Source organism: Panthera pardus, unplaced genomic scaffold, assembly GCF_024362965.1.
Source record: "Panthera pardus isolate Hobbes unplaced genomic scaffold, ASM2436296v1 HiC_scaffold_17, whole genome shotgun sequence".
Taxonomy (NCBI): domain Eukaryota; kingdom Metazoa; phylum Chordata; class Mammalia; order Carnivora; family Felidae; genus Panthera; species Panthera pardus.
Window position 1 is genome coordinate 47,106,018 of NW_026526732.1, and position 288,358 is coordinate 47,394,375.

The 288,358-nt window shown below is 38.6% G+C and overlaps 1 protein-coding gene across 1 annotated transcript; it reads left to right on the top strand.

Moving 5' to 3' along the window:
* The first annotated feature begins 12,072 nt into the window (after window positions 1-12,072).
* On the top strand, window positions 12,073-119,846 carry FRK (fyn related Src family tyrosine kinase). The gene is made up of 8 exons (XM_053904552.1): window positions 12,073-13,014; window positions 62,269-62,390; window positions 98,333-98,496; window positions 100,169-100,337; window positions 104,873-105,031; window positions 114,740-114,921; window positions 116,024-116,189; window positions 116,578-119,846. The coding sequence occupies exons 1-8, from the start codon at window positions 12,644-12,646 to the stop codon at window positions 116,787-116,789; spliced, it is 1,545 nt and encodes a 514-aa protein (XP_053760527.1). The 5' UTR covers window positions 12,073-12,643; the 3' UTR covers window positions 116,790-119,846.
* Window positions 119,847-288,358: the final 168,512 nt, after the last annotated feature.

Sequence of the window (288,358 nt, forward strand, 5' to 3'; positions counted from 1 at the left end):
ATATAAATGATTTAATGGGGGATTTTCAATATAAACATTGCTAAAACATAATTATTATGAACTTAGTTGTTAAAATGCCAAGTATTTGGAAAAAAATAACTAACTTTCCTAAAGTGTCTTTCATTATTTTTGAAAATTTGTTGGAGGGTTTTGTTTGAAGTTAACCAAAATATTTCTTTAACCTTGACTTTAAACAGTAGGAATTTATGGGGATAGTAGATTTTTTTAAATTAAGAAACAAGTGAAAAGAAATGCTTAAAAACATGAGGACAATTAAACAATAACCATTAATGTGAATAGTAGAAACCTGATTGTGGTTATTTAGGGATAGTCCCATATATATATATATATATATATATATATATATATATATACAAAAAAAGCAAAGTACACCACTTATTTATCAAGAGACAAAAAAAAAAAAAAAAGAAAGAAAAGAAAAAAAGAAAAAAAAAAGCCCAGATGAACAGGAAATTCTTGAAGTTCTGCCCAATTACTTGGCATGAACATTGGAAAATTCTAAATCTGGGAAGTTTATTATAAGAATCTTTTTGTTTCTATATAAAATCATGTACATATAAGTCAGAAGTCAGAGCCAGTACATTTGTTGTTTTTGGTAATGATTAAAATTTTTACAGCCTTGGGGGCGCCTGGGTGGCTCTCAGTTGAGCGTCCAACTTTTGATTTCAGCTCAAGTCATGATCCTAGGGTCGTGGGATCAAGCCCTATGTCGGGCTTTGTGCTGAGCATGAAGCCTGCTTAGGATTCTCAGATTCTCTCTCTTTCTCTTTCTCTCTCTCTCTCTCTCTCTCTCTCTCTCTCTCTCTCTCTCTCCCCGCCCCTCCCCCGCCGCTGTTCCTCTACCCTGCTCAAGCTGTCTCTCTCTCTAAAATAAAATTTAAAAAAAAATTACAACCTTGAGTAACAGAAATAAACCTCTTGCATATCTTTTTTATTTGGAAAATGCTGATTGGACATATGACAATATTCTCCCCCCCCCCACCCCGGGTTAGGATTTTATTAATGCTATTGGAATTTTGCAGATACAGGCATTTTATTATGCTTCGCTTTATTGTGCTTTGCAGATATAGCGCCTTTTTTAAAAATTGAAGGTCTGTGACACCTTTGCATGAACCAAGTCTATCGGCACCATTTTTCTAACAGCATTTGCTCATTTTGTGTCTCTGTATCACATCTTGGTAACTCTCACACTATTTCAAACTTTTCATTATTATTATATTTGTTATGGTGATCTGTGATCAGTGATCATGATTTGCTGAAAGCTCAGATAATGGTTAGCATTTTTTAGCAATAAAGTTTTCAAATTAAGTTTTTTGTTTTAGAGATAATGTTCTTGCACACTTAACAGAGTTCAGTATAGTGTAAATGCAACTTTTATATACATTGAGAAATCAAAAAAAATAATTTGACTTGCTTTATTGTAATATTTATTTATTGCGGTGCAGTATCTTGAAGCTGTGCCTGTGCTACAATAATTTTGCTGCTGGATAGATGAGAACTTTGATTAATGAAGTATCAGGCAAGGACAAACCACCTGGGTGAACCATGGATACCTATCTCCATTTTAGAAAAGGCTTATCAGCTGTTCCTAGGAGATTGTGTATATAAGAATATTCAGTTCTTTTGGAAAGCAAGTTCTTTATCTAATCCCCTTTGCAGATCTCTTTAGAATATTTTTTCCATATCTTATGAAATCTAGATGTACTATGCCCATTTCATGTCTTTTATAGTGCCAAAGAATGAAACAAAGAGCTTTAAAGAATTTTTTTTTCTTTTCCAAAGCTGAGTTAATTTTCTTGCAAGCAAGGGAACTCATATCAGTAAAGAAATTCACCCGAGTATTTCACTGAAGGAAAAAGGCATGGTTTCTGAACTGTGAGAAATAGCGTTTCCTGGTTATGCTCTTTAAAATTGAAAACACACTTTCTAGAAAGAACAGAATGAGTCCAGTGTTCAGTGCTGGCTGATGCCTAAAGTAGTCCATTGTCGTTGGTCAGGAAAGATGCTTCAGTTATGGCATGCTGGGCTGCTCACAGTTCATGTCCTTCAATAGTTTTAGCGGGTTACCACCACTTGCAATAAAATAAGATACAGAGTTTGCTTTGATATCTCCTAAATGCTGCTGCACGTGAAAGATTTTCCCTTATAATAGCAGTTCTATATGAAGAAAGAAATTGAAGTTTTGGCACCCATTCTTTTTTTTTTTTTTTTTTTGAGTCCATTTTGGCTTCTAATGATAATCATAGCTTTCTCTTAGATTTCAAGGCAAATATGTCTGATCCTCTTTCTCTAATCTGAACATTTCTACTCTTTGGCTGAGAAAACTGGGATAAATTTACAATTAAGTTGTCACCATGTGCTTCAAATATTAATGTTGTCTCTTCTCCTCCTCATCATTTTCTTCATATATAGACTGAGCTCTCCATAATCTATTTCATATTCTTTAGTTCATTCTAACAGATTCTTGTTGTTTTGCCCTGTGTCGGGCCAGTGTCTGGTCCCACTGAAGATAACTAAATGAGAGACTGATGGAGACTAAGATCAAACATATCAAAGATCCCAGGGCACCAGGCTATATTTGAGCCAAAGGAAGAACCTGAGTTTTGCCAAGAAGATCCTATTTCCAAATGAGGTCATACTCTGACATATTGGGAGGTAGGACTTCAATATACCTCTTTGGAGAGACACAATTCAACCAATAGCACACTCAAAAAGAGAAGCTGGGTTCAGTCGTTAGGGGTACCTAAGAGGGGTACCTAAGAGGGTAAGAGGGGTTACCCTTCTTTGAGGCTGTATTATCTAGGCTAAGAACTAAAAGGTAGATTTGCATGAAGGGTCTGAACAAGAGTGTTCTTGGCTGGGAGAATGGCACGTAAAAAAGGTCACTGGTCAGAAAAAGGCCTTGGCTGTTTCCTCAGAGAACAAAAATATGGCCACTGTGGATGGACCACAAAGAGCCAAGGAAGGAGAAAGGGGAGATGACATTGGAAGGTATAGGCAGGAGATAGGCCGGCAGGGCATTTTCCTAAAGTTATGGAGTTTAGAATTTATTTCCAGTGAATAGGAAGCTATTGAAAAACACAGATCTGACATATATATTTAAGTTTATTTATTTATGTAAGTAATCTCTACACCCAACATGGGGCTCAAACTCACAATCCTGAGATCAAGGGTTGCATGCTCTTCTGGCTGAACTAGCCAGGCACCCTTGAGTTATACTTTAAAGATTATTTTGGCTGCCATTTGGAGAGTAGATTGTGGCAGAGCAAGAGTGGAAGTCGGGAGGTCCTCTGTATAGCATGGCTTTCTAGATTGAGATGCAAAGAAATGCGAGACACACACTTATCTTCAAGGTCAGAGCAATGTGCTTGGGGGAAACAACACAATTACACATAAACAGATATTAAATGACTTAAGATATTATAGTCTGTGTTTTAGATGAATGATGTTCACTCTCAGCATGCGTTATTGAGTACCTATTAGATGTTAGGCACTGTGTTGGTTATTGGGAACTAATGAAGGCTACAATAAGTGTGTTAGAATCTATTGGGTGAGACAAGTATGAGCTGAAGGTAGAAATGGTTATCGCATCTGGTGGGGAACATGAACGAGGAAGTGGTCAATTCTGTTTAATAAACAGGTCAGAAAAGAATGAAGGAGGGAGACACTTTCTTTGACTCTTATACAAGTACCTATATTTATCTGGCCAATAAGTTGGAAGACACTAGGGTACAAAAAGGGAGAGGAATGGGGGGAAGCCATACCAGGCAAAAAGGGAGGATTGGACAAAGGTAAATGTGTGATGAAGCGAGGCACATTTGGAGACTTTAAGACTTATATGAGCCCACAGCAAGAGTTTGGAAGAAAACTATATGGGGTGAAGATTTTAATTTTAATTTTGTATGGCTTTCTAGGATGTCTCTTTTCTATGTGTGGAGAATCTTCCACTGTATGAGTTGAGAAGGTAAAGTCCTGTCTTCCATTTTGAAAGGTCTCTCTGAACCCTAACAATTGGAGCTGGGGTGAGATGCTTTGGAGGGGACAGTGCCATCTAATATCCAGTGGTAGTGGAGCTGACAGTGTGGAGCCAGTGGCAGTGCCCAGTATCCTTAATGGCAGTAGTCCCTCACTGACCTGATATCCTTGTAGCCAGAGTCTGGGCATGGCCACACAGCTTTATTTCTGCTGGCTTCCACAAGCCTTGTCCTTCAAATTTACTGTTGACTCAGAACCACTTGAATTATTTCAGTAGGTTCTTTTTCAGCAAAACTTAGCTAGAGTTGGTTTGCTAAGAACTCTGAGTGATATAGAGTGGAATAGAATGAGTTGGGCAGGAGTGAGGTGATGTTGGGCCTTGCATGCCTTGTAAAATATAGCCTTTATCCTCAAGGTAATGAGAGGCCTTTTTAAAAATTAAGTACTTTTTTAATTAAGCTTTTATTTATTTTTATTTTTTTAAGTTTATTTATTTATTTTGAGAGGGACAGAAACAGCATGAATGGGGGAGGGACAGAGAGAGAGGATGAGAGAGAGAATCCCAAGCAGGCTCCACACAGAGCCTGATGCAGGGCTGGAACCCATGAAACCATGAGATCATGACCTGAGCCGAAACCAAGAGTTGGATATTTAACAGAGACCAACCCACCCAGGTGCCCCTAAATTAAGCTTTTAATTTTGACATAATTGTGGATTTGTATTTGATAGAAATAATAGAGATCTTGTGGATCCTTTGCCTTGCTTCCCTCAGTAATGATATCTTACAAAATCACAGTACTGTATCTCAACTCTGATATTGCATAGATACTACCAAGACACAGACTATTTCCATCATCATGAAAATCCTCCTGTTGTCCTTTTATAGTCCTATCCACTCCCTTCTCACCTCCACCTGCTCCTTCACCCCTGGCAACTACTAATGGAATCTCCATTTTTATAATTTTGCCATTTCAAGATGTCTTATGTTGTTACATAAATGGAATCATACAATAAGTAACCTTTTGAGATCAGCTTTTTTTCACTTAACATAATTTCCTGCAGATGATCCAGGTTGCTGTGTATATCAGTAGTTGGCCCATTTAATTGTTGTACAGTATTCCACAGTATGTACATAGCCCTGTTTGTTTAACCTTTCACCCACTGAAGGACGGTTGGGTTGTTTTCAGTTTGGAGCTGTTATGAATAAAGCTGCTAGAAACATTTGTGTACAAGTTTTTGTATGAACATGAATTTTCATTTCTCAGGGATAAATGTCTAATTGTATAACAGCTATTTCATACAGTGGTTACATGTTTAGTTTTCTAAGAAACTGACAAACTGTTATCCAGAGTGACTGTACCGTTTTACATTTCCACCAGCAGTATGTGAGTGATCTAGTTTCTCCATATCCTTATCATCCTCATTTGGTTGTCTTATTTTTTATTTTAGCCATTCTGATAGGTGTGTAGTGATAATCTCATCGTGGTTTTAATTTGCCTTTCCTGAGGGCTGATGATGCTGAACATCTTTTTATATGCTTATTTTCCATCTGTATATTTTCTTTGGTTAAATGTCTGTTCATATCTTGTACCCATTTTCAAATTGGAGTGTTTGTTTTATTACTGTTGAATTTGAGGAGCTCTTTGTAGACTAGATATTAGTCTTCTGTCAGATACATGATTTGCAAATATTTTATATACCTTCTCTCAGTCTGTAGCTTATATTTTCCTCCCCTTAACAGGGTCCTTTGAGAACAAAAATTTTACTTTTGGTAAATACAATTTATGAATTTTCCTTTTATGGATAGTACTTCAGGTGTTAAGTCTAAGAACGTTTTGTGTAACCCTAGATCCTGAAGATTTTCTTTTAAATGTTTTTTCTAAAAGTTTTATCGTTGTACAATTTATATATTCAAGTTCATTATATAGTTTGAGTTAATTTTTATGTAAGATATAAGACTTAGGTTGAAGTTCATTTGTTTTTGTCTATGCATGTCCAATTGGTCAAGCGCCATCTTGAAAAAATTACCTTTTCTCAATTGAATTACTTTTCCACCTTGGTCCAAAATCAGTTGGTCATATTTGTGTGGGTCTCTTTCTGGGTTCTCTATTCTATTTCACTGGTCTATTTGTCTGTTCTTCTGACGATTCTGATTGCCATCCTGATTGCCGTAGCTATGTAATATCTTGGATACCAGGAAGACTGATTACTCCTACTTTATTCTTCTCTTCATCATAGCATTTTTAAAAGGGTGCAACACTCTACCTACAGAGTGAAGGATGGTTGGAGAAGCACAGGATTGGAAAGAGGAAGATTATTAGAGAGTCAGAAAGAACCAAACATGTGTTAAGTTTAGGTAGTATCAGCAGGGGAGAGAGGAAGTAGATAATGAGAGCAGATGCTAAACACTTTTAATTCTTAGGATTTGTTCATTGATCAGCTAAGGGGGTAAGGAAAAAAGAGGAGTTTAGGGTGCTTCTTAAGATTCTAATTTGAGATGATTTTGACTGAGGCAGAGAAAATATAAAAATGGAAGATTTTGAGAGAATCATAATGAATGTTATTTTGGATCTGTTTAATTTGGAATCGAAATGCCTTTGCACTCTGTATCGACCATAATTATACTGTTTAGTATCTCAACAGATCAAATTGGGATGGAGGTGGAGGTTTGAGAGTTATCAGCAATTAGAGCCATAAATGCAGAGGGCAAGGCCACACAGTGGTATGTATACCCAGTGAAGGTTTCTAGCCAAGGCTCCCAGTTAACGTTCATTCTGAGGGATAGGTGGAGGAAGACCAACCAGCAAGGTACTGAAAAGAATTGTCAAATAAAGGAGAAAATCAAGAAAACAGTGTTGTAAGAGGCTTAAAACAACAATCTTTGTCATTGAAGAGTGGTCAAATGGAATGAGGATGGAAAAGGAGTGATTTGATTTGGCAAACGCAAGGTGTTGGTGACATCAAGTGGACCAAGTTCATTGATGTGGTGTGAGGTGAAGCCAGATTGCAGTCCAAGGGGGAAAGGAAGAGAAAAATGGGAAAGAGGGAACATTCACTATTCTCTGAGAAATGTGGCTGAAGAAAGGAGAGAGGCAGGGTGGAACCTACAGTGGGAGAAAGGATTTAACAATTGTTTTCTTTTTTCTCCTTCCCCCCCCCTTTCTTTTGTTTTCTTTTTCTTTTATTCTTTTCTTTTTAATGCTTGAGAGGCTTAAGCTTGATTATAGGCTTTGAGGAAGGCACCAACTAAGAAAGGCAAGAAGAGAGCTAATTGGTGGATCAGATACTACAAAGAAATAATACCAAGAGCACAGGACAGGAGATTTAACCATCTTTTCTGTCACTGAAAGCATATTGATTGGAATCAGTCTTAGGTACATATAATAAAGAGTCAAAAGAATGATCTCCTACATAGATAATAGATAATTTGTCTCCCATATTGCAAACAAGTCTGAAGGTAGGTACTCCTAAGATACAACTTTTTTTTATCTTTTTGCTCTTTACATTTTTAAGGTCACCTTATGGTCCAAGATGTCTGCTGGAGGCCCAGCCATCTCATCTGAGTTCCAGGCAAGCAGAAAGAGAAAAGAGGAAAGGGGAAAAGAATTGACCTCCCAGCTAAGTCCAGCTCCTTTAAGGCACTTTCCTGAAACCCCACTTGAGGACTTCTGCTTACTTTTTACTGGCCACTCCTAGCTGTGAGGAGGGCTGAGAAATGTAGTCTCTAGCTTTTGCTTCTGTAAAAGTAAGGTTCTATTAGTAAGGAAAAATAAACTGGAAATTGGGTAGGGCAGTAGAAGCTTTTGTCTGAGGAGGAAAGAAAGTGCAAGGATTTACAGATGTAGATACATTTTTTTTGATGCAAGAAAAGGAAATTGAATTGGTTAATGCTGAATATATTGGGGATTTCTGTGAATGTCTGCAGCAAGGTCATCATCAGAGAAAGAGGGTATCCACAGAGACTCTGAGAAGAATGGTGGACAATTTACAGTAGTTTTAGAAGAAAATGAAGGGAACAGCAGCTGACCAGACTAGCATTAAAAGAATGTTGAGCAGCGTTAAGGGCTTAGCAGGAGTTGGAGATCATTAATTTCTCCTGGCACAAAATTGAATAGCTGTGGGATTTTCTGTTGCAGTGTTCAGCAAATAGGATACAGGAGCATGGTGAAATTCATTTCATGTTGTATGGGTGCTGGGTATGGGGGTTGCATAAGCTAGAAAAACTTGAGGGAAGGGAAAATTATGTTGGCAGAAATGGACACAGAAGGGCTAGAGGAGGTGTGGGACTTTTATTAAGATCTCAAAATGCAGGCAGGAGTCTATTGGGAGGGAAAGGAATATTAAGCAGAAGAATGACACAGGAGGTAGGAAGAGGTGGGAATGGACAAGACATGTTAGGAGACACAGTAAAGCAATGTGGTTGAGTGGGAGGGCTACAGGAAGGCTGTCATGGAAGGAGGGTATGGAAAGGGCACATCTGATAAAAATCAGGTAAAATACAAATTCTTTAGCCTCAAATTCCAAGTCGTATCCTCCAGGCAGTGGAGATCTGATGAAGGTTATTGTGCAGGAGAGTAATTTAAGAAGATAATCATGGCAGCGGTTTGTTCCAAGGATGGGAGGGAGATTGGCTGAAGGAAAGAAAACTGGTGTAGGAGGCTAGCAAAGGAATCTGGCATTCAGGAAACTATAAGAGAGGAAAGAGGGATAGAGTCAAAGGACAGAAAGTCACACTCTCCTCTGGGCTCCCAGCCCTTCTCACACTAAGGAATTTTTGCTCTCAGTTGTGAATACTTGCACAATGTTGCTCTCACCCCAGTGGGACTCCAATGGGGTGTCTCTTTTTTCTTTTCTTTCTTTCTCTGTCTTCTTTCCTCCCACCCTCCCTTCTTTTCTTCCTTCCTTTTGTTTTCTTCTTTCTTTCCCTCCCTTCTTCCTTCCCTTTCTCCCTTCTGTGTTCCTTTGTCCTTCCTCTCTCTTCTTTCTTTCTTTCTTTCTTTCTTTCTTTCTTTCTTTCTTTCTTTCTTTCTTTCTTTCTTTCTCAAATACTTTCATAGTATTTACTGCTTACATACTGGATGCTGTACAAGGCACTGAAGATTCAGAGAAGGAAACATGATTCTCATGGGGAAAAGCACACAAGTAAGAGAACCAAGTGGAATTCAACAGTTCAACCAAGTAGAAGTGTGTGTCAGGTTTTGGGGGTACACAGAGTAGGAGACTCTATTCTATTGTGGGAGAGAGGTATCAATGGAATCCAGCCTGGGAAAATCACAAGGAAATCATGGTAGGGGAGGGAGTAGGGAAAGGGGGAAATAAAAGTGCAGGAAAGAGGGCTTCAGGAGCTAGCTGCTTGGGGAACCTGCATCACAGGGTTTGAGTGCAACAGTGAAGGGCCATGAAATTGGAGAAGTAAACAAGAATTGTCCCGTTTGTGTGTGTCCTGCTAAAGAATTTAGGCTTTATTCCAAACACATTGGAGGGTCCAGAAGGATTTTACACAGAAGAATGACATTAGCTTCTTTTTGGAGTCATCAAAAGTGAGAAGTTACAATCTCAGGGTTTGGAAACAGATGGAGACCAGGATGTTATTAATGGTGCAGTCGCTTGGTGGCTATGTGAGCTTGGGAAAGTTACCTAATCTCCCTAAGCCTCAGTTTCTTCTTTGAAATTGAAAAACAACCATCACCACTACCACAGCAACAACAAAACTACCTTTCTTATAGGTATTATTGTTTTATTTTCTGAGAATTAAATGAATACCATTTGTCACATTCTTAGCACAGTGCCTGGTACATAGAAAGCCCTCTAAACCTGATAGCTGCTTTTTACTAGCACACATATCACCTCCAGCATTATTACTGTTGTAAAAATTGCTCTGGGAGTTGTATACAAGGTGAGTCAGAGGTAGGGGACAAGCTGGAGTAAGGGACACTGCTTAGGATACCTTTGGAATAATCTAAGGAAGAATATTCTATTTTTATTATTTGTTTTTGGTCCAGTACCCAGCTGTCATTCAAAAGGAATAAAAAAAACATTTATGGAATAAATGAAAAGGAAGACTGAGCAGAATTTAGTGATTGATTAGCTTAGGGAAACCAGGGGGACAGTAAAAGATGACTTTAAGGCTTCATGCTTGGGGGGCTGCAGAGTTCTGGTTCTGTTGACACAAGGAAACCACCCCTGGCTCTGCTTTCTCAGACCATTGCTCACCTGACATCTTTGGATGGTCAGCCGCTCTTCCAATTTCATTCATTAGCTCAGTGACTGTGTGTGCACATCTGCCACTTTGACTTTTTCCAGAATGCCTTGTCATAACCATAATGGAGGCATATTCAAATTTAAAAACTTCAAATTTTTGAAGTCTCAAATGCCACTTACAAATTGGTTCTAAATACCTCTCTCTGGTTGTTTCCAAATCTCATTTTATTTGTGGGTCATGTAGATGTCTCTGGAAAGACTGTAGCATCCTATGCCTCTGTTTAGGGGCATTGATAGAATCCTTCACTTTTACGATTAATGTTGTGTTTGAAACCAAACATTCTTATGGCTTCTCAATATTATGTAATTGCCACTTTCTCTTCTTTTTATATACAGAATAATATTTTGGGTCTCATATCACAAACAGACAACCAAAACTGGCTCAGCTTTTGGCTCTTCTTTTCCTGCTAAAATGGTACTTCTACTTTAACTCTGAAGACAGAGAAACCTGGGAATGTGACCTGAGATCTTGTTCTTAACCAAGTGATCTGTCCACCATGAATGCCTGATTTTAGTACAAGCCTAGAGCAGATGAAGCTGAAACCATGGTTCCCTGTTGTTGTTTTCCTTTTTTCTTGAGTTTGATTATTCTGATTACTAAAAATGCCTTGCTGTTTGACAAAGAACAGGAATTTTGAGATTGCTCTGGGGCTAGGTTAGCCAGGTTCAAGGCTCTGCCAACATTTAGAGAGATTGTTTTTTAGAATGGAACTTTTTAAAAAATGTTTATTTATTTATTTTTGAGAGAGAGAGAGAGAGAGAGAGAACAAGCAGAGGAGGGGCAGAGAGAGAGAGGGAGACACAGAATCTGAAGCAGACTCCAGGCTCTGAGCTGTCAGCTCAGAGCCTGATGCAGAACTCAAACCCACAAATTGTGAGATCATGACCTGAGCCCAAGTCAGACGCTTATCCCACTGAGCCACCCAGGCACCCCTAGAGTGTACCTTTTTAATAAGTGCCTTATATGAAAACAAGTGACACATCATAAATGAGTTGAGAGTGCTCTCTACTAGTGAAAATGGCGGAGGGTTGATCCATGCAAACTCTTTGCCCAGTTGTACTTGGGATCCAGGACACACATCTGTGAGACGGCTCTCCCAGATAAGGGGAAGTAGAGCAAACCCCACTGCCTGTCAGGATGGCTGTCCTGATCTCAGCTTCACTAGCTCCTGAGGTCCTGCCAAAGAAGTTAGTAAGAACTCATGTAGACCTGGAGGCCACAGTTGAGCAGAAAGAGCCCCTGCAGTAGCACACATGTGGCCCTTCTTCTCCTTCTTTCTCCTTGTCCCCTAGTCTGTGTGTGTGTGTGTGTGTGTGTGTGTGTGTGTTTCAGAAATAGTACATAAGAGATGGGAAATTAAATGTCTCTGTGGGAAAAAGCAGTGTTTCAGGTTCTCAGCATTTTAGTCAGCTGCTGTCATATTTTTCCAGACTGTAAATGTATTTTGAAGCTATTAAAATCTATTCATAGTGATGAAAAAAGGTAGGAACTCAATGGTTCTTTCCCAATTGCTATTTGTCCAATAACAAATACCTAAACACTTTAATTAGCCTTTTTATTTCCCCTATGGCGGCAAAATAATCCTCCTCATCTATGTGGGGGAAACAAATCTGTGCTGGGAACATAGCAAGACAAAAACCTCCCTGGGCTAGTCTGTTTGTCCAAGAGTATGGATTTTGGCAGCTGCTTTAAGAGTTGGGCTCCCTGATGAGGGCGCTGGTCTCTTTTGGGTGTGGGAAAGGAGAGGTAGAGAGGCCGGGAATCTCTTTTAAATCACAGACGAAAGGAAACCAGGAAGTAAGGAGGAATTATTTCAGTCTGCTCATAGCTCAGGATGTTAAAGGCAGTAACCTCAGCTGGTTGGTTAATCATTAGCAAAAAGGAAAGAGCAGCGGAGGTCAGGACTGGCCAAACCACAGAGACGGACTTGAAGCAGGGAGAGAGCTCCTGGAAGAGGCAAGATGTGATCTTACCTGGTGTTAACCTCTTTCTTGTATTAACTTTTCCTTGGGACGTAAAGCAAGATGACTCTTTTCTGTTCCCAGACATTTGTCTAAATAAAGCCCTCTTAATTTTGTTTTTGCTGTGGGATTCCTAAGCAGACCAGAAGAAAAGGCATCTTCCCTGAGCGGCTGCCCAGCTCCTGCTCAGTTTTGCTCTAGGGCAGCCGCTCTGGCCACAAAAAGCAAGCAGGTGAGTGTCCCCAAGCGGGGCTCGCCGCAGGCAGATCTGCCCCATTGTTGTGAAACAGGGCTTTGCACGCTCTCCGCAGCCAGGGGAATTGGTGCTGACTTCCAAGTTGCCCCGTGGAAGAAGAGAAAGTGGATCTGCAGAGACTGAAAGGAGAGGGAGAAGCCCCTCTCCTCTCCTCCCTCCCAGGGCACCATGGGCAACATTTGTGTGAGGTTCTTGACGTACTTGAAGCCCTGTCTCCCATGCCTGTTCCAGGAGGCCGACAAGCCGGTGGTGATTGAGAACCCAGTGGCCCGCTGCTCCCCTGATGCTTGCAGGTCACAGAGTCAGGAGCTCAGGAGAAGCGGTGGTCACTACTTTGTGGCTCTGTTTGATTACCAGGCTCGGACTGCAGAGGACCTGAGCTTCCGCGCGGGCGACAAGCTCCAAGTCCTGGACACTTCCCAGGAGGGCTGGTGGTTCGCCAGGCACTTGGAGAAAAGGGTAGATAGCTCTGGCCAGCTGCTGCAGGGCTATATTCCTTCTAACTATGTGGCTGAGGACAGGAGCCTGCAGGCAGAGCCGTGAGTAGTACAAACCCATACTTTATTTCTCAACTCTCTGAGGGTGGGTAATGAGTTTTCCTTCTTATCTGCAACCCCCTAATTTCCAAAGAGCTACCCAGAAAGTATGAGGAAGTACTGGCAAGAACCTTTTAATTGAAACACACCTCTACTGTTAAGAGTGAAACTGGCAGGTAATTGTTGTTGAAATGACTTCTATTACCATATGTATACCCGTGGGCCCTGGGTGTTCATCAACATTAACAAACGGTGCATCTAATACTCTACCTTTTCTTTGGCTGTAAAATATGTCTGACTTTAAAAAGAGAACTGCATTTCATTTGTAGGTATATCATATATATAAATCACACCTTCAAATCTAAAGTTCAGCTCTCTCTCTTTTAAAACTTTTGAAGCATCAACGCCCAACTCTAACTCTAATTTTAATCCCTTTTCATTCTGTTAGACACACAGAGAGCCAATTAACATCAGGGTAGCATTTAGAAGATGGTAATTTTTCACTGCATTTTCCCAGTGAAATAATGACTAGACGTTTTTCTTTGAGTTCCAGATATGGACTTAGGCTACCCAAATTGTGATAATTTGGGGTTTTATTATGATTAGAAACTGACCAGCTATAGATATTTAGTAAGTTTTAACAACAACAAAAAAAATATAATGGCTGTATTTCCCCAGAGGAGGAGATAATGACTAATCTGATATTTGGAAAAAAAATTCTATGATTATGGTGGACCCACAGAGGAAAATTTTATATACACCCATCCATCCATCCATGCAAGTGCCAGGCACAGCAGAGGCATGGTAAGTGGAGGAGGGGTAGGTTATGCTAGTGGTGGTTGAACATAAAGTAGATAAAGCACAGTCTTGACAATGGATACTTGAGGTTTGGTGGGTTGAGAAGCAATTGGGGACTATTACTGGCCCTAACTTTGTTACTGCCTGGTTCCAGTGAAACCCAAGACTGGGAATGTCTCCCAGGACTTATTTTATGGAATGTATCTTGGTAGAGGAACCACTGAGGATGCACTTATTTTCTCATATGTTTCTCTTTTTTATGAGAATTGCAGCATCCTTTACTGACCTAAGGAATAAAATGGCAAGGAAGTGCCAATCAGGCAGTATTGCTGCATTCCAAACTCAAATACAAATACAAAAGGAAGGTTGGTAATTTTTGAGATTCTTTCCAACACTAGGAACCTATATGTGTTAAAAAAAAAAAGGGGGGTCTTATTTTATGCCTAAATAGAAATGAATTGAAATCTAGACTTTTGATGAATGGAATTGATCAATTCTCAAATGAGAAAATCATCTGTTTGAACATGTATTTTCTGTGATAATCTATAGGAAATATCTTTATTTATTCACCAAATGCTTGCTTATGTGCATTTATGTTTTCACTACTATATGATTTATGGATATGGTATGATAATGTATGGTATTATGTATGTTTTAAATTCAGCAAAACATATGCATACTAGACAAATAAATACTAGAATATTAATACTAGAGCCTTGAATTCATAATCTAATATTTTTATCATTCTATTTGTTTATTTTTTTCATCATGATAAGTGGACTCTTTAATTCCCATCTCCTATTTCCCCCATCTCCCCATCCACCTCCCCTCTGGTAACAACCAGTTTGTTCTCTATAGTTAAGAGTCTGTTTCTTGGTTTGTCTTTCTCTTTTTTTCTTTGCTTTTCTCTTCTGTTTCATAAATTTCATATGAATGAGATCATATGGTACCTGTCTTCCTCTGACTGATTGCACTTACATTATACTCTCTAGCTCTATCCATGTTGCAAATGGCAAGATTTCATTCTTTTCATGGGTGAATAATATGCCATTATATAAATGTATGAGATATATGTATATATACATATGTACATGTACATATGTATATATATGCATATACATGTATATGTATATATATGTATATATATACATATATCTCAGATACATATATCATATCTTTATCCATTCATTTATTGATGGATACTTGGGCTGCTTCCATAGTTTGGCTATTATAAATAATGCTGCAATAAATAAAGGAGTGCATGTATCCCTTTGAATTAGTGTTTTTGTATTTTTTGGGTAAGTACACAGTAGTATGATTACTACATTGTAGGATAGTTTTATTTTTAGTTATTTGAGGAAGCTCCATACTGTTTTCCACAGTGGCTTCACCAGTTTGCATTCCCACCAGCTCTGCAAAAGAGTTCCTTTTTCTCTACAACTAGGCCAACATTTGTTGTTTCTTGAGTTTTTGGTTTTATCCATTCTGACAGGTATGAGGTAATATCTCATTGTAGTTTTGATTTGCATTTTCCTGATGATGAGTGATGTTGAGCATCTTTTCATGTGTCTGTGGGCCATCTGTGTGTCTTTTTTGGAGAAATGTCTGTTCATGTTTTCTACCCATTTTTAATTGAATGATTTTTTGGGGGGGTACTGAGTTGTATCAATTCTTTGTATATTTTGGATACTAACCTTTTATCAGATATGTCATTTGCAAATATCTTCTCCCATTCACTAAGTTGCCTTTTAGTTTTGTTGATTTTTTCCTTTGCTGTGCAGAAACTTTTTATTTGATGTAGTCCTAATAGGTTATTTTTGCTTTTATTTCCCTTGCTTCAGGACACATATCTAGAAAAATGTTGCTAGGGCCAGTGTCAGAGAGATAACTACCTGTGGTCTTTTCTAGGATTTTTATGGTTTCAGGTCTCACATTTTGGTCTTTAATCCATTTTGAATTTATTTTTGTGTATGGTGAAAGAAAGTGGTCCAGTTTCATTCTTTTGCATGTGGCTGTCTAGTTTTTCCAACAATATTTGTTGAAGAGACTGTCTTTTTCCCATTGTATCTTCATTTCTCCTTTGTCAAAGGTTAATTGACCACATAAATGTGGGTTTATTTTTGGGTTTTCTATTTGATTCCAATGATTTATGTATCTGCTTTTTGCCAGTACCATATTATTTTAATTTTTGTTTTTCTTTTTCAAGACTTCTTTGGCTATTCGAGGTCTTTTTTGGTTCCATACAAATTTTAGAGTTGCTTGTTCTAGTTCTGTGAAAAATGCTGTTGGTATTTTGATAGGGGTTGCATTGTATGTGTAGACTGCTTTGGGTAGTAGAGATATTTTAACAACATTTGTTCTTCCAACCCATGAGCGTGGAATGCCTTTTCATTTCTACATGTCATCTTGGATTTCTTTTCTCAGTGTTTTATTGTTTTATATTTGCAAATGACATGATACTATATATAGAAAGCTCTAAAGACTCCACCAAAAAAACCCCACTAGAACTGATAAATGAATTCAGTAAGGTCGCAGGATACAAAATCAATGCATAGAAATCTGTTGCATTCCTATACACTAATAATGAAGCAGCAGAAGGTGAAATTAAGAAGACAATCCCATTTACAATTGCACCAAAAACAATAATATATCTAGAAATAAACTTAACCAAAGAGGTGAGAGACCCGTTCTCTGAAAACCATAATGTACTAATTTTACATACATTCAATTCATATTAATGCTTAGGTTCTCTGTTTGCTCATCTGTAAGGTCCCTGATTTCACACAGATCTCTGGATTCTCTGATTGTCTGGAAACATGAGGTTTTTTTTTTTGTTTTTTTTTTTTGTGGAACATGAGCTCTTAATGTTTCATATGTAGTGGTTTAGCTACATACTTGACAGACAATGCTGAGGAAAGCAAGTAAACTGAAATAAAATAAGCAATTCAAAAGTGATAACTTTCTGGGTAACAGGCTCAAACACAGTGTCCTTGCTTATTTGGATTCTATTTGCCTAACAAACACAAAATAAGACAACTAAAATATTGTGACTATTTTTTATTCTTATGGGCTATCTGTAACCAAGAATACTTTTCTTTGATGCACATAATTCCTGACCTCATTCCTCTTGGAATTTGTTCTCAGCAGTGTTCCAATGTGTCACTACCAACCTATATCTTGGGATCTTCATCCACTGGAATAAAAACTTGTTGCCCAGATGTTGCCACTGGGCCTCCTGCTTAGTTCAGGCCATTTCTTTTCTTTCAAGTGTACACCATGGCCTTCATCTATGATCCTAGGTTGTTAATGAGGGTGCTTGCCACCAAAAGGCTAAATTCCTTCAATACTTTTAGTGCAGGGAGCTGTCACCTCTAGAATTCTAGTCCATTTCAGGTAGTGGTGATTTTAACTTAACAATTAAGCAGTTAACAGTCTTATGAGTGAAAGTGTCCGAGTGGCCCACACAGTGCCTTAATACTTGGGGAGTTGCACAAAGATGTCTTTTAATGTCTTTTTTCATTGAGATTTTCAAAGTTATACTTCATTTTTTACTTTCAAATACTGTGGAAGTTAATGTAGGTTTTTTTGTTTTTTGTTTTTTTTTACGATGAGCTCAGAATATAGTATTAACATTATTATTTACATTTACATATGTGAGATTAGAGGCAATGGGAAACCAGTGAGAATTAAGTCATCTAATTTCTAATTAGATTAGTTAAACGCAATGCCTATTAGTATTCATTTGTTTGTGTCTTTATTCTTGAGTTGTCATAATAAGAAAACAATGCAAATACTTTTGGAGTTATTAGTGTCAGGGCAAACCAGTTGAAAGTTTTAGCATTTGGCTTTTTTTTTTTTTTTTTAATACTAAGAAGTAGAGATGTTAAAAAAAGAACTATAGTATTGTTAAAAGATAAACCAATTTAATACTTGGTTGTTATTCAACTTAGAAGTGCTTTACCTTTTCTGAATATCTTACGTTAAGTGATATAATAAACCCGTTCTTAATGACTTATTTTGTCTCTAGGAAGAATCATTGTATTTACCTCATCTTCAGTTTGAATTCCTATATTCTTTCATAGATGAGTGTTTTTGTTCAACATTTCAACATGGAATTTCTCAAAACCCTTACTCTTAGTGTCTGATTACTCAGAACTCCCTTTATATTTTTTATTCGCAGTGTTTTTAGAGATATAAAGTTCATCCAGAAAATAATGGTATGGAAATTACACATAAATCTTCAAGCCAAGAACAATGGCTTTAAGTTCTATGACTTTATTGTAAAAAAGTTTAATGCAATATAGTGATGAAAAGCAAAATAATCAGCAATTGTGTAATTTACACGTAGCATCATTTATCTACAGGGGGTTTAAAAAGTTGTTTGCCTGATTGTTAAGCGTATATAAAAGTGTGGGAAAGCATTTAGTGAAAAGTTTCTTCTCCTTCTATTATTGCCATGTAAAGGCAGATTATTTCCAGTTCCTCTCCTATTCATCATGCTATGAACTGCTTTGAAAAAAAATATTTGTAATTTATAATTTTGTTGGTAGTTTATGCTATGAAATAAAAGTGTTAGAATTTTATGAAGTATAAAGGTAAGAGAACTTCTTTCTATCCATTTAGGACATATTTTCCTAATTGTGCTCCTTTTTAATGTGTCAACTAGAGTTATGTCAAAATTTCATCTAACTTATGGTCATTGCCATTGTTTGGCTTGAAGAAAATACTAAGAAATAAAATGGTATGTTCTTAGGAAGAGAATTCTTTTACCCCACCATTTAAAAATAGAATTGGAGCCTCATTATTTGGTTATTTGAATACTGCTAAATTTAATAACTATCCAATACAAGTTGTACATAGTGTTCCTAGTTATTTTCAAACTAGGTATCCGTAGACTTCTTTCTCAGCTGAGAAATGAAGCCACCTTTTGATCTTGTTAGTTAAAGGTAGAGTAACAATGTGGTTTAAAAATTAAAATTATTATAAATAAATACATACATACATACATACATATATACATACATACATACATACATAAAGGCATCAGAATATATAGATTTTGAGTATAATTTGGCATACAATGTAACATTAGTTGCAGGTGTACAAGATAGTGATTGGACAAGTTTATATATTATGTTCTGTTGACCACAAGTGTAGCTACCATCTGTCCCCATATGTCCCCATTTTAATACCATTTACTATATTTTTATGCTGTGTCTTTTATCCCCGTTATTTATTCATTTCATCACCGGAAACCTGTATCTCCCACTCCCCTGCACCCATTTTGCCCAACCCCTATCTTCCTCCCCTCTGGCAGCCATCAGTGTGTTTTCTGTACTTATAGGTCTGATTCTGTTTTTTTATTTTTTCATTTGTTTTTCATTTTGTTTTGTTTAGATTTCACTTATGAGTGAAATCATGTGGTATTTGTCTGCTTAGTCTGACTTATTTCACTTAGCATAATACCTTCTAGGTCCATCCATGTTGTCTCAGATGGCAGGATCTCATCTTTTTATGACTGCATAATATTTCATTATATATACACACACACACACACACACACACACACACACACACCCCATAATTCTTCTCTGTTCATCTATTGATGGACACTTAGATTGCTTCCATATCTTGGTTATTATAAATAATACTGCAATAAACATAGGGGTGCATATCTTTTCAAATTAGTGTTTTCATTTTCTTTGGGTAAATACCCATTAGTGGAATTTTTTGATAATACAATATTTATATTTTAATTTTTTGAGGAACTTCCATACTATTTTCCACAGTGGCTATACCAAAGGCATCGTAATATTCACAAACCAATCTGACATATCTACTTTGAGTAGTTTAAATCACTAGAAAATCACCGACAGGCAATTCATCCTATAATTGTTCTTTTTTCCAGATCATTTATTTCTTTCCCTTTGTGATAGTTTTCAGGGAAGACTAAATGGATATATGTGGAAAATGAAAATTATTCATTTTCAGTTTCTCCCCAATAAGACAAAATATATTTAAATACCATCCTTTTAGAAGCTAAGTGAAAAAGAGGTTTCCATATAAAAGTAAAATGCATTATAAGAATACATATAGCTGTTTATCAAAGTAAATGTTTCAGATAAATCCAAAATAAGAATTTTAGGACAAATAATTTAAGTTAATTAGAAAAATGTATTACTAAGTGACTGTATTACCAATAGAATTATGATGTTTTCTCTCCTAATCCTTTATTGTGAAATAAAAATATGGTGCCAAAATAATTAATTTATAAAACATTACATCTCAGATATAATATGGTTTTTCATGTTAGTATAACTATTATGTTTATGTTAACATAACTGTGTTTCTCATAATTTGTTATGTAACAAATTTTTATGTACATTGTCACCATTTCGGGGACGAATGATAGGTAACTGCTAAATTAAAATAAATTTTATAAGAATAATGGCAAAGTTATAGAAGTGAGGAAAAGAGGATCCAACTAAACTGCATTAAAATCACAAAATTTAAGTGTAATTAATAGTTTAAAGTAATTGATAGTAATATTTGATTACAGTATTTCAAGTTATCTTTGAGAAGTAATCAAGTGACATGATATGGAATCATTAAAGTTAATAGGAATAATTCTTAATCTTTTAGTTTCTTTTAATTTATTTTATTTATTATTATTTTTTTTTTTTTTCAAGTAAGCTTTTTGCCCAGCCTGGAGCCCAGTGTGGGGCTTAGACTCATGACCCTGAGATCAAGACCTGAACTAAGATTGAGTTGGAGGCTTAACTAACTGAGCCACCTAGGCACCCAATTCTTAATCTTTTCTTTTATATAATATATATATTAAAAATTTTTTTAATGTTTATTCATTTTTGAGAGACAGAGAGACAGAGTGCAAGCGGGGGAGGGGCAGAGAGAGAGGGAGACACAGAGTCCAAAGCAGGCTCCAGGCTCTGAGCTGTTAGCACAGAGCCCCATGTGAGGCTTGAACCCACGAACCATGAGATCTTTACCAGAACTGAAGTCGGACCCTTAACCTACTGAGCCACCCAGGCGCTCCTTAATCCTTTCTAAGAAAATTGATAATACTTTGAAAGTTTCAATTGCAATATGCCATTCAAACTCTTTTCTAGTAACAGTATTGATTTTTCTTTTCAGGTTTTCAACAAGTTAATAATGATGGAAAAAATTTTATGTGAGTGAAATAACGCATAAGCTGCTATGCTTCAATCCTAAAGATTAGAACCTAGATTTCAACTTAATCAAATTCATTTTTTGAAAGAAAAATATTCTATTGGTTTTTCAAATTGGTTTTTGTTCAAGAGAATTTCTTCAAATGTTTAGTTTGTCTCTGTAGATACATCCTGATGTTGTTTTTATTTTATTTTATTTTTAATGTTTATTTACTTTTGAGAGAGGGAGAGAGAGAGAGAGAGAGAGAGAGAGAGAGAGAGAGAGTGGGGGAGGGGCAGAGAGAGAAGGAGACACAGAATCCAAAGCAGGCTCTGAGCTGTCATCACAGAGCCTGATGTGGGGCTCAAACCCACGAACCATGAGATCATGACCTGAGCTGAAGTAGGGTGTTTAACCAACTGAGCCACTTAGGTGCCCTTCCTGGTATTATTTTTTTGATAAATGAAGGTCAAGCTTCTCACCAAATTGACATTGTCAAGGTAGATACAAACTTCTATATAGTAAAGTAGGGCTAACTTTTGTTAAGCTGCTATTATGTCTTGTCCCCTAGGTCTTGAGGCTCCCAAGAGAAAACAAACAAACAAACAAACAAACAAACAAACAAACAAGGTTTTACTTCAACTAACTCTGCCTGATTATCAGCTCAGAAAATTCCCTTTGGGTTTTCCAACTCTCAGTACCACAATGAGATACCACTATGTCACAAATAAAAATCAGAGCAATCTTTGGACTTTTCTGCTGGATATTTTAACTAGGTCCAAATGTTAGTGGCACAGAGTTTCAACTGAAATATAATGTTAATTGCCCTTTTTATGTGCTTAAGAACACAGGCTGTGCAACCAGTTGATCTAGATTGGAGTTTGGCTCTGTCATGACTTGAGCAAATTATTTGACCCCTCTGCCTCAGATTTGTAAAATAGGAATGAAAATGACATCTATCTTGTAAGGTCATTATGTAACATAAATGAGATTATTTGTGCAAAAAGCATACACCACAGAGAACCTGACATATAATAAGGGCTTCATAAATGTTACCTATTATCGAATTGCATGGCTCCCCATTTACTTCTGTCTAAATAGATCATACTTTGTGCATCTCCACTCTAGCCTCAGGTCACAATATTCTTTCCCTAGAACAGGTTTCATATGCTGAACATCTTTTAGTCTTTTTTCCATACTTTCTATCACCTGCAATCTTGGGCTTCATCCACATGGTCAGACTTGTCCTGCCTGCAAACCTCTCCCTCCTCTTGTCCTGAGCAACTTTCACTCATCCTCAGTCTCACTCTGTTTGTCCTTCTCTCCCTGAAGCCTTTCTTGACGTGTTGAACTAGGTTTGGTGTTCCTGCTTAGAGCCTTTAACATTTATCATCATTGCTTATCCATTTTCTGCGAGACTATGCACTTTGGGTGTGGGAGGTGGAGAAAGGAGCCATTGCTCTGGGTCCCAGAGCTTAGTGTGGTACCTGTGCACAATAAGCACTCATGAACATTGGCTGGGTAAATGAATAATTAAATGAATGTTTGCTTATCTATAAATCTCAGATCTTTTAAAGAGCAGCTGACAAAGCCAACTTTTTTTCTTAACAGTTGCTCTCTGAGTTGTTTTTTTACCTACCAGAAATATCTAATGAGTTTCCTCACTCATGCATTGGGCATTTTGCTTTCTTTTCTCAATGAATTTTTCATGTCTCAATTTTTGGTTAGACTCATAGTCATAAGAGTATAATTTCCAGGTCCCAGAAATTAATGACTCTAATCTACTTCTGGGGGAAAAATACTTAGGGGTCACAAATTGATTTGAATATTGTCCATAGTGTAGAATGACTATCAAACCAGAAACAGATTATGAATCTCATTGAAATGGTATTCTAAAATCACAGACATGCATATTAAACTATACTGTGGTTATATTTAGAGTAAAGGAATTATTGGCCTGAGCTCTTAAATGGATAGAAAACCAAAACCCAATTTACAAAATTAATGTTGTAGGGCCAGACTTATAATTTCAGTTTTTATGCTTAACATACATAATTTCAAATTATTATGTATATGAAATATTTTTCAGTTTGTGCATGCTGAAAGTTTGATGCTTTTACTGAATATTAATAGATTTTCTCTGTCACATTCTAAAACATTATCAAACGCAATAATTATATGTTCTTTTTACTGGTTTTCTTACTGATTAACTGCTGATTTCTCTGCAGCATTTTCTGATTCCCGTTTTTAATGGGAGTTCTTAACACTTGTTAGTACTGGAAAGATTGGACCAATTTTTCTGGGGGAAGATAGTTATGCAGATTGATAGTAGCTTGAATGCTATTTTAGACCTCCTTATGGAGCTATTTTCCTGAAGCCCATAACTTTAGTATTAGTTTATGTGGATTTTTTTTTGAAGATCAACCTAACAAGAATTTTGCTAAACTTATAGATATAAATGTAGATCATGTGATCTGTATTATACCCCTTCTTGCTTTTTTGACTAATTTCAGATTCCATATGGACTGTCTCTTGTGTGTGATCTTGTCATGATTTCATTTTATTCTCCAAAGGTTCTCAATTAGATTTATTTGCTATTTAAAAATTGAATTAATTTTAGTGTTAGATTATTTAGTGTTTTTAAAAAATATTTATTTATTTTAAGACACAGAGAGAGTCAAGCGAGGGAGGGGCAGAGAGAAAGGGGGAGAGAAAATCCCAAGCAGGCTCCATGTTGTCAGCACAGAGCCCCTTGTGGGGCTTGATCTCACAAACCGTGAGATTATGACCTGAGCGGAAATCAAGAGTTTGGCACTTAACTGACTGAGCCACCCAGATGCCCCAAATTCTTTAATGTTTTTACTTATGTCTCCTTTTTTATTTATACGGAATATTTTGTAGTACCTTTAAATTCAAACTAAATTTCTCAGTTGGAGATTTTTTTATGAATTATTTGCTTTTTGAAGGGTAAAATGAGAATGCAATTCAAGAAGTGCTGTAACTAAAAACTTTTGTAATTCAAGAAATGCTAATACTAAGAGCTTTTAAACTTTATATTAGGTATCTATTTTGAAAGGTATTTAAAATCTTATATCAAAATAAGTATTTCCATTAACACAAATGTTGCATACCACATTGGCAGCATGATTTGGGCGATTCGGAAGAATCCCATATGGTTCCTATGGAAAGCCAGTATTGTTGGTAGATTTAAAGTCACTTTAATGCTCTTCCAATCTCACATATATCTTTTTTCTATTTATGAATATTAATCAATTACAACATACCAAGATTCTCATTGCAAGAGGGACATCATCCTGCAAGCTCCAGAATTGTCCTGCTTGCAAAGTCGCTTCCAGGAAGTCATCTCTGGGGGATGCCTGTGTCATTTCTGTGAAGTAGGACTCAGAACATTTTCTCCAAAATCTTCTCAGCATTTCTAGTGATTGAGAAAGATGGAGTCTATGGGATTCATGTATCCATTCACAAAATATAAACATTTTGTGTATGTTTATTTTATTAAAGGCATTCTTTTTATACAGTGGGAGATACCAAAATGGATAAGACAGTGCTCATTCTCCACAGAATTTTAACAGTCTCTGGAGGTAAGACAAATAAATCAAGAATGTATAGTGCCCGTCTGCCAAAGACCACCAGGAATACACCTGTACTGGTTTATTACTCATTGCAGGGAAGGAGAACACAGCATGGACACCAGTGGAGCATCTCAGTAAGAGCATGTTAGGAAGGATACATTATAGAGTCTGGGGTGTAATTTTGGAGAGAATTTAAAGAAGCAGGGCTTTGCTCTGGATTGACTGCTGTCAGGAGGTAAGGATAACTATATGACTGGGTATTTTAAAAAATTTTGTTGAGAAGGAGGGAGACTAGTTCAACATTAAGGCTACAATTGGTAAAGAAACAATAGTCATTTGTATTAGCCAAGATAGGTAGATATTTGGTCATTTTTGTGGTTGGACAATGTCCATGCTTTTGTGGGTATTCAGATGTGATTAAGAGTGATCTGATCTTGTTTTTGACTTGATCCATCATGGTTACAGGGTGGCCTCGTCTGATGTTGATGTTCTGTGAGACTGTTTATGTTCAACAGAAGAACACCAAGGCCTAGTTATAAGTGCCAGGCCGGCTCTTGGATGTCAGGGGGCTTTTATTTCTCTTTCTCAGCTAGTATAAGACAGATGCTGATACATGCCATAAGGGCAGCACAGACTGTCATGTAGCTTGCACTTCAAAAAATAATTATTTAATGGAATGAAGAAGCAAATACGTGGATCAGTACTGCTTTGGGAAAAAAAATCACACCATTCTTTTAGGGTTTAGCTGATAAGACCCTTTCCTAATTTTTCCTACCTTCATAGGAAGAATTCATAATTTGTTCTTCCTATAATTTTGTATTTCTTGTTAGTAGAATAATGGATGTAAAGATGGAATTTTGCAGGCGTTATAAGAGGTGTTATAGATGTGACAGGAATAAGAATCGCAGAGTATTATAGACTTCACAAGGGTTATAAGAACCAGACAGTGAGAATCTAACTAACAGGAGAATGGGCTGAAGATCAATTCTTTAGAAATGCTCATGGTTTTGGTTAAGTGCGGTGAGTGTATAGATTACAGTAATGGTTCCATTCGTTCACACCCTCTTGCATCCACATTCTTGGGAAGTCTCCTCCCACACAAGCTCTCAATTTGGCCAATTAACTTCTTTTGGTCAATAGAACAATAGGAAATGTGACAAATACAGAGACTGAAAAGTGCTTGCTTGTTGGGACTTGCTTTCTTATTGCCCTTGGAGTTCTGCGGCTACCTTGAGAAAATCCCAGGCAAAAACCCTGGAGGGTGAGAGACCAGGTGAAGAGAGGCCTTATTTGTCCCACCTGACTTTCTAGCTGACTGGAGACTCATGGTCAAGCCTAGCTAAGATCAGCCGAGCCTGTTCCAAATCACTCCCAAATTAGATTTGTGAGTTAACTATATAGTTGTTTTGAAGCAAAACCTAACTAATCCAAGGAAGAAGAGCCCCTGAAAGAAGCAGTCAAGAATTCATGAAAGTAGAAAAAAAAACAAAGGGCATATTTTTCAAAACAGGGAGATAGAATGTCAAGAAAGAGATTTGCGGCCAAATGCTAAAGAAAGATCAGAGTAACAAGAAAGGGGTAAAAACTATTAGAATTGCTTGGAGATTACTGATAACACTAACACGAAGTTTTATAAAGTAATCATGGATGATGTCATGAGATAAAGAGAGTTTAATGAGGAACTTCATGTTCTGTCTAGGACTCTGCTCTGGGAGGGTTAGGCTGGGCTGAGCCATAGGAAAGAGTATTATATTATATGGCTCTACACACGTGACTTGGGTACATCCTGAAATTCAGCGAAGGGAAAGCAAAATCAAAAGAGGCAGTGGAACCCAGCTGCCTACATCTCTGAACAGAGCATGTATGGTCCTAAGGACTGTGTCTGATTGGCTGGGACTTACCGAAGGTTTCACCCTCCATAGGGCATCAAAGTTAGTGGTAGCTTTTCAACATCCTCTGGTGGGTTTGGATATTTGGCATTTGGAGGGTAGGGTAGAGTGGGCATAGGCTGAGGGTTCATCTTTAGTGTGGTTGGTTTGGCCTTCTCAAAATTGTTGGAAAAATTAATGAGTTTTTCTCTTTGGTGCCACACACCTAAAGTTTTTGGGTCATGTGGGAAGATTGAACTAATTCTAGGTCTTAAAGTAGAGGCAGCAAATATATGTAACTTTTAAAGAAGTTTGTGAAGGAAAGGAGAGATACAGAATAGTGTGTTAAGGAGGCCTAATGAGAAGAACCTACTTGGAAATACTGAGTCAATTTAACAGCTCCTTAAAAATGCTTCAATACTTAATTATATACCTTACATCTACATTTTTATTTTATTTTTGCATCTACATTTTTAATACTCACTTTCTATGGCATAGTAGTAGTACTATTTTACAAAATAAAAAGAATGACTCAGATCCATTTATTCCAGTAATGTTTTATATATAAAAAGCAATACGTGGTCCTCTTTGCATTTTTCTAGAAGACAGATGGGGATTGTGTTAGGTAAGCCCTGACTGTCTTCTATTGTATATTACAGTTGTAGGATAGTCCTCTGTTTAGCTTCAGGCTATTATAGTACAGTGAATACAGTGATGTTTCAGATAAAAGCAATACAAAAGTGACTCAATGTCTTTTATCTGTATTATGCAATAGTTTATAGGAAAACAGGTAGATACTGGGTTTGCTCCTGAATCACTTTGAACTCTGTGCTCTCTCTCATTACAATCCTAACTTAAGGGGTGCCTGGGTGGTCAGTTGGTTGAGCGGCCGACTTGGGCTCAGGTCATGATCTCATAGTCCGTGAGTTTGAGCCCCGCGTTGGGTTCTGTGCTGGCAGCTCAGAGCCTGGAGGCTGCTTTGGATTCTGTGTCTTCTTCTCTCTCTGACCCTCCCCCGTTTGCGCTCTGTCTCTATTTTGAGAGAGACAGAGAGACAGAGCACAACTAGAGGGGCAAATAGAGAAGGAAACACAGAATCCAAAGCAGGTTCCAGGCTCTGAGCTGTCAGCACAGAGCCTGATGCAGGGCTTGAACCCACCAACCTTGAGGTCATGACCTGAGCTGAAGTTGGACGTTTTACCTACTGACTGAGCCACCAATGTGCCCCCAAATGCCTATTAATAAGAGGGGATAATTTGTGGTTTATTTATTCAGTAGAGTATTAGACAATAGTGAAAATAATGAATTAAGTGGCATGTAACAGCATGGATGAATTTTGGAAGCATAATGTTGAGTGAAAAGAAAATTTCAAGAGATTGCATATAATAAGATTCTATTTTATAAAGTCTACAAATAAGGAAAAACAAATAATATATTGTTTGGGTAGGCATGCAGGTTAGTAAAGTATAAAATAAAGTAAGGGAATGATAAACAGTAGCTATTGTATTTTCTCATCTGAGTATTATAAATTCCATACTTCTGCAAAACACTTAAATGCTTAGAAGTCACTTAGGTCATGAGACATAAAGGGTAGCAAATATGCTGGCCAAAAGGCCACATACAAATATTGTGATTGAACATATATAGTTCATGATTTACCTTCCTCATAAAACTACTTTCACTGAATTATCCTTTAATATTACCCCCCTAACATAAATAAGAAAGATATAAAAACATATAGCTTTTGCAATTTCTGTTGTCATTATACACTATGATTTTGAAGATACTCTTCCCTCAAATTTCAATGACAAGAATCCTTAACTTGTAGACTATAGACTCTTAGAGATAGGCTTAAGACAATCATGAATCCTCTGAAACGCTGTGTAATATTTGTGTGATGTAGGGGCACCTGGATGGCTCAGTTGGTTAAGCATCCAACTCTTGATTTCGGCTTAGGTCATGATCTCAGTGTCATGAGATCAATCCTTCATTGGGCTCCACATTGGGCATGGAGACTCCTTAAGATTCTTTCTCTCCCTCTCCCTTTGGCCCTCCCCCTGTTCATGATCTCTCTCTGTCTTAAAAAGAAAAGAAATTTATGTGATGTATATTTGTACATTTTCTAGGATAAGGGGTTATAGGTTTTATAATGTTCTAAAAGGAACCATGTTAAAAAAGCATACAAATCTGTATTATAAAGTTAGCAAAGGCACAGTTTGTTTGTTCCTCTTGAAAAATTGATTTACTTCCTTATAGCAGATAAGAATTTTATTACATATCACATTTTTTTTTAATTAAGTACCATGAAGCTCAGAGTCCAGTTAAATGCTTGTTCACAATAACCATATTTGACCTTAAGTCTGGCTTATTTTCTTCCTTCTTTTTCTCTCTCTCCTTTTTTTTAGAATCCTTTGGTTCTTATACTATAGAACAAGTACTGAGTTTTGTAGGGGTCTGTTATTATAACCTACTTTATTACATAAATAATAATTATCATTCTAGACATGTTTTATATTTTAAAACCTTAACTTATAAAGAAAAAGTAATTTTGTATCTTTATATACTAATTAAGAATACATTTTTAAATGGTCTTTCTGAGTTTAGTTGAGAGACTAATTCTAAGGCAACATGACAGGTTATTGGGTAGATTACAATGAACAACTATTGGCCGAAACTCTACCTAGCCACTCCTTTATCTTGCTCCCAATTTTTCCCCCCTCATTCTAACACTAGTTGGTGGTGTCTCTCCTGCCTCTTACCTTGTTTGTTTCCTTCTCTGTTTCAACCAGGCATACATCTTTGTTTGCTGGAGAATTTCACACAATTTCCCCGCCCTTTCTACTTGTTTCCAGAATTGTAGTCAGTGTGTGTTTGTGCACATGTAATTCAATCTGGTTATCTCTTGATCTGCAGAGTGAGGCAGGAAAGTGCCCTCAATAGGGGCTTCAAACCTGTGTGAGACCCACATGCATTTGAGGAGAAACACACAAGGAACAAAGAGAAGAATTGAAACAAAGGGAAGGAGGGGACTCAGTGGTTTAAAATGTGGGTAAAAAGAGCAGATGAATTTTTAATAAACATCGCAAAAGAAGATGTAAGGAACAAACAGAAGATCCCATGAGCAAAAATGAGCAAAGATAAACACCAGTATAAAGCTGGTGTTTAAGGAAATTAAATGAAGTGAGACTGTGAGAAAGTAGGAGAAAGGAAATTGGTGAGCAGGTCGATAATAGCATGGCCTGGTTTGTAGTTGAGGGAAGACTAGATACAGATACCTTGCTGAGAATGGAAATAAGTTGGACAAATGTGGGCACGTAGGAAAGTTCATGATTCTAGGCTTATGTTATTTTAACTGTGTTTAAAAAATTATCCCTGTGCTTTTACATTTGTGTTACATAAACATTTATACTGAGGAGACTATATAATAAGATGAGGTTTTTCAACTCAGGCTTTACTTTTGGGTCCACAGTGAGAAAAATAAAATGCCAATTACTGTCAACCAAAGTGACTTAAACCCTTTTCTTCATTCTACCCTCTTTTTGCCATCCAGTGATATAGTACACTTCAGTGTTGATTATCTTTCACAAGGCAAAAAGAAAACAACTGACAAAAATACATACATTTATTGTACAAAAAATAAAACCAAGTACACGACTTCTGGGACCTAAAAATGAATTGACCTCCTGTACTGTGGACAAATTGGGTTAAAGCAACTTCACAGTGATATAAGAAGGCTTTAACATTCAGTAATGGAAAATTAACTGTATAGGCAAGGTGGTAAAACAAGGCTTTTGTAGGGAATTAAAAGAAGTTAGTAGCCTTCCTTGGCCCCCAGTGATTTAGAAAGTCTCACAAAGAAAAGTACTGACACATTTGGGTGTGTCTGACATCCCCCCTTAGGGAAACCTGAAGGCTTGCTTTGTTATTTGCTGATTTAATAGTTTTTAAAAAATGCTGTGTTCATAATAATAAAAACAACTTTTTTTTTTCTGATGACGTGTTCACAGGCAGAATATGAAATCGCTTTTGAGGAGCTAAAAAAAATAAATAGGTGAACACATACTGAGAAGGCTTACATAAACTCCTGCAGAGTTCCTGTGATGACTTTTCCTAGGACAAAGCTCACTTTATTTTGTTCACCTTATCTATACATTTACATTTACAGTTAAGTAGACTGGTATTTATCTAGTGAAAACTATTTCATTTATTTAATGGACAAAGTACCGTTTAAAAAAATCTTTTTCAAAGGAATATTTTCAGTTTATTTGATTTTTGAAAGTAATTTGACAAAAATTAATCTTCAAATGCAAAGAAGGAGTATCTCCCAGGAATCTTTGCTCAATGGTTCTGGGAATATAAAATATGTCAATAAGCATTTTGGTTTAACATTTTAAACACATTGTCATACCTGACAGAGATCAGTCAGCACACTTCATGATTCAGTTTAGTGCAGTGGGTATTATGAGAAAAATGATCTCAACCTGTTTTTGAAACCTATGTTTTTATCCATTTGACATTAATTTTAGCAACTTTTGGTTGCTATAATTTTGTGCCATTGTAGAGAAGTACGAGTATAAGTAATGAATGGTTTAGTTTGATCCAGCAGAAAGTAAGTATATTTGCAGAGGGCAACCCAAGTAATTGGCAAGGTTCACTGCATTCCTGGAGCTTACCTTATCTAATGGGATCTCAGCCACTGCTGAAAGAGGGAAGAAAACTATCCCTGTTCCTCGAGGATTTGTCATGGAAAGAGGCTTTGTCCCAGCAAAAAAGGAAACTTTGTTATTTCTTCTTAAATTGCTGATCTATTTCCAGAAACTCAGTATTTGTTCAGACAAACTTATTAAAAAAGAGCAGATAGATCTCCTGCATGTTCCTTTTCTATCCAGACACTTCCTAGAATGGAAAACTGAAATGGAATCATGTGTGATGAAACTTAGAGGTAACGATCCTTGAGAAAGAGAGCCAGAAAAAAGGAAAGAATAGTTCAATTGAGGACAAGATGGAGAAAACTAAGGATATGAATAAGGGAGGAGAAGACAATATTTAAATTTCTATTACAAAGCAAAGTAACAAGTGTCAAAGATCAATGTGAATGTTCTCTACTGTAAACAGAAACCATAGAAACAGATATTCACCTGCTCACTATTTATTCACTAGTTGTTGCAACACAAAAACTCAGTACCTGTTAGCTTAACCACCAATATTGGAAAAAAATAATCAGTAGAGTGGAAAATTAAGGAAGACATTTAACAATAATTCTATTTAAAGGTCGGTGAGTCAGAAAATTTGATTTTAAGGAGTAGCTACATGAATTATATGACAGTTTTCCTTGTTTCTTCCTTTTTTTGATTTAGACATTTGTTACATTTAATTCAAGTTTATTAACTATTACGCACAATAGTTTGCTAATAAAATGCTATCAGATTATAACTTTGAAGCAGAATTTTCAATCAATATTATTAGGTAGAAGTTTTTTGTAAGTTCTTTTGATGGGTGTGTAGGACTGAGTAATGACTGTGGTCATATTAGAAAAGAATGAAAACATTAGCAAGTGTAGAACATGCCTGATTCTTCTTTTTTGTTTTGTTTTTGTTTTTTATTTTTATTTACTTTTATTTCAAAAGACTCATTTTTTTTAAAGTTTTAACTTTTTTTTGTTAATTTAATTTTTTAAAATTTACATCTAAATTAGCATATAATGCAACAATGATTTCAGGAGTAGATTCCTTAATGCCCCTTACCCATTTAGCCCATCCCCCCTCCCACACTCCCTCCAGTAGCCCTCTGTTTGTTTTCCATATTTATGAGTCTCTTATGCTTTGTCCCCCTCCCCCTTTTTATATTATTATTGTTTCCCTTCCCTTATGTTCATCTGTTTTGTCTCTTAAAGTCCTCATATGAGTGAAGTCATATGATTTTTGTCTTTCTCTGACTAATTTCACTTAACAGAATACCCTCCAGTTCCATCCACATAGTTGCAAATGGCAAGATTTCATTCCTTTTGATTGGCGAGGAATACCCCATTGTATATATATATATATACCACATCTTCTTTATCCATTCATCCATCGATGGACATTTGGGCTCTTTCCATACTTTGGCTATTGTCGATAGTGTTGCTATAAACGTGGGGGTGCATGTGTCCCTTCGAAACAGCACACCTGTATCCCTTGGATAAATACCTAGTAGTGCAATTGCTGGGTCATAGGGTAGTTCTATTTTTATTTTTTTGAGGACCCTCCATACTGTTTTCCAGAGTGGCTGCACCAGCTTGCATTCCCAAGAACGTGCCTGATTCTTTTTTTTTTCCTAGGTTTTTAAAATTTTTTTATTTTTATTTTTTTTAATATATGAAATTTATTGTCAAATTGGTTTCCATACAACACCCAGTGCTCATCCCAAAAGGTGCCCTCCTCAATACCCATCATCCACCCTCCCCTCCCTCCCACCCCCCATAAACCCTCAGTTAGTTCTCAGTTTTAAGAGTCTCTTATGCTTTGGCTCTCTCCCACCCTAACCTCTTTTCTTTTTTTCCTTCCCCTCCCCCATGGGTTTCTGTTAAGTTTCTCAGGATCCACATAAGAGTGAAAACATGGTATCTGTCTTTCTCTGTATGGCTTATTTCACTTAGCATTACACTGTCCAGTTCTATCCACGTTGCTACAAAGGGCCATATTTCATTCTTTCTCATTGCCACGTAGTACTCCATTGTGTATATAAACCACAATTTCTTTATCCATTCATCAGTTGGTGGACATTTAGGCTCTTTCCATAATTTGGCTATTGTTGAGAGTGCTGCTATAAACATTGGGTACAAGTGCCTCTGTGCATCAGTACTCCTGTATCCCTTGGGTAAATTCCTAGCAGTGCTACTGCTGGGTCATAGGGTAGGTCTATTTTTAATTTTTTGAGGAACCTCCACACTGTTTCCAGAGTGGCTGCACCAGTTTGCATTCCCACCAACAGTGCAAGAGGGTTCCTGTTTCTCCACATCCTCTCCAGCATCTATAGTCTCCTGATTTGTTCATTTTGGCCACTCTTACTGGCGTGAGGTCATATCTGAGTGTGGTTTTGATTTGTATTTCCCTGATGAGGAGCGACGTTGAGCATCTTTTCATGTGCCTGTTGGCCATCCGGATGTCTTCTTTAGAGAAGTGTCTATTCATGTTTTCTGCCCATTTCTTCACTGGGTTATTTGTTTTTCGGGTGTGGAGTTTGGTGAGCTCTTTATAGATTTTGGATACTAGCCCTTTGTCCAATATGTCATTTGCAAATATCTTTTCCCATTCCGTTGGTTGCCTTTTAGTTTTGTTGGTTGTTTCCTTTGCTGTGCAGAAGCTTTTTATCTTCATAAGGTCCCAGTAAGAACGTGCCTGATTCTTAAGCATGCTGTGGGTTCAACTGAAATTGAATAATGGGTATTGATTTCTTATAAAAATTATTGACCTCTCTTAAATTCACCAATATAATTTAAATTCTAGTTAGTAAAGAATTAAATGATTTCTTCTTGGAAAGCTATGTAGCAGCAAACAAAATTAACATTCTTAACTCCTGAAAACAACTTAAAAAATTTTTTTTAACTTTTTAAAAACTTTTTAATGTTATTTTTGAGAGAGAGAGAGAGAGAGGCAGAGAGAGAGGGAGACACAGAATCCAAAGCAGGCTCCAGGCTCTGAGCCATTAGCACAGAGGCCTACGCAGGGCTTGAACCCACAAATTGCGAGATCATGACCTGAGCCAAAGTCAGACGCTTAACTGACTGAGCCATCCAGGTGCCCCAAAACAATGCTTAACTCCTCTTCCACTCTGGCTGTTGTACTTTAATCTCTTCTGTACAGCCGACCTTTGAAAAAGTTGCCTGTACTTAGGTCTCTTTTTTTCTTTTCTCTATCTCCCATTTTTAATTTTTTTTAAATTAAAAAAAAATTTTAATGTTTATTCATTTTTGAGAGATAGAGAGAGACAGAGTGGTGGAGGGGCAGAGAGAGAGGGAGACACAGAATCAGAAGCAGGCTCCAGGCTCTGAGCTATCAACACAGAGCCCAAATCGGGGCTGGAAGTCATGAACCATGAGATCATGACCTGAGCCGAAGTTGGACACCTAAGCAACTGAACCACCCAGGTGCCCCTTTAATGTTTTTACTATGAAAATTTTCAAACATTTACAGAAGTATAAAAAAACAGTATCCCCTTCCCCTCTTCCCACCCATGTCTCATCACTCAGCTTCAGCAATTACCAACACATGGCAGTTTTATCTCATCCTTATATTCCTTTTTCCTACCCCTACTCCCACCCCACCACTGGGTCGTTTTGAAGCAAGTCCTAAACGTCATATAGTTATTTCTATACATTCTTCTTGTAGATACCTGTAAATGACATGAAAAACTCTTAACAAATGAACTTAATTACAATATAATGATCACTCCTAAAAAAAAATCCTAATATCATCAAATATTCAGTCACTGTGAAATTTCCCTTACTCTTATAAACCTTTTTTGATCCTTTGTTTGAATCTAAATTTTTGTGGATTTATTTTATGGTTTGTTTATGAATCCAAACACCATCCATCCATTATAGTTGGTTAATTTGTCTTACTTAATCTCTTTTAACATGGATCCCTCCTCTGTGTTTATTTCCTTGAAATTTATTTCCTTTGCCTGTAGAGTTCCCCACAATCTGAATTTTGCTGACCATCTCTTGAACTGACTGCAATTAGACTTTTACTCTTTCCACTCTGGGACGCTGCTCTTATCAAAGAGCTCAACTGAAACATTTCTGCTGGTTCCTTCTCTTCTCCCTGAACACTAAGAATGCCAAGTCCTCTAACCTTTACTCCTCTTCCCTGTCTGTCCTGACTTTCTTAGTCATCTCATTCAATTTGAGAGACATGCATTCAATGGTCTAGTTGATATCACTGTATCTAAATGTGACTCTCCAAATTCTAGCCATTTCTAACACCTCCAAGACTGAGCTCCTGCATTCCATTGATGAACCTGCCCCATAAAGCCTTCCCCTGCTCTGTCAATTGCCTCCATTTGCTCAGGCCAAATATCTTGGATTTACCCTGACTCCCATTTTCCCTTCATACTTCACTTCTAGTCAATCAGCACATCATTTTGTCTCTACTTTTAATATATATCCATGAGTCAACCATCACTCACCAACTCTTGCCACCACCTAGTCCAACCCACCTTAATCTTTCAATCTGGGTTAGTGTGAGAGTCTTCTAACTGGCCTTTCTGATTTGACTATTGCTCTAAATATAGTCTGTGCTCAACCCAGCAGGCAAATGCTGCATTTTGTTTAAATGCCAAAATATTAAAATTACTTCTCTGCTCAAAATTCTCCAACAGCTTCCTATCTCATTGAGAAGGATCCCCTATTTCCATTATTACTTTAATGACCTCATTCCTCAATTGTCTCTCCTTGGCTTCTACTTCTGCCACAGAACTTTTTAAAAATATTTTCACTTAGACTTTGGAATTGAAAAGTAGCCTTTTAATTAGCTTGTGTTGATGTTTCATCTGTGTCTGGCATTTCAAACGCATTGTCATTAGTAAGTGGTAGCCTGGGTTCCATTGCATGGTCTTGAGAACATAGTCTTTCTTGCTCAAGGATGTTGAGTGCAAGAAGGGAAAATCTGGGAGTTGAACAAAATAGCCTCTGGTACTTCTAATAACATCAACAAAAGTCTGTATTATTAATAGACAGGTATCTAGATTTCAGTTCTAGACATTTCAAAATCCTTGACATTGCATTTATGTTTCTTTTATTTATATTTTTAAAGAATATTTTTCTTAATGAATTCAATGAAGTATATGCACATCTAAAAATAGCTCTAAACACACACACACGCACAAATGAGTTAACTCTGTATTGTCATCATGTAAAATTACCGTCTGCACCTCAAATGTTTCCCCCTCCCCTAAGAAATTAAACACAGGCGTGAAATATAAATGAATATGTGTTTGCTGTAATGCTACTTGACATTTTAGTTGTAATTAACAGGATTTCTAATATTAACCAACATTAATTAACAATGTAAAGTGCTTAAACATGGGATGTAATAACAATGCTGAGTAGGTTCGGCATATTCATCAATACACCTCATGCCTATTAAAGATTTCTTTTTGAATGCTGCATCATTAAACAAGTTTATTATGCCTACTGCCATGAATTTCGAGTTTTCTGCTGTACTTGTTCTGTAGATACTAGTTCTTCCTTAAAATATGGTGGTATTGAGAATTGGCTCCATGGTCTGAGTCAGCAGGATTGAGTCAGTACCACCCCAGGGAGAGAGGTTGATTGGAGATGTGGTTCTGGGAGAAGCAAAACTGCCTTCTGGTTTTTGGGATTTTGTTTTGTTTTGTTTTTGTTTGTTTTGTTTTTTTGCCTTCTGGTTTTTGTTTGGTTATGTTAGTATTGTTTTTTTTTTTCAAAATGGACATAGGTTTACTTTTTTTCTGATTGTGGGATTTTTTTTTTCTCCTATGGGAACTAATAAATGCTCACTGCAAAATATTTCAGACAATAATGAAAAATGTGAAGAAAAATTTCCTCTCATCTAAACATCCAGAGATAGTAACTCTCCACATTTTTGATGTGGATCTTCTTTTAGAAATTTTTCCTTTGTTCCATATCAGTCTTTTAGGAATTCTCTCTCTTCTTTCTCTCTCTCTCTAGCTATATTCTATGTCTGTATATATCTATACAAATCCACTTGCTATATTACATCTCCTCTTAACCAGTACAGCTAGATGTGATTTTTCTCTTCTTGGAAATTCTCCTAAGGATTTTTGGCACTTAATCATGTTTTGTCTTATGCTGGTAATCTTGAATATTATTAAAAACATTTGCCAAGTGATATACATATATAACAAATATCAAAATATCTTTTAAGTTTTCATATGCACAGGTCTTTTGTTTTTAAAAGTAATAGTGTATATATTCTGCTTTTTTAGTACTATGCATTTTAAGGTACTATTTAGTCTTTAGATTAATTTTTCAAATTTCTGTAATATTCTTGTCAATGAATGTACCATAATTTATTTAACTCTTCTCTTTTTAAAAAGATTTTTTTAATGTTTATTTATTTTTTTAGAGAGAGGCAGAGTATGAAGCGGGGGAGGGGCAGAGAGAGAGGGAGACACAGAATCTGAAGCAGGCTCTGAGCTCTGAGCTGTCAGCAGGGAGCCTGATGCAGGGCTCAAACTCACAAAACATGGGATCATGACCTGAGCCAAAGTCAGATGCCCAACTGACTGAGCCACCCAGGCATCCCAATTTAACTCTTCTCTTAATAGCACTTAGGTTTTGTTCCATTTTAAATTTTTATAGTGTTTTGAATAGCATAGCAATAAGTATTTTTCTATATAAAGGTTTTTCCAGATTTTGTGTCATTTCTTTTGGATAGATTCCCAGAATCAAATCATGGAGCCAAAGGTAATGAACAGTTTTAAGACTGTTCGTGTTTACTACCAAATTTCTTTCAAAAGGATTCAAAGGATTCCACTGACACAACACAGAGTGCTTATACTCTCTTAAAACCATAGTCACTACTTAGTATCATCTTTTCTAGTAACCAGAAATCACAATTAAAAAAAACTTTTTTCTACAGTAAGAAATTTTTATTTTATTTTTATGAATGATATTTTCCTCATGAATTTTCAGTCCTTTGACCATTTAAAAATTGGATCTCTTTTGTTTTCCTTGACATAGTGTACGGGCTCTGTCAGAAAAAAACGTGTTAATTCAGTGTATTCGCTTGCTGGGGCTGCTGTGACCAAGTACCTCCAAGTGATTGGTTTAACCAGCAGAAATGTAGTATTGTCTCACAGTTCTCAAGACTGCGATGGATATCTTGGCAGGTTGGTTCCTTCTGACAGTTATCAGGGAGAGTATGTTTTATGCCCCTCTCCTAGCTTTTGGGGGCTTGCTGGCGATCTTTGGTTTGACTTGTAGAATCATCACCCCCATCTCTATCTTCATATTCAGATGGTATTCTCCCTGTGTGTGTGTCTGAGTCTCCACATTTTCATTTTTTATAAAAACAATAGTCTTATCAGATTGGGGTTAACAGGATTTCTAATATTAACCAACATTATCCTGCTCCATATGACATTTTAATTATATCAGAAATGACCCTGTTTGCAAATAAAGTCACATTCTGAGGTACAGGCAATTAGGACTTCAACATATGAAAGTTAGGGGGATAGAATTCAACTCATAACGTTCAGTAATTCACTTATCAATATATTTATTGATAGTATTTATTGATAATTTAGGCAAGTGCGTTTATGTAGTGATTCCTGCTATGTTAAGCCTTAGGCTAATCATTGCAAGTAGAGATGAAAGATATAGTTCCTGCCCTCATGGAGCTGAAAGTTTAGATGTGGACCCTACTACTCTCTGTTTCACCGACTTTGCAATGGTCTCCTGCATGTTTTGGGGCACATTGGGCATGTTCCTTCCTTAGGGACTTTGCATTTTCTTTTTCCTGTGCCTGGAATATTCTTTGACTGGATGTCTGTTGAGCTTGCTCCTTCCCTTCCTTCAATTCTCTGCTCAAATGTCACCAGCTCTGTGGGGTCTTCTCTGACTATCCTATTTAAAGTGGTGACACCATGCATTTCACATGACTTATTGTCATGAGACTTATTTCCTCTCATCTTCTCTTTCTTTTTTTACTTTGCTAATATATGTTATTTTTGCTTGCTATTCAGGTTATGTTCCTTGAGATTAGGAGGAGCTCAGTTACAACTAATAATTTGATTACTTTTAATTTCTTGTTTTTAAATGTTTATTTATTTATTAAAAAAATTTTTTTTAATGTTTATTTTTTTTTTTTATTTTTTTTTATTTAAAAAAAATTTTTTTTTTCAATGATTTTTTATTTATTTTTGGGACAGAGAGAGACAGAGCATGAACGGGGGAGGGGCAGAGAGAGAGGGAGACACAGAATCGGAAACAGGCTCCAGGCTCCGAGCCATCAGCCCAGAGCCTGACGCGGGGCTCGAACTCACGGACCGCGAGATCGTGACCTGGCTGAAGTCGGACGCTTAACCGACTGCGCCACCCAGGCTTTAATGTTTATTTTTGAGAGAGAGAGAGGCAGAATGTGAGCAGGGGAGGGGCAGAGAGAGGGGGAGGGAGACACAGAATCCAAGGCAGCCTCCAGGCTCTGAGCTGTCAGCACAGAGCCTGACACAGGTCTCAAACTCATGGACGGTGAGATCATGACCTGAGCTGAAGTCAGCAGCTCAACCGACTGAGCCACACAGGTGTCCCTGATTACTTTTAAATAAGCCACAGTTGACATTTTGGCATCTGGTGCCATACTAATTTGTAATCGCTACAACCATTAATGCTTGTAGCATAGATAAAATAAACCTAATTTCTTCTTTCTTCCTCTTTTATTTCTCAAACAAAAAAGCACATTGAAATATAATCAAGTGGGATAACTGATTCCACTCTGAGTTTTAAGAGAGTGAGCAATTTGTAGACATTAGTGCCTTTTTTAAAATTAAACTTTTAATTATGAGATAATGGTAGATTCACATGCAGTTGATAGAAATAATACAGAAAGTTTTGGTATACCCTTTACCCTTTTGCCTTATGATAACATCTTTTAAAACTATCCTGCAATATCAGAACCAGTATGTTGTTCTTAATAGTAAAGATACTGTAGGCAGTCTATTACCACAAGGATCTCTCTTTTTACTTTTTTTCCCTTTTACTCTTTTATAGTTAACCACCACCCTGCTTCTCACCACCCCGTTACCCCAACCCCTCCAGTCCTGGCCCTGACCCCTGACAATTACTAATTGCTACTTTAATTTTTTTTTTTTTTTACAAGAACCTTATATAGAACATTCTATACAGAAACGTTCTAAATAGAATCAGACATTTTGGGATTGTTTTTTTCCCCCCCACTCAGTATAATTAATTTCCTGGCAATTCATTAAAATTGTGCATGTATCAATATGTTCCTTTTTATTGTTATTGCTGTTTATTTATTGCATGGAGTAGTATTCCATGATATGGATTACACAATTTTTTGACCATTTTCCCCTTGAAGAGCCTCTGAGTCATTTCCGTATTTTTGGCTATTACAAATAAAGCTTCTGTGAACATTCTTATACAGGTTTTTGTGTCAATCTAAGTTTTCATTTCTCTGAGATGAATGCCCAAGAGTGCAACTGCTGAGCATATGGTGGCTGCACGTTTAGTTTTATAAATCTGCCAAACTGTTCTCCAGAGTGGCTACACCATTTTATATTCCTACCAGCAATGTATGAACAATCCAGCTTCTCTGCATCCTCACCAACATTTGGTTTTGACCTTCTTTTTTATTTTAGCCATTCTGATAAGTGGTAATAATATCTCATGATTTTCATTTGCATTTCCCTAAATGGCTCATGATGTTGAACATCTTTTCATGTGTTTCTTTATCCTTTGCATATCCTCTGCCCTGAAATTTCTTTATGTATTTTGCCCATTTTATTTCTTTTTTAAGTTGATTTATTTTGAGAGAGAGCATGAGCAGGAGAAGGGCTGAGAGAGAGGGAGAGAGAGAATCTCACGCAGTTTCCATGCTGTCAGCACAGAGCCCAATGCAGGGCTCGATCTCACGATTCATGAGATCATGACCTGAGCAGAAATCAAGAATCAAAAGCGTAATCGGGTTCTTTGCTGCTAGCCTGGAGCCTGCTTTAGATTTTGTTTCTCCCTCTCTCTCTACCCCTCCCCCACTCACACTTTGTCTCTCTCAAAAATAATTAAAAACATTAAAATAAAATAAAAAAAAGAGAATCAGATGCTTAACCAACTGAGCCACCCAGGCACCCTTGCCCATTTTCTTAATGGATTTGTTTTTCTACTGTTGACTTTTGAAAATTCTTTATTTATTTAGACAACAGCCCTACATATGTGGTTTCCAGATACTTGACGTATTTTTCTCTGTCTATAGATTGCTTGTGTGTCCTCTTGTGTCCTCTTAATAGGATTTTTCACAGAGCACAAGTTTTGAATTTTGCTGATGTTCAGTTTAACATGTTTTCCTATTATGAATCATACTTTTGGTAAAAAGTTTAGATTTCTTTGCCTAGCTCTAGATCCTGAAGATTTTCTCCTTGTTTTTTTTTACAATAGTGCATTTTACTTAGGAATTGCTTGCTGCACACTTCTCAACTGAAATCAGTTGTCTTCATTTCAATGTTAAAAACTATGTAAATAAATACATGGATGAATTAGCCATAGTCTCAATAGCTGGGATCTTTAAAAAGTATTTTTTGATGGCTCTAGCATTATAGAAAAGCACAAAGTGCCTCTTCTGTAGGTACTTTCACGAAGGAAGGCAGAGCATGGAAAGATAGGACTCCTGTTCTCCATGCCTTGGAGCGTTATTGGTAGATTACTAGAATGAGGGGCATCCAACAGAAATGTCAAGGAGGAAATGGAGGCCAGAGGTCTTGTGACATGTGAAACATACTCATGTACAGTGAATAATTGGCATACTTTGGAGTCAAGTATAAACAGAACTGTAGCTTATTCTCATAAGAGTGTTTACCATCCTGGATGGAACCAATGGTAGATGACTCATATTAACAAAGGATTATAACACATGAAAGGTTAGTAATAGGTGAGGACACTTTTGAGAAATAGACAATAATAAGGAAAGATGTAACCACATACCTTGGGTATTGGGGTCTTCTAATGAGTCTGGTCTTTTTAAAGGTCAAACTTATAAGTTAACTATAAGTTAAATTTACGTAATGTATTGCAGATTAGATATTTACATTCTCTACTCCAGGCTTTGAGCTTTAGCTAGTCATCTGAAAATTATGTCAGTCTATATCTTTTTAAAAAAATGAAGCAGTGGCAGTCTGTGTGGTATCATTTGACAGATGTTCCGGGGCCTCACTAACTTCAATTTCTCCTGTAAAATTTTTGCTGTCCTTCGAGTGAAAGTCTTCTCTTCAGAAGATCTTTCTAAAGAGGTAAATATCTTACTGGGAAGCAAATATTCATATCCTCAGGTGACTCACATTTCCACACCCACTCCTTAAGTGAGAATAGGACCTAAAGGAAGCAGTTATATTCAAATGCAGCAGTCTAATAACGGGGGAAAGGATTGGAGGACATTTTCAGGTGCCCCCTGACAGCACAGACACAAACTTTATGAAAGGAAGATTTCTGAGGTTAGATCTTCCAATTGAATGTTTTTTGCAAATGCCAATCTAGTTATTTTCAAGTCTAACTAAGGAGATAGTGGGGCTATAAAAGCCACATAGTATAGTTTTTTAAAAATTAATTTTATGAAGTACAGTTTACATACTGTAAAATATGCAGATCTTAAGCTTACATTTTGATGAAATTTGGGAATATGGGATAAATATTTATGCCCATATATTGAACACAGCAATTAAGATGTAGAACGTTCCATCACCTCAGAAAGTTCCCTCATAGTCCCTTTCCAGACACTCCCCCTTTTCCTGCCCCTGGACTGTAGCTTTGCCTATCCTGACACTTAATATAAATGCAGTCTTACAACATTTACTTTTCTGTCTTGCTGCTTTTGCTCAATGTAATGGTTTTGAGATTTAGCTTTGTTGTCGAGTCTTATCATTAGTTTGCCCTTTAGCGCTGAGTACTAGTTTATTTTATGACCATATCAAAATTTGTTTTTGCATCTTCTTGATAGGCATTTGGGCTGTTTGATGTTTTTGCCCATTATGAGTAAAGCTGCTATCAACATTTTTGTGCGAGTCTATTTGTGGACATATGTTTTCATTTTTCTTAAGTAAATACCCGAGTGGAATTGTTTTGTCATAGGGTTAATGTGTGTTTAACTGTGTAAAATATTGCCACATAGTTCTCCAAAGGGTTTGTACTATCTTGCACTCTTACAATAACATACGAGAGAAGCTTTACAACTTGTCAATGCTTAATGTTCTCAGTCTTTTATTTTAGTTATTCTCTTAGGAATGATATATCTCACTGTAATTTTAATCTGCACTTCCTTAATGACTGATGATGTTCAGCCCCTTTTCCTGTGCATATTGGCCAATCCTAGGTCTCTTTTTGTGAAGTGTTTGCTCAAGTCTTCTGCCCATTTTAAAAATCCAACATCTGGGCCTATTTGGAGTTATTTTCTATTGACTGTATTTTTTCTTGGGTTTGGGTCATACCTCCCTGTTTCTTTGCAATACTGCTAATTTTTGGTTGTGTGCAGGGCATTGTTGTAGCTATCCTCAATTCTATTACATTCTTCTGAGAATTACTGGCTTTCTGTTTTTGTAGATAGTTTAGTAGATAGTAGCCTGGAGTCTAAAAGCAAACTTTGTCTCCTTTAGGATATATAACTGCTAGTTATCTTTGTTCTATTTTTATTTTGCCTCTGAGTGTGACTTTAGGTGAAGGTTTTTCATTGTTGCACTTTTTCAGATTGAGGAAGTTTTTCTTCTACTGCAAATTTGCTAAGTGTTTTTGTTTTTAATAGCAAATAGATGTTGAATTTTTCAAGAGCATTTTTTGCATCTATTGATTTGATTATGTAGTTTTTATTTTTGATCTATTAACATGGTTAATTACATTCATTTTAAAATATAAATCAACTTTCTTCCTAGGATAAACATCATTTGGTTAGGATATATTTTTATTTTATGGATCCTTAGATTTGATTTACAATACATTTTAAGGATGTTTATATCAGTGTTCATGAGAGATATTCATCTGTAGTTTTCTTGAAATGTCTTTGCTTTTGATACCAGAGTAACTCTGGCATAATATAAATTAGAACATATTCTTTTTCTTGAATTTTCTGGGAAAGCTTGGGTATAAGATTGATTTTTTTTTTTTCCTTAAAAGTTGGTAGAATTCATCGATGAAGCACAGAGATGTGAAGTTTTCTTTCTGGGAAGGTTTTAAATAGTGGATACAATTTCTTCAACAACCTTCTTTAAGGTTATTAAGATTTTCTATTTCTCCTTGTGTTAGTTTGTGTAAGACGTATTTATCAAGGGACATGTCTATTTCATCCAAGTTGTCAAAATTATTGGCATATAGTTTTTAACAACATTCCTTTATTGTTACTTTAATGTCTATGAGAATCTGTGATGGTCCCCTCTTTAATTGAAGATATTGATCACTTTTTTTTTTTTCCTTAAATAATGTTGCTAGAGGCTTATACCTCTTATTAATCTTTTCAAAAAATCAATTTTTTGTCCTTGTGGAATTTTTCTATTTTTTGTTTTTTATTTGAGCGATTTCCACTGTTGTTTTTATTGTTTGTTTTCTCCATGTCTTTTAGGTTTAATTTGTTCTTTTTTTTTTTCTATCCTCTTAGAGGGAATTGCTTTGGAAAGCAATAGGAAGATTTGCATTATTGTATACAGATTCTGCAATCTTAGTTTTATTATGAAGGGAGTTTTTTAAAAAAAGTTAAAGGACAATTGTTGTAAATTTAATCTCAATTAATTACATATAAGGGGCATGAAGATTGAGTCAGCGTAGAGAAATCATGAGGCAGAAAATCCTTTAGCACTTTAATGTGGAGCATAGTTAAATATTTCAGGTAATTACACTGCATAGGCCTTTTTTTTTGATAGTTTCTGCCTTATCAGACATTATATGTGAAAGTTTGCACCATTGACATATTGATCGTAATGTCAATTATAAAACATTTCCTCACATTTCTTTTAAAATATGTTTCTTCAGGTGTCTGACATCAAAATGATGTATGGTAGGGATAGGTAGCTTATATTTTTTGACTTTTGGCTTTTTTTCTTTTTATATTAGCCTATATGTGTGTTTTTCCAATTTTAATATAAACTTTAATCTAATAGTCTTTTTTTATTATTATTCCTATAGCTTATTGTAGACTTCAGTAAATGTTTATTTTAGTGTTTTCCCTTTTAGGTGTGATGTTTCTCAACATTTGAAACATTTTAAAATCCATCCTTTTAATTTCTAAAAAATTTTTTTTAACGTTTATTTATTTTTGAGACAGAGAGAGATAGAGCATGAATGGGGGAGGGGCAAAGAGAGAGGGAGACACAGAATCAGAGCAGGCTCCAGGCTCTGAGCCATCAGCCCAGAGTCCCACACGGGGCTCGAACTCACGGACCATGAGATCGTGACCTGAGCTGAAGTCGGACGCTTAACCGACTGAGCCACCCAGGCGCCCCCATCCTTTTAATTTCTAAAGAATGAGGATCTGAGGTTAAAAATTAATTGAACAAAAAAACTGAGCATAAAGTATTTTAAAAAACGAACATGAAACTATTTAGTCGTTATTTTTTTTTTTTCACTCCACCTTTCCAACTAAATTTTGGAAATCATTTGAATTCTGACCAGTTAAATATATACTAAGAAATAAGATCAGAAAAATGTGGATAATTACTGAAGTTGAGTGTGTGTTGCACAAAAGTTGGTCATTATGCTATTCTCTCCACTTTGGAATATGAATGGAAAGTTTCAACATGTCTATTGCCAAGTGCACATATTGAAACTCAAGCAGATGGAAAAATTCTGTCTTACTGAGATTTTCTAAGAAAATATTTCGAAACATGGATGGATCTAGGTTTCATGAGTCTACAGCTAATATGGTTTGGAGGAGAAGGTTCTCTTTAAGAAAATAAGTACAAAACTATATGGACAGAATTTGGTAAGAAAGGGAATACTTAGAACAGAAGAAGAAATCATTAACAATTATTTAAAGAAGGTGACAAAAAATAAACACAATTGTGAAATATTGAAGAACTACCTTTTATAATTTGTCCTCTATATTTCTGACTCATTTTCTTTGATTGGCTCCCCATGTGACACTGATTTAGTAACACCATTTTCTGTAGAAAGAATAAATGATAATTTGATCTACTTTTGAAATGTCTGATCACATTTTTTTGTTGCAGTTTAGAAAAACTACTTTAAGCTTCATAATTCATTATTTGTAATATCATCTACAACTCTAGGATTGTTTTACTTATTTAAATATTTATTTGAATCTTATTTTGCTTTTAATTTTCAAATTTTGATCCTTATGCAACTAAGCCTATATCTAAATAACAAACAGTAACTAGTGTTTAACTTCATAAAAGTATATTTTGTTTTTCTATGGGAACAGTTTTAGAAACAAATTAGGCTCTTACTATGTATTGAAAGCGATCCATCCTTTGTGTTTTACATAAAATCTTTTCAGACAAAATGCTAAAAAGAATAAAGGCAAATCTTCTGTGTGATTTTCTTTTTTTTTTCATGAAAATCAATGAAGTTGAAGAGAAATTTAAAAATGAGAAATGAAAATATATGACTTGTTACGCTAGTGCAAACCAATGGTTTGCTCTGTTTAGCATTCTCTCTGAGAGATATTATAAAAGAGAGTTTATCTACTCACAGTGAAAGGGGTATGCCCCCCAAATCCTATTTTTTTCTTATGGTCACATTGTGGGGTGGTTTCTATGAAGTTAGGTGAAACTATTTTTGATACCTGTTTATAATGTTTTCACCCTGGTGTTCCTTTTTCTGCAATGGTTTCTTTATATTTCTGACCCGCTCTGTGGAGTGGAATTACAATGTGAGGACAAGTCCATATTTCCCACTGCATATTCTGCACAATTTTGGAGAGGTCACACGTAACTGCTTTGCACATTTGCGCACTGGCACTGCTTGTTCTGTTCTCTCGGCTCTAGTTTCTAACTCCGGAGATGGAGATATTGAAGCACCTGCTCTGATTGCCTTAAGATTTGCCGTGAGAATGAGTGCCGTAATGTAGATGATGACCCTGTGAATTATAAAGTGGAATCCAAATGTTATTCTCACTGTGATTGTTATTGTCACTTTCCTTATAGGACTGTGATCGTTTGATTGGCTATGAGGATATTCATGACTGATAAAATCTTACTTATTCTTTTGCTCTGTTTCAAACCTTCAGATGATTCGCTTTACAATCTTGTCCTATTTTTTGAAGTTATTTGGTCAGCCTTAATGTTTAAGACTCACATCCCCAAGCAATCATTTGTTCATTTGTTCATGCATTCATTCAAGGGTATTTGTTGAGAGCATATTAATACCAGGTACCACACTAGACTCTGAGAATTACGGTGATGAGCAAAAAGATAGGGTTTTGCTCTCTTGGAGCTTGCAAGTATAGTGGGAAAGTAGGAATTAATCAAATAACGCCAAAAATAGGAAACCAAGGAAAGAGATGTGAAGGAAAGGAATGGGGTGTTCATCTCACCTGTTATGCAGACCAGGATTTCCTGGCACAAGACTTTTTGTTTAATGTTTATTTTTATTTTTGAGAGAAAGAGAGAGAGAGAGAGACAGACAGAACTCTAGTGGGGGAGGGGCCGAGAGAGGGAGACACAGAATTGGAAGCAGGCTCCAGGCTCTGCGCTGACAGCACAGAACCCAACGATGGGCTCGAACCCACAAACCGTGAGATCATGATCTGAGCTGAAGTCGGACACTCAAAAGACTGAGCCACCCAGGTGCCACTAAGGGAAGGGAAGCTCTGTTATGTAATGAATCTATCATTACTCATCTTAGGAAAACCTGCTTCTCAGGCCTGCTTGGGGGTCCCAATTCCAAGGCTCTAGGGTGTTCCTGTCCTGGGCTCTCATTCCAAAAGCAGTCTTTTCAAATCTATAAGATTTAAAAAAATCTCTGAGTCACAACTTGACAAGTCAGAATTTACTATACTCTATGTATTTCATTGAGTTCTTTCTTCCATTAATCCCAGGCAAAGAAATTAGCATGATGCTTTTGTGCTTTCCTAACTGGATAATTTTTTGTATCACCAAAATTATGGAACAAAACCTTACTTAATTGCAATTTGCTAATTAGTAAGGTGGCCATCTGGGCAGGACTTACTTCAGTTTCTTTGAACACAAATTTGCATACAAATAGTTTATGTGCTATTTACAAATGATATTTACCTTGTATATCATTAGAGTTTATCCTCTTATGAAGACACTTTGAGAGAGCAAATATTTCAACCTAGTTCAAGAAATTCATAATTTTAATAAAACTGCATTCTTTTTTAAAAAAATTTTTAATGTTTTTTATTTATTTTTGAGAGAGAGAGAGAGAGAGAGAGAGAGACAGAGCATGAGCAGGGGAGGGGCAGAGAGAGAGGGGGACACAGAATCCGAAGCAGGCTCCAGGCTCTGAGCTGTCAGCACATAGCCCGATGCGGGGCTCGAACTCACAGACCGTGAGATCATGACCTGAGCCGAAGTCGGACGCTTAACTGACTGAGCCACCCAGGTGCCCCAAAACTGCATTCTTTAAAACATAAATATAACTGAAAAAAAAAGAAAAAAACTCTGCCCCTTCACCCTTATCCTCAGATGTGTACTTGTTCTTGACAGCAAGAATATGCGTAATTTCTTTTGCTACCCTCTGCTGTGGGGAGTGGTTTGAGAGGTGCTCTGCCTAAGGATTTAATTTGCTAGAGAAAATTTTATTTTCAAAGCTCTGGTTGTTTGTGCTGTTGAGAATCAGGACTTGGAGTGGATGGGCCTTTATGGAGCAGAACAATTTAATGTCTGTTAGAGTATACACACAGAAGGATGCTGAGAATGCTAGTTTGGAGTCTGAGTGGGATAAGGAACTCAATTGCTTTGCATATAAAACCAGGGATGTTTTGTTGTAAAAGCCTGGTCCAGAGGAGAGAGGAAGGGAAAGTAGACTTGGCAACAACACAGGGAGCTCTGGACCTGAGGGAAAAGAAGATTTGGGGAAATTCCCTCTTCAGGGTAAGTGATACTAAATTTCTAGGAAGAGAGATTTTTGATGTTTTTGAACTTGTTTTCCACTCTAAACTGTACTGAAAGCTTTACACTTCACAAATTTTACACAAAGTTTGGACTGAATTTATAATATTTTGGTCAGGTTGAAAATAAGAGAGTGGGGTCCAGTGTGGGGCAGAAGGGACCAGAGAGAACAAAGGTTTTGGGTGGGAGACATGGCAGTCATGAGAGAATGTCTTTCCTTTCAAAGAAGAGCTGTGCTTTTCAAACGCAGTACCAGGTTCCCAGAGAATTGTGAGGCACTTGAAAAGCTACAGCACCCAGAGCTCCACCTCAGACCTGAGAGCATTGCCTTGTATGCACTCTTCCTGTGCTTTCTTAACAAAGTTTGAGAAACAGGCCCCAGAGGAGGTTGAGAAGTGATGGGATGTGTGTGGCAGGGTGGGTGGGGAGGGACTGTTTCCTTTCTCTTGGGCAGCCTTTCCCCGTGTACTTCTGAGGAGTGGGGGATGTACTTGGGCAATTGCTCTTTCCTCTAATTTTAAGTAAAAACAAGTCGGAAACTAATTTTTAGGTTTCAGAAAAATCCACCAGTACTGGCAGAGTCTTCCGTTTGTTTCCTGACAAATAGCTTGTTGACACTGAAAACAAAAGGTGTATTTTTCTGGCACCATTTCTGGCTCTCCTTTTGTTAAGAACAAGCCGCTTTGTGGATATGTTCAGCTTCTACCATTTCTAAGTCCACTGGGTGGCATTTATGTGGCTTATAAACAACCTTCAGTTATTAATACTAGGGTTATTATTGGTAATTATTAATTATAGCAATGTTTAGTTGGTAGCTGGGTGCCCAGGAGTAAATTATTAAAAAGAAAAGGAAAGAAAAAGAAAATGTGTGTGCCCATTCTGATCTTTGTGGACCCTGTCCCACCTCTTGTCTGTCTTGGGGCACCTGCTTCATTTAAACCCCTAAAAAGTCAGTGGGACTAGTGCACATCTGTGATGGTAACTGTGGACACACACACACACACACACACACACACACACACACACACACACACCCATACATCCTCATCCACATATATGTGTATGTCTCTGTGCCATGTATGAGTTAAGACAATAGAGATTTTTTCATTGTACGTTTGCCAAACGTGGAAGACAATTTCATTTAAGCATTTTGATTTTTGTATGGACTTAAGAGATATCTATAAAGAAATCCTACCTCAACTATTCCTTTATAATCAGAAATACTATTTCTATTCTATGTATAGTTATTTTTAAGAAAAGAATGCTCTTCCCGTTAAACAGATTGCTCACTTTTCTTTGGCTAAAGAGCCATCACGCCCAAGGAGAGCCTTGGAGGATACTTGTAGCTTCTGGTGTTTTGCATTTCCATGAACATCAGAGATAATCAGTGAAATTGATGGATATTGTTTATTTCTTAACTAGAAAAAAATGCTAATAGATATTGGCCAAGCTGCAGTTGGGAAATCTGAATATTGTCTCAATCCTAGAGTGGATTACTATCCTCACTTGTCTACTCCTTTCAAAGATTCTATCCAATTTTTCTCCACAGCTGAATCTATCCTGATTACTTTGACTTTAGGAACACACAGAAAAACCCTCTGGAATTCCCCCTGCCACATATTGCTGCTGACTAAGAGTGAGCTTTAAAATATAGTCTCTTTTCTTCTTACTTTGCTTCATTGTTTTTCTCTTTTGCACTTATCACCTTCAAACACACTGTATAATTATGCATGTTTTTAATTCATTGTCTATGTTTCCCCATTAGTATCTGAGCTCCATAAAAACAGGACTTTTTGTTTGTTCCATTCACTGCTATATTTCTACTAACTGGAACCATGCCTGGCACATAGTAAGTGTTCAATAAATAATTGTTGAATGAAAAATGAATGAGTGGAGGGATTTTACGGTGGTAGGCTGTGGTTATAGCTTTGTTACCAGCTCTTTCGTGAACCAGCAAAAAAACCACTTAGCCTTATTGAAGGAGATGGGTAGTTTCTGTCACAGGCGTCACTGAGAATTTAATGAAACACGACTCTTCCCAGAGAATGCACATGCTCAGTAAAACACATTTACAATAAGTTTCAGAGGCTTACCCAGGGACCCTCATAAAAATTTATTTCTAGCTCTAAAATTCTGATCACCTCTCTTGTGTTCCTTCCATAGAATAATTCTTTCTTGCTCTCCCTTCCTCACCTTCCACATTTTCACCTCTTAAATTTGTTCACTAAACAATTTTTTAAAGAAGAGGTCAGATTTTCCTGTCATTTTTGCAGGTGTGCCCAGAACTCAAAATTCTTTACTGTTAAATCTTCGATGGACTATCTTATCTTGCTGAAGATCTAATTCCCACATAGAGTTGGTTGTTTCTACATGGAATTGCCTATAAACATTAAAGAACTGGTTTTGTTTCTTCTTCATTTAATTGACCCTCCTCACCCTCATTGCCCTTCAAGCCAATCTACTCGCGAACATGTTGCTGGTTCTTCACCTGTGACATACCCTTGCCCTTCATTTCTTTGGATTTCTCATCTTTTCTGAATCCTTATTTTCTTTAAGATGTCTTCCATTATTGACACACTGTTGGTTGTTTATTTCTTGGATTGTAGTTCCCTTAGCACTTAAATGCTTTTGTTTCTGTCACTTTCTTTTTTATTTATTACTTAGTTGAAATGATCTTTTATCCCTCCCTTGATACTCTAAAATTTTCAAAGGAAAAGAAATATACCCTTCTTTTGTTTTTATGATTCTTCATCTGTTCTCCATACAGTTAGTATGAAATGAATGTTAATGACATATTTTAGCATATGAAGCATTTCGAAAACTATATTAATATCACTTTGTAGGGTAATAAGAAGGTTAAGATACCTTCAAGATGTTTACTATCTTATTTGGAGTAAAGGATTTAATGGAAGTACATGATGATATAGAGTATATAATTTTTTTTAATTTTAATTTTATTTTTTTAATTTACATCCAAATTAGTTACCATATAGTGCAAAAATGATTTCAGGATCATTTATTCCTGAATGCCCCTTAATGTCCCTTACCCATTTAGCCTATCCCCCCTCCCACAACCCCTCCAGTAACCCTCTGTTCTCCATATTTAAGAGTCTCTTATGTTTTGTCCCCATCCATGTTTTTATATTATTTTTGCTTCTCTTCCCTTGTGTTCATCTGTTCTGTGTCTTAAAGTCTTATGAGTGAAGTCATAAGATATTTGTCTTTCTCTGACTAATTTCACTTAGCATAATACCCTCTAGTTCCTAGAGTATATCATTATTAACCAATCATGAACAAGGTAGGCACATGAACTATTGGCTTACTAGACTCAACATTTGATCTTGTTTATTCTATGAAAAATCCCAAAGAGCAAGTTATTTTATAGATCTTTATTTTTTATTTTTTAAAATAAGCGCTATGCCCAACGTGGGCTCGAAAACACTACCCCGAGATCAATAGTCACATACGGTATTGGCATGTGAACCAGCCAGGTGCCCCATATTTTGTAGATCTGTCAAGAATACTCAGTGGTTTAAATGAAGTGGGATGAGAGAATATCATTCATGACACTGGGAAATAAATTCTTTAAAATTAAGTGAATTAAAAAGTTCCTTTCATTTTTTTTTATCTTGGAAGTGAGAAAGGAAGTGTTTCATGAGAGGAGATAACTAGTGGGGTTTTTTTGGTAGGAAACTAAGTGGAGCAGTCACCGCTGAAATCAGTCCTCCCTGTAACTATTCAAAAGTCATACTCCTACCCAAAAGCTTATTCAAATAAAGAATTGCAGTGAACATTTGTGGTGTTTTGTGAAGTAAGGCATTTTCCTAAGCATTATAAAATCAATTGCATTTACTTTCTTTGGATGTGACAAAGATGGAAACTTCTTAATGATTAATGCTTTTTTGTTTGAAGTTTATTTATTTATTTTGAGAGAGACAGAGAAAGAGAGACAGAGAGAAAAAAGAGAAAAAATCCCAAGCAGGCTCTGTGCTGTCAGCACGGAGCCTGACACGGGGCTTGAACTCACCAACCAGGAGATCATGACCTGAACTGAATTCAGGAGTCAGACACTTAACCAAGTGAGCCACCCAGGCGCCCCATGACTAATGTTTTTTTTGACTCTAATCCATATTTCTCTAGTTTCTAGGACAAACTATCACAAATGTTGTACAAAAACAAAGCTGACGGGTTAAAATTTACACTTACCTTTCAGGCTTGATGATTGGAAATATCATTATATATGCCCACACTTTATTTTTTATTTTAAAAGAGAAATCAATGTCAGCTTCCATTTCCTTTCACACAAATAGAAGACGGTTGTGAAACCAAAGCAGTACCTTGAGATTGACTCCCTATTTGAACTTTTGTTATGTTCTTTATAAAAATTCAAGTGAGTCATTAAAAGTTTTTGATTACTAGTACTAGGAAGTGGGTTCAGGTTATAATCATATCCTTACAAACACATAGCACTACACTTTCCCCACTGGTGAAAGTACCAATTAGTCCATCTTACTTCCTCTCTAAAGAGTTCCTTCAAAATTCCCCTTTTATGATGACTACACAGGTGAACAATAGCAACAACAACAACAACAAAGCTTTCTCATATGATCCACGCAAGGAGCTTCCTGGTTTCCATGTGACCGCAAGTCCTACCTCAGATATTGGAGGCGGCATTATCACTTTGTCACGCATTCTTTACACGTGTGCAGCCCTGATAGGCTTGTGTTCCGGAGGACAGAAAAATAAGCTTCATTTTCGATCTTTAGTTTCATAGGCAAATGTTTTCTTTTGGAGAAGACTGTGATCAGATTGGAATTTGTGGTGTGTGGCCAATTAACATTCGAATCTGGCCCAGAGCAGATAAGGCTTCTCCCCTAAGCACTTAACACTCCAGAACTATGTGGCAAGCACAAATAAAAGATTACATGAACACACAGGCTTTATCTAGTTCAACATTCAGTATAAACCGAAAGACATATAAAATCCCCACATCGAGGTACAATGTATTAATTGTTTCATCAACAGGCATTTATTTAACTATTCTAAAAGGCGTATGTGATGTTCTCAGTTAGGCTTTGTGCCCAGGAGGTCGTCAGCCTCAAGTGAACACAGAATAATCTTTAAAAAAAAAAAGGAGCTATAGCTTTTGTATGCTACATGCAAAACCACCAGAAGGGTAGTCAGTGAATACTGTGGGGATTCTGGGCAGGCAAATTTAAGTGATGCCAGTACAAATAACCGTAAGAGTAGAAGTTTAGCTAGATCTAAAGAATTGATGGTGGGGAAGATACTGTGCAGGAAATGGCTGGTGTCCTGATGACAGACTGAAATTCCAAATCAGTAAGGATTTTATTCCAGAAGCAAAGGGAACCCTTAAAACTTATTATTTTTTTTTTAATTTTTAAAATTTATTTATTCTGAGAGAAAGAGAGAGAGAGCACACCTGCATGTGCAAGTTGGGGAGGGACAGAGAGAGAAGAGGGAGAGGGAATCCCAAGCAGGCTCTGCGCCGTGAGTGTGGAGCCCAATACAGGGCTCGAACCCACAAACCATTAGATCATGACCTGAGCCAAAGTCAGACACTCAACCAACTGAGCCACCCAGGCACCCCCCCGCCCCAACAACTTATTAATGTGTATGCATTGGTGAAATGTACCAGGTCATATTATCAAATGATTAATCTAGTGGTGGGGGCGTGAGCAAGGGGGAAGAGTCTGAGATAATGCATGCAACACTGTAGCAGCAGTTCCTGGCTCCCTGTACTTGATCAATAAGCAAAAGCTGTTAATATTAAAGAGAACAAATACTAAAATATTGCCGTAATCTAAGTGGTGATGACAAATTGGACAAAGGTTGTGATGAGGGAAATGAAAAGGAAGGAATGAATAACAAAATACATATGAGCATTATTTATGTTTTTCTTTGCCCTTCTCATGCTTGTGAGTGGGAAGAGAGTGTCAGGGCTCACTTGCTGTGAGCCAAGCGGGATGCTGAGCCTAAGGAAGGGGAGGGATGTGACTACCTGGAGAGGAAGGAACCGCACAGAGGCTTTCCTGGCAGTGTTGCTGAAACCCAGATAGATGCAGGTGAGTCCTATGGAACTGCCATAACTCAAGGGACCATGGATCCAAGCCTTACGTTTAGACACAATAAATGAATAAATGTGATTATGATTATACCCTGCAAACTGTAGGTGTTTTGCAAAAATGTCAGTGTCACTGATGTCCCCCAAGCCACACTGGTGAAGATGATTGCTGGTTTTCTCCATTGTCACATGTGTAACTGTGAGGACAACAAAAAGACAGACCTAACCACGAGTTCCCACCTGGGCAGTCCTTCCAGGTGACTCTCCTCATGGGTGGATAGGCCAAGCTGATCTACCCATTTCCTTTTCTGCAGTTTCTGGGAGGACACCAGTAGTAGTCTGGGGCTGGTTTTACAAACTTGTTTTTTTCAGGGTCTGTTTACTGTGGTGTAAGGCCAGCTGTCTTGGCTGTAAGGGAGGCATTGGGAAAAGAAATTATATGTTAAATTTTGTAAATGTTAGCCAGCAGTTATTGGGAATAGGTTTTCTCTTTTTCCAAATATAGGAAGAGTGGTGCCTGACTGGCTGAGTCTGTAGAGCATGTGACTGTGGATCTTGGGGTCATGATTTCAAGCCCCACACTGGGCATAGAGCTTACTTAAAAAATGTAGGAGGAAACTATCACCATTTGATTGGAATTATGAGCGTGCTAGATACCTACGTTGTGCTAGTCACTAAAGCAGCAGAGTGAACAGAATAAGACTATTAGAGGAAATGAAGAAATATTGACAGAGGCACCACATCTGTTTACATGTTGATTTTCTTAAATTTTGATTGACATCTACATTATCTAATATGTTGATATTAAGTAACAATGCATAAATTCTGTTTTTTTAAGCCTAATTTTGTCTCTTTTTTTTGTAAAATAAAGAACCTCCAGTTATCACACTATAGCTGTAGCCTTTTTGACTTAGTAAAATGGCCTACTGCCACCTGGTGGCAGCGTGTCCTAGTCCAGAGAGGACAAGCAGGACAGAAAAATCACTTGGGAGGAAACTTCCGATACAAACACATCTAGAGAAGTGAGATCACGTTCCCATATTTACTCATGTTTCATCATGACCTCAAACCTAACATGTCTAAAGCCAAATAAATAATTTCTCCCTTAAATTAGTTTTCTTAAAATGGGTGCTGTTTATCAAGCAAGAATGCGTCCAGGCATCAAACACTCTACATACATTGTTTTTCTTACTTTCAAAACAAACCTACAGGGCAGTTACTATTATTCTCACTAACAAATGAAGAAATCCAGGCATAGGGAAGTTAACGTTCCCAGTGAGATGCTGTAGCTCTTAATCATTATCGTCTTGTGCCTTTAATGTGTTGCTGGGCGCATTGTTCTTCAGCCATCCATATTTGGAACCCTGGGGTCATGTTTGCTCCTCCGTTGGTCTCACTGTTCATCCGTAAGCACTTGTCTCATACCGATTTGAGATTTTTCTGCTATCAGTTCTAACTGCCAAAGTTTCTGCTTCAGATCTTTTATAGTATGTAGTTTTTATAGCATGTTCCTGAATGACTTTCTTAAATTTTTAAAGTGAATTACAAAATAATATAAAACAATATATTATTGCAAATATCCAAATTATGGAGAAGAATGAAGAGTAAAAAGTGAAAGTTTTTTTCTTTTTTTTTGCCATCACTTTTGTTATTGTTCACTCATCTCCAGAGCAGTAAGCACATGTAATTTTTGTTTTTGTTTTTTAATTTTTTTTTTTTAACGTTTATTTATTTTTGAGACAGAGAGAGACAGAGCATGAACGGGGGAGGGGCAGAGAGAGAGGGAGACACAGAATCTGAAACAGGCTCCAGGCTCTGGGCGGTCAGCACATAGCCCGACGCGGGGCTCGAACTCGCATACCGCGAGATCGTGACCTGAGCCGAAGTCGGACGCTTAACCGACTGAGCCACCCAGGCGCCCCTGGTTTTTAAGATATAAATAAAACTAATATTTTGATTACTCTGCAGTTTACCCTTTTTCACCCAGTAGTATGCCTTGCAGATCTTTCTGTGTCTGTGCTACAGAATTTACACACCATAGACACTGGATAAATGTTTACAAAATAAACCTTAGACTTCAATCACATACTCCTTTCATCCAAAATAGACATCATGCTTTTCGCTCCATTTTCGTCTCGTTGAAGCATTTCCTTCCCCTTTTTGGTTATTCTTAATCAAGGTCTCTTTCATGGCAAGTATGGCATAGCAATACACGTTAGTTGCATTAAAGATCAATGAAATGTGTGTGCCTGACTGTGTGTAGTGTCATTTTATTGGGTAATTTTCCCCATGTAAACCAAACTCTAACTTATTATTTTCAGCTGTCTCATATAAATTTTTAATTTTTTTTACTATTCCTATAACTCAGTAGTTCTCAAATTTTACTGTGCATCAGCTGCACCTGGGGATCTATTAAAACCCAGATTGCTGGGCAACATCCCACAGTCTCTGAATCAGTAGATACGGGACGTGCTTGCAAATTTCCTTTTCTAACAAGTTTGCATGCTGATGCTCCCGATCCAGGGACCACACTTGGAGGATTGCTGATTTGTAAGACTCTCCCTGATCCGTCCTAGGGTATCCTGATCCCTTCTCTGCACTCACTGTTTACTGCACACAAGAACTACAGCTGAAAGCGCTGAAAGTGGCTGTGGCGGACACGCAGGGCTGGGGTGTGCGTGACCTTCCAGGATGGGGCCAACAGGGACTCTAATGTGCAGAACGGAGAATGACAGTTCTGCCATGGGCTCAAACCACAAATTAAGGAACAATTCTCCCATGTGCAGATGGTGGAAAGAACTATCGTTTTCCCATTAGTCTGTGCTGCAGCACATGCTCTTATGATTCAGTTTATAGTGGTTGCGTCACCACTGAGTATGAAAGGTGGCATTGTAATGCAACTACATGCAGAAAACAATTGTTTTATTTATATTCACTTCCTGATGGTAGCCGGCCAAGTAAAATTCCAGGTATTAACTGAGTTGATGCATTCAATCAAATATTTACATGCATTTCATTGTTACTGTGGATTCAGTGCTTGTGTGATTTGCCTTGTAAAATGAGTGTACCGAACTATTATTCAAGAATCTAAAATTGGTGACATATAAAAGGATTTTTCAAAAAAAATTACTGCAGAGTTCCTTTCTATAAATGGTGTAAAATTACTATATCTTTAACCATTTGATTTACAAAAACTGCTTATTTGTACATATATTTTTTATTTTTATTTTTTATTTTTAAAAATTTACATCCAAATTAGTTAGCATATAGTGAAACAATGGTTTCAGGAGTAGATTCCTTATGTTTATACATATATTGGGCAGAGAAAATACATCATTTACAGAATTAATTATCCAAAATACAAATGTAATGTATGTATCTAAAATGTATAATGGAATATTTATTCTTGAAAATAATGAGATATATGAGACATAATCATACTTCTAAGAATTTAATCTGCTAGATAAATTATAATTCTTGTAAAGGTTTAAATATTTACATTTAGAGCAAACATTTTAATGTTGACGCCATAATTAATGCACTCAGAATCAGGAAAATGCATTGGGGTTGATCAGTATATTTGACCTATGTTGCTAATGTGCTTAAGATATTTGTGCGAAGAAACATCGCCATTTCTGGAAATGGACTAAAAAAATACTATTACTTATTAACTATTAGCTTTCATTAAGCATTCAACTGTCCATAAAAATATGTAGTGTTTTTTATGTGTTGACTTAAACTTTATGTAAATGGCATTGTAAGAGTATGTATCATTCTTCAACTCCCTTTTGTCCCTGAACAATTTACTTGTTTTAATTACTGTGTGGTATTCTGTCTTATATCTATAACCAAGTTTGTTTTTCTATTCCCTTACAGTGGACATTTAGATTGTTTCCAATTTTTCAATGCTAGAATTCTTCAGTGAATGCTGTCACGATTTATTTCCTTGAGCACATATGGTGTGTAATCTAGAAGTGAAATTGAATAGTATATGAATATGTAGCCTTATTAGATATTGTCAAATTGCTCTCTGGAGTAGTTGTACCAGATGATATTGCGTCTAGTACTGTATGAAGGTTCTTGCTTCACATTTTTTCCAATACCTGAATGTAAAAGTTTTAAATTTTGTCCAGCTCGAAGTGTGACATTTCATTGTTTTAATATTTAATATTCCTAATATTCCTAATTATTGGCACCGATAGAGACTGTGCTTCTTTTCTTATTTTTATTAGTAATTGGGTTTTCCTTTTCTGTGAACTGTACAATTATGCTATGCCAATTTTTCTACTGTTTTGTCTCTTTTTTTAAAAATACTGATTATAAGTCTCTATGTAATCTGACCACTATCCCTGTTCTTGGTTATATACTTTGCAAATATTTTCTCCAGGTCTGTGGCTTGTATTGTAATTTTGTTTCACGGTAATCTTTCAGTTGTTGAAGTTTTTGTAGTGTAAGAAATATTATCAATCTTTTCCCTTAAGGTTTTTATGTCTTTTTCTTTTTCTCTTATCTAAGAAAACTTCCTTAGTCTGGTGTCCTCAGAGAGTTTTAAAGATTGCTTTTTACACTAGGTCTTTATGTAGGACTATGTTGTATGTTGTAGGTAGCATCAATTAATTTTTTCCATATGGATTATTTGTGGCACTGGCATTTGTTATTGAATAATCCATTCTTAAAAAAATTTTTTTTAATGTTTATTTTAATTTTTGAGAGAGAGACACTGCGAGCCAGGAAGGGTCAGAGAGAGAGGGAGACACAGAATCCAAAACAGGCTCCAGGCTCTGAGCTGTCAGCACACAGCTCGATGTGGGGCTTGAACTCATGAGTGGTGAGATCATGACCTGAGCCGAAGTCGGACGCTTAGCCGACTGAGCCACCCAGGTGCCCCTGAATTATCCATTCTTTTACCTCTAATTTGTGTGTTTGGGTCTGTTCAAATTTTTTTAAATTAATTAATTAATTAATTTTGTTGTTGTTCCATTATTCTATTGACTTATTTCTGCAGTTGTAGAAAAGCGTGCATTTTTTAATTTTTCTATGAATTCATTACATAGCCCCTTGGAATGTTTCCATGCCTTCTATAATTTCAGTCAGGTAAACAATAGTCTGTGGACATCAATTTGGTCCTTGCTGTTGAATCAGTGTGGCAGTCATTAGTGTAGTCTACCAAATGATTCCAGCTCTCTTGCCTTCTGGGAAACAGTGGGATTGCATTTCCTACTCTCTTTGCATTTGGGCACAAACATATGACTTGTTTGCAATGGCTTCATTCTTACGTAGAAGCTTTAAATAGAAGCTCCAGGAACCAGCCTGTGATTTGCCACATGTTTTATCTCCTGCCTCAGCAATCGTGGAAGCATGGAGATGGAAATGCCCTGGTAGACATAGAGATAGACACAGAGTAGAGCCCCAAGTGACCTTTGGTAGACATGCAGCTGAATGAAAAACAGATCTTTGTCATCTTAAGCCATGGAGATGTTTTGGCATTGTTCATTACTCCTATGAAACCCGGTATATCCTGACTGATATAATTAATACTGTGTAATTAGAAACTTGATTGGCAAAATGGTAAACAAATACCTTGGCTTTGTCAGGTAATGATTATAGTTTAAGGTCTCTCTTTTCACTTCCTTTCCCCTCTTCCTTCCAATTGTATCACCCTCAGTGCACTCATACTCCCCAATATCCATGACATGTCAAACCAATTGGAGCCAATTTCTGATGGCCTGTATATCCTCTAACAGCTTACAATTCCTCACACAGCCTGTATTTCTTCCTTCAAGCCTATATTTTCTCTCTTTGAGTGTCTACATTTTAGAAGATGGTACCTGAAGGGGTGCCCGGGTGGCTTAGTCGGTTGGGTGTCCGGTTCTGGCTCAGGTCATGATCTCACAGTTTGTGGGTTTGAGCCCTGCCTCGGGGTCTGTGCTGACAGCTCAGAGCCTGGAGCCTGCTTCGGATTCTGTGTCTCTCTTTCTGCTCCTCCCCCATTTGCACTCTGTCTCTCTCTCTCTCAAAAATAAACATTAACAAAAATAAGAAGATGATACCTGAACAGATAAATGTTTTATCTAAAATCTGAGATGATGAAGTTCAACTTTTTGACCCTAGAGTGGGAGGTCATTAGTGAAAAGCATATTTTCTCAGCTTCCTCTTAGTATCACCTTGGTGTCTACTGACTTGATATACATCTTAGACTGGCTCTCATGTTAAAATCCATAATTCTTTGCCAGGGTTGCTCACATTCACACATTTGTGTGTTCAGTATCGGACTCATATTTCTGGAATGTTCAGGATAGGAGGGTAAAGATAAGAAGTGGGGGTGGCACTAAGAAGACACTTCCCAGATGGAAGTATCTTTTTCACATAATCTCTCCACCAATGAAAATTTCCTTTATATTTGGTAAATTCCTCCTAAACATGCAAAATCATTGCATCTTATGGTAGGTTTAGGTAGTAATGGATGAGGGGAGGGAATTAATGTCCAGAAAACTACATTTTTAATTGTCTACACTTTAATATGAAGTGTATGAATCCTTTGATTGGAATGTTTGCCTCCTAACACCTAGGAAGTGTTGGGTGAGGCAGCGAAAAGTTTGATGGTGATGATGAGTAATTGTAGAGCATGGAACCCAGCGGGCTCAGATGGCAGGCCCACCCTGGAGGCTTTGGATTTGACAGAAGGAGGACACATGACCTCTCAGACAGAATGCAGATGTGAGTAGGGACGTGGTAGCAGGCATCAGCCAAATTCCTAGTTTATAATTTTTAAAAGAGTCCTGGTGAGGGTTACAGACATCCAGAAAAATCATCTCAAGTATCAAAAGCTACCATTTATACCTGTGATAGTTTCACTAAAGAATAGTAAACATTTCTGATGTTAGAATACTTCTTGCCAAACTTCCTGTTCTTTAAAAAATAATGATTGACTGGTTAACTAAAGTTTCCATCTGTTTCTTTTTAGGTGGTTCTTTGGAGCAATCAAGAGAACAGATGCAGAAAAACAACTATTATATTCAGAAAACCAGACTGGTGCCTTTCTAATCAGAGAGAGTGAAAGCCAGAAAGGAGATTTCGCCCTTTCAGGTATGGGCATTGTTTGTGTGATCTAAATATGGGTTTGAGAGTCTGTAGTCATGAACCTGCTGTGTGAACATGGACAGGTTAATTTGAAATTTGCCTTATTTCTTATTTTCATAGTAAGTACCAAAATTAAATCTGAACTACCCAAGAGTAATATAGAAATTAACAAACAGTTTCTAACTATGGATAGAAGTTTCCATATGAAATGAAGATTAAATAAGTCTGGCTGCATTTTCTCACTTCTGTATTATCTAGGGGTTTCTCCTTCTAGGGAAATGATAAGCAAAAAGTAGAAACTACATTGTTGTCAAATTTGATCTTTCCACAATACAGTTTCAATTTTTGTATTTCATTTGCCTTTGCCTGGTCGATAGAAAATGAATTGAAATGTTGGATACAAATGCATTTGGTTAATCCCTTGACTTGTAAAATTTGGTCAAATGTAGTTTTTCAGCTAAAGAGTCAAATACATGTTGACTTTACATTGTCTTAGGAAGGAGGAAAGGCCTGAGAATTATCTTTAATAGTTACAGGTGCTAATATGCATGTTTCTGCTTTCATGAATCTGTCTCTCAGTGTAGGTTGCAAAGCTATTGAATGTCCTTTCTTAAAGACCATTTAGACTCATCTGTCACATGAGACTTTTTCTCTCCTTGCTGTGCTCTGACCTCTGTATTGTCTGGGCCCATTGTATGTTATTATCCCCTTTAAAATGTGTACTCTGTTTCTCCAACTAGACATAAGCCTTTTGGGGGAAGAGATTTTGCCTTCCTTTATCCCTGTTGGCCTTTGGTAAATGTTTATCGTATCTTATTGTGTCTGCCTGGCTCACTGAGCTGGAAGTCAGCATGGCCTTCGTGGTGCAGTAGTGAAGCAGGCCCTGAGCCCACGTGTCCTGGGAACTTTGATTGGACCTGAACTCAGGCCAGACTATATGTGTTTGGTCCCCAGTTTTCTTCCTCACACCAGGAAGTCCCAAATATTAGGACAGATGGATTGGAGCTGGAAAGGATTAAGGACAGTGGTGTTGAGGCAGTTTTTTTTTTCAGAGGCTCCATCCTTCAGCCCCTGCCTATACCAGGATCAAGTTAATATGGTGTTCTCAAATCGTTTGGTTCCAGCTCCACCCCTACTTAGTTAGAGGATGCTCTTCTGGTTACTATTTTTGAAATGTACCCAAGTAGGATGAGCCTCTGACCTTTCCAATCTTGCTTATATCTAAGGTAATAATCAAAGAATTTAATGACTGATATAGGTTGGGCATTAGCCACTCAGAATTGATGCCCTATCAGCCTGTGACTTCTTACCAGTGCACACCTATATATACCCAGGTGACATAAGTGAATATTTTATTAGGTATAATAACTTTTTTCTTTTTCTTTTTTTTTTTTTGTAATGTTTATTTATTTTTGAGACAGAGAGAGACAGAGCGTGAACAGGGGAGGGGCAGAGAGAGAGGGAGACACAGAATCTGAAACAGGCTCCAGGCTCTGAGCTGTCAGCACAGAGCCTGACGCGGGGCTCGAACTCACAGACCGTGAGATCATGACCTGAGCCGAAGTGGGCCGCTTAACTGACTGAGCCACCCAGGCGCCCCTAGGTATAATAACTTTTTTCTGATCATGAAAGCAGTATAAACACTTTTATATGAACTATCTAAAATAATCTAAGGTATCATAATCTAAAATATCACCTTCTGAAGATATATTTTTAATATTTGAATAGCTTTTCTGGCAAGCTTTTTTCTGTGCTTAACCTTTAAACATATTTATTTAAACAAACACACACACTCATATTCAGAAAATAAATTGAGATCATCTTGTACAGAAAAATATGTATAAATATAAATATGTGTGTGTATATACACACCTATTTGTATGTGTACGAACACACACAATGGTTCTAGGCTCCATTTTTCTTATTCTTTCAGTATCCTTGAATATTTTTTGCATGTCCTTTAATATTTGTCTATATCATTATTTTTAGAAACCCTGCAATCTTCCATCGAATGGGTATCTATTGAATGGGTATTAATCTATTTCATATTTTGTATATTTTCATTATTTTTAGTTATTTTGCTGTTATGAAATACGATATAGTGGACATCCTTATAGATAAATATTTGAAAATTTCCATGAGAATATTTACTCAGAGGAAGAAAAACATGTCTTTTGGAAATCTCTGTGCTTAATGATAAGAAGAGATATAAGAGGATTTCTCATTTAAATGTATCCATGTTTGTTTATTTGGCTTTCCCAATACTTATATGTAAAATTAGGTAATCATTATTTGGCTAAAAGCGAGATTAAATGTTTTAGATTAGCATTAAACACAGAGAAGAAGAATATTTCTATGAGGAAAACAAACTAAAAGTAGAATTGCCTGAGTCATATCTTTGAATAATGCCCAGACTACAGTGACTATTCTGAACACTTTCTAAGTAGAATATTATGGAACAAAACAGCTTTACGGGCTTAGAACAAAATTACAAGGATATTGGCTGTTATGTGCTGAGAATACTCTAGCGCTTGCTTATGGATTTAGGAAGCTTTGTAGGCCTTGCTCGGAAACCAGCATATCATTATGGATTCTTTTTGAATGAAGTCAAACAATTTAGAGTCTTTCAAATGAATTATCTGATTGCTGTGTATTCACTGGGGGACAAAGTAAATGCAGGCCATTATATTCTACTGAAAGGAAAATTTTCTTATTAGCCAGAAGGAGGGCTATCCAAGAGAAAAATGGAAAGAAAAGGTCTTCAATATGTCTACATTAAAACAAACAAACAAACAAACAACCCAACTACTGACTGTTGATTACCACTAAGGACCTTCAGATATACCCGTCATAGATTTATTTTCTAGTGCAGTTGTCCCCTTAATCAGCCTGAATTGATGGTCTTCAATTTTGCTGACTGCTATGCTGCCAAAGGAGGGCCAATAATACCCCTTTTCTATCTCTGTCTTTCCTATGTGAGTTTTCCTTAGAAGTATTGTCTTTATTCCTTGGGCGGCAATGGCTTGCAGCTGTCAGAGAAGAGCTTCATGAAGAAGCATGATTTATTGATGCTGGGGCGGGCTTGAAGCAGCGGCCCAAGGTTGGGGTGGGTGCTAATTGGTTTGTTGTGATCCTTGCATGGCTGTCGGCTCTGATGAGGTCTGAGTAGATCTGGAAAGAGAGTTAGGGCCATGACACTTCTCCTAACAGCAAGGCACTAATTAGCTGTGAATTACAGCTGCACTTTTGGATATTACATATTATATGTGGTAGCCAGAGAATCTGTCTTCATTAGATGCATGACAGGTAGTTTTAGTAGCCCTACTGTTATTTGTCATTGGTAGCGAATTGTTTTTCTGATGAAAAATATAAATTTTCGATTGCATGTCAACTTGTTGGGCTATCTTTTGACTTCAATCAAGTACTTCAGAGGAATTATTATTGTTATTACCATTAATATTAATTTGCTGTTTGGAGTTCTGTAAGCATTTATATTACTGTTTAAAGTACACTTTAAGGAAAATACACTTTGAAGGCTAAAATTGAGCTGCAGGTGGGTTTTTCAGAAGAGATTCTGCATTGCACATTGTAATTTTACCTTAGGCAACTCTGCATATAAAAACCTCTAAAGTTGTAGAGAGAATTCCAGATTCACTGTCAATGAAACCCTTTTAAGAACAAACAATAACAGATTGGAGATAGTTGAAAAATGACTACATTGAGGACACGAGGCAAAAAAAGCTCATCAGCAATATTCAGGGAGATGCATTTAGAAGTTGATATCATTTATTTATACATTTGCTTATTTCTTCAACAACATTCGAGTGCCTACCATGTGCCAGGCCTCTGCTAGGTGAAGGCAGCAAAGGCAGCAAGGCACAGTCCCTAGACCCAGTCTTCAGGAAGGTACAGCTGTCTAGTGAGAGGAGTGGAGACAGGGGCCCAGTCTCCGAGGGGGAGCAAGAAGGTTTCACAGAGGAGGAAGCATGTGTGTTCTGGACCAATGATTGTTACCAGGTAGCAGTGTGGGAATGATTATTCCTGGCAAGGCAAGTGAATGGAGTTGTATGTCTGGTGTGTGTGTGTGTGTGTGTGTGTGTGTGTGTGTGTGTGTGTGTAGCAGGGATGGAGAAGAGGAGAGAAGGAATGGCAGAAAATGAACCTGGAAAGGAAGGTTGGAGCTAGACTGTTCAGGGCCTTGTAGACCACGTGAAGAATTTGGATCTTATTCTACAGAGGGAAATTTTAGACAGAACGTGACCTGGTCTGACCTTTCTGACCAGGGATGAGGTTTGCAGGTGATAGTCTGAGGAGTGTAAGGGCAAATACGGTGGCATCCCTTGCAGCTGTTTGCAATCACAGGTGCAAGGCAGCAGAGTTCATCAGCATTCGACACAGAGGACCGATGGAACCCAAGCTCAGCTGGTCACACCAAGGTTCTGCCCTGGCACAGGGTATCCCCAGAAACCACAGGGCCCCTCTGTTGCTCTCCTTTTCTTATGAGGCAAGTGTGGGAATCACTGAGGACTCACAACAGCAGTCTTTGCTTTGGTGCTAAGCAATCTGAGTGTGGGTATCAAATACTTGCAGGGCTATTTGGAAATCCCAGCACGTATGGGCTTTGGGCACTGTGGGAAACTGCAGCTCATTTTTTGTCTGAGGAAACCATGGGGCCTGTTGCAAGTTGTGGTCGGGTGCAGTCCCTCCTGCTGGCCATAGGGGGTGATAGTGAAACCGACTCATTGGGCCCTCACCACACAATCAAGAAACAGCTCCTAGGGTTCTTTACTAGAGAGTCCTGCTTATCTCCAATGATGACAGCCTGAAGCGGGGCAGAGGTATGGCGAATGGAGAGTAGGAAACGGAAATGAGAAATATTTAGAAGATGGAACGGACGGGAGTTGGTAGTTGATCAGAAGTAGGGTACAATCAGGATGCAGAAAATTAGGATGACTCTTGTACCTCTGACTTGAGTAATGGGGGAACAATGTGACTTTAGTCAAAATGAGGTATATAGGAGGAGATGGCTTACAGGGAGAGAGGGGAGAAGACCAAGGGAAGAAAGCTTAGAGATGTTTGAAGCAATGGACATATGGTGGACATACAAGTAGCCACTATCTCTTTTTTGACTTGTTTTTGAATTTGAGCAGAGTGCTTCTAGGATAAATTTCCATTACAGTGAACATGTAAGTCCCATGGAATATGCATGACTTTTATGATACTTTGTGATTACTATGAAGTCCCTTCTTCAGAATATAAAATAGGCCTCTGTAGGGACATATTTTTAATTTTATTTATTTATTTAAAGTTTTATTTATTTGTTTTGAGAAAGAGAGAGAGAAAATATCCCAAGCAGGCTCTGCACTGTCAGTGTGGAGCCCGACGCAGGGTTCAAACTCACGAACTGGGAGATCGTGACCTGAGCTGAAATCAAGAGTCTGACTCTCAACTGACTGAGTCACCCAGGCACCCTGGGATATATTTTAATTTTAAAGTAAATATACTGAAATACTTAGACCAAATACATGTTTTGCCTTTCAAAGTAATACATTTTTTAGAATTTATTTATTTATTTTGAGAGAGAGAGAAAGAGAGAGAGAGAGAGAGAGAGAGAGCAAGATGGGGCAGAGAGAGAAAGAATGTTCAGCAGGCTCTGCATTGTCAGTGCAGAGCCCGATGGGAGTCTTGAACTCATGAACGGTCAGATTCTGACCTGAGTGGAGATCAACAGTCAGAGGCTTAACCAGCTAAGCCACCCAGGTGCCCCACTCTTCAAAGTAATAGAATGCCATTGCTTAAAGTATTGCACAGATGGTAAAAGTGTCTTACAGAAAGGGTATCACTTTTGTTAAAGGCCCTTAGCTGGGGCAACTCTGTGTTCATTCACTGAGGGCAACTTTGATACTTGAAAGTGGCCAGAATTATCTCAAGCAACTTTCTGAATAATATGGATGAGTAACCTGAGTGATACCATGGATACAAAGTGCTGTAACTTTTTCAATATTTCTGCATGTCTTATAAATTAATTCTGATGGTAATTCAAAAGGTAATGAGAACAACAGTGGCATCATTAGGGAAGATGCGTACCCTTTCATGTTGACCTTGCGTGTATCCTTCACATTGAACTTACGTATTCAAAGATTCATCTATATTTATGAGTAACTCTTACACTGTAGGTAAATATGTGCTTCTCACACTAGATTATAAACTCGTTGGGCAGAAGACAGACACTTTTTTTTTGCTTTTGGTACATTCTTCTCCTCTATCTCCATAGTTGCCACATACTTTGTAAAGCCAGTAGAGGCTCAAATACTTACCTCTTTACGCTGTAGTCTACCAGGAACAAAGACAAGCAAGACCATTGTCACTTTCTTAAACTTCTAAAATCTGGACCACGCAAGATCACAAATAATCCTCTTATTTGCTGTGCTTCAGGCTTATTTTAGACAGACTATTTCTAACCTTGACAGGTTAGTTGTTTCCAGGTAATAAGACTTTTGTAGAGCAGACAAAATTGGAAAAGGACATCACTTCTATTGTGGCCTCTGTCTCTCTGCTGGCATAGGGGTCAGACCCAAACTCACTTCCATTGACCACTGAGATGCCATTATTGCACCCAAACTTTTTGAGATCTGCTGACTCGTTCTAATGTGTTGCTGGCCCAATGGCAAAAGGCTGTGTGTTTTGTTACCAGTCCCCTGAGCTATCCATACATTCTTCATTTAAAATTAATGTGGACATAGTGGCCACAAGAGTGTGTCAACAGTTCTATTACTATTAACCATGAATGTAAATACAATTGTATCTCCCAAGTAGGAGCCCATATTAAATGGTTAGAAAAGATTGCTCCTTGAATTTATTATGCAATGAAACTTCTATGGATTCTGGGAGCATTTTGATATTGGTTAAAGATGTTTTGCTTTTTAAAAAGTGCACATGCTGCAGAAAGAAATTTTTATGTTAATAACTCCAGTATCTCATATAAAATATATTAAATTTTAAACATGTTGGTGCCATCTTGGAAAATGCCTTTTAATTAAAGTCATAATTTAGTTGTATCCAGCTTAATTGCAAATATCATTGCCTGTAGTAGCAAGTGGCTTTTTTTGTGAGTTATGATATTTCTTAACATTTCCTTTTCTTAACACTACTACTGATAAATTATATTTCAAATGTTTTAAATACTCTATAAAGTTAAATTAACATTTTATTATCTAGTGCATATATCTGTGTTTATGTCTGTACATATACAGACACAAAGAGATGCATAGACAAAGAATCTTTTCTCTAGAGCACTGGCTCATGGAAAAATCTTGTCTATTGAAAATCTATGACTAACATTTCTAGAAGTCACAGTTCTTTAGCATTCTTCTTTCACTTGTCTGTGAATACTACATACTAACTTATCTACATTTTCTTTTCTGGTTTTACTTACCTTGTTTTATTTATTTAAAAAAACCCTCTCTGTATGAATATTTTGAGCTATTTGGAGGAAAACACAATAAAAGAAATGATGCATATTATTGCTTTTTGAATGTAACCTTATAATAATACATTTCAGATATTAAATAAATAAGTAGGAAGTTGATAAGTCATGTGGAGGTCGGTGAAATTGTTTCCTTTTTGTAATTCATGAAGTCTTCCATTCCGTTATTTTTTTTTTCATTTTATTAGTTGCCACATTAAGTGTATTCTTATTTATATTTTGTCCCATTTTTATACTTCTAGATGGAGGTAGTGGCTAGGTAAGAATTATTTGAGTTAGCATCCTCCTGTTTTCTATTGAAGAACATACATAAGCCAGAATCAGAGCGGCTCTGGAAACTGAGTCTATCAATCGATAATTTGTCAGACTCTGGGTAGATATTCTCCCGACTTCAGTGTGACTGTAGATGATCTGACATAAGTGGCAGGAGCAGATTTTGACTTTCACATCAGATCAGGGCTAGCGACGAAGGAGGAGGGGGGATGATTTGACCTGTGCTCAGTGTGTGTTTCTGTCTTAGAGAGCCAGGACATGCAGCTACCAGGAAACCAGGCAGCCATTGCCCTCCTGAGTAGAATGACAGGGGATTCGGGCTGTCCCTTGGCAACCATGTGTAGTCCCCTCCTTTTCTGCATCCAAATGGGACAGCTGCTTGCAGCACAGCAAATGTTGTACAGATGGAAGATGACAATGATAGCGTGTTGCAAACTGAGTGAATTTAACCTCATAGAAAGAAAGAAACGAGAACTTTGCTCTCTCGTGATTGTGTTTTTCACGCATTCTTCTGGTTAAACAAACAACTCAGCATTACTGTCTTAGTCGGTTTTGTGTGCTATCACAAATTACCATAGACTGGGTGGTTTAAAACAGCAAGCATTGATTTCTCACAGTTGTGGAGGCTGGACGTCCGAGATCAGGCTGCCAGCAGATTCGATGTCTGATGAGTGTTCCTGGTTTGTAGCCGGCTGCTTTCTTGCTATGTTCTCACATGGTGGGGAGAGAGAAAGGGAGAGAGGCTTTGCATGTGAGCTCTCGTCTCTTCCTCTCCTTTATAAGGGCGCTATCCCTTCATGAGGATTCTACCTTCATGGCCTCACCTATACCTAATCACCTCTCAAAGGCCCATTTCCTAACACCACCACAATTGGGGATTAGGGCTCCAATGTACGAATTTGAAGAGGAGACAAGCATCAGTCCGTAATGATCACAAAGGACTGAATTCTGTTCTTTGTCAGCAGGAATGGCAAGGGGGCAAGAGGAGATCCACCTTTCTTCCAGCAAAGCCACGAGGACTGAACAATTGATAAACACTGGCAATATGTTCACAGGCTTGGTGCTTTAGCAGCCTTCCTGTGTGTGCTCTAAGAGAAAGAAATGTACACTCATTGAATTGGATGGAGAGGAAGACCAGTGCATATGTTTTCTGCTGAAATGCCAAGCTTTTTTTTCTTTCAACGATGAGTATAATGGGAAAAATAAATAGAAGTAATGAGATTCTGTATATGCAATAACAACCTTTCCCAACTTATGTTCCAGAATGTGAGGTCTTTGATAGGCCAGAAGTGGTCCATAGAACAGAAGATTTAGGAGTTAAATGCATTTGAAAAACATTCCCTCAGCCCTGACTCGACAAAGCACGTAAAAGTCTTAGAAGCTCTACAGCAAAGAAATTTAACTTTTCAACCCAGAGTTTCCAAAAATCACTTGATTAGAGAACCATTTCTTTTTCTATAAAACATGGTTTAGGAAAAAATGATAGTATAAGAGATGATAAACAATAATCAGAAGATGTAGAGAAAACTCATACTCATGAGATATTCACTAAAAGGAACAGAAAAATTTTTTGAAAGCATTTGATTTGCAGTTATAAAATTCAAGCAAATAAAAATTCCATGAAATTAGCCATAAAAAGCAGCATGAAAAGGTAATAGATCGGAGATAGCAAACAACAAAATTGCCACTTTAGGAATGTAAGGAGAAAGTTGAGGTGCTCTTGGACAGAGAAGAAAAACAGATGAAAATTTGTGAGGGACGATAATGCACAAACTGGAGACATTACTTGAAATTTATAAGGATAATGAAATGCAAGCAACAGTTAAATATGTGGTAGAAGAAAATTTTCCTGAGGTGAAGAAAAAAAAATCTGTGCTTGTAAATTAAGAGGACTCACATTGTTGCCGCAAAAAGATCCCTACCTAGTGTATCTTTTCAAAATAATTTAGTATCAGAGATAAACAAAGAATTCTGCCAGCATCCAGGAAAAAAATAATTTCAAAAGAATGAAAATTGAGTTAAGAATTCTTTCTCTGCACTAAAAATCAACATAAAAATTAAAAAGAAAAAAAGAAACAAAATTTAACCACTGATAAAAGACCAAAAAAAAAAAAAAAAGAAAGAAAGACAGAAAGAAAAAGAAAACCTCCACCATATAAAGTATTCCTTCTTTCCCCCACCAACTTTACCAATAAAGTTGAAAAGATAACTGTGTACATTTACCTAAATTCACCAGTTTTAATATTTTGTGACATTTATTTTCTCTCCCATCACTCATATCCCTCTTTTTCTTTTTAAATGTTTATTTATTTTTGAGAGAGAAAAGGGAGAGAGAGAGAGAGAGGATCTAAAGCGGGTTTTGCATGGATAGCAGAGAGCCCAATGTGGGGCTCGAACTCATGAACCATGAGATCATGACCTGAGCTGAAGTTGGACACTTAACCAACTGAGCCACCCAGGCGCCCATTCATATGTCTCTTTATATAGACATATATATAGAAATTACAGAGATCATATCCCTTCCCTTTAAAAACTTTAGTATCAATATGTATGTCTTAGGAATAAGGACACTCTTTTACATTACTATAATACCATTAAACTTGAGAAATTTCACAGTGATAGAACAATATCATCTATTATAGTGTATATACTCAAATCTCTCCAAATGTCCTTGCTACGTCTTTATTTATTTGCGTTTTGATGCAATAAAGGATTATGCATTGCATTTGGTTATTGTATCTCATTAGTTTCTTTTATCTAGCAGAGTCAAAGCCTTTGATAACTCTCCTTTGCATAGCCCATAAATTCTTATCTACCTTGACATTTCAGCCCTTCATAGTACTGCTCAAGGCTGTCTCCCAGCCTAATCTTTCATACTCTTTTTAGTCAAACTGTGCTTCCTGCAAGATGAACACCAGCTATTACATGACCATGCCTTGCACTTCCTCTCTTCCTAACCCTTTTTTTTTTTTTTTAACTTTCTGTAAGCAAGGTACTCGGACTTAGCATAGTGTCTTGCATGTAGAAAATTTTTTTTGATAAATGTTTACTAAAGGTTGAATTGTTTTAATAGTTTGCTACAAATTTTTTTCTCACCTCACCTTTTCTTTATGTAGAAAAGCAAATTTAAAAAATATTGGGAGGAATATTTTGAATTTTAAAAAATCATTTATTCATTGATTCATTCACCATAAAACTTTAATTTGTGTATGCTATGTGGCATAATTGTACAGACAGCTAGCTCACACTATCACAAGCATTTGATTATTATGCATAGAAAGCGGTTATATGCAAAATACTTTTAGAACCAAGAGAAGAGAACAGTTATTTCCTGGATTAATAAAGGAGGGCAGGGACGCTTGGGTGGCTCAGTTGGTTGAGTGTCCAACTCTTGATTTTGGCTCAGGTCATGATCCTGTGGTTGAGGGATCAAACCCTGAGTCAAGGCTCCATGCAGAATGTGGAGACTGCTTGAGATTCTCTCCCTCTCTCTCTCCCCCACTCCTGCTTGTACATGCACGCGTGCTCTCTCTCTCTCATAAGTAAGTAAGTAAGTAAATAAAAAATAAATAAATAAATAAGGGAGGGCATTACAGGGAAATGAGACAACAGTCAACACTACCCAATAGTGAGTAGAAGTAAATGGAAAATACTATGCACAAAATTATTTTTTTTGTTCAGATAATGCGCATTGTTAAGAACCTTCCTACTCTGAAAAAAATCAGATTATGCTCATTAGATTGAGATAGGAATTATTTGAACCCTTTGACAAAAAAGGTAGAGATCTGTAAATTATTCATCCATTACTACCCATATGCTTGAATAACTATCAAGGTAGTAGACTGTATATATTATAAATTTGATCATGATAAATTCAATATGAGTTTTATTTTTGAATAGCATGATAGTGCCAGAACTGAGATTTAAACCTAGGTCTCTCTGGATCTTGGGCCCAGATAACATATAAACTTAATGATCTCAAAGTGGGAAAAAGAGGAAAGATTAAAAGAAAAGTCGAGCAGTGGAAGACAGCAGGAAGGAAAGAGAAGAACATTTGAGAAGAGATGGTGTTGAGTTCTGGATTGAATAGGGAATGAATCTTGGCTTCGGAAATGAGTCTGTGACCCACAGGCCTTCTAATTCTTTCTCTTTTCCACTTGTCTTGAGCATTCGCTTCCAGTTTATACTTCAGGGAAATAATAACTAAATAAATGCTTGCATCTCAAGGCTGCCTGATTCTTAAATCAAATTAAGCATGTAATCAATTTCTTCTAGTTACTCTTAAGTGACAAAAAAGTATTTGAAAAAATCCTGTAGAATTAAGCCCAACCAATGTATTTCATATGGTGTTTATACAAACAAAGACTTCTGTCTACAGTGCTGAAGGCTATACCTCTGCCTTTATTTTAAAACCAAAACACGATGCCAGCTTCTATTGTCTGCTTATACTCTTTACAACATTGGGTCATTGGAGGGCTTTCAGTCAAAGCCCCTTGCTTTGGGGCTTTGCTCCCTCTTGTGGCACATCAGGAAATAACATGTCATTATGGAAACAATACAAGAGATTTTTGTTTTGTTTTGTTTTTAGTTTTCAAGACTCATTAATTTATAGGGTGGGAAAGAATACCTGATTTTAGTTGAAAACAAGTTTACAATTTTAAAATATCTTTAGCAATCTATGCTATAAATGAAAACACCCCCGACTGGCAATAATTTTACTTTATTAATTTCAAAAAATTGACCAAGGTTTAAATTTTCTTAATGATTCAGGTATCTAGTTACTATGTGGTGATAGTTACACAAAATGTGTTCATGATGTAATAAGTGAATGAAATAAATACAATCCAATTTAATAAGTTAGTAGCTTTAATTTTAAACTACATATTTAAAATGATATATGTATTTTAGCTACTTTATAACTATTTATCAGCATCACATCAATCATGAAGTCATTTCTAATGCATTTGAGAAACGTGCTTTGCATTAAGTTGTTAGAAATTTTGGCACAGGAGCTACAATCTGAGAAAGTATTCTGTTGTCTTAAAAGCCTATGCATGGCAGGTACTAAATTTATTTTCCTATTTGTGTTAGTGGGGCAGAGACTTTCTTAAATCCCTTCTCTCTGCAGAGTTAGCTCCTTATCACCTGCAGATGCTGTTAAAAATATTTTTCTGGAAGTTAAATATGGAAGAGGCAAAAATGTAAAGGGAGAAAAACAAAAATTATATTCCTATTATTATATAATTTTAGTAAGCATCATTTTCTGTATATCTCTTCTGTGTATAATCCTGAACAAAATGATGACCCAGGCCTTCAGGAACTTTTCATTCATTCATTCATTCATTCATTCAATACTTACTTAATGCCCACTGTGTGCATTTAGTATTCAGAAGGCTGAGCTACAAGGCAAACAAGATTGTCTCTGCCCTCATGAAGCATACATTCTAGTTGGCAGTGGAAGGGAGATGCGGAAAGATATCTATATATTTGTTGTGTTACTCTGGTTTCTATAAGAGGAAGCAAACAGTTGAAATCAAGGAAAACACTTTGTTTTCCTATACAGAATAATGATGGATTGGAGTAGAAATGAAAATTGCCTTCTAACACTGACAATTTGAAAGAAATATGGAAGCATAATTTTACACTAAGAATATCTAGGCTGGGAAGATGAGGTCATCAGAGCTTCAGTTGGATTCTCCCATTAAAGGTATTACGGTTTATGATTATGAGCTCTCTAGCCTGGTTGTTTGGTTTGGGTTCTTCCTCTTATACCGGGTGGCTTTTGGCAAATCACTCAGCCTCTCTGTGCCTCTGTTCCTTGTTCAGCAAAACGGAAATTAAAAATAGCATCTACCTCTTGGTGGTGTCCTTTGGATTAGATGAGTTACTACAATACATGTAAGGTACTTAAGACACTGCCTGGTACCAGGCAAGCAATATATATATCTGCCATTGTCGTTAGCATTCAAACCTAAGCAATAATGAGCCTTCAGACTATTTAGCATGTTGTGATATAACAACAGGACCATGAAAGTATGCTAATTGCTAGGTGGGATGGACCTAAGAAGACACTAGTTTTGCTCTCATCTCTTTGAAATTTGCAGTGTAGTTTCAGCATTTTGTTTTGTTAGCTTTGGTAATTTAGGTTGTAAAAAGCAAGGATTAGGTGTGATAATGGAGCTGCTATCAGGGTGGGAGGGATGCCCAGTGAACAGGGCAGAGCCTCAAAAGTCAAGCACATTTATCATCACATATGACCACGTATAACCCACCATGTTGCCCTGAATGGGCCTTTGTCACAATGATCAACCTCCAGAATTCTTAGGTTCCATCTGTTTAAATTTGGGTTTTAGTTTTTCTCTTTCAGAAGGTAGAAATCATCATTTTTCTCCACCACATTCCAATGTTGTGATGACTATATGTATTTCTGTAAAGTCCCTTGCTAGAATAGTAGAGTTAGAATTCGGACAGGAAAGGATTTTCAGATCATCCAGTCAAAATACGCATTGTACAATTGAAGGGATTAGACGACAGATAGGGTAAGTTACTTGTCCAAGGCAACACAAGTTGGTGTGAGGGTGGCTAGCTACAAAATTGGATCTTTTGACATATTTTAAATATTGTTCAGAAATCATGCTGCTTTCTTTAAAATGTCTTCTGTTAGTCAGTTTTTGTCCCTAAACTCAGTGGTTTACTCATTTGCGAGAGGCTTGTTGGTGGGTGAGGCTCTGTCCGAGGTACCAGACCTGGGTTCAACTCCATGTATCTTTCATTCTGGGACTCAGGCCGAGGGAGCAGTGGCAGTCTGGGTATGACACTCTCAGGGTGGAGAGCAGAAAATGGGGTGGAGCAAAGAAGAGGAGGGCAAACTATTCAGACTGTTTAAAGCTTCTGCTAGGAAGTGCCATACGTTGTGTTTGCCCCCACTCCAAAGGAATCACATAGCTGCATCCTAAGCCAGTGTGATGGGGAAGTATGTTGCACTTATTGGAAGCCACTGCAAGGGCCAAGAGAGAATGATTCATTGACATGCCTTGTATCAATAAATGCAGCCTAAAGGCTCGAGATCCAGTAGAAGAGGTACAGTGTAAATATTGAAGGCATTCAGGACAGCTTCCCTCCCCCTCACTGAGTGTGCCACTTTGGCATACGGATTATTTGAGCTGAAGGCACTTTAGACCCTGTGGGCTCAAGAGAAACTTTTGTCCCTCCTTTAAGCATACAGAAGAATCTAAATTAGGGCCTTTCCAGAATAAGGGTTATTAACAAAGACACATTTTATCTGAGTGACCCATCTGTATGGCAGGGCAAACATCTAATTACCAAACATCTGCTCTTCTTATCACCCTGTCAAATGCATTTCTTTCCTCTGCAATCCCAGACCCCAATCCCCTTTTCTTCAGTTCAGAATGACGTATGTACTTGATTTCGCTTGACTGTCTTTGGAATTTCCCTGTCTGTGTGGATTCCCCTCCCCATATGCACGCTTATTTTAAATTTGATTTTCTCCTGTTAATCTGTCTCATATCAACTTGATTCTTAGTCCAGCTAGAAGGACATTTGAGGGGACAGGAATTCTTGCTCCCCAACAATATATAGGAACAATAGTGTGGAATGAATTCAATAACAGAAGTGAGATACAAAGGACCAAGGGAGCTGCTCTGCTTGCTTAGGCCAGAGGCTTAACGGAGTAGGAGATGCCTGGGCAGGGCCTTGAAACATGAATTTAGGTCTAATATATAAATAGAATAGCATTCTAGTTGGAGTTAACAGTTTGTGCAAATGCACAGACAGGAGCCAACATGGTTGGAGGGGGGCAGGGAGGAAAAAACAAACAAACAAAGGAACCAGCATGGTTGGGGAGGGTGGGGAGGAAAAAAAAGGAAACAGTATGGTGCATTCAGGAAACTATAGATACGTATTTAAACCTTGAAGATAGAGTGCAGCAGAAAGCTCTCCTGAGGCATTTGAACTTAGCAATAGGAAACACTTGAAGAGCTTTAAAAAGGAGAATGGCAAGTTCAGATTCAGGTTTTAGAAGGCTACTCGGGTGACTGTGGCAGATGGACAGTGAGGCTGGAGACAGGGAGGGCAGTGTTGGAGCTTGCTCCAATAGTCCAGGAGAGAGAAATCGAGGGGCAGTCCACGAGGTGGTGGTGGTGGGTGCAATGCTCAGTCAGAGATGAGAAGTCAGGAAGAGAGGGGGTACAAGGGTAACCCCCACATCTCTAGTTTAACCATCTGGGTTTCAGGATGGCAGTACCATTCACTGAGACAGAGTATTCAAGCTGGGGTGGAAACTTGGGAAGCAAGATAATGGGAGTTAAAATTTTGACTTGGTACATTTGAGGTGCCTGAGGGATCTAGAAGGCAAGAGTGAAGGCAGCATTGCAGAGAGAGACTGGGAGTCACTGCATATTCATTATAGTCATTGGAAGCTGAATGTCTGCAGTAACATCAAGAACAAGTTGTGACAGGGGCGCCTGGGTGGCTCAGTCGGTTAAGCGGCCGACTTCGGCTCAGGTCATGATCTCGCGGTCCGTGAATTCGAGCCCCACGTCGGGCTCTGTGCTGACAGCTCAGAGCCTGGAGCCTGTTTCAGATTCTGTGTCTCCCTCTCTCTGACCTTCCTCCGTTCATGCTCTGTCTCTCTCTGTCTCAAAAATAAATAAACGTTAAAAAAAAAATTAAAAGAACAAGTTGTGACAGATTATGCGATGTCCTGGGTCAGAGCAATGCCGAAGGAGCAGATGGAGGCTCAGAAGCCTGAGAAGCAGTAAAAATGAGAAATAATCATGGTATTAGATGGAGTGCAATGTTTCAAGGAGGGAATGTTCAAGCTATGTTTCCCTTTAAAAGATGTCAATTGGAGAAATAGGCCTTATCTGCAGCATTATCATCATCTCATGATTAAGAAGTAGCAACAAATTCACTTGCTTCCAGAGCAAGTAAAGTGAGCGTTGCCTTTCGAGAGCTGGCTGGCCATCAAGGGAGACAGTTGGTGTAAGGATCAGTTGGTGTAAGAGTGTGGCGTTCAGGGTTTTATCACCTGCTTCTGAATCATGGCACTAATATTTACCTGCTTTGTATCCAGGGGCAAATTACTTAATCTCTTCGTACACTTTAGTTTCTCCTCAGTAATGTGATGAAAATAATATCCATATCCCACAGGGTTGTTAGGAGGATTAAATAAAATATTACATAAAAAAAGCACTGAGCACACTGCTTGCTTAAGGCAGATGCTCAATAAAAATCCAATTGCTCTTTTTATTATGCACAAAAAGCGCTGCCTTTTGCACGGAAAGATAGAGGCGTTGGCGCACCTGGCCCGGATCATGCGCTTTGAACTTTTTCTGGGAGTAGCGATGGATCATGCTGAGTGTTCACAGTTGTTCACCTGCTTCACCCCTGAGCTTGTGAGTCATTAGGAAGATGACTGACCAGCCTTCCAAGTGCAGCCTGTGACTAGGGGATGGTGTGTCTGTATTGTGGAGTTTTTACCTGAACGTGACCTGAAGTATGTATGCACCGAAGGATGACAAGCGCAATGTAACCAGACAGATCCTTGTGTAACTATCATCAAATACTTATCTGAAGTGCACAGCAGGCACATATCCTATATCCTGGGTCCTCATTCAATATGAAGAAATTTCCAAGAATGAGAGCTATTGTCTCTTGGAAATGTGAAGGAATAATGAGCAAATTACCAGTAGTTGTCATGCATATGTAAGCACCGTGAAAAAAGTGGAAGGAGATCATATTCTGCTATGAGAATAAATAAATCAGCTAATACACAAGAAGTCCTTCCCATTTTCACAAGAAGATACAAATTGATTTCAGGGTATTTTAATTATCATTCGCTACATTCCACAGTGACTTAGATGTTCACTCAGATTAATACGACTGCTACTTACTGAAAGCAGGGAGAAGAGGAGTTCTCCAGCATGGGGAAAGCTTCCTGAGGGTTTTGAGAGAATTTTTACAAGGAAGGGAAGGAAAGATACCATTCAGAAACCTTTGAGATCTAAAACATTCTCCTGAGAAATTAGTAAATTACTACTCTGTTAAACAAACAAGCCAGGAAACAGGAAATAAGTGGTTGAAAGCTTTGCTGTTCTACTGTCATTTGCCGACACCCCAGATGACTAGACTTGGCTTCCAGCCCTGCAAACAAGTAGCGATTTTATTTTGGAAGCTTGGACTTTGCCCAATCAGTACAAGAGGGATTTAGACTAAATCAATTTTAAAATGTCTTGTCTTTCCCATATCACATTCTCTTTTTGTTGACAGACTAGTAGAATTTGCAAAGACTAGTCTAATATTGTTCTTTCTGAGGAGTCTTTTATTATTTATTTATTTAAATTTAGTCCTGAGAGAGAGAGAAAGAGACAGAGTGCGTGTGGGGGAGGGGCAGAGAGAGGGGGAGAGGCAGAATCCAAAGCAGGCTCCAGGCTCCGAGCTGTCAGCGCAGAGCCCCACGTGGGGCTTGAACCCATGAGCTGTGAGATCATGACCTGAGCTGAAGTCGGATGCTTAACCACTTAACCGACTGAGGTGCCCCTGAGGAGTTTTTTATAATTTGTAAAGGAGCTTCCAACTTCCCGTGATCAGAAAGCTAGAGAATTAGCCTATTCCATTGTTGGACAGTTTTTTTCCATTAGAAGTTCCTTCTTATGTTTAGTAGATGCACCATTTCATTTGATTATCATTTCATTTGTGCATGTTTGCTTCCTTCTACAAAAGGTTTTAAGTTGGCTTACACTACCAAAACACAGTGTCAAACACAGCAAAACATAAAAAAGACAAAACCAATGAAAAAGAACAGAGAAATAGAATTTGCTGAGCCTCTAATGGGAGATAATTATCACAGTTTAGAAGTCAGTTTAGCCACGGGTTTTCTGGCAGATAAGGCAAAAAGGGGAACACATTGTGTTTCTCACTGGCTTAATGTAGGAAGAGATGCATTATGATTTTAAGCATTAAGTTCAAAGAGAAATGAATTCACGGGGGTCTTTATATAAAGACTATCAAGTATCAGAATAGACAGTCTTGAGCTAAGTCTTGACTTACAGGGTTAATTCTTATATTGCCTCTCTAAAAAAGCTGGAAACATTATGTATGCATTTTTATTTTAAAGTCACTGTACCTTAATTTCCGTTGGTTTGGAAAACAGAGGGTGTAAAATACTCACAAATCTGGCAATCTTTTCATGTTGGCAAATTTAATCATCTTTTCCCATATGCAATTATGGTTTTCACAGGGACCTCAGTAGGGTTCCTTTAGCGCTAAAGGCCCCAGGATATGTAAGCTGCCAGATGTATCCTCCTGTTTGCAATTGTACTATTCTCTTAATTTTGTACCCCGTTTATTTCCTTCGCACATTATGTTTCTTCTTGTTCCTTCATAATTTTTGTGATTATATTTTTAACTCTCAATTTTCAGAGCTATTACAATTTAGTAGTCATTTAGTGCTATAAACATGCTGCAGTGAGCATCCTTATACATATAGCTTTTCCTATTTTGGATGATTAACTGCATTTGGTTTCCCATATAAATGCTTTCGTTGAATTTCAGGTTGAAAATGGACCCCCATTAACGGACACTGTCAGAGCCACCCCTTTGCAATGTGTTGGTGTATTTATATTAAGAATGCTGCTGCTGTTGTTACTCATGACAGTTTCTGTGTTTTGTTTGTTTATTTGTTTCTCTTGTTTTGTTTTGTTTGTTTGTTTTTTTCATCTTCTGTGTTTTCTTTGTGAGGACCAAATGAGAAATTTCTCATTTCGATTCCAGGAATGGTTGTGGTTTTTTTGGCTTTGTTTTTCTGTTTTTGTTTTTGAGTAACAGTTACTATTTTCTTCAGGGAATCAGGTAACTGAATTGTTTCCCTCATGGCTGTGAGCTGCCAGAAATGCAGAGTTGAATCTTTGGTGTGTATCTAGCAAACATGGATTGGAATGTAAAAAGCACCTCTTACATAAAGCATACCAACCTTGTTCCTAGAGTATCGTCCTTTCCTTCACCTTTTGTCCTATTTCCTTCATCCACTTATTCTAAATTTATTTTATTTTGATAATTTATGCAAACCTTTGAGTCTTTCTGGAACAAAGCAGGGATACAGTTAAATACATGCATGTCAATATTTGGATTATTTCCTTAGGGTAAGTTTTGAAAAGTGGAAGCACTGGCTCACATGTCATATTAAATCTTACCCAGTGAAAGATTTTCTGTAGGAAACTGAGATAATATAATCCGAGCATGTAAATTCCTGGTGATTTATTGCAGATATAATATTGAGTGAGACATTAGAGTCCCGAGAGGAATAAAGAGTCGTTTCCTGGAGACTTTCTCTGCAATATCAGATGCTGCAAAAAGCCATTTTCACGTGAAACTGTGGGAGATACTTCCCAGTCATCTGGCAACATATTCAATGTTACAATTATGTACTACTAATTTAAAGAGATACTCATCTTTTTTAAATTTTTATTTTAGTTAGTTAGTTAGTTAGGTTTTTCAAGTAGGCTCCACGCGCAATGTGGGGCTTGAACACACAACCCTGAGCTCAAGAGCCATATGCTCTACCAACTGAGCCAGCCAGGCGCCCCCAGATATTCATCTTCTTAAGATGTGTAAACAATAAAATTAGTGTTCTGTTCTGAAAATTTAAGAGCCAGCTTTGAAAGGGAGTTTGGCTTACTTTTAGAAGGATCATAAGGGTCTTGTGGATAAGACCAACATTTTCCTCAAAAATGTCATAAGTATTTGGACAGACATACGGTTTAGGGTAACGGATTATATCGTCTTTGACTTACAAAGGTACCTAGTATTGGGGTGTATCTTCAAATAGCACTTGTAGTAAATTTTTCTGAGTCGGCTAATGAAGACATTTTCTTCATGGGTCTTCACTTAGCTCAACCTACCAGTTTAATAGACTTACTGACCAATGTCCACAGCACTCTGAAATATGCCTGGCTGGAAGGCAAAAGTCCTTGGGGACGCACTAGTTGAGTCATATGCGTAAAAAGTAGTTCCATTTATTCCCTTTGGTTGTATTGTGTGTGTTTTATTTTCCGAGAAAAGAAGATAACAACTCTTCTGCATGATACTTTTTAAAATCTTTTAAGATAGATGTACTTTCTCCTTTCAAAACTGTTCATACTGGGATCCTACTGTATCTGCTGTAGAACAAAATAGAGTGCACAATGAGTGTGTGTCTTGAATTCTGTTTTAATAGGGATACGATATAATAAGTCAATTGAATGTTATTTACTTATTGGTGTGGACCAATGTCAGCATGATTTCTGAGGCAATGGTATAGGAGGAGTTATTGTGATTATCTTCATAATAGTTTTGAAAAGTCCTAATAAGCAGGAGTTTGCAAGTACGGGAGCTCTCTCACACAGATTTAATAACAATTTCTTCACTTAATATGTTTGGTGGTCACTGTGTAACATAATCATTATTGTGCAAGGAGTGGAAAATTTTACTTTCTAAGTGGCTCTCTTTTGTTGACAAAGCTATTTGATAGTACTGATATTCTAATATAGTACTCACACATTGCACATTTAGATATATCTATCATCCCTTGTGAATAATGACACTCAAACGGTCCCTGTGGGGGTCTATAGATAAGATCATTATTCTCATTTTCTAGATAAGGAAACTGAAATGAAATTCCTTGCCTAAGGTCAAAGAACAAATCACTGGTGGAATAAGATTAGGGCAGTGAGTTCTTGATTTTCAATCCTTTGTTCAATCAACTAAGTCATATTGTTTTACTCAGTATGGGAACAGATTATTATCAGTCAAGAGGAATAAGGCTGTGCCCAGATGATGCCAGAAGATCAGCTGAAAAATGAAAATCTGCTCAATCAACCATTTGTTTGCCTGTTAAGATGCCAAACTACTCATTTTACTGGTATTTTTCACTGGGCTTCTAGGTTGTCTTCGTGTGTTGCAGACAGTCTCTAACTTCACGTTCATACTGCATTCTGAAGCTCATTTCTGGAGGTTGTGTCTTTTAAAAAACCTAATTTTGGAATATCTTGGATTTCATAATGATGTAATATGTACTGAATCATGTGTTAGTGGTGTGGTAGAACGGGGACAGAACTCCTTGAAAGTGCTTTTAGATGAAAGCTTGCAGCACTGCTTTGTGTAGCAGCAAACACTTTTCTACCATCAGAGGCCCTATCAACTAGGATCTCGCCATTAGGAGAAAGCTGGACTTCTGTATCTGCCATCCACCACTTAGAAAAGCATTTTAGGGCGCTTGGGTGACTCAGCTGGTTAAGCATCGCTCTTGATTTCAGCTCAGGCCATGATCTCACGGTTTGTTAGTTCGAGCCCCACATCCAGCTCTGCACTGACAGCACAGAACCTGCTTGCGATTCTTTCTCCTCTCTCTCTGCCCCTCCCCTGCTGGTTCTCTCTCTCTCTCTCTCTCTCTCTCTCTCTCTCTCTCTCCTTCTCTCTCTCTCTCTCTCAAAGTAAATAATCTTAAAAAAAAAAAAAAAGAAAAGCATTTGAGTCTGGCAAATAGGACTGAAATCATAAGATTCCATCTATATCACACATATTCCCCCACAATTAGTTACTCTGGATGTGAAGGTGGCCAAATAATCATGTGACCTATGCCACAGTCCTTACAGAAGTTAGTGGGAAGAAAGAGTTGAATTCTTTCAACATTCAACAATCCTTTAGTCTGCTCCTCCTACATGCTTACCTACATCTCTGCAATATATCCTAATTCTTGGACATGTTCTGGTAGATTAATCTGTTGACAGGTGAAACATTTTCCCCTAGGTCAAACAGCGTACATGAGAGTCAAGATGTAAACTCAGGATGCCTGGCCTTTTAGCTAAATTCATTCAGTCATGATGCTCCTGAGTTTGTTGATTGATGGCTTCATTATATTTTATAGTTAGCCTTATGGTTTTTGCAGATGAACTACTTAGAATGCTTAACTAGTCTGAACTCCGTCATTCACAGTAGAATGGCACAAACATTATCATTCACTTATAGTCTCTGGAATTTGAAATAGGTTTGGCTCAATAATAAAGATCACAGCAAACCAGAAAAAGAATAGAAAATTCATTTCTCCCTAGTTCTGAGACCCTGTGAATTCAATCTTTATTGGAAATGATGACTTGGGGCTCACCTAACACATTAAAACCACTTTTAAAAAACAATCATATATTTTGGATTTGATTACTCAAAAATACAATATGATATATATATATATACATATATATATATACACACATATATATACATATATATATATACATATATATATATGTATATATATATATATGGTCTCTTAGTCTTATTTAGGTTGAAAACTTGAATGAACCTTATATAAATATCCATTCTGGATATGGGGGATGGAACAGTTATTTCTGTGTTATGTACAAAAAAAATGGATATAAATATGAATGTCTGTCCTCTAACAGTATGTATATTCTGGGGCCAAGTGTGTTTTCCTCCCTTTAAAAAGAAAATTCCAGGGAAGTCTTATCTTGAAATATTTGTATAATTACCTATTTAATTTTGCAGCAGACATTTCAGAAGCTTATATTTCACTTCAAATTCAAGAGTTAGTGAATCATTTTTCGTTCATTTAGCAGATGTTTATGTTAGTTGTTCCTCTGTGCCAAGCTCTGGTTAGGTTTTGGATCAAAACGGCAGAGTCCCTGCCATCATGGATCTATTCTAAATAAATACTATCACGATTAAACAAGGTGATTAGAGGGATCTGGGAGAGGTACATTCAATAGGGTCGGGGGACAAAGGTGGTTCTGAGGATTTAAACTGAGATCTGAAGGAAGAGGTGGGCTACAAGAAGATTAGTAGGAAAAGCATCCAAGGTGGTGTTAAGGGCTCTGATGTGAGAATTACTTGTTTTATCAAAGGGCTACAAAAAGTAATGGGAATTCAAGGAGAGAAATCAAGGAGAATGGGAATTCAAGGAGAGAAATCAACAGTCAGATATGTTTGATCACTAAGGTGGAAACAATTGGAAATTTGGAGATTTCTTAAAGCCAGCTTTTTTATTTTAATGATGGAAAAACCGAGGCCAGGTAAGATTGAGGTGTTTTTGGTCATTTTCAAGTTCAATTGTGACCTGGGTCTCCCATCTCCCAATTTATTGCTTTTTCTTTTTTCTTTTTTAAAATATTTTTATTTTATTATTTTTAAAATTTATTTATTTTTTTACATTTATTTATTTTTGAGAAACAGAATGAGACAAAGCGTGAACAGGAGAGGGGCAGAGAGAGAAGGAGACACAGAACCAGAAGCAGCCTCCAGGCTCTGAGCAAGCGGTCAGCACAGAGCCTGACGCAGGGCTCAAACCCACAGACTGTGAGATCATGACCTGAGCCGAAGTCGGACGCTCAACCGACTGAGTCACCCAGGTGCCCCAAAATATTTTTTAAAGTTTATTTATTTTTGAGAGAGAGAGAGAGAGAGAGAAAATAGGGGAAGGGCAGAGAGAGAGGGAGACAGAGGATCTGAAGCAGGCTCTGTGCTGATAGCAGAGAGCCCGACATGGTTCTCGAACTCCTGAACCATGAGATCATGACCTGAGTTGAAGTCGGATGCTTAACTAACTAAGCCACCCAGGCGCCCCTCTATTGCTTTTTCTATTAAACAAAATTACTTTTGTTGTGTTGGATCTCTCAAGTATTGGCTTTTACAGCTTCGAGTTGAAACCTTTACAGAGTTGGCAAACATTTATTTAGGCTTTCTTTATAATCAATAACAATTGCCAAACACATAGCAATCGTTGTGATTTGCATCCTTATTAAGAAAATCACAAGGAGTACTTTAACTCTTCAGTCATTTATTGACTTTAGCCTCTAGCTTGGAGATCTTTTAGATTTTTTGTTGTGCATTAAGAAGAAATTCCTGTTTACGTTTAATTTCCACATAGTCCACTTCAGTTTGAAACTAGATATTGTCTGTCTTGTTCAGAAGAGGGGAATTTTTTTATTGCTTCCAATCATTTCCCGTTATAGACCTATTGGCTTGCTAGAGGTCTCAGCTATAATTTCTGTACTTTTCTTTTTGATAAATGGCAAAGCTTGAATTTTTGAGGCCAATCATTTATATAAATTTCAGGTATGCTTTATATTTAGCTACCCTTCTACTTCTAATATTTTTATTACTTTGTGGAGAAATGAATTGGACAAATATTGTTGACAGCTCTCTTTGAGTTTTTTTGTTAACCTTTTAATCCATTAATAAGAATTGTTATGAGCCTTGCTCTATATCCTAATAAAACCCTTCTACTTGGTGATGATTATACAGGGTAACTAACATTGTCCCAAGAGTCATGTTCAGTGGGAATGGTAACTTGACAGAGCAGAGGGTACAAGAATGTGTCGCAGAAACTTCAAAAATTGAAATGGAAGAAAACTTACGTGGCTTTGGGAGGACCTAAATGTACTCTGTATTACAAAAAAAAAAAAACTAAAACTACAAGATTTTTGTATATGCAGATGACAGGATTCTTTTTCAGTTTTATTGAAGAAAAATTGACAAAACTGTAAGATATTTATTAAAGTGAACAATATGATGATTTGATATACATATACTTTGTGAAAGGATTACTCCCACTGAGTTAATTAATACATCCATCACCTCACATATTTACCTTTTCTGGTTTTGCAAGAGAACGTTGAAGTTCTACTGTCCCAGCAAATTTCAATTACACAATGCAGTGTTATCAATTATATTGACCACGTTATACTTTGGATCCTCACACTTTATTTATCTTATAACTAAAAGTCTGTACCCTTTACCAACCTCTTCCCTATTTCTCCCTATCCCCCAGTTCCTGGCAACCATTTTTCTCCTCTTTGTTTCTATGAGTTCAACTTTAAAAAAAAATTTCCACATGTTGAGTGTGACCATTCAGTATTTGTCTTTCTCTGTTTGGCTTATTTCACTTAGCACATGCCCTCCAGGTTCATCCATGTTGTTGCAAATGACAGGATTTCCTTGTTTTTTAATGCTGTATACATTTTCTTTATCCATTCATTTGTCAATGCATTTAGGTTGTTTCCATACCTTGTCTATTGTGAATAATGCTGCAGTGAACATTGAGATAATGATTGTGTTTCTTCTGGATATATACCCAGAAGTGGGATTGATGGATCATAGGGTAGTTCTATTTTTAATTTCTTGAGGACACTCCATAGTGGCTGCACCATTTAACATTCCCACCAACAGTGCACAACACAAGAGTTCTCTTTCTCCACACCCCCCAGTGTTTATTATCTCTTATCTTTTGGATAGTAGCATTCTAACAGGTGAGAGGTGATGTCTCATTGTCATTTTGATCTGTATTTTCCTGATGATTCATGATGCTGAACACCTTTTCTGGTACCTGTTAGCCATTTTTTTTTAAATAGTTTTTTTTTTTTTAAATGTTTGTTTATTTTTGAGAGAGACAGAGAGACAGAATGCAAGCAATGGAGGTGCAGAGAGAGAGGGAGACACAGAATCTGAAGCAGGCTCCATGCTCTGAGCTGCCAGCGCAGAGCCTGATGCAGGGCTTGAACTCATGGACCACGAGATCATGACCTGAGCTGAAGTCAGAGGCTTAACCAACTGAGCCACCCAGGGACCCCTGTTTGTCTTTTTTTTTTTTTTTTTTTTTTTTGGATAAATGTCTGTGCAGGTCCTTTGCCCATTTTTAAACTGGCTTTGTTTTGTTGTGATGTGGCTTTGTAAGAATTCATTATGCATTCTGAATATGTAGTTTGCAAATATTTTTCCTGTTTTATAGGCTACCTTTTAATTTTGTTATTAATTTCCTTTTCTCTACAGCTTTTTAGTTTGATATAGTCCCACTTGTTTATTTATGCTTTTGTTGCCTTGCTTTTGGTGACAAATCCAAAAAATCATCACCAAGACTGATGCCAACAAGGCTACCCTGTATGTTTTCTTCTAGTTTTATGGTGTCTGGTCTTACATTCAAGTCTTTCAGCCATTTTTGAATTAATTTTTGCTATGGTGTAAGGTAGGGGTCCAGTTTCATTCTTTGCATGTGCCTGTTCATTTTCCTAGCATCATTTATTAAAGAGAACTTTCCTCATTGTATATTTTTGGCTTCTTTGTCTGTCATAAGCTAGTTGACCATTTCTGCATGGGTTTACTTCTGGGCTCTCTTTTCTGTTTCATGGATCCTTGTGTCTATTTTTATGCAAATGCCATACTGTTTTGATTGCCATAGCCTTGTAGTATAGTTAGAAATCAGGAATTGTGCTCCAGTGCACATGGAATGTTCTCCAGAATAGACCATATACTGGGACACAAATCAGCCCTAAGTAAGTACAAAAAGACTGAGATCCTACCGTGCATATTTTCAGACCACAATGCTATGAAACTCAAAATCAGCCACAAGAAAAAATTTGGAAAGGTAACAAATACTTGGAGACTGAAGAACATCCTACTAAAGGATGAATGGGCTAACCAAGCAGTTAAAGAGGAAATTAAAAAGTATATGGAAGTCAATGAAAATGGTAACATCACAACCCAAAACCTCTCGGATACAGCAAAGGTGGTCATAAGAGGAAAGTATATAGCAATCCAGGCCTTCCTAAAGAAGGAAGAAAGATCTCAGATACACAACCTAACCTTACGCCTTAAGGAGCTGGAAAAAGAACAGCAAATAAAATCCAAAACCAGCAGAAGACAGGAAATAATAAAGATTAGAGCAGAAATTAATGCTATTGAAACCAAAAACAAAACAAAACAAAACAAAAAAACAATAGAACAGATCAATGAAACCAGAAGCTGGTTCTTTGAAAGAATTAACAAAATTGATAAACCCGTAGTCCGTTTGATCAAAAAGAAAAAGTTAAGGACCCAAATAAATAAAATCAAGAATGAAAGAGGAGAGATCACAACCAACACAGCAGAAATACAAACAATAATAAGAGAATATTATGAGCAATTATATGCCCATAAAATGGGCAATCTGGAAGAAATGGACAAATTCCTAGAAACATATACACTACCAAAACTGAAACAGGAAGAAATAGAAAATTTGAACAGACCCATAACCAGTAAGGAAATCAAATTAGTAATCAACAATCTGCCAAAAAACAAGAGTCCAGGGCCAGATGGCTTTCCAGGGGAATTCTACCAAACATTTAAGGAAACGTTCACACCTATTCTCTCGAAGGTGTTCCAAAAAACAGAAATGGAAGGAAAACTTCCAAACTCTTTCTATGAAGCCAGCATTACCTTGATTCCAAAACCAGACAGAGACCCCACTAAAAAGGAGAACTATAGGGGCCTGGGTGGCTCAGTCAGTTAAGCGTCTGACTTCGGCTCAGGTCATGATCTCATGGTTTGTGAGTTCGAGCCCCGCGTCGGGCTCTGTGCTGACAGCTCAGAGCCTGGAGCCTGCTTCGGATTCTGTATCTCCCTCTCTCTCTGCTCCTCCCTTGTTCATGCTCTGGCTCCCTCTCTCTCAAAAACAAATAAACATTAAAAAAAAAAAAAAAGGAAAACTATAGACCAATTTCCCTGATGAGCATGGATGCAAAAATCCTCAACAAGATATTAGCCAACCAGCTCCAACAATACATTAAAAAAATTATTCACCATGACCAAGTGGGATTTATACCTGGGATGCAGGGCTGGTTCAATATCCGCAAAACAATTAACGTGATTCATCACATCAATAAAAGAAAGGACAAGAACCAAATGATCCTCTCAATAGATGCAGAGAAAGCATTTGACAAAATACAGCATCCTTTCTTGATAAAAACCCTCAAGAAAGTAGGGATAGAAGGATCATACCTCGAGATCATAAAAGCCATATATGAACGACCCAATGCTAATATCATCCTCAATGGGGAAAAACTGAGAGCTTTCCCCCTAAGGTCAGGAAGAAGACAGGGATGTCCACTCTTGCCACTGTTATTCAACAGAGTATTGGAAGTCTTAGCCTCTGCAATCAGACAACACAAAGAAATAAAAGGCATCCAAATCGGCCAGGATGAGGTCAAACTTTCACTCTTCAAAGATGACATGATACTCTATATGGAAAACCCAAAAGATTCCACCAAAAAACTGCTAGAATTGATTCATGAATTCAGCAAAGTTGCAGGATATAAAATCAATGCACAGAAATCGGTTGCATTCCTATACACCAACAATGAAGCGACAGAAAGAGAAATCAAGGAATCGATCCCATTTACAGTTGCACCAAAACCCATCAAATACCTAGGAATAAATCTAACCAAAGAGGTGAAAAATCTATATGCTGAAAACTATAGAAAGCTTATGAAAGAAATTGAAGAAGACACACAAAAAAATGGAAAAAGGTTCCATGCTCCTGGATAGGAAGAACAAATATTGTTAAAATGTCGATACTACCCAGGGCGCCTGGGTGGCTCACTCAGTTGGTTGGGTGTCCAGCTTTGGCTCAGGTCATGATCTTGCGGTTCGTGGGTTCCAGCCCCATATAGGGCTCAGTGCTGGCAGCTCAGAGCCTGGAGCCTGCTTCAGATTCTGTGTCTCCCTCTCTCTCTGTCCCTCCCCTGCTCATGCTCTGTCTCTCTCTGTCTCAAAAATAAATAAAAGATTTAAAAAAAAATGTCAATACTACCCAAAGCAATCTACATATATTCAATGCAATCCCTATCAAAATAACACCAGCATTCTTCACAGAGCTAGAACAAATAATCCTAAAATTTGTATGGAAACAGAAAAGACCCTGAAAAGCCAAAGCAATCTTGAAAAAGAAAACCAAAGCAGGAAGCATCATAATCCCAGACTTCAAGCTATACTACAAAGCTGTAATCATTAGGACAGTATGGTGCTGGCACAAGAACAGACACTCAGATCAATGGAACAGAATAGAGAACCCAGAAGTGGACCCACAAATGTATGGGCAACTAATCTTTGACAAAGCAGCAAAGAATATCCAATCGAATAAAGACAGTCTCTTCAGCAAGTGGTGCTGGCAAAATTGGACAGTGACATGCAGAAGAATGAACCTGGACCACTTTCTTACACCAGACACAAAAATAAACTCAAAATGGATGAAAGAAGCCATCGAAATCCTCGAGGAGAAAGCAGGCAAAAACCTCTTTGATCTTAGCCACAGCAAGTTCTTACTCAACACGTCTCCGAAGGCAAGGGAAACAAAAGCAAAAATGAACTACTATTTTACTCATCAAAATAAAAAGCTTCTGCACAGCGAGGGAAACAATCAGCAAAACTGAAAGGCAACCGACAGAATGGGAGAAGATATTTGCAAATGACATATGAGATAAAGGGTTAGTATCCAAAATCTATAAAGAATTTATCAAACTCAACACCCGAAAAACAAATAATCCAGTGAAGAAATAGGCAAAAGACACGAATAGACACTTCTCCAAAGAAGACATCCAGGTGGCCAACTGACACATGAAAAAATGCTTAACTTCACTCATCATCAGGGAAATACAAATCAAAACCATAATGAGATACCACCTTACACCTGTCAGAATGGCTAACATTAACAACTCAGGCAACAACAGATGTTGGCGAGGATGCGGAGAAAGAGGGTCTCTTTTGCATTGTTGGTGGGAATGCAAACTGGTGCAGCCACTCTGGAAAACAGTATGGAGGTTCTTCAAAAAATTAGAAATAGAACTACCCTACGACCCAGCAATTGTACTACTAGGCATTTATCCAAGGGATACAGGTGTGCTGTTTCGAAGGGACACATGCACCCCCATGTTTATAGCAGCACTATCAACAAAAGCCAAAGTATGCAAAGAGCCCAAATGTCCATCGATAGATGAATGGATAAAGAAGTGGTATATATATACAATGGAGTATTAGTCGGCAATCAAAAAGAATGAAATCTTGCCATTTGCAACTATGTGGATGGAACTGGAAGGTATTATGCTAAGTGAAATTAGTCAGTCAGACAAAGACAAAAATCATTTGACTTCACTCATATAAGGACTTTAAGAGACAAAACAGATTAACATAAGGGAAGGGAAACAAAAATAATATAAAAACAGGGAGGGGAACAAAACTGAAGAGACTCATAAATATGGAGAACAAACTGAGGGTTACTGGAGGGGTCGTGGGAGGGCTAAATGGGCTAAATGTGTAAGGGGCACTAAGGAATCTACTCCTGAAGTCATTGTTGCACTATATGCTAACTAACTTGGATGTAAATTTTAAAAAATAAAAAATAAAATAAAATAGAAAAGAATGTTATATTAAAAAAAAAAGAAATCAGGAAGTGTGATGAGTCCAGCTTTGTTCTTTCTCAATTGCTTCGGCTATTCAGGGTTTTTTATGGTTCCCTACAAATTTTAGGATTGTGTGTTCTATTTCTGAAAAATGCAGCTGGAATTTTGATAGGGATTGCATTGAATCTGTGGAAGACTTTGGGTAGTATGGACATTTTAATAGTATTAATTCTTCCAATCCATGAGCATGAAATATCCTTCCACTTATGTGTATGTTCAAATTTCGTCATCAATATTTTACAGTTTTTGGAGTACAGATCTTTCACCTTCTTGGTTAAATTTATTTCTAAGTAGTTTATTCTTGCTGATGCCATTGTAAACGGGATTTTTATTTTATGTTATTTATTTATTTATTAACATTTATTTATTGTTGAGAGACAGAGAGAGACAGAGTGCAAGCGGGGAAGGGGCAGAGAAAGAGGGACACAGAATCCAAAGCAGGCTCCAGGCTCTGAGCTGTCAGCACAGAGTCCGAAGCGGGGCTCGAACCCATGAACTGTGAGATCATGGACCTGAGCTGAAGTTGGACACTTAACCAAGTGAACTACCGAGGTGCCCCAGGGGATTTTTATTTTAATTTCTCTTTTTGATAGTTTATTATCAGTGTATAGAAAAACAACAGGTTTTTTTTTTTTTTATATTGACTTGTATCTTGCATCTGTACTATAGTTGTTCATTAGTTCTAACAATTTTTTGGTGGAGTCTTTAGATTTGTTATATGTAATACTAACATAACAGATGACATGATTTTACGGTCATGAACTGGATGTGTCTTATTTGACAACTAGATCTATTATCTGAAACTCTCCAGTTATAAGGAATCTTAGAATCACAAGTCCCCATGTTTGAATCCTGGCAATATCACTACTTGCTTTTACGAGTTACAAAACAGGCCTATTAATGTCTACCTTGTATGGCTATTATGAGGATAAAAAGAGATAATGTACTATAGTGCTTAGCATAGCATTTGGTTCAATGAATGTGAGTATTACAGAATGCTAGATGGAATTTTTGACTATAGCTGTGAAGATACAATGGAAGTAAAATCCAATGCCAAATCACTGTACCCAGAGTTTACCAAGAAGTTGGTCAAAGACAGGTATTGCAGCTATTGGATCCTTCAGCTTGTTAGTGATCTTAAAAGGGTGCTAATAGTAAGAGGGAGGAATGCTTTGATCAAGGCATTTTGCTTTTGGAAAAAGCTATGAGTCCCTCTGATCTTCCCAGGGAGATGAGTGGAACCCCAAACCTAGCGAGAAGTCCACTGTGAGAGTTTATTCTCTGCTCTCTCCAGTTGGTCAGATACAACACTCGAGCCTGACTCCAATGGCTGACTAGGCTAAAGCAGCCTGTAGTAGTAGGATGGAGGTGCCACATGGCATCAGTCAGTCCCCAGCAACTGTCGGGGTAAAGGATGTGTGAGTGTTATCTTAGACCATAAGCGGACCTTGTACATGAGCAAAAGTGCCAGGGAGCTGTAGATAAATGGTCTGGAGGAGTTTTGGGTTCTGCTCAAGAGGACTTCTGCCAGAAAATGAGGGGGGACCTGTAAGCGTTGGAGTGGAGGGTAAACTGCTAAAGAAGCAGAAGCTGAAAAGCAATTAGGGCAGAGGTGGCTTAGCAGACACCTGCATCTTAGGAGGGAGGGGGCTACATAAGTGTTCTTGACAGAAGAATCAGCTTGAACGTCTGCCAGGCTGAGAGTTGAAGCTGATTTAGACTCTGCCAGTCCAATAAGAACTTCCTCATTCTTTATCTCCTCCTCTCTATGCTCTTACCCTAGATACTCAAATCCTGGCTGGCAAGGCCATGAGGAAAGAACACCTGTAGGCAGAGAAAGAAAGACAGCCACCCACACCTACCTTTCCCACTGCTGCCTTTCAGCCTGATGTACACCTGAACAGACAGATTAGCTATTAAACTGAATAGCAGAGTGTTTTGATTAATATCTTGGACTGGGCAATCTAAGCTTGAGTTGAGACTACATTTGTGATTTTAAGTGAAAGCTGAACCTATAATTAAGTGTGATCAGAAAAGCTCTGTTGGAGCTTTCATCTAGGTGCAGGGAACTGTCTTTCTTATTCAATATTATTCAAAAAGCATTGAACAAAAGATATTATTACATTATTAGTTGTGCTTGTGTGGTGTGTTGGTTACATTATTAGTATTGTTGATGTAATAGAAAGGCTACCTTCAAATTCAGCATCACACACTCAAAAAAATTTTCATTTATGTTTGATATTCCTCTGTATCTTTCTGGCTTATAACCTATATTCTTATATCAAAAATTAACTCAGTTATTTAGGAGGACATTTTGTAACCAGGTTTTTCACAATGCTTATCAGAAAGTTATTTTGCTTAAAATTAGTGTTCTTTGAATACTTTACTGAGAAAATTTGATATCCAAAATGAGAATTAGGTAGCATTTACCTTAAAAACTTTCTAGACTGAAATAATTCAGCAGGTGCCATGAAGTAGCACTTTGGGGACTTGATGTTCTATTTGTCCATGAACTAGAGCAAATAACCATTAAAAAATTCTTTAAAAATTTTTTTGTGTGTTTATTCATTTTTGAGAGAGAGAGAGAGAGCGAGAGCAAGAGAGAGCATGAGTAGGGGAGGAGCAGAAAGAGAGGGAGACAATCTGAAGCAAGCTCCAGGCTCTGGGCTGTCAGCACAGAGCCCGATGTGGGGCTTGAACTCACGAACTGTGAGATCATGACCTGAGCTGAAGTCAGACACTTAACCGACTGAGCCACCCAGGTGCCCCTAAAATTATTTTAAATTGATGTATGACATGTGTAATAAAAATACACAATTTATAAAAGTTTGGTTTGATGAGCATTTATGAGGTGAACACATGCATGTAAACCAGCATCCAGTCAAGAAAGAGAACTTACCAACATTCCAGTCTGACTCCTAATATCAATAGTTTTGCTAGTTTTTAAATAAGGGAACTATATTTTTGTGTTTGTGAGATTCATTCATGTAGATGCGTGTATTTATGGTTTGTTTATTTACAAATCTGCATAGGATTCCCTAGACAAACATAAAATAATTTATTAGTCTATTCTATGGTTGATGGACATTTGGATTGTTTCCAGGTTTAGACTCTTAGAAATAATACTGCTAAAAGCATTCTTATACATGTGTTTTGGTATATGTATTGTACATTTTGTTGGTTATATGTTGGAGTGGAATTACTAAACTATAGGTATGACTGTGTTCAGTTTTAGTAGAGCATGACGGTTTTCTAAAGTGATTGTAAAAATTACACTTCTATCATGTGTGTGTGAGAGTTCCATTTACTCGACTTCCTTGGCAACATGTGATATATTGTCTGTTTTTTATTTGAGCTATTGTGCGCCAATTCTCTTGTGAGAAAAACTTTGCCCTAGTCATTGGCATGCCCTCAGTAAACTTCCAAACTAGGATTGAGCTGTTTTCTTAGTCTTCTTTTCTTTCAAGAGAGCATTGCTCTAGCATGATCCATTATTAAAGTATAATTTTTATATTTAGCAAGGAATTAAGAATATCTGTATCCTGGTAAATGCTGCTCAATACTTACCAATAACTTGGCTAAGTGAAAGAATAGCTTATGAAATGTATTAGTCAATATTTTTGAATGCAAGTGCAAAAACTAGTTTAAGTAAAAAAAGTTTTAAGTAAAGTTTAAGTAAAAAAATTACTAGTTTAAGTAAAAAAGGTGACTGAGTCTTCAAGCTGAAAAGCCAGTGTAATTGGCTCCAGGGTCTAAGCTTCACTTTCCATATCAGGGAAAGAACTTCCCAGGCAAAGCTTTCTCCCTGCCTGGGGCAAGATTTTACCTGTAGGTCCAATCTCCTAGCAGTTAAACAGAAACAAAACCAAAACAACAATCATAACAACTTCTTCCTGTTTTCCTGCAGCTCTGTAGCACAAGTCCTGGAATTGAGTCTTCTTGGCTCTGATTGTACATTCCTTGGCTCAAGGTTGGCAATGATAATCTCTGGACCACATGCTCTCAGAGGAGCAACGATTCTCTGAAAAAAATTGGGGTGCTATTACAAGAAGAAGGGAGAATTGTTAGTGGCAGGCAAAAGCAAGAAATCTGCTATAGTCAGATGATTTGAAAAAGGGTATGCAATCCGTTCATTCCACTGGCTGTTACGAGACTTGCCCTTGGATCAAGCAATAGTGCTGGGATGTTGTATACATGGATTGCATTATTTTGGGCCCTGTAGAATAGCTTTTATTGAACTGTGCTTGGACATTCTGTTATCACCCTGCATTAAGAGACAGAATAATAAGCGACCCTGCAGAATTCCTGATGCTATTGTCGGATAGTCCTGAGGACACCGTTTTATTCTATTTCAGTGTCCCCTTCATAGGATCTCATGGGACAAAATTCTCCCTGGTCTCTGTGCCAGGAAGAGTTGAACTATTTTTAAACAACTTTTGTGATTTTATCTTATGAATGCTGTGATTTCTGAAACTGACAATATTTCCCTCTTTGCATTGCCAGAATGATAGAGTCAAATTTTTTTTTATAAGTGGGACTTGAACTCACGACCCCAAGATCAGGAAACACATACTCTACTGACCGAGTCAGGCAGGAACCCTTAGAATGATAAAGTCAATTTTATGGCTTGTTTTAATCAAGTTCAATAGGCCTCAAAGCCTAGATTTTTAGTGGTGACCTCACTCCGTTATTTTTATCTTCTATTTCCTTTAATGTGGTTTCCCATTTCTTTTCCCTTTTTATTTTGCTATATATCCTTTATAAACTTTCTGAAGTCTTTTCTGAAACAAAGTTGAGAAATGAACAGAATTTATGAAAATTTTATTCCATGCATTGAAACTATCACCACAAAGTAAGTAGATTTGCTTGGTTTTGGCAAGAAGTATATTAATAGGACTTATTTTGGGTTCCAGTTTTAGATGAAGGGATTGTGAAACACTACAGGATCAGAAGACTGGATGAAGGGGGGTTTTTCCTTACCCAGAGAAGAATCTTTTCAACACTGAATGAATTTGTGAGCCATTACACCAAGACAAGGGATGGCCTGTGTGTCCAGCTGGGAAAACCATGCTTAAAGGTAAAATGCTTTCAAGCTGTGTTGATTTTGAGGTTAACTCTTTCCCTTCAGATACTGGAGTATTAGTCATGTGATATGTCCGTTCAGGAAAAAAAAGTCATTTGATTACCTATGGCATGGATAGAGAAACCATGGCCTATGAGCCAATACTGTCCCACACTTACATTTTAAATATTAAGTTTTATTGGAGCATAAGCATGCTTATTTATTTAAAAATTGCCTTTGATTTTTCTCTGTATGAACAGCACTTAATAGTTGCAACAGAAACCTTATGGCCCACAAAGACCTAAATATTTACTATCTCATTCTTTTCAGAAAGTTTGCCAACTCCTGACCTTAGGCACTCATTGAAGCCAGAAAATATTCATCCTTTGCTCCAAGAAATTAATCTGGTATCTTGACACTGGAGCACTTACTCATATGGCTGGAGGGAAAAAAAGTGCTGGAATGTAATTCTTATTTAGCTCTGTCTTCAAGGATATCAATATGAAATTGCTAGGCTCATTATCTGGCTGAAATATCTATATAGAAATATCATTTAAGTAACTGTTATAATAGTTTGGCCAGGCCGAACAACATTTATAGAGTTTATTAAATCTATCAGTATTCAATTATTGCATGTTTTACCTAAGTTGATTTAAAGTTATGTAGTGGACTTACATGGTAGGGGGGCAAAACCTCAGCTCCTCGTCTGAGTTCAGGTCTCATGTACTGTCCATGGGACAGCCAGCCCTATGGTTTATGCCTGGATGTCCACTGAAAGCTTCCTGGTGATGCCTGACCAAAATATTATGGACAATTAGAAGCTGAAGACTTTTGTCCAGTATGTAGGGAATTCATTGACTTAAATCCTGCCCAGTGAACATGCAACTTTGGTGTAAGTATTACATGTTGGATGGAATAGGTATGAATGACCCCACAAGAATGGTTAAGCTCATGCTAAGAATAGCTTACCTGATACAAAAGTATGGCTTAGAAAATACTCTGTTTAACCAGTATTGTTGAAAAGTGTTCACAAAGAAGCATAAATGACCTTCTGTGTACTCAAAATGCTAATGACTTGGCGGAGGGGCTAAGAATTTCCTCTGGTAGATAGTAGATTATGAACTCTCGGAGGGCAGGGGTCTTGCCTACTTTGTTTACAGAATGGCACTTTGTTGGTGCTTGAAAAATTATTATTTATTAAATGAACAAGTACATGAATGAATGAACAAATAAATAAATGAATTCAAAATAAGATGAAAAATTTAATTATGCAAAAGTATATGATACATATGGTAAACGCTATAGGCCAAAGAATTTGGGAAGTAATTGTGGATGAAGTGGAACTTCAAATGGGTCTTAACATTGAGAGGATTTAGCTTGGCAGAGGAAGGCAAAGAGGCAGAGGAAGACCATGCCAGACTCAGGCAGGCATGGCATTGGGTGTGGGGTGGGGCAGATGGACAGCAAGGTGCCTCATGTAGCAAGATTTAGGGAGGAGATCAGCTCAAAGAGGTAATGATACAGATTCTGCCATAATTGCTTTCCATTTTAAAGTAATTAGAATAAAATTTACAATATTTTGGTTTTAAAAATGGTTTCTCTTTTTAAAAGTGCCTAGACTATTATTTTCAACCAAAAAATTGTTAAATCTTTTTCTTATAGTTTTTCTAATTATTCTGTGAAACAGGTACAAGTACCAGCGCCTTTTGATTTGTCTTACAAAACCGTGGACCAGTGGGAGATAGACCGCAACTCCATACAGCTTCTGAAGCGATTAGGATCTGGTCAGTTTGGTGAAGTATGGGAAGGTCTATGGAACAACACCACTCCAGTAGCAGTAAAAACATTAAAACCAGGTATGAGAATGAGAATGTCAAAGGTTAAATGGCATATGTTAATTAAAAAAATTATTTTGAAGTTTATTCATTTTGAGAGAGACAGAGACAGTGTGAGTGGGGGAGAGAGAGAGGGAGAGAGAATCCCAAGCAGGCTCTATGCTAACAGCACAGAGCTTGATGTGAGGTTCGAACTCACAAAGTGTGAGATCATGACCTGAGCTGAAACCAAGAGTCAGATGCTTAACCGACTAAGCTACCCAGATGCCCTAGCATTTGTTAATTTTTATAAGCTCAACTTGCCACTGTGAATGTCTGCAAGGTCACAGGACAGCCAATGCAGGCACCAAGCAAGTACTGTAATCATGTTTTCTGGCCCAGGTGACCATAAAGCATAACATGCTTCAGATTCTAAAGGCAAGAGCATGTGCCTGGAATCAGCTAAGTCTTAAAATATCCCCAATGCAAGATTTCAACCAGGCATCTCTTCTCTGGAGTTAGGATTGTCCCTCTCCACATTTTTTCCTAGCCTTCGTTAAAAATGCTAACTTTAGGGGTGCCTGAGTGCCTCAGTTGCTTAAGTGTCCAACTCTTGATTTTAGTTCAGGTCATGATCTCACGGTTCTCGAGCCCCGCATCGGGCTTCATGCTGACAGTGCAGAACCTGCTTAAAATTCTCTCTCCCTCTCTCTCTGCCCCTCCCCCACGCATACACGAGTTTCTCTCTCTCTCTCTTAAAATAAATAAAATAAACTCTTAAAAAGGTGACTTTACTCGAAGTACTTAGAACAATACTTAAATCAATAGAACCTTGGAGATCTTCAGGGAGAAACAATTTTATTAAATACTAATTGTTTATGGTTAAAAGATAAAATGGTCCATCTAAAAGACCTCATATTTGGAAATGTGGGAACTATTTTTTCTTCCATCTTCCTTTTTCCTATCAGGGAAATTAAAAGTGAGTGTACTAAAATAATATTTATTCAGGCAGGCATTATCTCTTCCATTTTAAAAGTGAGATAAGAAAATTTAAAAAGATTAAGTAACTTTCCTGAAATGTACTAGTCATATGATCTTGAGTAAATTTTAAACTGCTCTGTGCCTCAGTTCTATCATTTGCAAAAAAGGGATACTAATAAGGCCAACCCAGCAGGATTATTATGAAGATTAAACTGGGTCATTAGTGGAAATGCTTTGAATAATGTCTGGTAAGTGACCAAGAAAAACTTTTTATTTTAATTATTATTATTACTGTTATTATTATTATTATAAGGTCAGTAAATGGAAGAGCTAGGATCTGAACTCACATCTATCACTATTGCATCACACCCCAGGGGAGAAAGTACAGCGTTACTGTAGTCGCCTCATATCTACATCTAATAACATAGGTAAGAATAATAACTAGAGGCTAGAAATTAGTTCTTTAGGGGACCTTCATTCTTTACTTAACCAGAATTCTTAAGGGTTTTGAAAGCCTCCTGATGGCAGAACTTGAGCACCTGCTGGATAGCACCATTCCTTTGGTGACATCATATCTTTGTGAAACTGGGTTTGTGGTGGTGACTGGGATCACATTCAAGAGCCACACAAAAATTTCTCTGTATTACTTTTTTAAATGGGTATTAAGTTGTTAGAACACAAATACTTTTAAAGTTGCTTTGATTTAACCAAATAATCAATAGAACTCTTAGGTATTCATTTTGGCTTAAGGGCATATCATGAAAAAAGTTACTGAGACAATGAGGATGCCATGAACCAAGAAAGTCTGGGCCCCTCTGGTGTAATAGTAAGAGCATAAAGTTTAGTATAAAATAGAACTGAGTTCAACCTTGCCTCTGCCCTCTGGGACACTGGACAATGTATTAATCTTTTGAATCTCCTCATCTGGAAGTGGGGATTATAATAGTTCCTACTTCATAGAGTTTTATGAGGACAAATTGAGTCAACGTACATAAAATATATGCAGTGAGTTCTTAATGAATGTTAGCTTCAATGGGGATGCTGACAGATGTCCACGGAAGTGCAGATTCGCTAGTGCAGGACGTCTGTCAGGCATTTACACCTGCCTCATGAAGTGATGGAGAAGCACTTTTAAGTGGCTGATGCCGTGTGAGCACTCCAGGTGAGAATGATCTATTCCAGCACCCGAGATTTTCACAATCACTGCATATATATTATTTTGAATCGTAATCTCGTTGACACTTGAGCCTAAACTTTATTGTTCAATCTAATCATTCTTTTCTCAAAACGAAGTAGCTAGCTATTCATCCTAACACTGCTCTCCAAGGAAGGCCTTCTGGAGGTCAAAAAAGAACAAAAAAAAAAAATCACTTTTCTTATATTAAAAAAAAGCGCCACGATAGTTTTCTCTCCAACAGGAATAATTATTATTGATTTACAGTGTAATAGCAGCAAACAGCTTTGGTGATTGGTTAAATGTCTTCACTTCACTGGGGCCATTAATCAATCTTAGCGGCTATTTATTGCTTAGCAGACTACCACGCAATAAAGACGAGCCTGAAATCAACTCCCATAGTAGCTTTGACAGGCAAAAATTAATATTTAATGCTGCATTACTAGCTGACTTGAAATTGGGTCTCTGCTGTGTAGCTGGTCAGCTGCAACCAGCGTAGCCATGGAGTGCTCTAAGCATCCTTCACCTGCAGAGGCTCCTGATGTACCGTGGTTTTTCAGGTCTTGTGGGTAGTCTGATTTGGCAATGATTCGAGTGTCCTGCATTTCACAAATCTGATGGCTACCAAAGCATTAGAGTGGAAACATATTGTGTATATAAATTGCCTGAATGGCGACTATTATCACTGGAAACTTAATGAATCAGATTATGTTGAGAGTGTGGTGGGAAGAATCCCACTATATCCATATTTGACCATAGGCCAAACTAAATTTAACAAGAAGAAAGTCCTTCATTATGGTTTGGGTGCCTCTTTTATTCTCAGCTCCATTTTGCCACTATGATTCGAAATTTTAATCCTCTTTGATTATGTAGATAATTCCAATTCCAATGATAGGGATGGAATTGAGGAAGTACAGAAGATCATGATGGAAATGAGAATAGGTCATTTTTCTCTATTCTTCCTCAGTAAGTCCTTGCCCCTTCCTCTCCTCAGTCTGTGAAAAAAATACAGTTGATCTATTTGGTTTTTCCTAGAATATGCTTATTACTAATAATTACAAATAATGGCCTACAGTCATTGAACATATATGTTCCTGTTATTGCAATTTCCTGATAATGATTTTACGGTATCAGTAGGGTTATTAGCCATGTTATACAGATGAAGAAGTGAAGTTTGGAGATGTTTGGTAACTCGCTGAAGATTACCCAGTGAGCTAGGATTTGACCAGAATCTGGAGTTGAATCAAGCCTGTGTTCTGAACTTCTAGACTCTCAGGGGAATACCAAAGGCTAGACTGCCTAAATGGTTTATGTGAAATGATCTGCAAGTCACATGGAACTCGTCTTGACTTCGTATTAATAAATAAGTCAGACTGCTATTTTAGAATGTCAAAGCTTATCCATGCCTGGGTTCAAATATCAGTTGTGAAGTCTTCATCATGAGATACTGATGAATGGGACAGTCTCTTTGAGCATCAGTGGAAATGATATTTGCACTATCCATAGTGAATACTGAGATATGAAATGACAGTATTCCTTCGATTACAGCAATGCCTCTGATACATCATATCTTTAAAAATAATGAAAGATTTTTGAAAATTATCGGTAAAGTGTAAACTCCAGGTATCCTTCCTCTTCTTAGATTTTGTTATTAACTACGTGGCACTTTGCAAGGTAAGAGTTGAACCATTAAAATACAATTTAATTGTAGGCGAGTCTTCAAAATAGGTCCCAATACTTCTCCCTTATCATTTGGTTAATCTATTAAGAGTCTGACTTATGGAAGTATTAACATAGGAGAAAATGTTGAAGATCAATTTCAAGTTAGACATAAAAGACTAGTGCAAAAAAACACTCAGTTTTGGGTGTAGCCCTTGAATATTTTCTATTTGGCCTATACCATATGTCCCTACAGAATTAAGGACATAAATATGGCAGAATGTCATGGCTTCAGGATTGTTATCCAGCTGTTCCCACAGTGGGTACCAAGGACAGGGCAGCTATCAGTCTTCCCTGGATCCTGGACCCAAAAGCTCTGGCTGCAGTAATTAACCATTCAGTGTCCTCCAGCATTCATGTTAATAGAATGCCTTCTTTTCGTGCTCTTAATTTGCTTGCCTTGTTTTATCAGTTAGACTGCCAGTCTCTCCTTTTTCCTTCATTTCTCATATGGACCTGAATCAACCTCTCCTCACCTACAGGTCATAACACATAAATTACACACCCTTGATGCACCAACACATCAGTTATTAGGTTGCCCTGGGTGGACTGATTCTCTTCTTTGATAAATCTGAAGATTTGTGACACCAATGCTCTTATTTTACTGAGAAGCAGGAAGCAATCTTGGTGATTCCCACCAGACTGCTGTGAGGATAGGAATGCCTCAATAACAGAAAGTGATTTCCTCCTCTTCTTGTTTCAGGTTCAATGGATCCAAATGACTTCCTGAGGGAGGCACAGATAATGAAGAACCTAAGACATCCAAAGCTTATCCAGCTTTATGCTGTTTGCACTTTAGAAGATCCAATTTATATTATTACAGAGTTGATGAGACATGGAAGTCTGCAGGAATATCTCCAAAGTAAGCTAAAGACTTAATAAAAGGAAGAAAGGAGGGATTTAGTTTAACTAGTCCTATAAATGTCAATTTAGCAAGCCTTCTATAACCCAAAGGATATTTACTATGTGTATATCTGTGAGAATGAATGGCTCAACTAGTTTTTAATAGGAAATATACCGTGTGCTCAAAGGGAGGGAAAATATTTATGTAGTGAAGAACAAATTGTTCGCAACAGACATATCAGAGTACGTAAATGTAATGTAGAAAATTGAAGAATAGGTGTTTGGCGTGATGCTTTGTTTCCTGCAATAACTAATGGAACATTATCAGTCACGGGCCAATTTGTTCTATGGCTCAGAATTAGGGAACATGGGATACTTTTGGGGAAAGAGAGGGAGAGGTACCCTCATTCTTTTTCCTTTGCCAGTGTTAACATCATACTTGTTGGTGTTTAATATACTTCCACTGCTAGGCAGCATTAGAAATTTCAGACTAAAAAGCAGAAATATACAATTGCTTTATTTCTACATCTGCTTCCTGTAGTCAGAGAAGACTTAAGGGCATTGTGAAATTTTGATGTTTATTGCAAATGAATAATTTAATAAGCAACAATATAATGAGTATTAAAATGAGATGTTCAAAGTAGTGGAGATCAAGTACTGAGAGAATAATTCATGCTTAAAAAAAGAGACTTTTTCTATTGCTTTCCTGAAATGTCAGAGTGGGATTGATAGAACGTGCAGAGGTAAAGGGAGGTGAGAATAATGTAACAAAGATATTAGAAAGATAAGAGTATTCTCTGATTTCAGGGTGACTTGTGAAGCTGGCGGTATTAAATTGCAAAACTGGGGAAGAACAAAGGACCTGGGCCTGTTAAATGCTGTTAAAAATTATGCCTAGCTCCTTTGCATAAGGATTTCAAATTTAACAGTATCAGAATATGTTAGCCACCGTGGAAAAACTAACCTCAGCCATTGCCCCCTTTGCCTTATTCCCTGGGACAAAAGTACAGTCATTATCTTGGGTCCATCTTTAACAAAAATGATTTGTCAAGGGCACAGTTTCAAGTCTAATACTCAATTCTCAGTCTTCAGACCTGTTAGCATTTATTTCAATGGACACTCTTTCCCTTTGGAAATACCTCTTCATTTGGCCTCCAGGACACTTCACTCAATGGCTTTTCCTCCTATCTTTTTTGTTGGTTCTTCTCCCATCTGTGTGATTTCTCTTATCTCTCAGACCTCTTGGAATTTTGTAACATCACCAGTTACTTGCTAAGCACAGTCAGTTTCAATGTTAAATATTTATGTATCAAAGACTCCTGAAACTACATCCCTCCATTACTTCAGAATCATAAATCCAACTGCTTTCTTGACTACTCTACTTGAACCGTTCTCTGGATAACATAGGTATGATGCAGCAACACTCCCCTCTCCCAAATCCCAGAGGCACTTATTTCTTGCTCATGCTATGTGTGCAAAATAGATTGGTTGGTCGCTCAGGTGTTTTGATCATCTTGGCAGGGAAAGGGATGGGACTAATCCCATTCTGGCTCTTCGAGTTCCAACCAGGAGATGCAGAGATAACTTCTGTGCCCTTTTTCATTTGGTCAAATCAAGTCAAAAGGAATAGGGAAGTACAATTCTTTAAAGTGGTTGCAAGGAGGAAAAAAAATGTTTGTGAAAAGCTGGAATTTTCTACTCCAGGTGTCTATTAAAAAGTCTCAAAACAGCCATGTCCAAAACTGATCTTATGTATCCCCAGTAATCTGCTACTCTTGTGGTCTTCCCGTCTTTGACAATGTCAACACTCAGGCCTAATCTCTTGATCATCTGTACTTCTCACAGTTTCTATCTAACTAATCTGAAAACCCCATTGGCTTCTTTCCAAATATATCCAAGATTTTGTCACCTCTCAGCACTCCTACCCTGGTCTAAGCTGAATCAACTCCTTCCTGGATTAGGCAACAGTCTCTTAAATGGTCTCCCTTGTTTAGTTCTTGCTCCCTTCAGTCTCCACTCAACACAGGAGGTGGAGAGAGCCTGTTAAAAGGTAAATCAGATTGTGTTCCCCCCTCAGCTCAAAGCCTTCTGTGACTCACTGGTTTTCTCTATATAACCCATAAGGTCCTACATGGCCCAGCTTTCCATTACCTCACTGACCACATCTCTCCCAGTGTCTCCCTTGTTCAGTCTGTGTCAGCTGCACTGTCCTTTGCTGCTCTTCATATCTTCCAGGTGCGCTTTGCTTCAGGCCCTTCGTGCTTTTTCCATCCTCTATCTGAATTCCACCCCCCTCCCATTACTTACCCATGTACTCATTTCCTCACTTCTGAAAAGTCTTTCCTCAGACATTCCCATTACAGTGAGTCTTTCAATGGTCAACCTCTGAATTCTAAAATTTAATCTCCCTCTTCTGTCTCTTTGTATTCCTCTTTTCTGCTTTTTTGTTTTCCTTTTTCTTAGCTGTTAATCATCATATAGTGCATTGCTTTTTTAAAGAAGTTTATTTATTTATTTTGAGAGAGAGAGAAACAGTGCACGAGTTGGGGAGGGGCAGAGAGAGAGAGGGAGAGAAAGAGAATCCCAAGTAGGCTCTTCACTGCCAGCGTAGAGCATAATGTGGGGTTTGAACTCACAAACTGTGAGATCATGACCTAAGCCGAAGTCAAGAGCCAGATGATTGGGGCACCTGGGTGGCTCAATTGATTAAGCATCCAACTTCAGCTCAGGTCATGATCTCACAATTCATGGGTTTGAGCCTCACATCGGGCTCTGCACTGCAGAGTGTGCTTGGGATTTTCTTTCTCCTCCTCTCTCTCAAAATAAATAAACTTAAAAAAAAAAAGAGCCAGATGCTGAACTGAGTCACCCAGGCATCCCAATGCATGACTTTTTAATATGGCTTATTGTCAGCATCTTCTCAAATACAACTCCCTGAGGACAGAGATTTTTCTTTATTTTAATGATAGAAGAGTGTCAGGCACATAGAAAGTGTGCTCTGATTATGTGTTGACCGAATAAATGAAAAAAAAAATTAATGGATAGATTAACTGGGGCTATTCTAAACCTAATATGATCAGGACTTGGGGTTGAGCTTGTCTTGAGACTCTTGGTGTCAGCTTGACAAGATCCACTTATTAATTACGAACTCCTCTGGCACTGAGAATTTTTGTGGTTTGTTAATGTGTTTTACTCAGGGGTGAGCACAAACCCTGTCATATTCTGGATTGGGCTATCAGGGTCAAGTTTACCAAGGCCTTCATTTGCTAAGATACTTAGTAGCCATGAGAAATAATGAAGAGATGCTCATTACAGACAATCCCTTCCCAATCAAGAGGGCTTAAATTCAACAAAGTGATCTTAAAATGAATCTGCCACGTTTAAACAGCCCATCATGATACATATTATAAGCTGAAAGACTCAAGTGATGGAACATAGTTGAAAATATTTTCTTGTTGCGGATGTAAATTGTCACAGAATTGTGAACCTTTATATCAGTTTTGACAGCTGACTGTTGCATTAGAAGTGTGTTCTGAGGTTCCCCTGGGAAGTTCCTAGGCCATTCTACTCTTTCAGGGTAGAAAATATGTTAGTACTCGATTTCCTTCACTATTGTGCTGGTCAGTGAAAACTTTATATCCACTGTAATAGAATTAGATGTTGAATTTGATAGCTGAAATGACATACATAGTTTTCTATGGAACCATCTTTGTAGACCCTAAGCTTGGCTGAATATTTTTTTTGTAATAAATTTCTCCAAAATAGAAGAGGCTTACCAAAAAACTTTAGCATTGAGGGTAATTGATGTCCAGTATTTCCTGCTGAAATTTAAAGAGAATAAATATCTGCATTTTTTTTTTTTGCATATATACATACTGTTTAAAATAAATCAAGCTCCAGCATCTTGTTCATCATTCTCATGGACCGTTCACTAAAGTGGACTGAGGTAGACAGGAGCGTTTTTACTAAGATACCCTTCAGCTGACTACAACTGTAGCCCCAACATTCAGGTCCTCAGGAATCATGTGTAACGTAGGTTTTAGGGAGGAGTATAGAATAGTTTTTAAGAGCATGAGATTTCAACCTCAAACATGCCTGAACTTGAATCGCCACTCTACAACTTATTACCTGTTCTTCTAAGTAGCAGAAACTCCTATGAAAGGGGGCAAATAGTAATAACACTTACTTCATGTAGCTGTGAGTATAAAATGAGGTGATGTACTAAAAAACCAAATGAGACAGTGGTAGGAGAGGTGCATATATTTACAATTTATTTTTCTAAAAAAAACCCACACTGTGTAGTACTTACTATATGCCAGGCATTTTTGTAAATGTTGTACAAATATTAACTTAGTTCTTTCCTCTAACGACCTGATGAAATGAGTATTATTATTATTATCATTTCTATTTGATAGTGGAAGAAACTGAAGGATGGACAAGTTTATAACTTATCCAAGGTGGTTGAACCAGAATTCAAACCCAGGAAATCTGGCTCCGTAGTCCATGCTTTTAACCGTGTGCATAGCACTGACATTATTTTCTTAACATGAACCTGTATTCGTTATCTATCGTGCACAAAAAATTACCCAAAACTTAGTGGCTTAAGTCAGCAAGCATTTATTATCTTACATTTTCTGTGGTCAGGAATCCAGGTGCAGCTGAGCTGGGTCTTCTACCTCGGGGTTTCTTACAAGGCTGCAGTCAAGGTCTTGGCAGGTGCTTCAGTTATCTGAAGGCTCTAGGGGAAGTTGATCTATTTCCAGGCTCACTCAGGTGATTGTTGGCAGGAGTTGGCTTCTCCAGGGCTGTTGGATTGAGGAAGTCAGTTCCTTGCTGGTTGTTGGCAGGAAGCTACCCTATGTTCCTTGGTACATGGACCTCTCCATAGGGCAACTTTCGCCATGACAGTTGGCTTCATCAGACTGAGCAAGTGAGAGAGCAAGAGAGAGGAGAGTTCTTGCAAGATGAAGCCATAGTCTTTTATAACTTATCTTGGAAGCGATACCCCATCATTTTGGTCATATTTTATTGGTTAAAAGTGACTCAGTAGTCCAGACCACATTAAACGGAAGGGAATGTCACAGAAGCCCAAATACCAGGAGGTAGAGAATATTAGAGGCCATTTTAGAAACTGTCTACCACTTGGCCTAGGACTAGTCACCAGTTTATCTTGGCTTTTTCACATTTCTTTTCGTATCGAGTTAATTTGATATCAAAAGGCATAGCTATTTTGGCTGTCATGGCAGCAATGCTTTGCCATTATGCTGCACACTAAGTTATGTTTTGTTGTTTTGCTTACATCTCATTTTACACTGAAGAATCAATGTTAGCTGCTATAACATACAATTCAAAAAATTTAGTGATGTGACAAAGATATGCATTTAAAAAAATTTAAATCCAAGTTGGTAAACATATAGTATAATAATGGTTTCAGAAATAGAATTCAGGGATCCATTATTTACATATAACACCCAGCGTTCATCCCAACAAGTGGCGTCTTTAATGCCCATTACCCATTTAGCCCATCCCCCTACTCAACACCCCGCCAGCAACCCTGTTTGTTCTCTTATGGTTTGTCTCCCTCTCTGTTTGTATCTTGTTTTTGCTTCCTTTCCCCTGTGTTCATCTGTTGTTTCTTAAATTCCACATGAGTGAAATCCTATATTTGTCTTGCTCTGACTTGCTTAGCGTAATACCCTCTAGTTCCATCCACGTCATTGCAAATGGCAAGATTTCATTCTTTTTGATCACCAACTAATATTTCATTGTGTATATATATATATATATGCCACATCTTCTTTTTTTTTCCCAACGTTTTTTATTTATTTTTGGGACAGAGAGAGACAGAGCATGAACGGGGGAGGGGCAGAGAGAGAGGGAGACACAGAATCGGAAACAGGCTCCAGGCTCCGAGCCATCAGCCCAGAGCCTGACTCGGGGCTCGAACTCATGGACCGCGAGATCGTGACCTGGCTGAAGTCGGACGCTTAACTGACTGCGCCACCCAGGCGCCCCTGTCACATCTTCTTTATCCATTCATCAGTCAATGGACATTTGGGCTCTCCCTGTAATTTGGCTATTGTTGATAGTGCTGCTATAAACATGGGGGTGCATGTGCCCCTTTGAAACAGCACACCTGTATCCCTTGGATAAATGCCTAGTAGTGCAATTGCTGGGTCATAGGGTAGTTCTATTTTTAATTTTTTGAGGAACGTCCATACTGTTTTCCAGAGTGGCTACACCAGTTTACATTCTCACCAACAGTGCAAAAGGGTTCCTCTTTCTCTGCATCCTCACCAGCATCTGTTGTTTCTTGAGTTGTTAATTTTAGCCATCCTGACAGGTGTGAGATGGTATCTCATTGTGGTTTAGATTTGTACTTCCCTGATGATGAGTGATGTTGAGCATTTTTTCATGTGTCAGTTGGCCATCTGGATGTCTTCTTTGGAAAAGTGTCTATTCATCTCTTTTGTCCATTTTTCACTGCACTATTTGTTTTTTGGGTGTTGAGCTTGATAAGTTCTTTATAGATTTCGGATACTAGCCCTTAATCTGATATGTCATTTGCAAATATCTTCTCCCATTCCGTTGGTTGCCTTTTAGTTTTGCTGATTGTTTCCTTTGCTGTGTAGAATTTTTTTATCTTGATGAGGTCCCAATAGTTCATCTTTGCTTTTGTTTCCCTTGCCTCTGGAGACACGTCAAGTAAGAAGTTGCTGTGGCCGAGATCAAGGAGGCTGTTGCCTGTTTTGTCCTCTAGGATTTAAAAAATAAAAAAAATTTTTTTTCTTTTTTTGAGAGAGACAGAAAGTGACAGAGCATACATGGGGGGAGGGGCAGAGAGGGAGACACAGAATCTGAAGCAGGCTCCAGGCTCTGAGCTGTCAGCACAGAACCTGACACAGGGCTTGAGCCCATGAACCATGAGATCATGACCTGAACTAAAGTCGGACATTAAACTGATGGAGCCACCCAGGCGCCCGCCTCCTCTAGGGTTTTGATGGCTTCCTGTCTTATGGTTAGGTCTTTCATCCATTTTGAGTTTATTTGTGTGTGTGGTGTAAGAAAGTGGTCCAGGTTCATTCTGCACATTGCCGTAAAAATATGCATTTTTGATATGCATCACACTGCTCTTCTGAGTGGCACTCCTTAGATGGTGACATAGGGATTTAGACTCCTTTCATCATGTGGCTCTGCCATTTCAAAATGTATTTCTTCTAGCTACAAAACTGCGGGAGATTTTAAGGATTAGGCCTGTAAGTGACGGACATCCTCTCTTGCACGCATTGCAGTGCACGGAACTAGTGGCATGATCCAATTTAACTGCTAGGGAAGATGGGGAATATAGTCCTCTGTGTTTGCCCAGGAAGAAGAGGACAAATGGATCAGTGAGAAGTTAGTTTCACCGCATATCCTATTTAAATATACTGCTTGCAGGGGTGCCTGGGTGGCTCATTTATTTAAGCATCTGACTCTTGATTTCAGCCCAGGTCGTGATCTCATGGTTGTGGAATTGAGCCCCACGTTGGGCTCCATGGTGAGTGTGGAGCCTGCTTAAGATTCTCTCTCTGTCTTCCTCTACCCCTCTCTCTCATTTGCGCGTGCTCTCTCTCTCTCTCTCTAAAAAATAAAATAAAATAAAAATAAATAAAAAAAATATGCTGCTTGCATTAAAAAATAAACATGTATTTACCGACACATACACATACACACGCTGTGCTTAGGTCTTCACCGTTAAAAAAAAATCTCCTCAACTCTGTTTATTTCATTTTTTATTGAAAAGATAGCATACATTATGGAAAGAGCACACATCATAGGGCATAATTTATCATTACTTAAGAGTGAGCAAGTAAATAATGGTATAGCCACTGCATAAATCAAGAGTGAGAACATGGCTAGCACTCCAGAAACTCCCTAAGTCCCATATCATTGACAGCCGTTCACAGTCATGAATTTCTTGATAATCACTTTCCCATGATTCACACTTTCCTCTGCCAACTGCCAACTCTTTTGTTGTCTTCCTTTCTTGACTAGGGTTTGGAAGTTGACATCTCCTTCTGCTGTCTCCATGTCCTCAGTTTCTGTTCTGCCCTCAACCCCTTGTCCCCCATCTCCAGTGAAGTTGTTCATCCTGTCACTAAGGCATTCAGTTCTTACCTTGCTGGACTTACTTGTGGAATTTGGCAACGGTGGTGACCTTCTCAAAACCTTTGACTGTTAGGGTGTTCTCTTCTGGTTCTTCTTTCATTCTTTTAACTGATTCCTCTCAGTTTTCGTGCAGATTTATCTTCCTCTGCCCACCCTAAATGTTGATGTTTCTCATGATTCTGTCACTTCCCAGCAGTCTCGCCCACTTTTAATGTTTAACTCCTACTCATCAACTGTGATTGTTAAGTTGACATCTTTAGCTGCGTGCTCTCTCCTTAGCTCCAGACCCTTGTGCATGTCTTCATTTAGACATTTCCGTTTGAGTAATCCATATGTATCTCTACCGTGACAAAGCTTAAACTGTTTAATTCCATTTAGGCAGCAGCAATGAGAATAAAAACAGGTAGGGTTTACCTGGTTCTTTCTAGGTGCCAGGCTCTGCTTTAAGTGCCTTACATGTATTAACTCATTTTAACAACCAATACCATAAGGTAATTACAATTACCACAACATAGATGGAAACACTGAGGCACAGGAGTGTTAAGCGGCTTGCCTAAGGTTAGGAAGAAATGTGAGCCCTGTGAAAGCCCTGATCCAGATTCTGGTACTCTAACTTCAAGCCAGTTTTCCAACACCTGAGCTATAGTTGCCTCTCAAGTCAGAAGTTGTGCCTAAGACTCTTGACCATGAATCCAACACACTTTTGGTAATATTTGGCTTATTCGGTCAGGGATGATGATAGTTTGGATTTATATGAGACCTTTTAATTCTCCAGAAATCTGAAGACATCTACTAACCAGTAGAGCAGCTAAACAGTATCCAGGATGGCTGACCGCATTGCACAAAGTCCCCACATAGTAAAACTAACCTCTCTACTAATGGCCAAACTGACTCTCCTGCATAATTTTCTGATTATGAGTAGTGGGAGAAACTGTGTCTATCAAAGGCGTGTCCATGCCTGGAGAGATGAGCAAACCATCTCTAGGATTAACAGGCTTAAAAAGGGAAATGAAAAAAGTGCATCAAGCTTAATGAAGTACAAATGTAACACACACATTTTATAACTACTGATAGAGTCTTCATTTTTGTTACTGAACTGATTTCTAAGAACAATATGATGGAAGAATGAGAAATTTTCATTGGCTCAGCCATGCAAATTAGTATTATTTTATAGCGTCAAGGACTAAAACAAACTGTGCAATGTTTGAAGGAAATCTGGAGGCAACCAAGTAAATAATTTCCATGAAGAGATGAGTCAGTGGTGCGTGCTATGGAAAATGACAATACCTGGACCCTTTCAGGTATTTATAGCTGTGTTTGAATCATGTGATACTGCTGTTTCTTTCTCAGTGTAGTGTTCCTTTAGGGGAGGGAGGGCCACAGCCTTGGAATGTGTTTGGACTTTGAAAATTGTTGCCCTTCACAGGAAATGAATACTTTGTATTATGTTTCTTGCTCAACAGATCCGGTGCTCTGGCACTTAAGCCCACTGGTAGCTCATTCATCGTCATTCTCAGAATTCACTTTAATAATTCAAATGTTCTCCAAAGTAAACCTTTGACTTTCTCTTATTGCTCAGATGATGCTGGAACAAAAATCCACCTGACCCAGCAGGTAGACATGGCAGCACAGGTTGCCTCTGGAATGGCTTATTTGGAGTCCCAGAACTACATCCATAGAGATCTGGCTGCCAGAAATGTCCTTGTTGGTGAACATAATATCTACAAAGTTGCAGATTTTGGACTTGCAAGGGTTTTTAAGGTGAATTTTGTTTGGTTCTATTTAGGTTTTGTCATGGGTTAAAAGACTAACAACATACTAGTAGTCTAATAGATTTGCTGTTATTCTTCAAAATAATCTTTGTCCAAGTTGTGTGGTCCACAATCTTTGTCCACAGTTGTGTGGTAGCCTAAAGCCTTACAGATAAACTACCTGCTGTTTCTATTTCTTCACCAAGGAGAAAAAAACAGAGAAAATGATGCCCACCCAGATGGGAAAGTATGTGATTAAGTTTGTGGCTGAATTAATGATCCATTTTTCAGTACCAGTAAGCCTCTGGTTGTCTGTCTCTGTTTTCCTTACAAAAGGCATCACATTTTCTATAGTTACCCCATCCCCCTTTGCTTACTTTATGCCAACTAAAATTTCATGCTGCCAGAATTCTTCAGTAATCATTGGCTTTTTAATTCTGCCCCTCCCCTCATTTCATGACATCAGGCCAAAAGAAACTTATATAAGAGATATAGTATTAGGTGTTTTTCTCCTCATTTTCAATTTCTACATTGTGCCCTAAAAATATGGATGTGGAACATGAAACACAACATATAAGTGATTCTTTTTTGATCTTCATGAATTCATCATCTCTTTTCTTGATAAATTAATTAGAACCCCAGTGAGTTGATATATTAATTTAAATCATTTGGATCCTACTTTTCAGTATTAGAAAGTGGTAATGTGGTAATTATTAAACTCGGCTCTTCAATACCAGCAGTAAGTTTGAAAACAGACAGGCTTTGCTTTCATTATTTTTTTGTTGTTCTTTTTTTATTTGCTGAAGACCAGTTGCTAAATACCATCACACATGAATTCTCTCAAGTGTAGTAGAGTGCTCCTGCCAATGCTATTTTTAGCACATAGTAGGCCCTTATATGACATTGCATTAATAACTTCTCATAGATTCCTCAGTCTTATAAGCCAGATTTGGAATTTGCTACTGTAATCATCAATTGACCTAAGCTCATTTTGAATCTTTTCCCACTAAATTTTAATGTGAAGCAGGTTACAGATCAATGAGGGTAGAAAAAAAAAAAATATATATATATATATCACTGGAATGTGGCTTGATTCCTAAATGCATTAACAGGTAGATAATGAAGACATCTATGAATCCAAACACGAAGTAAAGCTGCCAGTGAAGTGGACTGCACCTGAAGCCATTCGTGCTAATAAATTCAGCATTAAGTCCGATGTGTGGTCATTTGGAATCCTTCTTTATGAAATCATTACTTATGGCAAAATACCTTATAGTGGTGAGTAATTAATCCTGAAATGGGCCTTTCTGCTGCAGGTCACTTACTTAGGTGTGACTTTAACTGCTTTGGCCAGGCTTAGCGGGCAGAGTTATGAGGCTGACCACACCATGTGCCTGTGGGAGCATAATAGATAAAATTTGATGATGATGATTTGCATTAATGAGGTGGTTTATTGCCTCTGTATCCTTTGCTCTTAAATTGCAGTCTTATAGACATTATTTGCTGCAAGATTTAGTTTAATCTCTGCAGTCTGGGAAGGGGATGGTAGACCTCATAGTCTCACCAAGGAAATCAGTTTGCTTTGTAATCAGGAGTATAATTATCTCTGAATTTAAGACCCTGATCTTTAACTTGTCTTTTGTTGGTCCCATTCTGTATTATTTAGGCATGACAGGTGCTCAGGTAATCCAGTTGTTGGGTCAAAACTACAGACTCCCTCAACCACCTAACTGTCCACAAGAATTCTACAACATCATGTTGGAATGCTGGAATGCAGAGCCTAAAGAACGGCCAACCTTTGAGACATTGCAATGGAAACTTGAAGACTATTATGAAACAGAATTTTCATATTCAGAGGCAAATAACTTCGTAAGATGAACACGGAAAGGAACATTAAATAATGAAGTAGCAAAAAAGTTCAATAATCAGTCCAGAAATAAAGCTTATTAATCAACTGTGAAAAGAGCTTACCTTGACACATTCAAGTGATAGGGTCAACTTGGCCATGTATTATGAAAAAGATTATATGTTCATTTTATCGACTGGCCCACACTGCTGGACAGTCTATGATGATATTTTATCACTGTCTGGCAAAATCAAGCACACTAAATCCAGTTATTTTTCTTTTTTAAAAATACTTACATTTGTATTTATTGTTTGAATCACCTATCAAGAGGATCAACAGATGATAGTCAATTTTTACTCAGTGACTGTTGTAGCATTTTCCTGTTTACTGATTAAAGTGGTTATTCATTATTCCTCGGTTTGCTGAATCCCATCAGGATGTTATTATGAAGGAATCTGATTGCTTTGCTGCACAGCAGGACCTGTGCTTTGAGATTTTTTTTTTCTCTTTTAAAATATCCTGTAACTACAATGATGGTAAAGCCATGTTAGATGACTTGATTGTACTTGGAGTAATTGCACATATTTTTTTTTCCTATGCATAAAATAATGAAGCAGCTGTTGAGAAAAAGAATTAAAATTTCTCATATTTTGTAGAAGGAAATCATGGGATTTTTCTTTACCTCAGTATGTGTCATCTGAGAATCATCTACGTTAGTTTTAATCTCCTAATGTTAAGAATCAGATTGCAAGGCAGATGAGTTATTATCTCTGGAAATAGGTGAGAAACATCTAATAGCCCGCGAAATCGAGAAATGAGTATAAAATAGTTTAGGAAAATGAGAAGAGAGTAGTAGGATTGCTATAGCTTGGGTTTCTGAATAATTTTTTAAAAATGGGCCTATGACATATAGGCTGGAGTTTTAAATTGACTACAATATAGGTCAAGCTTGGTTTTAGATCTAGAGGCTAGAAATAATGTCTGACCTTGGTTATGAAACTGTATTTTTGTCTGGTAAGACAAATGGGTTTTTACTCATCTTAAATGGCATTAACCTTTGTAAGAATGTTACTGTCTTCTTAAGCAATGGGTGTATCAAATTTTGTGCTTCATTAGATGATGAGGGAGGGTTCTCAAAGGTAGTTTCAAAATCAAGGAGATATACAAAGATCTTCTGCCATAAAGTAATATGAATGAAACAAGCCATGAGGAAACAGAAGATTTCGAGTATATTTTCTCATCTTTAAAGCAGAAGAGGAGCATATTTAAACCATCACAGAAACCCACATTCAAAGTGGATGAAGCACTATGTGTGAGCTCCGACTGGAAGGCTGGAGGTAGAGAGGGCTCTAGGTACCTGACCGCTAGCACTTTAGCGATGTTGACAGGACTCATGTTATTCCCATCCTCTCCTGTGTCACCAGCGTTGTCCTCATTCTCATAGTCACAGATGGCTTGGTAGCAGCTGGGGCTCCCTGCTCTTTTCTCCTCATCCAGAAAATGGGAAATATCTCTCTATGCATTTTTAGCGTGCATAAAAACCATTCTTTTTATGTTCAGGCAAATCGGGGTCATATGCCCTTCCCTGGATGAATGATAGACTTAACGTAAATGTTATGTGCTGATTGGCTTGGCAGAAGTTGTGCCACTCAAGCTGGGAATGTGACCATTTTTTCTGGAGACAAGTTGGGAGGTTGACTTATCTGAATAAAATTAGATGCTGGGTAGGTATCCATTAAGGAGAAAATCCCCTGAGATTTAAGTAGGTGTATATACAGACATTCAAACTTCTCTGACTAAAATGGGTCATGTAGAGCTAACAATAATAGAGACTTTTGACTTTTTTATAAATAGAAAATAGTTGTAAGCTAAGGTCAGCACTAATTATTTAAATCAATTGACTATGTATAAGACAACTTTATTTAAAGTCAGAGTCTAATTGTGAAAATTCAACTACTATATAATTTGTCTTATATAAATTTCTAAGTAAGATCTGATTTTGAAACATATAAAGAAGGTTATCCTCTCATTTTAATAACACCTGAAACCCATTTTACTTACTACATTTGATTCTTAGAGACATTTATGTTCAAGGTTCTGTCAAAGCAATCTATTATTCTTGTTTTTGCCTGATGGATCATAGAGAAAAATAATGGATTCAGTTATGAGAAGCAGTAATAGATTTTTTTTAAGCTGACATAAATTTCTTTTCCTGTATAGAATAAAAAGATCAGGAAAAGATAAGTTGAATTTTCCTACAATGAGCCAGTTCTTGTTAAATTTACCTCCCATAAATTGTAGCAAAGCACTTTCTATGTAATGTTTTATTTATGTAATTCAGTTATTTGGAGGTGGTGGTGAGGGATGTGAGTACATCATTTCATGTGGTATTTCAAATCTCCTTTGACAAAAGCCTAAGAATTTTTGCAATAGGAAAAATTCAAAATTCCATTAAACGTCTTTTAAGAAGGTTAGAAAGGAAATAGGTTTACATTACCTTAGGTCAAAAGAGGCACAGAATGGATTCCTAATAGTTGTGGAACCTGAATATTGTATCATCAAAAAAAAGTAAAATCAAAGTGACCAGCAATCTACAAACTGGGCTGTGGGGGAGTCTTAAAGGACACTGAAGAACAAGTGTGGGGAAGTTATCAGGCTAGGCCAACTCACAACATGTACTCACAACACATGTCTGCATGGGACTACATGGGTCAACTCAACCACAAGGGGCCTACACTCTTTTGATTCTCTGATGGCCCAGAGGGAACCCTTGCCCTTGGAAGGATGCCATAATGTCACACAGCTAGAGCTTCCTTGAGGAAGCAGGGCCCAGCTGGTGATCCATGGCTTTGTCAAACATATGCCCTATCTGCAATAAGGTTTCTCATAGTCTGGTTGAGCATATGGTTTCTGGACCAAAAGCCTGTCTTATAGTGTGTTTGTGATGACTTTTTAGGACTCTTTGCAAAGACACATTATGTGAACTGGAATGGTGATAATGTAGGTACTTACTCAAATTGTGTTATTGTGTTCTCCCGTTGGAAAAGTCCACTCTTAAAAAAAAATAATAAATGAGGTTTATACCTGGATATTGGAATTGCCTGTGGGCTCATCTGGAGATGTTTTTGTATTTCCTTGGCATCATTATGGAGAAGTTCCGGTCTATAGTCTCCAACATGATCCAAAATTTTAGTGTTGTAGGATTAAAAAAAAAAAAAGCTGGTGGGAAGCTTGGTGAAGAGAGAATACTTATAAATCTTTTAAATCCGTGGCTCCAGCAATATTTTAATTTTCATAGTGTCATCTTTTTACTGCCTACACTGCCCCATTAAACTCCTTAAGATTCTTCCTTTTTTATATTAAGGAAGTGGTGGTAAATCTCTTAAATTATTTATTATATTTAGACATAAATTGAAGAATAAAAATAGCACACAAATTCTGAATATCAGAGCCTGTTACAAGTTTAACTTCAGTCTGCACTCAGATGGTACTGTCTACATAGGAGTTATAAGATTAAGTTATAAGGAAAGAAACACCCAATTATTTCCATTTTCTCTTCTTGCCTGGGTAGTTTATCTGTTAGTCATCTGAAGTAACAGACTTCAATGTAACATCTTTTTCATCCTCATGGAAAATAATTGGCTCTTCCAGAAAAGGGTAACAAATCTCAAACATACGTTAAGGATCTAGTTATGTATATTTCTGTGCAGGGGATTCAAGTCATATAACATAATAGCCCTGAAATCATATGTTAGGGAAAAATGGTTAAAAGCAACTAAAATTGCTTGGCTTGGAAGAAGCTAAACGTTGTCTTGTAATAATTCTCTGAGATTTTAGAACAGAGCTTATGTTGTACTATATGTGAAAGGTAAAGTTGTTTGATATTAAGCAAATCACATTTAACTTTTATGGTCCACACAATTTCAGAGCAAAGGATACTATGGCTTTTAATTGTTTTTCAAAATCTGCATTTAATAATAGATTCAGAAAGTGGTAAACAAAGCCGATTAGCCCGATTCTATACTTTGAAGGTGCCACTGTGAGGTATTTGTCTCTAAAGAAATGAGTATTTCTGTATTATACCCTTTAATAATACTTATATTGCACAATTACATGTGAGTGTATTTATACATGATTCATTTATGTATGCAACAAGAAGGATAAAAAAGACTTCTTTTAGCAGTGCCTGACTGGTTGAGTCAGTAGAGCATGCAACTCTTGACCTCAGGGTCATGAGTTCAACCCCCACATTGGGCATGGAACCTATTTAAAAAGAAAAGAAAAATTAAAAAAAAAAATACCTTCTTTTAATTGTGCCACTTGTTACAATGCCGTTACTTATCTTGATTCAAATGCAACTAATTTTTTTTAAATTTCTATTTCTCTGTTCTTTAAAATATTAAGGCAAAGGCTTTTCTTGAAAATATATTTTAATCTAAGTGTTCTATCTTTATTTACACTGGAAATGACTATTATTTTTTTTAAATGTTTATTTTATTTCTTTTGAGAGAGAGAGAGAGAGTGTGAGCGGGAAAGGACAGAGAGAGAGGGTGAGAGAGAATCCCAAGAAGGCTCTAGGCTGTCAGTGCAGAGCCTCACGTGGGGCTTGAACTCACCAACTGTGAGATCAAGACCTGAGCCAAAATGGAGAGTGGGAAGCTTACCGACTGAACCACCCATGCACCCCTGTAACTGATTATTTTTAACTTGACTTTTAAAAATTGACTTCACTGTTTCAGAGGTCAAGCTGGTTGTGGACCCATGACATAAATTTAATGTGTTTTATAGTATTTAAAATGTTTCCTCAGTCGGCTGCATTAAAAGAGCTTACGTTTATATGATGGGGAAAGTAAGTCTATGAATCTAGGAAATAGACCTTGCTTATGCCACATACTCACTGCAGGTCAGCTGCTTCATGTGACCTTTGTCAGAGACTCAGGCTGACGGAGAGGCCCCCAGCTCTGACGCTGTCAGCTGTACTGGCAGTGGAAATGAGAGCCCTGGTGGGTCTCATGTTGGCAATCGAATCCTTGTACCCAGAAGATACACTTGTCACTTCTGTTCACAACTAACTCATTGACCATAATCACATGGCTTCACCGAGACACAGGGCATATTGGATGTGTCATCCTACCATGTATCCAGAGACAGAACACCAGAAATACTCAGTAAGCAGCACTAATCACTGTCATACCACAAAAGAACATCAAGCAAATTTTACATGGTACTGAGTGGTAAAAGGCCATGTATTCTTATTTACCCATTCCCTTAATTATTTTACTCATTCAATAAGCAAATGTAGATTGCCAATGAGTAACAGACATTGGGCTACATAACTGAATAAAACTGTGAACAAGAGAGAAATAGACCCTGCTTTCTCTAAGGTTACAATCTATCAGGGGAGACAGATTGGAGTATGTGACTCTCAGCTCACAAATCTATGTGCACAATTTACCTTCCTATTTTCTCCCTGAGAATAAACTTATTGTCTGAAAGCTCCTGTCCCATATCCATTCTCTCGCTGCTCCTTAATAGAAGAACCTGTTTTCTTGGAGGCCAGCTAAAAGATTACATTTCTTAGACTTTTCTGTAGCTAAGGGTTACCAAGGAGATGTAAGAGAAGATTGCTCAGAAGGACTTCTAGGAAGAGTCCATGAGAAGTGGAGAGACAACTGCCATGAGCTCTTTCTTGTCTTTCCCTCTTTTGACCACTTTAGGCCTAAAATTCAGTAACCATCTTAGATCATGAAGAAACCTTATAGTTGGGTCTGAGTAGGGTCTGGGTTCTTGATAAGAGTGCAGCTGCCATACCTGCCTTGGATGGCTGACCTCAGAAATTCTACTATAGGAGAGAAAAATAAGCCAACATTATGCTGTTTAAGCAATTCTTATTTCCAATTTCTCTTTCTAGATATTGAGACAGCCAATTTCTGAATGGCACATTGTCTACTGAAAACCTCCATTCTACCAGGTATTCTACCAGGAAAATAACTTTTTTAAAAAAAAATTTACTGGTTTATTTATTTTTGACACAGAGAGAAAGAGAGTGAGCATGAGTGGGGGAGGGGCAGAGAGAGAGGGAGACACAGAATCTAAAGCAGGCTCCAGGCTCTGAGCTGTCAGCACAGAGCCCGATGTGGGACTCAAACTCACAGACCACGAGATTATGACCTTAGCTGAAGTCGGATGCTCAACTTCTGGGCCACCCTGGCGTCCCAAGGAAAATAACTTCTTAGTCCGTTCTTTCTTTCTTTCTTAAGTTTATTTATTTTGGGGGGTGGGGGAGAGAGAGAGAGTGCAAGTAGGGAAGGGGCAGAGAAAGAGGGAAAGAGAGAATCCCAAGCAGGCTCTGCACTGTCAGTGCAGAGCCCGAGGAGGGGCTCGATCCCACAACCTGTGAGATCATGACCTAGCCAAAATCAAGAGTCAGATGCTTAACCAACTGAGCCATCCATGTGCCCATCCTGCTATTTCTAGGAGTTTTTCCTAAGTACTGGGTGCTTATGATATGTTAAGGTTTTGGAGGAGTTGGAATTGTCTAGTGCTGGTATCAGGTTATCTCTTGTCTACGTGGCCATCCCCTGTAATGTCTTTCCTCTCATCTGAAGTGATGTCTTGGTCTTAGCTCTTTCTCATCTATTTTCATGTTCTTCCTGGGTCCAAAAGAAGCATTTGACCCATCTTTCCATTTGCTTCCACCTCCGGGAGCTGTTCTCTCTTGAGCCAAGACATGTGTCAGGAAGTACTCCAACGCTTTCCTCCTTTCTGGGCTCTACTTGGGAATACTTCTCCCGTATTCCCCCTCCTCACATATCAGAATAGGGTCCTACAAACCTCACGTATATCGTACATCCCTTTGGCTCCATTCTTCCCCTGTCCTTGGAATCTTTTGTCTTTTAAGGTAGTAGAGTTGGATGGGGTGGACCAGAAGGCCGATTGCTTTCAAAAGCCTTGGATTTTAAAAGAAAAGAATTTGACCTTGTTTTCCACTGTAATAATCTTTTTCTTAGATAATAAGTGCCTCATGGTCTAGTTGCCTGATATGGGAGGACCAAAATATAATAGAAAGGGGCGCCTGGGTGGCTCAGTCGGTTGAGCGTCCGACTTTGGCTCAGGTCATGATCTCATGGTTTGCGGGTTCAGGCCCCTCCTCGGCTCTGCTGACAGCTCAGAGCCTGGAGACTGCTTCAGATTTTGTGTCTTCCTCTCTCTCTGCCCCTTCTTCCCTCATACTCTGTCTGTCTCTCTCTCAAAAATAAATAAACATTAAAAAAGTATATAAATAAAAGAAAATACCTGGGAAAAACATCAATCAATATCTTAAAGTAGTATCTTGCCACACATGGAAATTCAACAAAAATTACACAAGTAATTACTCAACTGTGGTTGTGCTGAGTATCATTAAGGAGAAATGTGGGGTGCTGTGGCAGTGAATAAAACACATCCCCATCACTAGATCTGGGGGGGGGGGAATGCAGAACATGATGTTTTACTGCGCTCTCAAAGACAAGAAGGTGTTTGCTAGCTCCAGGGGAAAGGTAGGCACAGCAAAGACAAAGAGCACAGGACAACTGAAGAACTAAAAGAAATCAAGTTTGCCTGGAGTATATGGAATGAGGGGGAAAGATGCAATTTACGGCTGGCCTGGAAAGTTCAGTTCCAATAATGGGGGCTGTGTAGTCCAAGTTAATAATATTATTATTAATCCTAATGGGCAGATGTTGAAACTTTTAAATTGACAGCATGACCTAATTTTGATTTTTAAAATATTCTTTTCACCAGCATATGGAGAATGGATATGAGGGACAATTTAGGAGGTCCGATTGTACAGGAGAGAGACGATAGTGAGTCAGATGAGCGGATGGCAGGAGATCTAGAAAACTGAACACATGGGAGACATTTGGAGGTTGAACCAACAGTTCCTTATAACTGGTTATGCGGGTGAAGAATAACTGGGTCTCAAGGATGACCTCATGTGTCCTCTAGGAGCAACTATATATGGAACAGTGGAAAAGAAGCAGTTTAGGGGAACAATGATCATAGAAGCTGGTGAGCTGATGAGTTGTCATGAAACACCCAACTTGAGATATTAATTGAAGAGTTGAATATTTGTACCTGGAGCTCAGAAGTGACGTATGAAGCCAAACGTAAGTTGAAGACGACTTGTTACAAGGAATCCATGCAAAGGTAGGGAACCACTCAGGAAGAGAGCAGAGCATGAGAAAAAAAGAGGACTAGTTCAGAGGAGATGGGGCATTTGAATTTGGGTGGAGGGCACCTGGGTGGCTCAGGCGGTTGGGCGACCGACTCTTGATTTCTGCTCAGGTCATGATCTTGAGATTCATGGTATCGAGTGCTGTGTGGGGCTCTGCACTGACAGCACGAGGCCTGCTTGGGATTCTCTCTCTCCCTCTCTCTCTCTGCACCTCCCCTCTCTAAAAATAAATAAATAAACATAAAAAAATTTTTTGGGCAAAGAAAAAGGAACCAGAGAAGTGGATGGGAAATCAGGAGAGTTTTATCACAGAAAGTCAAGAATTAAGGAGTGCCAATCTACTGAATGTTTATGAGAGCTCGGAGAAGAGGGAAAGTGAAAGTTTCCATTAGGTTTTAGAAACACAGTTGTCCTTAGAAAGTGTAGTTTCACTGGAGAAGTGGTATCAAAAGTGGGACTGTAGTGGGCTGAGGCACAAGCATGAGATGGGTGAGGACATTTAGGGCCTGGATGGTTTTTCTCCATAGGGGAGTGTGCATACAGGAGGAGAAGTGAATGTGGGATTCAGAGGCGGGTGTGTGCAATTCCAAAAGTCAGCTCTTGGAGACTAGATCTTATTTGAATGCTGTTAGGATGGTTTTTGGAGGTTATTTTAGGAGTAGGAGTATGTAGGAGCAGGAGTAGGGTAGTACGTAGTGTGGGAACATGTTGCAACTCAAATAATTCTGAAAGAATAACTCTGGCCTTGCTCACTGAATTTGTGTGCATTATATAATATGGATATTTAGTTGTTAAGCTAAATATCTTTACCTTAAGGGAATTAAGTTCTGGAATGTAGTAAAAATATTTTTGAATGGATACATCTCTTATGCCAGAACCACTTAACTTTGTTTTCATGAAGATTTCATGATGAAATTTTCTTACTTGTTTCCCCAAGATTGATTTAGTTTGCTAATATTCTGTGAGTAGATAGAAGGCTTTTCTTTGGAAACGTAAGTTTTAACTGGATTAGAGAAACAAACAAACAAAAAGAAAGAAAGAAAGAAAGAAAAATTCAAGTAATCCCAAGAAAATATCTATTCATTTTCCTTGGATATGAATGTTTGGTCTAATTGTTCAAAATGAAACACTATGGCTCATTGCAAATGAATTATGAAATCCATTTCAGAGCACGGTACAATAATGTCAAGGAGGTGATAAGAAGCTGGAGTTTTAATATTTCAGGGGGAGGACATTTGAACCACCCCAAAGAATATAATCATAAGAAAGAATAAAAGGAAAAGTGAAAGAAAAATAAAATAAAGGAAGCCAAGGCTGTTTTAAGAAAACATGCCATCAAAATCTTAAGAGAAATGTTTCTTCATTTATCTTGCTAATCAGCTTATGAATAATGCAGAAATGTACTTATTTGGCTTTAAAATATCCTTAGTTCAAACCCTAAGTTTTGGGACTTGAGTCAGACAGACGTGATTTTGCAATAAAATCTTTTTTAGGCATTATCTTCATCAACCTATTTTCATAAAACTGCAGAATTTTAGAGCTGGTAGGCACCTTGGAGATCATATAGCTGGTCTCGCAGGAGTTCTTTCCTTCTTTTGAAATGAAAACTCAGAAGCAAAAATAATAAAAAGCAAGGGGTATTTAATCATTCGAGAGATAGTTTTCTTCAAATGAAACTGCTTCTTAGACTCTTTAAATCCTTGCAGAATTATTTGCAAATCTTCAAGAAAAGACTTGGCATAAATAAAATTGCCTCAAGTTAATTGCCTTTCCCCTGTATTTTAGAGAAACTTATAGCTCTTAATTTAGAGAAAAACCAAAGATAAAATTCAAGATCTGATTTTGTGGCTGCATATTAAAAATATTTTAAAGCTTGCAAGATGTGCAATGTTGCACAAATGGGAATGGGTGCCAACATCAAGTAATAGCAGAAATCAAAGCAACAGGATAAATGAAGTACACAAGTTCTCAAGCTGACCAGCAGATGGGGGCCCAGCTTGCTGCCGAAGAGCTATGGTTGGGGAGGAAGGGGAAGAAAAGAAAAGAACCTTAAAAATAGTCTAAATTCTCATCTAATATTTAATTTGTATGAAAAAAATAGTAGAGGTAGCTCACTTGATCATAGGTACCTAGGCTCAGACCTGCAATGAAGACATTGACTGTGGATTATAACACAGTGCCCCACAGTTTCAGAGAACTGCACAATTATGCAGTTCACTCCTCCCCAAACTGCTAATTATCAAAATAACTTTGACTGCTCACCAAAATAGACTTAATAGCAAAGTAAAGAGCCCTCATGCCTCAACAATAGGCATATTGTTACTAATACGAAAAGTAAAACATTTTCAATACTACCTTGCAAAACTGACAACGAATCATAGTTCATTTTTTGTTCAATCATAGGAGAGTTAAGTGATTATTATGCAAGTGAAAAATTGCACATTTTCCCCCCACTGGGTTTTAGAACTTTTAGTTTAGGAAACAGTGAAAATGATATGTTGTTTGTGGCATTAACTCCACTTAATTTGGAAACTTAGAATAATTTTATTTCTTCCATTAAATCTTTAATGCACTTTCAGCATAATATTTAAATATATTACTATGTCAAATATTGATTTTGTGTTAACATTTTAAGGCTACATAAATCACATTGACACTTTTTGGTGGATCTGAAAGCCAGTTGATGTGTACTTTATTATCTGCTCAATATTATGATTTTAAGTTAATTTGTTGACTAAAGAAGAATTATATCTTTCAGGTTCATTCTATTATGATAATCAGATTTCTAATACTGTGAAGAAGACTTAGAAAGAATCATGTACTTTTTCTGCATAAATGATACAATTATATTTTCTTTTTCATTTTTTTAAACAAGATTATTTTTTTTTTAATGTTTATTTATTTTTGAGAGGGGAGCAGGGGCAGAGAAAAAGGGAGACACAAAATCTGAAACAGGCTCCAGGCTCTGAGCTGTCAGCACAGAGCCCGATGCGGGACTCGGAACTCATGAACTGAATGGTGACATCATGACCTGAGCTGAAGTCAGATGCTCAACTGACTGAGCCACTCAGGAGCCCCTTCTTTTTCATTTTGACATTACTTAGTTAAACTCTGGTGGTCTCTTATGTGGTGAGAAGGTTTTAGGAAAGGAAAGCATTACTCTATTAATGCTGCAAAAACTCCAGTGGAAGGTTGACTTCATATCTTGTTGGTCTTATTGTTTCTGGGGTAAGATGTATGAAAAAAATATAGAATGTTAGAATCCCAGTACGGTTCTGACAGACTGCTGTGCTAAGAGAAAATCTGCCTCTGGGACCATTTAAGAGAACACTTGATTTACCTACAGAGCAAGTTCAGTAACACCTTTATAAATACTAACTAGTTTCAGGAAAAGACAAGGGTAGCAGAAAGGAAAAGGGTGGATGTTCTCAAAGAAATTTAGGAATTTTCTTCTCTATGCATCTCACAGGGGTTGTCCTATCTTTCCCTACTTCATACTCTGTGTTTGGCAGAGGGTGGGAATGAGATAAGAGGGAAAGGAGAAAAAAGGGCATTAGAAAGAAGGAATAATGTAGTGAAGCATTGAGATGGTGAGCTAGTGGGAGAAAACTAACTCTTCCCTCTTGAGACTATATAGTCAGATTTATAGTACCCATTTCAGTCTTAGCCAGAGATTTACGGACAGATCTTTGCCAAATCAAATCACTTAATTTTATAAGCCCTCCCCTTTTTTTTGCTCATTTAAAGGTATTATTGTTAGTATTAATGAATTGCAAAGAGGGTTTCATAAACATAAAGCTATGAATATTTCATGAAGATCTTGAGATTTTTAGATCTGAGTATAGTTACCAAATACAGCCAACTCTCAGAAACCACTTAGTGGGTTATGTGTGGAGAACTTAGTTCTGGACTGATATCTTCTTTCCACATAACATATTTCTGAGCTTGTCTCCTTTTACAAGTTAGTCACTATGTAGTTAAGGAAAGCCATCTAATTTAATTTCCGTATTGGCAGTAAATCTTGTGCTATGAAAGTTTGCGCTATGAAAGGTGGGGGAGTAGTGGAGGAGGAACTGCTTTGGGCTTTCATTCAATCATTATTTCAACACTTAATGGGCATCTGCTCCAGCTAGGGACCACATGAGGGTTTGGGAATAAAAATATGAGTGATAGAGGAAACCTTGTGTTGTTACGTGATAAGTCTTTGGAGCTAGACTTACTGGGTTTGAATTCTAAATTTGGGTTAAGAGTTGTTAGCCTTGAGCATGTTATTTAACCTCTGTTATCTCCTTTCTTATCTGCAAAATGGCGATATTACCCAGGTCACAAACTTGTTTTGAAAATTAAGTGAAGAGAGCAATTTGAACAGTATCTGGCACATGGTTATGTACTCGCTACATGTAATCTATGAAGATCCAGTCTCTGTCCTCTAAAACAGCCATCTGAGGGGGAATATGGGTAAGTAATGAATCACTAGAACATAGTGTGGTAACCCAGACTTGTATAGGCCTTTATGAGGCCTCAGGAGATGCAGAAAAATCAGACTGAATGGTTGGTCTAAGTTGGAAAAGGATGTTAACACCAGGTTTTGAAGGGAATTGCATGCCAAGGACCTATACTATAGTCTGAAAAAATATTGTTATATGAAAGGGCGGGCCTACACCAGCCGACTCCATCTTGTTCTGTGTCCTTCACCTTGACCACACCTCCTCCCCTTGAGTAACCCCCCCCCCCCACCTGCCTAACAGGACTCAGACCCTTCCCCAGCCAATCGGCTGAGGCCACAGCCATTACCTCACCAACTGCCCCTAGGCCCCAATAAAACCTTTGTCCTTTTGAAACTCGCTCTCTCTCCCCGGTATCTCACCTCTGCATAGGTGCAGGTAGGGGACTGAGCTCGAGCTAGCTCCAATAAAGGCTCTTTTGCTTTTGCATCGGACTCGGCTCCCTGGCAGTCTTTGGAGATCACGAATTCTGGGCATAACAGTATACAGCATATAGACTTCTAGTCTGAGCTTCAAGCTCAGGAGATCTTTGTCCAAGAAACTCTAATTAGGGTTTTCAACCTCTAACCCCTCTCTTAAGACATGAAAGAACTTAGTTTTACATCTTTAGCATTTGACCCTTTTCGTCCATCAGAGATTTGGCTTAGTTCTTATGGGGGCCTTTATCTCACCAAAAATTTAAAAATTAGTTTTATGTTTAAACTATTTTTATCTACCTTCATTAGCCATATTTCTCAAATTACTACTAATTCTTAGCATTTCATCCCTATCTTACAATTTAGTCTCTTTCTTTGGACAATTTTGGAATTTCTTGGCCTTTACAAAATGTGTTTATTTGCCCCAGATTTTTCTTCAAGTCTGGCATATATTATAGAAGAGAAAGCACTGGTTTAGGAGAGCTGGTTCTAGGGTAGTAACTGCAGCGCATAATCAGGTTTGGTACAGAGAACTCTGTATGCGGAGGAGGAGGCCTGTTCCTTAACTCTGTGACCTTGAACTGACTAATTAATGACTCTAACTCATTTTAAAATTTTTCTAAAATATGGGTATCACATGGAATAATGAGTATGGAAATGGCCAGCACACAGCATATTCTGAACAATCTAAGCTGCATCTAGTTCATGCTCATGAACAGAGCCCATCCCCCATCCTGCAGTTGACAAGGATTTCCTTGTCTCAAGGGAGCTGGCTTCTACATTGCAAATGCCTAATGTTAGCATAGTGCTGATACTTAGTAGGTAATCAGTATATATTGTGTGCACGAATAAATAAAAGAATGGGATAACCCAAACCTCCACAACCACAATCACAGCTTCTGTCTTCTCAGCAGGTAACAAGTTAATCATGTCTGTAAGAGCACACCAAAGATCGCATGGTTTACTGACACCCAGATCAGCTAGTGGCTGGTGGTCAAGTGGGGTAACCGCCTGGTAACCTCCAGGAGGAGCTGGAGCCATTTGGTAAATGTGAAGAATGTAGCCTGAAGCCGAGTCCAAAGGTTCTCCCCTGGTCATCTCCTCACAACTCTGTTTCTACAAAATGTCACATGGTACTGAATCTTCCCTGGAAAGCTTTCTGCAGAGAAGCACAGGATAGGGTTCCTGATTGATTCATTAGGATACCTGCTTCCAGAAGGTACCTTCCAGATATCTTCCAGATAGATACCTCTATCTCAAGGTAGAATCACGAAGTTACCTGTGATTGGCATCAATAGAGACCAAATTTAATATTGTTACGCCCAGAATTCGTGATCCCCAAAGACCACCAGGGAGCTGAGTCCGATGCAAAAGCAAAGAGCCTTTATTTGAGCTGGCTCGAGCTCAATCCCCTACCTGCACTGACGCAGCGGTGAGATGCTGGAGAGAGAGGGCGAGTTTCAAAAGCACAAAGGTTTTATAGGGATCTAGGGGCAGTTGGTGGGGTAATGGTCGTGGCCTTAGCCGACTGGCTGGGGAAGGGTCAGAGTCCAGTTGCGCAGGTTGCCGGGCGTGGTTTGAACAGGAAGTTTGAACAGGTGAGCGGGAAGTTACTCAAGGGAAGGAGGCGTGGTCTGAGGTTTGAGCGGGAATTTCTTTCTGCTGTTTTCCGGAAAGGGGACCATGTCGGGGACATAGTCACTCAAGATAGAGGACACAGAACAAAATGGAGTCAGCTGGCCTAAGTCCGCTCTTTCAATATGAAGATGGATCATCTCATTTACATAAGCCAGGTAAAAAAAAATTTTTATTGTCTCAGTTTTCATCTGTGCTGAGACAAAAATTAAGTACACATACATGAAGACTGCTATGGCTGATATCAGTTTGTCAGGCTTGTGACAAAGGCTTAATAATTTGAGGAAACTGGAATGTGACAATAGGAAATGCTTTGTCAAATCTTGGACTGAGGAGTTTCCACACTATGGGCTGGTCCTATAAGAAGAGCTTCCTGAACCATAAAGGAAACTTTGGGTCAAACAAATGTTATCATTATAATATAATTCAGCTACCCTCAGGCTAAGTCTTCTTTCCAGGTCCCAGCATGAGTCACTTTTAGTGCTTTTCTCCATCCTGGGGATAGATATTTTAGGTCAGGTTAATGTGACTATTCATTTATTCATTTTCATTCAGCAACTATTTATTGAGTGCTTATTATGTGCTGGGTGTTTTCTAGGCCCTGGGGATAATGGAACAAACAAAAATGGAACAAGTCTCTGTCCCATATTCAAAGTATGATTTCACCCTTACCCTTATTCTGACCCAGTATTTTTGCCTGAATCCTGCAGTTTCCATAACCAGAAGGACAATATTATGGGCATATAAGGGTGAAATGGAGCTAAAGTGCTTCTAATTATAGTTAATCTTCAAAGTTCTAAAATTGTTTACTTACACTGCCATATAGTTGAGCTTTTTTTTGAACTAAATTCCAAAGGTTTGATGATTATTTGAAACCAGTCTTGACTGCCGTATGCCTGGAAAACAGAGAACTAATAATCCTATCTCTTAGTTCAATAATAATTCCTAGATTTTTTTTTTTATTCTAGAAACTTTCTAGAGATATTTTAGGTAGAATTTATATGAAATTATCTAAGTGCCTACATTTTTGTAAAAAATGTAATGTTTCAAGCTTAGATTATCATGCTTTACATTAGGGTACCTACAACAGGGTACTGTTGACAATGGTAAATCTTTCTAAAGAGAAACTGAAAATATAAGTCCCTTTGATGTCTGGACAAACATTTCACTCAGTTCTGCTGTGAAGATCTATCTGAGTTTTGTCAATTGCAGTGTTTCTGTAGCTGTAACAGCAACAACAGCAACAAAATCCCTATGTTCTTTTAAACATCTGATCAGTAGACCAAAGCTTGGAAGAGCCTTATGAGACTTCTTGTTGCCAAGAAACTTAAATCCTACCATGGACTGTGGATTTTCAGACCTTTACAAATGTCCTAATTAACTCTGTGTTGGTATTCTACTCTAGGTAACAACTGTACTCCATAGGTATGATTCCCTTCGAATGACTCAGTCTAAAGCTTACTCCTTTGTGTAGAGAAGCATTTCCTTTGTGAAAATTAATAAAAAGAAACCTCATTTAGAATGGAGTTGGGAGGCCAGCAGGGGGAGCTCTTACCCCCTACCACCATTGCAAATCCAATGGGAAGAGAGGGAAATTGCTCTGGATACTACTTGATTACCTCAGCAGGAAGAAGGAAGTTTTCTGGGCAATAGCCCAGCCAGTGAGAGACAGTGGCAGCTAAGCCAATGAAAAACCACTATACTTCCAGCTCCTAGTTTACTCTTAATGGACTTTTAGTTTGTAACAGCCCTTCCTAACTCCCTGCTTTTCTCTAGAAAAGAGTGATTCTCTCTTTTGGTCTCTGGACTTGCCTATGGTTTTCCCTGTAGCTGGCTTGTCCTGGATTATAAGTCTCTGCTATTCCTGAATAAACCCATTTTTTGCTGGTAAAACAACTGGCAGGGTTTTTTTTTATGTTAAAATTTTCAGGTTTAGGGGCGCCTGGGTGGCTCAGTCGGTTAAGCGTCTGACTTCAGCTCAGGTCATGATCTCACAGTGTGTGAGTTCAAGCTCCGCATCAGGCTCTGTGCTGACAGCTCAGAGCCTGGAGCCTGCATTGGATTCTGTGTCTCCCTCTCTCTCTACCCCTCCCCTGCTCATGCTCTGTCTCTCTCTGTCTCAAAAATAAATAAAAAAACATTAAAAAAAAATTTTCAGGTTTAAAATTGATATCCATCCTTAAAGAAGACGTGGCATATATATATGTGTGTGTGTGTGTGTGTGTGTGTGTGTGCATGTATATATATGTGTGTGTGTGTGTATGTGTGTGTGTGTGTGTATATATATATATATATATATATATATATATATATAATGGAGTATTACTCGGCAATCAAAAAGGATGAAATCTTGCCATTTGCAACTACGTGGATGGAACTAGAGGGTATTATGCTAAGCAAAATTAGTCAGAGAAAGACAAATCATATGACTCCACTCATATGAGGACTTTAAGACACAGAACAGATGAACATGAGGGAAGGGAAGAAAAAATAATATAAAAACAAGGAGGGGGACAAAACATAAGAGACTTTTAAATGTGGAGAACAAACAGAGGGTTACTGGAGGGGTTGTGAGAGAGGGATGGGCTAAATGGGTAAAGGGCATTAAGGAATCTACTGAAAACATTGTTGCACTATATGCTAACTAATTTGGATGTAAATTAAAAAAATAAAATTAAAGGGGCACCTGAGTGGCTCAGTTGGTAAAGCGTCGACTTGGGCTCAGGTCATGAACTCGTGGTTTGTGAGTTTGAGCCCTGTGTCAGGCTCTGTGCTGACAGAGCCTGGATCCTGCTTTGGATTCTGTGTCTCCTCCCTTCTCTGCCCCTCCCATGCTCATGCTCTGTCTCTCTCTGTCTCTTAATAATAAATAAATGTTTAAAAAATTTTAAAAAAATAAATAAAATTAAAAAAATATATATATAAATAAAATTGATATCCATCTTTTGTCTGTTATGTTTTTCATTTTTCCACTCCCCTGTCTTTCTGACTTCTTCCAGAAAGCAGGATATGTGCATATCTACTTACCTCACCTTGTCCAAGTTTGCCTTTAAAGTTAGTGAGAGTAATTTGTTTAGCATTGTGGTGATTGCAGTCAGTTGACTTTTCCCCTCTTTTTGTTCTATCGGTCATTTGTTTTCCTACCAGTGGTGTCAAAAGCAGAACTCTACATTCTAATACAATCAAATGAACACCATAAGCCTCAAAATGGATGAGAAACCAGTCTCAGCTGAAATGTGGGATAGGAAAGATGGCTATTCAAAGTATTCACAAGTAACATTATAGAATCAGCACATGAGAAATATCAGTGAAAGAATGGGGTGGCCCTCAGCAAAAGTCATATTCCTTTTTTCAAACTTCCTTTTTCTTTTCTCATTCCCTAAATGAGAAATGGGTATCCCATTTGCGCCCAGGTTTTCTGTTTATCTCGAAATGCACTTCTGCTAGAGTCCTGATCTACTCTTCTGCTTTAACTATCATCTGTAAGTAGAGTGAACAACTGTGAGTGTTCACTGAGCACTGTGCTGGTTATTCTCTGCCTGCCCTCAGGTTTTTCTCCAGCTGCATTTGTGCCATGGGAGGCTGATTTCCATAGACCACATCGCTGGCTCCTTGCCCTGGCCTCTCGTTGGATTTAGACAATAGATGGATGGAAGGAAAGTGAATTTGGGTAATTATTTTTCTTCCCTTCTCACTGCTGAACAGTTATTCTGTTTCAGCTCTTGCTGGCTGGCCCCCTTCTCTTCCATGGCAGCTCCCACTGGGCTCAGGTAACATCACATCCTCCTCTTGCTCTTGGGTATCTGGAATTAAAGCAGCTTCCTTCTGTTGCTAGTTTTGTGACTCTTTCTTTCTCTCTTTCTTTCTTTCTTTCTTTCTTTCTTTCTTTCTTTCTCTCTCTCTCTCTCCCTCCCCCTCGTCTCTTTCTCTCTCTCTCTCTCTCTCGCTCGCTCTCTCTCTCATCCCTTCATCCTGCCCACACTTCAAATCCCAATAGAGACAGCTTCTCATTGGGTGCCAGAAATCATGTTAAATGTTAGAGATTCCATGGTGAACAAAGGAGGTAATGTGTTTGTCTTTGTGGAGCTTATACCCTGGTGTCTGGGCACAGTCAGTATCCTAGTGAACTAGTGAAAAAAAAGATTACTGTTTGTGGTAAAATTTATGATAGCAGCAGGGTGGCATAAAGGACAGACAGATGTGGGGATTTGGAGAGGGAGCTAATTTAGATATGCAAATATATTCCTGTGGAGGTAGCCTATGAGGTAAGACATCAATGATGACAAGTAAAATAGCCATTTGAAGGACAGGAGAAAAATATCAGCAAATACAAAGGGCCCGAGGCAGGAAAAGAGGTTGGTGATACTTAAATCTATATCTAAGTAGAAGGCCTCATATTTAAATTCTCCTCTGACATCTGAAACTGCTTATAGATATATATTTTAATACATTGAACTAAGACTTGGATTGTACTTGCCCTGTGCCAGGCACTGTCATAAGTGCTTTATATTATCTCATTTAAATTTTAAAAACAGGTGCTCTTTTCTCCACAGAAAAGATACATCTTATGGTCACCTTAAACTTGGCAGATTGAGGATCTACTTTACTACTTCTAATTCTATCAGTCTTATTTATATCAATGGAATTCTCATTATCTCAATCCCATGGGGTAATAACTTTGGTATTGTACTATTTTTTTTTTATGTTTATTCATTTTTGAAAGACAGAGAGAGACAGAGCACAACCAGGGGTGGGGTGGAGAGAGAGGGGGACATAGAATCTGAAGCAGGCTCCAGGCTCTGAGCTGTCAGCACAGAGCCCGATGTGGGGCTTAGAACTCACCAACCATGAAATCATGACCTGAGCCAAAGCTGGAAGCTCAACCGACTAAGCCACCCAGACACCCTAGATACTGCACTGATTTTTTTCCCCCTTGTCTCTCATTGCCTATATCAGGCATGGATCCTTGTCAATTATCCCTTCAACACATCTCTAAATGTTTTTATTTTTGAGAGAGAGAGAGAGAGAGAGAGAGAGAGCGTGCACACATGAATGGGGAGGGCATAGAGAGAGAGGGAGACACAGAATCTGAAGCAGGCTCCAGGCTCTAAGCTGTCAGCACAGAGACCAACGTGGGGCTCGAATTCGTGAACTGCAAGATCATGACCTGAGCTGAAGTGGGGCGCTTAACTGACTGAGTCACCCAGGCGCTTCTCCCTTCAACACATCTCTTACATGTGTCACTGTCTTTCCATTCTCAGCAATGCACTAATGCAAGCCATTTCCTCCCACCTGGATCAGGACATTCCTACAGCATCATCCAACTATCCCCCCGCCTTAGAAGGGGAGAGTCTGAAGAAGTGCCAGATTAGTTCTTCCTAAAAAAACAGTTCATGCTTTTCCCCTTTAAAAAAACCACTAAAGTCCTTGCAAATCATTAGAGTGTTTGCAATCTAGCTCTGTGCTCTTTATCCTTAATCTTCTGTTGTGTTTAACATGGGTGTTCTGCACCTGATCTTCTGATTTCTTTACTATTTTCAGCACATGAAAGAATCAGAAATTCCATGTGTACCATTGCCCTTGAGTATAAATTAGGTGAACAGGTTGGTTGTGGGAGAAAAATGTGTTAATTTAGGAATCTATATTTGGAAGATTCAATCACTATATATTACAAAAGGATTATGCACATGTGCCTAACACATTTATAAATGTGAGAACTGACTCCCTCTTCCTGCATCCAACATGCTGATTAAAAAAAAAACAAGGTAGAGTGTCTTTAACTGGTTTTGTGTGTGTGTGCCCATGTGTGTGTGTGTATGTATGTATGTGTGATTATCTATCACAATTTCATTTTCTTTACAGCAGCCCTTTTGCTCAGTTGAACATTGCATTCAGCTATGAAGAATCTATTTAAGGAAATTAAATCCATTCATTTAATACATACTTATTGAGCCATTATTATGTGAAAATCCTGTTTTCAGAGTCATGGGGAATATAAAAATATGATATGCTTTTCCCTCTCAAGGAACTTACAGCCCACCAGAGTTCAAAATTAAGCTTATAACAGGCTACCTGGAGGGTTCCTGGTGAACAGTGGAAGGAGGTGTTAGAGGAACCCAGGAACCTAGGCAGGTAGATACCATTTATTAATTGATTCACTGCTTGGATTCGCCACTTTGTAATGGAGTTTAATTTTCTTTCTTTGTAGTCCAAAGCTGCTCTCTGGCTCAGTGCTTAATCTTCACTTATGCCTCTTAGCATTAAGAAACAGCCAATATTTGTCTGAAATTAAGGATTGAGAAATCGATGTTTTAAAAAAGTGCCTAGTAACCAATCTCCTAGGGCATTTACTCACTTTCAGTATCACTTCTATTTCAATCAATGCAGAGGCTCTAGGACTTATTGTCTTGCCTCAAGATCTAGTCCCTTTCTCCCAACATGACATGTTCTTGCGTCTGCATAATTCAGTCTAGAATAATGCCCCAGGAATTCTAGTAAGACAGTCCGGGGTGCCTTTTGTCACTGTCTGCACCTTAGGGAAGTCAGGGGAAGGAGAAGGGATCTTGGCATTTCAAATCCTTTAGAAGTCATTGGTATGGTCGCTGGTACCTCAGTTTTGTTCTCTTTTGAGGTCTCTCCATTAATATAAATTGTGTATATGCTTCTTAGTTTCTTTCATTGTCTGAAATGATGTCTCTAGAATTGTGGGAGCAGCCAATTCCTCTTTATCCTTCTCAATCTCTCTCTCTCTCTCTCTCTCTCTCTCTCTCCTGTTTTAAAACAAAGTAAAACAAAACAATGATATGAAGTTCTTTGTGACATGCCTGAAGGCCGGTGCCATCATTTCATATGTTGTACTAAATTCACAAGTCCCCATTAGGGATGTTTTTAGGAAAGCTGGGGATGGTAATTTCATTATTCCAGTTAGGTAAGTAAGGAGACTTTATTTGAAACAAACCAAACCATATACATTAGAAGTGTCGATCTTCAAAGTAGTCTCCTTAAAAAACTATGCTCATTTTAATAAGATGATGCCATTTTTCAAATAACATTTTTCCTTCCTCTTTCAGAATTGCCTTTTAAAACAATTTCATGAGAAAACTTTCTACAATATTAATTACTTACTCTTTGTTTTTGACTAAAAGCATGATTAGCCAAATTAAAATTTTTGCCTTTTCAAATAAATTTTGGATAAAGGTGAATTTAAATATTCCCCTCAAGGAAAAGAAAAGACTTATTGTGCTAAGAATGTACCATAGACAAAAAAAATGCACCATAGATAGCTTGTTAAAATATTTTAAGCAGTGGCCATATTATTGGAATAAATGTTTATTATGCAAAGATGACTGTTCTGAAGGGGTTACAGGGAGTGATTTTGGTGTATTTGTTTAGAACTCAGTCTGTTACCTCAAAGCAGGGGTCATAAGCTCACTGAGTGACTTGGGTCGGGGATAAGACAACAGAAAAGTGTGGTGGGTTTAACAACGAGGCCGTTAAGAGCAGGTAGCTGCTACTCAGCCACAGCCAGATGTTGTCAGGGACACTTCTGGGCCCCGTGTTGCCAAATCACTGATATTTCCAAATCTGTGGAGACTGCAAGGAAGTCTGGTGACTTGGAGGTGACTGGTACCATTGGTGGTCATGTTTCAGTCATGTGGTGACTGAACAGCAAGGGAGGAATTAGAGACCCTGAGTGCAGATTGTGCACTTGAGAGGTTTACTTGTGAAAGGAGGAAAATAGGATGTTTGCAAGGTCTGGTGGATTTTCTTTAAGATGGCTATAAAGGGGGAGGGAAGGATTGGAGGGTAAGATATGAATAGTGTGAGTGGAGAGGAAACAGTGAAGTATTGTGGAGAACAGGACTAACCAAAGAACATGGAACCGGGAAACCTGGAAAGAATGAAGCCAAGGGTCTAGGGAGAAGGGAAAGTCGTAGGAACGAGGAAGGAGACCTCATCCTCTGGGGAAGAGATTTATTGTAGTAGAGTGAGAAGATAAATTATTTGGATAAAAATAGAAAACACACTTATCAAATCAGTTCATGCTACTAATCTGTGAGGAGTCACTAATATGATTGATAATAGAGTTAAGATTCGAGAAGTCATACTGGAATGTGGGAGTGATAAATTGAAACAAACAAAATGAAGTTTAATGGTGATAAATGTAAAAATTTCCCCTTATACTAAAGTAAATCATTTAAAGTGAGAATGGAGGAGAAATGACTTAATATTACTTCATGTGGAAAAGATTAGCATTTTACTTGATGAAAAGCTTACATACTAACGATGCTACGAGGGTAATATGATTGCCTTAAAGCTAATATAAAACTAGTTTAATGAATTGGGAGAATATTGGGTCCAGCTCAGGAGAATCTGTAATTTGATATGTGAAATGTCTAAAATTGAGGCAGAGGAAACAGCTCATCACTGGGGGGCACTGATTAAATAAACTATGATGCATTCTCATAATGGAATACTTTGCAGTTATGAAAAAGAATAAAGAAGCTATCTATATGTTAATTGGGAAAGATTTTTAGGATGCATTGTTAAGCAAAAAAAGAAGGTGTATAATAGTATATATTGCCTGCTACCTTTTATCTGTGAAATAGAGGAAATAAGAATATATAATCGTATTTGTTTTTATTTGCAAAACAAAATTCCAAAAAAATACAAAAGAAATTTTAAAAATATGGTTACCCATAGTAGGCAGAGTGGGAATGGAGTAGGCAGGGACAGGATAGGAATCAGGTTGCTCAATGTAACCTTTTATATTTTATTTTATTTTGACCATTTTAATAAGTCGCCCAATTAAAAATTATTTAAAAACATGAGACTGGTGGTTGGTTGAAATTAACAATGGAGAAGTTCAAGAACACTATCCAAAATTATCTTCTTCCTAATGATAGGGTTTAAATTTCATTTATCTGTTCTTTTCCATAGTATCTTCAATAATACTTGCCATGTACAAGACTATCGATTAAATATTTGCTGCTCAAATGAACAAAGGATTGGACATGTGAATGATGCAACATGAGATGATATCTCTGCTCAAATGTATGAATGACTCTTGTTTCAAGGAGGAATTAGCCCTGTTTTCAGTTCTACGTGATCAAAGCAGAAGGAAAGAAGGAATGAGTGACGGTTATAGGAAGGCAGAAAAACCAGTTTGTTCTTTCAACAAGCATTTTGGAGAGACTATTCTGTAGCAGAGACTGGCGTTATTAGGTGGAATAAGAAATGGCTTCAGCTTTCACAGGGTTCACAGTTTAGAATCAGGGTGTCAGGTGCAAAGACAATCACGATATACGCAAATGGACCCAATGCTGGAGACAGACAGCAATTTGGAGAGAGCTGAGCAAAGCTACATAAAGGTGTATGTGTGGGTTTGGGGTGGTCATGGTTAGCTTCCTGGAGAATGGCAGGCCTGAGCTCAATCTTTAGATGAAGGGGGAAGGGGAAAGGGAGAAGGGAGGGGTAATCCAGAGAGAGGACTGGCAAGAACAGAGACTCAGGGCAGAGAAGAGTAGAGTGTGTTGTGAGGAACATCAAGCAGTTCATGTTGGTGGGAACACAGATGTCAGGCAGGGATGGCAGGATATGTGACAATAAAGGTACACCAACAACCTTGAACTCAGTAGAAGAAAGATGTTTCTAATAGGCTGCCTTGTCTAAAGAGGGAATGGGCCTTAATGAAGGTTTCCCTGTTCAAGCCCAGGCAGGTGACCTGACCGCTTATTAGTGCTACAGAAAAGAACAGAACATGGGCTCAAAATAAAACAGAAGCTTGTCTTTAAAAGAACTGCACTGCAGAAAAAAAGGAGGGTGGGACCATTACACCCCAGTTCCCTGACACATCAAAATTGCATATTTTCTTTTATACAAGTGCTACTTCAGATCATCTCCCCCCTTGCCTGCTGGTTAACAGGGGAGGAGAGGTGCCATGACACTCAGGTAACAGAGGGGAGACCTCATGCTCATGATACTCAGCAGTGGGGAGAAGGTGGAGCTTGAAGCGAGTAAACTTGAAAAGGGCTGTTTGCAAAGGGTGATGATAACACACATTTGCAAGGGGCCTTGTAGCCAACAAAGCATTAAATGCTATTATTTTGTTGAAGCTTGAATTTTCCCCAAGGACTGTCATATAGATCTGTCTTATTCCAAAGGAGCTGGCTTTTTGTTCTTCAGTAAGGACAGTAAAGGGAAGAAATCTAAGCGTGCTGTAACGGGTAGGACCAGAGGGTCATTTACGACACTTTACAGTCCTGAAGTTCAGTAATTAAAGGACTGCTGTTAAAATCTGCCTTAGGACCATATACCCTCTTATCACTCTTAATAGAAAGAATCTCTTTGAGGGGAAGGAAGGTTTTTTGTTTGCCTTTGCTCCCCAGGACTTAACATAGGGTCTTGCCACCTAGCAGGGACATTAAGTAAGTTCTTTTAATAAATAAATGTGGCAGAGGAACACCAGTGGTCTTCTGATGTCTTTTATGTTTACACTAATGCCTAACAGCTCTAGGAATCTTTGAACACACACCCACACGTGCGCACGCACACACTTTTTATAGATGCAAAAGCTGAGGAGCAGCAAGGTTAGATAACTTGGCTGAGTTCACACAACTAGTCAATGATGGAACACAGAAGCCTTTCTAACTCCCAAGCTCATGGCCACCGACTACAGTAATGAGAGATTTATTTGGCTTGTTCTGTTATTTATTCTCTTTTTATGTTTTTTAGATTTTAATTGTTTTCAAAAGCGACACAAAGGAAACAAGATGGGGCACTTTCCCCTTAAATTAAACCGCAAGGCCCTCACGCTTGTTAAGAAGGACTCTAAGGGTAGCAGCCTGCATTTCTCATGGGAAGCCCATGTCTGCTTCAGAGATTTGTCCGGTAATTTGGAGAACTGGTAGAAGCTGACAGTGTGGTGAAAAGGGTACAATCAGCTTCCTGACATGGGAAGAAAGCCTGTGAAGAGGTCAACTCCCTGGAGGCCCTGGGCGCCAACTGTGGGACAGAGCTAACAACTTCCAGAGGGAGTTGGGGCCAGTCTTTCCTCTCCAGATGGCTCATTGCAAGATGGAGGGCCCCACAGTGGGGGGCCGTGGAAGGAGCTGTCCTGGAGGCAGGAACAAGTAATAACAATGGGGAACCCTACTGATACCAACTGGGGCACACTGTCCCTGAAAAGGAAGGATCCAAACTACTGTCGTCTCACAGCAGGATGCTGTCTCTCACACAGCTCAGCCGATGCACCGTACTTCCTTTGATGTGAGTAGTTATAAATACACTAGAAACAATCTTGCATGTGTTTCATTCTTGGGCAAAAGTGATTATACTAATTACTAGCATTTTTAATGTGTGTCATTATAGTCAAACACTTGAGGTGAATTTTTTTTTTTTTGTTTTTTTTTTAAATTTTTACCTCATAAGAGAAGCTGCAATACCCTGTACATACGGTACTGTAACAATGAGTTTCCAAGAATATACTTTAAGCAATTTTGGGTGTTTTCCTCTTATGCATGATAGTTCCTCTCTACTCACCTGAGTGATTGTGCTCGCAAATTCTGCAGCAATGTAACACTGTAGCTATCATTTCTTGAAGCAGACAAGAAGAAAAAGCAAACATAAAACCCACCAAGTTGGTTTCAGTTCACATAATTTTCTACCCATCTTCTTTCTACACATAAAGCCTGAAAATATGACTTTTCAAGAACTTTTATTCTAGCTTTTCTGAGATTGTAATTATGATAACATTCAGTTTTATCTCTTCTTATGTTCCTAACCTCAAAGACCTTATACAACTGCAAAGGGATTGAATTTAACACACTTGGAAACCATTATTTGGCTCATCATTTCATTGTTTTTTAAATTATCAATTTGCCATAACATTATGTACTTTTAAAAGAGCTTTAACACCTAATTCGTTTGCTCATTGAAATAATTAGTCTCATTTTACAGCTATCATCTTTGCTCAGGCTTGCAGGTTGGCAGGTGGTAGATGGAAGATGGCCTTAGATTTTTTGTTTGGAGCTTCAATCATGGCGTTATCTTGCTTTTCGGAAGGGGGACATTTATCTCAGTTACTAGGAACAGTGGCACAGGCCACTGTCTTCTCTATTTACAGCTGCTTTGTGTACAGCTATTTAAAACAAGGGGGAGAAGAGGAATAAAAGACGCTAGTGGAAGATGGGAGTAGATGAGTATGTGGAGGGGGTGGGCTCGACTGTTTTCTTCTGCCTTCCAGGAATATTTTCTGTTCACTGCTGTTCTGTTGGAAGCACCATTTCTCTGAGAGTTGGCTTTTTTGGTTACTCTAGAAGACATGATAAAAATCAGGAGAAGCTGAAAGATCAAACAACTTACTTCCTAAATGGAGAGGGGATGTGACAAGAACACTTTACAGAATCCCCCAGAATTCCTTGGATCTCTCCTCCCATCTTCTCATCCATACACTCTCGTTCCCACTCCTTCTCTTCTCCCTTTCCCTCAGCATCGATCTTTCTCCCCTTCACCAGTTCTGTGAATCTCTTACTCTTTCCATTTTCTTATCCGTCTCTCTGAGGCACTGGGAGGTAGGTCCCTGAGGTAGAACAAAAGATTTTGGTCTTTGTTTGACAAATAGTTGAGAAGTCAAGAGCGAGCTTAGTGGCCAGAATGTCTTGTCGTGCTTGTCTGTGGGACCAGTAGTATCTCTTCCTTTTGCCAACAGCTTGTTTAGTTAGCGTGGCCAATGTGGTCGGGATGTCTACTCCATCTGCATCTCCGTTTGCACCTGTGTCTCCTTCCTCATCCCCACTTTTATTTCTATATCCCCATTTATGTATTTATGTATCCACGTCTCTCTCTCTTTCTCACTCTGGCTTACTTGTTGGCTTCCTCTCTCCTTCCTCCAAAATGGGAAAAACAAAACTATTGGTTTTGTTTTGGTCTTACATATCTAGGTAGCAATTTTTTTCCCCCAACGACTTGTAAAACAAGAATCACATAATGACACTTATAAATAATAGGTTGGCATAAAAAATTTAACATTTAATAAGAAAATTAGGAAGTGTTACAGGTGGGCTGGGGATGCTGAGAAAAGTCTGATTCCCAGTAGACAAAATTCATCTAAGGAGATCTTTAATTATAAAAGTCTCACTATCTGGTAGTCACTAAACTTGAAACTTTGCCTCCTGTTAATAATTGTTATGCTAAAATCATTAAAATGTCCACAATATGTGGTGATATTTGTTGTTACAAATCAGTTATAAATTCAATAGGCAGTAATGTGACAGGTCCTCCCATGTTTTTTGCTAAAGGAAGATATAAAAAATTTGTGATAGTTAAGCAATTAGGTAAAACCAGGAACAAAATGCCAAACGAGTAGAACAAACTTCGACAAGAAGCCAACTGGCCATGTGAGCAAGAAAATGACTCTTTAGGTTCTTTATGTGAATGTTTAAGGCAATAATTAGAGAGAAAAAAAGACCTAAGTACTTGATACTAAAATTTATACTATTAGTTTAAGATTCTCTTAGGGGAGGCTATTACAACATTATATTAAAACTATCGTGTCAGAAATTGTTAGTTGCCTACCCAATATCCACTTGTCTTCCCTTTTTTTTTCACTAAAAGAATGTCAATATCAATGAGTCACTATCAACCCAGCTAAAAAAATATTTCCCAATCTCCCTTTAGATACAGGTGTTAGTGAGATATAAACACAGACCTTTACCCTGGAGGCTTACTCGGCTGCAGGTGCCTTTTTTATGCCTCTTTCTTTTTACTTTTTTCCCGGGAATGGAGATGTGATGGATGGAGAACAGTGGTTATCTGCGATCACAAGGTGGCTCTGAGAATGGGTGCCATGAAAATGGCAAGCAGAAAGCCAGCCTTGGCTATTGATTACACTGTACAGCTTCCACAGCAGCCCTATGCTGATGCCCTCATCCGTATGACATCAGAAAAGTGATCCCATGTATACATCTGTGTGCATATATAATGTGTGGATTCCATATATCATTATATGTTCACCATAATCAGTCTAGTTGATTCCCTCAATATTTCTTCCCCACCCTTCAGCAATCTCAGTTATATTGCACTGCTCTCTCTTTCCTTTTTTTCTGTATGCTTATCACTTTTTCACTACTCTATAATTTCCTTTGTGTTATGTTTATTGTCTGTCTCTTTTTGCTAAAATATCAGCTCTGCTATGGCAGGGATCCCTGTCTATTGTGCTCATGGAAGCATCCTAAATGCTTAGAACAAGGTATGGCATATAGTAGTTGCTTGGGAAATATTCATTGGATGAATGGATATGCTGCTACATACAAAAATGTCAGGAAAAGCTTTGCAACATCTATTAATAAATTGCAAGTAATAGAGAACATAATCTTCCAGGTATATGTGGGATATATGTCTCTGGATTGTATGTGTAATGCTGGCTATTAAAACTCAAGAAAACATAAGGGGATGGGATAAGGACTACAAAAGGGCAGCAAAAGAGGGCTGGATGTAAAGGTGGGCTTAGAAAGAATTGGGATTGTCTAGTTTGGTCAGCCAACCTGAAAGGACAATTAACTAAAGTGTAAAAAAAAAAACTTAAAGGATGTGAGGAGGAAGCGTTCATCAAATTCCAGTCCCAAGTATAAGGAGTTGTCCATTTTAACCCGATAGAGGGAAATTTCATGAAATGTAAGGACACAATGTAAAGCTGTCAGTGATGTGCACACAGAACTTATTGCCCTAACCAGCATATATGTGTTAGCACCAAATCGGAGAAGGCTGGAACTCGGGCACCAAAGGGATCCCGTCAGGTAGCACAGAGGTGAGGGTAAGGTCCAACAAGATGTGCAAAGCGAAATTGCAGCTGGGTGAGCTTAACACACCTCCATGGGCTAGTGGTAGAGAGGTGCAGAGAGCGTTGTAAGAACTGGGGTTGTGAAACAAGGCTCCAGTGCCAGGACAGAACTGGGAAGGGGTGAAGGGAGGGAACAGAGAGCCAGGTAGGGGCCGAGGAAAGCACACAGGGAGACCCAACCCTGGAGCTGGGGTACACCACTACTGGAATGTGTGGTCCGCGGGAACCGCAGGATGGGTTCGCCTAGGATCTGAATACTGGCACCCAGAAGATGGTGTCATCCCTGCCTTGGGGTTTAACTATTCTCACAGCTGAACATATAAGTATGCTATATATGGCTCTGACTCCAGGGTCTGGAGTGTGATATTGTAGCAGGAAACCAAATGCATGAAATGACATAGAAAACAATCCTGAAAAACATGGCCTACATCTGCATCTGTAATTCGTGAGCATTTCTGGTTGCTTTTGGCTTCGAAGAGAAGAGAAAACATGAAATACAAAGAACTCCACATAAAGTCTAAATACGTGGAATAATTTTGGATTACTCATAAGTAATTTAAGAGAGCTAAGGCTATCTGGAATGTATCAATGACATTTTTGGAGCTACTTTCTACGGAACAATTGCAGCTCCTGTGAATCTATTTTGGTGCTGATGAAGTTTGGGGTGATGCGGGGTTCATGGGGTCTGGAGCAGACGACAAAGAAAGAATTCTTGAAGATATCTTTGGTGCAAAAATGTAATTTCATTAAAGCATGGGGACAGGACCCATGGGCAGGAAGAGCTGTACTGGGTCGTGACGGAGAACTCATTATATACCCTCAGATTGGGAGGGGATCAGGGATAGAGTAAGTCTCTAAGGAACTTTGGAAGCAAGGTTTCCAGGACGTTGAGGGGCTAGCTGTTGCTAGGGAAATGCCTCTTATTACCATTTAATAAAACCTCAGTCATGAGACCTTTCAGATGTATATTGGGGGTCCAAAAGCTTGGAATATGATTGCCAGCATATATCTTGGGGCAGTTGGGATAAAGGAAGTAGACTTATAGGATCCTCAAGGTTGTGATAATGTTAAGTTAAGGTTCTCTTTTGCCCCTCCCAAAGTGTCATCATTGAGGCAGCTAAGCTCCTAGAGGGAGGTCACTCTGCCAGTCGTGAGGACTTGTCAGTGGGTTGTAGGCAGTAAGGGAATTTAATTTTTCATTTGCCTTAGTTTCCCGCACCGTGGCAAGCACTTAGTCCCCTTTCCTTTGTTCTTGAGTAGCCAGGAGTGTCAGAGGAATGCCACACATATTCCACCTGGGCAGGCGGGGCGGGGGGGGGGGGGGTTCAGTCTGTATTTTGCCCTCAGCTCGCCCCACGCTCCCTCATCAGTGTCACTCTCAGGAAAGGATGCTAAAATGGAGAAACCATGAATCGAATCGAGTGTATCAGTTTATGTTTTTAATTAAGTGAGCTTGCAAAAAATTACACAGCAGAAAATAAAAATTTTCCCTATAGAATGTTAGTAGTTAGTATTATAGCCACTACTAAGCCACTTATTTATAATTTGACTTCTCCTTTGGCTTACTTTTTAAATGTGTATAAGAAGAATTTGAAGCCTCATGTTGCCTTATTGCCCATTTTAATGCCAATGTGGCAAAACATTTATCTGCAAAATGATTTCACCACATGTCCTCAAGTTTGTTTCTATAAATGCCCTGAAATTGCCTTTTTTATAGGCTGCATCCTAAAGGAAGATATTTCTCAACCAGAATATGGTTGAGAAACCACAACATGATTGGTTTGTCTGTTTGTGCATAGATTACTTACACAGAAATGGGCCCAGGGACCAATGAATTCATACTCAGAGCATCATGGTGTGTTTTCTGCAATAAATATGCTTTCATTAAAGATGGGAATTTCTGGGGCGCCTGGGTGGCGCAGTCGGTTAAGCGTCCGACTTCAGCCAGGTCACGATCTCGCGGTCCGTGAGTTCGAGCCCCGCGTCAGGCTCTGGGCTGATGGCTCGGAGCCTGGAGCCTGTTTCCGATTCTGTGTCTCCCTCTCTCTCTGCCCCTCCCCCGTTCATGCTCTGTCTCTCTCTGTCCCAAAAATAAATAAAAAACGTTGAAAAAAAAAAAAAAAAAAAAAAGATGGGAATTTTTGGGGAACCTGGGTGCCTGCATTGGAAGAAGTGATTCTGGTTTCTAGGGGTGATTATTCGGTGGAGGACAGACACTTTCTCTGGCAGGCGGTCCTTTGCTAATATCCTTCCTGGTGGCCTTCATACAAGAGAGGTTGGCCTTACCTGTAAGCTAGTGCTGTGAAAAATCATTATAAGAAAAAGGAACAATCCTTTTGCGAGCTGAGGAAACGAATACTTTTTATCCTTTATCTCCCTGTGGTCCTGATGGATAAACACATTAATGTGCTGTGTACAAAGGACATGCAGCTCAATTATTTACCAGAGGCATAAATTAAATGCTGAGCATAGTTCAGGTGGCAGGGCATCTTTCTTTCTGGAAAAAAAGTAAAGTGGGGAAAGAAAAGCTTTAAATGCTCCTAATCCTGCCTGTTCATATTACAGTGAACCAATCAGGTTTAATCCATTTCAGTGTTGGGCTTTAAATTTTCATCTTTTCTTCCCGTTTTTCAGTGGAAGCTGGTTTGCAGACCAGCCACAGTGCTTGTTTGTTTTTATCTGAACAAATGTCTCCATTCTCACCAAAGGAATTGTGGATTCTTTACCCTTTCTCTTCCAAACGACCTGTCAAAGCTCAGAAGTGTCATGTTAATGTTTTATGGACAGACTATCCCAGCTGCTTCAGAAATACCACTTCAATAATTTACATGGCGTTTCTGCTCTACTTTTCCTGGTGTCTGTAAAGTTTCAGCAGTGAAAACCCAGACAGCAATAGGGCTTCTAGGCAGCAGGTCTGTCTCTAGAGCTTTGTCCACTTCTAATCCTATTTTCCCCCCCCTTAAATGAAAAAGTCAAGCAATTTCCATTTTCCAGTGCTAGAGGGAACCATCAATCTATTCTTACACAGGGGGCTATGCCTCAAGTTTATTCTGTGGTTCAACTTTCATACTTGTTTTTACCTATTGGATTTCTTCACCGTACTTCATAATAAGCAACGTATTTCGTATTAACTTGTTCGTTGAGGATTCCATTCATAAATATGTTGGTTTCTTACCTTAATGAAAATGTCTTGGCCGAGAGGAGAATACATACTTCTTCTGTACCAGTTTGATACATTCATGTACAATCTGGCCCGTTAACGACTCCGGTATTTTTTAAGATTTAAAAATATTATCACGAACAAATCTGCCTTTGGTTTAAATATGATGCGGTGGAAAGAAAAGCTTGGCGGTCAGGAGGCCTCAGCTCGTGTTCTAGTTTTGTCCCTGACCTTTTCCAGAGTCGGAGTCAATATCTCTGCTTCCTCATCTGTGAGGCAGGAACTCTGATACTTGCCTGACATCTCACAGGAACTGTGTGAGGATAAAATGAGACGCTGTATGTAAATGTTTCATAAATAGAAGATCCTCTCAGTCTATACATGACTCTTGCATTCTCACACCCTGGGGTGTCTATCAACCTTTCCAGGCCTTTGTGGTCTGAATCAGCAGAAGTCCAAGTGGCAGGGCCTATTAGAAGTCATACAACTTCACGGCTTTTGGAAGTGTGAAAATACCTCCCGAACAAGGGCAAACACAGTGTGTTGCAATCTTTTGTCAGAGAGTGTGAAAGGGATTATGTAAGAGAAAATGATTTCTGCTGGTTTCATTCCTATAAAAGGATGCCCTACACTAAGACCTGGTCATCTTTTTCTAAACTCTCATTCTGAGGTATTCAAAGGCACATCATTTTTTTTTTTTTTTTTGAAGAATCTTAAACTTACAGGTCTTTTGGTAAAGATTTTAAAAATAAGAGCATGCTGTTTTCTGTAGGGATCAATTTTCAGGGCAGGTTCACTTCTGTGCAGAATCTAAAGCCTTGGAGTTTATAAAACAAAAGCCTTAGCATCCACTAAGAGGGGCACATTTTCCATTTTGAGAAGGTATTTTTGGAATTTTACTTTGCACATAGATTATTTTTATATATGGCGTTAAGTATCTATAATGGAAACAGTATATAAACTTGAATACATAAACTTGAATCTTGTGGTGTGTTTAATTGACCTGAACCTCAATGGTTTGCATATAGAAAGAGTCTCAGGTTTCCGAACTTTCTTTCTTATCAAACTATCATCTCCCTTACCAAACGGGTTATTGCCTTGATGTGGGGACAGTAAGTACTAAGGTTAGCTTGCATACATCTTGCATTTATAGTCTGCCTTATGTTACAGTTCTTTCTGGGCTTATCTCTCCTTTGATGCAAGAGACTCAATCATGTTTTCATGAGCCACATGGTTACTTGAACATATGAGTTGTTCAGTAGATACTTGTACGAGGAACGAAACCTGTACTACGTACTGTCCTGACAGAATGATTTTTTTCCTAAATGATTTTCATAATGTTTTCCTTTCAGCTGATACTATGGCATGACCTAAAGCAATCCAAACTCTTGAGCCTGTTCCGTGTGAATTCATGAGGCACGGGATTTCATGGCTGCAGGCATCCATTTCCTCACCTGTAAAGTGAAGATGCTGACATGGACTGTTCCCAAGTTACCATAAATAGACCCCTTTGTCTTCCTCATCACTCAACTAAATGCCAGCTCACTGATTTATACGCCATTGCTCTTACCTGGAATCTCTCGTGTGCGCGAGCGCACACACACACACACACACACACACACACACACAATCATAGGGAATTTATTCCATTCCCTTTCTATTGTGTCTAATTTCCCTAGAATTTCCTTGCACCTTTGAAGTAGAAATTAGCCAGAAGTAGGAGTGTGTGTGTGTGTGTGTGTGTGCGCGTGCGCGCACTTGTGTGTGTACAGAACTGGAAGATGTTTGTAAAAATAGACATTATGTGTAAGTGGACTGGTTTTTCCTATCTATCTGGAGAAAAGGAAATCAGTTTATTGAACCAGCAAAGGATGATTCTCAGAGCTCTGGAGAACTCCCCTACTCTCTGTAAATGAGGAAGTTGAGACGTGAGAGACCCACCGAATCTTGAAGAGAAGAGTTACAGAGAATAGAGAAACTACATACAGTTGTGGAGGGGGGAGGATATCCTTCTTAAAAACAAGTGATGCAAATATTCTTTATTCCAAGGAAATGACTTCTACCAGCTTAACATAAATAATGCTACTAGGTAGATGCGAGCGCCATAACTTAAGTCTAACATTTTTCTAATGGAATATGTGATTATAAATGAAGTGTATCCTATTTCACTGATGATTATTTTTCACTCATACAGTCCGTGGTGATGTCTTACCACACCACCCTCCTGCTCACATTATGGTGGAGAGGGAACGTCCCTGGCAGTCGTCACAAGGATGTTTATCTTGCAGGATATGGACGCCAAAAGTCTTGTGTTGCAGAGTTCCAACTGTTCGCTCTCAATTTTGATCTTGGCTGAAGAAGGACCACCCCCCGTCTGCTACTTGCAGAAAAAAACGAACCACTTACCACTGCTGCATGTCACAAGCCTGCAGATGTTACTACCGTCTCTAACTGGGCATGAACCATGGAAGTAATTTCATATTTCAACTAATGTCAAATAACCTATTGTTTAATTTTCTATATTGTGATTTATTAAAGACAGCAGCAAACAAGAGACTTTGCCTTCCCAGAGGGAAGTAGAAGGGGATACAGTTACCAATTTGGATATCTGTTATAATTTAAAAAAATTAAACTTAGATGAAGAATGTTAACGGTCACAGGCACCACAATGGGGCATAAATATTAGGTGCTGAGGGCTTCTTGAAGGCTAAAATACGCAGTCGTGACATCTCCCTCTTGAAGGAAGCTGGGCACTAAGAAATGTGCTATGCTGTTGGCAGGAAGTCGCTGGCTCAGTCACTGAGCGGTTTGGTCCCAGCTGCGAGTTGATTGATGGCACCGCATTGGAGAGCACTCTTCGGGGAGCTGTTTACCCCCATCTTCCATCTGGAGCTGCTGGGACATAGTTCACTGTGATGATGGCTACTGAATGAGCTGCACTGGCAGGACCTCAGTGACAAGGAAGGATGGTGGCTGGGGAACCAGCCCAGAATCAAAGGATGTCAGGGAAATGAATGGAGCTAAGCACAGAACAGCCAACTCTTCTCAAATATGATGGGGGTGGCAATTCAGAAAGAAAGACGGTGCACAGCTTTTCAAACTACGAAGTGGGGAAATATTATGTTCCTTTGTTCTTTCACTTAGAGGGGTTACTTTCTAGAGATTTATTTCACATCAAGGAAAATGCTACTTATGACTGAAATGTAATGACTTTGTTGACAGCTGCCTATTGTTTATAACATATTTGGCCACATTCGATTATAAACTTCTTTTAGGTCAGGCATCTAGTATTTATCCGGGCACATTAACGACCAGTGTAAGAGGTGCATTCCCCATCTGCGGGTCCCCTAGGAATCTGCAATTCTTATGTGTCAGAGCAATGGCAGGCAGAAGAGATATCTCCATCTGTATAATTTCAAACCATTTTTTCCTATGTAATGGGGGATCGTACAGAAACGTCCATAAGAAAAGCATAGAAGACATGGCACAGAAACACCTGCAAGAGCTGGCCACAGGTACCACGCCGTCCCCCGACCACAGATGTAGCCAGAGTGAGTGCTAAGCATGGCAGGAGTGAGAGGCTGCTGTAGAGAGGGGGGCATGTCTGGGAATGAAGCCAGCAGGAGGGTGTCTAGAAAACCTCTGCACAAGAGGGGTGTAAGCAGAGCTCGAAGGGAGGAAGAGATGTGCTTTTCTATTTTGTTTTGTTGTTTGGGGGAGGGGCTTACTCTGTTGCTTATGAGTATGTATTATCACTCTGGCACTTACACTTTTTTTAAAAAAAGTTTTTTTCACATTTTATTTTTGAGAGACAGGGACAGAGCATGAGCGGGAGAGGGGCAGAGAGAGGGAGACACAGAATCCACAGCAGGCTCCGAGCTATCAGCACAGAGCCCAACGCGGGGCTTGAACCCACGAACTGTGAGATCATGACCTGAGCAGAAGTTGGACGCTCAACCGACTGAGCCACCCAGGCGACCCTTTAAACTTTTTTTTAATGTTTATTTAATTTTGAGAGAGAGAGAGAGAGAGCAAGTGAGGGAGGTGCAGAGAGAGAGAGAGGGAGACACAGAATCCATGAAGCAGCTCCAGGCTCCAAGCTGTCAGCACAGAGCCCGATGCAAGGCTCGAACCCACAAACTGTGAGATCATGACCTGAGCTGAAGTCAGATGCTTAACCAACAGCCATCCAGGTACCCCTGGCACTTCCACTTTTTAAAAATGGAATCCGTCTCCTTAACTCTGCTGACATTTACAGAGTATGGCATGTAAATACCCCAGAGTCGAAACATGTATGACTTTCAAGAAGAGTGACCCCTTAGGGTAGATCTTGAGTTGGGTTTGAATTGGGGCTGTTCGGCTGATAGAATAAACCTTTTGAGCATTACTTGTAATTTCATTGAGGCAATAAGTCCAGCAATGGATCAAAATGATGGGTGAGGAAGGTGGAGTTAGCCGCACTGAGTTGCTTAGGATAGTTTCTGGGAAGAGGGGTGAAGGAGGGAAAGGCAAAGTTGTGAGAACACAGACGAAATATTTGCACAGCTTGGTCCTAATGCAAACAAGGAAGGAACCAATCTGAGAGGACACACTTGTGTGTCGGCACCTTCTTTTATGAAAGTCTTGTTCATTTGCTGTATGGAGTTCGACGACTGAGTCTGTGATTCTTGTTATCCTGATTATGCCATGTATTATCATTTTGCTCCCTATTTTTGCACAAAGTGAATATGATACTTTCATTTTTTATAATAAAACCCATTTCTTAAGCTATGCTGGTTAGATAAAAGAAGGCACTGTTGGGAAGCAAAATTGTATCATAGGCAATATTTGCTTTATAGGCAATTTAAAAAATTTAGGTTTAAGTTTATTTATTTTGAGAGAGAGACAGAGAATGAGTGTGGGGGAGGGGCAGAGAGAGAGAGGGAGAGAGAGAATGCCAAGCAGGCTCCGTGCTGTCAGCGAGGAGCCCAACGCAGGGCTCAAACTCACAACTGTGAGATCAGGGCCCTGAGCTGAAATCAAGGGCCAGATGTTCAACCGACTGAGGCACCCAGGTGTCCCTAGAGGCAATTTTTTTTAAAGACCTTCACTGATAGACATGAATTCATTAACTGAGGCAAGTACAAACAGGCTTGAAATATTAACACTTGAAAATCAGTTTTTTAGCACCAACCACACACTTAATTTGTATCCACTGTTTTGTATTTGCTTGCTCTTTAATCTGTCCACAATCTTCCAGGGTTGTAGGGATTAAAATGAATTGAATCACTCGCCTGAGGTTATGTAGTTAACGAAAGGATGCACAGGGATTTGCACTCAGCTCTGAGTGGAAGCCCCTCCCTCTTCCCATTACTCAGTTTTGCTTGGATTTTTACTATGCTTGATTATCTAGAGCTTAAGTTTCTCATAATTTTGACATCCTCCCAGCTTCTTGCTAGTTATTTGCTTCAGGGAAAATGAAAGAAGGCAAATATAAAATTTATCAATCTTTTTCCATAGTACAACTCTTGTAAAAAGATTTGCTAGTGAGGAAATTGAAACAAATGCCTAAAATTAGAAGTGTGGTTAATAACTATAATGTTAATATTTAAAATTCTCTCTCTGATCTAGAGAATTGTGACTCAAAAACAAGAGTCACTGTGTAAAACGTATGCACTTGAAGTCAACATTTTAAGGAAATGGAGGTTTTCCATTTCTCCTCATGTGCTCATGAAAGGTGACCAACACTATTTATTAGCTACAAATATTATTATATATATTAAACATTATTCTAAAGCATTTAGCTCAAGTTACAATGCTTTTAAACTTTTTTATTATAATAATTTTACTTAAAATTTGGTATTTATTAAAATTTGCATATTGCTCTTTATTTTTAGTTGAAGCGTAATTGACATATTATATTAGTTTCAGGTGTATAACATAGTGATTCTATAAGCATATACATTGTGAAATGCTCACTACAATAAGTGTAGTTACTCTTCATCACTTTACAAACTTATTAGTATATGTGCTGCCGAAGCGAGCACACTTTACAAACTTATTAAATATTATTGACTAGATTCCCTGTGCTGTACTTTTCATTCCCATGACTTACTTATTTTATAACTGGAAGTTTGTACCTCTTAATCCCCTTCACCCATCCCTGCTCCTCCCTCCCCTCTGGCAACCACTAATCTGTTCTCTCTCTTTATGAGTCTGTTTTTTGTTTGTTTTGTTTTTTAGATTCCACATGGAAGTGAAATAATATGGTATTTGTTTTTTTTTTTTTCTGTCTGCCTTATTTCACTTAGTATAATATTCTCTAGGTCTAGCCATGTTGTTGTGAATGGCAAGATTTTATTCTTTTTTATGACCAAGTAATATTTCATCACACACACACACAGACACACACACACACACACACACACATTGCAGTTTTATACCTTTATTTGACAATCAGCAGTTAGTTCTCATCCACATCAACTGTCTGTAGATTTTTTAAAAAATTATTTATTTAAATTCAAGTTAGTTAACGTATAGTATAGTGTTGGTTAGTAGAACCCAGTGTTTCATCACTTTCATATAACACCCACTGCTCATCCCAACAGGTGCCCTCCTTAATGCTCATCCCCTATTTGGCTCATCCCCCCACCCACCTCCCTCCAGCAACCCTCAGTTAGTTCTTTCCATTTAAGGGTCTCTTATGGTTTGCCTCCCTCTCTGTTTTTATCTTATTTTTCCTTCCATTCCCTTATGTTCATCTGTTGTGTTTCTTAAATTTCACAAATGAGTGACATATGACTGACTTATTTTGCTTAGCATTGTACATTCTAGTTCCATCCATGTTGTTGCAAATGGCAAGATTTCATTCTCTTTCATCTCCAAGTAATATTCCATTACATATATAAAACACATCTTCTTTACTCATCAGTCATTGGACATTTGGGCTTTCCCTGTAATTTGGCTATTGTTGATAGTGCAGCTATAAACGTGCATGTGCCCCTTCAAATCAGTATTTTTGTATCCTTTCGATAAATATCTAGTAGTGCAATTGCTGGGTCATAGGGTAGTTCTATTTTTAATTTTTTGAGGAGTCTCCATATTGTTTTCCAGAGTGGCTGCACCAGTTTGCATTCCCACCAGCAGTGCAAAAGAGTTCCCCTTTCTCTGCATCCTCACCAACATCTGTTGTTCCTTGAGTTGTTCATTTTAACCATTCTGACAGGTGTGAGGTAGTATCTCATCATGGTTTTGATTTGTATTTCCCTGATGATGAGCAATGTTGAGAATCTTTTCATGTGTCTGTTAGCCATCTGGATGTCTTCTTTGGAAAAGTGTCTATTCATGTCTTCTCCCCATTTCTTCACTGGATTATTTGTTTTTTTGGGTGTTGAGTTTGATAAGTTCTTTACAGATTTTGGATACTAACCCTTTATCTGATATGTCATTTGCATATACTTCTATTCTGTCAGTTGCTTTTTAGTTTTGTTGATTGTTTCCTTTGCTTTGCAGAAGCTTTTTTTCTTCATGAGGTCCAAAAAGTTCATTTTTGCTTTTGTCTCCCTTGCTCTAGAGATGTGTCTAGGAAGAAGTTGCTGTGGCTGAGGTTAAAGAGGTTCTTGTCTGTTTTCTGCTTTAGGATTTTGATGGTTTCCATCTCACATTTAAGTCTGTCATCCGTTTTGAATTTATTTTTGTGTGTGGTGTAAGAAAGTGGTCCAGGTTCATTCTGCATGTCACTGTCCAGTTTTCCCGCCACCATTTGCTGAAAAGACTGTCTTTTTTCCATTAGATACTCTTTCCTGCTTTGTTGAAGATTAGTTCACTATCCACGTGTGGGTCATTTCTGGGTTCTGTATTCTGTTCCATTGATCTTTGTGTCTGTTTTTGTGCCAGTCCCATACTGTCTTGATAATTACAGCTCTGTAATACAACTTAAAGTTTGGAATGTGATGCCTCCAGCTTTGATTTTTCTTTTTCAATATTACTCTGGCTATTTGGAGTCTTTTGTGATTCTTCTCAAATTTTAAGATGGTTTGTTCTAAAGCTCTGTAAAGAATGCTGGTATTATTTTGCTAGAGATTGCATTCAATGTTTAGATTGCTTTGGGTAGTAAAGACATTTTAACAATATTTGTTCTTCCAATCAATGAGCATGGAATGTTTTTCCATTTATTTGTGTGTTCTTAAATTTCTTTTATAAGCTTTCTATAGTTTTCAGCATACAGATCTTCTACCTTTTTGGTTAGGTTTATTCCTAGGTGTCTTATGATTTCTGGTTCAGTTGTAAATGGGATCAATTCCTTGATTTCTCTTTTTGCTGCTTCCTTATTGATGTGTAGGAATGCAACTGATTTCTGTACGTTCACTGTCTATAGATTGTTGGAAGTGGTGACAGGTACATAGGTCAATGTTTAGAGTTTGTTTGGTGAAACTTCAGCCTCATTACATTTCCTGGACAACCATTCATGGATGGGTATGGGGCATTCCTATTCCTTTGGCCTAGACAGCTTTGTGGAGCCTGATGTCAATAAACACATCTGGAGTTTTCACGTTCCTTCATGGCAATTTTCTGGATCTCTTTGAGTGCTTCAGGGGCACACTTCTTGAAAACCACTCTGTGGATGTGCTTGTGAATATTGATGGTGTATTCCCTGGTCATTACCTTGTCAATGGCAGAACAGCCCTTCTTTCTCTGTCACCCTTCTTTGTGGAAGCCATTCTGTTGGGCCTTAGTGAGAAAGGCCTTAAAAAACTTTTTTTGAAGTCAAAATGTTTCCAAGTATGGAAGCATGTCCAATTTCATAGTTCTGAGTGCCTTTAAATACATTTTTATATAGTTACAAAGATACTTTTCTTGTGATGAGAACTTTCAAGATTTACTCTTTCAGCAAATTTCAAATATGCAATGCAGTATCATTAGCTATAGTCACCCTACTGTTACATTATAGTTTTAATTAGGATTGGCAAAGGAAGATTTTTCTGTTTCAAGATAAAAGGAATCAAACCATTTATATTGGTTCTTGGGCATCAACTAACATCTACACAGTAAGATGGAATAGATGTGTTGCTATTGCAAACTAATGTGTGGTCCTTCCTCTGGGGAAACAGGAATTTGTTGGGAAAAGGGATGGTGGGCACATACCAGCAAGGAGATACACTTATTTTGAAAATTTTGAGTTCCTTCACTTAACCAGCCTTGCTCATCTTTTTCCATTTATAACTGAAAAAGACCCTTTATTTTAATATCTGTTTGGTGAATAAAAAACAACTACAAATAAAACTCAAGATAACTGTTAAAAAGGAAAAAGTCATTGGGGCACCTGGGTGGCTCAGTCAGTTAAGTGTCCAACTCTTGATTTTGGTTCAGTCATGATCTCATGGTGGGTCGTGGGACAGAGCCAAGCATTGGGCTCAACGTGGAGCACAGAGCTGCTTGGGATACTGTCTCTCTTACTCTCTCTCTGCTCCTCCCCTGCTTGTGCTCTCTCACTCTCAAAATAAATTTAAAAACTTAAAAAAATAAAAAGTTATGAGAATCAGTTAGAAAACCAAATGCTAATAGAGTATTATATATACTTGGTGCTTTTGCATATATGATCTTGTTAATCCTTCAGTAAGCCTCATTAGATATGAAGGTCATGGACAATTTCCCCAATGTTTGCAGCCAAGGAAATAGCATTAAGGATGTTTGATGACTTGGTTGAGGCTGCACAGCTTGTTATTTGCAGAGTCAGAATCCAAAATTCTAATCCAAATGTTCTGACTCAAGTGGTGACCAGTTTCCTCTCTTATGCTTAACGGCATTGAGATGACCGTCTGCCCACTAATCTAGAATATAAAATGTGTTACAGAACACATCCAGACTGAGGTAAAATTCAGGAAAAAAAGAGTAGAAATGATTTCATACCTGAGACCAGAAGCTTGAGTCTGAAGAATCAGATCAGGTCTATGTCATTGAGACATTTCTATGTGTTAACTTGAGCATTTTACAAAAGATCTTTTTTTGAGTGCCTAAACCTCACTCAGGAGGAGTAGAAATACTCAGACATATAAAATGAAAAAAACATGCAGTAGGTTCTGATATAAATCTTCAGTTTTCACTCACAAAAGTGTGGCTGATAATTTGTCACTTGTAGCTGAGAGTTGCCTGCAGCTGGTCTTGTGGACCCTCCACAGTGTATTCCAAAGAATTCCACTCCTGATAGCGTGTCCTGTACTGTTCCAGGGCATTTGACTAACTTTCAATATTGACTTTTGCAATGGACCCAACTACAGAGAATTGATTACCAGGTCTTGATCAATGGACTCCCACAATGGTGACATACACAATGGCAAAATGTGTTTATTCCCTTATCATGCTCTAAATTGTGTGTGTATGTTCACAAATGTCCTTCAACCCTTTACCCAAGACAGAATGACTTACAGACTCTCTTTTCTTCTTGGCTTGCCTGTGTATTCTCTTATATCCAAACCAAAGAAAGCTCACCTGGGATTTTTGCCCTAGCAAAGATGTATTGACATACAAAAATACCTTCCTTTCTTCTCTTCTTTCTTTTTTTCACATAGGCTTTTTGGCTTAGTTGTGCTTATAATAGGCTTTTCCTTGCTTTTAGTTTGAATATGTCTCTGCAGGAAGGATGTTTCTGGTCATTGCAGTCAGGCTGTACTGAGAAAATTATCGCTGGGGCTTTAAGTGGGTCATTACAGCTGAGGAAGAGGTTCCTTTTGCCTTTCTGAAGTCAGTTTGCTTTTTAATATATTTTATAGGATTCTAAGACTGTCTTAGACACTAAATTTCTGTTTTTTATTCAGTCTTCCAATAAGAATATATTCACCATTAAAGACTTTTTTTCTTACACAATGTCTAATTTCTAAAATGCCATGCATTACAATTAAAGACGAAGTAGAGACTAAGACATTTTTCCCCCTCCTCAAAATTATAGCTAGAGAGTTCCCACTAGAGGGCGTCATTGAGCTGTTATGGTGTGATAGCCTTGCTTCCACAGAGGGTTTATTGCCTGGCAGTCTTGCCTCTCTGGAATGGATAATGTGGATAGTCCGGCATGCAAGGGAGGAGGCAGTGAGGCTTTGTAGGTATTTCTAAACTTCTAAAGGTCCAAATGGAAAAAAAGAAAAGATTTTGCATATATTTCAAATTTGATGAACAAACTCAGAAGATAACTCATCTTCACAAACAGGCACACACCCACACACAGACACCGACTCACATATACACACTCTAAAACAAAACTTCACAGAAACTTACATATATTTGGCTTTAGTAGAGGCAATGTTTTCTCTGGAGCTTAATGAATTTAAGACCTGAAGTATTGCTTTCTGTCACACAGAGTGATGCATTTTTTTTTCTGGCCAGGAATATTCATGAAATGAAATATTTCCCTAAACTTTACTATGTGTTGCTTGCCATTACCCTAAAGTACTAGGTTTGACCGTAAAAATTCTGATCTAGTTGAATGACAGTGTCACATCAGACCGACACTCACTGGACACCAATATATCCTGTAAATATTACCACAGACTCTTTAAAGGTTCATACTTAAGATGCCAGTTTACTATTTTCCTTTTGATCTTTGAGGGATGCTAAACTTTCTAATGGTCCAGTGTCAATACAGTTGTGTAGGTGCTAGCCTGAGCCCTTTCGTGCATTTCAGCCCACTTCCTTCCATTAAATTTTCCAAAAAATGAAGTTGGCAGTTGTTCTTAACTAAGGTGTTACTTTCGCCCACTACTGCTTTTGCATCATCAGTGCAAATACCAATCTAGTGAAAAAGGCAAATAGGTTAATGTCTTCGTGATATTATTTAAATAGACCTCATGAGTTTCTTCAAAGTGTCTCAGAGAACACTGTGGATCAGTGGACGACACTTTGAGGGGTCCTGCACTGATTCAAAACCCTTTCCTGAGACCTAGACCCATATATTCAGTGGTCTGTTAGATATCCCACTGGCTCTATGAACTCAAGAAACTTAATTGGATACTGGCCACATTTCCTTCCCTTTCTTCAAGCTTCTTCTCTTCCATTTTCCATCTCAGATGATTTCATTCTCCAAGTCACTTACATCAGAAACCTGGGAACCATCCTTGCTTTTTATTTCCCTTTAACCTCTTTGTCTAATTAATCACTAAGTCCAGTCTCTCAAATATACTTCCTGTCCGACCATATCAAGATTGTGTTAGTGCAACCCTTCAGTAACTCAGACAACTGCCTGTAACTAGTATTCCCCTGATCCTTAGTCTTGCTTTTCTTTCTATCCTCCACATGCCTTCTAGAGTTAGCTTTAAAAAAAGCAAAACTAGATAATGCAAATGTGACCTTGGCTCTCTGGGTTAGAATAAGATACTGTAACACAATTTTAAAATAAAGATACTATAAAAATAACTAAATTTTATTCTTTAGTTTTATTATTATTATTTTTTTAAATAACTAAATTTTAAATAAGAATACTTGGCTGTAAAGATAGATGGATCACATAGCCTGGCATATAGCAAGTTCTTAATAAATTTTTAAAAAAAAACAGCTCTCCTTCCAAAGCCTTCACCATTTTATTGTAAGCCTTAGATGATATAGTCTTTAACTTATTCTTTGTTCTATTCCCAGGGCATAGCACAATGTCTGAAGCATAGTCAATGATTAATAATTATTGGTTTAATGAAGAAAGTTTTAATGTGAATTATCTACAAATGTAGGCTTTCCTACTTTTATTACCTTTCACATTTTCAGTGTCTTAATTCTTGAAGATGCCACTAATTACCAGGTGAAAATATACTGTAATAGTTTAAAATATATTACCTAAACTGTAAAACAGGATTAACCTGTGAACATATTGCCCTCAAGTTGGCAAAATCCCTAGTTCATTTTTAAAAACATATTTTTTCTAAAGTCCTAAAGGAGCAGAAGTCTTAACTTGTCTATGGGTGGGCAAAATCCCTGAAAACTCCTGAAATTATTCACCATATTAAGTACATGCATTTTTTTTTCTTTTGGAGGTAGGGGTAAGGAAGAGAGGATGCATTTTTTTTTTCTTTCAGATTCTCAAAAGAGATCTTATGACCCAGACAAGTAATAACCACTGTTACAGAAGATGGCAGGCAACAGAGTACTAGGGGTCAGCAGGTTCCATCAAAAACTACAGGGATGTATCTTTCAGCAGGGAAAATTTTTGGAACATGTCAAGGCACACAATGAAGGCAATTGTCCTACACTTAGGACTGAACTTTGAAATACATGATCTGAAGTCCATAACCTTGAACTCAAGTACCTGACCCCTGAACAAGAGCCAATAAATAAAATCATTAAGTCACGGTCCTGATTTTATTCATGCTTCTTCAGAGCATCCCTTGGGTTTGCTGCCTACACTGCCAACAGAGCCTGTTATGCTCATGACCTTGGGTTTCAATTCTTTGGTGTAAGTCTCCTGACTTTTTCTTTCATTCTTTACATGTTCTCAATGTGATGCCTTTTATTTTTTATTTTTAGAATAGAAATCAGGATAGATCTAAAAACAGAACATTGTAGCTTCCCCTTTTTAAAAAGGCCGAGCAGAAAAAAGAAGAGCTATTCTTTGACCTTATGACATCTTTTGAAAACATGTTTGTTACTAGAATTTTTTGTGATCTTCCTTTTGAACTTTGAATTGACTATGTGGACAGTTTAACTAAAACGTAGTAAAATATTGCAATATTCACTTGTATGTATGTCTGAAAGTAAGATCACAGCCAGATAGGACAGGAATGTGTAAAAAGCCTAGAAACGATAAGGAGAATTCCCAAACTACCCAGAGTGGAAATTTTACCTAGTGCCTTTGATCTGAAGTTTCATATGCATTGTTTGGTAGTACCAGGCTGGGTTAGGCTCTGGGATCCAGTCCCCTCTCCATAGGATGATCATATGTCTCCACTTGTCCCAGACAATTCCAGTTGATACCCATTGCTCTGCAATCTTGTTGATTCCTTTTACACTCTCAAAAGTATCTCAGTTTGCACAGCAAGTTATATGGACCTGCTTTCTACCACTATCAATCTTGAGCCTTTAGAATTAGGTTCTGATTAAAACCAAAAGTGAGATATTGAGATGGCATTATGCTCTTTTTTTGTAGACGCATAGACTCATAGCCTAGGGCAAAGGCCATAGATTGTGTTGCCTTAAGATTCAGTATTATTTTGGAGGCAGCAAGCATGGTGGAGCAGAATAACCTAACCTCATAATTCAGTGTGTTTTTGGTGGACAGCCCTTAGCTCAGTGGTCTGTGCAACGTGGTTATGAGCAAGATCTTGTCCACAGAAAATGGAGAAATGCCTCAATGGTTGCTACAGTTGGCCTTTTGTGATGTATTTCATTACCACGTGTGTGCAACTTTGCTGGATTAATCCCCATGACCTGAATCTGTGATAAGGATGTGAGGCCACAGGTAACCTCTGGTGCTCTGGGACGTGTAATTGATGAGGAACATGTTTTAATCTGGTTATCCATTTTTTTTCTTACTTGCAGCTTGTGCAAATAAAAAGTAGAATCTCTTATTAAAATGTATCAAAATGCTGGGGCGCCTGGGTGGCTCAGTCAGTTAAGCTTCGGACTCTTGATCTCAGCTCAGGTCACGATCTCAAGGTTTGTGAGTTCAAGCCCATATTGGACTCTTGCTGCAAACTCATTCTAAGCCCTGCTTCATGTTATTTCCTCGGCAGGGGGAAACTAGATTCGATACTTCATATCAGTAGAACTCCATGTCAGTTTCAGAATTTTCACTGCAAGTGGTCCTCCCGTGTTTTTTTTTTTTTCTTCTTTGAAGAAAGAAATATCTCTGGAATCTGTGTGTGTGTGTTTGTGTGTGTGTGTGTGTGTGTGTGTGTGTGTGTGTGTGTGTGTGTTACCATCTGTAACTGGAGTTCATGTACACTGAAATGTAGTTTCTTTGCAATAAATCTTAGTCACAGAGTTTTCAGAAACAAATTAGGTTTTGATACAGAGCGTCTGGTTATAGGACGGGATTCTAAAAATAAATACCTTTTAAAATGGTTTGATTTATTTAATTTAATTTAAAGTTTATTTATTTTCAGAGAGGGGAAAACATAAGTCAGGGCAGGGCAGAGAGAGAGAGAGAGAGAGAGAGAGAGAGAGAGAGAATCGCAAGTAAGTTCTGAGCTGTCAGTATAGATCCTGTTGCAGCACTGGGACCCATGAACCATAAGATGATGACCTGAGCCAAAGTCAGGTGCTTAACCAACTGGGCCACACATGTACCCTAACATTGTTTGGTTTAAATAGGGTTTTGAACAGATTTAATGCTGTTTTATAATAAATGCCTTCTTTCTTTCTTTCTTTCTTTCTTTCTTTCTTTCTTTCTTTCTTCTTTCTCTCTCTCTCTCTCTCTCTCTCTCTTTTAACCTATTCTGTGTATCCTTCACATCCTATCAACAGCCAGGAATATATTTCTTTCTTTTCTTTTGCCCCACTTATTCATTCTATTCAATACATAATGAATAATAAACCTGTGACTTAGCATTGTCCTCATTGTTTCAGGAATAGAAGAAGCTTCAGGAAAAGAACAGTTAAATGGGGGGAAATATTGAATGATACTTATTTACATGTGATCTTTTAATGAAAGACTGGTCAATGCACACTGAGAAACTCTAAGAGGTGGAAGGACACTGCACAGGATGCCCTGGTATATTTGCCTATGGGAGTCTTGTCCATAAGATATTTCTTTGGCTGTGAATATTTCATGAGAGCAATGGCTCATGGTAGAGATTTTGGGAAATGCTGTGTTTGTCCTATTGATTGAAAACAGCTGTGGTTGCGTATGTGTGACTACCTCCACATGTATCAGTATGTGACCGTGAGTGTCCATGCATGCATATACATATCTATAATAAATATCTGGCTGTGGGAGGCACTATTCTATCGGCACCCTATCTGTATGTGTGGATTGATGCCTGCGTGGGGGATGTGTCTGTCACTCCATGGGGTGGGTGTGCAGGTGGGTGTAGATGAATATACTTTATGTCAGTAGTTCCTGTGCAAGACAAGGTGAGAATCAGTTTTCAGCATGACTGGTTTCAGGCCAGCATAAGATGCTGGCTGGCGTTTGGCCAAGATTACTATTTCCTTACCAAATTACGTATACAGATCTGCTGGCATGAAGGACTTACATTTAAAAAATTGCAAGAAAGTTAACTGCGAGCTGAGAGTGGAAATTGGAGCTGTGTTGAAGGGAACATATGTAATTGAGGTGCCAGGGGCTCCAGTACCATGGGTAATTGTAGCTTCATTGCTTAAAGTATGTGAGCTTTGTATAGGCTAGCACAGAATTATTCCTATTTATGTATTCTCTTTTGCTTATATCGGGCAATGACACACCAATTATCACTGTTCAAATCACTTAGTGTTCCAATTACCATTCACTCCAAAGTGTGTGCTTTTGATTTCAGCTCCTAGATCAGAGGGTAAGTTGGAAAATGATGTTTGGCTAATGGCTAAGAGCTCTCCCCTACTCCCCCTTTTGATAACAATGCTGCCCTCATTGAATGCTTTTGTACATGAATAAAAAAACCCCACAATTTCTTCTAAGGGGAAGCAAGTTATTTGACACAAGAGCTCTCCAGTGCCTTATCCCTGGTGAAATCTCAGTGTCCGCTTGTATTTAGAACTCCTTCGGGTCTATGACAGATTATATAATCACAACTGAATCCCAAGAGGAAAGCTTCTGAGATTATCACCATTTTAAAAGCAGATCCATGTCACAAAGGAGGCAGAGTTAAAGTGACCTGAGTGGAAGCTGACAGGTCGTGAAGGTGAATTAGCTGCTATGGTGTCAGTGGGTGCAAATCACTGTGGGGGGCGGGGGGAGCGGTGACCACTGAAGGAAAGGTCTCTTCTGGGTTAGCTGCTGGGCCAATTAGGTGCTAATGGCAGCAGAGAACTACTCTTTTGGTGGCATAAGAGGCCCACGGAGATCAGTGTCAGTAGGATTGCAAAGATGAGCGTTTTGTCAGGATGTGGAAACAATAGATACTTTTTTACCTTCTCCTTTTACAACATGCTACAAAGGCACACAAGAGTGAGCTTGTCAATCAAAGTTTTACTTGCCCAAAGACCTCTGCCTTCATTAAAAACAAAATGTATCACCTCTTCATTGTTTTATCTTTGGGTGTTTTCCTCCTTTTACTATATCCTATTCAGCAACATGCAATTCAGATATGCTCTGGAAAGGCTGGTTTTATAGTGAGTCCGGTTTTGAGTTATACTTTCCTATAGATCCACCCTTAAAGAATTGGATATAGTTCTTCTAGGAAATAGTTTGTGCTGTAATCGTAAAGAAGTAACATACATGTGCTTAAAATTTGGCAACTTTATTTTAAAATCACACATTTTAACAGGCAGGTTATTTTATCACATTAAATTAATGTCTTATACATTATTCAAATAAAATAATAATTATGGTGTTAGAAACAAATTCCACCACAAAAAGTGGTATTTGAGGTAAAATGTGTGTGGTGTTTTCCATATGCCAAGATTTAATCACATCAGCACAGAGTCCTGGGTCATTCGCTTTTAAGGACAGTCCTGGCCAAGACAGTAAACCCATTCCCCTTGGATTTCTTTCTTTGTCTATTGAAAGTCTTTTGCTTTCGTACCATCTTGGCACTAAGTGTCGCCAAAAGGAATCTGACAAGGGCATTTATCTGGCAAGGAGGAATAGAAAGTATGAGACTGAGATTATTTTGATTGTTAAAGAGGAGCAAGAAGAAGACAATATTTAGGTAAGAGAGTGAATCAGCACACACACATGCACACACGTGCACCTGCGCTCAGGTCCTTTTTTTTTTTTTTTTTTTTTTTTTTTTTTTGTGGTGGGGAGGAAGTGGCCCCTTCTGCCACCTTTTGTCGACTCAGTGAGTATACAACCTCGTCCATCTTCATTCGGGGCACATTTTTGTAGTATTTGAAAAAATAATACTTCTTTCCTCTTTGAAGTTCATAAAATATTGGGGAATTATGTGAAATCCTTTTTTGGTAAACTGGGCAGAGGTTGTTTTCCAAATTTTAATTCTTTGCAAATGTCTGTCAAACCATATATGCAAACACTGTTGAAGTATGGAAACTGAAGGGAGTCCATTTTAGAAACTCTCCTTCTTTGCTGTCTTACTGATTGGCCCCATTTATTCATGTTCTGTATGTTGCCCCTGAATAAGCCAGATAAGCTATGGTCCCGCTTCAAGGGGGAAGCAAGAAAGTTACTCATTCTCTGAGTTTTGTCCCAGGCCCCTAACACCTGATAACACCTAAGAAGAGCCAGATCCTGAACATGTTCCAGGAGCTTGAGCTTCAAACAAACTTTGGCTGACGTTGGCATCAACACCCTTGCCTTCAGTGACTTATAAAGTCACACCTGTTCACCTGGCACTCGCCTTTGATTGGATCCTCATCTAAAGTCCCAAGAAGAACACATACCCTAGACCCATTTCCATTATAAATCCCTAACCCTGAGTAGTGATGAGACTCCTTCTTTCCTTTCCGAGTATCCCAGACACTCTTGCTATTGTCTGTCACTCGCCCTCTTCAGTAAACTCTGTTTCCACTTCCTCTGGCTTCAGTGTGAGGCCAAGGACCCTCTCGGCAGGTCCTGGGGGACCCAACCCTGGGTTCTCTGACCCTGCCTGCCTGCATCACTGTCTTCTCCTAGAATTCTATCGTAGTATTCCCAGGAGAGCACAAATTATTGCAAATTTCATTCTAAAAAATAATAATTTGAATGAAAAAAAAGAGGGGAAAAAAGGCTAAATTCTTTAGACCTGTAATAATGAAGTTATTGTTTTCTTCCAGAAATTCCAGCGACAAGGGGCTTCTAAATAGCTCCAAGGGTAAAGCTCTGAAACGTAAGCATCAGGGGGTAAATCCAGCATTCTGGCACATCCACTTTTGCTCAAGAGTAATGGAGAACTTCAATTCACTTTTAAAATGTATTTATTTATTTTTAATCGAGGTATAGTTGACATGCAGTGTTACATCATTTCAGGTGTACAGCATAGGGGTTTGACAAGTGTCTCCATTATGCTGTGCTCACAAGTGCAGTCACCATCTGTCACTATACAACACTATTACAGTTCTAGTCACTTTTAATACATATATCATTCATTGCTGTGAAGATCAAAATACAAATCACCTCAAATTTAACAGCCCCATGGCAGCGAAACTTTTTTCCTAGCCCTAGCCAAACTGCATTGCAATCTATTGTGGTTAACATAACACCCCTAATGAATCTCTTCTGTTTCTCTAGTACTTGTTCTGAAAATGTGAGCCAATACAAAGACATCTGGTTTTTTCTTCTTTTTTTTGAACGGAGAAACAAGTTTTCATGACAGACAACATGTGGTAAGTTGGGTCATTCCAGGAGATAGAGACAATCAGGGCTTGGCAAAGATCATCAAAGGGATTGCCAAACGACTCCAGAAACTGCTAGTTTGTGTGCTCTCGAAGAGGGAGACTTTCTTGCCTTCATTTCTGCTCTGCTTTCATGTTTGCTGTTGAGAGGAGGGTGTGTGGACTTCTCTGAATCTTGGTAAGGAGCATCCAGAGAGCTCAAGCAGGAAACCAAGAGAAAATATGGGAAAATGAAACATTGGGAAGAGAAATAGGGATGAACAGAGGTATGGGAAAAAGAAAAAAAAAAACAACCCAGACCAAAAGTGTCATTTCCTTTATACACTGTGGTGAAGAATTTGGGAGCTCTTGTACTCAACACATGGCTTTCTGTCATTGGATGCTCACTCCTCTTATGTGCTTTTGACAATTTCATCTTGATCTTCCTGTCTTGTGTGTTGCTGGAGGCTGCCTGGCCCCCTCTGTGCTGGTCAACACACAGTCTGTTGCTGTTGTCACTTGCTCGTCATCTTTAACTGCAGTGCCATGGGCATTCACATCTTGTCAGCCACGTCACTACTCTGTACCTATCAACATTACACTTGTCACCTCCTTGATAGACGCTTTTGGAAATTGGTTAACATTTCACTTTTGCTTTAAACCATGTAAGAGTGTCACCTTATGGACCAGGTAGGAAAGAACGAATTAAGAGATTAGGAAACAGGGAAAATGAAGATCACTGGAAATAAAATTTTGCTATTAAAATGTTAAGCTTGAAGATTATTAAAACCAGACTGGATAGATGAAATGTGACCCCAACTTATCTTTTCACAAAAATTACCATCCTGTGTATCTATATTCCACTTTACACAATCAAGTCCTATATTTTGGTCGAAAGACGAAAAGTTAAGTATTAGCAGTGATTGATTGCCTCTGGGTGGTAAAATTAGGGATAGTTTTCTTGTTGCTTTTAGAAATATTTCTTTAAGTTCCAATTTTTTCACTCTATGAACATTGAAAAATACTACTGTATAATTATAAGAGAAATACTTTTATAATCCTAAGAAATTTAAGGAGCAAAATTGATAAAGAGATATATCTGTAGCACTGTATCTATGGTACAGTGTTTGTCACCTGCTGTCCTCATATTTTGTCAACCTTATCATAACTCAGTGCTTTTGGTGAGTTGGGTGAGGGGTAACACACCAATAAACTATTTTGTGAATGTTCTGAATGCATCTTTTTGCCAAAGATGGTGCAACCATAATATTTATCGAGGACTATCTGTTTCCCTTCTTATACAATTTGCTATTGACCGCACTGTTATCTCCTTCAGGCCAATAATTATCTTATTTATTTTTACTTTCAAGACTCTTAGGCATTGTCTAAGATATATAGAAAAAATTGTTATTAAATAACTGAGTGGATGATTTAAAGCATTTGAATTACTTTTTAGGATTTTGGCAATCTATTGTACTTTTACAAAAAAGAATCTGTGTACTTGACCTAATGTGATCCACACATTTTTAAATATCTCTATAGAATTATCACCACCTGGATATTATATATTCATCTTATTATTTGTTGTTTGCTTTTTCTTTTCCCACCCAAGTCAAGTAGAAATAAAGTGAAAAGTTGCGTCCAAGATGGCAGGGACGTCTTTTTTTAATGTGCTAGTTCTGTAGCCTTTATGCCTCCAGTGGTGCTTACTAGGTATTCAATAAGCATTTGTTGGATGAATGAGTACAGTATCTTTCTTTACAATTGTTAACTATAAGGAATATTTATAGCAAAAATAATTGGCATATATAAATTGTACAGTAAAGACAATAAAAAATCACTCACAATTCAATTACCCAGGGAGAAACACTGTTAAACATTTAATGTATTTCTTCCCAAGGTTTTCTATGCATGTAATATTAAAAAGTGATTGTAATTATAAAAAATGAATTATTATATATACATACATATAGTTATGTAACCGATTTTTCCTATTAAAAATTTATTTCTTTTGAGAGAGAGAGAGAGAGAGCGAGCATGAGGAGGGGAGGGGCAGAGAGAGAGGGAGACAGAAGATCTAGAAGCAGGTTCTGCACTACCAGGAGAGTGGAGGATGCCGGTCTCAGTGAAATCATGATCTGAGCTGAAGTCTGAGTCTTAACCGACTGAGCCACCTAGGCACCCCTGCCATTTTAATATGAGACTGCCTTCATCAATTGTAATGGTTGTACAATATTTCACTACAATTTTTTCAAAGTTTCCACCATAGGTTTGCATTTTGTGGAAAGAGCAGAGGCTTTGGAATCAGTCTAGTTTTGAATTCTGGCTCTTCTATTTACCACCTGTGCAATCTTGGGTATGCGAGCAACGTTTCTGTGGTTTTGGGGTGGAGGAGAAGAGACAAGAAGAAAGGAATGCTAGACAAACAAGGAAGAAGGGAAAGCAGACGGGAGAGATAAGCTGACTGGACACTGGACTCAGCTGGATTCCAGTAGCATACCCAGCTCTTTCAATGCAGGGTGGGTCTTTCTCCCCTGCGTTTTGCTGCCACAAGCACCAAGCCACTACTGGGAGGGCAGAGGTAACACTGGGGATGCTTTCTACTCAGTTGCAAAACCTTCTCTGCTTTTAGCTCTCGGAACCAATAATAAACAAATCACAGATACAGTTTTAAACACTATCATCTTTCTTGAAAGAGCTGTGTGTTTGGAGGGTTCTGGTGCTGATATCACTACACTGGGCTTGTGCTGAGATTGGGAGGTGTCATTATCAGCAAAGAGTGACTTATGGCTCCCCCAAATGAATGCCTTTTTTCTGCACCAGTTTTGCACCAGTTGCTTTTCTGCCTGAGTTATTCATATTCTTTAAGGAACTCATTATAAGTTATTTCATTTGTCAAGGGCTTAATCACTTCCTCCTTGTCTTCTCTCTTCTCTTAAAACCTTTATCATTTAGGACCACATTCAATTTTAGAATGTGCTTTTCTGAGGCATAAACTAACAGGCCATTTCTTTGGAGACATACACACTTCCTAGAGGTATATAGTTAACAGCGGTGACCTTCGTGGTATATATTTTTTTTTTTTTTAAGATGCCCAATCTTTCCCTCTCCTCCACCTCAGTCCAGTCTCCAAAATATCCCTCTTGCACCTTGGTCATTGTAATTTAGGATCTTTTCTGAATCTTCTTTCCTTGAGATAAATGTTACCTTACTCAAATAAATATCTACCTTTACTTACTTGCTGCCAGGATACATTTTAGAGCCATTACTGTTTGAATGATTCATCAAGAAGCAAGTTATTAAAGTAGACCTTTTATGTTAGTCTCTATTTTATGTCCAGAGGTCTCACTGATGTTCTTTTCTGATTGAGGTATTAGGTGGTAACAATCTCTCAAAATTGGTTGTACAGAGAATCTTAGGGTGGCATTCTACTTGTGTAAATACTTCAGAGATTCAAAGTTTTTTTTTCCCCCAAGAAAACCCTGACTCTTCCAGTGGAAGCCAAGTGCCAAAGCCCTAAAAGGTTAATAATTTATTTGGTAGAAAACATGGATCCAACTCCCAGACGTTCACAACAGATTTCTTTCTCTCGACTCCTTCGTTCTGTCTTCATTTTTAAGAAAGGGAAGTTCTTCCCAAGAGGTGACAAAGTGGCAAAATGGCCACTAGTGGCTCCAGGTTTATATCCTACAAGCTTAGTGATTCCAGCAGAAAGAGAAGATCTCTTTCTCACAATCTCCTGTGATAGTTTAGGACTTACATCTCATTGGTCTAGCCTGAGTCACAAATCTAAGGCCTGTGTGTGATAAACACACACACACACACACACACACACACACACACACCCTCCAAATCACCAGATTGCCCTCTGGTCAAAGAGATGGCTCCTGACTCCAGCTGAGTCAACCAGTTTCTTTCCTAGGAATCTAAATCATTTTGTGGATACACATAGCACAAAAGGTAGGAGATGATTTGGGATGATTCATCCTGGTAATGGCACCCGGAGATAATTGCCCTTTGATTCCTATTCTTCTAATATGTGAAGGGCTACTTGGTGGCAGCCTTCTGGTGTTCCTAGGACAGTTATGTTAAGTGAAAACAGAGCATTTTCAAACTCAGACAGCCAGTAGCCTTCCACTATGATAAAAATTTTGAAAAAAAAATCTTACTACAGCATTTAAAGTAAGAGACAGAAAGAGATCACTAAATTGCATTAGATGTGCCGGCAGAATCTTTTCAGGACTAATTGTTTTTAGGACTTTGGACGCAAGACTGAGTGGCTATTATCATTTTTCATGGCTGGATTTAGAATACTTATATCAAATGCAAACCAGTATTTACTTGATTGAAAATTAAATAATTATTACAACGTGTGAGAGAAAGCCTCAAATGAATAAATTTTAAACTTTTGCTCCAAAGCATAATTAAACCGATTTTGTTAAAATGGGATGGTAATGGGATAAAGTATAATTCATTACAATGTATTTATATTTCTGGACCCCTGATTTTAAAGTGATAAAGATGAAAGCTAAATGTCTACCCAGTTTGCTATCACGAACATACAACCAAATCCATTTGGAGGGTCATTACAAAAAAATGATGGTACACAGGAGAAAAAAGCCCTAAACAGAGGTTGTTAGAATGATGGTATGACACAAAATTCAAAGTAGAAGTCAGGATCACCAGTTGTCTTGCAAAGGAAATACCAGATTGTGCTATGCCATTTCTAAATTTATTCTTCAGTCTGATTGCTTCTTTCTGGGATGTTCATGCACCATCAAACGTTGCACACAGAATTGCTACACTAAGTCAGATATATTATATTCTGTTGTCAGCTGAGCAAGAGAGTTTGATACGTTTCCCCCAATGGCACTGGTAAGGGTGAGGCCAATCCCATCATCTTTCTGTAGTCTGTTATGTCTTACATTCATAGATCAATTCAAACCCTTTTAGAAATTACTTCAAAAACTTCCTGTACAAAGTCATGTATATTTATTATTCTCAATGTGAAGTAGGACTCTGTGTTTTATTTTTAGTTTAGCTTAATCTTAGTCGAGCATCTGATATGGGCTAGGTATTATAGTAGAAGCTGGAGATGGCCACACGTAGAAGATACTTCTGCACTTTGGTTCACAGTCTGTCAAGGACAACAGATAAGAGACAAATCTTGCACAGTGGGATGAGGGCAGTAATAATAGTGACTAAGTTTGTGAATGCCCAGTCTCAAAGCTGGTAAGTGACAGAGCCAGGAGTCCAACCCAGGGTGCCTGGCACTTAGGTCCATTCTCCTGGCCACTGTGGGGATCAAGGAGAGCAGGTGTTAAGACATTTAAAGGGGAGTGTGTGGGAGCACAGGGGAGTGGGCATCGATGCCACGTACGGAGTCAGGAATCAGGGAAGGCTTTCCTGTGTTGTGCCCTAAATTTACGTCTTAAAATAATTAGGAATTAGCCTTAGCAAAGTGGGAGAAGGGCCTTCTATGCAGATGAAAGAATCCAATGAAAGGTATTGAAATGGAAACATATGGTGTGTCTGGAGTAGAGCACCAGGAATGATTTAGTAAATTAGGAACCTAACTTTCAATGGCTTTGATTTCTGCCAAAAAAAAAAAAAAAAAATTAGGAACACAGTCATCAGTTAAGGGGAGTCAGTGATGGTTTAAAAGCAGCGAAGTAATACTTTTAGATGCCCATTTTAGAAAATGCAGTAAAGAACATGGGTTTGAAGTAAAATCTGAGGCAAGGAAACAAGTTAGGAGATCCCTGGTCTGGATGGTACATGTTTAACTAAGAAGTAACAGTGCTGATGAGGGCATGGAGGAAGGAACTGAAAGATATTTAAGGGGTAGAATTGATGAGTTTTATAAAGGGGTAGTTTGATATGGTAATGTCAGATGGGTTGGGCTCAAAAATTGGTTCTTTTACGTATCAGTTCCTGACCTGAGTAGCTACTTAACTTGGAGATTCAGCTTCCTCATCTGTCACACGGGGGGTAATAGCAGAATCTACCTCATTGGGTTGCTGAGACGATTAAATGTGTGTGTGTGTGTCTACAATGGAATAATATTTGGCCATGAAAAAGCAGGAAATCTTGCCATTTGAGACTATAAAGATGAGCCTTGATGGCATTATGCTAAGTGAAATAAACCAGAAAGACAACTACCGTGTGGTCTCACTTATACTGAGAATCTAAACAATCACAACAGCAACAAACAGAAAAACCAGGCTCATGGATATAGAGAACAGATTGGTGGTTGCCAGAGGCCAGGGTGGGAAGAGTGGAGGGTGGGTGAAATACTACCAGCTAGAAAATAAATAAGTCATGGGGATATAAAGTACAACATGAGCACTATAGTTAATAATACTGTATTCTACATTTAAAAGTTGCTAAGAGAGTAGATCTTATAGGTTTTCAGCACAAGAAAAAATTTTATAGGTGTATATGGTGATAGATGTTAACTAGACTTATTGTAGTGATCATTTCACCATATACACAAATCTTGAATTATTATGTTGTGCTCCTGAAACTAATGCAATGTTTATGTCACTTATATCTTAAAAAATGTTGCCATGTGAAACGTATTTAAAACAGTGTCTGCAAGGTATTATTGTTTCTGATTGGATGTCAGTGATAGAGAGGCACTCCCTGGTGATTTGGGGGATGTGGTACCACTATTTGAGACAGAAAATAGAAGAAGCAGCTGGAGGAAAATGTATGATTTTAGTTGTGCATTTATGGGGCTTCTTTGGTTTGAGTTGCCTTCTCAAGTAAAGATATTTAGTAGGCAATTGCATTGGTCTGGGACTCAGAAGATACTTTTCTCTGAGAGTTTTCAGCATTTCCATGTGGGTGGAAGCCGTTGGAGGCCATAGACATATATATTTTAAGTTTATTTATTTATTTTGAGAGAGAGAGAGAGAGAGAGCACACAAGCAGGGGAGGGGCAGAGAGGGAGAGAGGGAGAGAGAGAGAATCCCAAGCAGGATCTGCACGGTCAGCACAGAGCCGGATGTGGGGTTTGAACTCACGTACTGCGAGATCATGACCTGAGTCAAGATCAAGAGTCAGACACTCAACTGATTCAGCCACCCAGGTACTCCATAGAGTATGGAAGCCATAGATATTAATGAGATTGTGCATAGATAACATTCAGTTATGAAGGAAGGAGGATGAACAGGATGTAGGCAAATCGACAATGGGGCTGGAGGAGTAAGAGCTGATGGAGGGACTGAGGTAGCATCGAGAGAGATTGCTGTCTGCCTGTGTGCAACCAGAGACTTTTGATGACTGCTGGATCACTTAGATCATATTTCCCTCTGCAGGGGATGAAAAATAAGGGTGGACAACAGACATTCTTGTGAATGTCTCAGCAGAAGCGGCTGATCAAACAGGAAGTTTCCGTTTCAGGGGAAGTTCTACTGACACACAAATGAGCAAAAATCCCCACTTTTTCTTCTGGTTCACTTGGCATTTTCTGTGCTCTGCCTCACTGGCAGGCCGCCTCTACTTTGACCATGCCCTTTGTGAGAATGTCAATCACATCTAATCCAACTGTTTAGATATGGATGAACCACAGCTTTGTGTAACGAGAGATAATATTTTGTGATAATTTCCAACGCTAAAGAATTTGTTGAGCTCATTTACTGCAAAGACACATTGTTCTCATTCTGTAAGAATCTAGCTTTCCTCAATGACTCATGGTTCCTTTACTGGGTCCTACAAAAGCTCTCATCTCTTTATATGCCCTTTGCAGCCATGGATGGAAAACAAATATAACAAATTTTTTCCTCCACTGCCTCTGAGGACACGTTCTTCCATATTCTAAACTTTTCTCTCCAGAGCATTCCTCCATGGTTTAGGATGTAACTTTCCTACCAGCTGGGAAGTCAGAGCAATGCCCAGTTTATCTCATCTTTTTGTTCTATGACATATAGCTAACTTTGAACCACAAACACTTGGCATACATAAACGAACAAACGAAAGTGGTTTGATCATGTACTCAATGGTGAAGATTACACATATGACATTTTATGAAACAGAACATGCTCCCATTAGCACACGCTTTCTCTAGAAATTCTGTAGAATTAGAGCTTAATGTTTTAATGGTATCACTAAACCAAATCTTGATTCAACATCAAAAATGTTTGAATTCATTTCCATATTGACTCTAGTGCTGTGAAAGCTATCAGTAATCTTAGTGAAAAGAACACTTTAATATAAGGTAAATGTCATCGATGAGCATAAACTGTATTTTCTCTTCCTTGGGTTTTATTTTTGGTGCAAGAGTAAACCACCAAACAAGACAATACCTGGGGAAAACCGTAGCATCTGTTCTAGAAGAAGGATTCCTTTCACAATATAAAAACATTTTTCTTTTGTGAGGACTATTGAATCTGTGTAGCTCTCTGCATATTATGTATGCTCTTAACCCGTGATGTTCAACCTTGAAACCTAGGGTTGGTGTATGCTCTTTCTCGCTTACCGTCACTGAGCAGATGAACACAAATACCGCTTGGTGTCTTTGAAAGTCTAGCATGCATATTTACATTCTAATTATTAAGGATTTGTTTCCTGTGGTTTTTCTACAACTATGGGTTTATGCGTCTCCACAAGGTAAAAAGAAAAAAAATTAGCCTGAAGCAAAAGAAGAAGGATGGAACAATATTTAACATAGCTTTACCTTGCAAAATGCTGAAGCTGTCTATAACTTCAGATTCCTGGATGTTATGAAAAATCTAGTATTCAGATACTTATTTTTTTTTACTTTATCTTTTGTTTCTTTTTTCACTTCATTTCTACTTAAATATGCTGATTATTGCTTAGTGACCGTATTGGTACCGCTGTGTTTCTCCCATAACTGAATCAAGAGGCCATGCTGTAAATAAATTTCTCATAGGCCGTTTGGCAGGGGTGGGGATGGCGTGATCAGTATGCTAAAATGCTGTGAAAGCCAGGCAGGCAGAAGACTCTGGCTGCATCAGTAGCATTCAAAGGTACCATCAATTTAAAAAGTGAGTTCAAATATATCTGCAAGTGTCATTAACAGCGGTGCTCTGCTATCTCATCTAGATTTCATCTCCAAGTACTCTCCTATTAAGTATTTCATTTCAGTGTTACCATCGCTTACCCTGACTGTAGATGAAAAGTTATTCTTACTTGAACATTTCTTTTAATATTATGATTCACCAGTCAGTTTTACTATCCAAAATCCATTTTTAAATGATTATTTCACAAATATTTCAGTTGATTTAAGACCACTTTACCTGCGGCTGTGCACCATACTTCATAAATGGATAGAATCTGTGTTAGAAGTTCCCTCAACTTATTAGCCTTTCAAATTTATTGGCTAAATGTAATGATGATGTTTTAGGCTACAAAGTGATTTCTAATTCAGTGTTCCACTGTCTTTGTATACTGCTTCTGTGGCCAGGTATTATAAAGAGTTGCTTAGGAAAGAAGGAAAGTTCAGATGATGTAAAAAGTACATATACTAAATTCCCTCATTCAAATGGCTTAGCATTAAGAAGGATGTTCCAGGGCCTCATTCACGGGTGGGTGCTTGGTAAGCATCATTAATGAATTGGGTAGTAATTCTGCTCCAGGGTCCAGTCCCATTAGCTGTCACAGGTTAAAGAGAATGGAACCAGCCTCTCAATAAGGCAGCAAACACCCTCAAGGTCCTACCTACAATGCTGTTATTGATTCAGTAGGTGGCTCATCTTTCTACAGCTCAATGTCTTTAACTAGCTAGATTCCAGTCCAGTATTTTTACGTAACACATCTTTGCTTTTTTTTCCCCCCTCAGGGTAAGAAGACAACCTGTTTCCATTATAATCTAATATGTCTGCATCGGCTCAATCCTGAAACAATTAGATGTAAAAGGAAATATTCTAACACTTTAGGTGTGTGCTGATATGTTTCCTTGTTTGATCGCTTTCCTTCCTTCTATTTCCCAGTGGTATGACTAACTGGTATGATTGTTTTCTTTTTGTTCATTTGACCATTTGGCAGAATTCTCTTTCTCTTTTGAACTTTGGCTGTGCTTGTAATCTGTAAGGTACACAGAATCTTAAAGAGGAATGAAAATTTAGAGTTCACTTAGTTTGAAACTTCACTTCCTTTTTTTAAAAAATGCTTATTCATTTATTTTGAGAGAGAGAGAGAGAGTGCAAGTGAGGGAGCAGCAGAGACCGAGGGAGAGAGAGAATCCCAAGCGGGCTCCACGCCATCAGCGCAGAGCCCCACACAGGGTCCGATCTCAAAAACTGTGAGATCATGACCTGAGCTGCAATCGACAGGTGGATCCGTAACTGACTGAGCCCCCCAGGTGCCCCTGAGACCTCATTTCCTAAGCAAGAATTACCTCTACATTTTTGAAAATGTTCTCTAGACTCTATTGAACACTTCCAGTGTGGTGGCTCTCAGATCTTCTGGGGGCAGCGAAGTTCATGTTTGTATGTTCCTTCTGATTATGAGCCAAAGTCCCTCTCCTATTATCGTTCCCCTGCTCCTGCCCCGTTGCTCTCAGTTTGATACTCTAACACATGCAGAACGTGCTTATTGCATCTTCCATGTGACAGCAATTTCAGAGATTTGAAATTAGCTCTATTTACACTCTTTTTATTTTTTTTTAAAAGCTTATGAGATTTTTTTTTTTAAATGTTTATTTATTTCCGAGACGGAGAGAGACAGCATGAGTGGGGGAGGGGCAGAGAGAGAGGGAGACACAGAATCTGAAACAGGCTCCAGGCTCTGAGCAGTCAGCACAGAGCCCGATGCGGGGCTCGAACTCACGGACCGCGAGATCGTGACCTGAGCCGAAGTCGGTCGCTCAACCGACTGAGCCACCCAGGCGCCCTGACTCTTTTTCAATTAAGATATCAATAATTCCTTCAACCATTCTTCTCACTTCATAGTTTTCAATATATAAAAATCCAGGTTATTTTCTAATGTTCTTTGGGTAGCTGTCATATTCATGAATCCCTTAATTTATAGTTTTAGGACACTTATCTACTCTAATTCTTAGTATAGTCTCTGGACAGTGGCCACATCTGTGTTTCTTGAAAGTCATTTGAGGGTCTGGCATAGATTGTCTTTTGCACATAAGTAAATTCAAAATAAATACTTTTTTTTTTAAAGAAAGGATTAAAAGAATATTCCTAAAACAGAATTGTTAACTTTCCAAATCAATGAATAGTCTGAAGCAATTAGTTGCTTGTACATCTATTTGGAGATGTATCTTCACAGTACATCCATGGGTTTGGAGAAGGACCTTGGAAATTTATCTAGTCTAGTCCCGCAGGGCCTGGAATTTGCTGGAAGCCTTGCTTTCATGGAAGGTAGTTGAATCCCTATGGGTTTAATGTGATTCTTTCTCTTTATTCTGATTTCAGTGGGTATGTAATTTCAGAGTAAAAAGGATCAAATTACATTGAAGTTTTTGGGATGCTGTGTCTCCTCATTAGACTACTATACTTTTCTAGCTTGCCATGATTTATTTACATTATCATACTTAACTATCCTATTCTTTTTTTAATGTGGAAACTGAAGCACATACATGGTGAGATTAAGTGCCCAAGGTCAAATAGCTATAAAGGGACAAAGATGGGGGGCCCCAGGACTTGTTATCTTTGCATTTCCAGCATCATCCGGTGCTTGTCTCTCCATACATGTTTGTTGTCTCATATACTAGTGTCTCAACAAATGTTTGTTGGAGGAATAAATATCTTTGCTTGCATTTAAAATTAAGTTAAATTAAATTTGTATTTACATTCTAGTTATTTATGTAGTGAGCCTAAAAGTCAAATAGTTTTATAGGACATATAGTGAAAATGTAGTTGTTCTCTCACCCACACTTCCCTATCACCAATAATGAATTTCAGGGGCCGTTTTCAATATTTTTGTCTGCTGCTTCTGGAATATATCCCCATTTTACTAAAACATATGCTTATTTTGTGTATTTTGATGTTTGATTTGACTTCTTACTGTGGAAGGTAAGGACTTAGCTTTCTTACTTCCCTCCCCCTACATACGTGTATTCACTCCCTCTCTAGTCCTCCCAGTGTAGATATAGCACAACTTTCATTGATTCATTTTCCGTGGTTACTTTATCATGATGATGTAATGTTTTTGCAACTGAGCCACCTATTAAGCTAGGGTTACATTTCCTATCTTGCACAATAGTTTTGGTTTTCTAGGAGTTAAGAGTTTTCTTCCACTTAAAAAATGCTCAGTTTTGGCTTACGCTGTGTATCACCAATTCGTCCCCAAACTCTATGATAGAATTTAAGGTCCCTGCAAATACTGTCAGGCATCTGAAATTATTTCTTTTTAAAGAAATATTCTTTCAGGCAGTATTAACTTCTTGCGCCTATTTGGATTGTTTCTATCTAGACTTGCTAGTGAGTTGTCATTTAAGAATCTCTACTGGGGCACTTGGGTGGCTCAGTTGGTTAAGCATCTGACTTTGACTCATGATCTCATGGTTCATGAATTCAAACCCCGCCTTGGGTTCTGCACTGTCAGTGCAGAGCCTGCTTCAGATTCTCTGTCTCCTCTCTCTCTGCCATTCCCAGGCGTGCTCTCTCTCTTTTTCTCTCAAATATAAATAAACATTAAAAAAAAAAAGAATCTTCTTCTACTGTCATTCTGCGGATTCTCAGGTATTCTCTCTTGTGTTGAATATCCTACTTCCAGGATCTATGTCTTACTTTTCTCTCTCAGTTTACACTTTCCTTTTCCTGGAGCAGTTCCTCCAGGAGATTCATCAGAAACAGTGTGGAAGTAAAAATTTCAAATTGATTATTTGAAAAAACTTTTATTTTATCCTTCCTATTGGAAAATAGCTAGGTTATATATTACATTTTAAATTGAAAATGATTTTAGAAGTTAGAACTTTAAAGACATTGCTCTTTTGCTTTGTATCTTCTAGAGTCTTGTTGAGAAACTGTTCTTTTTATTTATTTTTTATAAAATTTTTTTTAACGTTTATTTATTTTTGAGACAGAGAGAGACAGAGCATGAACGGGGGAGGGTCAGAGAGAGGGAGACACAGAATCTGAAACAGGCTCCAGGCTCTGAGCTGTCAGCACAGTGCCCGACGTGGGGCTTGAACTCACGGACCGCGAGATCATGACCTGAGCTGAAGTCGGCCGCTTAACCGACTGAGCCACCCAGGCGCCCCGAAACTGTTCTTTTTATATAAAAAGATTATTTTTTTTCTGGAAGTATTTAGAAGCTTCTCTTTGTCCCCATGGCTCTGAAATTTCATGATGATAATGTCCTTTACTGTTGTCTCATTCCATCTTTCATGCTGGGAACTTGATAGATCCATTTAATGTCTAATTCTCTATTCAGTAAAGTTTTCTTAGAATTTTCTTTGATAATTTTCTTTATTATGTTTCCTCTTATCTTTGTTTCTGGAACTCCTATTAAATGCATGTTAGATTTCTTAGCTTAATCTTCTGTTTTCTTTTTTTTTTTAATTTATTTTTATTTTTTTATTTTTTAAAAAATGTTTATTTATTTTTGAGACAGAGAGAGACAGAGTGCAAGTGGGGTAGGGTCAGAGAGAGAGGGAGACACAGAATCTGAAACAGGCTCCAGGCTCTGAGCTGTCAGCACAGAGCCTGATGCGGGGCTCGAACCCACGAACCGTGAGATCATGATCTGAGCCCAAGTTGGACGCTTAACCGACTGAGACATCCAGGTGCCCCTTCTATTTTCTTTTCTTATATTTTATCCTTTCTCTTCCTCTTTCTAGGAAATTTCCTTAATTCTATATTCAAACTGTATTAATGATTTAAAAAAACCGTTTAATTTTAATTTTCAAAAGTTCTTTTGTGTTTTCTGATTGGCTCTTTTTAATATCCTTCTGTTCTTGTTTTATGAATGAAATATCTTCCATTATTTCTCTGTGGATATTCTTGTAATTTTAAAAGTCTTTTTTTTTTTCTCTTTCCTACAATGTCTCTTATTCTTCAGTGTTTTTTCCTTTAGAACTTTTTATTTTTTAAACTGAACCATTTTTAAAAGTTTCCCTAAGTTGATGACAATCTTGGCTGCTTTTTCATTTTCAAGATTATAGTCCAAAAAAAGCTGATTTGTGCATTTATGTAGGTAGGGTTTACCAATTGGTAGCCTTCATTATAAGGTGGGTGATCCAAATGGGGCATTTTGTTGTGCTTCCTTAACTGGTCAGTATTTGTGGGGGGGGGGGGGTTCTTGGTTGTTCTTTCCCTTAGACAGAAATCCTCCAATCATCTGCTAGGGTGAATGAAGCCCTTTCCTGTTTGATATCTCTCTTTCTTTATCCCCTTCTTTTCAGGACAGTGTCCTCAAGCAGCTGAATCTGGTAAGTCTAGTAATCCTTAGCAAAAAATCTCTCTCCATAGAGAAACCCTAAGTCATTAGCTGGGGTAGAAAGAGAGACAGTCATGTAAATATGAAAGATGGTGGGTTCTAAAGGTCTAAATACTGCTAATTGTAGACTTTTAACCAAGTTAGTTTGGAGCCCATTCTGTAGCCACCATCAGGGGTAACTACTGCTTTTCACTGTGTCCCTTCCGAGATTCTGTGATGTGAAATCAACTGGCCAGCTCAGGAATTTGTTGGATGAGGGACAAGTGTTGAGGGGGGAGTTTGAAGACCATTCTTGGCCCAAAGAATAGCTTGTATAGCATGTCATCAAATATTCTTATTCTTATTCATATTTTTATTGGCCCCATAATATTTCATTATTATAACCAATGCTGTAATAAACATCGTTTTACAGGTCACTGCGTATTTTTTTTCCTTAAGGATAAATTTCTAGAAGTGGAAAATCTAGATCAAATCCTGTGTAATATTTTGATGCCTGTGATAATGCAATGAATGCATTAGAGTTTTCCTTCCTGGTAGATGGCCCTGCTGCTTCTCGTCTTGAACAGTGGTCTGCATTCCTCAGAGAGAAGAGAGAAAGCGAAGAGAAATACAAACAGCTCAATTAATAAGTACTTTAAAGGAGTTGTTGGCAAATGTGTTCTTGCTGCCTCTTTCCTTGTGTTCTTTCAGAGAAGCTTTTTAGGACAGATAGAAGCCAATTCTACCAAGAAATTTCATTAGAACTAACAGTAGCCTATTTTTAAAAAAAATTAAAAAGTCTTTGTTTGTCACTGTAGGTGCTTTGAAACTAACTTCTTTGGGGGAAGTCAGATGAACCAGCACAGAATTTTTCTCTTTAAAAAGATATTTGCCAATCTCAACCAAAGCAGATAATAATAGTTGTTTATTACCCCAGATGGTATACTTAATCAAATAGACTTATATGAAGTGAAATGTTCTTTGGACAAGTTAACTTGAAAACTATACGAAAAAATTGTCCCTAATTTAAAAATATCTTGTAGATGTAGAGGTAGATGTCGAGGGCAATACTTTACTGGGCTAGGTGCTCTTGGCACTCTGTCTGTAGAGGTCTGTATCTACTGCTCAAGTCTGAGATAGACAGCCTCGTTGGAGCTTCAGCCCAGATTAAGAAATCACTTAGTTTAGTGAGGGTGAATTCTACAGGGTAAAAGGATTTAGATTTAACTTGTAAAAAAAGAAAAAAGGGTGGTGACTGGGTGGTAGAGACGAAGATGTCTCGTGTGCATGAAAACACAATAATTGATTTCCTTGGTAAAGTGGAATTCTCAGAGACCCTGGAAATTTACACCTAAGAAGATAATATGTGACAGAAGCAATATAGTGTAATAAAACAACAAGTGTGAGTTAATGTATATTGTATCTTATCAAGCTCTAATGCTGGAGCGAAAGCAAAGCAATTGTAATGGCATTCCTTGCTTAGAGTGAACCTATTTAAAAGAATGTGTAAAGGATGTGCCTAAATAGAGCAGTCCCTACAACACAATGCTCACATGTAGACAAAGCTCCTTTTCAGACGACCTTCACTATTACAGAGTTTTCCTGTATTTCCCCCCCTCCCCCATTTCATTTTCAATTGGTTTTGACATTTGGACTCTCAGGGACAGCTCTGGGTAGCTGTCAAGCAGATAAACACCTTCAATGATAACAAAATCTAAGTAGAGACAAAAACAAACCCTTCGATATCCTGATGGATTAATGCTTCTTGGAGATAGTTTCTTTCAATAATTGATTATTTGCTGTGGTTTGACCGCATGTGTCGGGGACAGCATGTCTGTCGCCGTAACGAACTAATTGAGCAATTCAGTTGATACGGCTTCTGGTTCCTGCAGTGTGGCCAAGTTCAGACATGACTGCTGAGTATAAGTGTGCTCTTAAAACAATGCATCTGGGAGACTTGAGTCTTTTCTAATTCCCTTCACCTGTGACCCACTTTATGGGTTTTAAACTTGTGTGGATCTGATCCCAGAAGGGACAGCTCACTTCAGTACCCTGTCCCGTAGGCAAAGGGAGTGGACCATCCATTACCATCTCCCTTTCATTCTTAGGTTAATGACTACATTAAATATTAAATGAGTTACCGTCCCCAGAGTGCTCATGTAAGTGATTTTACATTAGCTCATCCACTTTTGGCACTGTCCTTTCTTTGATTTCTGATAAAGCATGTTGCTCTGTGTAACATAACTCAGAGGCAATCATGATTGATTTGACAACTGTTAATGTGATGCTTAATATTAACCTTCATCTTTAAATATGGAGGAGGATGGTGAAGGAGGAGGAGAGGGAAAAGAAAGAGGAGTCAGAGAGAGAAATGTATCTTAGGCTTTTTTAAGGTGACAGGAACTGATGATCTCATTAACATACCACAAAAAATTAACACTTTTCCCCCACTTTGTTCTTCCTTGAGGTATCTTTGAATCTCTGACTGCTCAGATCTGGGTTCTAACTCCTCCCTTACCACAGCTTCGTGGAGGTGTGCCAAGAGGGTAGAGATCATTTGGGGACACGAATATCTTGGGAATGAAATCTGTGGGATTTGCTGCAGCTTTTCAAAGAGTTAGGGTTTCACCTTCAGCTATCTTCTGATTTAACACTTAATGAAAAGAGGGGGTGTGGTGGAGGCTGCAAGGAGAGCAGAATTGAGACATAATCTCCCCTCACTGAGATTGTTATCAGAGCAGACAGACAAGCAAGACCTCGAGAAAGTGGAGGGTAGATAGGTAGGACACCAAGGAATGGGGTTGCCTGTGGATTCAGGCTGAAAGAATCTGATGCATCTGTCAGCAGCTGTTTTCCGAAGCTTCAACCAATAAAGACAAGGCTTCCCTGAGGCTTTTCCTTCTAAGGCTAAGCTCATTCTTTAGGAAAAAAAAAAAAAAAATCAACTTTTTTTTTTTTTTTTTTTTTTTTTTTACATGCAAGTGAATATAGTGGCCCATGCCTCTTTTTGCTGTTGTCTTAGGAAGGGAACTCGATTTATATATTTTTTCATTTCCCCTCAGTAGGCAGAGAAGAAGAAATCGCTGGGTAATTGCAGAAGTCGGTGTCTTTTGGAGCTCAGTGTCTGCAACATGGGGTACATTCTCACCCCAGATTGTCAGAATGAGAGCAGCAGACATGGGGTTCTGCTTATGACAGATTTGTCCTTTGTCACCTCTCAGAGACACTCATACATATTTTAACAGGATTTGGAGGACAGAACATGGGTCTAGCAACATTCTATGCTTTGCTTTTATTTATTAAGGCTTGTGTATTGAATGAACAAGGTCCGCATGGAAACTTTTATTACAGTTGTATAAATTTTCTCCCAAAAGAGCCGGTATACAAACATGTGACTTGAGTGTTGAAGATGCGTAATTAAATACAGTTTTACAACAGGAAAGGAGCTTTTAACTAGCTCACCTTCCTCATTCGACCCATGAGGAGCCTGAGATCTTAGCCAAGGAAGTGGTCACCTATGGCCACACAGCTTGCGGTGCTCAGTTTAGGGGGACCCAGCCACAGACCCCAACTCTGTGTGACACCACACTGGAGATGAAAACAGATGAGTTAATACACAACAGGGAAGAGAAATGTGCTTGAGAGCCACCTAGCCAGCTTCCGCCTCGTGAAGGAAAATGTTACAAATATTCCAGTAGAACACATGGGACCAGAATCCTAATTTTGTTTTTAAGTATTTGGTGAAAAATCTGTTATTTGCTACACAGGCTGGCTGGGAAAATCAAGCGGTAGAATTAAAATAAAAATTATTTAACACAAAGCTCCCTAGCTGAAAATTCATTGTCTTTTTATGCATGTTGCTCCTTTGTCTGCTCAGTATGCACATAAACAAAGCAATCTGTAGTGAAGTTCAAGTTTATGCAAATCAATTAAATATGAATTGTATACTGCAACTGACAACTGGGCACGATCCCTATTACGTGATCACCATCAACAACTTTGGATCCTGAATAGTCTCTCTGTGACCTGTAGTGGAAACTACAACAAGCATCCAGCAGTACGACAGTGTGGAGTTTTGTGTCATTAGATCAGAGTCTCTCAATTAACTATTGACGCTTGGGACCTGAGAGTTCTTTTCCGGCAGGGGGGCGGGGAGGAGGGGGAGGTTCGTCTTGTGCATTGTAGGATATTTAGCAGCACTCCTGGCCTCTACCCACAACATTTCAGTATCACTGCACCCCCCTCTCTGCCAACAGGAACAACCAAATAGTTCTCCAGACATCGGTCCCTGTAGCTGGGGGAGGGGCAAAATATTCACCAGTTGAGAGCCACTGCATTAGATGATAAAGTCACTTCAGAATCAACTCACATGACCAGTTTGTTCCAGATCACAGAAGACCTGCCTTTGTTTCTTTAACACAGGTGACAGCACTCATAGTGTGTGGGCGTCCACGTATGTATGCGTGAAGGGGACCACTTTCTAAAGCAATCAAATGAAAGGAGAGGGAAATAATGCAGAAGATCCCTGGATCAATCAGGGCTGAACTGTGAAAATAGAAACCACAAGGGAATTAATGCAAAGCATTGGTTTCACTGGTGATGTGTTGAGCTGAGAGTTATATACAAACAGTAAGGGCAGTGGAGGGGCACCTGGGGTGTTTCGGTGGGTTAAGTGTCAGACTTTGGGTCAGGTCATGATCTCATGGTTTGTGGGTTTGAGCCCCATGTCGGGCTCTGTGTTGACAGCTCAGAGCCTGGAGTCTGCTTCAGCTTCTGTGTCTCCCTCTCCCTCTGGCCCTCCCCTGTTCACACTCTGTCTGTCTGTCTGTCTCTCAAAAAGAAATAAACATTAAAAATAAAAGGAGGCCGAGATGAACAACAACAACCATTACCCCAAGTTGGAGACAAAGAGAGGGGTGCTATTACCTGTTGCTCAGGGATCAGGGTCACTGCAAAAAAAGTTGGGACCAGGATGGGCCTCTCTGGTTGGAACTGGACAGAGGGAGGAGGAGAAATACCTTGGCTTCTCTCTTCCTCTTTTTCTCACCATCCGATCTTTTCCCAGTGCCTCTCCATTGCAAGACCTAGTTTTCCCCTCACCATACATATGTTATATCGAGTCAATAGGAAAGATTGGAAACAGATCTAAGGGCAAACAGGGCCGGGACTGGCACAAATAACTATGTTCTAACCTGTTCAGAAGCAGCAAACGGTATATCCTATTTCCTGGAGAACTAGAGCCAGGGATATTAACTTCTCTTGTTTTTGCCCAAAATATAACACACTCTGTACTTCTTCAGTGACTTTATCCTGCCCTCCCAAAGTGAATGAGGCACAAATAAAAGTGTCAGGTAGGTGAGGGTGCCTGTCCTGGGGCACTACCCAAGGGATTTTATACTGATATTGATTTAAGGTAAAAAACAAAACTCCACAGTAGTGAGTGGTTTATTTTTCTGGAGCAATCCACCATGTGCCAGACTCTATGTTAATTATGTGCTTCATTTAATTATAATTCTCCAACAAGTTTTATGATATAGGCAGTATTATTATCCCTTTTCTAAAGGTAAGAAAACCAAAGTAGAGGGAACTCAAGCAAGTTGCCCAAGGCCACATAACGAGAAGGTGGCAGAGCATAATTTGAGTTTGGGGCTGCTGTATCGTGTACCTCAAAATCCTGACCAGTATGTCATAGTGCCATGTCGTGGGAACACAATGATAAAGCCGGTTAACATTTGTCAAGAAGCTATACTGCGTCTGGCTATGTCTTAAGTGCTTTTCCATTTATTGCTGTTAGTTCATTGAAATCACACAGTAGCTTATTTTACAGATGAGGAAACTCAGGTACAGAGAGGTGAAGTGACCATTTGACCATCACAAAGTTACTAGGGGGTAGAGCTCGGTTCTGAACTTCAGCAACTTTGGCTTCAGCCCTGTGCTTTCAACCACTAGGGTGATATCTCTACAGGATCTATGTGATTTATTTATTCACCGTTTCATTTCAGCCAGTTCCATTCATGGTTAGGTGCTCTTTTAGGTCTTGGAGTTATGAAAATTAATAGGACGTGAGTGAGGAAATGATCATTTAGTGGAACTTACTGTCCAGTGAATTGCTTAGCATCCTGTGAACAAATGATGGTGATTTCATGAGACGGGTAACAGAAGTTGATCCCAGGAGATATGGAGGACTGGAGGAAGACTGGGCATTTTCTCCGTGTGGAATGGATAATGGTAGCTCCATAAACGAGAGTCACGTAAGAGTGCTAGCTCCTAAGAAATATTTGCACTGCGCAAGTTGTGCAAACTGTGTAAAGGAAGGGACAGGAAAGGACACGAAACTAAAAGAATATGCATTTGGCTAGAGCATGGGGTCAAGGAGGATTGGGCGAGGAAGTCAGAGAAGCAGACCGGATCCAGGTAAACAGAGGTCTTACATGATCCAGTGAAGAGCTGAGAGGTTTTCCGTTTGTAGTGCTTTTAAAATTCTTCAGGGCACATGCCATTTATATTTTCGTTTTCTACCAGTTATAAAATTACATTTTCTGGTACCTTTGAGTGCACTGCATATTGTTGGCAAGTACTAATAAAATCTTCTTCTGACTGTACTTTGCCGTAGCTGCTTTGTGAGTGACACACGCGAAAACTCAGAGCTCAGTCCAGCTGGCACTTAGGAGGCTCTGGTGACCTGAATTTGGAACAGGCCTTGACCTAAGGCAGTAAAATCCCTTACGGAGAGATTGAGGCAAGGGAGCTGCTAAAATGTCCCTCCAGCCTCACTCTGCACTTCATTGCTGTCCAGCTATTCCCCAAATGGCTTTCTTTGGTGGTTAGCTTCACACTGAGTGTTCAGACCCGACAGACAAAGTGGAAACCTGCAATTTGTGATTGAAATGCCTCGCTAGAGCTCTGGCCTAAAGATGTCACAGCTTTTATTCTTAGAATATATATAACCCAGAGAGGTAATTAAATTCCCCCATCATGGATGCCATGCTTGTCTCCTACTTGAGAAGGAGCTGCCCTGGGCAACTTGGCCTCCACGTTGTCCATTGGGCATTTGTGTGACTTTTCCAGTTTCCAAAGCCCTGTTGGGGATGTGGATCAATGGGAGAGTGGGGGAGGGACATCTTGAACGTGATTTCGATGGATGCCATTAGCTCACTTTTGACAAGAGGAGCCATCTAATGACCACCACTGCTTCATTGCCAAAGTGTAATTCTTTTGTTCCTTGGTTGCTGACAATAATACAATGAATGAAAGAGAAATATTAATATTAAAGCTTAATAGAGTGAAAACACCGACCCAAGTCAGAAGATCGTGGAATTGAGTATCACGTCTCCTGCTTTTCTGCTGCATAGCCGGTGAGACACCACTTAATCTGTTAAGTTTGAGTTTTCTCCTCTGTAAATTAATCCTGTCTCATGTAGTTGGTGTGAAGAGTAAATGAATTGATGCATATTGTGAACAGTGAAAAACTATATAAATTTTTAACATATTCCTGTTAATTAATTGACAAGATCAATAGCCTGTTAGCCCCCAAATAGGTTTATAACTTTGGGTATAAACATAGGGTAATATAAAGAATGACTAGTATAAATATTGGTGTCTGTTAGCAGAGGGTTCTTTTCCATAAGAAAACTTTTTTTCTGAGAGCCCACGTTCCTCCATTTGTTGTTTTCAACGTTTATTTTTTAAAAGAGAGCGAGAATGTGTGTGCACACCCTAGTGGAGGAGGGGCAGAGAGAGAGAGAGAGGGAGACAAAGGATCTAAAGCTGGCTCTGCACTGACAACAGAGAGCCGGATGCAGGGACTTGAACCCAGGAGCCCTGAGATCGTGACCTTAGCCAAAGTTGGAGGCTTAACCTACTGAGCCACCCGAGGTGCCCCATGTTCCTCCATTTGTAACCATGGTCCAGGGTTCAAAATCATGGAGAAAATAAAAAATTGTTATTGAGCCATGCTAATCTCATCCTGGCAGGCAAATGACCTGGAGGCACCTTGATCACTCTGGCTTTAGTCTGCATCTGGAAAAGGGGAACAATAATGCCCACAACAGAGGGCAGTTTTCTTTTTTTTTTTTTTTTTTTTTTTTTTTCAGAGGGCAGTTTTCAAGACTAAATGAGTTCATGCTTGCAAAGTACTTAGCATAACCTGTGAAACAGAGTGCTCAATGAATGTTAGCACCTGTTTTCATTATCATTATTATAATACCCACAATCTATGGGCCCTTGTGAGGACTGTTCAATTTCATTCTGGGCACAGTGGAGAACCACTGTGGGATTTTAAGCCACTTTTGAGTCCACAGTTCCTATCTTGAAAATCACCCTCATTTTGCATAATGCAAGGTAATGTCTGAGCACCATGTCTCAACCAGCCCTCTACCTTGTTTTCTGTAGAAAATAATATTGCCTTGTGAATCTAGTATAAAAAGCAACTTTAACCAAGTTTAATATACTAAATAACCATGATTAATATACTAAATAGTAAATGGAAGCTGACAATTTATAAGAGTCCTATTTTTAGAAGATGTTCATAGATTTTTTGATGAATAACTGTCTGCTAACTTATTTGAGCATGTTTAACTTTTCATTGCACAATTGATTCATTTTAATACAGGAAAATTAGAAAGGAAAAGTAATAAAGAAAAAGAAATATACAATTGCTTATTACTTTACTACCCAGAGACAATCATTGTGAATATTTTGTCATATAATTATTTTTTTGGTTCAAATTTTCAAAATTGCTCTCACTTGAATTGGGAATATGTCTTTAGCATTGAACTCTGAGAAGATAAAAAGTCTGCCATGAGAACTTTACTTCATATTCAAAGAAATACCATTAAAAATTTAAAATCCTAATCCAATGCAGAATTCCCTTTGTAGCCCCATTTAAACATGTAAATCAGATGAGAGGTATAGGAAATCGTTTGTGGATTTCTTCCCCAAACTGAAATAACCAACTTTCCTTTATATTTTACCTTATAGGGATCACAGGCAATAAATCACAAATTGTCACCTTTGTATGTCATGCTTTGTAGCTAAATTATCCTGAAATGTCCAAAGGGAGAACCATTCAAAGAATGATTTAAAAGAGGAGAGTATATCTGAACGAAATACATTTCATAAAGTGATTCACGGAACATGTCTTTTGTGAATTCTTGAATGTCACTCTGAATGTATTTTGTTTCCATTTTCTTTGTTGGTTTTATCCTTGTGCTCCTGCAAATCGCTAGTAATTAGTATTGACACGCCTATTCTCACAACTTACTGTTCGCTCTTTGATACAGGAGACAGAAGAAAGTGGGTTGGAATATTCAAATGTAATGTCTGAAAAAATACATTTGAGAAGCACGGATATGCTATTGGTTCAAGGGCAGCTGCCCATGGTTTTTGTAGCCTTGTGACCTATGCTGTCACAAACCTATGCTGTCTAGATATATTAATGGTGTCATTCTCTTCCCTAAACCGTAAAAACCAGTCAAGAGTAAATCAAACTTAGTTTAATCAAAGCATCTGGATGTGAACCATTATTACAGTATCATCATAAGAAGTGGATGGTTCTAGTAACAGCTGGACTCTACTGTGAACAGTTAGAGGGGAGGAGAGGAACACCACTAATTCTTTTAGAAAAACAATTCCATTTATTTGTTTAAGACTATTTTTTCAATTGAATTTAATCCCCTGAAGCAGTAAGTAGGATGCCTTTTCTCCCATTTACCCTTTGCATATGACCATGGGATCATGAAGGTGGGGAACATTAACAACCTGTCATCCCAGCTTACCTCTTATCAAAAGATGATCGAGGATGACACATTGAAACTTGCCTCACTTAAATGGTCAGCAGCAATGCACTAGCTTGCTCACCTTGTCATGTCAAAGAAAAATTGCACCGGACAAGTTAAACAGGCAAGGAAGACTTTATTTAAGACTATTGCAATAGGGGTCAAGACTACTGAAACAGGGGAGAAAGCGTGAACTCAACTTCACTGAAACAAAAGGCAGAGAGTTTTTAAGCACTGGGGAGAGCTAATGGAAAAGTACTGGAGGATGTTAGGGGGAGGTTGTCAGGGTGATTAGGCCATCTGTGTTTGCTAATTGGCACTTATCTAAGTTAGGCTCCTATCCTCCCACAGAGACTGGCAGATAGGGGTGCTATCTTTCTTAATGATTACATTTCAAAGGGATGGCTCCGGGGCCTCGAGAAAGATATTCCTGGGTTGTAAAAGTGGCAAGAGGCTGAGAAGATTTTATCTCAAAGAGGCAGAGAAAGAATTTACAATTGCAAGCTTTCCAAAGTAAACGATCTAAGGAAAGTGAGGTCAGGGGTCTATAGTCAGGAAGAAGTCTGTCTAAAATTTAGTCAAGCCGAGGGGAATGGTAAGGTTGTCTTAGTCACCAGAGTGAGATATTTAGGAAGGCTGCCTTGCAGTCAAGAATCTGTCTTTCCATCCTCCTAGCTCTTGACTGATTCCATTAATAGACATGCGATGAGGTGGGTGGAGATTTTTCCAGAGGGTATGAATTATATGCCTGGGATATGAATATGTATATAGTATATATACATAAAGCATACACATAGATGTGTAATAGTGTGCATGTATATCTATTTTTTTTTATCTTTGTCTGTCTTCGAAGGGAATGCCTGGATTTAGGAACTTCTCTTAGGAAGAAGGCTCTCTGCCCTGTTGGAACAGCAACTCCATGGAAATTAAATGCCGATTCTTAACGTTACTTTAGTGTTGAAATACTTTCTTTAATCTCTTCTGTTTCTTGTAATCATCAAAAAATCTAATTTTTAAACTTTTAGGATAATTAAATCTCTTGTGATTATCACAACCATTTTAACACCCAAACTTAAAAAAAAATTTTTTTTTTAACATTTATTTATTTTTTGAGAGACAGAGATGGAGCATGAGCAGGGGAGGTACAGAGAGAGGGGGAGACACAGAATTGGAAGTAGGCTTCAGGCTCTGAGCTGTCAGCACCGAACCAGACATGGGGCTCGGACTCACGAAGCGTGAGGTCATGACCTGAGGCGAAGCCGGTCGCTTAACCGACTGAGCCACCCAGGCGCCCCACACCCAATCTTTTTTTAAACACGACATTTACTTGGAAAGAGGTAGGTGGTGCGGTATATAGACCTATTCATTTTAATTATCAAGTAACACGCTCCAAGGTTTGGAAAGTGTATTTGAGAAGGGAAGTGATAAAGCACTGTGAGCAGGGAAGAAGGAATGGTTAGTTTGGACTGTGGATGAAGAGGAGGGCTTTATGGGAGAGGTCTTGAAAAGCATCAAGATCTGGCTGGGTGAGAGAAAGATCAGGGCAGCCCAGATGCAAGCGGCTGTAAGCAGGAATGAAAGTGAGGACTTGTGCAGGTGTTTAGGGAGCAGTGAGGAGATGAATTAGGCTGGGTTTGAAAGGTATAAAATTCAGGACAAGATCATCAACAGCCTTCTATGCTAGGCTGGGAAATTTTGATTTTTTTTTTCTTTTTCTTTAGAGAAGCCTTTTTGAAAATTGAAATGACAGCAGCTCTACTTTAAAAGCGATGAGTGGACTTGTGGTTTCCTGGGGAGTGAACGGGGCTGGGGGTGGGTTAAGAGCAGCAAGGATGGAAAGGGAGCCGTTCACACACTCCCTGGGAGGGCTGTGCACTGACTGGGCAGAGGACACACAGGTCTCAACATCTAGGCATTTAGGGTCAGTTTGTTTTGGCTGAATGCAGGACTGCATGAAAAAATTGAGTATAGGAGACAAATGAAAGGCAGAAATGGGAGAAAATAAATGAGGAGATTTTAGCTGGAATTATTATTATTCTTACTTTTTATAATTTACTGTCAAGTTGGCTAATGTACAGTGTATACAGTGTAGGTTTGGCTTTGGGAGTAGATTCCTGTGATTCATCCCTTACATACAACACCCAGTGCTCATTCCAACAAGTGCCCTCCTCAATGCCTATCACCCATTTTCCCGTCCTTTCCAACCACCCCCCCACCCCCGCCATCAAACTTCAGTTTGTTTTCTGTATTTAAGAGTCTCTTATGGTTTGCCTCTATCTCTGTTTGTAACTTTTTTTTCCTTCCCTTCCCCCATGGTTTTCTGTCAAGTTTCTCAAATTCCACATATGAGTGCAAACATATGATATCTGTCTTTCTCTGACTTGCTGCACTTCAGCTGGAATTATTGAGAATAATAATGATGCAAGCATCACACATAGTTACACTAGAGTTTACAATAGATTATGCTAAGGGAGCTTGGGGGAGTAGCAACTCCCTCTGCCTGGGTGTCAAGGAAGATGTGATAGGGAGGTAATTGGTCCTGAGGGTGTTGGGCAATAAGAAGGCACACGTGGCCAGGGTAAGTGAGCAAGGGGGTGCAGAGTCCATAAAACAGATTGGGAGTCAGGTGACAGGAGCACAGCTCCTGGTCAGGTGTAGTCAGAGATGGACAGGGAGTTTAATCCAGACGGAGCTGGGTTTCCAGGCAAAGGAGTTTTGTTCAAATCCTTTAACAAGTTGCTGCTCTTATTATTACCATTATTATTTACTCTTTCCTCAGCTGAGTCAATCCTTTTAATTTCTTAAATACCCTTCATAAAATGGCATAGTGGATGAGAGAAATTTCCTAAACAGCTGTGTTAGCACATAATAATCTATACTGCTACTCACTCCACTGACCTATAACTCTAGTTGACAATAAAGTAATTGCCTTTCTCTCTTTTTAGGCATCACCGTACATAGTTTTCATTGCAGAATTATATGGTTATCTCTCAATCATTTACAAAACTTAAAAAGCTCTCTCATTTGACATGTGAATAATGACACCTTTTGCTACTTTGGTTTCCCAAAACTGTTTTCTTCTACCCTCATCCTAGAAATAAATGCACTGACTTGAGAGACATCCTTGCAAAATTACTGTAATGTCTCTATTGCTATATCACTAGTATTATGTGTGCAAGAAGTTAGACTAAAATGCCTGATCTTCATAGATCCTCTTGCAAATGGCCAGACATATAGCATTATGAACCTGGAAGAAAACAGGCGAAAAGTTTTACCCAAAAGGGCTCTTATAGGTTGAGTTTTATGGATGTTCACATGAATAGGTATTGCTTCAGGTAAAACTCCTTGAAAGGCAGAAGACTAGGGAATCCATACCAAGCTGTTAAAATTCTTCCATGTGAGCCTGGTGCTAAGCTAAAACTGATCAAAAGCGTTTATGTATTCTCAGTTCAGAGCTTGAAACGCATCCTTTTTAGGATGTTCTCCCCGTCTTCATTCTATTTTCAAGAAAAATAGAGAAATTATCTAAATTTGGGTTTATACTTAGCATATTATTTTGGACTGAGGTATGCATAAAGTACACCAACCACATAAATCACATGGCTGCTTGGATCCCAGCAGGGCCATACCTTGGCCCTCCATAGGAATCTTATGAGTTACATGGACCCCAGGGAGTAAGGTCTCCTATAGCTTTCACATACTTGTTTGCATCTGCAAGTTAATTTTGACATGAATTTTATTTGAAAGCATTTTAACTAACAAATGTTATTAATAATCTGTTCCTAAATTTAATTTTCAATCCAGAATTTACCCAGTTGAGAACATGGAGATATTTCTGCCTCTTCAATTGCTTGATGATTACGTATACTATCTAGCTTGTTGGTGTGATTGCTTCCTCACCTCCCCTCCTATTACGTAGCTTTCCTCTTTGGTGTCCCAGATCTTCAAGATGATCTTGATGATCTTTATTCACCCCATCCAATCATACTCATTACAGCCATTGGTTTTTATAATTCGTTGTCATGGACTGATTCCTTACCAAATTCGTCCTTTCATCAGATGGCCTGGTATATAAAACTCATAAATTCTGTCCTTATGTAGAATTGGTCTAGATAAATCAATTCTGTTCAGCACCAGTAACATTAGAAAATTAGTAGTTATGGAATCATTTGACTCTCTGTGCCCAAAGGCAAATAATGGGATTTAATTGGACACTGAGAACATTCTGGAACAGGCCTCCTAATAACTGAGATATTTCCTTGGAAAAGTAGATTTAAAATCATTGGTTTACTAGAGTCCTGGCCTTTAGAGAATAATTTCTGTTGTATCCCAGGCTTCTAGTTGATTTCATCCCATATGAAAATCTAACCTCGCAGGAAACAAACACGAGCATGTTCTTCTGGTTTTAGATAATAACAGAGGGATAAATGCTGAACTCTGTACCGTGGTGATGTCTTCTTCCAGATCTTAATCTGGCTTCACAGTAAGGTACACACACTCATACACACAGAGATAGGTAACTATATTCATGGTACCTACCTGGGCATTTTAAAGCAGCTTGGTTTAACTTTTTTCCTTTAATTTTTATAAGAAATGTGTTGTGGACTTTCTGAACACTTACACTTTATAAACTTCCATTGAAGTAAAAATATTTAAATTAAGCCACTTTTTATTTGGCAACAATTTCTTGATAACTTGTTTCTTCTATTGCTATTGGTTCAGGCATTGAAACTCTCCAGTCATTTACACTAATTTACATAGATTTGGTTTTGGGGTATGTAGGATATGTGCGTCTCTTTGAGAATGTGTGCAGATGATCTATACAATGTATGACTAAATGGCATTATTATCTACAGAGTCAGCACTATGACTTTGAGAATTTTGTAACAATTTTTAAAACATTGTCACTATCCCATGCTTGTTCTTTTCTCCCTGTTCTCTCAGTTCCTCAAAGCAGTTAGCAATAAAATCGCAGAAAAACAGAGAAGACGTGTTCTTGGAATTCAGCAAGGAAAAGCAGTCTTGGATGACAGTTTCCCAATTAGTCTGTGAATGGGACAAGGAAGAACTCTGATGGTATTTGGTATGAGTACCTTTATTTTTATTTTTTAATTTTTAATGTTTATTTTTACTTATTTGGAGAGAGAGATAGAGAGCAAGTGGGGTAGGGGCAGAGAGAGATTGGGAGACAAATTCCGAAGCAGGCTCCGCGAGGCCAGCACAGAGCCCAATGCAGGGACTGAACTCACGAATTGCAAGATCATGACCTGGGCCGAAATGGAGTCTGACTTTTAACCGACTGAACCACCCAGGTGCCCCGGTATGAGTATCTTTCAAAGGTAAAAGAAAGCAGGTTGCATTAAAGAGCTTGCTGAATGGATAGAGAGGAGAGCCCTGGGAATGAGTGTGGGCACGAGTGACATAGGCTCTGAGATGTTCTCAACAGCACCTCAACAGAGGGTCCAGATGTTCTCTGGATGTGCCAAGACGTTAAATAAGACACCAAATATTTTTGTGCTTCAGAGCGACCCATAAGCATCAGAGCATAAATGGAACTTCATCCACAAATGGAACAAAGCAAATGGGAATGAAACATCCACCCAGGTGGCTAGAGATGTCCATTTACAGTGGCAAAGTATGAGCTTGCTTTGGGCTGGACAGCAGGGCCAGGGACAGAATTTGGATAGAAATTGCTGAGTCAAGGCACCGTCATTACAAGCAAGTCAAAGTCCTTTTAAGATACAAGGAAAATCTCTATTACAGGTTCAGAGACACGAAGAATAAAATGGGGTTTAAGTCCCTAAACTTGGCTTATGAGGATTCAGTTCTCAGAGACAGGGCAAAGGTACACTTATAAGAACTGGCTTGTGAAAGTTATCAGAGAACAACTAAACTAGTTCTAGAATTGAGACTGAATGCCAGATGCTTTCATATTCTCATACAAAGTGATTTCTTAGTTTTCAAAGCTTAACAGTATACCCAGGGGCCAATAAGGAATGTAAACTAGGAATTATGGAAATGTAATTTGTCTTGATGACTGTATGAGCTATTACCTCAGATTTAATAGATGTGGGTTTTTCTCATCCTGGAATTCTGTCTGGATGTTTTCCCCCTGTGGAGCGTCTTGTCCAGCCCCTACCCCCCTCTGCTTCCATCCCCACCAGGCTGGGTTAGAGGCCCCTCCTTTGTTTTTTCCCTCTCTACTTTTAAGATCTTATGCCTTGTAGAACTTTTGAATGCTATTTGCCTACTTTCCAAAGTGTACTCTGTGAAGCTGCTGTATTAATAAGTATTATGCAAAGAAAAGTTTTCACCAGATTAGCTTTGGGAATTTTGGACTTAAACACCCTTCCCTGCTGTATGTTTCAGAGTATAATTGCCTATTGTCACGAACCTCTCAGAGTATTGACCATTTTCCACTCATGCTCAGGGCATGTGGCATTTTTTTTTTGGGGGGGGGGCAGCGTCTCAGAGGCTAGTGTTCTCTAGAACGCATTGGAAAATGTTCCACGTTTCAGGCATTGATCTTCTTTCCTTTCCCTTACTAGTTTGTATGAGTTTTTTAAAGATGGAAATTACGTCCTGCTCATTTTTGTTTTGCCAAAGCTGAGTACAAGTACCTAAATGTAGAAGGGTTCAGTATTTTTTTCCAGTTTCTTTTGTTGTGGCAAAATGCAAAACCATTAAATTTACCGTCTTAGCCATTTTTAAAAATTATTTTTTTTTTAACGTTTATTTATTTTTGAGACAGAGAGAGACAGAGCATGAATGGGGGAGGGGCAGAGAGAGAGGGAGACACAGAATCTGAAACAGGCTCCAGGCTCTGAGCTGTCAGCACAGAGCCGGACGCGGGGCTCAAACTCACGGACCGCGAGATCGTGACCTGAGCCGAAGTCGGACGCTCAACCGACCAAGCCACCCAGGCGCCCCCATCTTAGCCATTTTTAAGTGTACGGTCCAGTGGTACTAAATACACTTGTAATGTGCAACCGTCACCGTCATCCTTCCCCAGAATTCTTCATCTTGTAACACCAGAGCTCTGTACCATTAAACAATAATTACCCAGACCCCCCTCCCCAGCCCTTACCAATCAGCATTCCACGTTTTGTTGCTATGGTTTTGACTATTCTAGTTACTTCATGTAGGTGGAATCATACCGTACTTTTTTTTTTTTGTAACTGACTTATTTCACCTAACATAATGTGGACTCAATATCTGTTGAATGAATTATTGAAAAATAAGTTAAAGTGAAACAAGCTACCAGAAAGGATCTTTGGGGACCCAAAATATTGATACTCTCATTTGAAGGATACATATTTCTTTACATATACAATGCAATCACTTCTCCTTCTTTTTCTTTTGTTTATGGACTTGATAAACATTCACTAAGCCCTTCTGTTCCACGTATCTTGATCAGCTCTGATCTCTAAATATGAGTAAGTCAAAGCATCTATCCGTGAAGGATGGAGTTGAAGGAGATTTTATCACATTTTCAAAAAGAATAAACTTTTGATCAAAATCAGTAACCCCTTATTTGCTTAGACATCTTAAAATTTTACCCGTTTATGAGACTTGGTCTTTTAATCTCTTATCTTTTATGTGGAAGAAGAACATTTTAAACATATTAGTTCTCCAGTTGAACACTGTTATATCATTTTATCTTTTTGAGAGGTCAATTAAAAACAAGGTAAGAATTTTTCTGCATTTATTGATCTGGTAGGTACTGCTGATTCCACAGAAAGGAATCATCTATGTTTCAAAGTCTATGATCTTGTTCTAGAATAAATTATAAATTTATTTCAACTCCTATCCTCAATTATTGATAGAATTTGTGTGGGTGGGAGTGGTCTTCAATTTTAAGCAGTGTAAGAGTTGACTTTGTCCCAGGTTGTCGTATCTTAAACACATGACTAAATAACTTGGTTCCATTTTTGATTAATTGGATCTATGCCCTTCTGCCAGAACAACCTGGAAAGAAATTAGTTTACTTTATAACAATGATATTATTTATGTGGTTAGTCGGCAAGTATGTATTAAAGGGATATATTGCATTAGGCAGAAAGATTCAAAGTTAGAAAAGACATAACCTTCAAGGACGTCAGCTTCTACTGGGAGAAAGCAACCAGGAAAATACAATGACAATATTCACCATACAAAGAGGTATGGGGAGAGTATGGTGGCAGTACAAGGGACGAACAACTAAAACTTTGCAAGGAAAAGGACAGTGTTGATAGAGTAGTTAATATTTGAGTTCTTAAATGAAAAGTAGAGATTTTCCTGGAAAACAAAGAAAAGGAGGTCATTTCAACCAGAGCCTGGTTTGCATGGTGGGGAACACTGTAGTGTGAGATTGAAGTGCACTACATGTACTGGAAGCTGATTGTGAAAGACCCTTTTGTAGCATGATAAAAGTTTTGAAGTGGGTAACAGGAAGTCAAAGAAGGACAATTTGCAGGTAATTGACAAGATCATATTCATATTAGAAAGACCATGTGAAGGTTGAATGGGTAAGTAACGATACTATTGCCAAAGTCTAGGCAAGAGATGGCAGAGATCTATGTCAAGGCAATGCAAATGAAAAGAAGGGACCAGGGAATTTTGAAACAGGATTTGATGGCTGTGTATGATGGTTGTGGAAGAGATACACATAAAAACATTTCTATTTCAGGCAAACACGATAACATTAATTCATATTGTGAATGCAAATATGAGAAGGAGGAGCAGAGATTTTTTTTTCCTTTGTGGTTTTATTATTAACTGGTATCAGAGGTGGTGGAGTGGATGAGGTTGGTGTTGGTCAAGTAAAGTGTGTGAGCTGACCCAAAGGGCTCATGTGCACGAAAAAGTTCAAAGCGACTAATGGTGGAAACCAGGTAGATGGCATATAAATTGTGTGAAAAGGAGGGGGAATTAATGAAAAAGATCAAACATGAATATTTGGAGAAGTAAGAAAAAGAGGATAAGCTAGTGTTCTAGAAGCCCTCCCCCCACCCCTCAAAGAAAGGAGAAAGTTTCACAGATGACAAGAAAGTAATAGTAGCAGAGGTTGAATAGAATGAAGTCTGAAAATTGGCCACTGGAATTTTTAGTCAAGGGGCCACTGGGGATACTTGTGAGACAGTTTCACTGAGCTGGAGAGAATGACAGACAAAATGGGCTGGGGAGTGAAAGGGATTGAGAATGTAGCACAGTAAAATAACCTACTCCTTCAAGAAAGGTCTTAGAAAATAAAAAAAAGAGAGGATTAGAAAGTGAATTGAGGGAGAAATTGGGGCCTGGGGAGAGTTTTCCTTGTTTTCTCTCATATAAAGAAAATCAGAGGAAAAGGATCAGGAATTTGGAAACAGTTCAATCTTTTGGCTTGTCATAATCAGAAAGAAAATCTCAACATAGTCGAAAAGTTGCTTGGGAAAGCTTTCTTCTAGTGTTCAAATGGAAAATAATGCATAAACCTATCAAGAAGTTTCATATTTTCAGCAGTGTGGAAAAATATTCTGCTGTGCTCAGCATTGGAATCCTAAGCAAAGTTCTTCAGGAAGAAACAGAAGCCCATTCATTGGTCTGGACTGCAAGGCAAGTGTGATGGGAGCCAGGAAACTGAGGGGTGACTTAGCTTACATAAGAGGACAAATGACTTCACTACAGGATGAGGAAGGAAGCAAAGACTAGAACACAAGCAGAAACTGACAAGAACAAATTACTTTTCATAACAGAATGTCAACTCTTTCATCTGATTATCTGGGATCTAAACTATATGAATCTTTTAATCAATTACATAGAATATCTGCCCTCTAAGTAGATACCTGAATCTTCAATTATGTGCAACTCAGCTCTTGTTGAAAGTGGGTTTGATATAATAGATATTTGGAAAAGATAGCATTGGAACAGGGTTCACAGCTGGTAGTGATTTTGCCCCACATCCAAGGCAAATTTGGCAATGTCTAGAACATTTCTGGTTGTCACAATTGGGATGGGGACCTGTTATTGGCATCTAGTTGGTAGAGGCCATGAATATTGCTAAACATCCTTCAGTACTCAAGACAGCCCCCCTCCTTTGCACCGAACAAAGAATTATTAGCTAAAAATTGTCAATGATCCTGAGGTTGAGAAAGTCTTCTTTGGAAGTATCATAACCACTACTCTTCTAGGTTGTCTAAGTTTTATTCTGTATCAAGTTAGATCATGATTTAAAAAGTACTTATTCTAAGTTAGCTGCTAATGACTTTTTAAAAATTTGTAGGCTTTCTTTTTTTGAAATACTTTTAGATTTACAGAAAAATTGAGCAGAAATCACAGAGAGTTCCATTATACCTTCTCATACTCCCTCCCACCACCCATCCATTTCCTCTATTATTAACATCTTGCATTAGTGTAGCGCATTTGTTACAACTGATGGGCCAATATCAGTACACTAGTGTTACCTGACGTCCATAGTTCACATTAAGGTTCAGTCTGTGTTGCATATCCTATGGGTTCTGAAAAATGTATAATCATATGTATCTACCTATATGGTGTCGTACCGAATAGTTTCACTGCCCTAAAAATTCCACCTATTCATGCACATTCATGAATGTGCTCCAACTATTCATCTCTTCTTTTCTCCTTCTGAACCTTTGGTCTTTTTACTATCTCCATAATTTTGCCTTTTATATGGTGTTATATAGTTGGAAACATATACTATGTAGCCTTAAAATTTTTTTTTAATGTTTATTTATTTTTGAGAGAGAGAAAGAGCAAGTGAGCATGAATGGGGAGGGGCAGAGAGAGAGGAAGAATCCAAAGCAGGCTCCAGGCTCTGAGCTGTCAGCACAGAGCCCTATGCGGGGCTCTAACCCACAATCAGCGAGATCATGACCTGAGCTGAAGTTGGACGCTTAACTGACGGAGCCACCCAGGCGCCCCTCTGTAGCCTTTCCAAATGGACATCTTTTACTTTGCACTATGCAACTGAGATTCTTCCTAGTCTTTTTTGTGGCTTGATAGCTCATTTCTTTTTATAGCTGAATAATATTCCATTATGTGGATGTACCACAGTCTTTCATCCATTTATCTATTGAAAGCCATCTTGGTTGCTTCCAAGTCTTAGAAATTATGAATAAAGCTACTATAAACATTGGTGTGCAGATTTTTTTTTCTTCCCTGTGTGGAAGTTCTCAACTCATTCTGATAAATACCATGGAGTATTAAAAAAATTTTTTTTAATCTTTAGTTATTTTTGAGACAGAGGCAGAGTATGACCAGGGGAGGTGCAGAGAGAGAGGGAGACACAGAATTTAAAGCAGACTCCAGGCTCTAAGCTGTCAGCACAGAGCCCAACGCAGGGGTCGAACTCATGAACCATGAGATCATGACCTGAGCAGAAGTTGGACACTCAACCGACTGAGCCACCCAGGTGCCCCTAAATACCAAGGAGTATTATTGTTGAATTGCATGGTAAAAGTATGTTTAGTTTTATAAGAAACTGCCAAACAGTGTTCCGAAGTGGCTGTACCATTTTGTATTCCCACCAGCAATGAATGAGTATTCTTTTGCTCCATAGCCTCATCAGCATTTGGTATTGTCAGTGTTTTGGATTTTAGCTATCCTAATAGATGTGTAGTGGTATTTCATTGTTGTTTTAATATGCATTATCCCAAATGACATATGATATAAAGCATCTTTTCAAATACTTATGTGTTATCTGTGTATCAACTCATTTTATAATTGAGTTGTTTACTTTCTTATTGTTGAGTTTTAAGGATTATTTATTTATTTATAAGTTTATTTATTTATTTTGAGTAAGGGGGACAGGCAGAGAGAGGAAGAGACAGAATCCCAAGCAGGCTCTGTGCTGTCAGTGCAGAGCCGGGTGTGGGGCTCAAACCCATGAACCATGAGATCATGAGCTGAAATCAAGAGTTGGACACTTAACCAAATGAGCTGCCCACGTGCCCCTAAGAATTCGTTGTATATTTTAGATACTAGTCTTATCAGATATGTGTTTTGCAAATACTTTCCGGGACTTGCCCTTTAATTTTCTTAACACTGTCTTTGGCAGAGCAGACATTTTTAGTTTTAATGAAGTCCAATTTTTCTTTCATGGATTATGCTTTTGGTGTTGTATCTAAGAGGTCATTGTCAAACCCAACATTTTTAGTATAATGGAATTTGTTGTCTTCTATTGAGAGTCTATATATGAAATGGCCACTGGAAGCATATTTTTACAACTTCTGCACACCAGTTGTTGAAAACATTGTCTAAATACTCAGTTTTTAAGAATGAAAGATTACCTTATAGATTCCTTTTCCAATTTCATTCTGGGGAAATATTTACTTCTAAGATGTACTTTTAGGCTTTCCTTCATTAATTAATGTGATTTGGGTGATCTATTACTGACAAATTCTAAACCTATGACTTTTTGTTTTGACTTTCCCAAGAGCTAGATTGATTCCTCATGGTAGTATTTATCTCATTCTTATTTCTTTTTCTTTTTTTTTTAGTAGGCTCCACACCCAGCTTGGAGCCCAATGCGGGGCTTGAACTCATGACCCTGAGATCAAGACCTGAGCTGAGATCAAGAGTTGGATGCTTAACCGACTGAGCCACCCAGGCGCCCCTCATTCTTATTTCTATATATGTCCCTGTCTTTATATGTTTCTGAATTCTTTTTTCCTATTAAGTTTTCAAGTAGCCATCCTGGAAGAAATGTCTGCAAGTTATTTCCATCATTTTTGGAACGGCATGGCATCCTAAAAGAAGCACCACTGAATATAAACTTTGTCATTTTTCTCCAGCTTGGAGACTTAACTGCATAAATCAGATTGGGTGCTTTAGCCAGAATGCCCACTTTTAAGTCAGAAAAGAATGGTCAAAAGTAGATTTTAAAACAGTTGACTTCCATTTTACTCAATCGCCTATAGCAACTGCCTGAGTGGAGGCTCGGGTCATATTCGCCGTCAGAGTAGGTGATAGATGAGTGGGTTGTGATAAATCTGCAGCTGTACAAGCCCTGCCCTGTGACAGCATTTGGGATTCCTTTTGAGGGTTCGCTAAAGGAAACAATTTTCGGTGTTTATCTGTTGCATAGCCTAGAAGTTGAAAGTCTTTTCTAAGAGCTTGACATATATGGGCTTGGTTAATATTTGGGTCTACATTCCCATTTCTGTCCTTGTTCTGACAGCTCTTAATGGGGAAGACAGTGTCTGAAGACTAAAGAGGGAATTGCAACCACTATCCTGAGTTCCATAATGGTACCAGGTAAGGTGCAAGTACATAGCTACTACATATAGTAGCTTTAGGATCTTGTCAGAAATGTGAGGTGCATGTATAAAGGGATCCAATCCCTGAACTCCAGTGTAAGCAATCCACCAGGAGATAATTATAAGAAAATTACTATTGTGGAAGGTGATGAGAGGAAAAGGAATACTGAAAACCATAAAATCAAAGTACATGTAATTTCATTACCACGTGCTGAAAAGGCAGCATAAGGCCTTGAGGTTAACGGAAAAAAAAAAAAAAAAAAATTCCTGACAGTGAGAGCTGTTAACATTTCGTGGGCATGGAGAGAATTTGTTAAATCGTCTTCGCCGAAAGGGCTACAATCACGGAGATTTTCATGTGAGGTGGAGAGTGGCGTGGGCTTGCCGGGAGGCCGGGGGATGAATCGGATGACCTCTTAAGAGCCTTGCAGTGCCAGGAATCTCTGATTCTATTAGTGAATTTAAAAGTGGGAGATTCATCTTGTGTATTAGACGTTACATTAAAAATGTTAAATCTGTCACAAAGTGATAATCAGTGATGTATTTCATGCTCTGTGAGGCAAGAGCAACCTTGAAGCTCTTTGTGAGCCTGAAGCAGCAGAATGATGGCTTACTCGAGAGTCTGATGTGCGCTCTGGGGTCCTTCAGACTAGTTAGAGAGATAATAGTTTCTGCCTTGGAACCTGAAATTTTGACATTCGAATGGCAGTTCACCATTTGTGTGGTGTGGGGTCATTCATCAACATCAGTGGCATTGATATTCCTGCATAATACTCCTGCAGTGCTGTATCGTCCATGATAAATTTTTGTCTGGATCATAGCTCATGGGTTCCACATTGTATTTTTAATCCAGAGGTTAATTTCTTAGTCACGTACTGTGTAACATGGTCTTCACTTATTTAGGTGTTTCTGCCAGTAGGTAGTGTGATTATTCAAATAGCAAAAAATTTGAAACCACTTTTACACAACGTTACCCCATTGTAGGATATAGACAGCAATGGATAGACAGTTCTCTTCATCAGGCGATCAAGCAAGAAGGTGGTCAATCAGGAAAGGTCTGGCTTTCATTCAAAGACCCAGAGGGTATATCTTGGGGAGCCAACAGAACTGACTTGTGGTGGCCTTCACAGGCCTGTCTGGGGAGGTTCATTCTGGGGGGGGGTAAACCAGGTAAGGCAGGAGCGGTACTAGGCAAATAAGTGGGTCTGGGGGTGTCCAGACACAGGAACGGCACTGCCAGGAAGCAAGCCACAGAGTGGCAAACCCTGTCAGGAGCAGGAGTCACCTTCTGTCTCCCAGACCTTGCAGCCGAGTTTAAACTGTTAGTAATAGGCAGACAAAGGCCGGAACCTACAGGGGCTGAGGAAGAGCAGTATGTGTTCTCACGGACAAGGTGGAGAAGAGTGGGTACATGACCACTGGAATCAGCAAACCTGGACAAAAACCCAGGTCTGTTGCCTGCTGGCTGTGTGGCAGTCAAGAAAGTTAACCTCTGAGATGTTCAGTTTCCACATATGCAAAGTGGGGAGAACGCAAGCCGCTTCATTTGGTTGCTCTGCTGTAACATCAGCACATTGTAAGTGCTCAGCGAATGTTTCAACCAACCACACACACACACACACACACACACACACACACACACAAGAATAGTATACAGCATAAAAGAAACAAATTTAGAAAAGTCGTCTGAACAGAATGCTGTTTGTTGGATGGCCCCCGACTGCCCGGCTGTGTGAGCAAATCTCCCTGGACCACTTGCAACCATAGAGAGCAGAATACATCACAGTGTCACAACAGGATGACCATGGCACATTCAAATCCTAAAAATGCAGGGGATTCATCCCAGCACAGGTTTTCATCATTGTTGTCCAGCTGGAACAGACTGCATGTCTGACCCTGCCCGCTGAGACACAGCCAACACAGAAGTTGTGCTTAGGCGCAGACCCTTCCCTGATTCACTTACGGTTGCCTTGAGCCAGAGTTAGGAGTTTCCCCTGTAACAACTGGATCCCCCAAACCCCAATTTTGTAGAACTCTTCTCCATTAGTTTCCTATCGTTGCTCTCCTAGAATCCCATACACAGCACCTTAAAACAACCCAAATTTATTATCTTCACAGTTCTGCAGGTCAGAAGACCAAAGTCGGTCTCACTGGGCTGTTTCCTTCTGGACGCTCTAGGGGAGCAGCTGTGTGTGGCCTTCCCATCGTCAAAGCCAGCAACACAGCATCATTATAACTCCTTCACTGGCTCTGCTTCTACTGGCACTGCTCCTTTCTCACTCACACACTCCTCCTCCTTCTTGCAATGACCTTTGTAATTACACTGGGCCCACCAGGTACTCCACGATCATCACAAGATCCGTAATAGAACCATACGTGCTCAGTCCCTTCTGCCGGGTCATGTAAGGTATGCACAGTTTGCATACCTGGGGGTTTGCAAACCTGGGGTTTGCAGGGAGCTGTCTCTGAGGGGCCAGTGTCCTGCCTACCACACCTTCCCTCCTTGGGACCCATTCTATGAACCTGTGCTTAGATGGGCATTTATATTTTTCCTTCGAGGTAAGGACATTTTGGAGTAAAGGCCAAGTAGAAATTGCGTAGTAATAGCGTGGTTGAGACTGAGAATTCTTTCACCCTCTACTTCGCAGAGGAAACAGAACATGTTCTCCTGGCTCTCCTGTCCACTTAGGAAACCAGCTTCTTCTGAGTGTACCCTTTGACTACGGGCCAAAGTGATTCTTTTTGCATCCAAATGAACCCCTACTCAGTAGCTTGTTTATAATCTGAACACAGCAATCTCTGGGTGTGGTCTCCTGGGCAATCACCTCCTACTTTTGTGGGCACTCAGATGTCAACACCTTCCCAGCTCTGAGCTGCTGCTACTTTTAAAACTCTCAACACTTTGTGGCTCACCGACTCTATTAATTAACCGGTTTCTTCTTGTTTTGCAATCTGAAACTGTCTCTAAAATCTGCTAGTATCCCAAAATGATCATTGCATCTATATTGCTGAGGAGTTTGCCAGTCTGAGGCTTCCTTGCGGACTGACAGTTTTTGGTGAGAGGGTTTCCATGCCATCTCCTGGAATGTTTAGGGCTGGGGTCCGCAGAGCCCCTGCTCCATGCCAGGCAGTTTATGTGGCTGTTCAAGTGGGAGAATTCTGATAACCTCACTAAAAAGTGCTGTCATTAGACTCATTTTACAGGTGAGCAAACTGAGGCTCAGAGATAAAAAGAAGCTTGTGAAAGGTCCAGCACAGTGGCAGAGGTGGGTTTGCTGTGATTCCAAATCCCATGCTCTTTCACTAAAGCACAAGGCTTCAGTTCCACCGTCTATACCGAGGGTTGTTGCCTCCAAACTCCCGTTTACTTCCAGGCTGCTCTGCAGTTTGGCCTTTTGACCTTGGCTGTGCATATTATCTTGCAGTTCACTTTTCCTTCTGTGTTAGATTGTGGGCTTGTGATGGTCAGGAACCTGTCTGATGCTCTTCTACACAGAATGTACTGGACACGGTGCCAGAATGTACTCTGTAAACAGTAATTATTAAAACGATGGCTTCTGCTAAAACCCCAGTCCTCTATAATAAATAAGCATCTTCCTGTTCTGGGATACACTATAGACATATTCCCAGACAAGCTTATGGCAGCCTACTCTTCCCTTGATGCATTGGCTCCATGGCCAAACCACACAGAGGAAAACACATATTCAGCCTTCAGTGGACTGTCGTGGGAGGGCAGGTGCAGAAAGGCATTGCAGGGTGTCAGGCACTCTGTAAACGCTAGTGCTGAGGATAATAACGATTACTTGCGACTAAGGAAGGTCCTTAAAAGAACAACAAGGCAGAAGTGCAAAAGGACCGGGTTCAAGAGAAGAATGTTTTGGATCAGTCTATCCCACTTCCTATGCGATTTGAGGCAGGGCATTTAATCCTTCTGAATTCAGTGTTCATTTCTAAAATGAGGTATTCCCTCTTTATTGGTTTCAGAGGAGATGACAATAAGTAAGAAGACCCCTCAGGAGATGAATTTCAGGCTAATAGTGTTATTTCTAACGTGAAACCCAAACTGATAGAATATCAGGAAAATGTTAAACTCGATATTATTTCTGGGAATACTGTTATTAAATCTTCCCTGAATTCACAGTGAGCAGCTTGGGAAAACTGAGGATGATAAGATGTAAAAGGACTGAACTGGACCCTGAGCCCCAGACCTCCATCAACTCTTGTGAGAGCGTCTGTGTCACAAATAGAGCCATCACTGGCAGGGTCCCTCCATTAAATCTTTACAACCTACAAATTTATAGTTCTGTCAGTGAGGCCCAGGCTTATCCACCCACCCTGATTGAATATGGAAGGAAAATAATTGGTGCTGTTGTCAGTAGCTGGCAGAAAATTTGAACTTGGAGGACAACTCTTTCTTAGGGTGACTGGTGAAGGATTGCAGGCTTGCTCATATCTGCTGGTTGACTGCCAAATTGGAAACCCTAGCATAAACTCTCTTACATGGATGTGAAATTGGTCATTGGTGAGCCTGACTCCAGTCGGTTTTAAAAGCTATCTGATTCTAACAACAGATTTTTATAGTTCTTTTTTCTATTCAGAGCTTAGTATTTGAGAAAGCTGTACAGTAAAGTAATAATACAAACGTGTGTTCTCTCCTTACTAGTCTCTTACATGACTTACATTGTTGCTATGCTCACGCACATCGTAACATGTGCCAATTTAACAGTTTTAGTAAAAACAAACAAACAAGCAGCTAAGTAAATATTCCTGGCTTGTCAACTTGTCCAAAAACGTTAAAAAGTCCTTTGGATTCCGGTTACAAAGGAGTTTTTCCTGTACACTTGAATTTTGGACTCATTTTTCACTGCTTCTATTCTAGGATTCGGCAAAAACCTCCGAGGGCCTCAGAAAATGAGTAATTGATAAAGAGAGATTTTTGAGACTTTTTTTTTTCTCTCTGCAGTTTTCAATTTGCTTAAGTTTATTGGTGATAGCAGGCTAGACCAACTGGGTTATCTGTGATTTGTTTTTGTTAAGGGGAAGTATCAGCTGGGGTTTAATCAAAGAAGCGGAAATTCTGAGCGATATGGCAGAAGGAATTTATTGTAGGGTTTAGACATTATGCAATTGTCTGAGGTGCTGAAGAATTCTTTGGCAAGCTGTTGTCTCTGCATCTGCTATGGCCTGAAATAACTGCAGGGGTGCAGGGCTGGTGGTCAGGTGGAAAAGCGAAATATGAAATGCGGGAGGGCAAGGACATGCTGGAACCCATGGAGAGAGTCAGGACAAACTTTCCCCCATATCTACTTTTCTCAACGCCTCGAACCTCAATGATGTAGGTAAGCAGCAGGAAAAGCCAGTGCTCCTTGTCAGACATTCAGGACTCAAAGTTACTGACGGAGCCAGCAGGAGCTACCACCATATCAAGGGGATCCATGAAATCATGACAACGTGAGTGAGCTTGTGCTGGTGCCTTGCACTCCCCACAGATTTCAGAGCATCATGGTCACTGTCTCACTTCCGCCTTTGAAATCTCACATTTCCCCAGTGGTCAGCTGGCACTCCAAACCACACAGGGAATGGGATCCCAGGATATGTAATTCCAGCTGAGGTGAGTCGACCCAGTGAAAGCCACCACAGGAGATTTCCAAGACACTGTAGACTGACGGTTGAGATCAACAAATAGAGTGGGCATGCCAGACACCGTATTTAGCTCTTCAGAAACAGTGGCGAACAAAACAGACAAGAGCCGTGCCCTTAAATGAACCACAAACAAAAAGCACAAAAAATTGTTACCATTTTGAAATGCACAAAAAGAATTAAAGCGTGCTGTGATAGAGAATAATAGAGTGATTATTCTAGCGAATGCATTAGGTAGGGCAAGAGTCAAAATTTGGTGGACAGAAGGAGGCTATTGCTGGGGGACCATGTCAGAAAGGATGACGACTTGGATTAAATTAGTGGGAGTGAAAATAGGAAGAAGTGGAAAGCTCTTTGCTGTATTTTAGAGCAAGAAACAACAGCATTTGCTGTTAGACTGGGGGTGGAGAATAGAAGGAAAGAAAATTTAAAAATGATCTTTAGGTCTTCAGCCTGTGAAGTTAATACATGGGAAGATCAGAGGAAGGCTGGTTTGGGAAGATAGAATCAAGCATTAAATTTTGAACATGATAATTGGGAGACGTTCATTTGGAAATACCATGTGTGATTGTCTGTAAAATCTGGAGCTGAGAGAAGTTGGAGAATAATACAGTGAAGATGTAAATTTGTAAGTTACTCTTTAGAGATGGAATTTGAGGCCATGATAACAAATAAGACCCTGTAGGAAGGAAAATATAGAAAGAGAAGACGGAGGGTCTATCAGAAAGCTCAAAGTAAGTCTGCAATTTAGAGAATGGGTAAACAAGGAAGATCTCATAAAAAAAGAGAAAATCAGTGGAGTATACAGACAATTAGTAGTTGCCATGTTATAAAAGCAAAGAGGATAATGTGTCAGCTGTATTGCTGAGGGTGAGTTAAACCAAAGGTAAATTTTCAAACATTTTGGTTTCACCAACATTTTGGAATGCTTTCCACTCCTAAAAATTTTGGAGAACCCCCAGAGGCTTCTGTTTTTGTGAATTATATCTATCAATGTGTACCATGTCAGAAATTAAAACTGAGAAAAATTTAAGGTGTATATTTACTCATTTAAAAATAGCAAAATAAAAAAAAATAACAAAATGCATCCATTTCATATTAGCATAAATAACTTACTTTCATGAAAAATAACTATACTTATCAACACAAAAAGTACTGAGAACAATGGCATTGTTTTACACTTTTGCAAATCTCTCTAAAGTCTGGCTTAATGGAAGACTGCTGAATTCTCATATCTGTTTCTGAATTTAATCTATTGTGCTCTGTTTTGTTTGAAGCATATGTAATATGCTTTTGTTTCCACAAAGCAGAAAATTGCGACAGTAACTGAGGAGGATGCATGGCTACAGGAACTTTTTGCTTTGTTTTGTGTTTAACACACAACCGCATATTTGCATGTTCATGGAAATGTTTGAGGAGACTAGAAGAGATGGCTAGTGTAGGAGAAAGAGGAGATAATTGCAGGAATGCAATCCTCATGAAGTTGTGCGGAGATTATATTTGATAACATGTATTTTCTTTTAAAAAGAACCAAAGAGTAAGAGGGTGGGTTCAGCTGTGGGTAGATTCGTGATTGTGGATTTAGATGGCTTTTATTTTCTATGTGAAGTTTGAAGTGAATTTACCAGCTGAAACTGGGACTAAGAGGAAGGGGTTTTTGAGATTTAAGAAAAGCTATAAAGTATGAAATGTTTCAGAGAAGGAGAATATGAGCTGATCAGAGACACATAATAAGAGTGCACAGTTGCATGGACAGGGAAGGCTTATGTCCATACATTTAAGGTGAAATCAATTACTTGCTTGTGTCACTTTTGTTCAGTCGTTTTCAGCTCTTTGGGTGCAAGTGTGGAGAATGCAGACAGTCGGGTTCATACAGGATTAGGGTTTTTGAGGCTGATGGAAAGATGGGGAGAGGCAAGTAACTTGAGGATATTTGCAAAGACTTAATTATGATGCTGTGTCATATGATCTAAACTGACCAATGAAGGAACTGAAGTTTGATGGAAAGTGATGAAAATTCCGAGCTCAATGGATTAGAAATTACTGTTAAAGGAGGGCATTGCAGGGGAAAAAAGAGAAGGAGATGGAGCAGTGGTCAAAGACCTTATTTTTTTTTTTTAATTTAAAGTTTATTGGTATTATAATTTCTGATGATGATGAATTCTATGGTGGGGCCATGAGAATACTTAAGCGGAAAGGAGGAAGAAGGTTCATGAAGTAAGACAGTAAAGACACTGAAAGTCCAGTGTATTTTATGTTTTCATTGTAGGCCAGTGATGATGATGGTGTTGGATGGAAGAGAAGACTGAGTCATGTACTGAAACCAGATGAAACGTGGATCAAGATTGTAGTGGGACACTAAAGAGAGGATAAGAGATTCAGAACGAAACAGAAAGCAAAGACACTGAGCAGGTCAGGAACCAGGGACGCTGACAGAAGATAGAAATGGTGGATTCCCTGAGGTGTGGGGGAAAATGAAACTGTTGGGAACAGCTGGGCAAAGGTGACTTGGACAATAGCGTTAGAGTTGAGTGGAGCCAGGAAAAATAGCTTGTTTCATTGTGATAGTTGCGACTCTGGCATGACCTGGAGCTTCTAGACAAAAGGTAGCCTCATAAAAGAATCCACTGGCTTATCCCATCAGCTAGAACTTACGAACTAGAAATGCTTTCATTCCTCTCTCACTATTTGAAGCTTAATAGTCTTAAATCAAAAATAAAGACAAACAGGCCAAATCCAACAAGTCACTTCATATTTCTAGCATGAAATTTCCAAATCTTTGAATAAAAGGATCATAACAGATGATCTGGGAGGTTTCACTCAATTATACACTTCTTGGAACTTAAGGAACAGTGTAGAATAGAAGTTCAAATAAAAAATAGCTCATTAAGCATTTGCTCTGCTTATGCATCATATTTCAAAGATGTTTAGAATTCAGTAACACCCATATCTAGCATCTCTTGAATATGCCACTGAGAATGGTTCAGTGCCTATGGAAATGTGTTAAAATAGATCTTCCTTGACTTATGACAGGTCACATCTGGATAAATCCAGTGTAAGTTGAAAATATTGTAAGTTGAAAATGCATTTAACACACCTAACCTGCCACAAACATTATAGCTTCACCTAGCCTACCTTCACTGAGCTTCGAACACTTACATTAGCTTATAGTTGGGCAAAATCATCTAACACAAAAAGTCTATTTTATAATAAAGTGTCGACAACCTCATGTAATTTATTGGATACTGTATTGAAAGTGAAAAACAGAATGGCTATATGAGTCCAGAATGGTTGTAAGCATATCAGTTGTTTACCCTAGAGACCGAGTAGCTAGCTGTCTGGGAGCTGTGGCTCATTGGTGTTGCCCAGCATCCCAAGAGAGAATCATACCCCATATTGCCAGCCTGGGAAAAGACCAAAATGCAAAATGCAAAGTGGTTTGTAGCATGTGTATATGGCTTTCTCACTATTGTAAAGTCAAAAGATTGTAAGTGGAGCCATTGTTAAGGCAGGGACCATCTGTGGTTATTAAGAACCTTAAAATGATCTTTTACTCTCTTTTGAAAATTGATACTAAGGAAATAATTTTAACTATGGAAAAATGTGTTATTCAGAAGTGTGGTGGGATATACAGTTTATATAGTGAAAAATTGGAAACAAACCAAATTTTTGTTTCTGCTGGAAACTATGGTCTACCTAGTAAATGAAAAGCAATGTTTATGAAAAATATTATTTATTATAGTATTGCTCATGAAAGGTAGAAAATTAAAGAAAATATTTAAGAGATAGTAAATGCAGAAGGCAAGATGAAAATTATACAATATGATTGTACAGTTATTGTATACAATTAATTATATAACTTATGCACAGAAAATAAATGCAAAAAGAAATAACTCAGAATATTGAAAGTGATTATATTTGATAAAGTTGCAGATTACCCTCCCTACATTTCTATCTTTCCAGATTTTCTTTAATAAGCTGATCCTTGTGAGAGCAAACATTAAATAATATTTAAAACCAAAGAAAATTGAAGCTCATTTGAAAACTGAATGTCAGAGACAGAGGCCTTGGATGCAAAAAGGGCTTCATTCTTTTCCAGGGATTGAAGGTGATTTGCCCTACCTGAAGGTAGCAATCACACATTGTTTTCTTCTAGAACCCAGGTAAGTACTCCACCCTCCACCACCAAACACAGGTCATTGCAAATTCAATACCTCCTGTATAAGTGAGCAGGTATAATTAATAAAGTACAGAGGAGATTTAGAGATTGAAATGTGTGCTCTATCTAAGGACCTTCAAACAGATTTTTTTTTTTCCCCAGAACACCGAGCTGTTCATATAAAACACATGTGACAGTCAAGTGGCTTTTGACTCTCCAGTTGCAGTCACAGATCTAGAATCTCTCATTTCTATTTCTATCTGGATAAATGCTTCCAGGATCTCACACAAAAAGTGAAATCCTCATATGCCCACATAGCAAGCCTTGCAGATATCAGAAGGGCACCAAATGTTGCAATTCTTTTCCTGAATTGGAAGGAGAAAAGTTAAGCTCATACTTTATTGAGTTCCATATTATGTCTCTCCAGTGGAATTCAGATGTGATCAGCCAGTGGGTCAAATAAAGAGGGCTAGTAACTGGATTCTCATCCAAAATTGTGCTTTTATTCAAAAGCAGCAACAGCTTTTATGCTTGGGGAGTTAAATTTGCTTTATTATTTGGAATCAAACCTCTGCTCTGTGCCCCTGGGCTAGATAATTATTCTTTTAGAGAGAATTAGTCTTCTGATGACTCATTAAGAGGTTCTTTTAGAAAACAATACATTTTTAACATTGGACTAAGTCCCGGGATATTTGAAATTAGTGTAAGTAATGGTTGGAAAGCCCCCAAATGATGGCTGTAAATGACATCCATAGTGGAGGCAGGGACTTAATGGGCACAGAGATAGACACCCTATAGGAACAGAATGCCATGCTGAAGGATTAAATGACCAGTGTCTAAGAGGCTGTATGCTACAATTTGAGATTTATTGTGGCTGTTCTAGAGTGATTTCTTCAACACCAATGCTGGCATTTCAAACAGTGCTTCCAGAGCTATTGGCTTATAGTGCAATATGATTTGGGTTGAACAAAACATTTTAGATATGCTGATTAGAAATACACTCACCTTTTATTATTCTCTCTCTCCCTGTGTGTGTGTGCGTGTGTGTGTACACTTTCTTCCCTGAGGGGTAGATGCTGTGATGCTACGCAAGTAGTGTTCCTGGATCTGTGAACACGATTCCCATATAAATGGTGTCTCATATGGGTTGCAAGAATGCATGTGAAGGGTGTAGATGAGAAAAGTCACAATATGCTTTTATGTAGAAGAGGTGTTTTACAAACATTGAGAAATATTATAATGTTATATACAAAGTAATTTTTCTTTTCTTTTTCTTAGCATTTTATATCAAGTACCATGTATTATATTCACTTGTGAGATAGCAATTGATGACTGGATAAAACTGTTACAGATATAGTCTGTCAAAAATAAGAAATCAAAATTGGTCTCCAAAGGAAGCAAATAATATGCCAAACCACTGGTTATTACCATTTCATTATTAGGTTAAAAAATGATCCTTCTCTGTTCTTCTGAATGGCTCTTTTTCTTCTTCCTATTTGGTGTTTGTGAATATTCATTCCCCAGGGCTTTAGCCATCATTCAGTTCTATTTGCTTCTCTGTGTATCCTTTCAGCCCATGCTGCTAACTTTCCATTATAAATGAGTAAATGGTCCTAATCTAATGCTCTAAGACCTTTGTGCCATGGCTTAGGGGCAAATGGAGAGGTGATGAATTTTCTGTCAGTCATAATCTTTGTCCATTTGCTTGTTTTTCTTAGGAAGAATCTCTTTGATCTACTATGCATATAGTTCAAACCAATGCCTAAATATATTTTCAAGCTATAAAGGGATCTGATGATACATATCAGGATAGAAAGAAGAGACATAAGAGATTGTTGATTCTAGATTCCAGATTCTTGCTGAACCTCCCATGCTAGTTTTATTCATCTTTTGTGATGGTTCTCTATTCGTATTTGTCTTATAGGACGGTTTGGTTCTGTGATAGAAGTTCAATAAATATCTTTTATGCCCAGGAACATTTTAAATGATTTTTGAGGAAGAGTTATATTTTCTACTTCTTCATGCCCTTGGTGCTGTATTTAGTATACTGTGGGTTTTAAGAGAGGAGGGAAAATCAGTGAATTAATGCTCCCTGAATACTCTACTAGGTGCTAACAGGAAGGGATGGTAGGAAGAAGACAGGATGAAAATGACATCTGCAACCTAATTTGAGTGATTCAGTCACACACTTATACGTACAAAGTTGCCTCTATCAGTGCAGATGGGATGCAAAACTGAAGAGTCAGTGAGATCTTTTTAAGATGGAAATCTGATAGTATTATTTCCTTTGTATAAACCACAGTTTTCTATGTTCGTTAATATCAGAAACACCCAAATTCTTAACAACATTTTTTAAATGTTTTTTTTTGAGAGAGAGAGAAAGAGCATGAGTGGGGGAGGAGCAAAGACAGAGGATACAAAGCAGGCTCTGTGCTGATAGCAGAGATCCTGACACGGGGCTCAAACCCACGAACCGTGAGATTATGACCTGAGCTGAAGTCACACCCTCAACCGACCCAGCCACCCAGGCACCCCAGAAATATAGAAATTCTTCACATGACTTATGAGGTCCCTTATAAACAGCTATTTCTTCACCTATCTGACCTAATTTTGTCTTTCTCTTCTTTGAAACTACTTTTAATTGCTCCAAAGTGAGTGGACTAAAAGCTATAAAAGAAATGAAAACTATTGGCTCAACAGGCCACAGACTTTCTCCTAGGAATTATCTATTTATTTAAAGAAAAAGGAGGAACATATGTACAATACATTTACCTAATGAAGGTATGACGTCAGGATTCAGTTGCTAGGAGTAGATTAAATCACATTTGGCAGTGAAACACCCGTGCGGTTCTAGCTATAAAAACAACCATACCAGCTATCCAGGATCATAGAATAACATCATCCTACCCCATTGTAAGGCTAATGGGGTCACTAAATTCGAATTGAAATAGGGGATAATCTTCTAACCAGTTCTAATGAGGAGCTTTGTCTGTGATTGATGTTGTGTAAAATTTCCAAGGTGATTAGAGTCAGTGGAGGCGTGGGGAGGGGGTTGGCACTGGGGAAGACAAGTTTGGAAAAGAAGTTCCAGAATGGACTGTGACTGAGGCCTGACCTGAATAGACCTGAGCAATGGCTGGAGAGGACGCGGAGACCACGTGGAATGGGTTAGGTTAATTTGTCTGCAGTAGACAGGGTCCGCCCAGTCAGAAACTGAATCGCATACTCAGAATATTAAACCTTTTTCCACCCTGAGCAGTAACTAAAATTTTATAACCACATAAAGACTTACTGCTACATAATACATAACTTCTTTTTACTTAATACTCTCTAATAGTGGTCATAATAATAGCTAATGTTACCGAGTGCTTGCTATGTGTCAGGCACCACTATTCTTCGTACTTTATATGTGTTAACACAGTGCTCACCATGACTCTCTGATGTCACTGTTATTCCAGTGTCACAATTGGAGAAACAGAATCTTAGCGAGGGCATGCAACTTTTCCAAGCACGCAAGCAAGGGTGTGGTGTCGCTGGGCGTCCCCCCCCACGCAGTCTGCTCAAAGACTCCCATCTCTAGCCTGCACCTAAACCACACCTCACGTGCCAACTGTTGTCATTCATTATCAACATCACTGTTCCTTCATTTCTGCATATTAATTCACTGCGAACCCACGCATTTAGAATGGAAATAAATTCATACAGAATCTAATCCAGTGTTTTATTTTACCAGTGAGGAAGCTGAAGCCTTGAGAATGCAGGCGTGTTGATGGGACGGGACCGTGAGTCGGCAGAGGGAACCAGAACACCACCTTAAGCCCTGCTTTTCCATCATATCCAAGCACCGTATACTGAACATTGTTTGTCGGGGATGGAAAAAAAAATCTCAAAGTCCTGATTCTGGTGGTTCTTCGTTTCATGTATGTATGCATGTATATGTATGTGCGCACATGTGTGTGTATGGAAATACATGTATACACATGCACATAAAATATACACAAATACATTTAAAATGTGCACATATACACATATGCAATAAAAGTAGAGATTTTTTTTCTTAGGGCATCTTTTTCAAAGGTAGAAGAATGCCTTCGCACTTCCTCATTCCTCTACTCAGCCCTCCTGTTGCAAGCAGGTTCAGAGCGTCGTGGTGTCAGGGTCTGAGTGTTCTTATGGAAGGAAGTAACTGGGACTCGGTATCTTCAGCAGCCTCCGGCCCAGCCCCTCGTCTTTGTTTCTTTGGAGTTGGATGGAGTCACAAAAATGAAAGACCCGCATTCTTTTTCTTTTATTGTAGTCGTTTGTACCCTGCTTTGCTGCTTAGCACATTTCTGTTCAAACACAAACGATCAATAAGTGTATATGGGGTCATCTGGTTTCACATCTTTCCCAGGTTAGAAGACAAGGTGAATTTGCTCATTTTTTATTCTGAAACAAGAAAATCTATACTAATGTGTGTTTTGTTGGGCAGACTTTTATCATTTCTTTGTCTATCTGACCACAAGCATCTATATTTGTTCTATGATATCCTTATGTGGTATGGGATCCTCACCTTCCACTGTATCCAGGGCAGATTCTGTGGTATATTATTATTCTCAATACCTTGAAAACTACTTAACTTTCTTATATCTCCTTCCAAATATCAGACTAGTTTTTTTTTTTTTGTTTTGTTTTTTTTTAATATCAGACTACTTTTAGTCAAACTAGAACCCTAGTTAAGTCCAATTATCTGTCTAATCCATGCCCGGGAGAAATAACTACAAGTTCTGCTAATTGCTCTCCATCAAAATCATGAACATAGACCTAAAAGGGCACTCTGCGTTCTCCTGCATTTGTAGATTGCTTGCCTAACACGCTTCGATCCTTCTAGACCTCATGAAGACTACATTATACTTCCTTGAAAAGCTTCTAAACCCTTACCATGACTCACTCATAGTAGCCTCACACATCTACAGACTTGAACTTCCTCATCTCCCCACCGTTAGATCTACTCTTTATCTTAGATAGGGTGTAGTAGGGACACCATGACAGGGAGTGTGGTACCAGTGAAGTAAGACTTTCTCTACTCCCACATCTACTTCTTTTAGTCCCTAGGCCTGAAGGGTGGGGAGAGTGAGCCATTACTTGGAGTCAGAGAGAGAGCTATGTGGAAAATGTTGCCTAAAAGGGCAATGGTTTCCTGTAAGGGGTGGGGCACAGCCAACCCCTATGACCTCATGGCGAGGGGTTGGGTGCGGTGATCAAAACTTTTGTTCCTCTCTCTCCTCCTTCCCTCTGGAATCTCCTGCCCATGTTCCCCACTGGTAGACAGAGGGCAAGAGAGAACATGCAGTAGTTGAGGAAGTGGATAGTGAATTAGAGGGTGAATCAGTGTCAAAGCAAAAATTACACTGGATAAAATTCAACAAATAAAGAAGAATTTATTCAAGGCCATTTCAATAGGAGAGTGAGGCTAGGACTCAACTTCACCCAAACAAAGAAAAGTAGGGTTTTGTTTTTTAATGTTTTTAAAAGTAAACTCCACCCCCAATGTGGGGCTCAAACTGGCGACCCTGAGGTCAAGAGTAGCACGCTCTAACAATTGAGCCAGCAAGGTGCCCTGGAATAGTGGAATTTTTAAAGGCTAGGGTGAGCAACTGGAAAAGTGTTGGAGGATGTTAGGAAGAGGTTGTAGGTCACCTCTGTTTGCTAATAAACTTCATATATCTTTATGCCAAGAGGTAGTTTTGCAACTTGGAGCAAGGCCCCCATCAAAGTTAGGCTATGACCTCCCCTCAGAAACTAAGGAGAGTATCTTTCTTGATTACATTTTAAAGGGATGGTTGCTAGATTCTTGAGAAAGACATTTTATACTATGAAACTGACAAGAAGCTTTTAAAAAGATTTACATCTCAAAGTATCAGAGAAAGAAGTTATAATTACAAGTTTTTGTTTTTTGTTTGTTTCTGTTTCTGTTTTTGTTTTTTTAAGTAGATGCTCTCAGAAAATGGAGGTCAGGAGCCTATCAGGAAAAAGATTGTCTGAAATTTAGTAGAGTTGAGGAGAACTTGAGCATCTTGGTCACCAGGTAACCTCAGCATGGCATACAGTAAAACAAAACAAAGTAAAAATTTTTTTTTTCCTGATGCTACTGCCCTATTTCTATACCTGTCTTCAAGGCACAACTTCTTGAAAGAGTTGCTTTTTATAGTCATTTTTTTTTCTGATAAATCACCTCTAGTTCACTCTCCAGTACATTCTTTATTATTTTTTTTAATGTTTATTTTTGAAAAAGAGAGCGTGGGTGGGATAGGGGCAGAGAAATAGGGGGACAGAAGATCTGAAGCGGGCTCCGGGATGACAGCAGTGAGCCTGACGCAGGGCTCGAGCTCACAGACTGTGAGATCATGACATGAGCTGAAGTTGGAGGCTCAACTGACTGAACCACTCAGGCGCCCACATATTGCTAAATCCAGTGGCCAGTTTCTCCTTCTGTATCTTAATCAGGCTCACTGCAGCATGCAATAGAATTAACTCCTTCTTCTTGAAACTTCCTTCCCTCAGCGCCGCACCCCCCCCCCCCCCCCCCCCGCCCCTCACTTAGTTGGATGTTCCTTATCTGATTCCTTTGCTGGATTCTCTTCTCTGTCTCCTCTCTGATGTCTAAAAGATGGAGTACCTCAAGGTCTGAGCTGGACTTTTTTTTTCTTTCCTTTTGGACAATACATTGTCTCTAGGTAGTATCTTCCTGCTCCATTTTGTTAAATATCATTCTTTTGCGGATGACTCCTATGTGACTGCCGTAGTCTTGACATTTTTCTCCCTCTGTAGAATCAGATATCCAGCCAATTTTGCTTTCCATAAGATGTTTACAAAGCACTGCATGTTGAACTTGTTCCAAAACAGATTGCCTTCCCTTAACCCAAACTTGTTTCTCTCCCATTTTTCTGCCTCGGCAAATAGCAGTATCATCCACCTCATGGCTCCAGCCAAAATCTATGAGGAGTCTCGACTTCCTCTTTTTCACTCACTTTCTACCTCCAAATTGTTAGCAAGTAAAATTGATCCCACCTGCAAAGACATATCTCCTGCACTTCTACCACTACTTGGTCCAACCCATCCTTATCCCTCCCTGGAATCCTTGTCTGTATTTGCACTCCTGCCTCTCTATAATTCATTCTCCACAGACTCAGCAGGGAGATCTTGATAAGCAGACATTGGATTATCTAACCTCCCACCTTCACTTGGAGCAAACTCCAAATCCTTCCCACGTCCTACAAAGTCCTACAGGGACCCATCTCTGTCGCTGTTTTGGATTCCACATCTCAACACCCTCCCGCTTGCACCTGGTGCCCAGTGACTTTGGTCTTCTCTCTGTTCCTAAAATTGTCTTTCTTCTGATCTTTTTATGGTGAGTATTTTTTTTGGTAATTCAGGTCTCAGCTTAGATATCCTAAGAGAGGATTTCCCTGACTACTCAATCTAAGGTGACCCCTGTCACTGTATCACATTACTCTAATTGTTTACAGAACATTTGTTCTATGACATTTTCATGTTTAGTATTTATTGTCTGTCTCATTTTGCCAGAATCATGAGATCAGGTCCTTCACTTTATCTGCTGCACTTGGGACATGGCTTAGCTCATAATAGTTGCTATACGTAAATGTGTTGAATGAGTGCTAATTGAGGAGTGGAGGCTACATATTCAAGCAGACTCAATTTCCTGACTGTGTCTGGATCTTGAAGCTAAAGCAATATCTATAAACTGATACCTTTTTTTTTTGGATTGGCAGTATATCAGTATATTTTAATTAAATCAGAGAAAGACTAAGAAGAAATGAATCACCAACGAAAGAAATTGCCAGATCGATGGACTGTTTCATGTGACATAAAAGTTCCTATTTATAAGGTTTTATGATGATAGTCTTTCCCTTGATGGTGTGTGTATTACCTAGATATATGCATGTTTTAGGGTTAGGCCTTGAGGCTTACATGCATACCATGTTAATTCATTATCTGTAGCATTTCAAACTTCAAAACAAATGAGAATGAAATCACTTAATGGTAAGCATCTATTTTAAATGACTAGGATAAAAGAAGCTAATACTCATAAGATTCAATTAGGTTGAACAAATTCTTTTTAAAAATTCTGAAGGGAAGTGCCCATGTGTTACTGCTTTGGGGATCGTTGAGGAAGATTCTCACAGAGATCTATTTATCCTTTCTGATTAGTGAAATTAATCTTGATTCTCCATAAATAACAGTAGTTCACATACTGGCAAATATCAAAGTATTCTATAAATATAAATTGACCATATGGTAATCAATCTTTACAGAGTAGTTGATAAGATTTATGAAATCTTAACTGGCAAGTAATTGGCATGGCCACAAACTTTAGTGGTCAGAAATACAGTATATATGATTGGAGCATTGAGTCCGTTGACGTTTAGAGTGAGTACTGAAAGATATGAATTTATTGCCATTATGATGCTTCTAGAGTTGGAGTCTGGTGGTGTTCTCTGATCCTTTCTAATCTTTGTTGCTTTTGGTGTGTGTATATATATATATTCATCTTTTCTCCCATCTTTTCTCCCCTCAGAGAGTCCCCTTAAAATTTCTTGCAGGGCTGGTTTAGTGGTCATAAACTCCTTTAATTTTTGTTTGTCTGGGAAACTTTTTATCTCTCCATCTATTTTGAATGACAGCCTTGCTGCATAAAGAATTCTTGGCTCCATATTTTTCTAATTCAGCACATTGAATATATCCAGCCACTCCTTTCTGGCCTGCCAAGTTTCTGTGGATAGGTCTGCTGCAAACCTGATCTGTCTTCCCTTGTAGGTTAGGGACTTTTTTTCCCTTGCTGCTTTCATGATTCTGTCCTTGCCTGAGTGTTTTGTGAATTTGACTATGATATGCCTTGTTTGATGGTCGGTTTTTGTTGAATCTAATGGGGGTCGTCTGTGCTTCCTGGATTGTGATGTCTGTGTCTTTCCCCAGGATAAGAAAGTTTTCCGCTATGATTTGCTCACATAACCCTTCTACCCCTATTTCTCTCTCTTCCTCTTCTGGGACCCCTATGATTCGGATGTTGTTCCTTTTTAATGAGTCACTGATTTCTCTAATTCTTAAATCGTGCTCTTTTGCCTTAATCTCCCTCTTTTTTTCTGCTTCATTATTCTCTATAAGTTTGTCCTCTGTATCTCTGATTTTCTGTTCTGCCTCGTCCATCCTTGCCACCAAAACATCCATCCGTGATTGCAGCTCAGTTATAGCATTTTTTTATTTCATCCTGGCTAGTTTTTACATCTTTTATCTCTGCAGAAAGGGATTCTAATCTATTTTGGACTCCAGCTAGTATTCTTATTATTGTGATGCTAAATTCTGGTTCAGACATCTTGCTTGTATCTGTGTTGGTTAAATCCTTGGCTCTTGTTTCTTCGTGCTCTTCCTTTTGGGGTGAATTCCTTCATTTTTTCATTTTGAAGGGAGAAAAGGAATTAATGAGGTAGAAAAATTAAAATTAAAAATATATTAAAATTAAAAATACACAAACACAAATCAAATAAATGATGCTAGATCCAAGGTGTGTTTTGGGCTGGGTGTTGAAAGTGGTTTGACAGATTAGAGTAAAAAAAGAAGGGAAAAGAAAAAAAAAAGGAAATTGTTTGAGAATTTGAAAAGATGAATACACTGAAGTAGACTAAAATGAGATGATGGGAGTAAAATAGAATTTGAAAAAATTTACACAAAAGTAAAGGCTATAGTAGAAAAAAATTAAAGAAAAATATTTTTAATAAAAATTAAAAATAAAAATTAATTTTTTCTCTTTCTGTATTCGAGAAAAAGAAAAAAATGAAAAGAGAAAAGAGAGATAGAGAAAAAAGAAGGAAATTTGAAATTTTGAAGGAAATTTGAAAATTTGAAAAAGTGAATACACTGTAGTAGACTAAAATAAAATGATGGATGTAAAATAGAATTTGAAAAAATTTACATAAAAGCAAAAAATATAGTAAAAGAAATTAAAGAAAACTATTTTTAATAAAAATTGAAAATAAAAATGAATTTTTTCTCTTTCTGTATTAAGAAAAAAGAAGTGAAAAAGAGAGGAGAAAAAAAGGAAGAAAATTGAATAGATGGACCTGTTAACAGATTGAAATAGGACTGAAATTACTTTGGTCTCCCCTAGAAGACAGACTCTGAAGCTCTTTATAGTCCATAAACTAAGTAGGCGATGAGACTTGTGTTCTTGAAGAGCGAGGCTGGCCCAGTTGGGGGGGAGCCTCAGTGTAACGGCTCTGTTCTCCACTAGATGGCGCTGCTAGCCTACTGGGGTGGAGCGTTGTGGCGCTCGTAGGTGCATATGCGCATGCGCCGGAGCAGTGAAAATAGCATCACCCAGTTACCCAGTCTCTAGTATGGGAACTCTGTTCTCTCTGATCAGCACTCCCGGTCCTCTGTCTTCAGCTTTCATCCACTGCCCGCTTCTTCACTGTCTGCGACCAGGCCCCAGGCAGTACCTCTCTCCCGAGGTTTGTCTCAGATGCAGCTGTTTTCCCCGACTCCTTACTTCTGAAGGACTGCGGCTTTGACCCGTTCTGCCCCTCTGCAGGAGGGTCTCACAGAGTAATGGCCGAATGAACAATGGCCGAATATCAGCTGCACCCTGGAATGCTTGCTGGACCCTGCTGCTGCCGGTGCCCCGAGACTGCGGCCAGGTGCCAGCTCGCTCTAGAAAAGGTTCGCCAGATAGTGTAGCAGCAGCTTTTCAGGGATTATGGAAAATCACAACACACGTCTGACACCAGGCTTCACCCTTAATGACCTTGTTCCAGCACCAGCGAATGTGGCCATTTTCTGGGGTCTGCTGGGGCCAGGTGGCTTCAACAGTCTCCACCAAATGTCCTTCCAGCAGTGGAACCACTTTTCTCCGTGTGGCTCAAGAACCTCCCTGACCCCACTCTGTTCCTGGGGATTCGCTCTTCCCACCAGAGCACCGCCAGGTATCGAGCTGCGGAGTTGCAGCCTTTGTGCTCCCCTTGTTTACAGTCTTAATGGCATTTAAAACCCTCTCCTTTCTCCTTTCTCCCTTTTTAGTTTAGTCCCTGCGGCTGTTTCCAATTTTCCACTTTCTCTCCAGCTGCTTTTGGGAAGGGGTGCTTTTCCCATATTCTCCCCCTGCCCCCAGTCTCTGTCCTCTCTCCACCTGCAAAAGCACCTCCCTTCTTGTAGCTTCTCGTTCCCCAAGTTCACCTCTCCGTGCTGCGTACCTGCTGAATTCTGTGGTTCAGGTTGTGCAGATTGTTGTGTTAATCCTCTAATCAGTTTTCTAGGTGTGTAGAATGGTTTAGTGTTGGTCTGGCTGTACTTCATGGATGCGAGACACACAAAAAGCTTCCATGCTCTTCCGCCATCTTGGCTGCTCCAAGCAGAAATACAGTATATTTGAAATACTCTAGCCTAGCACTGATTAGATCAGGTTTGCAATATGTTATATTAGGTTAGCACTATTGTTTTGCTTGACTTGTACAGTGTTTTAAAAATTGGTAGATTGCAACTGAAAATCCAGATTTTTGTCTTCTCACAAAGAACTGGAATATCCGTCCTTCAGTGAGCCTTCATTTCCGCATGGCAACAATCAGTTGAGCAGAGTAGTTTCTGATCTCTTCATCACGGCATATTGCTCAATACATAGCCAGCTTTACTCATTTATTTTTCTTGCCTGTGCCCTGTACACATTGTATTGCCAAATCTGTCAACTGTTGTGGATGACAGTCAATTAAGTAATAATACCTAATTCATACTAGAGAAATATCAAATTGTTTCAGCTGTCTTGATATCACAGAAAAATTATATATTTTTTTTGTATAAAATGCTGCACAGTTAGGTTAACTAAAAATTTGAGATACTGAACTATACAATAATACAAGATAATATTGTTAATTTTGTATTTTTTTTAGAAAATTGGTGTGTTTTTATGTTAAATGGTATTAACTTGACACATTCTTCTACCTAAGAATGCCTAGCAAAAGTGATCAATGCAAGAGTAGTATCAGAATATATTAGCCCACCTCTTCCATATTGGTGAATGAAAAGTTATATTTATTTTGTAACATTTTATGATTATAAATACCATACATATTTTTAGTAGAAAAAATTTATATGCAGAAAAATTCAGAGAAAGAGGAAATTACCCATAATCCAATTATATTATGATATGGGTATATATGTGTGTGAAGCGTTTGTGTGTGTTGTGTGTGAATATACATAACCAAGCATGCATAAAAAATATATATATTTATATTGCATAGTTTTAAAAGCAAAGTTTGGGGGTGCCCAGTGGCTCAGTCAGTATTACCTAGTGAATAACACAACAATGTCTGACTCGAAAATGATATTTCCTTTACTGATGACAAGAACATTTTCTTGGCTCTCTGCTACCCATGGAAATAAATACAGGCTATAATCTCGATGGTCATACTAATTATTTGTCATCAGCGTCACCGCCATCAACGCTTTAAACACTATTTTACTGTCATCACCTATTGCCATCATTGTCATGGGGTTTTCCTTTCTTCCATCTAGTCCTCCTCTTCCAATTCACAAAGGTCTGGCCAACAAAATTTGGCAAAGAACTACTTTAAAATCCACTTTAAGAAACAGTTAATAATAGAAAACTTTATCTTCTTAACTGATGTATTCTGCTGAAAGTTTTCAAAAAGCATGCTCCCTTAAACAGGCTAAGTAAGCATAAATTCTCTGCATTAATTTTGTGTTGCTGCATAACAGGTACCACAGACGTTGTGCCTTAAACCCACACAAATGTTTTTCTCACCATTTCTGTGAGTTAGGAGCCCAGGCCTGGTTTAACTTCATCCTCTGTCTGGAGTCTCCCAAGGCAGCGGTCACGGTGCTGACGGGGCTGCGATATCCTACGAGGCTCAGGGTCGCCCTCCAAGCTTATTCAGGCTGGTGGCAGAATTCTGTTTCTTGCAACTGTAGACGGAGGCCTTTTTTCCTTGTGGCTGCTGGCTGGGGGTTACTTTCAGCTCTTAGAGGTTACCGGCTCTTCTTTGCCCCACGGCCCTCCCTATAACATGACAGTATGCCTCTTCCACCTCTCTCATGCTCAAATTTCTTTTTACAAGGGACATGTGGGTGGCTCAGTCGGTTAAGCATCCGACTTCAGCTCAGGTCATGATCTCACAGTTCGTGAGTTCAAACCCCGTGTTGGGCTCTGTGCTGACAGCTCAGAGCCTGGAGCCTGCTTCAGATTCTCTCTCTCCCTCTCTCTCTCTGCCCCTCTCCCACTCCTTCTCTGTCTCTCAAAAAAATAAATAAATGTTTAAAAAAAGTTAAAAAAAAGCAAAGTTTAATATTAATATTTTGACTAGTATTTCTTCATTTTCTAACATTGTCAATAATTTCCTACATTACTAAATTTAGTAGATCTACCTGAAAAGTGTAGGTTTTTCTTTTTATTTATCACAAATAACAAATAAGAATATTTCATTTAATTTTAAAAGTAATCTAGTTAGGATCAGTCTTGCTCAGTTCATTTGAAAGGGGAAAGATCTATAAAGAGAAGGAAAAATTCATAATAAATAAATAAATAATACATACATATTTGCCTACAAAGAAAGATTTATTTCCTTTGTTGTATATTCTTTACTAAGTGTCTGATTTGATTTGGCCTCATAATCAAGACTTAGAGATATTTAAAAAAATTTTTTTAATGTTTATTTTTTGAAGGAGAGAGAGACAGAGTGTGAGTGGGGGAGGGGCAGAAAGAGAGGGAGACACAGAATCTGAAGCAGGCTCCAGGCTCTGAGCTGTCAGCACAGAGCCCGACACAGGGCTCGAACTCACAAACTGTGAGATCATGACCTGAGCTGAAGTCGGCTGCTTAACCGACTGAGCCACCCAGGTGCCCAACACTTAGAGATATTGTTACCATATGAAAGAAAGGCAAGAGATGTTATTTTAAGCAAACTGCTACCAACATCTGAAAGTTTCCCAATTTTTCAGTATTCTACTTTGATAAAAACAGAACAGTAATTGAAAATGAATTATTCAAAGAAATAATGTTATCCTTTGTTAAACAGGGACCCCTTTCTTCCTTCATTTGTTTAAGCAGAAGAACCAGGCAGTTGGATTTGGGGGAAATGTGTATGTGTTTGGAGCTCAGTATAAGCCCCTTCAAATTTCAAAGCCCTTAAATTCACAGCTCCACTTTATTGCTGACAATTGTGTCAGCTATGAAATTAATGTGCTCTGTTGAGTACACCCAAGGAAACCCATGTAAAAGTCAATTTCTAAACAGAGTTGGTAAGGTTTTAATTTTTATAATTTTACTTTAAAGGTAAGGAAACAAGACTCAGAGAAACAAAACAAATATTTTGACCAAGTGACGTGAGAATTTAGAAGGGGGATGAGGCAGAACTCACAGCCCCATATACTGTGTGGCCATTAATTCACCATGTTCCCTGAAACTCACATTCCTTGGTTTACTAAATTTCAGAGACTGTGCAGACCATGTGTTTTCCAAAATGACAGTCTGTTAAGCTTTCTATTCTACTAAACACTGTTTCAACTAGCCATTCATTTCCTTTTTTCTGACTCTAGTGTTGTGGTTTTTGACTTGACTTCATGTACCAGCGAAGCATAATATTATCAAAATCCAGTTTGTGCTCTTCTTGATTAATTGTACTGAGATTGAGTTATTAAAAATGAAAATAAAGATAATTTTATATTGCTTTTAAAAATTTGTTTTTAATGTTTATTTTTGAGAGAGAGAGAGAGAGAATGAGTGGGGGAGGGGCAGATAGAGAGTGAGACACAGAATCTGAAGCAGGCTCCAAGCTGTCAGCACAGAGCCCAAAGCTGGGCTCGAACCCACAAACCACGAGATCATGACCTGAGCCAAAGTTGGACACCTAACCAACTGAGCCACCCAGGCGCCCCTTATGTTGCTTTTTATATCAAGAAACATATTCGTATTTTAAAAGTAGGAAATTAACTTGGGGCAAATGACTTTCTGTCCTTGCTGTTTTTTAATTTTCTCTTTCTAATACAAATAATAAAAACTGCTCAATATTATCACCAACAATGCCTAATTACTATCTGACTAAAGCAGAGAGCATGCAAAGGTGACTTCTTTTTGTAAATCAGCGACTGTAGAGACATTATACTTACAAGCGTTGTACTGTCACAATCGCAGCCTCACCATCTCACATAGGTAATGATTTTTTTTCTTTCTCTTTAAATTAAGGGCTCTAAAGCCCTTAATTTAAAAAAATTTTTTAAATTATTTTTATTATTTTTGTTACAGGAGCTTCTTTTCAAAATTTCTTAAATTTTATTTTTTTAACTTACAACCAAATTAGTTAGCATATAGTGCAACAATGATTTCAGGAGTAGATTCCTTAGTGCCCCTTACCCATTTAGCCCATCCCCCCTCCCGCAACCCCTCCAGCAACCCTCTGTTCGTTCTCCATGTTAAGACTCTCGTCTGTTTTGTCCCCGTCCCTGTTTTTATATTATTTTTGCTTCCTTTCCCTTATGGTCATCTGGTCTGTGTCTTAAAGTTCACATAGGTAATGATTTAAGGGTATGTTTCAGTTTGTCAATACTCAAAACAATATTGCAGGCAATATAGACATTTCTCTATTTCGAAATGGTCATTTATGATGATCTTATCATTTATAATCTCAAATCTTAGTAAAAAAAATTTAATTGGATAGATTACATTGCAGCCATCAGATCATCAGTGGTTTTCCAGAAGTCACTCTTTACTATTCTCTTTGCCCCTCCCACGACCCCTCCTCCTGCTCATGTTTGCATTTTCAGCAGCTGTGTTAGTTACTTGGTTATTATGTTTATATCAAGAGTCCAGTGATCTTGATTGGGCGTTCCAAAGTAAATCACAGCCGAGATCCAGGAGGGCTACCTATAAAGGGCAAGGTACCATTTTGACTTTCCCACATAATAGGTTATTTTGTCATTGGCATTACCATGCTCCCCAGGCCTTACACAGCTAAGCTAAAATAACTGCATTTGCTTTAGCCACCCTCTGACTGTTGAATTGTAGAGCAATTTTGCTTTTGTTTCTCTCTAACCCTTTAGAAAATAAAGTTATTTAAGTATAGTTCTGGGATTCTTATTGTCTCTAAAGGTCATCTGCTCTGGCCAGAAAGGTTTCTAGGCGATGAGAAATTGATTTACCCAGAAAACAAGGAGCCTTGTTTTTAACTCTTCCTAATGGCCTTCACGAGGGAATTAGAACATCCTCCGCAGAAAGGTTGACATGCTCTGGCATAGATGGGGGCTGAGCTGCACTATAAACATGTTAGTGTCTTGACTGTGAATTGCTTGCCACCTAGATGAATGCTCATCACACTCTCCGGGAGACACTTGTCACAGCCTCACAGAGACCTGCTTATCATTCATGTGGTCACTTCCATTACCTCTGCTCAGACTGTGCTGACCTGCTATTAGTGACTCTAATTTAATTTCCCTCACTAGTGTCATGGGTTATTTCTTCCATTACTTGAGAGATTTAATTTACAGGGTAAACTCCATCACATGAGAGAAGGAATTTTTCATGACGGTAGAAACAAGTACCTTTGAAGATTAAGATGACGCTGGCTATTTATCTTGGTCATCTCGGTAGCTGGCAGTTGAAACTTCATTGAATGGTAATATATTCCTGTATTGATGGTGCCTCTGACAGGAATTAAGCAGCGTATGTTTTACTGATTTTATGGAGTCACTGTTTGGTGCTATGCATTCAGAGAATCTTAAGTAACAGGTACAACATAACTTCTGGAAGGCAGGGAAAGAATTAAAGGACATTATTTCACTCTTGTTCCCCCCACAGACTTCAGACTATGACTTCCCTTGATTTTATTCTATTATAATATTTCAAAGGAACAAAAGCGGAGAAAAGTCGCAATTGTTTGTGATCAGATTAAAGCCTTAAAAGACGTTATTTTTCCTGTTTTTAGATTTGACTTCAAAAAATGCCTCATAAGGGGCTCCCTTTAGAATACAAATAATGGAGGCAGATCTGACGGCACACTATTGGAGTGCATGCGTTATTTTGCCTTTCTATTTTTATCACTAATTGCCGGAAAGTTTAAATATTTTCACTCACTTTTTTTCTTATTCTTCAATCTCAGGACCTTGCTGACATGGCTTACTCTTTTCTGTAAGTTCTTTGCTTACAAAGCCTCAGCAGTCTTGGCAGAAAATCAACGTTTTCCCTGGTCTGAGTTTTGCCCCCAAGTAACTGGTGTCTCGTGAACTTTAATAAAGAAAAAAATCAAACAGAGAGCTTCATGTCTCCGTGGGTCTAGATGATGAGAGAGAAAGGGAAAGAGAGAGAGAGAGAAAGAGAGAGAGAGAGAGAGGGGAAGAGAGAGGAATGTCTATTCCTCTTATTTCCCCATCTTCATTTTTTGGCTTCATTGTTGGCCCCCAAATTTGGTTCATCCTCAATTCTTTTCCATCTTTCACACCTTAGATCTAAGCCTTTAGTAAATACTCTGCTGCCAAAAGTGATCCAGAGTGTGAGCACTTCTCCCAAACATGAACTTCTCTGAGGGCCAGAGCAGGCTTCCGTCCTGCATTTCTAGAGGGCAGTGTGCTGGCCACCATTACACAGCAAGAGTGGGGTGGGGAAAGGAGACAGAAGGAAGAGTCAGAAAGCTCAGTCTATTTCAAAACTTCAGTCCTAAGAATAAGGGAGAGAATTTTCTTCACATCCTCTCCCCTTTTCAATTTTTAAAAAATGTTTATTTATTTATTTATTTTCAAGAGAGAGCACAAGCGGGGGAGGGGCAGAGAGAAAGAGAGAGAGAGAGAGAGGGAGAGAGAGAATCTGAAGCAGGCTCCAGGCTCTGAGCTGTCAGCACAGAGCCTGACACAGGGCTTGAACCCATGAACCATGAGATCATGACCTGAGCTGAAGTCGGACCCTCAACCGGCTGAGCCAACCAGGCACCCCTCCTTTATTCAGTTTTTATCTCAACTCTTCTACTGTCCTCTTTGTCTAGTGGATGAATGATACTCGATTTAAATCAGTTAATAATTTCATTCTTCTTTGCCAGTAATTGGTCTGCGGTGGTCTTGTGACCTCATTCTGACCGATGAGTCACACAGAAACTGTTGAGGTGATTTTATTCCAAACTAACAGCAAGAAAAAAAGCCTTCCCTTAAGTCTTCCTTCTTGCCTGGAAGACTAAAATGGTAACTTGAAGTCGGGGAAGCCATGTTGTGGCAGAATGGGAAAGTACAAGGATGACAAACCAATATGACCGACAAAAACATCTTGGATCCACAATGACTTTGCTAAGTGATTGAACCAATACTTTGCCTACTTCTGGAATTCTAGTTAGGTACATGGTAAAAGCTGCAAGTAGTTGAGTTGGATGGGGTTTGCTTTCTGCAGCAAAAAACTTTTCAAACTGATGTACTTACGTGTAATTTTGCCCTGCATGTGCTATTATTACACTCCACTCAATGTTGAGAGATCTCATTCCTTTTGCTTGGAATCTTGGTGCACTCAATTTGCCTAAACCAGGATTGGCAAGTGCATCTCTGGTTACTATGTCTTTCCCCCTAGATGAACTTGGACTAGATTTTCTACACTTAGTGTTTTTCACTTTCCCTGGGTCACAGATTAAGGCGTTGTTGAGCAGGTTACCACGTCAGGTTTTCAGCTGTGTTCTCTCTCCCATTAAGCAACATGTACTATTTGGAGGTATCTGGGTACCCTAAGCAGTCCTTAGATTTACGGCTATAGTTTATTCCTCCTAAATGAGATAATATATGTGAACACTTTTTTTTGTCAATTATTAAGAACTAAGCATATATGTGGGTACAATTACTGTTGTTATCACCACCATCATCATCATTACCTCTCTTGTTATTGTCCTCTTTCTTCTTCACATACATGATGAGGTTTTACTCCCAGAACTAGAATTCTCACGAGTATTGCCGTGGTCAGCCTATGTGGGTTTCAATGACATTCTTCTAAGATGTTGGAAACAAGAAAACCATGATTGACTTCTGCACATTTAGTTGGAAAATCAATGCAGGATAACCGGAACGTGTAAGCATAAAGAATCCTCAAGGCTATGAAACTTGATTTTGTCACCTGAATGAATATTTGAACATATATAAAGTGAAATGGCATCAACGAAAGGAGGGGCTTGGTCTTCCAAGAAAGAATAAATAAAAGAGAGTTACAAAGTCAAACATTGGCAGTGCTCTTCAACACCATTCCAGGAAAAGAAACTTAACCCTAGATCTTGAATATGCTGGCTCTTGAAGCTTGTTTGAATCTTGTCATTTCCACTCCTTCAGCGACTCCCCAACCCTTAAAGTAGGATTTTAAAATTTGAGGAAGCCAGTTTCTTCTTTAGGAGGCCTTCTGAATGAGTTTTACGATTATGCAGATTTACTTCTTTTTGGTGGTTGAACTGATTTTATGGAGTGTGATTTCTTACCAATGAAATACTTTTTATTCTTTCTGCTTGGAAAGAGAGAGTTGATCTTTGGATGATGGAGTAGATTGTACCTTGTTAGAACTTCATTCAGTTCTGACAATTGGACACATAGAGTCATGGACCTTGAGACTATTGTGACAATTGAAAAATAGTTGAGCCTCCGAATATCAGTAATTTTAGATAATTTTAATAAATCTATCACTTAGTTATAGACTTAATTTAGGGTTTTTAGAGACAAGATGTTTCTTATTGTTGAAACATATAATATTTGCCAATTCTTTTCTATTAATGTGTATATATTATTTAAAATGAATAATTCATTGTGGGTTTGTTTGATTAATTCTTCTGTGCACTCCTTTGTCCTTGGAAACCCAGAGGAGTAAAATATTACATCTGCTCTTGTGCCTGTCCATGAATGAGTGGATCCAAACACCTAGTTGGGCAGTGATTAATCAGATCTGGCCCTGGCACAGCTGTGTCCAGGATATCTCCCTCTGGAGTTGGTCAGAAGCATAATTTACCTCTGGGGATGGCATATGTCTCAATTTATTTTACAATTTTGTCTAGTGATTTTTTTCAGCTTTCAAATGCAGGTAACATTTTGGTAAAGTATTAAGAGAACCAGACTTGTGGTCAAAGATCAAGGTTCTAGGTCTGTCTCACCCCACTGATTAACAGATTGCCCTTTGGGAAATCACTTGTTAGCCCTACATGATACTCTAGGGCACAATTTAATACCCTCTTCTTTAATTACCTTGCCATATTCTCAGAAGCAACAAATAAAGCCATATGTATGGATGGAGAGAGAGAGAGAGAGAGAGAGAGAGTTCAATAGTTAAAAAGTTTTGTGTTTCTAAAACATAATATTTATTCTTATTGCCATATAAGTGCTGGGCTACAATTTTCACAGCATAGGCTCATGAACAAAATTACTAAGTTTTCTGTTTTCAAACCTATGCTTGAACTTAATATTCCTGGGACTTTTCATTCCCATTGATGGAAAAACATTTGACCTATGATCTCCTGAGGAAATTCTAATGTTTCAAAACTTGTCTTAATAATTTCAAATTTAACTTAGATGATTAAAATTTCTCCTTCCTTTTCCTCTGCAAAAGCACTGCTGAATGCCAGACTTTCTGCCATGCAAGGGTGTGTTGGTGGATGAGGAGAGGCATCCGGTCCATGGGTACCCTGTGCCCACCATGGTCATGCACTGGGATGTTCAATCCTCTCATGTTGTTCTTTTCTTTCTAGTGGTTTGTGCAGGTGTCTTGCACCCCAATCTGGTGCTTACGCGGACAGTTTATATCAAGTTCTGTAGCAGTGTCCCTCTGTCCCAACTGTGAGACTTTTGCTTTAGCCAGCCCTGTGTCACTGCTCTGCCATTCTTGGCCGTGTGTGTGTGTGTGGGGGGGGGGGGTTGTCGGATGTGTGTGTGGGGGTGTCGGATGGCTTCCCAGCAACCTCTGTTACTTTCAGTGGGGAATCTGAGAAGACTGCTGTCGGGTCAGAGATCAAGATGAAAAGGAAGAATTTGGTTTCCCTTTTATTTGGTTTTCTGTGCTCTGAATTCCTCAAACACATCTGAAGTTTCAACTTCCTTTCTCTTTGTCCTGGGGTACCTGGCAGAGTACAAGGTTGTCCCTTTTTCTTTGTTCTTATTCCATCTTTTCTTCTCTCATTTATATAGACATTAGAGAGGGGAGTGCCAATTGATTCTGCTAGATAATATTCCATTCAAATCCTGCCTATCTAAAGCCAGGATGGAGGCATCTTGAACTTAATAATCAAAAATTGTGTAACTTTCCATTGTGATTTCTCTACCAGTGCTGGGTGAGTAAGCTCTTGGTATAAGTGAAGAAACTCAATGAACAAGGTGAAGAGGGAGGCAAAACGCATGGATTATATTCTGTCACATAAATTCCTTTTTGCTCAATTTCTTTTTGACAAGAAACTTCATAGCATTGCTCAAAATGGCGATTTCTGAGAAGGATGAAAACTTGAAATGTGGCCATTGAACATTTGGATCTCCAAAAGGCTTTAGAAATATTCCTGGAAGTATAAATTATAAATATGATATGTACTATAGTAATTTCATTCTGTTTTAATGAACTTTACTTTTCTTGTGTTCTTACAAAACTTTTGGATGACTGCTGCATTTTTAAAATTTTTTATTTAATTTTATTTATTTAATTTTTTTAATGTTTATTTATTTTTGAGGGAGACAGAGACAGAATGCAAGTGGGTTAGGGGCAGAGAGAGAGGGAGACACAGAATCTGAAGCAGGCTCCAGGCTCTGAGCTCCAGCACAGAGCCTGACGTGGGGCTTGAACTCATGAGCTGTGACATCATGCCCCGAGCCGAAGTCAGAGGCTCAACTGACTGAGCCACCCAGGCTCCCCTGACTGTTGACTTTTGAGCAAATATGTGTCCTTATAAAATAATTAAGTGGTGCATGATTAGAGGTAGATAAAAGATCTCTGTGAAGTGCTTATGGATTTCATTGAGATGCCTGTGTGTTTTAATTAATTCTGATCACTTCCATGCACACTAGGAGGGTGTAATAAACAATAAATAATTAATTACCTTTCAACATTTGGAGGAATATGAAATGAGGTCAGGATATAAATCAAATTTAATTTAAAAAATTATTGGAACTAATAGATTATATTTTCACTTGGTACCATATTTGTAGAAAGAAGAGGGCTTGAGGAACAGGAAATAAAAAGAAGAAATAGGTCAGAGAGTCCATGAAATATTAAATACCAAATAATGTTGACTTAGAACGCATATTTTTCTGATTTTGTCCTAACAACAGATACATATTGATTATCAATTTTGTGAATGAAGGAGCTGCCCTACTCTTCGAAGTTAATAGTCCATTCAGAGCAGGAGGCAAACTAAACAAAAAGAAAGCAAACCAAAAAAGCCCCCTATGAAATAAAATGCCGTAAATGCTATAATCAAATTATGACCAAATAGTATCAGAAGTCTACAGGAGAATTGCTGAAATATCAGTCTCTTCATAAAATTGCATTGTGCCCTTGTGCATCTTTAGACTCCATTAACAGTACGAAAATATATCACTATGTCATAATTAACTTCAACCACACTTCTTCCAGCTAAAGGTGTCAAAGTTGCACGTTATGCTGTCACCAATGTAACTGTAACTGTGAGACATGACTGTGATATAATGATTCTTTAAAAATATTACAGTTTATGTGTACACCATTTCTTAGAGGAGAAACTTGGAAAGGAAAGATATGCTGTTACTTAAAAACAAACAAGTAAAGAAACAAAATTTCCGTGAACTAAATGGAGCCCATCTCTTTTAGCTTTTTCAAGTGATCAGTAAGTTACTGAGTCAGGAGCTGGGAGGCAGTCCAGCCCAGCCCAGCCCCGGGCAGACCAGCCCAATCAAGCCTTGCCCAGACTAGCAGGCACTTTATGCAAATACTTCTTAGTTTATTTGTCTCTAGGCATAGTTATCAGTTGCATGTTCTGCTTTCCTTAAGCTTCCTCGTAGCATACCTACAGCTAGCATCTAGCAACATAATCTGACATCCTTCCAGTTTCTCTGGGTCGGTCTTCATTGAGCTTCCTAGAGCTTACGATTCCTGAGGCGAAAGTCACCAGTATTCCTTTGGCATCAGCGTGGGCAGCAGTTGTGGTGTGGGTCCCCGGATGCCTGTCCTTAAGGCAAGGTGAAAGGTGGAGGCGGTGAATGGATAATAAAATGCTGCTTTGCCAATACTCCACCCCTATATTTAACAAACCAAAAATTCATGTAGGATCTTTCTAGGATGATGCTTATCTTTTCATGCTTACTTCAAACAAGACCTCAAGGACTCTACACGTAAAGCCTTCCTACGCTGAGCAACAGTTTCTCTCCAGAGCTCCTGCTTGTAAAACAGGCATTCAAATGTCTGCCACAGGGAGAACAACTCATGTCCTATTATTCTGTGGCCGCCATGAAACAAGTGCATTCTTTAAACAGTAAGAAAGTCAGGTCCAGAATAGTACAGAGTTATTACTATTTTTATTTTATTTTATTTTAGAGAGAGAGAGAGACAGCGCACACAAGCAGAGGAGAGGGGGAGAGGGAGAGAGAGAGAGAGAGAGAGAGAGAATCCCAAGCAGGCTCCATGATGAGTGATGAGTTGGGGCTCAATCCCATGACCTGAGCCAAAATCAAGAGTCAGACGCTGAACCCACTGAGCCACTCAGGTGCCCGACTTACTACTATTTTATAATAAACTTTTAATTTTAGAATGGTCTCAGAATTACAGAAAAATTTTGAGTTTATAGAAAGATTTCCATAAACCCCACACTCCTGTCTCCTATTATTAGAATCTTATGTTACTGTGGTACATTTGTCACAATTAATGAACCAATCACATTATTAATCAATCAATATTGGTTGATATATTATTATTAATTAAAGTCCATCTTTACTGACATTTTCTTATTTTTTCACCAAAAATCTTTTTTCTGTTCCTCAAATTTAATGTAGTATCCAGAATACCACATTAAATTTAGTTGCCATATCTCCATAAGTTCTTCTTGGCTTTGACAGTGACAAAGATGGCCTTAACATTCTCCTTAATTTAACTAAACTTTAGACAAGGTTCTCTGTGATGGGAGGCCTCTGATATCCCTTTTTTAAGAGAATTTTCTTTAGGAGACATGCAATTGTAAATTATGTCTCCACTCCTTTGAGATGTATGGAAATATCTTATCACTTTCACAGTCCATAGACTCCTTCTCAAGGACCCGGGAACCATCTCTGAAATATAAACATACATTAAAATATAAATATAAACTGAGTATCAATATAGTATAAATAGAAACTGAAGACAAGCTGACATATAAACATAAGCTGGGAGATGGCACCCCTATCTCCTAGCCTTTCTAGGAGGGTAGGAACCTAACTTCCTGGGGCCAATTAGCAAACACAGATGGCCTAATCCCAGAGAAAAACATTTGCAAACGCAGGAATAACTCAATGTGCTTGACACATCCCATTGATCAATCTCTCCCCTAGTGTCTTCTGGTATTTTTCCACTAGTTCATTCCAGCACTTACACACCCTCTTGCCATTTGTTTCAATGAACTTGAGTTCTCCCCTGTTGAAGCCTTCCTTGCCTATTTGACTTTGGTGCAGTTTGTGCTTTGTAATAGTTTCTTTTCTTTTCTTTTCTTTTCTTTTCTTTTCTTTTTCTTTTCTTTTCTTTTCTTCTTTACTTTTCCTTTCTTTTCTTTTCTTTTTCTTTTCATTTCTTTTCTTTTGCCTTTTCCTTTTCCTTCCCTTTCTTTTCTTTTTTCTTCTTTAGATGATCTTCATACTTTTGAGCAATCCTGGTCAGGTATGTGGTACAATGCTCCTTAATAAGAATTTATCTGATGTTTTTCTCATTTTTAGACTGGGGCTGTGGGTTTTTGGGAGGAAGAGCATAAAGTGCCATTTTCATCACATCACATCACATCGCATCGCATCACATCAAGGATACATAATAGTAACATGACTTATTATTGTTGATGTTGACTTTCATTACTTGGCTGAGGTCACTTTTATCAGGCTCCCCTTTCCTCCCTTTCTCTACTATATATACTATGTGCAGCATAAAATTAAAAGGAGTTATGATCCCCTTCTTGAGGGTGGAATATATATATATATATATTATATATATATATATATATATATATATATTATATGTATATACTATAGTATACTTAAATATATATATATGTTATGTGGAATTATTTTGTATGGGATATATTGTCTCATCACCATTTACTAATTTGTTCAATCATTTATATCAGTAAGGATGTATGGAGTTTTCTTTTATACTTGGGTTTATAACTCAATGCTACTTTATCTATTTTGTTGTTCAACTATTGAGAGTCTTTTCAGTGGAGACTGTGTCACTTTAGTATACCTCTACTATCATCTATCTACTATCTATCTATCTATCGTCTATCTATCTATCATCTATCATCTACCTGAAGTACTTTCTTACTTTCTGGAATTACAAGATGTTTCAGGCTCATCCTGTATATTTTCTGCCTGAATTCCAGATTCAACCATTTTCCCAAGAAGCCCTGGGTCCTCTTATTTGAGAATGGTATTAGAAATAAACCTCTGGGCATTACATGTGCTAGTTATTATTGGGATATCCTTGTTTCCAGGACTTCTCAGTTCACAGAAGAAGAAAATGTGTGTGTGTGTGTGTGTGTGTATACTAATTTGTGTGTAAACAAAATTTACAAGATTTACAAACATTTCTTTATGTAATTATCTATATCCAAATAAAAATCAGTTTGTATTGATGTCTCCAATTCTGGTCCATTAACACATGAATTGTTCTGGCTATAGCCCCTTGTTCATCCGTAAATTCCCCCTGCAACAGTGAGAAAACTGGCTGCCACTATTAGCTTCTAATTTATTTAATTGCATAATTCTAGTATTTATGTATTGCAGTATCAGAATTGTTAACCTGTAACCCTGTGGGAAATAACTTTAGCAACTAGAGTGCAGTGTTTATGCATAGTTCCTTTTGTCTTTAGTTTTGTAGACTCCACTCATTCCTAAAGTTACTTAGGTCAGCACAGTCCCCTCTCATCCCTTTGGTGAGGTTGTTTTATACATTTACAATACAGTTAGATTGTTGTTCATATTCTATATCCTGTCCAGGGATTTCTTTAACCTCTTAAAGGAGTTTTTAAAATTTGAATACATTAAGGTCCACTCCATGATTATTGATTTTAGATCTTTTTTTTTTTTTTGCTGATACAGTTGACCCTTGAATAATGTGGGGGTCAGGGGTGCTAACACTGTGCACAGTTTTAAATCCATGTGTAACTTTTGACTCCCCCCAAATTTAACTACTTATAGCCTAATGTTGTTGAGAAGATTTACCAGTAACATAAACAGTCAATTAACACATATTTTGTATGTTGTGCATAATATATACTATAAATAAGCTAGAGAAATAAATAAGCTAGAGAAAAGAAAATATTACTAAGAAAATCATAAGGAAGAGAAAATACATAATTTCCAGTTTAATTCCATTTGGTCTGAGAACATGTCTTTTATGATTTCCATTCTTTTAAATTTGTGACGACCAGAATGTAGTCTAGCTTGGTGAAGGTTCCATGTGAGTTTTAGAAGATGTATATTCTGTAGTTGTCAATAGAGTAGTTTATAAATTCTAGTTAGATAAATTGATTGATAGTGCTGCTGTTCATGTCAGCTATATCCTTACTGCTTCTTCTTGTTGGATATATCAATTCCGAAAAGGGAGGTGTTGACTTCTCCAAATATTTGTCTATTTCTCCTTTCAGTTCTATCATTTTTTGGCTCACATTATATGCTCTATGGTTAAGTGCATATACTCTGTGGTTGTTAGGTTTTCTTGGAGACTTCACTCCTATCATTATGCAATGCCCTTCTTTATCTTTGATAATTTGTTCTGTTTTGATGCCTGCTCCTTGTCTGAAATTAAAATAGCTAATCCAGCTTTCTTTTGATTTGCACTGGCATGGCATATCTTTCTCCATCTTTTTACTTTTTAACCTTAGTCTTTCTGGATAACGTGGTTTTCATGTAGACAACATATATTTGGGTGTTTGGGTTTTTTTTTTATTCATTCTGACAATCTTTGCCTTTTAATTGGTTTATTTAGATCATTTACATTTAAAGTGATTTATTGATATAGTCAATACCTTTAGTGCTCTTGTTTTGTCTCTTCTCAATTTTGGGTTGCCATGTTTGTAACTGTTTTCTATTTGTTGCATTTGTTCTTTTCTTTTTCTTCTTTTCCCCTCTCATTTTAATTAAGCATTTTATATGATTTCCTTCCTCTACTCTCTTAGTCTATGTATTAATTATGCTTCTTTATTTTTTTAGTGGTTGCCCTAGAGTTTACAATTTGCATTTTTAAGTAATCTAAGTCTACCTTTAAATAACACTGCACCACTTAAACAGTAGTGTGGGTATTCCCAATTCCTCCCTCCTGTCCCTTATGACATTGCTGTCGTTCATTTCACTTATCCATATCCTATGATCACTCAATACATTGTTACTATTATTACTTTGAAAATACATTTTTCTTTTAAATCAATTAATAAGAAAAATGAAGGGTTTTTTTTTTTACCTTGATGTATTTCTTTTCCAATCCTTGTCTTTATGTGGATACACATTTCTGACATTTAATTTTATATCTGACCTATGTCATATCATTTTTCTTCTGCCTGAAGATATTGTTTAAGCATTTCTTGCAGGGCATTCTGATGGCAATGAATTTATTCAGTTTTTGTTTGTCTGAATATGTGTCTTTGTTTCTCCTTAACTTCTAAATGATATCTTTGGATATACAGTTCTAGGTTGCTGGGTTTTTTTTTTTTCTTCTTAATTTAATACTTAAATAGTTGACTACACTCTCTTATTATGTACATGATTTCTGCAGATAAGTCCTTTGTAATTCCTATCCTTTTCCTCTATAGGTAAAGAATTTTTCTCTTCTGGCCTCTTTCAAGATTTTTTCTTTGTCTTTAGTTTTTTGGATTCTGAATATGATATTCCTAGGTGTGTTACTTTTTGGTATCTATTCTGCGTGTTTTACTTTGAGTTTCTTGAATCTGTGGTTTGTTTTCTTTCATTAATTTTGGACTGATTTTAGCAATTATTGTGTCAAATGTTTTTCTTGGTCTCTTCTCTCTTCTCATCTGTCATTCTAATTCTGTGCATGTTACACTTTTTGAGATTATCCTTGAGTTCTCAGATTATTAGATATATTGTTCTATCTATTATTATTATTATCATCATCATTATTTTGCATCTCACTGAAGGAAGTTTCTATTGTGTTGAGTCTACCAATGATCCTCTTGAAGGCATTTTCCATTTCTGTTAGGGTTGTGGATATTTAGCTTTTATTTATTTATTTATTTATTTGTTTATTTATTTTAAGCATTTTTTTTAAGTGTTTATTTATTTCTGAGATAGAGAGAGACAGAGCATGAGTAGGGGAGGGGTAGAAAGAGAGGGAGACACAGAATCCGGAGTAGGCTCCAGGCTCTGAGCTGTCAGCACAGAGCCTGATGCGGGGCTCAAACTCAGAAACCATGAGATCAAGACCTGAACTGAAGTCGGTCGCTCAACCGACTGAGCCACCCAGGCACCCCATTTTTTTTAAACACTTTTTTAAGTGTTTATTTGTTTTATTTATTTTTTTTGAGAGTTTACATCTCTCTGCTTTTATTACCATCTGTTTTTACATGTTTCTACTTTTTTCCATTACAGTCCTTACTGTATTAATCACAGTTATTTCAAATTCCCTGTCTAATAATCCCAACACGTGTATCATATTTGAGTTAGGGTCTGATGATTTCTTTATCTCTTCAGACTGCATTTTCTGACTTTGTGGAATGCCTTGTAATTTTGTTGTTGTTGTTGTTGTTGTTGTTGTTGTTGAAAGCTAGATATGTTGTACTGGAAATGGGAATTTATGTAAATAGTTCTTTAGTGTGAGGATTTATGTTAATTTGTCAGGAGTTGGGCTCTTTGTAATGTTTGCTGTAGCCATAAGTGACAGAACCTTCGAATTCTTTTGGTGCCCTTGTTTTTGTCTCTCTCTGTCTTCTCGACTTTGGTCTGCCCTGAGTGCTCCTGCTCTTGGAGAGTCTGGATCTTGCAGCCCTTTCAGCTGTAGGCTGCGATACTTGTGCCCTGTTGGTCGGGGCGGGTAAGTTGTGGCCAGTGTGGAGAGGAGACATTCTATAGTCTTCTGATTAAATTTCAATCAGTTAGTCATCCTGTGTCCCAGGACTATGACCTTCACGAGCATGTCTCTGGTGGTCTCTTTCCCCCATCCCTGTCCTTGTCCCCCATTCTCTTCACTGGCTGCAGCATTTTCCATTTATTTCCTTGAGCAACTGACCCCTGGTGAATATGTGTTTCTCCCTTCAGGTGAGGCAGGAAAGCTACAGCAGGATGGAGTAGGAAGAATGCCTTCTCCTAGATGGAATAAATCTCGAGTAAATTCTTTTCCCTTGGAGAATAGGCTTTTGTTATGGGGAACACCCTGGCTATGTTTCATAATGATCACTTTTCCCTTCCTCTTGCTAGAGTTATGAGGTTTCTTTTGTGGACCTTCACTATGAACCCAGAGGGGCTCTTGGAGGTAAAACCCATGATGGTATAGGGAGCTCCATTAAGACTGTGGTACCTAGGAGTTCAGCCTCCAGCAATCCTTCAAAATTACCAGTGGAGTGTTCCCACCAGCTTCTGGCTCCTACAGATTTGGCACTTTGTAAGTAGGTCTCAGATGGGGCTCCAGATGCACTGTTTCTCCAGATTTTCATGTGGCGGTATGCCCTGTAGCCTCAGTTCTCCAATGGGCCTAAGAAGACTCATTGATTTTCAGTTATCCAGCTTTTTCTTCTTTTCTTATTTTTTTAAAAATGTTTTATTTATTCTTGAGAGAGAGAGACAACGAGCATGAGCGGGGTAGGGGCAGAGAGAGAGGGACACAGAATCAGAAGCAGGCTCCAGGCTCCGAGCTGTCAGCACAGAGCCCGACTGTATTACCACAGTGAGCTGTGAGATCATGACCTGAGCTGAAGTCTGATGCTCAGCCTACTGAGCCACCCAGGCGCCCCGATCTCAGACTTTTTTTTATTGTAATGATGGGATTGACAACTTCTTTAAAATTTTTTTAAAAAAAGTTTTTATTTATTTTATTTTATTTTGAGAGAGAGAGAGAGAGAGAGAGGGAGTGAGCAGGGGAGGGACAGACAGAGAGGGAGACACAGAATCTGAAGCAGGTTCCAGCCTCTGAGCTATCAGCACAGAGCTCGATGCAGGGCTCAAACCCACAAACCGCAAGATCATGACCTGAGCTGAAGTCAGATGCTTAACTGACTGAGCCACCCAGGTACCTCCCCCTTTTTAATTATGTTTTAAATCTTCTTCTTTTTTTAAATGTTTATTTTTGAGAGAGTCAGCGCCTGAGTGGGGGAGGGGCAGAGAGAGAGGGGACACAGAATCCGAAGCAGGTTCCAGGCTCTGAGCTGTCAGCACAGAGCCTGACGTAGGGCTGGAGCTCAAGAACTGTGAGATCATGATGGACGCTTAACCGATTGAGCCACCCAGGTGCCCCGGGAGTGACAAGTTCTAAGCTCTTTCCATGTTGGAGATAAAACCAGAAGACCCACATTATTTTTACATAAATGGCTTGACCAATAAAATTCACAATGAGACAGGTGACTTCTTCTCTCAGAGATCTCCTATCAGTAGCTCTAAATGTTCATTAAATGCTATTTTGTTCCTCCTGCAATCTCCCTGAGGAACAGAATTAGAGAAAATCATTCTAACTGTGAGCAGGGAATATCTTGGAAAAGAGAAACCTTAAACCACTTGCCAACGGTGATATAAAAGCATCATGGCAAAAGCAGGTACAGGACTCAACATACAGTCAAGTGTTATAGTTTCTTGACCCAGTTTTGTGAGTGCGCTTTCCCTCTCTCTCTCTCTCTCTCTCTCTCTCGATCTTTACTGACACTTAATACAAGCAAAATATGGTCCTATATTTCACTACAGAAGTGAGACGTGGGGGTCCTGGTCTAAGAGACCCTCCAGCACCGTTTATTTTAACATGTTGTCTTTGCTCGTACTCTAATCCCAAGTGACCCAGCGCTGCTCTACTGTTCCAGAAAGGCACAGCAGTGAGATCTCAAGCCAGGCCTTTCATACAGGGGATTTGATCAGCATGGCTGTGTGAGAACAGAGCTTGCAGCTTTCAGACACATGTGCAGTGATAGGCTCAGGGAGTCCTGCAAATGCTCTAATACCTGGTGTGAGTGCTTAAGCATCGATATAGGGAACTAAGTGTGGAAAGGGGGAGAGGGTGGAACACGAGCCAGGGAGCTTGTCTAAGGGGCAGGACAGTGAGTATCAGTAACGTCATCTGCCACCGAGTCACAAATAGGGAAGCGCAGCACCGGTGAAAAGAGACATATCAGAGGGCGTACAGCCCTAAGTCACATCTGGTTTCGAAGTCACACGGGGCTCCCAGTTAGGGAGGCTCAGCTCACTGGTGCTGGGAGTGATTTAAGGAAGCATGTTTCTGTCACCATGCTGACTCAGCAGTGCATGCAGTGCTGACAGCGTCCTGCCTGAGAGCCTGTGGCACAAGAGCAGCTCATTTGACAAGGCTCACGAATCCGAAGTGATGGGCAGGACGTCTCCTGTCTCCACAGCGCCCAGCCAACAGTACAGAGTGTCAGCAGAAAGAAAGGCAAAGAAATTTCTTTATATTCCGTTGTTCTCTCAGAACACTGTACTGACTGAAGTCAACGTTATTTTGTATTATCTTTAACAGTAAATAAAGAATGCAATTAGTAGTCTTAAAAACCTATTCCCAAGTGGCAAAAGAGGTGAAATAAAAGTGTGACAAGTGACATCTTTGAAGAAAGAATGATCGTCCAGGGAGAAAAACACTGTGACTCATACATTTTACAGAATAAGTTTTTTTAGAAAGTTCCTTTCAAAGAGGGTTCAATTATTAAGTAAGAAGCAAATATCTATGTGAAGAAAATAACTTCCTGGGGAAAAAGTAATATAAACTGAAAATTGTAGAGTGCTTTTATATTGGATTTGAGAAAAGTCCATAATATGCTGACGGAAATAAAAATATGGGAGAATGCTGGGGCTGAATAACTTAAAGGGTAAAGGAGATAGATATTCAGAAAACAAAAACCTCATGACCGTCATTTGTTTGTTTTTCTTTCCCCAAATCTGTGCAAGATGAATCCGAAGGGTACATTGTTCTTATAAAAACCATGATTGGATTACTACTACGTGGAAAAGGCTGAGAAAAGTTTTTTGAACTTGGATAAAATGTCCTTTCCGTCCTAAAAATTACCCTGGCCAGTTGGGATGTCATGGCTACTAAAATCTGTAAGTCGGGAAGCAGTTGGGGATTCAAATCTACTGCCGAAGGAAGGTAGAGTCATACTGTGTAACAGGACGGAAGCATTCAGCGGTGTACTGGTACATGACTGGCTCTCTGAGGAGGGGAGGGGAGAAGTCTTCATCTGTAGGGGCTGCTGATTTCTGTGGTGTTAAATACTTCCACCATAGCTGATTTCAAACCGCTAGTGCGAAATGGATCACCTGTCAAAGTTCATGACAATTTATAATCGGCTATTGCAAATCTACACAGAGTTTGCTGCAACAAACCACTGGCTCAGGCATTGCTTTTGTGCCTCTGTGGCTAAGAAATGCATTTTGGAAAAATTGGGGGTTAGGCCGAGTGTTAAAGGATAGAAACTGTGAAACTAGCTTTTGGGGTGGGGGTGAAGGATCGTTAATCTGGCTTGGAAATTGGTCATGAACCCAGACAAGGATTGGAAATGCCCGTGAGTGAGTAGAACAGAATGAGAGGTCTGGAAAAAAGGGGCCTGATGTAAGTTTATAGATTTGAAAAGATAAGATGACAACAAATTCCATATAGTGTCTTAAACGATACAAAGGTAGTATATTTGCTATATGTAATGGGTAACTATTGATGATTCTTGTCAGGTCCAAATCAAGATGACAGAAGAAGTGAGTGCACAGAAGAAGTGAGATACCTGAAGCATGGGGATAGTTTGTATCCAATCATGATTCAGGTTCCCTAGGAAGGCACTCTGAGATGGAGATTTGCATGCAGCCATTCCTTGGGACAGCTTTCAGAGTGACAGAATGAAGGAAACAGAGACTGGCTGGGAGGGCAAGTTAACCTGCCTCTCCTCCGTCACAACAAAGACGTCAATTAATCGTGGGGAACTCCAGTGGGCGGACCCTTCAGGGGTGTCCTGTTTTGGGGTGAAGGTGGTGGGTCTTCTTATTATGACAGCAACAGGTTATTAGACGTGAACTGCTCCCAGCAGAGGCTGTGACCTTTGGAGGCATCTTTCTTCAACCCAGGACACATTCCAGAGAGGCGCTTGCTGGCATGTGTAGGCAGCCAGTTCTCCAGGCAACTGAAAGCATCAATGTTGCAGACCTGGAGTTTGGGGGTGGGGGGGAGGGTCTGGATGACAGATCACCACACCATATAGCTTTGTATAAATCAACGAGAGATAATCTGAGGTGGAAATCATATTGGAAGGGAAACTAACTGTGAGCCGCATGTCAAGGGGAGATTTGCTATTGCAAAATTCTTTTTCACTTTAGCAAGTTCTATTTTGTTTGAAGTAACCTTTATACGCTCTTATTGCTTCTTCATTTTTAATTGTTTTTATTTCTCAAAGTTTCCTTTAAAATGTTTACTTTTAAACATGTCCTTCACCCAATATTTCAAATATTGAAAACATTTAATATGTAAGTCCATTGTGTGATGTTTCCCCAGACGCTCACTAGTAATGGCTGGTTTGTTGGGTGTTTCATGATATTTGATGATGAGACCGCGTTTACTTGATCATAATCAGTGGCAATCCGGGGGTCATAATCGAGATACGTCTCTGTAGAGAGGTCCCATGGCAGCCAGGTACTCTCCCAAACTGAAGTCCTTTCCAGCGTCCCTAGTTCAGCGCAAGTGTCTTAGGATCAGCCAAACTTATAGCTTCACACTCGTGGCGACACTACCTTTCCGATTTGTCCAATGGTCATTGCTCTCTGCCCTCCAATCCTTTCTCTGCTCTCGGTTTACTGTGTGTGTGTTTTGCTTTGTTTGCTCTTTTGGGGGTGGACCTTTCCTCACTTTGGAGCAGTTCACTAATGCACTGAAGAATGGGTTTTACGGAGGAGATGCTTGCTCTGTAGTGCAAGAGTTTACTGAAATATCTAGTCCATCGTGCTTCTGTGACTGGGGATATGGTATGAGGGAGATGAAGGCATGAAACAGAAATTTCACATTTCTGGATTAGAAAAGCGTAATAACGATGAAAAGAAATGTGGCAGTCAGGAGAGAAAGTCTTATTCTTTTAATGGTTTGGGAGGAAGGTAGTATGTTCCAATGTATTCCACTATATTCTATGCACAATAATATAACAGTTTAAGTACTTGAGTGTAAGCCAATGTTATTATTACTTTTTTTATTTTTGAGAGAGTGTGAGAGCGTGAGCAGGGGAGGGGCAGAGAGAGAGGAAGAGAGAATATCCCCAGTAGGCTCCCCACTGTCAGCATAGAGTCCTATGTGGGGCTCAATCTATGAACTGTGAAATCATGACCTGAGCTGAAATCAAGAATCAGATGCTTAACTGACTGAACTACCCAGATGCCTCACCAATATTAAATGTTTATGTAAAAGTATTCTAAAGAAAAGCTAGAACAGCTGTCAGGACTATTTGGTAACCTACAAATAGTACAAATATATTTAATTTGAGAGATTTTCCTTATTATTTTGGGTAAGAGAGTATTATATTTAGTATGGGATGTTTAACAGAAATTTGTGATATTTTAAGGAGTTGGATGCTGAAAGTGTGATCAGCTGTGAATGAAAGTGGCTTAAATTAGTCAACATTAGTATTTACATAAAGAAACACTATATCAATATAATTTCAAAATGAGGCACATATATAAAATATTTTGCATCCTGTCCCAGGGTAGTCCCAAATAAACCATGTTGACTGAATTTATTATGAGGTGATAGTCTAATTTTATGAACCACCTATTTGTTTAGCTAATGCTACACTGTTAATATTAGGAGATTTATCATATGTTTTAATATTATATAGGACAAATCTTCCTCTGGCTCTTTTGCTCTTGTATTTCAGATTTTTTCCTTTATTTCTTGGCTATTTTTTTTTTTTTATTAAACATAAACTTTCAAATCAGTTTATTTTTCCCTTGAAATCGTATTTTTGTTGTTTTTGTGCTAAATTCATGAATTAATTTAGGGTAATTTATGTCTTTATTATGTCTTCCTAATGTAGCTTTTTATTACTTAAGTATTAGTTTTTGTCCTTTAGAAAAGCTTACATTTTTTGAACAATAGGTCTTATCCATTTCTTGCTAGTAAAATGTTAAATTATTTTGGTGATAGTGGACATCCTACTTTATTCCTGATTTTGTAGGAAATGCATCAGTACCAGCTTGTGACCAAGCTGGAATTTTTAGGTATATCTGCCTTAATGCAAAAGCTAAGTTTCTTTCTGCTATGACATGCTAACTCCCAGTAAAACTTCATTCTTAGGAGAAAATGTACATTTACATAATTTTATAAAAACTTGTATCTGTAAAAGAGATTATAATATAATAATAAAAGTACTCAAATAATAAAAATAATTGTACAATATTTAATATGTATGTGGGGTGTTAAAATTATCTTTAGATTGAGTCTGGCATTTTATTGTGGTCTCTATTTCTCAATACTCACTTAAAATGCCAATTGGTTGCATATTTTACCCAGAAATAGTCCTGTGATATTTATAGATATAGATCTGAAGATTGTGACTGATTGTATTTTCCGAGACAGTAGCAATAAAATCTCTCACGTGCTATTGTATGATGTGGCCTTGTCATTCTTTTATTAAGAAGTGGCTAATTTGCTTCCCCTTGGCCAGTAGAGTACTCTGGAAGTAATACTCTGTGACTTCTGAGGCTGAGTCATAAAAGATACAGCAGCTTCTGTCTTATTCATCTGAATGCTGGTGCTTGGAGCCCTGAGCTCTGACTATTTTGAGGTTGCCATTCTGTGAGGAAACCAACCACATGGAAAGGCCACATAGAGATGCTCCAGTTGGCAGTCCTCATCTTCAAGTCACTGAGCCCAGGCACCAGATGACTCCAGTCCCCAGCCATCAAGCTACTTCTAGGCTTTGGATCTTCCCCTAGGACTCAGAGATTACTGAGCATAGACCATCCATTCTCTACTATATCTTACCTGGATTCCTGACCTAATGAACACATATGATGTTGAACTTTACCTAAGCCCTATGCTTCTGGAAAATAGTAACAGTTAACAAATCTCACCCTTTTCTGTTCTAGGAAATGCTTTTTTTTTTTTTTTTTTTGGTGGATATATGGTGGGTTTTTTTGTTTGTTTGTTTTCTTTGTTTAGTTTTATTTGCTTGCCTTCTGTTATGAATAGATTATTACCTATGACAAGGCCAGAGACAGACCCTCCAAATTCCCATTCTTTGTTTTGTAAATGATTAGCCAAATTCTTTATTTTCACTGACCAATATGGATAAAATTCCTGTTGACTTGACTTGACCAAACTTCCCCAGGCCCCAGAACTTTTGCTTACCTTTGAGCTTAAGCAGACGTTGAAACATGGAGCGAACCTCTCTTACTGCCCCCTCCTGAGAATCTGATGACTGTGGTGAAAAATATTTCCTTCTAAACTGTCCCATCATGCCACCTGCTCACTCCATTTGTCCACATTCAGCTCTTTCCACTGGGTTGTTTTACTTCTCTCTATGAAAAAAATCCCTTCTCGTTCTGCTTTCACAGAAGACATTTGCAGATCTTACATTTCGAGACTTCTCCCTATTGCAGTAACTCCCTTCCTTGCATTATTGCAAGAGTTTCCTTAATGTAGTCTCTCCCTACGAATGTAAGGACTTGCATTTCTTTTCCTTTGACAGCATAATGAAATGATTAATGTAATCTGCTAACCATTTGGTTAATTAATCGCCTTTGGTTTTCAATTTATTTTCCCAACTTTTTCAAACCAGTTTTACTCAAGGAAGCAAAAGTTTTGCCAGTGAGGACTCAAAAATTAAGCACTGTAGCAGAGTTACTTCACTAAAAAATTATCAGAAATGTTTTGACTCAGATATTTAATAAATAATGATTTGAATAACTTTTATAATTTTTGGTCTTTATTTGAGCAGATGGAGTATTTCCTTGATATATTCTACAATTTTCACTGTAGCTGAGTACATAGTAGTAAATTTTACTTATGTCCATCCAAAGTGTTACCTATTAGTAGATATAACATGATATAAGTTGTATAAGAAATATGTTACGGAAACTTGATTTTTAAGACTCCATCTTCAGATAGAGAAGAAATATACTAATTGAGCATTGATTTGTGCCATTACCTCATTTAACCCACAAAACAACTCTGAGAAAAATATATTTTTAATTACATTTTTATAGATGATAAAATGGTCTTCCTCATGATAATTGAATTGCTTTTTTGAAGTTTTTGTTCTCTTTAAAAATGAAACTAATCCTTCATGTAATAGACAAGACAAAATCAATACTATGGAAATGGAGAAACATTTCCTTAATGTTTTCATGGCAAAGATAAGAGATGACTTTATCTTGCCTGTCCACAGTTTTTACTTGGCGACAACTAAAATTTTAGGAAGAGACAAAGAATTGTGGTCCACACAAGCTTACTTAAGTAAAGGGGCAGTGGTAAGGATTTCTAATGTGGATCGTACACCATTAGCATGATGGCCTTCGGCAAATTTCCTGTCCTGTCTGAGTTTCAGTTTGGCTGTGTCTCCTCTGTTTAGTTGTAAGATGGATATGCTAATTTCTGATTGCATATAATTCCTGAATATTTTAAGGTTAAAATTAGATGATGTGCTAAGTAGTTCTTGGAGACTGGAGTGCTCTACAAAAGCAATGCACGTAAAATCTAAGTTTTACAAGGGCAATACATGTAGAATCAGAACATGTTCATATATTTTCCTTCACTTGGTTTTAACTTACTAACCATGCTTGCTGAAATGGTCCTACCTAGAACGTTTCTCAACTATGAATACAAAAATCTTATCCTGACTTCAGGATCTTCCTCAATGCCACCCCTTAACCCAAACTTTCCCCTAAACTTATTAGTTGTATTACTCCCACCATCTTTAAAGGATTTCTATAGTAATCTACATTCTTTTTTATGATATTACTTTGCAATTATTTTTGTGGTTTACAAGTGCTAACTTTAAGTAGAACAAAGACAGTTTTATTATTTATTTTTTAAAAATTAAAAAAATTTTTTTAACGTGTATTTATTTTTTGAGAAGAGAGAGACAGAGCATGAGTGGGGGAGGGGAGAGAAAGAGGGAGACACAGAATCTGAAACAGGCTCCAGGCTCTGAGCTGTCAGCACAGAGCCCCATGCGGGGCTCGAACTCATGGACCACGAGATCATGACCTGAGCTGAAGTCAGTGGCTTAACCGACTGAGCCACCCAGGCGCCCCAAGACAGTTTTATTTAAGCAAAGAAAGGAATTCACTTGAGAATAGCAGGGATTTCAATTCAGGACAAGCAAGCTATGGTGAACTATGGGCAAGTCCAAAGAGACAAAGGGATGGTCAGTTTTTATTAGGGTTTAAGAGGAAATAGGGGAGGGTTTCTGAACAAAATGTTATTGGAGAAGAACAAGAATTCAAGGTAGCAGTGCTTTCTTATTGGCTACAGTCAGTGGTTAGCACGTTTTTGCTGGGCAGGGAGAGATCTTTCTTTTTTTCTTACAGGAAGGAGATAAATTCCCACGTGAAAATTCCTTTTCCAGGGGCAACTGAGTGGCTCAGTTGTTTAAGCATAGGACTCTTCGATCTCAGCTTGGGTTATGCTCTCATAGTTCGTGGGTTTCAGCCCCATATCAAGCTCTGCACTGAGTGCACAGAGCCTGCTTGGGATTCTCTCCCTCTTTGCTCTTCCCCATCTTGTGCTCAAGCTCTCTCTGTCTCAAAATAGACAAATAAGCATTAAAAAAATTCCTTTGTCAAAATAATTATCTTCATTCTTCCTGCTGGTTATGCAGGCTGCGGTGAGTGGTACCTGAGTTAGAGCTCCCCCTTCAGGGCTTCTAACTCCATTTAAAATGAGGCTTCCTTTATTTGTTTTCATGCAGGTCATTCCCCACTTCTTGGTGACAAACACCTGGAGAGAAAGGACTGCTTCCTATTTCCTGAAGCTTCTGTAGTTCATTGCCCTGCTCTTTGCAGAGAGTGGGAAGCTCAACACGTTTTTTTTTTTCAATTGAATTCTATAAAACAATTATTAATATTAATGACCTTTCTCTGAAATATTGTGAGAATAGCAACTTTTGACTTTGTACATAAAGAATGTAGGGTAAATAATAAAATGAAGGTTAGTAAGGTTCTATGTCTGATTTATCACTATTGTGAAATAATCTCAATTAATTTGATTACATCCATATTCCTTGGCATGTTGTTATAGTTTTTTATGTCCCCGTTAATGAAGTTTTATCTTTGCAAAGTAATAAAAAATACACCCTGTGATCTCAGGGTATATTTTATTAATATTCCTCTTTAAAGAAGATCTAAATTACATCGATTTCTTGACATCAGTAGTATATTTTACTCAATTTCTATTATTAGTTCCTTCAGGGTTATTCTCATCAAAAGAAGTGGTTGGATTCTTTTTTTTTTTTTTTTTTCCTTGAAGGGTTTAACAGTCCTTGGTGTAACTAGTGGATACTTTGTTGTCTATTCCCAAGGAATGTTAACTTGCTCAGCACCCAGAGTGAATTACCTCAGGACAGCCAGCTCTTTTGATGTGCTTCGAATTCTTTTTTATCCTTTCTTTTAGCTAGAAAACTTAGAAGAAAATGAAACATGCTACAATTTTCCTTGCTAATTAGCTAGCTACTTATGATACAAATGGTTTATCTGGTAGAGGAACCCTTTTCTTCCACTGGTGACGGAGGTCTCTTAACCTGTATTTAACCTAACTGATTTGTGTAGGGTGCGGCTCAGTGGAACTATGTGTGACATAAAATGTCTTATGGAATGAATATATCTGTGACCCACCCACCTTGTGGTATGTGAAAATTTTTTGTTAACCCCTTTATATAATTGTAGGAATGCAGAGAGGAACTCCAATATAAAAAAAACTATTTTTCCTAAAAATTGGATATAGAATGGGAATTAGCTGATTAAAAAAAAAAAAGAGTGGTTGGTTATCTTATTATTCTGAGTCCTTCATGGTAATAAAAGTAGATGTTATCTGAGGGGGCATGAGAAAGATTGAAAAAATAAGGTTGAAAAAATCATGAATCTCCCTCCTTTAGCCTAACATAGATGTTCCATAAAAATAGAGATCTTTGTTTTTGTGCACAGACTTATACCAACTGGCTGGTATAATTTTGTCACATTAACATTAGAAAGTCATATTTTCCTGACTCCTACTCTTACCTGCCATACTCTCCACCTCCCCCTCAAAATTTCACCTATGGTTTTGGAAATTCCTCAGAATGTGTCATCACACACATATGACATATTTTTCCCTTTGTGGCTCAGATCTACTCACTGGCATCCTCTGCCAATGAAGCTGCTGGAGGGTGCTCGTCATTGACTTACTGCTAGGTACTCAGCCTCCACCAGGGTGGTCATGCGCTGTGTGCCAAGTGTAGGGTCTCCTCATGTTTCTGAAGTGCATGTCTATTTCCACCACTTTGTGTCACATTTCATCAGAGAAACCCCAAAGCAGTGCTCCCGTGCTCTGGATCCTTTATTCTCCCTTTGACCAGAATATCTTCGGATTCTGTGAGCGGTGCTCTTTTTAAAGAGCGCTGACATAAGCTGTTAAGTAGGGAGAGGACACAAGTATATATGCAGAGAGTTTTGAGTTTTTTTTAAAAAAATTTAAAAATTTTTAAAAATTTTATTTTTTAATTTACATTCAAATTAGTTAGCATATAGTGCAAAAATGATTTCAGGAGTAGATTCCCTAGTGCCCCTTACCCATTTAGCCCATCCCCCCTCCCCAAACCCCTCCAGTAACCCTCAGTTTGTTCTCCATATTTTTGAATCTCTTATGTTCTTCTCCCTCCTTGTTTTTATATTATTTTTGCTTCCCTTCCCTTATGTTCATCTGTTTTGTATCTTAAAGTCCTCATATGAGTGAAGTCATATGATACTTGTCTTTCTCTGACTGAATGATTTCGCTTAGCATAGTACCCTCTAGTTCCATCCACATAGTTGCAAATGGCAAGATTTCATTCTTTTTGATTGCTGAGGAATACCCCATTGTATGTATATATACCACATCTTCTTTATCCGTTCATCCATCGATGGACATTTGGGCTCTTTCCATCCTTTGGCTATTGTTGATAGTGCTGCTATAAACATTGGGGTGCATGTGTCCCTTTGAAACAGCACACCTGTATCCCTTGGATAAATACCTAGTAGTGCAGTGGCTGGGTTGTGGGGTAGTTCTAGTTTTAATTTTTTGAGGAACCTCCATACTGTTTTCCAGAGTGGCTGAGCCAGTTTGCATTCCCACCAGCAGTGCAAAAGAGATCCTCTTTCTCCACATCCTCGCCAACAACCATTGTTGCCTCAGTTGATAATGTTTGCCATTCTGACTGGAGTGAGATGGTATCTCATGGTGGTTTTGATTTGAATTGCTTTGATGATGAGTGATGTTGAGCATTTTTTCATGTGTCGGTTGGCCATCTGGATGTCTTCTTTGGAGAAGTGTCTTTTCATGTCTTTTACCTATTTCTTCCCTGGATTATTATTTTTTGGGGGGTGTTCAGTTTGATAAATTCTGTGTAGCTTTTGGATACTAATTCTTTATCTGACATGTCGTTTGCAAATATCTTCTCCCATTCTGTCATTGCCTTTTAGTTTTGCTGATTGTTTCGTTTGCTGTGCAGAAGCTTTTCTCTTGATGAGGTCCCAATAGTTCATTTTTGCTTTTGTTTCCCTTGCCTCTGGAGACATCTTTTTTTTTTTTAATTTTTTTTTTAACGTTTATTTATTTTTGAGACAGAGAGAGACAGAGCATGAACGGGGGAGGGTCAGAGACAGAGGGAGACACAGAATCTGAAACAGGCTCCAGGCTCTGAGCAGTCAGCACAGAGCCCGATGCGGGGCTCGAACTCACGGACCGCGAGATCGTGACCTGAGCCGAAGTCGGATGCTTAACCGACTGAGCCACCCAGGCGCCCCATCCTCCGGAGACATCTTGAGTAAGAAGTTGCTGTGGCCAAGGTCAAAAGGTTTTTGCCTGCTTTCTCCTTGAGGATTTTGATGGCTTCCTGTCTTATATTTAGGTCTTTCACCCATTTTGAGTTTATTTTTGTGTATGGTCTAGGAAAGTGGTCCAGGTTCATTTTTCGGCATGTCGCTGTCCAGTTTTCCCAGCACCATTTGCTGAAGAGACTGTCTTTATTCCATTGGGTATTCTTTCCTGCTTTGTCAAAGATTAGCTGGCCATACGTTTGTGAGTCCATTTCTGGGTTCTCTATTCTGTTCCATTGATCTGAGTGTCTGTTTTTGTGCCATTTTTTAAGAAAAATTTTTAAGTGGGTTCCATGCCCTGGAGCCCACATGGGGCTTGAACTCACGACTCTGAGATCAAGACCTGATCTCAAATCAAGAGTCGGATGCTTAACTAACTGAGCCACCCAGGAACCCCAGTGATTCTTGAGTTTTTAAGCAGATCCTGTGAACCCCAAAATACTTCCTTGTTCTGTGTGCTTATATTTGATATAATAATATAGAAATATATTTTTAAATTTCAGTTAGTTCCATGTAAGCTTGCCACAAAGGAATTAACACGTTAAATATTTCCTTAAAGGGGGTTTTCATGGGATTGGGCACATCTTGGGCAAATCATTGAAACTCATTCAGTTTTCTTGTTCTGATATGTAAAATGAGTAGGATGCATGTGAAAACCTCCTGATCCAATTCTAAAACCTTGTGATTCAAGTGGTTAGGTTGTATGGAAAGATCAGTGGTGGCTGAAACAGTCTGCAGGTTTGTGGGAAGGTAAGTATTATAGACTGAATGTTTATGTCCCATCTGCCGCAAGTATTATGCTGAAACCTAATTCCCAATGTTATAGTATTTGCGGGTGGTGCTTTTGGGAGGTGATCAGGTCATGAGGGCAGCGCCTTATAAGAGATCTCAGTTGCTCCCTTGTCCCCTGTGCCATGTGAGGACACAGCAAGAAGAAGGCTGTCTGTGAACCAGGAAAAGAGTTCTCACCAAACACCAAATCTGTCAGCAAGTGTATCTGGGACTTTCCAGCCTCCAGCACCATCAGAACTGTGAGAAATAAATGTCTGTTGATTATAAGCCATCAAGTCTATGGTATTTGGTTGTAGCAGCCCAAACAGAATAAGAGACAAAGTCTAGGGCTGGATCATCAATAAGTACAGTAAAAGGGTTCTATACCAAATTTCCAATGTGTGTGGAGTATCCCCACAGCACCAAGCAATTCGTGGACACCAGTTTGGTGTCCTATGATTCAGGTCAATTCTGATACTATCCACCTGGAGATGGCATCAGATGCCACAGGTTAAGAGCTCAGTCCTAAAAGACTCCCCTCTTCCTCTTTCCCAAACACACACACTTCAGACACCTGTTGCAAGCCCAGGGCTTCTGGCTGAGCAGTGATAGATTAGAGGTTCCAATGACCCTCCTCCAACACAAGATGTCCATGGCAAGTCTAGATTATTACCTGGACTTCTGACAGCTGGCTTTAAATCAGAGCTTCTCATGACTCCTTTCTTGGGTTTAATTAATTTGCTAGAGTGGCTCACAGAACTTAGAGAAACATCTTACTAGTTCACTGGTTTTTTATTAAAGGATATAACTCAGGAATAGGGAGCTAGAAGAGATGCATAGAACAAGATTTGTGGGAAAGGGTGTGAAACTTCCATGCCCTCAGAGTATGTCACCTTCCCCAAGTCTCCATGTGTTTACCAACCCAGAAGCTTTCTGAATCCCATCCTTTTGTGTTTTTATGGAGGCTTTATTACATAAGCACAATTGATTAAGTCACTGGACTTTGGTGATTGGACTTAATCTCAACCCCACACTCCCACCGGGGGGAGGTGCAGAGTAGTTACGTGATGGGGTGGAAGGTGAGATTGGAAATTCCAACTCTCTAATCACATGGCTGGCTCCTGACAGCCAGCCCCCTCCTTAGACATGGTCCAAAACTCACATCAAGAACATAACAAAAGACACCTTTACTAAAGTCCTCATCACTTACGAAATTTCAAGGGATTTAGGAGCTCTGTGTCAGAAATGGGGACAAAGATCAAATCTATATTTCTTATTATACAACACGATGTCTCATATAGGACGAAGATTATTGGTGAAAGAGAAGGGGATGAAATTCCAATAAGAAGGACATGAAGGTTGGAACAAAATGCAAATTGCAGAACTCAAGGAAAGTGGTCTGACTGGCAGAAGGTCAGATTGGTTGTAATAACACTGTATGCTGCATTTTCTAGGATGATCTTTGTGATTCCAATTTCAATTACTTTTCTGCAATTTTGCCCTGAAATTTTAAACTTCTACCCTCTTTTCCTATTGTTCCTACCATGCCAGCTCTCCAATTCCCTTAAAATGCCCACTTTAACTGCACATTTGTTTCAATCACTAATATCTTGATTATTGTTGTTCCAGTTTCAATGACTGAGGTGTCCTTTTTCTTGCGCAAAGGCAAGGAGGCTTAACGGATTCTCACTTTTTGTAGCAGGAAATCTTAACCTGAGACGGCACTTCAGGCTGCAAAGCATATTCTGCGCATCTGCATTTTCCTACTCCTTTCCCTCACTCTGGGCTGGATGTGTCTCATCTCTGCTCTCATAATAACCTAAGCATTCTTCTATTGTATGATTGATATTTAAATATCTATATATGTGCCTTTCTCCTCACCAAACTCTGAGGTTCTTCAGGACAGATTTCTTTTTTCAAACTGCAGGTCTAACATAGTGAACAACACACGGTAACAATACACCTGCGTGAGCAAATGAGTTCCTTTTTATGCTCTAGGTTCCATGTTTTGTCATGGAAAATGCCATCTTGATGTCAGAAACTGAAAGAACTTTTGAACCCAGGCAGGTTTTAATATTCTCTTGCCCTCAATTTTCCCCCCTAATATTCTTTAGACTCCAGCTACATCTCTTAGCAACTGAAAAAAAATGTGAAGCTCTATTAGTAAAGAGAAAATATTCAGACCTAAAAGACCTCAAATAGAAGATCAATAGGCTGTGAAGCCAATTATCTAATTCATCTGGGTCACCCTCACCTTTATTGCTAGAAGAACTGGCTTTATTTCAATTCAGTCATAAAACCAGTGGGTTATTAGCAAGAAAACAGGCAAGAAGTTCTACTACAGCTACAGTTAAGAACAATTATGGTATTAAGTTCATGGATACTGAAGAGATTAATAGACTTTTCAAGGAGTTTTATGGACAATTATAGATGAATGATAACAGCACTATATGTTAAGGGAAAAGCCCATATATCTGAATTTTCTTAAATGTGAACAAATTTTAGAAGGAAAAGAAACCTTCTTGAATAAAGCTATTCTTTCTACTTAAGACTGCAAAAGTCCTAAAAAAGTCTAGGTAAGGTCAGAATGCAGCCAGCTCCATTAATGCTTTGCATTAAAGGTTTCATTAATCTTTTATAGATTGTATGATAATAAGCCTATTTTATCTCAAATGATCCTGGCCTGGATTTTGCTTGACACGTGTTTTATTAAGTGCTCTTATCTGCCATCTTAATAATCCAGTGCTGGTATTTATTAAAAGATTTTTCGTTAAATCACCTTTTTTTCTACGCAGTTCTTTCATTTGAAGAAGTTGAAAGAGTTTTATGGTTGCTTTATTAATATGTGCTGTCTTTCTCAGCTGGAGATGTATAGACAACATTTCTCTTTCCATTATCCTATCATGTCCTTCTGCTGTGCGTTACCTCTGGTTGTTATGTTTCTCCCAAGAGAGGGTCTTGGTAGGAAAGGCAAGTAAAGGCAAGATGAAGATTTTTCTCTATTGGTCTCAGGGAACTACTCAATGCTGCTTCCTCATTTAAAGGAAAATTAAAGGAATCATACAATTCACAGAGAATTGTTTAGAAAAGAAATAAACTTTGAACCCTTTTAAAGAATAAGTGTTTTGTTTTAAATGTCTCAAAGGAAGGCTTTTAGTTATTCTAATAAAATTGGGTTTTTATTTTGAGTGACCTAGTTTGTAATAGGTAAATATAGTAAAAGTATGGATATCATTGGTGGGCTGGTTTGGGGGGGTTTGAGAAACTGTTTTAATTAAGAGTTGATTTTCCTACAGGATAGAATCCACAAATTTTTGAAGAATAATTAGTTCCAACAGAACAGATTCACTTTTCAAATTCAACCGATTGATCTTATAAAGCATTGTGACAATTAATTAATTTGTAATATGGAGTATGACTTATAACTGAGCACAGTATAAAAGAACATATAATAAAGCACACTAGAATATTACATGAAGTAATGTATGTAAAAATCCTTAGCCAAATCCTTGGCGTTTAAAGAATACATAGGAAACGCTAGCTACATCTGAGGTAACAAAACATCTGGGGAAAAGACTGGAATAACCAGAGGTTGTATGTATTTGAGGTGAGTACCCTTTCTGAGGAATCCATGAAGGGCCTTGCTCTGTTACATGGCACAAGTCTGCACAATATGAAGGAAAAATATGCAGTTAAAAAAAAAACCTGTTGACTTTCAGATTACAAAATATTTTCATGCATCTTAACACTGTTCTGATGATTAAAATATTATGTTAGTTAGCTACTCAATCTCTTTTGGACAGTGTTATGTAAACATTGACATGTTTCACCCAATTCTCAATATTGCAACATACGAGGCAATAGTTTTCCAGTTTCTGTTTTCTTTTCTGTTTTTAAAATATTTTCTTTGAAATCTTCCTGGTGTTGCAGAATTTGTTCTCATCAGTAAGTTATTTCCAACTTCCAATAATGTATTACTTTTGGGAGCTTTCCTACCGATGGCTAAGCATACCCAGGAGTCACACATTCTTGTTTGCCTCAGTCATATAGGAGAGTCACTTTATCACTTGAACCCGGCCTTCTCTTTAGATTGAGACCAAAAGTTTGCTCTTGGTTTAGAACTATTTTAGTGATCTTCCAGAAAACATTGATTTGCCACCTACCTACCTCCCAACAACACCAAATCACCTAAAATGAAACACTTACGCCCTACAGGCTTAGCTGTGTCCAATCCCTGAAGCAGAGAGAAAAAACAGTGCTTGGCTTTATGCTAGGAGCTCTATCTTCATTTATCGAGTGAGCCTAGAAGTCAGCTGCTTTGATGCCACTGCTTCTGGCTCTGCTCTGGAAGTAGGTGAGATCTCCCTGTTTAGTCACCCCTTACCATATGGCAGACTATCTGCTTAGGCTTCTCCTTCCATTTGGAATTGGGACCTCAGCCTGGTTCCCTTTTATTTAGTTCTTGCTATGAATTTTATTTCCATATCAAGGAACTGAACCTGGAACTTTCTTGACCCATACCTCGGATACCTACCTGAAACTGAGAATTTCTACCTTCCCCTGCCTGAGAACCTTCACTGCATTGCCGTTTCACACTGGGTCCATCAACCAGGGATGCCATCCACATAAGGCTAAGCATCCTCTAAACGTGTCAATATGAAATGCTGCTTCTTCCTTAAGAGGGTCCACCCTATTCAATTTTCCTATATTGTAGCTGATGTGGTCCCATGGGAACTTTAGATTTTATGTTGCTGGAGGCCTTGAGAAGCTCTATTATATATCAGCCAATGCTACCACATCTCTTTTGAGTTAGAACAATAGCACTCATGTTTTCTAAGAAGTTTTAGGCATAAACTATCTAGCTCACTCTCAGACAGTATCTATGCTATTTACCAGTTGGAAGACACCATTTTTCCCCCCAATATCAGCTTTCTTTCTTTTATTAGCTAAATCCTTGGTGATATACTGCTAACTCTGGTGTGTGGTTTTACCCTAAGGAATAAGTAGATAAACTTTCGGACCAATCTAATGCCATGTCTATTATAGTTTTCTTTCTTTCTTTCTTTCTTTCTTTCTTTCTTTCTTTCTTTTCTTTCATTTACATCCAAGTTGGTTAGCATATAGTGCATTAATGATTTCAGGAGTAGAATCCAGTGATTCATCCCCTACATATAACACCCAATGCTCATCCCAACAAGTGTCTTCTTTTTTTTTTTAATGTTTTTATTTATTTTGGAGAGAAACAGAGAGGCAGAGACAGAGCATGAACAGGGGAGGGGCAGAGAGAGAGAGGGAGACAAAGAATCCCAAGCAGGCTCCAGGCTCCCAGCTGTCAGCACTGGGCTTGATGCAGGGCACGAATCCACAAACTGTGAGATCATGACCTGAGCCAAAGTCAGATGCTTACCCAACTGAGCCATCCAGGAGCCCCAACCACCATCTTCCTTAATGCCCCTTGCCCATTTAGCCCATCCCCTCACTCTCAACCCTGCCAGCAACTCTTAGTTTGTTCTCTATATTTAAGAGTCTCTTATGTTTTGTCCCCCTTCTTGCTTTTATGTTATTTTGTTTCCCTTCCCTTATGTTCATCTGTTTTGTATCTTAAATTCCACATATGAGTGAAGTTATATGATATTTGTCTTTTACTGACTGGTTAATTTTGCTTAGCATAATGCACTATAGTTTCATCCATGTTGTTGTAAATGGCAAGATTTCATTCTTTTTGATTTGCTGAGTATTACTTCATTGTGTGTGTGTGTGTGTGTGTATGCATATATACATATATATATGTATGTATATATACATATACATTTGTCAGTGGACATTTGGGCTCTTTCCATACTTTGGCTATTGTCGATAGTGCTGCTATAAACATTGGGATGCATGTGCCCCCTCGAAACAGCAGACCTATATCCTTTGGATAAATACCAGTAGTGCAATTGTTGGGTTGTAGGGTAGTTCTATTTTTAACTTTTTGAGAAACTTCCATACAGTTTTCCAGAGTGGCTGCACCAGTTTGCATTCCCACCAGCAGTACAAACAGGTTCCTCTTTCTCTGCATCCTCACCAAAATCTGTTCTTGTCTGAGTTGTTAATGTTAGCCACTCTGACTGGAGTGAGGTGGTATCTCATTGTGGTTTTGATTTGTATTTCCCTGATGATGAAGGATGCTGAGCATTTTTTCATGCGTCGGTTGGCCATCTGGATGTCTTCTTTGGAGAAGTGACTTTTCATGTCTTTTTCCCATTTCTTCACTGGATTATTTGTTTTTTGGGTGTTGAGTTTGATAAGTTCTGTATAGATGTTGGATACTAACCCTTTATCTGATACGTCATTTGCAAATATCTTCTCCCATTCCGTTGGTTGTCTTAGTTTTGCCGATTGTTTCCCTTGCTGTGCAGAAGCCTTTTATTTTGATGAGGTCCCAATAGTTCATTTTTGTTTTTGTTTCCCTTGCATCCGGAGACGTGTTGAGTAAGAAGTTGCTGCGGCTAAGATCAAAGAGGTTTTTGCCTGCTTTCTCCTTGAGGATTTTGATGGCTTCCTGTCTTGCATTTAGGTCTTTTGTCCATTTTGAGTTTATTTTTGTGTATGGTGTAAGAAAGTGGTCCAGGTTCAATCTTCTGCATGTCACTGTCCAGTTTTCCCAACACCATTATTCCATTGGATATTCTTTCCTGCTTTGTCAAAGCTTAGTTGGCCATACGTTTGTGGGCCCATTTCTGGGTTCTCTATTCTGTTCCATTGATCTCAGTGTCTGTTTTTGTGCCAGTACCATACTGTCTTCATGATTATAGCTTTGTAATACATCTTGAAGTCCAGAATGTGATGCCTCCAGCTTTGGTTTTCTTTTTCAGGATTGCTTTGGCTATTTGGAGTCTTTTCTGATTCTATACAAATTGTAAGATTGTTTGTTCTAGCTCTGTGAAAAATGCTGGTGTTGTTTTGATAGGGATTGCTTTGAATATGTAGATTGCTTTGGGTAATATTGACATTTTAACAATATTTATTCCACGAGCATGGAATATTTTTCCATTTTTTTGCATCTTCTTCAATTTCTTTCATAAGCTTTCTATGGGTTTCAGTGTATAGATTTTTTTTATCTCTTTGTTTCTGTTTATTCCTATGTATTTTATGATTTTTGGTGCAATTGTAAATGGGATCAATTCCTTGATTTTTGTTTCTGCTGCTTTGTTATTGGTTTATAGATGTCTATTGTAATTTTCTAAGAGAGGGACTCATTTTTCTTTCTTACCATTTTTTCTAAGCAAATGTGACAGAAATAGCATCAGAGCAAATAATAATTATAAAATAATGTTTTTCTACAAGTATAAATAAAGCCTTTTAAACTTTCTAGATCCTTTCTGATCAATCCCAACTGAGACTAACTGGTTCAGGAAGCTTGCTGCAATTATATCTAAGTCTCAATTTTTAAGGAGACATTAATTGCTCATTTAATGTAAAGTTTCCAAGTGAAATAAAACCCTTGGGTAGAATGAGCTAATTGCACAATTCTAAAGGATCATAAAATTTAGTATGCATAATTATTACCTGGAATGCTTTGTCATAAGCCAAATTCCTTGATCCAGCCCAGAGATTCTGAGCCAGCTGCTTGGAATGGTACCTGGGAGTCTGCCTATTTCACAAGTAGCTTTGGAGATCTGATCCAGGAGTTTCCAGAATCCCATTTAAAAACTCTGTCGGAGTATGGATAGCACAGGAAGACAGAGAAAGATAATCTTTGCTCTGGGATGGGATGTTTGGAAAAGAGGGGAATGTTTTTCAAGGTTAGTTTTCTGACCAGCTCCTGTGTTTTCTGGTCTGAATCTGAGGGAAAGTGGGGATGAAAAAAGGGACAGAAACAGTGGCTTTAACACTCAGTATTTAGAGGAAATTTTTCCCTGTGGCTTAACATTTGGCATCATTGTAGCAGAGTATGGCACAAAGTCACTTGAGGGTTGAGGAGGAAGTGATTCTTTCCACATCAGCGGGCCAGCTTCCGTACCTCATGGAATTGGCACAATGTGACTGATGCACCAGCAGCAGGAGGGACATTGAGAAATTGTCCTGCTGAGGCATGTTCTCCTGTTCTGATGATTGTCGGAGTAGAAGGGAAAGGAATGGACGTCATGTTGAAGATGGAAAGTATTTATTGACTTTCAGAAATATGAAAATTTCCTTGATGGGGAAAGGAGGTCCTACAACTGGATGAGATAGAGTTAGAAATATATTTGGTGGGGCGCATGGGTGGCTCAGTTGGTTAAATGTCTGACTCTTGATTTTGGCTCAGGTCATGATCTCACAGTTCTTGGGTTCGAGCCCCTGGGTCAGGCTCTGTGCTGGCAGTGTGGAGACTGCTTGGGATTCTCTCTGTCTCCTCCTCCTCCCCCAATTACATTCCTTCTCTCTCTCTCAGTAGAAATAAGTAAACTTTAAAAATATATCTTAAAAAAAAAGAAAAATATTTCCAATACCTTAGGACATAGAGCATCATGTTTCCTATATACAGCACTTGCACAAAGACACGTTTTTCAACAAATTTAAATTAGGGCAGCATGCCTTTGAAGCTGTAAGAATGTGAGCATTTTTAAAACCCTTTTGTGTGAATGATTTCTATATACAAAGTGATATTCTCACCTAATTTAGGTGATTTCTACAGATACGTCATAACAGATTTGATGTAACTGTTAGGAAAATTCACATCCCTTTGTACCTTTATCTAGTTCGTTTAGATAATCATATGATTGGAATATTGAAGGAGTCTGAAGGTATCTATAAAATTCGGCAAATTTATTTGGAAGTCTGGTTTGTTATAAATATCTGGATCAGGTCTGTGTGTGGACTTGGCTTTGTTGCCCTCCCTTGTTATCTCCCGGCCCTACGTCTCTCCTGTTAGAATGTGATGAGAAGCTGTTTGCATGCTACTTTCCTCAAAGCTGTGCTTCTCAAAGTGTATTCTATGGCCCGTCTCCTCACAGTCACTTACAAAGCTTGTTAAGTATGCGAGGTCCTAGGCTCTACCCCACCTCTGAGTAAGAATGTCTAGGAGTAAGTTAGGGTCTGTATTTTTAATATGCTCCTACTTGAGTCACTGATTCCTAAAAGGATGAAACAGACACCTCCTGTGTTCTGTCTCAGGCCCCCTTGTCCCGTTAAGTCCGTAGAGCCCCTGATCACTCTACCACTTGACAAAATTCCTGACAATCCACTCTGCGTGGGATCTGTAGTCACTACTGCAGTAAACAACTCTGCATGTCTGCTCAGTTCAGCCATCAGAAGCCACTAGGATTTCTGAGTCCTCCCACAATTGCAGGACTCAGAGAGAGAGGTCCCTTTTGGATTCACTGACGGAGTGGATTGCTTGCTTGCCTTTTATCATCCCTTCTGCCCCCTTTCTCATATGTTTCATAAGCATTTATTGTCTGTGTTTATATTCCTTCAAAATGTGCATTGTTTTATATACCTGAAATTAAGCAGCAAATTACAAATCCAGGGGCTCTCAAGGTATTGTCCTGAGTGTCAGGGAACTTCTTAGGCTCTAAGGGACATCCTGAGTTTCTCATTCCTTGACAGATTATCCCCTCTACTCTGCTTCTAAAATTGTTCTCTGATCTCTGGTCTTAACCAAACAATTAAATCCTTGTAATTTAACCCCAGACTTTCCCTAATTTGTAAGGATAACTCTGTTTTTTAACCTCTCTCTCTTTTTTATTGTCTATGTATTTTGAGAGAGAGAGAGAGAGAGGGAAGGAGAGAGAGAGAGAGAGAGAGGTGGGGGGGGGGGGGAAGGGCAGAGAAAGGGAGAGAGAGAATCCTAAGCAGGCTTTACAATTTCATCATGACCTGAGCTGAAACCAAGAGTCAGATGCTTAACCGACTGAGCCACCCAGGTGCCCCAATCTCTCTTTTAATGTTTTTACCAATTTCTCTTTAAAAAAATTTTTTTTAACGTTTATTTACTTTTGAGACAGAGAGAGACAGAGCATGAACAGGGGAGAGGCAGAGAGAGAGAGGGAGACACAGAATCTGAAACAGGCTCCAGGCTCTGAGCTGTCAGCACAGAGCCCGACGTGGGGCTCGAACCCACAGATGGTGAGATCATGACCTGAGCCGAAGTCGGACGCTTAACCAACCAAGCCACCCAGGCGCCCCATGTTTTTACCAATTTCTAACACTGGGTGTTGGTCCTGACAAGACGCTACCATTTTCAAGCATCTTCCTTACATTTAATATGTATCAAATAGCAATTTATCCTACAGAACAGTAGCATAGTTAATATGCATATTATTGGAAAGAGGGCTAGGTCATAACATTCTGGGATCAGTATAGATGTGGGATATCTGTGGAACAGCAATGGGACCAGAAAAGCAAAACAGAGACTTACTAGGTTTCTAATTTCAATAGTTATTTAGTATGTTCCTAGCTCTTCTCTCTGCCCACAAAGGCATTTGTGCTCTGTGTTATGCATCCTCTGGACTTTTTAGTTTTCACTGACATTTCCTCTTAGTTTCATGGGATATGGCCCAGAATGCACACAAGAGGATTAGTGATTTTTTTAAAGGTCCTTCTGTACCCTAAGATTTCATGAGTCTGTGATTGCTGTGGATCAGTGAATGGCCATCGGAATAAAGTTGGGCTATAAGAAGAAAACAACTCAGAATAACATAACAGATAAAGAAAGCTCTTTCATGCTGTACTGACTATTCTCTGAGTCCCTAGAGACTGTAGCAAATCATTGGAAGGAAAAAGGCAAAGAGAGAAAAGATAAGAGAATTGTACAGTTCAGTTTTCAAAAAAAAAAAAAGTCTTGTTCAGCTTTTTCTTTTCAGGGTTTAGTTAACAAAATTAGTGCAGGAACATATATCTGGACAAATTATCAAACATCTTGCCCACATCTTTTTGACACCTCCTTCCTTTTCTTTATTTCAATGTGAACATTTCTTTTTTATCAAGTGAGTTCATGAAATCTGGTTGTTAACTTGTTTGACTAGGACTCATTATATCTGAGGAAAAAGCTTTCAGTGCTTTGTATGAGCATGCTGCCCTCCAGAAAAGTCCCTTTCACTTGGATTAAATAATGTTTACTGGGTGACATACTCTTAAAATGGAAGGAAACCCTTCCTCCCATATCTGTTTCTCTGACAGTCTTTCCTTTTCTTTTTTTGTTTTTATTTTCAAAAACTGGGTACCTTTTTCCTAAATGGACTCCGATAACATGTCAGCGTGAGGAACTAGTCCATATCGTGGTGATGGAAGGTCTATTCTTATCCCAGCCTGTTGGGAAATACCCTCTGACCTGTCACTCTTCTTTATAAAACTGAGACTAATTTAAAGATAAATTGTCCAGAGCTACTGTGAAGCAGAAGCAAAGATAAAGTTAATGGGAATGTGATTCAATTTATAAAAATCTGATTTACGCACAACTTTTCAGTAGCACATTTATAACATCAAATGAGGAACATCTGTACTAAAGGAAACAACAAATTCCTTGAGCTTTCATTACGAAAAGAAATCAAATTGTGAGGAAAGACAAGATATATAGGCAATTACTCAATATCAACATGGCTGACAAGTTCAACTATAGCTGGTTAGAAGAAAATAATTAAATTCCTTGAACCATAAGCTCGTTCACTTTTTATCTTGACTGACTGGGGGCGGGGGTGGAACAGTGATTGTATATTGTGAAGCAAGGGCAGGCTTTTGTTACTGGGAACTTCATGTCTTTCAGAAGAGCTGCGATGGTCAGAGTTACACTCGACTATTTGATGACGGTCGCCTCTTGGCAGGGACATTTACTGTTCACCAAGCCTCCTTTGCTCTCTCACATTCTGGGCTCTCTTCCAGGTACATGCAACCATATCACTTTCTAGCCAACAGGTTGGAGAGGAAGTGACCCTGTCACTCTGGGCCAAGGCATTTTTGGACAGGTGGAAGCTGTCCACTCTTCTGCCACTGTGAGTTCCAAAGTGGAATCTTCACCTGCTGGGACCCCCAAAGGAGGATATGGGGACAGAAACCTTCACTGACTTGCACTGGCCTTTAGATGAACCAGAAGTAAACTGGGGTTGTATTAAGCCACTTAAGCTTGGGGCTTAATTTGTTAGTGTGGCATAATTCAGTGTGTACTAATTAATATGATTGCATAGATGTAGCTAATTTGGACTGCATATGGATTTTGTTGCTCTGTTATTGTCTTTTGAAGTATTTCATTTTACTTTTTAAAAATGCATATATTTTACAGAGGTAAAGAGAGTAGAAGACAAACTACCATAGTTTCTAACTCTTTACTCAACTTCACTTTATTTATTTATTCATATTTATGGTTTGAGTGAGAGAGAGAGCAAGGGAGAGGGCAAAGGGAGAGAGAGAGAGAGAGAGAGAGAGAGAATCCAAACAGGCTCCATGCTCAGCACAGAGCCCAATGTGGGGCTTGATCCCACGACCCTGGGATGGTGACCTGAACTGAAATCAGGAGTTGGACACTTTACTGACTGAGCACTCCAAGTGCCCTTATTCAACTTTACTTTAAAGCCTTTGTTTTTGTTTCAGGGATTGTTTCATGGGATCATAGTCAACACCACTAGATACAGGTAAAAATGTGAACACTTCTGCCAGGGCACTACTATTTCCTAGTAATTTCATTAGTTGAGCATTTTCTTTCTTTCTTTCTTTTTTAAAATGTTTTTTCTTTTACATTTGAGAGTGACAGAGAGACAGAGAGTGAGCAGGGGAGGTGCAGAGAGAGATGGAGACAGAATCTGAAGCAGGCTCCAGGCTCCGAGCCCTAAGCACAAAGCCCAACATGGGGCTCGAACTCACGAGCAGTGAGATCATGACCCAAGTGGAAGTCAGACGCTCAGCGGACTGAGCCACCCGACTGCTCTGAGCATTTTATTTCTTTAGATAAAAACATCTTTCAATCAAATCAGTGTATAGGCTCCAGGGTTCGTATTACATTTATGAAAGGGATAGGAACATTTTTTTTTTTAAAAAAAGATCTGACAGTTTATAAACAGGCACTGCATTGTTAATTTCAAGCCAAGTGAGAGAATATACAGTCTTGCTAAATTTATATTTCAAATGTTCAGGTAAACATAGCTACTATTTACATGTGAATTTCTATTCTAATGGTTGTAGAGCTTAGAATTTAGGAAGTGATTTGTAGCACAAAATCCAAAGTAAAAGGCAAAATTTTGACACAATAAACTGCGAATGCAACATATATCCAATGCATTTAGTAATGTTGGGCTGCAAATTGTGCATTTAATTCATTAATTAACAAGTATTTATTGAAATCCTCAAGAGTGTTAATTATTTAAATTCACCATCATCAAATTAGTATAAAGTTCAAAATCAGGGCTATATGTGCAATGATTCTTTAAATTTCATAACGGCCCTATGAAAAATTTACTATCATTATCTCTAAGTTCAAATGAAGAACTTGAAGCAGGGGGAGGTGTGGTAACTTGCCTTAGGTCACATGGCTAGGGAGGGATGCAGTTAGGTCTTGAATCCAGAATACCCAGTTCTAGAGCGCTCTCTCTTAATCCCTACACCTTACTAAATTTATTACTGCTTGTCAGGTATTATACTATGCATGACATGGATAATATTTCAATTACTTTGTGGTACTTATGAAGTATGTATTATCCTAACTTTTACAAGTAAGAAGACTGAGGAAAAGAAATGTGAAGTAATGGGACCCTAATTATACAACAGCAAGTATGGTGCTATAGTTGATTCAAAATCACGCTTAAAGAGGAATTTGATTTTCGAATGATGGTGCAGACAAAACCTATCTATTCAGGGTCACCTGCGTGGCTCCGTCGGTTAAGGGTCTGACTTCAGCTCAGGTCATGATCTCATGGCTGGTGAGTTCGAGCCCTGTGTCGTTGGGCTCTGTGCTGACAGCTCAGAGCCTGGATGCTGCTTCCAATTCTGTGTCTCCCTCTCTTTCTGCCCCTCCCCTGCTCATGCTCTCTCTCTGTCTCAAAAATAAAAGATGAAAAAAAATCTGTTAAAATATAGACGCATAATACAGTGCAAGGTCCAGTGTGTAGGATAAATTTGGCAATATCTTGGTGGCTCTCTAAGATACAACAATGTAGCCCCATTCAGATTTTTAGTTAGGGCTCTCAGATTTCAGAAAAAAAGAAAACAAAATTGGACTCTCAGTTAAATTTGAATTTCAGATAAACACAACTTACTTTTTTTAGTATAACAATGTCTTATACAATATTTGGGACATACCTAAGACTGAAAAATGATTTACTGTTTATCTGAAATTCAAATTTAACTAGGCCCCTTCCATTTTATCTAATGATCCTATTCTCTAGAAGTTTCTTCACTTGTACTTTTAGTTCATAATTATTTACCACATTCAAGACGCAGCTTCCTTTTATTATGTCTTTGTAAGTATAGTGTTGTAAAAATGCATAGAGTTCATTACTGCTATTTATTTACCCAGAACCAGTGGGGGAGAAGGGATGAGACAGTTTTTTTGTTTTTGTTTTTAATGTTTATTTGTTTTGAGAGGGAGAGAGAGAGAGAGAGAGAGAGAGAGGAGAGAATGAGTCTGGGAGGGGCAGAGAGAGAGAGGGAGACAGAATGTGAAGCAGGCTCCAGGCTCTGAGCTATCAGCACAGAGCCCAACATGAGGCTGGAACTCAGGAACCCTGAGCTCATGACCTGAGCCAAAGTCGGAAGCTTAACCTACTGAGCCACCCAGGCACCCCTGAGGCAGTTTTTAAAACATTTTCTAGTGTACATGATATATAAGTATGGACATTTATATAAATTACTTTCTGTATCATTCTTTAGTCATGATGTATTAATTCTTCCTCCTTCTACTTATAAAATGTAGAGATAGAAGCTCATAGAGCTGAAAACCACATCTTTATTAGTATTTCATACACATGTACTTGAAAGATAGCACAAAAGTCCTTAAAACAGACACATCGCATATAGCAATAGACATATAGCAATAGATATTATTAGTTTAGACTTTTTGATCATCTTGGTGTTGTTTTTGAAAGCATCACTCAGAATTTTGTTTACATATCAGATTCTGAGATTGTCTCTTAGTGTGAGTATAAATTTACTTAGAGATCTGTAAAAAAATTTTTTTAATGTTTTTATTTATTTTTGAGACAGAGAGAGACAGAGCGGGAGCAGGGGAGGGGCAGAGAGAGAGAGAAACACAGAATCCTAAGCAGGCTCCAGGCTCTGAGCTGTCAGCACAGAGCCCGACGCGGGGCTCCAACCCATGAACCATGAGATCGTGACCTGAGCCTAAGTCGGTTAGAACTCGGACGCTTAACCGACTGAGCCACCCAGGCGCCCCATGGTGTTTTTCTTTATTTTAAAACCTGTTTCTTCCTGGGGCACCTGGGTGGATTAGTTGCTTAAGTGCAGGACTTTGGCTCAGGTCGTGAGCTCACTGCTGACGAGTTGGAACCCTGTGTCAGGCTCTGTGCTGACAGTTGGGAAGCAGGAGCCTGGTTGGGATTTTGTGTCTCCCTCTCTCTCTGCCCCTCCCCCACTGATGCTTTGTCTCTCAAAGATGAATAAACATTAAAAAAAAAATTAAAAATCAAAACAAAACCTGTCTCTTCTTTACTTATGACTCCTTCCTTTCTTGGGTTGGGCTGTAGAGAGCACTAATGGCTGTGTCGGAAGACCAAAATGCCTGTTAAAGGAACCGGAAATGAGACTGGAGACTCGTGGTTGTTTTGAGAAACAGTCTGGAGGAGCGTCTCACTCCTCTCTGGCAATTATAAAAGTCAGCTGACTGACCCTGTGACAAGTGACTCCTTTCCAGTTTTCATTCGTTCTGACTCATCTTCTCTCAAGTTCCTTGTTTATATGTGAAAATCACTTGCAATGCTTTTTTCATTTTCAGCAGAATAATTGCACTCATTGCTTGGGCTGATGCAGTTTGTGAAAAGGCACACATTACGTTGTGTAAATGTGAATTGTATAATAATGAACGTACGTAAGGAAAGGAGAAGAGAACTCTCATTTTTTCCACCGTCACTGTGGAAGTAAGAAAGGGAAAGAGGGCGGCAATCTTTTAATCCCAGTGAGTTTTGCCTCCCTTCTTCCATCATCTGCTCCCTGTTTGGGTGCTCTTGGGGCTAAGGAAGGCTTTTAGTGGACTTTCTTCTTAACTTCACAGTCTCAAAACTCTGTATACATAAAATCAGGTGACCTTCCTCCCTGTTTCCTTGGTGGACTTTGAGATGGATTGGCCTGAAACCAGAGCCCAGGAAAGCTACTTCCCTAAGAAAAATATCTGAAAATAAGCTTTCATTTCTTAAAAATTACAGAATAAAATACATCTAAACATAGTTTTGTTTTATTGGCTATCACAAGATTACACTTTAGCTGCACATTGTATTTCCTTATAACAGTAAGTTTTCTAGGAGGAAGTCTACTGATGTTTGGCCTACTTCATTCAGAGAAAAACGTCCCAAGAACGGCTTTTGGGACTCTACAAAAAGGGAGAACCCCCTACCAGATACAATTCAGTGGGCAGGAGTGTCTTAGGCGATTCTCTTCACTAATTCCAGGCAAATTGTTCAGCAAGGAGGTTAAATTTCATGGTTATGTGTTGATCCAAATATCTTTCTCATCCAGATCTGGATTTTGCCATACTCAGTGCAGGGTTACATAAATCTCTTCTGTTCTGAAAGGATTCTTAACATTAAGAATGAAGTGCAAGAATTCATCCTCATTACTACTTAGGAGAACCTCTTTCCTACTTCTCTGACCCAGTTAGTGGGCTTCATTGCAGCACACCAGAGAATGACAGAATTCAGGAAACTCACTTCCAAATGCGTGGACTAGAGTAATCTTTTCAAGTCAGAGTACATTGGTACCTGGGGAAACATCACATGAAATCATGTGCACTGGATAGCTTTTATAGAGCTCATTATCAAATGGGAACATTAGGCAGGAATCTGGCAGAGAAAATGTAATCAGGATTTATAATTAAGTGAGAACAGAATTTATAAACTTGATTATAATTGTAGGGTTTCTAGGCCCTTTTCCAAATATCAGCCACATGCACTGCAAATATAAAATAAGAATTTGTATACTAAGAATTCTTTATTATGATTTCAGTCGCAGTTCTGGAACCTTTGACAGGTTTAATCTCTGATGGAAAAATTTGCAATCCTTCTGAAGAAAGTTTGGTTAAAGGATATTTCTTGTAGATCCAGTCTAAAAAGATGGAAAATAATTGACATAACCCCAAATTACTCCTCAAACAAAAATTCATTGCTTTCTTTGAGAATGTTAGTATAGCTCTCTTTAGATGAAAGAATCTTTGAAAGATAAAGCCCCAGAGCAAAAGTTTGCTCCTTTTACAGGAACCTCTTATCCTCGTTAGACTTAAAGGGAGCGCCTTCTCATTCTTTCATTGTTTCATTGCTGGGCCTCTTAGGAGTTTGGAAACAACAATACAGATTTCTAGAACTAACAGCGGGGGAGGGAGTCCTGGGCTTTGGGTGTTGTGGCTGCTGAGAAAGGCAGATAAGCACAGTAGTAACCAGTTGCTACAGAAGGGCTTGGAATTTGGGTGACAGCCTATTGTATATAGCATTTGCCACCGTGGAAAAGGGAGAGTGTAATGGTTGAGACTTGGGTTTTATACCTTGCCTGATCTGGATGTAAACCCTGGTTGTCTTATTTGCTAGGTGTGAGAATACGAGTGCTACTAAACCTCAGACTCAGTTTCCTCATCTATAAAATGAGGCTATTCAAGCCAATTTGAATGATTTTTATGAGGTTTAAAATTAATACATAAACATATATCCCTGATATATAGTGGAATCTCAAATAATGGCACCTTTTTTCATTTTTATTATCTTACTGAAAAATTCATAGCTGAGTTTTTAGCCCTGTATAAATCTATGCATTCTTTTTTCTGTTTTTTAAATGTTTATTTATTATTGTGTGTGTGTGTGAGAGAGAGCGAGAGAGCAAGGAGGAGTGGGTGAGGGGCAGAGAGAGAGAGAGGGAGAAGGAGAATCCCATGCAAGTTTTGTGCTGTCAGTGCAGAGCCCGATGCAGGGCTCGATCCCATCAACCATAAGATCACGACCTGAGCCAAAATCAAGAGTCAGAGGCTTAACCAACTGAGCCACCCAAGGGCCCCTCTCTAATGCATTCTTTTATTTGCTACTCCCTATCTTCTCTGACTACATCTAATGTGGTCCTGTACCTCCTTGTTAAGTTCTACAAGCAGGGAATTGTGTTTCACAACAGGGATCGAGTAATAAATACAGACGGTAATTATGGCTCTGTTTTTTAGGTTAACTATAGGAAACACTTTTAAAACTTAAAACCCCTGATTTTGATTGTAAATAAAATGCAAGTTATTGACCACCTCCTAGTATTCTGACTTCAAGAGCCTTAAAATCTGTTTAGTGAGGCAGAAGGCATGGACTCATGAACAGTTAAAACTGACAGAAGAGGACAGTGCATTACTGATGGCCACAGGAGTGACCAGGAAGGAGAGAGCTGCATGGCTACAGGCAGAGCCCTGGGCTAGAGGAGCCTGGGGCCCTCAATGACAACCCTGAACTTCCATCTGCCGGGAAATGTGGGTAAGCGTGTGGAAATCAGGCTCTCTCAGAGAGCCACTTACCTGCAACAGTGAACGAAGTAGGGCATTCATGGTACAAAACAATAACGTAACTGATATTGCAAATCTAAAGAAATGTACTGGAAATTAACTAAAACGCTACGAGTCCTCTCTTGAAAAAGAAATGTCAAATCATGCATTTGAAAAATATTTTTTATGGCCTATCTTGGAAATCTGCTCCTAAAAGAATAGTGTTTGGAAAGGGAGTCTTGCTGCTGGACTGCAGTCGGCAGTGCGCGGATAATAGGAATTCTCTGGCGGGGCTGGTGGAGCTGTGGTCCCAGCAGGGAGATGCTGGCAGGTGGTAGTGCTGTGGGCCTTGCTGTCTGTCACACTTTACTGATAGGATTCTTTTTTATCAAACAAAGAAACTTTCATGATGTATCTTTTTGTTTTGTTTGGCTACCAGGCATGGAGCTTTAAATTATAAAGAACATGTTGACTATGCTTGTTGTTTGCCTTTCCTATATCTCTAGGGTTGTAATGATCCCTTTCTATTATCATCATGACACACACATACACACACATATAGAATGTACATATTATGAATAATTTGTTAGACAGATACACGGATGTGAGGATGGCAGGAATAATAAGGAAGATCCCCTGGAGTTTTGCTTGGTCTGCATCTGAGCCTGTGAGGGTTCTGTGCTTGAGTTCTTTCAGGCAAGATCTGTATCTTCTTCAACATTGTATCCCGGCGCCTAACACAGGCTTGACACATGGCAAGTACTCAACAATGCAGCAACAATAATGGAAATACATTTTAATGGAGTAAGTCACCAACAAATGAATAATAAAATAATAATTAACATTCACTGAATGCTTATGGGGCGCCTAGGTGGCTCAGTTGGTTGAGCATCCAACTTCGGCTCAGGTCATGATTTCACAGTTCGTGAGTTCGAGCCCTGCGTCGGGCTCTGTGCTGACAGCTCGGAGCCTGGAGCCTGCTTCTGATTCTGTGCCTCCCTCTCTCTCTGCCCCTCCCCTGCTCATGCTCTGTCTCTCTCTCTGTCTCAAAAATAAATAAAACATTAAAAAAATTAAAAAAAAAACATTCACTGAATGCTTACTATGGGTGGCTTCTGTGTAACATGACATGGGCATGTGATTCCATTATCCTGAGAAAATCTCTGTGAGGTAGGTAGTCTTTCTGACCAAACTTAAATGGTTAAGTAATTGAGGTGCAAAGTGGCTAATTAGCTTGTCTGTCAAAACATAACTAGGACGCGCCAGAGGAAGATGGGAACTCAGCCAGGTCTACTAGAGGGCCCTGGATTTAACCAGGCAAACTCTGTCTCCATGAACAGATAAAGGGATCCATCAGTGAATCTACTGATGTTAGAAGAAGTTTTATTCCTATAGCTACAACTTCTCTGGAGAGAAACCAGGTAAGAGTCCAAACAAAAAGACATTTGAAAAAATTGTCATTTCTTTTAGGGGCATCTGGGTGGCTCACCCAGTCAAGCGGCAGACTTCAGCTCAGGTCCTCAGGTCATGATCTCATGTTTTGTGGGTTCGAGCCCCCCATCGGGCTCTGTGCTGACAGCTCAGAGCCTGGAGCCTGCTTCGGATTCTGTGTCTCCCTCTCTCTCTCCCCCTCCCCCACTCACAGTCTCTCTCTGTCTCTCAAAAAATGATTAAAAATGTAAAAAAAAAGTTGTCAATTTTGTTTTCAATGAAACAGGGTTATGCTTTCTGTTGTTACTGAAAGTCAAGTTTTAAAACACTTTATTGTAGAACAATATACATTCCAGTTTATTATGTTGACTTTTATGTTAATATGAGCTAAGGTTTGTATTATTCATGTTGACACTGCTTTTATCTCTGTGTATATGTAGATATACACCCACAAACACACGTATGTGTGCATATATTATATATGTGGGGGCATGTGGTGAGGAATATGTATAAAAGTGTATGTGTATTTGTATGAATACCCTCCCTTAAAAAAGATATAGACCAGGGCTCCCCTTTGAGCAGTATTAAATTGAGAAGAATGATGAAACAGGAAAACTGGAGGTAAGAATATTTGTAGAGCCTGCTTTGGTTGCTAACATTTTAGTCGAATATTTAGAGATATGAATAGATACAGCATGGTATATTTATAATTATTCTTTTCCCTAGGTCTTTCTGTGCGAACAGAGGTGAAATGTATGAGGAGGTTTATTTTGAGCTCCAAACCCAGGAGCCAGTAAAATCTAGTAGGAGGTATATAATTCTTCCATCAGTCAGGTGAGTGATCACAGCATTTTCCCTTCCATTTAGTTCTGCATTTATACTGGGCCAAGGCCATTCAGTGACCAACCACTCATCTTGCTTGGCACAGTAGCTTGATATTGATGCCAGATTTTTTCTCTCCACTGATCTCACATGACACCTCATTCATATATTTTATTTTGCTTATTTTTTATTTATTTAAAAATTTTTTAATGTTTATTTATTTCTGAGAGAGCAATAGACAAAGGACAAGCAGGGGAGGTGCAGAGAGAGAGGGAGACACAGAATCTGAAGCAGGCTTCAGGGTGTGAGCTGTCAGAATAGAGCCTGACACAGGGTTCGAACTCATGAACTGTGAGATCATGACCTGAGCCGAAGTCGGATATCCAAACAACCACCCAGACGCCCCTCATTCATATATTTTATATCTTGTGAAACAATTTTATTCTGTATTAAATATACTTGAGTATCTTGCTTATTCCCTCTGCCTTCTATTTTACTTGAATACTTCCTTTCGTTTCTGCTCAACTGACTAGCCAGTATTTGGTTACCCACTGGAGGAATAAATATTGTTTTTGACATGGAAAATAATTGTTCCATATTACCACACATCCCAAGGTTTTAAAGTCTCCTATGAGGATTACATTTGCCTCTAGCTTTAGAGCAGAATACAGACTACATGGGGAAAGAGATTCATCACTTTCTTTATTTCTATTGGATAATTGCCTTAAGTATTGAAAAATAAATCCTCTCTTCCTCACATCCTCTTTGGTTGATCACCTATTTTTCTTCTTCCCTTCGCCACAAATCTTTAGGACATAGGTGTCTGGGTCTCTGACTGCACTTTCTCGCCAATTGGACTTTTATCCCATCTACTCCACTGGTTCTGCTCTGCTCAGTGATACCAATAATTTCTCGCCAGTTTATCACACAATCAGTTACTCTCCTTTTTTTGGAACATAGTCTTCTCTTACATTCTAGAACATGGCAGTTTCTGTGTTTTCTGTCTCTTTGGCTACTTCATCTAAGTTGTGTTTGCTGGCTTTGCTGCCTGGGCTTGATTTCTCTCAGGTTACTGCAGGACTCTGTCCTTCACCACCCCCCTCACTTTCCTTCACTGTCTATCCTCTCTCTGGGTGGACTTATGAATCCCATAGATTTCACTGCCATCTACATCCTCAAAAGTATATTTTTAGTCATTGCCTGCTCCCCATTTCAAGAGCTAAATATATCTTATTGTGAATTGGACATCTTTATATGCTTCTATGTTAACACGGCCAGCTATAACTTTTAGTTTTCTCCCAAGATGTGTTCTTCCCTCAGTCTTTTGCGTCTCATTAAATATCAACACAATGTACTCAGCTGCTCAAGGAACAGACCTAGGAATGACTGTCAATTCTTTCCTTTTTCTTCCAGCCCTACATCAAATCCTCAGTAGGTTCTGTTGTCTTTCTCTCAAAACATACCTTTAATTTTCACTGTATTTCCAGCACTACCTTCCTAGTCTGAAGCCACCTTCGTCTCTTGTCTAGGTTACTACGTTATCCTCTTAATTACTTTCCCTGCCTCCATTTTCCTTACTCTCACTCACTAAAGTATTAGGAGTAATCTGATTAGGAGTAAAATGATTAATAAGCTCATGTCCCTTTCCTGTTAAAATATCCCAAAGGCTTTCATCCGTCTTACGATAAAAGTCAAACTCTGTCTCTCCTAGCTTGTAACATCCTATATAAGTCTGCTCCCTGCCTGCCATGTTCACCTCATGTCATATTAATAAGCAACCTTCTTGTCCCACCCACCTCTTCTGTCACGTACCTCGGGCCAATCATGCTTTGGCCACACTGATTTTCTTCCTGTTCCTCAAACGTGCCAGGTCTCTGCCTGAATCAGGGCCTTAATACAAACTATTTCTTGAGTTTGAATGCTCTTTCACTTGTTCTTTGCTTTCCCAGCTTCTTGTCATTCAGATGTCATCTTAAACATCATTCGTTCTGAGAAATCTTCTCTGACCACCCAGACTTAAGCATACACCCAGTTACTGACTCCTTATTCCATGCTATTTGAATTCTCTCCACGACACTTAACACCTTCTGGGAGTTTCTTATTTCTATTACTTACCTGTATATTTGTTTACTTATTCTTTGCTATCTCCACTAGAATGTGAACTTCTTGAAAGCACAGACCTTATCTGTCTTGTTCACGGCAGTACCCAAAGGTCCAGAACATGCTGGGGTAGGCCCTTGGTGTGTATATGTTAAATGCTGATAGAATGAAGCCTTGTGTATTGAATTAAAGATGTTTTTGAATGCATCTTCTGCAGCTCTTAGCTGACTCCAACCCTTTAAACTATGGATTTTGGTTTATAAAGGAAGAGTTGGGTGAGTTTTCTGGCAGGTACTAATCATCCTACTGAGTAACACCACAGCTTGCAACTACAGACTCTTCTCCACAGCTTGGGAGGAGCTAATAAGCAGTTTGCCTTATGTTGGCTTGAAAGGCCACATACAGTTCTTACCTGATCCGCCCATAGTTCTTGGCATCTGGAGTGCAGAATGAGAAAGTAATGGCAACAGAATTGATATTCATTAACTATTATGTACTAATATAATAGCTGAGGGAATTTAGCAAACATAAATTTCCTTACCAATGTACTGATACTAAAGAGTCTGTAGTCACCGTTTTCTAGATGTAATATTTGTTTAATCAACAGTATGATCTAAAAAGTATTCTTCGTAAGAGTTGATTAAAGCGAAGCTCTGTGGTAAGTAGAATTTGAGGAGGTCTTTGCCACTTTCTAGTGGTCCTGTGTAGTCCTGTTATTATGTGTTCTTCCACACTCAAAAGAATCATGTAGATGTAGAATCAGTGGGCTTTAACATTGAGGGGTATCTAGGTGGGCCTCATCTAATCCCATGAGCCCTTTCACAGAAAGGAGTGATGGCAAAAGGGGAAGTCAGAAAGATTCAAAATATAAATAAGACTTGACGCCCCACTGCTGAAGAAGGGGGGTGCATGAGTAGAAAGTGGGTGGTTTCCACAAAGACAGAGCAGTCTTCAGCTTATAGCCAGCTAGGAAACAAGCTAAGTTTTATAGCTGCAAAGAATCAATGGCTAATCTCTTGTTCCCCACCTGCACTCTGGAGGGTGACCTATTGCTTGCCAGAAGCTACCCACTGGCTCTAACCTAGCCAAACCAGCAAACTGTTCAGCAATATGGTGGACTTGACCACATCTACTCACTCCTTCCAAGTTTATCCTTCCCTAGATCCCTTCCTTAGCTCTACGGTACCATATAAGAGTGCCCTCATAACTTAGTTATTCTTTTATCAGTTAATCATTCTTTGTATTAAACTTCCACTATTTAACTTACTGTGTGAATTGTAACTCCTGATGGACTTAGATTGCCACAGTTGATCACTATGGTCATCCCTTTTTGGTCACATACTGCTCGCTCTTGAATGTATGATTTAATCAAACCTACATATAAAGTTCTTTTGGGTCACTGTCCACTTTCTTATCTTGGCAGCCAGAGTTCAAATTATACAGATTTTATCACAGGGAAAGAACCACTCTTGTATTTGAATTTTTTTCACAAGGTATTTTATGCCATTTCATAAAAGATCACATTAGCTCTATCACCTGTATAGCAAAAATCTCCATGCCTATTCCTGCAGTGTAAGGCAGATTTTCAGAACTAATACATAAATAATTGCTGATGTTTAGACAGTAGCTTAGCTTACTTAGTAGGCATAATTTCCAGGTTCTATTTGTCTTACAACAAAGTACTTTTTTACTTTAGAGTATCAACTAATGATTATTTTAGGTAAAATGGATTTTATTCCATTTTAATCTTCACATTTTAATTTATTTAATCTTATTTTTAACTTATTCTCTCTGTTAATTTCCCACTTTTCATGTTTAAAGTGAGAATAATTAATGTCAATTCTTCTTACAGCATTTGGGGGTCAATACTCAGAATGCTTTGTGTTCACTCCAATGTACATATCTATTACTTGGAGCTGATGATGTCCAGCTGGGGAGGAGCTTACATGTAGCTGGTGGGCTAATCCATTCCATCTTCACTGAGATGGGTAAGATTCTTTTCTTTTTAATTTTTTTTAGTGCTCATTTATTACTGAGAGACAGAGAGACACAGAGCGTGAGCAGGGGAGGGGTAGAGAGAGGGAAGACACAGAATCCGAAGCAGCTCCAGGCTCTGAACTGTCAGCACAGAGCCCGACACGGGGCTCGAACTTACGAACTGTGAGATCATGACCTGAGCCAAAGTCGGTCGCCTAACCAACTGAGGCGCCCCGAGATGGGTAAGATTCGTAAGGCATGACCCACAGGTGCATCTTGAATGATGCTCTGGTCTAAAGAGGATATACAAACAAATGAAATTTCAACATAACTCAAGTCTTCCATTTGTACTTCTTGATCACCACGAAGGGGACACTCAATGTCTATGAATAATTCTTACCACCTCCCTTTTATTTTTTCCTCTCCATCACCCCTGTTTATTATATTTCAGCTCTCAGCTTCTCACTCCCAACCTCTCCCCTAAGAATTCCCTAGCTTTTATCAAGCTAGGATGTTCTCTCCACCATCTTTTTTTTTTTAATGTTTATTTATTTTTGACAGAAAGAGAGAGACAGAGCATGGGTCGGGGAGGGGCAGAGAGAGAGGGAGACACAGAATCCGAAGCAGGCTCCAGGCTCTGAGCTGTCAGCACAGAGCCCAATGTGGGGCTCAAACTCATGGATCGTAAGATCATGACTTGAGCCGAAGTCGAACGCTCAACAGACTGAGCCATGCAGGCACCCCACCACCATCTTCCTTTTTGATGCTCCTTTTAAGCAAGGGATCACCTTAATGGCAGGTCAGAAAGAGAGGAGATTTGAAGACAACCAAGTCAAAGTCCTCTTTAGTGACAGAAGTTTAACTTAGGCTGGAAGATCTCATTTATTCTTTTTAAAAAAAATCCACCACTTTTGTTTACCAACAGTACCAAATCTAATGAAAGGCAACTGCAAAGTAACTTCCAGAGTCTCTATTTAGCCAAAGTTCTAAAGCAGGAATGCATAATGTTTCTAAACTAATTGATCTATGGTCACAAATTGCATTCCTTTGGGAACAGATTTTGAAATGGAGATTAATGAACAGGACATATATTAGGGATTGCTATTGGGGTGTGATAGGGAGTGGAAGAAAGCAGGATTGGTTAGGAAGAAGTTGAGGTGCAACCAGTCTGCACGGTTGTGTTAGCTGATCCTGTGGGAGCTCTGGCGCTGGATGGCCCTTGAGTTGGGATGAAGGAACAGAGTCTTCATATTCTAACACTGATGCGTGAATGCAAGCTGCCCCTAGAAGAAGTATAAACTTGAACAGGGCAGTTTTCTTCGGCCAAGTCAGTCCTCAGAGAGGGCTAGTGATTAAAGACCATCTTCTGTCAGTATTCTCAACAGCTGGGAGAACAGTCCTTCACTCCTTAAGAGGGATCTAGGCAGTGGATCAGTGCATCCACCACATATGATCATATGGTGTGATTTTTTTTCTGCCAGGGATGTGTTCAAGCATGTCATTGACTACCATTTGCAGGAAATCTCAATAGAGCTTTGTCATGGGACTCCCCAGAGAAATCAGACTTTATTTCTAGCTTTCAAGGAAAACTATGGAACAGCTCACCCCTGCTGACACAGTTGTAGAATCAGAGAGGCTACTTTAAGCTTGGAATGGGCAATTAGCAAGATAAGGGTATAAATGAGCATGGAGTCTGTCTGAAGTCCATGGACTCAAAGATCATTAGGAAATACTGCTTGTGCAGTTGGAAGGGTGACAGAAGAAAGGGCAATGGTCCTAATTTTGGCAACTTTCTTTATTTTATGCCTTCTCAGGTGACTCCTGTGTCTCCACAGCAATTTCCTATTACAAATAAGCAAGGCTTGGTGATTTAGATGAAGGTACTATATCCCATCCCCGTTAGCAGTAGAAATGGGCACTCGGGAAAGTACAAATAATAAATATACCCCTGTCTGCTCCCATCTTACATCACTGAAAACTTTGGAGATTTGAGTGACAGTCACGTTTTGGAAATGTGCTCTAGCATTTGGAGTGAAAGAGGTCTAAATCTTTCTCACAGAGCTATTGGAAGACACATCATAATCAACGGTTCTGTAGACTGACATCCTTGTTCAATTATGAGCTCCATGGGGCAGAAACCATGCCTCTGTTATTCTCTACCCCTACTGACCAGCATTCCAAGAAGAGAGCAGATTCTCATCAATGTTTGCTGAATGATTGAGGGTGTAAATGAAAGGTTACTCTATGTTGTTGTTATGGTATTGCTGGTCAGTACTTTTTTCCCTGAGAAATTAAAATTATTTCATTAGCTAGCCCTTAGCCTCCTACAAAACAGACACCTATGTTGGAGCTTAATATCAAAACTTACCAGGCATGTGTACTGTGTATCTAATTTAATTGGGAGTAGACTGTCTTTCTTTAAAGGCTATCTGCATTTTTTAAGAGCAGAGGGAGCTTGTGTAGTTGAAGCCTCCAGATTCTAATCCAATTAGGTACCAGGCTGAAGGGAGCTGTAATTGGAATCTAATAAGGCCATCAATATTGGTAAGAATAGCAATCCGTCAGAGCAACCATATCAGCCTGAAGAACAGAGAGCGCCTGTGTTTGACCTTTATTTAACTGGCAGGCAATCTTGTTGCAGCAGAACATGGAGAAGAAGCTCTGTGTGGCTGTGAGGGAAAGTGGAGAGCAAAGTAAAAACGGCAGATGGGAATGTGGAAAAGGAAAGACCAAACTCCGCTGGACAGGACTGACAGCAAATATAAACTAAGTTTGAAGTGAATAACCAAATGTGAATGGTGTAGGAACTCCTGAAGTTAGGGTGTGGGTAAAGCCGTGGCAGGGAGGACAGTGGCTCTTTAGATGAGGATGTAGACTTATGACCACAGCATATGGAGATGTTCTCTCTGGTAAGAAGGTCCTTCCTTCTATTTTCCAGGCAACGTAATATATCTTTGGGGATTCTTATGTCTTTATACATCATATGACACTGATGCAATTGTCTTGGTACTTACCTACATATCTCTAAATAACATGCCTTATTGCTGCCTCCCCCAAAACTTATAGTTTGTATTTACTGACTTCCGGCTATAGAAGATGAGGATTTAGCCCTCTTTCATTGCTCTGCCCCATTACAAACATGGATAGATGTGTACGAACACTGATTTTGCTTAGATCAATACACAATCTTGATATTATTTTGATTATGTAGCAAGATTCGTAATGCAGCCATGCAGTCCACTGTGATAAATTTCCTTTTCTGTGTATAATCTATCCCTCAGCCTCTGACCCAGGGCTAATATTTGTCATAGACTTCTTTTATCTGCCAATTTCTTCGCAACCATTAAAATCTACCCTCAACATTTTCAAACACATTAAGTACCCTGTCAATTTCATTTCCTTGAAGACTTTTCACTTGAAACTAGTAACTTGCTGTAGATTAGCTGGTTGATTTCTCAATCTTCTGCCCATGGTCATCTCATAAACTTTCTCTGGTTTTGCCTTTCTCTTCGGTTTAATCTCCATTTCCTCGATCCCATGTCTTTCTCTTTCTAGATTAACTCCATCGTTTTGGTAGTTCACATTCTTCATAACCTTCTGAGAATGGCTACATGGGAGGTGTATGTTTTGAGATCTCGAATGTTTGAAATGTCTCTATTTTACCATTACCTTTGATTAGTGATTTGGCTGGATTTGTGTATTGGAAATAATTTTCTTTCAGATTGCTGTTGAGTAGTCTGATGATGTTCTGATTCTCCTTTTCTCTTAGCTTTATTGAGATATAATTGACATATAATATTGTATAAGTTTAAGGTGTACCACAGTGTTGATTTGATACCTGTGTATTTTGCAAAATGATTGCTATCATAGCCTTCACTAACACCTTCATTATGTCATATAATTACCATTTCTTTTTTGTGGTGAGAATATTTGAGATCGACTCTCTTAGCCAGTATATAATACAGTGTTAGTAACTATTATCACCATGCTTTACATTAGATCCCCTCCGATTCTTGACTATTTATAATAAAGCCTGTTTTATTTTCTCTGGGAGTGTATATTATCTTGTATTTTTTCTGAAGTTATGAAATGTCATGATGACATGCACTGTTGTGAGTCCATTTTATTCCATGAGGCTGAACTCTTCTCAAGTCAACTCAATAAGCCAACCCAGAG

Bases quoted from the DNA above. Each gene is read 5' to 3' on its own strand.
- FRK (XM_053904552.1), top strand. From the start codon at position 12,644: ATGGGCAACATTTGTGTGAGGTTCTTGACGTACTTGAAGCCCTGTCTC. The intron at 100,338-104,872 runs GTATGAGAATGA...TTCTTGTTTCAG, and splicing joins AGTAAAAACATTAAAACCAG to GTTCAATGGATCCAAATGAC. The intron at 116,190-116,577 runs GTGAGTAATTAA...TGTATTATTTAG, and splicing joins TGGCAAAATACCTTATAGTG to GCATGACAGGTGCTCAGGTA.